The 288,358-nt window shown below is 37.1% G+C and overlaps 5 protein-coding genes across 10 annotated transcripts; 3 read left to right on the top strand and 2 right to left on the bottom strand.

Moving 5' to 3' along the window:
* Positions 1-25,119: 25,119 nt before the first annotated feature.
* On the top strand, positions 25,120-26,298 carry LOC6031083. The gene is made up of 2 exons (XM_001841879.2): positions 25,120-25,559; positions 25,625-26,298. Exons 1-2 carry the CDS (start codon positions 25,254-25,256, stop codon positions 26,138-26,140), a joined length of 822 nt encoding a protein of 273 aa, XP_001841931.2. The 5' UTR covers positions 25,120-25,253; the 3' UTR covers positions 26,141-26,298.
* Positions 26,299-54,036: 27,738 nt separating this feature from the next.
* LOC119769933 lies at positions 54,037-55,077 on the bottom strand. Of its 2 annotated transcripts, XM_038263801.1 has the most exons (3): positions 54,627-55,077; positions 54,319-54,561; positions 54,037-54,243 (listed from the first exon to the last, which is right to left on the bottom strand). In XM_038263801.1, the coding sequence occupies exons 1-3, from the start codon at positions 54,705-54,707 to the stop codon at positions 54,148-54,150; spliced, it is 420 nt and encodes a 139-aa protein (XP_038119729.1). In that variant the 5' UTR covers positions 54,708-55,077; the 3' UTR covers positions 54,037-54,147. The 2 variants fall into 2 exon arrangements, with proteins under 2 accessions (XP_038119729.1, XP_038119728.1); XM_038263800.1 differs by having other exon boundaries at positions 54,037-54,561.
* A 16,716-nt stretch (positions 55,078-71,793) lies between these two features.
* Positions 71,794-72,834, bottom strand: LOC119770519. 2 transcript variants are annotated; one of them, XM_038265533.1, is made up of 3 exons: positions 72,384-72,834; positions 72,076-72,318; positions 71,794-72,000 (listed from the first exon to the last, which is right to left on the bottom strand). In XM_038265533.1, the coding sequence occupies exons 1-3, from the start codon at positions 72,462-72,464 to the stop codon at positions 71,905-71,907; spliced, it is 420 nt and encodes a 139-aa protein (XP_038121461.1). In that variant the 5' UTR covers positions 72,465-72,834; the 3' UTR covers positions 71,794-71,904. The 2 variants fall into 2 exon arrangements, with proteins under 2 accessions (XP_038121461.1, XP_038121460.1); XM_038265532.1 differs by having other exon boundaries at positions 71,794-72,318.
* Positions 72,835-85,828: 12,994 nt separating this feature from the next.
* On the top strand, positions 85,829-87,402 carry LOC6031085. Its single transcript, XM_001841881.2, has 3 exons — positions 85,829-86,170; positions 86,232-87,086; positions 87,170-87,402. The coding sequence occupies exons 1-3, from the start codon at positions 85,829-85,831 to the stop codon at positions 87,383-87,385; spliced, it is 1,413 nt and encodes a 470-aa protein (XP_001841933.2). The 3' UTR covers positions 87,386-87,402.
* A 40,486-nt stretch (positions 87,403-127,888) lies between these two features.
* On the top strand, positions 127,889-257,482 carry LOC6031086 (acid sphingomyelinase-like phosphodiesterase 3a). Of its 4 annotated transcripts, none has more exons than XM_038262463.1 (10): positions 127,889-128,416; positions 170,324-170,803; positions 199,436-199,504; positions 201,729-201,888; positions 222,547-222,755; positions 226,118-226,557; positions 240,093-240,291; positions 240,356-240,465; positions 240,535-240,713; positions 252,250-257,482. In XM_038262463.1, the coding sequence occupies exons 2-10, from the start codon at positions 170,668-170,670 to the stop codon at positions 252,551-252,553; spliced, it is 1,806 nt and encodes a 601-aa protein (XP_038118391.1). In that variant the 5' UTR covers positions 127,889-128,416; positions 170,324-170,667; the 3' UTR covers positions 252,554-257,482. The 4 variants fall into 4 exon arrangements, with proteins under 4 accessions (XP_038118391.1, XP_038118390.1, XP_038118389.1 ...); XM_038262462.1 differs by having other exon boundaries at positions 170,074-170,803; XM_038262461.1 differs by having other exon boundaries at positions 169,623-170,803.
* The last annotated feature ends 30,876 nt before the right edge of the window (positions 257,483-288,358 follow it).

Genomic DNA, 288,358 nt, shown 5'->3' with positions numbered 1-288,358 from the left:
ACTTCAATATGTATAAAACTCGAACTATGGGACCCTAAACCAAGTCGAATGTATCCGGTATGCGTCAAATCGGTTCAGCCAGTGCCGAAAAACATGAGCTAGTTTGTTGGTCACTGCATACATAAGTACATACACTCACACATACACACATACACGGATAGAAATTCGATTTTGAAAACATTTGCAACAAAATCGAGAAAAATGTTGACGAAGCCATTTGCAGCAATTTTTGATAAAATGGTTTCATATGACAAAGAAATTGCATGAACAAAGATTCTTCTACATCATAAATACAAAATAAAACATTTAAAAAAAAATGCGTCATTCTACAGAATAACTGCATGCTTCAAATTTTGCCAATCCTACCATAGTGCATCCGTTTCATTTCTTCCCGCAGTACAAAGGGATAGCTCGCTGCTTGCGGCTTGAATGTCTACGCGACGGCCCCACAACCTCGCACCCGGCCAATGTCTGCTTCTTCCAAGAAAATCTAACCTCAAATCCTAGCAAAGAACCGTACAGTTACACCGTTGGGAGGAATGTGTCGCCCCTCCCTCCTTGGGGGGCTTTCCAACACATTCCGCGGCGGTATCATTCGGTCGTCATAGACAAGCCCACGTGTGCGCCCGCCGCCTTTTTGGTCCTGGGGTTCCTGAATCTTGGCGTTTGGTGGCGGGAAGAAGGCTACACAACCCCACGTGCCATGTGACGGAGGCACGTTATCTGAAATATGGCTTGTTTCACTGAATTAGGCGCGCGCGCTTGTGTGGGAGTGGGAAGTAGGCACGCACATTCTCACAATTCATACTTTGCCCGGAGAAATATGAAGTAAGGAAAGAAGGCTTCATTGAATTTCTCCACCGAGAATTTATACCCGACATAAGGCTCATAGATCAACAAAACGGTGGGCTTATTTTGCAACCCCCGCGCTCTTTTTGGGGGTTCGAAACAGGGCTAGAGAATGTTTTACTTTGGGTTTATAGATAAAACAAATGGACTCGGTGCGTATACGTATTATGCGTGAGCTTAGACTGCTAATATGTTTGCGTACGCGTGTGTTTGAGCGTGTAGGTTTAGCTAAAGTTAAACAACAATTTATTCGTTTTATTGGTGCGTGTGCACAGAATGTTGGAGGCGTAAACATAGACGTTATGCAATAATGAAGAATCCGATGGGTTAAGTAAGTTTCCTTTGGAATTTTATTTTAAGAAAATGCCTTTAATTCTAAAGATATTAAAGATTTCACTAACGCAAACTATTACCTCTCATTTAAATGAACATAATTAATATTTTTTCCTTTACATGTGTGGAAAGCCTCTTCTAGAACGGGCCTTTGCTGCAGGCACTTTTACGTTTTTGAATGAACATATCGCTCCCTATTTTAGCTCGACGTTTCCACTCGTGTGTTTTAAGTATTCATGACGGCTGTGAAACTGTGTCACTGTGACATTTCCTTTCAATGAGCTGTGAAAGCTGCCGCGCCACAATGGGCGTAAATTATTAATGTGTATTTGACTACCCGTGGGGAGAAGTGCAAACATTGGCTCACATGGATTCAGGCAGCAGAGGGAAGAAAATTAAAACAGTTTGTATTAATTTTATATTTATTTTATTGTAGAGCGATAAAAAGTATAATTTAAAAGGTTATAAAGCCAAACTCCATCATCAAAAGGTTTGTATTATGGATAATCAAAACATAAACATTTTTTTTTATATTTCATTACCGCCAATTCGGCAGCAATCTTGGAAATAATAAATTCAAAACCACTTAAAAGTAGTTGAGTAGTTGATAAATATTTTTTCGGATTCGATCAGCGTAAGAAGAGTTGGATGAATGTGATGGATAAAAAAATAGTTTTTCATCTTTTGCAATTCAGAAAAAAAACTCTATAAGAATGTATACAATTTGTATGATACTAAATTAAGCCACCTCTAAATTACACATACTTTAAACAAATTTTTGTTTTTGTTTTGGTTTTACACCTTCTTTGAGTAAATTTTTGTTTTTGTTTTTGTTTTTGTTTTTGTTTTTGTTTTTGTTTTTGTTTTTGTTTTTGTTTTTGTTTTTGTTTTTGTTTTTGTTTTTGTTTTTGTTTTTGTTTTTGTTTTTTACAATTAAAAAAACTGTTTGAATGATGTTAATCAGATTGACAACGATGGCTCGAGAACTAGTACAACAATAATCATAGACCTCCCGTCTAAAAGGCTCGGTACATGAACGCCTTTTGATTTTTTTATAAATAACTTTGTTTATGATATTATAAAATCGATTTGTTATAAGCAAAATACCGCTTATTTCGACTCAATTAAAATTAATGGGATAATGTACCGGATGGTTTACAATCATGTCCAACTAAACCCCGAAACCGTTTAGCTATAAACTAGAGTACCAATTTAGCGTTACAATCTCTGATGCCTATCGACGCGTTAAATTCTCGGAAATTAAATTTACGACTGCACGACCTCCCACGATGATCGCCACCATGAACCACGGGGTGAAACCAGGAGTGAATTTGTTTCATCTAATGTCGAGGTTAATTTACAGCTAGATCGAAAGTAAATTTATGGCCATCGTATTTGCCCCCAGCCGCTACTACCGGGAACATGGGCGGCCGGCACCATGTCGGACACGGATTTAACAACAGTCCCACACAGCCCTCCATCAAATTTCCCAATCAACAGGTTGTCTCCGGCTGTGGCTTCTGGTTGTGATCCGGCAAAGAGCAGACCACGTGAAGCTTTGAAGTGGCCAGCTGGAAGGCAGGGAGGCAATCAGATTTCAAATCACTAGTACAAATTATTGCCTGTTTCCGACGAATCGAGTACCGGCGATTAACTACGTTGGTCCTGGATGGGCACCGGCCAGTGAGACTAGTGACACGCATCGTTCAAAGGACAATCGCACAGAATGATTTATTGTTGCATGGAATAAGTTGGATCAGGTTGTACAACTGGACGTTGATACGTTAAGGTTACTAATGGCATAGTGATTTCGATCATAAAATAAGCTTATTTGACGCCGATTCTGGTCAGTTTGAAATGTTGCATCGACATTCGAATTCGTAGAAGAATCGCGCTGCGTGCCAAATTCTGTGAAGTTATTATTACGAAAATCCTGCAATAAATTTTCAATATGACACGTTCCAGGAACCTCTGCTAGAACATTGCTGCGTTGGGACTGAAAAGATGGAACCGGTTTGGGATTGGAGGTGGAATTAAGGGGACCAAGTAGGTATAAAATAATTTATAGCGTAATAAATACTTACCGACGTTAATGGGTTTCAAATGGACACTTTAATGGTCAGTGCTGGTTAGTTCACACCGCTGCTGGAGAAGGTAATGAGAATGTGTGCGGCTTTAATTGAATTAGATTGGGGTAGGCTTGAAAAAATCACGAGACGGAATTCTAAAATTCTGTCACGTAGAGTCTGAAAACATCGGATAGACTATTTTACTACAAGTTTGCATGACAACCGTTGAATGTTATGGCATAGAATTTGAGGTTGATCATCAGTTTTATCACGTTGCTGCGTTACTTGAAGATTACTTGATATATGAATTCATGAAGAATGTTGAAGATTGTTAAAAGCAGTAACAGTGCCACAGGATTACGTATGATGATGGCTCTAATGAAACCATATACAAAGGTAACCGACAATGAAACCCACTCACTTTTATCGCCCGAAACTTTAAATTGGAAAAGTGTTGGACTATTATTTGCTCTTCCGAGAAAGTACAGACTTTGCATTTCTGGTTCAAGCTATGAACGATTGCTCAGTGGATTATGGTTCCTGGTACTCAGACACTCTTAATTGAAAGGTCTTAGTGGAAACAATTAGCGACCACTCACTTGAAAGTTTGTAGACAGATTACGTATCATTTTGGCGTTGCTTTCGTTGCAGATTAAGTGCGTCTTTTTGGGAAATCATTTAAATTATTCATCGAAATCCATTATCGAAGACCATCCCTCGTAGGTTTCCACTGCGACGAATCCGTCGTAGGTTGACGAGAGCCGCCTTTTCGAAAGTCGAGCCCACCTCGTTTGGGCCGTGTGCGGATTGCGACTTTGGGACATGGAAAACCTATTACATTTCGCACTAAATTAACCGTGACGACAGTGGCCAGGGAAGTGAGATAGATGGGCATCATTACCTGTTTCGATCGAACATAAATTTCCGGCTCATAATTAATGCAGCATCGGAGTGCTCTCAGCACAACGTCACCGGTTGTGCTCGAACGTGTGTTTGTGTTTGTATTTGTTTGTTTGTACATCACAAACCACCCCCTACATTACATAGGCGACATACCAAGGGTGGAGGGACTTGAATGACGGCTCCTGCGAAAAAATCTTCCCACTAGTCGTAAGCCTCCCACGCTTTATCAACTTTGTTGGACTCAGGATTTGCCGACTTCAGTTGTTGGACACATTGAGTCTTGAAAGTTTTATCCTAGCCTTCGATGCAAAATTAAATCTTTTTTGAGAAAAACTAAGTCAGAACCCCAATAGTCCCAAAATGTCTGCACCCAAAGTTTGTGAGTGGGCCCAATCAAACCCAAGCCACAAACGAGATATTGATACACGTATTTTGTTTCAATAATTTGGTTTGAGTTGTGGGCGAGCGAGCTCCCTGTGTCTCTACACCTAATGAATACGAAATTAGTTCAGATGCCGGTGGACTCATGCATGGGGAGGAACGACCGGTCCACAGCTGGACCAAAAACCGTCACCAGAGAGATGACCGGTTTTGAGCATGGCGGCAAGAGGTCACACATGCTGAGGGTCTCCCAGAACACAGAATAAGCTTAACCGGATTGGATTGAATTATGACACATTGTTTCTGGCGGCAATGATAGCAGATATGAGGCACTGTTAGTGCAGTGTATTATTTAGCTGAGTTTTTGATCGGAATAGACTGAATTGTTATCTTGAATGTTATGAAACGTATATTTATTTTATGTCTCATTTTTTTTTCTTAAGTGCAGTTTGTCTACTAATATGGGAAAACTTCTTAATAGTCAAACAAATGCTCACTGTAAAAAAATATGTAAATATGGAAGGTATCATTATGGAAGGTTGAACGTTACCTTTTTTATGGTGTAATTTTATCTCAATTTAGACTGAAAAGTGACATAACACCAGAAAAGTGGTGAAATTACACATTTTCAGAAGTTAAATTACACATTTTATCTGTCATAAAATATGTACCTCTTCCCGATGTAATATTACCATGATTTTTTTTACTGTGCAGTGATCAATCAAATCAACTAGAATTAAGTAAAACTAGAATGACTCAAGTTGAAATTTTGAATTGGTGATGAATTGAATATTGCCAGTTATGTTTCAATTAGTTTTTCCATATAGAGACTTCATGCAATTTTTCGGGATGTATAACCAAATATTCATTATTTGAAAAAAATATGGATTTGTGGAAGAAATTTAAACAAAACTCATTTAAAATTTTAAAATCATTATACACATTAATGTAATATATCTGGGAAGGGGTACATGTTTTATGTCAGAAAAATAGTATGTAATTTTACCACATTTTCAGACTAAATTGAGCAGTAATATTCATCCTTCTAAAATTACACCGTCCAAATTTTCACAATATTTAACTGTGTAGATGTAAAATCAAATTTGCAATTGGAAATGTTATTACATTGTTTTTATCAAGTGCACCATTTTTAGGTTAAAAAGCATCTGAAAATTCAAATTTTTCTGAATTTTTTAAAATACTCCACCGTCATCAGGGGTGACATTGGGTTTGTGGGTGAGGGGGTATTAGGCGAGATATCACATCTACAGGATACTAGCAGCCTGATGAAATATAATAATGTGGACAGACAAGAATATTAATAGTGCGGTTGTTTCTGACACAACTTAATGCCCAACGAATATAACAAAATTACTCATCATGCAAAATATAGATTAGTTTTCGAACAAGAAACATAAATTGTTATTAACTTGATATATTTTAACAAAAAAATATAAAAAAAAATTATGCAGAGTTGCATCTTTCTTAACATTAGCACTTTTCTAAAGTTTAGCGCAAAAAATGCCTTTGTTAGTTTCATAAACAAAAAAATGGGAGTTCAACTTTGAATAGATAAGTAATAAGTTTTTTTTAAAAAGCCCTCATAATCTACAATTTGGCTGAAGATATCAAATCGATTAGGAAATCCCTCCTCAAGATACATATTTTTGAACATTGACATGTCCTTTTTTGTAAGATTATTTTACTCGCAAAATTGTATTAAATCTTGTATGGAATGTTATTAAGACTGTATATTGGAAAGTTTATAGCCTAGAATACATAAATTTTCACGTAATATCATATTTAAGTCCAGACTCAATCATCCGAAGGCTTGGTCAAAATTGCAATTCGGATAATCGAATCAACAAAAATATATTTTTATTGGCAGTGGGTTAGGATTTTTAAATCTAAGATGGCGGCCAAAATGGCGGTGATGAAATATTAAGAAAATGCCTCAGGATATTTAATAGGTAATCTGTAAGAGAATATTAAATTACAATTAGATATTTTTTGTTCGTGATTCAAAGTCCCATAACTGAAAACCTTCAGAAAATCCAACTTGAGATAATCAATACTGGATTGAATTTTGAAAATATTCAAAATTGCAGAATTTGCTACGACGCAAAATGTTAATAGATTCACACTAAGGATGTTTTTTTAAATGATTAATTCACACTGAAATTTCTTATAATTTTAAAATTATACAACATTCTGCGTTGTTTTATACCCATATCGATTATAGTTAAAAAAAATAAAAAAAATATATTTTGTACTAAACTAAGTTTTTTTTAAATTTTATTGTTCTGAAAATCTATTTAAAGAAAAATACATTGATTGATATTCATATATTTTGAAAATTTTAGTATCTTTCAAAAATACGATATTTTGTATAAAATTATATGAAAATTTAAGTTCTTGAAAATCCTGCGTATTGAAAATCGGTACAATATTATGATAAATTTAACACCCATTATGCTGTTGCATCCTTAGAAACGATTCGAAAATCAAGGGACAAACAAAATGTTTTTTTCAAACAAAATTCAAAGTAATTTTTAGAATAAACAGCTCAAAACTATTTATAGTGCAAACCCCTGGTTGTATAATTATCGTTTACGTGATACAAAACCGCACCAAATTTTTTTTCAGCAATTTTTTTTCAATAAAGAAATGGAATGGACTAAAATATACATACACCGGTGAAAGATTGATTACAGAACTCTGATTTAAATCTTTTTCTTCAAAAACCTTGCAATTAAATTTTACAGTTCTACAGCAATGCCAAAAATAATTCTTGTTTGAAATTCTTTCGTTTTGCTTTCTCAATCTCAGAACATCCCATCCAACTGACCGTAAATTAGAGCGTCCAATTTCCCGTCCCGGGAAAAAATTTCCCGGGAATTCCCGGGATTTCCCGGAAAAAAATAATTCCCGTTTCCCGGGAAATTTGTAAATTTCCCGGGAATTCCCGAAATACAAGCAGAAGTATACATTTTCCTACTTTTTTGGCACCAATGTTTTGAAATTATACAAAAAATAATAATTGGAGAATTGATTTTTTTTTATCTCCATCTACTGTTCAAATTAATTAATCAGCTTGTCTGTAAATTTCATGTCAAGGTTTAATTCAGATAATATTTATTTCTGAAGCATTCGCCATAAGGAATATTGTTTGCTTATATGTTGGGCAACAAAAATTACGCTGTTATGGAATGAATATAAACTATTTTATTTTTGACAGCCTTTTTTAATGTTTTTTTGGTAATATCATTGGAAAATAAGATATTTACATCTTCCGGCCAAGATCAACATTGAGATTTGTTTGACTCTTTTTTACCATGGAATGGAAATTGAACTGATATAATTAAATTTTTAAAAAAGGTTTGTGTAAGAAGGATTTGTTTCTAAGTATTCGAGAAATTACAGATTGAAGTTATAAATTTATGAAGCACGTTATATATGGAAAAATATTGTTGAATTTCAACCATTTTTAAATGCTCAAAATTATTTTAATCTAATTGATTTATTAGGCTTAAAACCATTTAACTAAAGTCATACCATAAAACTATGAAAAACCATTCAAAACAACTTCCTATAAAATTTTCAAGTTAAAAAATAGTTTTTCAAGTTAAAAAGCGCTAGAAATTAGATTTTTATGGTAAATTCAATGATTATTTATTTATTCATAAGTTGAATTTTTTGGTTTTTTATTTTAACTTTATCAAATTAATTTGTCACTGTGACAAATTTAAAAGCAATTTTATGGTTGTGGAGCATTGATTTTCACTGTCCAAATTTGATTTAAAAAAATCCTTCTCAACAAAAATACTAATAATATTTTCTTTCATTTGGGACGATTTGAAAGAGTTCAAAATTAGAAAGTTTATATATTTTCTCAAAGTTGCATGATTTTTTACAAGCAGTCAAGCCATTAATTGATCCTCACACTCATTTTGACCATTAAAGTTGCTGTTCTATACAATTTCATTGCAAAAGATTAATCAGAAACAGGATTAGAATAATTTTCGTTAAATTTAAAATTTCCCGGGAATTCCCGGGATTTCCCGGGAAATTTGTTGAAAATTTCCCGTTTCCCGGGAATTTTGTAACCCCGGGAAATTGGACGCTCTACCGTAAATTCATCAAATCCAAGCCACTCGACGACAAGATTTTTGAAGATAAACTCAATTACTGCCCAAGTTTCCGACCAACTAATTTGTAATGAAATTTCATATTAATGCAACCTCATTAGGAATTCGGTCCACATTCTGGTGTATCCAACTCCCTCGGTGGGGAGGGAAATGGCCTCGCCAAGTGGCAGCTGAAGCCCGTTCTTGCTCTTTTTTTGTTTGCTCCAGCAAGGTCCCAAGGCCACTCGACTCGAATCTTTCAGCGTCGGAGTAGGATAGTCGTACCCGGTGTCTGTTTATGATTCTCTCCACGACCTGCGCGCGGCTGGCCTTCCCTCAAAAGGGTCGAACCACTTACACACCTGTCTGACTGCCTGCTTGGGGGATTGGTGGGGTGGTCTAATTGGTTGCGACGACCTTTCCTGGGGTTGACGAGCCCCCACTCCTCCTGGGTTAAAGCTCTTTAGACATTTTTTTCTCAAGGCGGGTGGCGACAGCAGGCCTATCCAGCTGTGACTCTCTAAGGCTCTCAGTTTTTACTTGTAATTTGTAAATAGTAATTGTAAACCTTAAACGTCTGAGAAGTTAAGTAATTTGCGTTCAAACCTAGCAAAGTAATTCGGCTAGTGAAATAATCATCAGATTTTCAAGTCAGTACGTTCCGGCAACATATCACCACCCATTTCAAGCCCTCCCGAGGTGTACGATGTCAAAAGTTTACCACTTAATTTGAAACCACTTTGGCACGTCACCAGGTGGTGTCACCGAGGACCGTCACAAGCTGGAATTTCTGGCCCATCGGCGGCAAAGTGGTGCTGTGTGTAATAACCTTTAATTATTATTCCACATGAGTAAAGTCGGGCTTGCCCTACTCAGTTTCAGGAAGTGTAACGCACCACGTGGACCCTTCTTAAGTGGGTGGTGGCGGAGAGGAGGGGATGACCCTATAAAAGAAACATTTTACGGCGCCGGAAAATGAGGTGATTGCGAGGTCTCTATCTTTTCTAATGACCGTGGCCGTGGTGGCCGCCACGATGGTGTCCCCGAGGGGGTGGGGGCGAGGGATGGTGCGTGGGTGTGTGAACCGGTATGTAAATTTTCCGCGTGGCGACAGACGGTGGAACTTTGGCAGTGGTCCTAACAAGATGTAAAATTAAATTGTAGTGCTAAAAAGTTAAATTGGAACTGCTTGGCACGCCGTTGGCTCTTAAGTTACCCCACTAACTACCGCTTTGAATGGGCTAATTTTGTGCCCTTTTGGCAGCGTCAACCGTGGGGGAGAAATTAATTAACACCTTTTTTGTCTTAGATTGGTAGTTTGTGGAATGAAGAAAAGTTTGATGCTTGTTTATTTGAAACACTTTTTAATAGAAACTATTGTACACTTAGTTATTAAGTACCGCCAGCAAGTGAAACAAATGGGCTTAGCAGTGATTGATTATTTTATTTTGGAGCAATTCTATCCATAAAAGAGTTAGATGGAACTTAGGAATTCAGAAAATTCTAGACAAAATCAGCAATGTTGAAAGGTAGTTGGCCTTATTGTTTTTCAAAGAGAAATGTGAAAAAGTTAGCTGAAGGCTTAGAATTAGCAAAATCTCGTGTTGCTCCAGAGTTGAGCAACTGTCTACGAAATCGGCCGATTTCGACAATTTTTATTTTTTGTATTTTTTTATTTGACTCAAACTTTGTGGGGGCCTTCCCTATGACCAAAGAAGCTATTTTGTGTGATTGGTTCACCCATACAAGTCTCCAAACAATTTTAGCAGCTGTCCATACAAAAATGGTACCTAACTATTCGAAAATCTGTAACTTTTGAATGACTTTTCAGATCAATTTGGTGTCTTCGGCAATGTTGTAGGTATTATTGAGGACTATTGAGAAAAAAATAGGTACACGGAAAAAAAATTTGCCGATTTTTTTATTAACATTTTTTTTACAAAAACTCAATTTCCCAAAAAAAAGTATTTTTTGATTTTCGAGATTTTCTGATATATTTTAGGGGACAAAAACCCGCAACTTTTGAGCCATAGAAAAACATGGTCAAAAAAGCTGCCGCCGAGTTATCAATTTTTGAAAAAATAGTGATTTTTGGAAAAAAACGAAATTTTATGCAAAAACAAATTTGGCGTCATTTTTAAATGTAAAATTGAATTTCCAATCGAAAAGTACATTACACATTTTTGATAAAAGGCTCTGTTTTCAAGATATAGCCAACGAAAGTTTGATTTTAGCGATATATTTGCAGTTTTTCGATTTTTAAAAATAGTGACCATAATTGACCATTTCATAAAAACTTTTTTTAAGGTTCTGAAAATTTGCTATAAAATTGTAAGGGTTAGTGAAATTTCACGATTTCGCGGACAGCGAGAAATCCGCGAAATTTGGCTTTTTCCCGTGAAATTTTATGTTTGTGGGAAAATGTAACGATTTATCTCAAAATATTTAATAAAATTCAAAAACGAATCAAAATAACTATATGAACTACTGTAGAATTAAGCTAGTGAATACCCTGGTTTAATTACTAACATAGGGTTAGTAATTTTTGACGATTTCGGGAAATTTACCAATTTCTCAAATCCTTTTTTTTAATAACAACAATAACTTAATAAATATTTCATCCAAAAAGACAATTTCATTAAACATTATTAGTTTTCAATTAAAAAGCTTGAATATACATGTACATTAAGTTGATACGAACCATTTGAAGAAATATTCAGTATTTGAGCTTTTTTAAACTAACTAAATTTAGTAATATTTTCATTCGCTGTATTAAAAATTTTACTACTATTTTATTTTAATGGTTTAGTTTTGGAAGAAACTAAAAAGAATTTAAGCTTAAAATAAAATGAAGAGTATTTTTTTTATCTTTGGAACCATATTTTAAAAACATATCAAATTTTCATTTTGGGCCTGTTTAATTTTGAGACTATTTGTTTATTTGGGTGGATTATTCCAGTGAAAGTAAAAAAATATTACTTTTTTCGTTTTCCTTTCTCATTTAGAATAAAAAATTTAAATTTTGTTAAAAATGATAATATTTTTGCAAATTGTTAAATTTAGTTTTTGAAAAGTGAGCTTAAACCCGTTAAAAATTTGTTTAATTGGCTAAATGTCGCAGAAAATTTAATTTTTTTACTCATTTTGACCGCAGAAGATTGTTAAATCTTGCTTTGATATTAAATTCAATAAAATTTAAAAAAATATAACAGAAGCAAATTAGCGCGAACATTTACGCTTTATTAGTCGAATATTAAAAGAGCAGTTCAGTAAATGAGAATACGCGTGCCCTACATTTTGTTTCAAAATATGTGTAGAGCCCATCCCTAAGCCAGGAGGATTTTTTTTTAAATTAGGTGAATTTTTTTGTGTCGCATTCAAATCAAGTAATTTTTTTTTGTTTACTGAAGAAAAATATATAATGAATGCTTCAGTAGTTTCTGTGATTTTAACATAGGATTTTCAGAGTCATTTGAACATTTTTAAAGTTCTGCGAAATTTGCGTGAAATTTCGTGTTTTGAAATTGTGGTCCCCGTGAAATTTGCAATTTTCAAGCGTAAAAAATCAATAACTACATTCAAGAAAAAATGAATATTATGATATATTAAATTTATCTAGATTTGTTTAGTTCTTCAACTTTTTTTTTTAAATTAAGCTGTTTATAACAAATTAGTTTAAAATCAGCCCTTAATTTACTTTTTTCACACAAAACCCCAAAAATTGCAGTTATGTCTGGAATTAAATTTTCATTGGTAGGATTCTTTTGTTTGGTTGAAGTGACAATAATATAAAGTCAACGTCGTCGTCCTATCTTGTCTCATCCGCCATTTCAACGTTCCGAGAAAAACGCGTTTTAATGTTTGACCTTGAATAAACAAAAACGAAAGCACGCAATGTAAACAATAACAAACATTGTCCCGAAGTTTGGTTAAAGTTGGTTGCTGGAGTCCCGAGTAAATAATTACAAATGTTTACGGTAGTCTAACTTGTACGCGTTCTGACCTGAAATCCCTTTGGTCAGTTGTCACACTTACATAAATTTTCTGGGAGTGACAAGATAGCATGACAATGTCGAAACTACTTTCATATGTAAAGTGACAAAAATGCACGGTGTTTTTTTGGATTTCGTTGAATATCTCAGGGTTGAAATCGAATTTTGGGGTTCTGTGAAGATCAAAAGGTAAGGCATTGTGAGCTGAACAAAATGGCTTCTTAGATAATTGCTCATCAACTAAGAAATTGTCAATAGTATTAGTTAAGGATGGTTCTTATAAAAAATGAGACTATTGCGTGTGTTGAATTTAAATTTCAAAAATGAGCATAATCAACATCTTTGCTCAGCATGTCACTACCAACTTTCAAAAAAAAAAAAAAAAAACAAGAAATAAAAACAAAGTTCTCATCTTGCACCGCTTGACACAAATCAAAGTGACGATAAAAAAGCAAACTTCAGAAACCACAAATCCAACACTTGGAGACACTTGTCCCTCATTGCATGGGACAACAACAGCTGCCGGTTTCGGCCACCCCGGGGACGAACCACCGTTGATGGGGTGGTCATCAAGGACCAAGTTTTCTCGGTTGATAACAAAAAGAAGAAAACTTTCTACATTCCACCCCCCCCCCTCTTTTTCCCCTTCCACCTCAGTCACTTTGCTGTTTGAGACAACATGCAAGCAACTCCTCAAACAAACTTTCCAAAGCAATCGAAGTGAAGAGGGAAAAGGATCAACCGGCAGGCATGCACAAGAAAACACGAAACAAAAAACCCCACTCAAGACAATATCAGGACGACGACGAAAAGTTGAGCAAGAAGCGAATCATTTATTGAATTTTCGTGTTACCCAAGTGGAAACGTAAGAAACGAGCCGAGGAGGATGCTTCAGGAAAATCAGATCGATTAGAGATTGGAAAACAGAGCAAATATGTGGCTGGCTGGTTGGCAAAGCGATTGCACCCGGATAAAAAGAAAACAAAAAAATAGAGAAAGAAATCACGTTGCGAGTGAAAAACGATGTTAATTTGATTCCGCGGTGATTCGATCGGGAAAACTTTCGCCTCCGGGAGATTGATTTTTGCAGTTGAAAAGTTGCTCAAGTTTTCAACTCCACCGAGGTGGAAGGTGTCTGATTCAACATTGCTCTTTCCGATCCCAACAACCTCTTTCCTTCAACGAGAAACGATCAAACTTTCCCGGTTCCGTCCCCACGAGAGATGATGCTAATTTCCGTGGTTGCTCACAGTAGATTGGAACAGACAGCTGCCAACAACAGTTTTCCCCCCTCACTCGGTTTCCTGGGTTGAGGGGAAAAAGCTGCCATCCGACTGCGTGGAAATTAATAGTGCAAATGTCGCCGTGTTTATCAGCATGCAAAACTAATTAATTTACAGTGAAAAGCCATTACCATTAAGACTGGTGCGGGGAGGTTTGTGGGTGTTACTTGTGCGGATTCTTTTTGCATTTAGTAGAGGAAATTGGCGTGGGCTTTTTGAAAAAAAAAAAAAAAATGATTTAAGCTCGATTTTTTTTCCTAATCGTTCATCATAATCACAGCATGTATATATTTTCTGATGGTTTTTTTCAAGTATTTTAATAAATCTTAAATTGAAATTTAAAAACAAACTTTGCTAAATCCCATATTTATATTTATTTATTTATTTATTTATTTATTCAATTAAGTAACGTAAGACTTCATGTCTTTTAAAATGTAACAATGTTTCAAACTGAGTGAGGTGGTTTTTGTTTAAGCTTCTTGCTAATTTTGTGTTGCTCTCATTCCCTAACTAATTAGTCTAAACGATTGAGTTCTTCTAATAAACTCTGCTTAAAACTCACAATAGTGGTACACGATTTGGTAGATACTGGTAATGAATTCCAGAAGACAATGCCTCTTGCAAACATTGACTGACTATAATAAGAAGAATTAAAATGAGGTAACAAGTAGTTTAATGTGCACGTTTGTCGAAAAGGTCTTAATTTAGATATCAAATAATTAGGTTTTTTAGTGAATATTATTTTCTGTATTGTACAACATGATCTGAATCGATAGAACTGGGCAAAAGGACAACCAATTAGTGATTTTTGCAAGTGGGTAACCCTGGAGTAACGAGACAAATTGTAGACATATCTGATGCATGCATTAAGTGCGATACGAAGTTTGTTGATAGCTGCGGCCGAAGCATTAGTATATACAAAATCTCCATAAATGAAATGAGGAAATATTAAGAACTTAAAAAGCATTGTTTTCGTGGCAGAGTCAAAATGTCTAGTAACTAAGTTAAGGCGTTTTAGCACTCCAAAGATTTTACCACATTGACTGTTTATGTGGGCATCCCAATCTAAATCAGATGTAAAGATAACACCTAAATTGTTAACTCTATTTACAAATTCGACCTGTTCGTTTCCAAAAAGTAAAGCAGGATAAACAATAGAAGATCGCAATTTGCTAAAAATTATTGCTTTAGTTTTGGACTGATTAATTGGCAAAAGATTGTGTTGAGACCACTTGTAAATATTTAAGAGATCTTTGTTTATTTTATTTCTAATAACAGACAAATCAAAAACGGAATCAGAACAAAAATTAATCTGAACATCATCAGCAAACAAATGGATTGAGCAATGTTCTAAAACTAAGGGTAAATTATTAATAAAAAAAGAAAATAGTAACGGTCCTAAAATGGAACCCTGAGGAACACCAGATCCAATATTTTGAAAAGTTGATAATATCCCATTACAAAAGACAGCTTGACTGCGATGTATAAGGTAAGATTCAATAAGTTTTGCAGCTGACTCAGAAAAGAGAAAATCAGAACGAAGTTTGTTTACAAGTTTTCGATGTGATACCCGATCGAACGCCTTAGCAAAGTCTATTAATAACAGAATTGCAATTCCTTTTTTATCTAAAGTTAAAGCGATATCGTCATGGACTTTCAGCAAGGCTGTTTCTGTGCTATGATTTTTACGAAAACCAGATTGATACGGATGCAGTAGCTTCAAATCGTTGACGAATGAAGAAATTTGAGTGTTAATAAGTTTCTCAAAAACTTTTGAGAGTGCACTCAATATACTAATTGGTCGAAGGTTAGCAATTGCAGAGGAATTACCTTTTTTCTTAATAGGTATCACTTTAACGGTTTTCCAGCCCTGGGGATAGATAGAGGTCTTAATGATGCTATGAAAGAGGTGTTTAATCAGCGGTAAAATTAGTGGAAGCATAATTTGTATAAATTTGATCGGAACACCGTCTAGGCCAAAAGCGTTGGATTTTATTGAAAAAACCGAATTAATAATTTCATAATCAAGAAAAGGTTTGAAGGTAAAACCATTTGAACAGGCTGCAAAAGTGGGTATCGTTGAATCATCCATGGTAAAATTAGAAACGAAATAGTCATTAATTTGCTCACTAGAGATATCAATAATATTACTACATCGATTATCATCTTTGAGTCCTAGTTTTTTAACGTCATTCCATAGTTGTTTGCTTGGAAGATTTGTGTTGAATTTCTTTCTATCATGAGTTGATTTTGCTTTTCTTATCAAAAAATTGGTACGATTTCTAAGAATTTTATAATTCACTTTATCACTATCAAGTTTAGAGGATTTCCAAGTTCGATAGGCAAGATCTCTGTTCAACATGGCTCTTTCAATATCAGAATTGAACCAACAATTTTCATGTTTTATACGCATTGACTTTAATGGAACAAACCGATCATGAAGATATGTTAAGTTTCTCATAAAAATCTAAAAGAACATTAGGATTGTCAATACTATAAAAGTCACCCCAGGCAAAGTCATAAAACGCATTTTGGAGTTCAGCAAAATTAATTCTTTCGTAATTTCGAAATTGTACGGTACTGTTAGAGGTTTTAGATAAAGAGTAATTTAAAGAAAAAATGATCATATCATGATGAGAAACTCCAGGTAAAGAGATCTGATCATTTTTAAGAACCATGTGAGGGGAATCAGTGATAAAAAGATCAAGTAAAGAACAACCTGAACTGTAGAAATAAGTTGGCTCGGAGTTGATGAAAGAATAACAAAAATTAGATACAACTTCTCGAAGGTGTTGCAAACGATATGAATTATATAATAGGTTGGTATTGAAATCACCTATAAAATACGTAGAATTGTATTTAACGCTAAAATTTTCAAAATGGCTTTTAAAATATCTGCACAGTTAAGATTAGGGGATTATAATATACCGCAAGCAAAAGTTTTCATTAGCATGACGAAAATCAAGTAGAAGAAATTCTGTAATTTGTCGGCCATAATCAGCATCGTAGATGGATTTATTTACAATACGACAGGACAAAGTGTCACGATAGTAAACACAAATGCCACCACCATGTCTGTTTCGATCATTTCTTATAATTTTATAACCCTCAATTGCAATCATTTGATCAGTAATCTTATCAATAGATGAGCAAGGATGTGTATAAACTTGTTTAAATTCATTTGAAATTCGATTTTCCTTTGTGATATGTTCTAGGGGACAATAAAAGAAAGTTTTGATATTTTTTTCACTTAATAAACCAAAATTTGAAAATGGCCCAAAAAAAATGGCTGCCAAATTCAACAATCAGAAAATTTTCAATTGATTATTTTCTACATTTATAATTGTTATTACAATTTTTGGACTCATTTCAAATTATGTTGAATACTTGTTGAATTTCTATTTTTACATAATTGAATTTCTATTTTCGATGGCGTTCCCTTTTTTTTGCAAAATATTGATTGCAAAACATGAATGATCGCTTTAAAAAACATTCTTAAAAGTATTAAGAAATTAAAAAATGTATTTTGAAATAAAACTCATTTTCGAATTTCAGGAAAAATGCCTACCAGCTAAATTATAAAATCATAACCCGGGCTTTGTCATGCACACGGGATATGTCTTGAAAATCTTTATCCCAAATTTAAAATAATGAAAAATCTTTATGAAACATTCAGCAGCAGCGGCCACACAAGGTCCATGCACTGTTTTGTGATTAAAAAAATGCCTGAATATTTACTATTCCGAATTCCGGGGTGACTTGATAGTCACAGTTTATCTTGTCAAAATCAGATTGAATGTGTTCAAATGTTGTTTCTACGTGTAATGTACCATCACTTAGGTTACTTCTATAGTTTTTGAGATAAAATATCAATGTTTTTGTTTGGTTGACTAAGTTTATGTGCTTTTTACTAAAATACATATGAATCTTGGATAAATCTCTTCAAAGTTTGAATTTTTCCTATTTTTCCAAAATTATGTAGTTTTGTTTTTAAAATAATAGATTAATGTATTTTAAACTGAATTCCAAGCATGAGTAAATATTTTCCAAAACCATCACTTTATAAAAAAAACATGTTCTGTAAAGTACTGACAGCTCTTGAAGAAAACATACAAACCCCTTTTGTTTTTTTATAACTTTGTGGGGGCCTTCTCTATAACCAAAGAAGCTATTTTGTGTCATTGGTTCACCCATACAAGTCTCCATATAATTTTGGCAGCTGTCCATACAAAAATAGTAAAGTAAAAGTAAATCTTTCCCTGTTCCTGAGGGGAACACCCTTGAAGAGTATCGGGGCCGGCATTTACAAAGCGGATTCAGTGGCAGTTTCATTCTCAACTTAATGTTAACATGTTAGGGTTAATGATAACATTCCATAGGTCGCCTCCCTAAGGTGTCGTGATAAGGTCCAGTTTGTGACGATACACTACCTTCCCTTTACTAAGCAATCGATTCCAGAAGGGAAAAGATCACCAGTTGTGTTGGTCCGAGCCGGGATTTGAACCCCGATCTACCGCTTACGAGGCGGAAGCCCAAAAATGGTACGTAAATATTCATAAATTTGTAACTATTGAGCGAATTTTCAGATCAATTTGGTGTCTTCGGCAAAAAATAGGTATTGTTGAGGACCATTTTGAACCATTTGACCATTTGCAGTGCTTCTGGGGACGCGCAGTCCTGTTTTTTTTCGTGATAATTTTCGTCTCTTTTGTGTCACTGTTTGTGTGCATGGGGTGATTGGTCATTATAATTGAATAATGGCATCATAAGTGCAGAGCTTTTGGAATGTACTACGGAAGAGGTTTACATCGCAGTCGGGAGCTGGTTGGATGATCCTGGAACTGAATTTGGTGAGAGCGTTCTAATTTATATCTTATTATATTACTGCATTTTAATGTTCATAATATTTATCAACCAATGCCCACTACTTCATTCGTCGGTGAAGTATCCCATGAAACCCTTTCCCCTTCCAAATCCGCATATCTTGGAGGTCGTCTATGTTCTTAGGCATCTCTATAGGGTATCCAATCATCAAATCCCTCCCCACCTCCCCCGTTGATCGTGAGGAGTCGACCAAAAGGACAAATGAGTGGTGATGTGTCATTCGGCACATTCCTGACGCATTTATTTTCCTTATCGGCGCCAACCTAGCTATTGCGAGCTTTATGCTCGGCTAGAGTACGGTCAACCAAGCTAAGCTAAGCTAAAACAAAATTCATCGGTTTTTTTATTTACATTTTTTCACAATAACTCAAATTCCCAAAATACGTATTTTTTTATTTTTGAGATTTTTTGATATATTTTAGGGTAAAAAACACGCAACTTTTGAGCCATAGAAAGGTATGGTCAAAAAATCTGTCACCGTGTTATGATTTTTTGAAAAAATAGTGATTTTCGGATAAAAATGGAAATTTTACAAAAAAATTACCCAATTTTTTAATGTAACATTGATTTTGCAATCGAAAAGTACAACACAGATTTTTTGATGAAAGGCTCCGTGTTCAAGATATAGCCACCAAAAGTTTGATTTTTGCGAAATATTTGAAGTTTTTCGATTTTTGAAAATATTTTTTAAAGGCTCAGAAAATTAGCTTTAAAATTGTCTAAGAGTCATTGTAGATTGGACCTCTGTTGCTGAGACACAGAGACTTGAAGAGAAAGAAACAGGAAAATTGAAGTTTTCTAAGCCTCACTCAAACAACCCACAACAAGGGCACAACAATACCAAACCATGTTATTCCAAGGGTAAAATAATACCTCAAAATAAAACCATTTCAATACCAAGTTGAGATCTTCTGGATTTTTGAACATTGCTTGAATACCAAAACTTGGTATTGCCATGGTTTAATTTTTAGGTATTCCCGCGCCCTTGGAAAATCAGATTTTGTTATTCCTGTGGTCTTCCAAATACATGATATTGGTATGATTTCATGGTATTTTACCATCTATTACTGGGCAACCAAGAGCACATTTTGGTCGCTGGTATTTGCACAAGAAATACCAAAATTTGGTATTTTCATACCATTTTTAGTGCAACAGTTGCAGTTAGTGAAAAAACAGAAATGATCCATATGCAACAGCCACATCTACTCACCTGATGATTCCATGTTGTTCTTAGTGATATTCTTCACCACATTGAATGCATTTGTCATTGATGAACGGCCTGTGCTTAAAGTTCTTGAAGATTCTAAAAAATAACAAGATTGAAAAATAAGTGTTATTAAAATGAAACTGGATTGAAATTTACCAAAATTTTATAATCTGTCGATTAACTCATTTTTCAAAGTACCTATTTGGTTATCCCAACTAAGAGAAATTTCAACGTTTTAAAAAAAATATTAGTGGGTATATAAAAAAATGAAAATCAGCTTTATCACTTTTGGGTTTCAAGTCATTTTAGCGCAAAATTAATTATCTCATCAAAATTTATAAAAAAATTCCCATAGTTTCAGAGGAATTTTATGAAACCTTTCAATACCAAAATAATACCAAAATGTGGCATCCTGACATAGAAATTTTTCCACAATGTCAAGTCATTTTTTTAGGGGGTATATCAAAAATGTTTGAAATCAAGTTTGAAGTTTCCGGTTTTCAATGAAAGCAATGGCTTTGAGACATCATTTTAGCGCAAAATTAATTATTTTGTCAAAATTGGTCAAAATTTTCCCATAGTTTCTGAGGAATTTGAAAAAACACTTTAATACCAAAATAATCCCAATATGTGGTGTTCGACCATTGACAAATTCTGCAATTTTGCAATATCAAAGCAATACCTTTAATTGGTATGATAGCACATTTTGCTCTTGCATAATCCTTAAGACAAATTTTAAAGGGTCCAGGAATACCAAAATTTAATATTGATACCAGAGAAAGGTATTATTACGCATTTCCCTTGTTATTTACCCATGCTCGGGATGGTCCGATTTACAATGATTAAACATAAAATATTCGTGAAATTTTCTTATCTTTTCAAAAACAAAATTTAAAAAAAATAGTCAAGACTTACAATTTTTAAACTCTAACATTTGACGGAACTCAATTGCAATGAACTTTAGTTGCTTATGTTGTTTATAAAATTTAAGTTGAAAAGGGTTAAACATATTTTTTTCTGTTTCAACCTCATTAAAAAAAACCCTAGATTCCAAATCCTTAATTTTGTTCACCATTGCCCAAAACCTCCTACAATCCGGCAGCAGAATGGAGTAAATCTGGATCTGACCAACGTGTGGCAGCAACAAAAAAAATCTCACCCCATCCAAGACACAGCACTTTCGGAATCCAGATTCATGCCAACTGTTTGTCTTGAGGGACACACGAGCAAAAGTGTTGAGAGCACAATAGCGCTAGGCCAGCAAAAAAACAGGGGACACTCGCCAAGGAATAAATTAAAAAAAGAGCCAACTGTCCGTTTGGAGCAAGCAAGCAAGCAAGCAAAAAAAAGCGCCAACTTGTTTAAAAGTAGTTTGCTGCTTTTTAATAAGCCACCACTCGCAGAAAAAATAGCTGGAAGAAAGTTGGTGAATTATAGCTACAAGCGTTGCTTTTTGCAATTTGTCTGGGACAAACAATTATTTTTCATCATTCACTCTAGGCAGCATTATGCGACCATTTGTGACACTTGCTTCGCGTTTGCACTTCCGTTATTTAGGAGGACGTTTGGTTTTTTTGCTGCTCGTTTAATCTTAAATAAAGCATCTTTGGATGGCTTTTCGTTTTTGCCTGGAAATTTATCGCCGATGGCAGCCCAAAGTGCTGCACTTTATTATTGACAATGGTTCTCCCGTGACCCATAAGTTATGGCAAATTATCGCCTTCCATCAGAAATTTTCGCCGCCGAAGACACTTGAAGACGAAAGTAATTTCACCACTAAATTTAGCACCTCTTGGGTTATTTATGAAAGTGTCACCTTCGGTAAGTACCTTATACCAGAGTTTGTGGTGGTTTTGGGCGATTTTGGCCAACCACATTATCGCCGATTCGTAGGTTTTTCCTTTTATTTTATGGCGCAGATGGCGAGTGAAAACGTGGAGAAAGTCGTGGAAAATAAAATTCTAATGCAGTTCAGTCTGGAATTTCATAAAAATAGAAGAGCACACAGCATTAAACGTTGTGCAGCCACGACAAAACGAGATTGGAATAAAAATGCAACAAATTGAATTGTTGATTTTATTATGGAATGGGTTTGTAGCTTCGTTCTGGCTGTTTGAGAAGAGTACTTTTTGTTTGAATGAAATCAAACTATGAATAAAGTTTGTTTATCCATTATCTAGCAATACGAGATTATATTTTGAAACCAAATATTTCAAGAACAATTACCTTATTCAATGGTTTCAATTAAAAAAATAATAAAAAAACGATGTTATGCATCGTAGATAAAAAAAATGAGATATTTAACGAAAACTAAATAAACTCCGTGCATTGTTGTCACTCTTTATATGGAATAAGTTTCAATGTCGTGGCGCTATCTTGACACATTCTGAAAATTGATGTAAGTGCGAAAGCTGGCCAAAGGGATTTCGGGTCAAAACGCGTTTGACACACGTACATGCCTGACAACCGTAAACATGTGTTATTATAACTCAAGACTCCGGCAACCAAATTCAACCAAACTTCTTGACTATGCACAGAATGGTCAACCAAACAAGACGCTTTTGTTATTGTTTACGTTGCGTGCTCTATTCTGTATTATTTTTCAAGGTCAAACATTAAAACGCGTTTTTCTCGGAATGTCAAAAAGTGACATGCGACAAGATGGATCGACAGCGTCGACATGATAACTTTAATAATGGTGGAAACAAAAACCCAAACAATTCGAAATCTCAATTTGATGCTAGTTCAAGTCAATTCGATGTTTCCAGCAGGCTCATCCTATCCTTTCCCCAGCTGCCATGTTTGCAATTACGGCCGGTGCCGTAATAGGATGTGAAACAATATTTCAAATTATGTTTTCCGCGGAACACGGGGTTTATTTTCCGGCTGGAGCACAGAACGGAGAAAGGGGAGCGATTTGAAAGCTAGTCAATGAATAGTTCTGCAAACATTTGGAAAAGGGGAGGAGGGCGAGTCAGAGGGCTTGACTACAATCATTACGAGGTTGGTGTACCGTGCCAGGAAAAACGACCGGCGATGATGGCATGAAGTTGGGTTGTTGAAGGCTAGGTGCGAATGGATCGGGGCAAATCGTCACTGGCAAAGCTGTCAGTGATGGAAAATTTAAAACTTTATTACGGTTCAGAAATTGATCTGATACTTTGCCCTCAAGTAAATTTCCATCACTGGTCCCCTACAACAACAGCGAAGTTGGTACTGAATTGAATGAAAATGCCACTACCCCCGCTTTTCCCTGTCTCCATTTCAGCACTCTCGGCGTTCAACTGGAGCCGCCAGTAGTGTTTTTCACTTTTCATTACACAGCCCGACAGACGGACAGAAAACTGAATCTGACGTTGATGAGCTGACATCGTTGTGTGTGTGTGCGTGCGTGTGTACCTCGGCACAACACAGTAATTGCTTGTTTGTTGTGCAATGTTTCAACGTACCCCGAGTAAGTAGGGAAGAAGGAGTGTGGGAGTTGGAACATCGACCATTACGAATTCTGGTACAGTTTGGTTAGTTTTAGTAGTTACGAGGAATAGTTGTGAATAATTTGATGCAATTATATCAAAATGAAAATCAGTTTTTTACGCTGAATATATTATTCGTACGTTGATCTCGGAGTCACGGTGACTTGCTGTAAAACTTAAAATAACCAGAGGAAAGAAGATCCGAAAATATTAAAATTTCTTTGCTCCATCCATATGCTAATAGGCGTCTAAATGACGCACGTTTAACCCCTTAGTAGTAGTGAACTAGTTTCGCGAGCAGAGCTGCCAAATGCTTAGGTGTATTTTTAATAGCATTAGGCGAGCCATCTTTCCGCTTTTGCCCGGTTCAACGACAAATGGCAACACTGTTTCGGCGCGACGAATCTGCATATTTTGATCCATTTTAACGGGAATTTTGCTGGCGAATATCATCGATTCATATTCCAACGATACCGGTTCTGGGTTAAGCGATCTTCTAGGGTAGAAATTTTCGGACTTTTTCGAAATAAATATAAGCCTTATCCCGATGGAGAAATTCAGTAACGGGTCAGCTGTTGCGTTGGCCAGGACTGGTCGCAATTTCCTAAAAGAAACGAGTGGCTGGTGAAGTGCAGTGATGCTAGTGAAAACGGTAGCGGTTGCCATCGTCGTGGCGTGCCTCGTCCACGGCGGGCAGGTAGGAAGGTTGTCCCCCCGGAGTATTCTTCAAGTGACAATGTTTTTTTATTGCAGTCCCTTGGTGGAAGTGTATCTACGTCTACATCGTCAAGCAGTGCAGCGGTATTTTTCAACGCAGCCGCAGGTTCCTCGCTGTCATCGAATACCGCCGCGTTGAACTCTTCGTTGGCTATGATGCAAATGAGCGTTGATAACCTTAATCTCAAAGCACCAACACAGGAAAACACAGAAACGGCAAAGTTCATATCCAAAACATTGGGCAAAGCGCTGAAATATGCGTTCAAGTTCATTAAGGCTCTCACGAACTTAGCCACTGACAAAACTATTCCTATCGAGGAGTTGTTCCAGCAGTTTGAAAAGGCTTACGACAAGCTGATCACCTACATGACTAAGGACGAGGCTGCGTTCAAGCAAGCATTGCTTGAAAACTTGGGCGTTGCTGTAGCCCGGGACGTTGAAACCAAGTGGAACAAAATCAAGCAGGAGCTCATGAATGTGGCTGCCAACGCGGATCGCCTCAAGAAGTCAGTTCTCCACCTCCACAACAGACATGACGAATCTCAGGGTGAGAGTCGTGCGACTATTTCACAGCTGGTAACGGTTTTCGCAAGCAGCATTTCGAAGCTTAAAACTGCCGTGGCTGATCTTACTACTGCAGTAGGAAACATCGTGACTGGTCTGCAAACGTCCAACACGTTTTTAACCCAAGTCATCGGCACAAGAAACTCTACCCGCACAAGTGTGAAAACCGCAAGAGCTGAACTGAAAAAAGATTTACTTAAGGCTCGAATGGATGCCTTGGATAAGTTCCTTGCTGCTCAGAGCAAAATCCGAACTGGTCTAAGCGAATCTATTTCAAAATTGTCGATATTTTCCACGAGCAAGAAGTTGAACCGATATGCACGCAAGTTTGACGACAGCTACTATGAGCTGTATCACTTTTTGCGCCAACGGAACCGTACTGATGCATCGAGCATTGGCAAAGATTTCTTCAGAATCTGGGAAAATCTGGAAAACGTTCACGACAAATCGGTAGAAATCTTTTTCTATGCAATGCGACGCACCTACATGCGACTGGCTGATGTCGTGTTTGAGAGTAGCTTCTACAACGATTACTGCCACACCACGTACACGTACTCAGTGCCCTCAAAATATCAATCAGTCAGCACTGTGATCAGCGATTGCACGACTCGGGAGAAGACTCGCTGGATGGCAATCTCCACTGCTATCAAGGATGAGGTCACTCTGCTGCAGTCCATCTCGGAAGAACTGGCAATGAACATTGCCCGTTGTGCGACCTACAAGGACTTTATCACGTCCAGTCCCGACTACAACCAGGCTGAAGCATGTTTGAAAACGGTATGTAACACATAACCAACATTTCTGTAATTTCTCCTATACCTACAATCAAATCATCTTTCCAGAACTTGGAGGACATGCGCGAGCTCAGTTTCCAGCTGAAGATTCATTTCACGAACATTGTGAACCTGGTCAAGGCCCAGGTCGCACCGAGCAAGTATCGGCTGGAGAACTGCTTCGTGACCAAGCTGCACGAGGCGACGGCCCTGCTCAAGAGCACCCGGGAATCGATGAACGAGTGCAGCGGCCGGTTCGATTCGCACCCCCGGATGGGCTACGAAGATGACGCTAGCGATTGGTACAACCGCCACCTGGGAGAGGTTTGTGAGGGATCGGACGCGGACTCCGAAAGTGTCAGCAACGAGGCCATCGACAGTGCCGAGGCGTACGACAAGACAGGCTTCCCAGAAGATATCGACAGGAAGCCCAAGATCGACACCTTGGTGTGCAAGAAACGGTGGATCCGGTGGACACGAGTGAAAAGACCGGTAATGGGTCGGATAGTTCCGAAAAAGATGGCGGAAAAGACAAAAACGACAAAAAAGGACAGGACAGTGGGGAAGGTGATAGCGGAGAACTAGACAGTTCGGAGAAAAAGGACAAGATCAAGAAGGATAAGAACAAGAAGGACAAGAAAGACAAAAACAATAAAAATGATAAGAACAAAAATGACTCAAACAAGAATGAAAGCGAAGAGCTAGACAGCGAAGAGAAAGGAGGCGGTGAGCAAAATAGTGAAGAGAACAAGAACAAACAAGACAAGAAAGACAAGAAAGATAAGAAAAAGCCAGGAAGCAACAAGAACAGCAGCGAAGAAAACAAGGACTTTTCCAATGAAAAATACAGTATAGAAAACAGTGAGGAACAATTCGATCGCAAAAAGCTGAAGGGTTACAGCGACAGTGAATCTGACATTTTCAACAGGAGATTTGGAGCTAAACAGCCACTGGGCGATGCTTTAGAAGAGCCTGTTGTTCCGGTTGCTGACGGAATTTTGAAACGCCTCCTTGAGAGTCCGGTTACCGTCGAGGAAGAGAAAGAGATTGATATTTCTGTGAAAGTGGTTGGAGAACAGGAAGAGCAAGATCAGGCGTTTGCAACCACTGCGGCAAGTGTTGATGAGCAGTAATGCTATTTTAATGCACGAGAAATGAAAAATCTAATAAATACAAATTTGGAAATACCTTGAATTAAACATCAATGTTTCAATAGCTATTGAATGGTCCTATGTCTTGCAAATTTGTCTAATAGATAATTCCACAGCTGGGTTGTAGAGTCTGAGTCGCAAAAACATTTAGTGAAGTCGGATATGTCTGCAAAAATGTAATACTCCAGCTGCGTGTAAATAGCTCGGGTTTATAAGACACATTCTCCGGGCTGGACTACAAGTGCGATAATGACAAAAAAGATGTTGCGATTGGATTCTATATGGTTTAAGGCTTACAATAATATTAATAATGTTGTAGTACAAAACCAATTTTTGACTCAAATGAAGTACAGTGGGAATAGTCCACAAATCGGCCAAAGACCTAAAAATAATAGAAAATTGATGATTTGCTTTTACCTTCATGTGAAAGCTTTTTTGTGATCTTTTGATTGATGTATCAACCGAATGTGAAATTTTACGATTATATCAACACTTTTTTCTTACGGATGTAAACAAATTTTGCTTCTCTCCAGAAGTACCCTGACCCAATGTCACTTCTGATGACGGTACATATTTTTATAATGATCATTATAATAACTTTACACTCGAAAATCAATGAAACTAAAGCTTGGTTATGTTTTATGAATGACAAATTATACCAAAAGTGTTTTGAATATGTGGAGTGCCTTTAATAACTTCAATAAACCAAAATATCATGCTCTCGAGTATTTATGACAGCAAAAACAAAACCTAAAAGCCACCTCCGGAAACTCGAAATAACTCCGGTGGTCAGGAGGTCAGGAATCATTTTTCCAAAACTGATCATATCCTGAAAATAGAATTAATTTCCTGTCTAATACAACTGGGTAGATCGAAATTGGTAAATATTTCACAAAGAAACAGAATTGAGAATTTTCACCCTTTATGTAAACATCACTGTTGTAACGTCACAATCACAGTCACAAAATCACATCCTTTGAGTCGCTAAATTTTCAGAAGTTGGAGCCGGAATGGCTTTAAACGCTACCCGACTTCGTAGCTCTGCTTTACAGTAGAGTTGAAATTTCAAAATTAATTGAAAATTTGTTACAAGCAGCTAAAAACGAATCATTCTACATACTCAACAGTAACTGTTCCCACTGAAGAGGATGCCTAAATGCGTAAGCACACAGCATGAATAATACATTGCTCGGAAGGTTAGTGACCTTTCTGTATAGCGATTAGCCAAATAGTTCGTTTGTAATAAAAACATGTACGGGGCCATCCATAAACCACGTGGACACCTGGAGGCGACTACAAAAATATGCATCGATAATTGTTCACTAAAATGTAGTAGGTTGGAAATTTCCAAAAAAGTGTTAACGTGGTTTATGGATGGCCCCTACACTATATTGTCGCTGGCAATCTAGCTTAAGATCCTCACAATTGCGAAAGTAAAATACTGAGCCTACCACAAGCTAGAATGCGTAATTTTCTTGAGACATTTAGAATAAATAGATCATCGCTGCTAAACGCTGTGACTAGTGTTGGGTAAACTGTTCTGCTGTCCGGAGCTGAAGTTTGTTCTAATCTGTGAAGTGTTTCAACGATGGGGACCGCCACCAAGCTTTCGGTGGTCATTGTGGTAGCCTGTTTCATACAGGGAGGATTGGTAAGGAGTGAGTGATTGAAATCTACTTGGGTACTTAAATTTTGTTACACAGTTTCAGGCTACAACCAACGATTCCTTCAATCCGTTTGGAAGGTCATATTCAGTTTTCTTCACGATCGCACAAAGTTCCACGCTGCTTCCAAATATTAATCAAATGAACACTTCTGTGTCTGCAATTCAGACCAACCTTAACAAACTTATGGCTTCTGGACAAACCGAAAATCTCGTTGAAGCTCGAGAGTTCATGACTCGTTTGGTTTCGGATGTGATCGACTTTGGAATTCAGTTTACTTCAGCGCTAACCAGTATGGCAACCGATAGGACAATCCCTGCTGAAGAGCTATTCGCTCAGCTTGAATTAACATTCAAGAAACTTGGTGAAACTGCGCAAAAAGATTTTCCTAAATATCTGACTGAGATAGTTGAGCACATGGGTTGTCCAGTGACGGCGACGATTGAGGTGCAATTTATTGAAATCGCCCAACATCTGTTAACCGTTGCACAATCTGTTCAACAACTGAAGCAAGCGGTTGTTGACGCAAGTACTAGATATTTTCTGCGTCCGTCCGGAACGTCGGGAATCATGATCTACCAAGTTGACGTCATGTCGAGCAGCGTCTTGAAAATAGGCATTGCCATCAACAAGTTTGCGATGACCGTTACGGATATGGTGCGCGGAATTGAAACGGCCAACGCGTTCATGGTACAGATCTTGTCGGTTGAAAGGAACACTGATATGACCGTAAAAACCGCGAGAAGTGGAGTTGAGCCAACGATGAAGGCAGCAAAGTCGAAGGCACTATTGGCTTACTACACAGTCCAGCGAAATATGAAGGCAGACCTTAGCAATGCCATCGCAAAATTGTCCATATTTTCTTCTAGTAAAAGTTTATCCGAAGTTGCCAAAAAATACGACGCAAGCTATCTGAATTTGTTCCAATTTCTGCGAAAACACAACTTTACCGACGTTAGAAAAATTTCAAAGAGCTACGAAAGTTTGGCTGAAAACACCGACGGAATCGTGTGCCAGGTATCGGACGTGCTGTTTGGTGCCATGAACCGTACGATCAGCAAACTTGTTGGCATCGTCTTGGAGCGAGGTCCGTACGCAGACACGTGTTTCACGACCTTCTCGAGCATGATGTCGACTCCTTATCTGGCGATTACTAACCTCATCCAGGGATGCACAAAAACGGCAGCAGAGCGTTCCCGTACTTTTCTGCAACAAAAGTAACTTTTCTCACAGGCAGAACTTCTGCAGTGAGAGAGGTAGAAGTTGCAGCAAAACCGTTCCCGTACTTTTCTGCAAGCTCTCTCTTCTCTTTCTTGTTGAAAAGTTACTGCAATTTGGTGTGATGGATGTTGAGTACACGCTTACATAAAACTTGCAAGTAGGGTGAAATCAAGCATTTTATTATTACACTCAAACCCCGATAGTTTGACACCAACTGTTGTCAAATGAACGGGGTCACGTTTTAGTTTGACACCCCTTTTACACGGAGTTCACACACACTACTAAACGTGTATTTTGATAGTGTGCGTGAGCGCCGTGTAAAAAGTGACAGTTCGTCACTTTTTAGTTTGACTTTTACCAACCAACGGGGTACAAACTAAAAAAGTGTCAAACGAAAAAGTGACCAACAACCGGGGTTGAGTGTAGTTGTAATAAAAATGATTTAGGTGTAGTTTTTTTATGTCTGGTTTTATTGAGAACGATTTTTTTATGTTAACGATTTCAGGCTTAGTTCAGTCATGTAAATGATAAAGCGATTTTTTAGTCTTACTATTTTTACCTGATAAAACATTGAAAGCTTAAGCCATAGTATTACAGCACGGCTAGTACCTCAACTAAAAAAAGTGCTATAAACACAAATTGTTTTAAAAACTTTTGAAAGACACATTTCTTTTGAGTTCAATAAATTCAAATAAATATTTGTTTAGGATAATATTTTTTGATCTTAAATGGATTTTGAATATACTAAATATATGTGTTAAAATAATAGGTAAATTTAATTGGCAATTGAAAAATTGTACCTTTAACGGTGCTACCAATTTGTATTCTTATATGAACAAAAAAAATATTAATGTAATTTTGTCGAAATTTTAATTCTGAAACTCTGAAATTCTTGAAATTCTTAAATTCTTAAATTCTCAAATTATTAAATTCTTAAGTTCCTAAATTCTAAAAATTCTTGAATTCTTCGCCATCTTGAATCATTAAAAAAACACACATTTTTTTGAGTCATATTTTAGGTTAGAAACTCAAATTTAGATGATCTAGAGATTGGAATTTGGACTGTTTCTATTTTATTTATGTTTGAGTTTTAAAATTTTTGATTTACAGAATTTAATTTTTAATTTTACTTATTTTTGAAATCATAATTTCTTAAATTTTCCATTTTATTATTTTTAACTGTAGCTGTTGAATTTTTGGTGTTCTGAACTCGTAAATATTCAAACTTTTGTTTTTTTTTTATTTACATTTTGTTTTCAACCTTAATTTTTTTATTTTGAATTTTTAAAATTATTTTTTTTAGAAATTTAAAACATTTTGAAATATTTAGTTTATAATTATTTGATTTTGTAACCTTTGAATTTGTGTTTTATTATTCTTTTTTTTTTCATTTTTATAATTCTCAAATATCTGATATCTGTTTTTTGAAAGTTTCTCAATTGGAAAATATTAGTTTTTTTTTTTTAAATATTTTTATCTATGGATTTTGTAATTACCAGATTTCTTAATTTAAGTGTTTCAATTTTTTTGAGTTTTTAATACATTTTTTTTTAAATTTTGTCAATTTTGCTGTGTCACCGTTGTTCTTTCGTGTGACATCCAGTCATAATTTATTTATGTTATTATGAATAATCTTTCAAACATCCGCAATTAAAACATGTGTTGGTCCCTTCTATATAAAACCTTTGTTTGTCTTTTTTAATCATTTCAATCATTTTAATCACTCTCATTCGTATTTTTTACCTGATGTGAAAAATTTGAGTTGTTTCTAAAATTTATTTCTACCTAAGCATAATTAATTTCTAGTTACTTAATAAATAATACTTCCTTGATTTTTTAAATAAAATGTTGTACTGCATACAAAATAATATCCCCGTTATAGAGGTAAACTTAACTTAAGAATTCTTTTAATTACTTTTTTTGTGAACCAATTTTTAATATTTTGAAATAATTAAACAACTTTAATACCCAATTTGAGTAAATCCACTCAGCTGTGTACAATATTGCAGAAAAAGTACTGGAACGCGCTACCCAGGCAAAAGTTTTGCGGTTTCTCTCGTTGCAGAACTTCTGCAAAAGAGAGAGATGAAGAGAGCGAGCTGAAAAGTACGGGAACGTGCTGCAAAAAAGTGACTTATGCTGGCTGCAGAATTCTGCAGAAGTTGCAGAAATTCTGCAATTCTGCAAGTACGGGAATAGACCTATTGCAAAGTGTCCAACATTTGCAAACTTCCTCGTTTCTGGCTCGGACTACACACAGGCGGATTCTTGTCTGAGAACGGTAAGATTATTCAATGTGTTCAACACTTGATGGAAATCAGCTTTCATCCTAAACCTACAGAATCTCAACGATATGGACAAACTCACGGACATCTTGGACCCGCAACTGGAGCTCGTGTTGAAGCTGGTACGGACGGACATCGAGGCGAGCAAGTTCCGCATGGAGAGCTGCCTGCTGTCCCAGCTGCACCAGATGACGGCCAACCTGCGCAACATGCGGGCCTCGATGGAGGTTTGCGCCGGTCCGATCCTGTACGACTGTGCGCGGGCAAACTACGAGCACGAAGAGGGCGAGTGGTACGATCGGTGGGATATCTGCGGGGATGACGACGATCAGGCAGTTGGAGTCGTGTCAGTGGGAACTGGTGGAGGGTAACGTCAACACTCGGGGCAGTAGATATGTGCTGAAGCACAAGTTGGAGGGTCATGGTCGGTGTGGTCATAGAAGATGCCGGAAGCAGCAGGTCAGTGAAGGAGCGCAAGGCATTGCGGCAATCAGTCAAAGTGGTAAAGCGTCATCTACCGATAGTGACATTGAAAGTCAAGTCAATGATAAAAGTCAAGAAATTGGTACATCCGAGATCAACGATAATGTAACTGACAGTGAAGTTCTTGGGATATTACCTGAAGGTACACTCAAGGAATCAGTTCCAGAAGTTGTTGAAGATAAGGTTGAAACCGTGTATTCATTGAATATTTCAAAAGATTGTACAAATACCGAAGAGAGCGTAAATTCGTCAGATCACAAATGTGGTAGTTAAATTATATTTGTGTAATAATATTAGACAAACCCTCTAATTTTTTTGTTGTAACAACATAATAAAATTAAATAATGATGAAGTAATAAATGAAAATATGTTCTACTTATTTGTTCTCTAACGTTGATCACCATTACTTTGCATATTCGCGGTTCGTATCTTCATTAGCATTTTATGCAAATATTTAAAGGGGCATAAGTTGAATGATCTTTTACTTCTTTTAAAACTGGTTTTTGGTTCGGTGTTTATCATATGAATCAGAATTTTTATTTTTTTTATTTTTAGCTAAAAAATAATTAAAAGGAAATACGATTACCGTTATCTTGGACAAATCGTGTCACTTGGGTGAATTGGTATCGTTGTTTTGACCTTGTTGCTGCAGAATATTTGAATATTTCCGATTGGTTTCAGCTAAACAGGACAACAACACAGAACAACAAAAATAATACCTCATTTTCCAAATATGAAGCTTTTAACTGGTCTAAAAGTCCCAGTCCCTATTCGGACCGTAGTCCCGATTCGCACCAGATGACGGTAACTTAGGCATCAGGCTCTTGAAGTGATTTTGAAGGCAAAGCCAATGTTGTTCAGCGCGCAAACTAGCCAATTAGCATACTTTCACCCAACATTTCAAAGTGATAAAACGGTTCACCAAAATAAATAGCATCTTCGACCAGTTGTGTGGAGTTAGTGACCATCATGTCTGCTTGCCATCGGTTGGAGACTGATTTGCGCCGGCTTGGAAAATGGCCAGTAGTGAAAGTTTGCTGTTTGGCACCTTAGTCTGTTTGCTCGTTGGAGGACTGGTAAGAATTACATGTTACTTAAGTTGATTTGTCACTAACAATTTTTGAGTTGTTGTAGGTCAACTCGGAAGCGATTAATTCAGAGACGATGATCAAAGTTTTTCAAAATACTTATTTCGTGTTTAACCTCCAGCAGTTGAATGGTAGTGTACTGGATGTTCAGACGAGGTTGAATAAACTAACACCAAATAGTCAAACGAATGACTTGAGGAGAGCTAGAATAGTTCTGTCAACGATCGTCAATAAAGTTTTCTATCTGTTTGGTAGTCATAACTTTGCACTGACCAACCTAGCCACTGATAAGACAATTCCAATCAAAGATTTGTTCAAACAGTATGGAAAAGCTTACAAAAGACTTGAAAAGTATGTCGCGCGAGATCATGAAGAGTCTGTCGATAAAATGAAGGAAATTATGGGATGTCCAGCGGCCAGTGGATTTCAATCGAGCCTTGGTCACATCAACCAGCAAATAAATCACATGGCTAAAATAATCAAGCGATTGAAGCAATCAGCCTATAATTCGGAGAATGAAAACAGTAATGTTACTACAGAAAATGAGGGAAGAATGGTTCAAATTGTGAATGTTTTGACCAGCAATGTTCTGAACATGAGATCTAGTGTTACAAAATTTGCTTCAACCGTTGATGATTCTGTTGTAGCAATTGAATCTGCGAATACGTTTTTGAGACAACTTTTTTATTATGGAAACAGTACGAACAAAATTATAAACACCTCTAGGATAGGAATACGAACTGCTCTGAATACGGCAAAAGTGAGAACATTAGGCCGGCTTCAAGATGCTCAACAAGGAATTAGAAAAGATCTTGGCGGTGCAATTGTTAAGTTAATAGATTTTTTCACTTCGAAAAAGTTTCTCCTTTTGTCTAAATCTTTTGATGACAGCTATCACAGCTTCTATTTATTTTTGAGAAGTCACAGTCGATCAACAGTTGTCAGTGTCAAAAATAACTTTCAGCAAATGGCAGAAAACGTGGATGCAACCGTTACAGAGTCAACAAAGATATTTTTCGGAGCAATGCTTCGTACCGCCTACAAGTTGGTCGACATTATTCTGGAACGAGGCTCAGCCGCAGATACCTGCTTCAAAACTCACTCTACCACACTTCCCGCCTTCTATCAGTCATTTACAGCTCTGATTCAGATTTGTTTCTATCGAGAAACTCCTCGCTGGTCAACGCTGGCAGATGCTGTAGATATTTTTTGGAAATCTTCTACGGTTGAACAGCAACGAACTGTCCGCGAATATCGGACGATGCGTCACGTACACAAAATTTGCCTCGTCAACATCTGACTACTTGCAGGCAAAACACTGCATTCAAACGGTTCGTTTTGTTGCTTAAAAAAATCCAACCATAAATTCTAGTACATTTGATTATTCCCCCCCGTAGAACCTCGAAGACCTCAACGCCCTGGACGATGTCCTGGAACCTCAGTTCGAGCAGCTCACCAGTCTAATCGATCCGCAGGTTGAGGCTGCGAAATACCGCCTGGAGAACTGCTTTGCCAGTGGACTGCACGAACTGATGGCGCTGCTGAGAAACACTCGGGCGGTGATCGATGTCTGCGCTGGACGAAACGAGGAGTGTCCCCGGAGAAATCGAGAAGATCGTGACGCGGAACGGTTCGAGCGGGATCGGGAGTGAGATTTGTTCTTCCTGGGTTTTAATAAATTCTTTATTTTTTTTTTTAAATTATTTTGATATCGTTACACCATTTCATATATCAATAAAAAAGGAAATAAATTGTTAAAAAAAAGTCACATTAAGTTCGACAGAGATGCTCCCACAAACAGATCGTCACCACACATGATCACAAATGCATAATTAGTATGGCGAAAGTTTCGCTATCTGCTCATGGTACGTTATCAAGCCAAAGCGAAAGTTTGTCGCACCCATTGACAGGATAAATAGAGCCACTGGAAAGGTGGCGGAAGGTAGTTTGGTGTTGACTTCCAAATTGGTTAGGCCTAACTTGAAGGTTGTGGAAAAAATGATAGTTTTCAAGCTATCAGTGGTCATACTTGCGGCATGTCAGCTGACGGGACAGATGGTGAGTCTTGCGAGAAAGTTGTCGAAATGAATGTAATTTTAAATCACTTTTTTGTAGGTTCAAGGTGCCCCACAGGGGCCACCACCGCCTCCAGGGATGCTGGGACCACCGGGGCCACCAGGAACCTCTATTTACGAAGGTGTTTGGAGAAGAACACCTATTATACCGGAAATAGCCGCGTTACGGACCAGTATTGAGAGCAGTCGAAATGCTCTCAGAACTCAAATTTTCCCTGTTGGTTCAACCATCAAAATTAATGAGTTTAACATCTTGTTGAGAAAAATTGCGTTCAAGTTTGCTGACGCTACAATTGATTACTTAGAAGCACTAGAAAATATTGTTTCAACCGGAAACATTCCAGAAGATGAAGTATTCGAAGAGTTTGAGCGTCCACATAAAAGATTCAGGAAGTTTTTAACTGGTGATGCAGCCAAATTTGTTCAAGAAACGCGGGAGTTGATTGGTTGTCCTGTAGCGCGAGATTTTATGGCAATTTTTAAAAATATTGATCACCAGGTTGAGTACATAGTTCCAGCAATACGTCGTATTCAGGAAGCAGTAAAGGATAAGGAGAATAAATTAGACTTGGTTCTACGCAAAGCAACCATAGTTTTCAACCGTGTTGTGAAGATAAGGAACATATTTCAAATTCAAATCTTTGGCTCAATGGGGAACACTATTAATAACATTTGGTATATTAACTCCATTCAAAGCTATCTATTCATGTATCAAAATGCCACTAGTCAAGCTGTCAATCAAACCATCCTTGCGATGGGTGCCAACATAACTGCACTGAATATTACCGCACAAAATGTATACATCGAAGGTCAGCATTCTATAAGGGCTAATTTAAGTAGTGCCATCACTCAGTTATCAGTTTTTAACTCAAATATGAGGTTAGCCGAATTATCTCGCGACATTGAGCATAACTATCTCCATTTGTATCACTTTTTGCGGGTACAAAATCAATCAGATCTTGGTAATATCAACGGATATTACAAAGCAATTTTTGAAAACTCCCAAAATATCATTCAAAATATGACGAGCATAGTGCTTAATGCAAGCAACCGAACCATACTTGAATATCTTAATTTGGTTATGAATGGCCATTTTAATGGAATGGTTGACTGCAGCGGCCAAGGTTATTTCATGGAAGCGTTTGTCGATTTCGTAGCTGGTGTAAATCAGTGTGTGCAAGCAGAAAATTCTATTTGGAACTCAACCATTCAAGCGTTCAACGGTAGCGTTAGTCTATTACAAACATCGAGCAACACAGTAGCAACAAGTATCGCACGGTGTAATGACCCAAATTTTGCACAAAGCCCAATATCCTTCGCTCGGTCCAAGGCTTGTTTGAAATCGGTAAGAATCGTTTTTTCCTTCTAACTAGCATAAATCTAATCATTTCCACAAACTCCCTTCCACAGAACGTTGCAGATTCGCGCCGTCTCGTGGGCGTCTTGAAGCCCCAGCTGGAGCAGGTCGACCGGCTGATCCAGCTGGACGTGGAGGCGAGCAAGTTCCGTTTGGAGAACTGCCTGGGGACGGTGACGCACGAGATAACTGCGATGCTGAAGGCATCCCGAGTCATTGTCAGGTCGTGTGCCCGTCGGATCGACGAGTGTCCGGTTGAGGAGAAGTACGAGGACGATGAAGGGGAGTGGTACTGGAGGTATCGGGATGAGGTCGGCCAGAAACATGAGGTCGGTCATAAACATGAGGTTGGTTCCAAACATGACGAGCTGCAAGCACCGTTTTTGAGGACTGGACTAGACATAGCTGAAGAATATGGTCAAGAATCGTTAGGAAAGGAAGTGAGTGTTGACAGCGAGGAAGCAAATAGCTAAGAAAGGAAATGTTAAACTAATCTCAATAAATATGTTGAATGAAGCCATATTTGTATTTTTTTTTGTTTTATCGAATTTTATTCAGCGGTTTCCGATTTGGCTTAAATTTGTCATGGGAGTTTCTCGGCCAAAATAATTATACCCATATTATTTTGTTTGAGCATTTTACTGGTTCTATCCGAAATAGAGTTGTTCAAAAATGAGTTTTTAACGAAATATATTGTATTTTACAGTAATAAAAATGATGATAATTTAACTTCTAGGAATTCGTACATCTTTTATGTCAGGAAAAATAGTAACTTTCCATCTAAAATTCATTAACTTACTTTTCTATTGTAATGCCCCTTTTTCACTCTAAATTGTGGTAGAATTACATCATTAAAGTGGTAATATTAAACCTTCAAAATTTTCACATTTTTTTACCGTGTGACTTTTGTTTTCCAAATTATCAATCGCAGGATCGTCACAGACAATAAAATAGCTTATTTCTTGTCTTAGGCAGTGCTTTAATTTTATCGATGGCAGATTAATTATTCCTAATCAAAGCCAGTTAGCTGGTGTGGTGCACATATTTTCTGGAGAACAATAGTAAAACATCTTTTATGTCAGAAAAGTTTGTAATTTCTGGCCACTTTTTTAGTCTAAATTGAGGTAAAATTACAAAATTAAAGAGGAAATATTCAACCTTCCAAACTTACTCCTTCCAAATTTACACTTTTTTACTGTGTAGGTTTGCGACATTTTGCAATAATCTGTTGGGTATAAATCAACTAAAAGAATAAGCTCTACAAGGAAATAATTCTGGAGTTTTTTAAAAGGTCAATAAACCAAATTTTCAGTTTTTGCTTTTTGGGTGTTTTTTAATACCCCTGACTCAATGCGGTTTTAAAAACACCCAAAAAGCAAAAACTGGAAATTTGGTTTATTGGACCTTTTCAAAAAAAAAAAAAACTCCAGAATTCATTGGGCACTCACTTTTACACTAAGGCACCTTTGCCGTAATCAAATTTAGTACACCATGCCGCATAGCTTCAGTGAGTATGGTAGACTACTTTATTGATGTGTTGGGTAATCCAATGACTCCCTGGATTTAAGATTTTAAAGGTCTTGGGACCAGAGAGCTCAGAGCTGAAAATATTTTTTTTATGATTTTTCAAGATGTTTTTACGTTACATATCCAAAAATAGTGAATATCTGTCAACAGGATTTCAAAATATAATTCATTCACGAAAAAACGGATTTCGGTAGATTTATCAATATAAAAATACCTCGCTTCAATTATATCGAAATAAGTTCTCTATTTTTTTCAGGACGTGTTTATGATCATGAGTGCATTATATGATTTATGTTCAAATAATGAAGCGAATTTCGCTATATTTTTTTCAAAAGCTATATCTTGGAATCCTGTACATAGATATTTAGAGCCCTTTAAGTCAGCAAATAATGTTTTAAATTGATATTTTTGTCAATCAGCAATGTTTTTCTTTTTGAAATATCTCGATATTTTCACTAAAATTCCAAACTATTCTTTGGACCACCCGTTTTTCAAATAGGGAGAACGGGTCCAATCATTTTGGCTGAAAAATTTCCCATACCAAATTTGAGCCAAACGGGAGTACTTTTGATCTGGATCCAGCTGGTTTTTTGAATGCAAATTGAACGAGGTAGCCTAAAAAATAGAAAATAGAAAGTGAATAAATTTGTCTCAATTTTTGGAATAAATAAATGCATCGTGCTGCAAAAGAAAGTCAGTTTTGCGTTAGCGTTCAAACGGACTGGAAAAGATGGGCTCGTTCAGGTTGTTGCCGATCTACTTGACGGTATATCTTGTAGTTATTGGGCAGGTAAGTAATGTGAAGTCAATATATGATTACCTTTGTTGAACCATCATTAAACCTAGGTCGCAGCTGGTGGAACCTCCTCGGAAGAAACAGTTTCGGTGTCTTATGATGGTGTTTTCGGCGCTACTACGGTCAAAATGGACATTAACGAATTAAGGGCGATCTTGGCATCGTACAGAATGAATGTCAGAGATTTCAGTTTTTCAGCTGGAAATACACAGACGATTGTCGAGCTGGGCAAGCTGATGAAGATGTTTCCGTTGAAAGCAGCAAACGTGTTGATTAATTTTGTCGAAGCGGTGGCTGACATCGTATCAACTGGGAACGTTCCCACTCGTGAGACATTCGAGAACTTTGAGAAACCTTATCAGAAGTTGCAAAAGTTTTTCGCAAGTGATGAATCAATGTTTGCTCGTCAGCTCGACGTGCTGATTGGGTGTCCACCATCACGCGAGTTTGAATCGATCTTTCAAAGCATAAACCACCAGATTGAGTACATCGCTCAGGCAATCCACCGCATCGACGAAGCCGTCGAGAGTGGCAAAGATAAATTAGAGTACGTCCAACGCCAGGCAATGGTTATTTCGAATCGTGTTATCAAATTGACCAAAATTATTGCAAACCAATTTACCCAATCTGTTGTGCAGTTGGCTGATCGAATTCAAGTTGCAAACGTTCTCGCAGCTGAGACGTTATTAGTGAATAGTACATTGCAAGCCGTAGATGGAATCATAAACTCAACGCGATCAGCGGTTCTCAACGCGAGTATTTCTGCCCTTGACGCGTATGTAGCAGGACAGCAGAGTATCAGGACGAATCTCAGTATATCAATTGGACAGTTGTCGGTTTATAAGAACATCAGAGTATTGGGCCATTTGTCTCACGAGATTGAAGAGTCGTACAATCATTTGTATCACTATTTGCATGGTCAGAACCATTCAGACATCGATCAAATCAAGCAATACTATAACAAGACTGTTGTAAACTCTGAAATTTCAATCAACAAAACAACGGAAATACTGCTTGACACTGCACAACGCACAGTGCTAGAGTTTATCGACTTTTTCCTAGAAGGTCGATTTTCCGACCAGTGCCTGGCGGAGCATCAATATCCGTTAGTAGTGACATACTCAAAGTTCACATCAAGCGTTACCGAATGCCTTGACCAGGAAAAGTCGTTCTGGAACCAAACCGTTCAAGCGTTCAACGCTAGCGTGAACCTTCTTCAGTCCAGCACCAATAAGGTGGCAGCAAGTATCGCCCGATGTGCAGGTTTCGCAAGTTGTGTAACACCTCCGCCGCCACTACCACAACCCGTCGCAAGATCTCTATCGTGTACCGGTGGTCTAAATCCTTCAATTGATGCATTATTTCTTGCTAGAACAAAGGCTTGTTTGAAAACGGTAAGCTACTGTTTGACCTGATTAAAAATATACTAAACTAATTCCATTTCTCAGAATCTATGCGACATGCATCGCATCGTCGGCATCCTAAAACCTCAGTTTGAGCAGGTCGATCGACTGATCAAGTTGGACGTTGACGCGAGTATGTTTCGTTTGGAGAATTGCTTGAAGACGCGATTGAGCGAGTTGGTCGCAGAGCTGAGGAGTACGCGGGCTTCGTTTCGAGCGTGCATGAAGCAGATCGACGAGTGCCCTGTGGAGGAGATTTGCGACGACCACAATGAGTCCGACTGGTACGGAATCGATCACGGTCAAAAAGGTCCTGGCAGTGGAGAAAAGGGCGACCGGAATGATTCTGGGGAAGACAGTCACGAGAAGGAAATGGTTGGGCAGGGGGTTTCAAGTTTGTCAGTCGATTAAATGGAAAGCAGCACACAACATTTTAAAATAGATTTAATTTCTTTTTCTGGTGAAAATGGCCCTGACCAACTGATCCACCTAAAATAACTGTTGTTCGATGTTCGTTAAAATAACTATGGGACGATCGCAGCATCTTAGTTTCTATATCCCATAAATTCCCAAGCGATAACAGCTCATTCGTATGCAAATAAGGGTAGCCGGCATGACTGGCGAAACTGGACGCATGCGAAACTAGTTCTTTGCTTTGAAAATAGTCAACCGCGGAATTAGAATGGTAATGGCTGCTCAAAACAGCTGATATATTATAGGTTCAAGATCTGTCTCTGAACCGTCTTCCACACTTAATTCGTTTGATCGTAACGGGAATTTTGCTAATAGTGATGCTCCGATCCAAACTGCACGATTATCAAAAGTAGGTTAGAATCACGGTGATTTTGGATGTTTTGGGAATAAATAGTAGGAAATTTGGCGCGTGTTGCCAGTGAAGTTTTAACTGTTGGGTGTGGAACACCTTCCAGCAGACAGGGACGATGGCAAGCTTTAAGCTTTGGTTGGTTATTTTGGCGGCTTGTTTGGTGCAGGGACAGGTACGAACTAATTTTGTGAAATTATGTTTTTTTTGATAATTTAATTATTACCTTCGATAGGCACTCCCTGATCCAGGTCTTAGCAGAGCTGCTCCACCTCCTCCACCAGCACCAGGTTCCTGCAATTTCTTCGATGTTGTGGATAGTTCCCCACTGGCAGCAAACATTCAAACCCTTAAGATGCAGATTCTTGGTTCAATTAGCTTTGTCGAAGCGTTCACCTTAGATCTCGCAGGGCAAACCGATAGACTTCCGACTATAGTGACAAGCATTAAGAGTGTTGGAACTCAGGCCCTTACAGTGGTGAAAAATTTCATGGAAACAATCGAGCGCATGGCATCGGATAGGACTGTGCCAGTTCCTGAGCTGCTCGAATTGTTTGAAAAGCCCTACAAAAATCTGAAAAAGTTTTCACCAGAGTTCTTCGAGCCTTTCATCAACGAAATCCGAGATCACATGGGGTGTACTGTGGCATATGATGTGCATACAATCGCTAAAGGAATTCTTCATCAGGCCAATCAAATTGCAACAATTATAGAACGCCTTGAAAAGGTTGTTAAGGACTCTTGCCGTCGTCAGAAGGATATGGTGCAGCTGGTGCGAGTTCTATCGAATCGAGTGGAGAAAATATCTATAATAGTGACGGAAGCTCAGGCCCTTGCGGTAAATGCCGTTGATGGCATTCGCCAGGCTGCGCAACTGCTCATTACAGTTGACACTGCCCGTAATTCGACGAGAGATATGATAAAGTTTAACCGAGATGGTCTACGACAAATTGCGGCTATGATTCGAGATTCTGCTACCACGAATTTCATTTCTGGTCTAGAATTTATTAAAGCCAATTTTAGTACGTCCATCCATCAACTGGCTGTTTTCGATACTAGCCGTAAGCTTTCCAAATTGGCGAAAGAGTTTGACCATGAGTACGTTCAGTTGTTCAAATTTCTTCAGGATCAAAACAGCACCGGTGTAGCTGATATTAAACAATACTATCGTCGCATCGTAAAAAATATTGAAGCCTCAGCCAAAAAAGTGTCTGAAAAATTTCTGGATTCAGCGTCCCGCACAGCACTCAAGCTGGTTGACATTGTCCTGGAACGTGGCCCCGACTCTGACCCATGCTTCACTCAGTTTACACCCCAAGTAATGATGCCATTCAGTGCACTATCTGAACGTATTTTCGCGTGCACCACAATGGAGCAACCTCGCTGGACCGCAGTTGTTGCAGCAGTCAAATCAAGTATTGATCTTTTGAACATCACCTATGACCAACTTGTAATGAACATCGCAGGATGTGCTAGATATACAAACTTTGCCACTGATAGTTCACACTACCTTGAGGCCAAGGCCTGTTTGAAAACGGTAAATTTTTCGAGTTTTAACCAGCCAACTCACTAACATTTTCATTCAATTGACAGAATCGGGAGGATTTCAACCACACAGTAAAGATTCTCCAGCCTCAGTTGGAGGCCATCAACAATGCGATCAAGCTGGACGTCGACGTGAGCATGTTCCGTGTGGAGAACTGTCTGGCGAATTTCCTGCACGATAGTGTGGCGCAGATGAAGGTTACCCGCACGCTGATTGAACGATGCGCCGGAAGGGTTGACGATTGCCCGCGTAAGAATCGCGACGACGACGAAAACGATTGGTACAACCGGTACAACCTGAAGAGTGGATTTGTCGATGAAAGTGACGAAGCAACCAGCGCAGAGAACGTGAATGTAAGGTTGTACAAGAACGATTCAAAGCAGGAGAATTTCGAGGAAGAAGTCAGCTACGAGATCAACAGTGAGGAGGAAACGATTAACGATGAACAGACGGTTCAGGATCCAAATTCGGAAATTGTTAAAGAAGTTGTTGTTTAATACGGAAATAAAGTCGATAAAGCTTATGAATAAGACTAAAACAAACCTTATTTACATTGTATTACTATTCGTAACAATGGTGCTATAGTAGTTTATGCAACAAGTTGCAAAAAGAGCATTTTTTCAGCACGAGTCGTACATTTATCCAACGAGGTTCACCGAGTTGGATAAATACGACGAGTGCTGAAAAAATCATGTTTTGCAGCGAGTTCCTTACAAGATTTTTTGCAATTCCAAAAAACACCCATTGAGTGAAATTTTAAGTCAAATTTTCATGTATTTTGTCAATAAATCGTTTAATTCATAAAAATGTTGAAAAGTGTTACTTTTTCGAAACATGTCCTGAAAAGTTAAACTTTTCAGCACCCATTTCAGTGCTGAAAAGTAGAACTTTTCAGCATTTATTTTGAAAAGTGTTGCTATTCGATTCTGTTATTTTTGGTACAGAAAAGTAGGCTATTTCGTCGTTCAAGAATGACAGGAAAAGTAAGTAGTTTCACGACGGAATTGCAAAATAGTAGTTTATGCAACAAGTTGCAAAAAGAAGATTTTTTCAGCACGAGTCATACATTTATCCAACGAGGTTCACCGAGTTGGATAAATATGACAAGTGCTGAAAAAATCAATTTTTGCAACGAGTTCCATACAACATTTTTTGCAATTCCTAAAAACACCCTTTGAGTGGAATTGTAAGTCAAATGCTCATGTATTTTGTCAATTAACCGTTTAAAACAAAATAATGTTGAAAAGTAATACTTTTCGAAACAAGTGCTGAAAAGTTCAACTTTTCAGCATCCATTTCAGTGCTGCAGTGCAAGATTTTTTGCAATTCCAAAAAACACCCATTGAGTGAAATTTTAAGTCAAATTTTCATGTATTTTGTCAATAAATCGTTTAATTCATAAAAATGTTGAAAAGTGTTACTTTTTCGAAACATGTCCTGAAAAGTTAAACTTTTCAGCACCCATTTCAGTGCTGAAAAGTACAACTTTTCAGCATTTATTTTGAAAAGTGTTACTATTCGATTCTGTTATTTTTGGTACAGAAAAGTAGGCTTTTTCATCGTTCAAAAATGACAGGAAAAGTAAGTAGTTTCACGACGGAATTGCAAAAAGCATATTTTAGACATCACCTGAACATTTTTCAGGTTAAGAGTGCATTTTAATAAAGATATCACCTCCATCGTTATTAATCGTGCCCCTTGAGTAAACTGCTGAAACGAAAACTCCAGTTCACAGTGAAATCGATGCTGTCGTGCCATCTTGCCGCACGTCGCTTCATGGCGTTCCGAGAAAAACGTGTATTAATGTTTGACCTACAATAAACAAAAAACGCAATGTAAACAATAACAAACACTTTTTGATCGTTTCACACTGTTTGATCGTTTGATGTTTGATCGTTTCGAAATGTAGTAGAATTTGGTTGCCGGAGTCTCGAGTTAAAGTTAAAAAAAATTACGGTTGTCGGGCATGTACGTGTGTCAAACGCGTTCAGACCTGAAATCCCCTTTTCCAGTTGTCATACTTAAGCAATTTCTAGGGCGTGTCAAGACAACAACACACGGATTTTTTTTGTTTTCATTAAATATCTCGGTATTGAAATCGAATTTTGGAGTTCTTTAAAAGTCAAAAGGTCAGAAATTGTGAGCTGCGATCTTAACTCAATTTGGTCCAAAATCATGGCGACAAGAGAGCACGACAACGACAAAATGATGCTCATAATCCATAATAAACCCGTTCATAATTTACAACATGTTCTCTCACCTCCATCGAGCTTTCCCTTCAGGGAAAGAGCCAAACTCGGTCAAAAACTGCAACACTGCTTTCGCGTCTGCTGAAAAGAGAAGGCAAAAAAGTCTTCTAGCTGCCAGTGAAATCTTCATTTTGTACCGTCTCCTAAGAAAATGCATCGTAAAAAAAGAGAGTTGTACTTACACGAATGCTTACTAAGCAGTCAGTTTTCACCTCTGTGGGGTTTGCAAGAGAGATCGGAACTCATTTTTTCTATTTATTTACGGAAGAAAAATCATCAAAATTCATGTCATCCTATCACTTTTTGGTGATAAAAGACACGCACGAGAAGATTTGCGTGAAACGTTGTCGTAAGGGGTAATTTTTGCCCCTGATCAAGAATCCAAGGTCCGTTTTTTTTATATTTCGTGACGGAGGGGCGGTAAGACCCCTTAAATTTTTCATTTTTAAGGACAATTTAATGTACTTTTCGTATCTACATTAACCCACATTAAAATGGCGAATGCAAAAGAGTTTAATCTTAATCAAACTTTTTTTTTGTTTTAAAAACTGTTAAATTTTTTTGGCAATAGTGGTTTATCTTGGTCATATTTCTAGACGTTAAAAACTAGATGCTGCTCTAATGCGTGGAGTAAGTAACCTGACATAAAAGCAATGGACGATCTACTTATTTAAAGGAATCCCCCAAATCGACCGAGGAATTCTAGATTGAGAAATTCTTGAAATCTACATCCTTCGGCTAAGTTGCATAGTTCTTATTGAGAAAAATAGATACACGAAAAAATAAACATTTTTTTTACAAAAAAAATCAATTTAGAAAATTCGCATTTTTTGTTCATTGAATTTTTGCCGACTAGTTTTGACTTTTTTAAATTGTGATTTTTGTAGAACCTAATTTTTTTGTTAAATCGAGTTTGCAATTGGAAGAAATTGACAGTTTATTTGATTAAGTGCACCGTTTTCAAATTCAAATAATTTTTTTTGGATCGCTAATAACTTTTAAGGATAGAATTTTACAGCTTTGTTATACTCTACAAAGTTGTAGATAATCAAACTTTCACACGAGAATCTAATTTTTGGGAATATTTGGATGGAAGTGAATTTCCGTGCAGAGCAGCGGTGTCTGTATAATCTTGACGAAAAATCTGTAGATAGTCTGTTTTTTTACTCATCACTTATTTTTATTAGGACCTCTTAGGTGCTGCGATCACGTTAGCGGAGATCCATAAACAATGTGGACACTTTAGGGGGGGTTGGAATTACTCTATAAATGAGAGGAAGGCACCAACCACCTAAAGTTGTATTAAGTAACGTTTTTTTCGCAAATTTCCTACAATTTCAATTTTAATACAATTTCCTACAACATTGATGATTGGACCACTGGTTGCTGAGATACAGTGGATAAAAGAAAAAGAAACAGGAATATTTATTGTTTTTAAGTCTCTCCCAAACAACCCTTTATTCTCTTTTTTCGATATCTTAGCATCTAATGGACTGACATTCAATGTTGAAATATTAAACATTCGTGAAATTGTCCGATCTTTTTGAAAACAATATTTAGAATTATTATCAATATTAACATTTCAAAAAGGCGTAATATTTAAATTTATGAAAAAAATTGAACTTATTGTATGTTGAAAAATAACAATAACCATTTCGACTTCTTTTTAAAATTTTGGACCCATCTTTTTTTATAATTCACAACTGATTTGAATGTTTTGGTGGTGTTTTAGATCTAATTCTGGCAAGGTAAGGATTTGAAATCGTGAAAATCCAACGAAACGAAAACTAATTTAGTCGCCCAACATGATAAACATGTTTTATTTCTTGATTAATTTAACAAATGCATAACATAATTCATTCACGAATCACAACGCGTTTAAATTAATAGCAGTTTGGTAAATTCCATCTCTGCTAACACCAATCTTAACACGAACCGCACGTGCCAAGTCAAACTTGGACAAACTCTTAGCTCAAGGATGAAAATTAGAAATGCAAAAACAGAAAGTTTCCTCCCTCTCCACTGAAGTGTTACACCCTTGACGCGAGGGGGGGTGGCCACGGGCGGAAAAATATCGTCGGGCATAAATCTTGCGCGCCCGAAAAATAAGACGCGCGCGCTCATTTCGAAGCTCGTTTGTTGTTTGTTTTAGGAACGAACCACCGCCGTCACCACCGTCTTCTTTAGCATATCGTATTGCGCGGACTCTTGGAGACATGACGAAACGCTTTTTTTTCCTCCCTCCGCCAAGTTTGTGACTAATAGCAAGCTGTTGTGTGTCGTACACAGCCAATAAGTACGCGGGTTTTTGCGTGTGAAGCAAAAAAATCCTAGAGTAATTGTAGTAATTTTGGTCATTTTTGAAATCTATCTCTTAAAAAAATACACTATAAAAATAAAATTGCAACCAAATTTGAAATAACTATCATATTTCACAGAATAATTTTTTAAATAGTGTTATTAAAAAGCTTCAGAGCCCTTAATACGCCATAGTCGAAGAAGCATAATTTATGATTTTAATGAATTTTAGCTCGGTTGACGTTGATTGGCTTTTGGTTCGCCCCCCAGCAAGCTGTTGGTTAGGGAATTAATAACCATTTTTCCTATAACTCATTTGACAAGCGCCAAATTGGTGGCTCTGGTGGTGCAAGTAATGCTTAAATTAGCGCAGGTTACGTTTCAATGTGGAAGTGACAATTGAGACAAGTGGTGTTACTTCTTGCTTGAGTGTTTTTCTTGTTGTTGGATTAAGCAACAACAAAAAAGTCTGATTTGAACTTCGTGGAAACAACTTGTACCCACACAGATTTCGCTGACAAAGGAGCAAAGAGGCAGAATTAATCGGTGATAATGATTTCCACGAAGGAAAACTTGTCTTGGCGTTCTGCAGCAATTTTTATTCCAAGAAGATTGTTGATTAAACTTTATAAAATGTGCTAAGTTTTATTAAATGTTTTAGCCAATAAAGAACAAATGCGTATTAATTTATAAGCTAGGTACAAAACTGATGCTAACTCTTGACAAAAATCCTATGGAAACTAATAGGAACTGCCACAAAAAATCTTTTTATTCAAAAAATGTTAAAAGCTCTTCACAAACAGTCATTCTCAACCCCAAATGTGCGGTCTAATGAAGAAAACTTGCTCATTCGCGTGCTCTAATGTCATTTTGGAAGCAACTACAGCACAAAACTAAACCGAATCTCACACACACTCAGTATACATTCGGTGCAAACGGGAGTCAGCTGTGACGATGCATTTGCTTTAATTTTCTATTTTAGTTAAAATCATAAATCTGACACGATGTTTCCCCAGGCGCAGCGCACAACGGGAAACAATGCAAAATAAAAACAGCATAAAATGAATGCCATTTTCCCGGGGACAGGACATGAGCAGCAAAAACAATAGAAAAAAAAGTAAAACTCCCGTGGACACTCTGGAAAAGTATTTGCATTAGCGACGCCGCGCACAACCCTCTTCGGTGGACAAACAGGAAGGGGACGTACGTACTGGATCCACGTGGCATCTACACAGGAAGCCCAGTGCAAGGACGTAACCGTAAAGTTGGCTCCATTTATGCCCTCCTCGCCACGTGCACCCCAAGTCCGCTTGGAAGTCGGCCAACACGCGCTGGAAGCTGTTGGTGCCGCCGCCAGCAGCAGTGTGTCGTGATTTGGGTCCTTCATTAGCTGCTTGCTTCTCAACTCTTAGTTGGATGCAGTTCAAATGTCTATTTCGTTTGTGGGAAATAAAAAAAAAGTTTGACTTCTCAAATAGCAAAAAAAAAAAAGAAAGGAAAACAGGAAAATTCAAACATTGAGACATCCCTACGACACATCCTTTTCGTGTGAAAAAGCAGGAAAACGGAAAATGTAAATTTAACAACTTTGCTATTGTCTCTCTAGTTGAGCTGGCGTAAGGACCAACTGTTCAGCAGCGCGCTACTTATTCTTCTGCTGTAGGGACAAAGTTTTGCAGAATGCAAACTTTCCTTCCGCCCGGAGTGGTGGGTACTGTCAGCAGCAACAACTACGGGTGTAACACGGTGTAATGGTGGATGCACCACGCCTTCAAGAAAGGAAACACCGCGGATGGCTATCACGGAGCAAAGTTTTGCCTTTGAATGTTTAAGCTAGGAGTGCCATTCTAGGCCACGTAATCTTACGACTGTCTGCCTTGTAACAGCTTTACAAAGTTAACTGGCCAGAGCTTGCAGTGGGGTGGCCGACTTTTACGGTCATTAGCTGTGCAGATTAGTGATAAAAATAAGTTTCTGTTCCAAACTTGGACATTACTTCTTTCGAGCAATCGTTTGTGCGTTTTTTTATTGTAAAATGAATATTTTCAAACGATTACAAGATGATCCTACAGTCCAGACTCGATTAACAAAAACAAAAACAAAAACAAAAACAAAAACAAAAACAAAAACAAAAACAAAAACAAAAACAAAAACAAAAACAAAAACAAAAACAAAAACAAAAACAAAAACAAAAACAAAAACAAAAACAAAAACAAAAACAAAAACAAAAACAAAAACAAAAACAAAAACAAAAACAAAAACAAAAACAAAAACAAAAACAAAAACAAAAACAAAAACAAAAACAAAAACAAAAACAAAAACAAAAACAAAAACAAAAACAAAAACAAAAACAAAAACAAAAACAAAAACAAAAACAAAAACAAAAACAAAAACAAAAACAAAAACAAAAACAAAAACAAAAACAAAAACAAAAACAAAAACAAAAACAAAAACAAAAACAAAAACAAAAACAAAAACAAAAACAAAAACAAAAACAAAAACAAAAACAAAAACAAAAACAAAAACAAAAACAAAAACAAAAACAAAAACAAAAACAAAAACAAAAACAAAAACAAAAACAAAAACAAAAACAAAAACAAAAACAAAAACAAAAACAAAAACAAAAACAAAAACAAAAACAAAAACAAAAACAAAAACAAAAACAAAAAAAACAAAAACAAAAACAAAAACAAAAACAAAAACAAAAACAAACAAAAAACAAACAAAAACAAAAACAAAAACAAAAACAAACAAAAAAAACAAAAACAAAAACAAAAACAAAAACAAAAACAAAAACAAAAACAAAAACAAAAACAAAAACAAAAACAAAAACAAAAACAAAAACAAAAACAAAAACAAAAACAAAACAAAAACAAAAACAAAAACAAAAACAAAAACAAAAACAAAAACAAAAACAAAAACAAAAACAAAAACAAAAACAAAAACAAAAACAAAAACAAAAACAAAAACAAAAACAAAAACAAAAACAAAAACAAAAACAAAAACAAAAACAAAAACAAAACCGCTGAACTTCTCAATGCAAACTTTGGAGAAAACCCTGAAATTTCTGGATACCTCTCATCAATCCTACAACTTTTGATAACAGTAACAACATTTCAAAAGGGCGAAACCAACGAACCTGCCGTTTCGGGAAAATCAACATTTATAATTTTGCAATTTCGATCAATTCCTATTTCCACAAAAAAGCATGAAAACCATCAATGTTGTCCAAACGTAATAGAAAATAGCAATAATTTCATCATAGAGAGCAATTTGAAATTAATTAAGGAGCAGTTCTCTACGGAATCGGTCTTTTTTCTTTAATTTTAATTTTTGTATTTTTTAATCCGGCTGAAACTTTTTTGGTGCCTTCGGTATGCCCAAAGAAGCCATTTTGCATCATTAGTTTGTCCATATAATTTTCCATACAAATTTGGCAGCTGTTCATACAAAAATGATATGTGAAAATTCAAAAATCTGTATCTTTTGAAGGAATTTTTTGATCGAGTTGGTGTCTTCGGCAAAGTTGTAGGTATGGATATGGACTACACTGAAAAAAATGCTACACGGTAAAAAAATTTTGGTGATTTTTTATTTAACTTTTTGTCACTAAAACTTGATTTGCAAAAAAACACTATTTTTATTTTTTTATTTTTTGATATGTTTTAGAGGACATAAAATGCCAACTTTTCAGAAATTTCCAGAATGGGCAAAAAATCTTTGACCGAGTTATGATTTTTGAATCAATACTGATTTTTCAAAAATCGAAATATCGGTCGTAAAAATTTTTCAACTTCATTTTCGATGTAAAATCGAATTTGCAATCAAAAAAATCAAGACTAACATTTCAAATGGGTGTAATATTGAATGTTTGGCCCGTTTAAAATGTTAGTCTTAATTTTAAAATTTTGAAAATATTTTTTTCGAAAAGATCGGAAAATTTCACGAATGTTTCATGTTTAACATTGTAAATCGGACCTATAGTTGCTGAGATATCGACATTAGAAAATGGTGGGTTGTTTGGGTGAGACTAAGAAAACATCAATTTTCCTGTTTTTTAGCCTTTGCATAGCAATATCTCAGCAACTATGGGTCGCATCAACAAAGTTCAGCTTTTCTCAGCTTTTCAAAAATATTTTTTTCAAGGGTGGGCAAACATGGGCACCAATTTTAAAAAATGAAAAACTGCGACTATTTTCAAAAAAGTTACCTAAAAATGGCTATAACTTGAAAACGGTGCACTTTATCAAAAAATCACTAAAGTACTTTTTGATTGCAAATTCGATTTTACATCGAAAAATGAAGTTGAAAAATGTTTGCGACCGTATTTCGATTTTTTGAAAAAATCAGTATTGATTCAAAAAATCATAACTCGGTCAAAGATTTTTGCCCACTCGGGAAATTTCTGAAAAGTTGGCATTTTATGTCCTCTAAAACATATCAAAAATAAAAAAATTAAAAATAGCGTTTTTGCAAATCAAGTTTTAGTGACAAAAAGTTTAATAAAAAATCACCAAAATTTTTTTTACCGTGTATCATTTTTTTTTCAGTGTAGTCCATATCCATACCTACAACTTTGTCGAAGACACCAATTCGATCAAAAAATTCCTTCAAAAGATACAGATTTTTGAATTTTCACATATCATTTTTGTAAGGACAGCTGCCAAATTTGTATGGAAAATTATATGGACAAACTAATTATGCAAATTGGCTTCTTTGGGCATACCGAAGGCACCAAAAAAGTTTCAGCCGGATTAAAAAATACAAAAAAAATCGAATGACCGAAAACTCAGAGAATTGCTCTAAGGTATTTTTGCTATTAAAAATTGAGAAAAAGAAATTACGCCCTTTTGAAGAGCGTGCCTACATTTTCACCCCACCGTATTCGCCACCCACTCAACCAAAACAACGGTTTCGCCCGTCAGGATACGCCACAAAGCAGAAGTAAACAACAGATTCGCCCTTTTTTGTTTTTTTCATTTTTCGGGTTTTTAAGGAAAAAAGTGGTTAAACTACTATTTTATCATTGTGAAACGTTACAGTCAGTGATAATACAGTGATATTTGCGACATCAGTGAAAAACGGGTCTAGAAGTAAAGTAAAAAACGTTACTTAATCCACCTTTAGGTGGTTGGTGCCTTCCTCGCATTCATAAAGTGAATACACTACACAGCCTCAAAAAAGTGTATAAATAACACTTATTTTCAAAATATCTGAGATCCGGCCTCAAAAAAGTGTATAAAAACACTAAAGTACTAACATTACACTAACTTTTGATAGGGTTGTCAGATCTTCAATCTTGTGGGCTTGTTGGACAGGGCTTTTGATTACCTATCTAACGATGGGTCGCATGATAGATCCGAGATAAAAATGTGTATAAATAACGCTTAAGTGCTCATAACTTTTGATGGGGTTGTCAGATCTTCAATCTTTTGAACGAATTGGAAAGGTCTTTCAAATACCTTTCTACCAATATATAGCATGACGGGGTTTCTTACAAAAACCACCCTTTTTACAATCTTCCAAAGTTTAGCTAAACATTTTTTTAAGCATAACTTTTGAAGTACTTTTGTAAACCTAATAATATTAACTAGGGTTTTGTGGGACCCCAAGACGGATCGAATGAGACCAAAACGGTCCAAATCGGTTCAGCTAATCCGGAGATAATCGTGTGCATATTTTTCAGAGCACGGACTTACAAACATACACACGCACAGACATTTGTTCAGAATTTGATTCTGTGTCGATAGGTATAGAGTTAGGGGAAATTCCAGCATGCCTCTAATGTTGCCATATCAGCACTTTGACATTCAATTACAGCTCATTAAAAGCGTTTTCAGCTGAAATCGAGTTATAAATAGCTCAACAAGAAGTGAGCAAGCAAGTTTCTATCAAAAGTTTTGCAAAATAAGTTGTTTAAATAGTGAAAATCAGCAAATTGGATGGAATTAGGAGCGAGTGATTAACCTGCCAAAGATACGAGAATTTTCCCCTATCTAAGCCCGATCTCACGCACACTAGCTTACCATTTGTTTTTGCTGGCGACCACAAAATTTAACCTAAAAATCCATGTGTACGTACACGCAATACATGCGCACGTAGATAGCTCTATACGTGAAGGTAGGTCTACGAGGTCGAATAAAGAAGTTAATTTTTCGAGTGATTTTATAGCCTTTCCTCATTGAGGTGAGGAAAGCAAAAAGAGTTTTAAAATGCATTTTACACTAGTTCAGTTGTTTTGTAATCATTTTTTTAAAAAAAATGTAAGATTTGACGAAAACCAAAATTTGAGCGAAAAAAAAACTTGTTGCGGTATTGTACATCGAAAAATTACAAAAATTCAAAAGATTTTTGAATAAACCTTAAAATCCTAAAAATGATTCTAAACGCAGGGGAAGACATTTTAAATAAATTTCAGTTGATTAAACTTGTTTTTCCATTGAAATTTTGCAGTTTTTGGGACAATATTTTTCGGCATCTGATTTTGGGGTTTATTGTGAGGGAAGGGGGGTGGGTTTGCGTTTCGGACGTACTTGTACTTGTAGGGCTTCCTTTCAAACAGCTGTTCCAGGTGAAGTTATGCGAACCTCAAGTCTTGCAGGTGCTCGATGATCAGTCTGGGATTTTTACCGGCAGTCGAATCCAGGTCGTGGATTTTGCTTGTCATCGAGTAGACCGGCAGGTTGCGTATGAACGAACGTAATTCGGACGATGCTTTTGTCCTGCGGGATATGCGGCCAGTAGTTAACGTCAATCAACCCTAGGGACGAACCGTCGTCCGAGGTATCGATACAAACCAGATCTCCAATCTCACCACGGCACTGATCAGTGCGTGACGAGATAATCGGAATAATTCCAACCTCGTCGAACTTGTCATCCGCTTCACCCAGCATGCCCAACAAGAAAGCCGGTGGCTGAACGATTTGCACCAGCTCACGGCAATCAATTTCCGCTGCGTTCTTTATCCGAATCCGGATCCGAGGCAGGCCTCGTTGCCATACAATCAGGCGGACCTTGAGCAAATTCTTCGACGGGACGGTCTAAAACAGAGGGAAGAGGGTGGTCATTACAAACCTAAAAACAAGTTAAAGTGATCCGGCCAGACCTTTTCCAGCACCACAACCCGGTAGCAGTTATTGTAGGTGCTGCGTAGATGCTTTTCCGCGTAGATGCTAAATCTCGCCATACTGGACACAGCTGGTTGGTGTCGTTCAGCTACTTGTCGCAATCCGCTTCGCCGAGCAAAAACTTCCGTTGATCTCCTTGTCCACCACTCAAGTCGTTGTCAAACTTTGTTTATTTCCATTTTGAAAACACAGGGTGATTCTGATAAAAAAATGACAGACGATGCAGACGATGATCGACCAACAGAGCTGTGCCATTCTGTTCTATCCCAGTCAAGGCGTTCTGTCAGGATTCGGGCAAAGTTCTAACCCGGTGGTTGGTCACTTTTTCGTTTGACACTTTTTTAGTTTGTACCCCGTTGGTTGGTCAAAGTCAAACTAAAAATTGACGAACTGTCACTTTTTACACGGCGCTCACGCACATTATCAAAACAAACGTTTGGTAGTGTGTGTGAACTCCGTGTAAAAGGGGTGTCAAACTAAAACGTGACCCCGTTCGTTTGACAACAGTTGGTGTCAAACCATCGGGGTTTGAGTGTATTCCCTAAGACTGTCTGCAGCGCGAAGTTTTATAATTGTTTCAAATTGCGAGCAGTTTTAGATTTTTAGAACTGGCGGAAATGAAACTAGAACACGGTGCTCGCAACGCGCTGATCTAAATATTGTTTCAAAAAAAAATGCTTTTAATTGTGTGCGTATGATTATCAACACAGCATCACAGTGTGTGTGTAAGAATACGAGGATATCTTTATATATCTGATTTTTTTTGAAACTGAGTTCTATTCCAGTTCCAAATCGTCTGACGTTTGAAACAAACTCGTCGAGCAGTTTTATTCCGGTTTCAAAATACTGCTCGAAAAATAAAACTGCAACTCCGCGTTGCGGGTGGTCTGTTTCAGTTCTATTTGAAAAATGAAACAGCTAGAACAAAGTAGAGCCGCGTTGCAACCAGTCTAATAAAATCGGTGTGCCTAGGGAGCATTCTTTAATTACGTAACGCAAAAAATCGGATTTTTTAGACCCCCCTCTCGTAACAAAATTTCCATACAAATCTTTAAAAAATTGAATGGAGCGTGACACGGCCTCCGACCCCCCCTCCGCCCCAACTGCGTTACGTAATAAAAGAACGCTCCCCTAGTTGAATATACCATAAATAGTGTTCACTACAAGGTTCACTATTGTGGATTTAACTCGTAGCTGGATTTTCTGGCATCTTCTCACGGTCATTGGAAACGGTCGTGGATAGACCTAGGGTTTCCAGCTGGAGTGAAAAAATCAATTGATAGGAAAATTATGGATTAAAATTTTGCTTTTTATCACTTCTCTGACATCAGGAATAATTGAGTACTAAAGCCCTATGTAATTTTTATGTACAACGGTAAAAATCACGATTAAAACCATTTCTGATCACTTTTTTAATTTTAATCCGAATTTTTTTTTGACAAGACAACATTTTTTCGATGGATCAACTATGGTCCACTTGGAACGAGCTGTCAAGTAGGAGCTTTTCTGTCAAGAAGGACGAAGTTAATTTTCCAAAATTGATTTAAAAATCAATTTTAAACTCTATGTGGTCGTTCAAAGGGTCATTGTACTCAGAAAAATAAGCATTATCGCTGTAAACAATAATATCAGCAATCTAAGCCTCATTTTAGGACCCAATTGTTTGAACATGCCCGCAATTTTTTTATTCGGTCGGAAAAATATTAAATTTCTTGAAAAAACTTTCATTTTTAATCACATGATCACCCCTAATTCTGGCTCGATGCCGCCATCATGCGACCGCGTGCTCCGTTTGTTTGTCAACAAAGCTGCATCTGGATGGTGAGACGAAATGAGGGGGGAAGAGATTTTGACATTTTTCTGCCCGCATCTGGCCCGCCGCCTATTTCGTCGGTCAGTGAGCCGCCGGTCGTTTCCAGTGACCGAGTCCAGCTAGGTACTGATCGTACAATATATGGGAAATTAGCTGTTAGGCACACTGATTTATTAAGGTTGCGCCTATCAAGAAGTAATAGATTTTGCCTATTGTCTTAAAAGCTTGAAGAAAATGAGCGCATGACAGACGCAAAGCTTAAACGCAAAGAAATACTGGTGTATGTGTGTTGATATTTGCAAAAAAAATCAACAGCTTTTCGTAAGGGACTATCCATAACCCACGTGGATACTTTTTTGGAAATCTCAACCCAAACCCCCCCCCCCTCCCCGTCGTGGACAATTCAATACAAAAAAATAAGGACAACCGCAACCCCCTCCCCCAAGTGTTCACGTGGTTTATGGATGGTACATATAAGCTTTACAATGTGGCGATTAATTGGAGCGCAGGATTCTTTTATTTCTTGAAATTAGCAAAATCAAATGGCGTCTCGGACGACGCTAGGTGCGACGCAATTTTAAAATAAAACCTCCACGGCCCTTCATGACAGAAAAGGTCCTACTTGACAGCTTGTTCCAAGGGGACCATAGTTGATCCTTAAAAAAATGTTGTCTTGTAATTTTTTTTTTTTGCGTTAACATAAAAAAAGTGATCAGAAATGGTTTTTAATCGAGTTTTTCACCGTTGTACATAAAAATTTACATAAAACTTTAGGACCCAATTTGGGTGGTTTATTTTTTCAAAAAACCTCAAAATTTCAATGGAGTTTGGACTGCAATCAGCTGAAATCAATTTAAAATGCATTCCCCTGCGTTTAGAATCATTTTTAGCATGTTTAATGTTAAATGTTTTTTTTTTGCTAAAATTTTTGTTTTCGTCAAATCTTACATGTTTTTAGATTTCAAAAATATAAGATTTGACGAAAACAAAAAGGCAAAAAACATTTTGCGATACTAAACATCGACAATTTTCAAAAATTCAATGTTGTTGGCTCGTTATTTCAATATTTATATTTTTTTTTTTTGGTTTGTCAAATTGAATATTCCTACAACTTTGTCCAACACACCAAATCGATCAGAAAATCCCTTCTCAAGATACAGATTTTCGAACATTTGTATTACACTTTTCTATGGACAGTTACCAAATTTGTATGGAGACTGGTATGGAAACAGTGTTGCAAAATGAGATATTTGGGGCTATGGAATCGGAGGACAAAGATTCATAAAAAGCCGATTTATGATAACGTAGCAAATCGAAGACCGAGCCACGTAGCCCGGTGGTAACGCTTCCGCCTCGTAAGCGGTAGATCGGGGTTCAAATCCCGACTCGGACCAACACAACTGGTAATCATTTCCCTTCTGGATTCGATTGCTTAGTGAAGGGAAGGTAGTGTATCGTCACACACTGGACCTTATCAAGACACCTTAGGGAGGCGACCTATGGAATGTTAACATTAACCTTAATATGTTTGTCGTGACTTGAGCGGTATTCACTCCAAATTGTCGGAAAATCTTCCGTTTCGGATAAGAAACACAAACGCGTCTTTTCTGGCCAAAGCAAAACACACGACTGATTTATTTCTTGTTTGCACACACATACATCTTCAACTTCTCTCTCGGCTGACCTGATCTCTCTTATTTCGCTAACTCTCTCTCTCTCTCACTCTTCTCTACCACACTCATTCACTACATCCTCGTTCTTCCCTACTCTTATTTTTGTCTTTGTGTCTTTTTTCACTACTGATTTTATTTTGGATTCATATCTTATTAATTAATAATAATCACAAATTCAACTGCAACCTAATGCTCAGCATGGTGTTCGTTGGTATTCTGGAAACACTGCTCATCCCAAGATTCAGTATCGGCAGATCCTTCTCCGGTATCCTTGGTCGAGGTTCATGCAAGTCAAAACCCTAACGTCCATATGGTTTCCTGCAAATAAAAAAATAAAAAAACGAAATACTCCAAAGCGCTCGTGTTATAAATTGATTGAATAATACACAAGAAATTATAACCTACAATCTTCCCAGAAAATGGGTTTGAGAAACAAAAATACTTTACCAATTAGTCCATTAATCGATATCACTATTATTATCCTTTTTTTTTGTTTACATTTTCCTTGAAATCCAATCATAAGCTCAAATTTTAAGTCTTGTAGGCTACGAGCCTATCGTTTCCTAAATCTTCACCTCAAAAAGATTGAAAGTCTAAGTCTTTCAAAAACAAACGATATTTTTTTTTTTTGCATCTTCCCTGAAATCCAATCATGAGCTCAAATTTAAGTCGTGTAGGTTACGGGCCTATCGTTTCTCAAATCATCACCTCAAAAGATTGAAAGTCTAAAATTCTTCACCAACTTCAAAAACAAACGTTATTTTTTTGCATCTTCCCTGAAATCCAATCATGAGCTCCAATTTAAGTCGTGTAGGTTACGAGCCTATCGTTTCTCAAACCATCACCTCAAAAGGATTGAAAGTCTAAAATTCTTCACCGACTTCAAAAACAAACGATATATTTTTTTTTTTGCATTTTCCCTGAAATTCAATCATGAGCTCAAATTTAAGTCTTGTAGGTTACGAGCCTATCGTTTCTCAAATCATCACCTCAAAAGATTGTAAGTCTAAAATTCTTTACCAACTTCAAAAACAAACGATATTTTTGTTTTTTCATCTTCCCTGAAATCCAATCATGAGCTCAAATTTAAGTCGTGTAGGTTACGAGCCTATCGTTTCTCAAATCTTCACCTCAAAAAGATTGAAAGTCTAAGTCTTTCAAAAACAAACGATATTTTTTTTTTGCATCTTCCCTGAAATCCAATCATGAGCTCAAATTTAAGTCGTGTAGGTTACGGGCCTATCGTTTCTCAAATCATCACCTCAAAAAGATTGAAAGTCTAAAATTCTTCACCAACTTCAAAAACAAACGTTATTTTTTGCATCTTCCTGAAATCCAATCATGAGCTCCAATTTAAGTCGTGTAGGTTACGAGCCTATCGTTTCTCAAATCGTCACCTCAAAAAGATTGAAAGTCTAAAATTCTTCACCAACTTCAAAAACAAACGATATTTTTTTTTTGCATCTTCCCTGAAATTCAATCATGAGCTCAAATTTAAGTCTTGTAGGTTACGAGCCTATCGTTTCTCAAATCATCACCTCAAAAGATTGAAAGTCTAAAATTCTTTACCAACTTCAAAAACAAACGATATTTTTGTTTTTTCATCTTCCCTGAAATCCAATCATGAGCTCAAATTTAAGTCGTGTAGGTTACGAGCCTATCGTTTCTCAAATCGTCACCTCAAAAAGATTGAAAGTCTAAAATTCTTCACCAACTTCAAAAACAAACGATATTTTTTTTTTGCATCTTCCCTGAAATTCAATCATGAGCTCAAATTTAAGTCGTGTAGGTTACGAGCCTATCGTTTCTCAAATCATCACCTCAAAAAGATTGAAAGTCTAAAATTCTTCACCAACTTTCAAAAACAAACGATATTTTTTTGCATCTTCCCTGAAATCCAATCATGAGCTCCAATTTAAGTCGTGTAGGTTACGAGCCTATCGTTTCTCAAATCATCACCTCAAAAAGATTGAATGTCTAAAATTCTTCACCAACTTCCAAAAACAAACGATATATTTTTTTGTATCTTCCCTGAAATTCAATCATGAGCTCAAATTTAAGTCGTGTAGGTTACGAGCCTATCGTTTCTCAAATCATCACCTCAAAAGATTGAATATCTAAAATTCTTCACCAACTTTCAAAAACAAACGATATTTTTTTTTGCATCTTCCCTGAAATCCAATCATGAGCTCCAATTTAAGTCGTGTAGGTTACGAGCCTATCGTTTCTCAAATCATCACCTCAAAAAGATTGAAAGTCTAAAATTCTTCACCAACTTTCAAAAACAAACGATATTTTTTTTGCATCTTCCCTGAAATCCAATTATGAGCTCAAATTTAAGTCGTGTAGGTTACGAGCATATCGTTTTATAATCATTTCTCCAAAAAGATTAAAAATATCTGAAATCTTTAACCAATTTGTCCAACAATAGGTTTGTTTCTTTATTATTTGTGTTTTACATCTTCCTTGAAATCCAATCATATACTCAAATTTAAGTCGTGTAGGTTACGAGCCTAACGTTTTTAAAACATCACCTCAAAAGATTCAATATCTGAAATCGTTAACCAATTTGTCCAACAATCGATAAATCCCAGTTTTGTAGCATCTTCCCTGAATTCGAATTATGAGCTCAAAATTTACCCATAAATTACGCTCAATTATTGCTGGAGCATCAAGCTCAATGTATACATAATTCTTCCTCTATCCTTCTACAGGGTTTAATCTCAAAGTATCCATAATCCACGCTTTACCCTCTGAAGAGACTCAAACAAAAATATGATAATAAACCAGCCGGTTTTTTTTTCGTGACGGCTTTCGCGGCACGCTCACTTCAACTGTTCTGGACTAATATTTGAACATGGCGTATCTCTAAACAAGTTTTTAAGAAAATGATTTCAGACTGCTTATTTTGTCGTTTTAAACCGAAACAAGGCAAAAACTAGATTTATTTAAACTATACGCCATTTTCAAAAGTTTGGCTAGATAATATCGAAGGCCGCCATCTTAGGCCCACTGGGCCCACAAAAAGAGGTACACTCAGTTTGTATGGGAGCTGTCAACATACTCCCGGGCTGTAATAAACGCTCTATCTCACTGGGGATTCAAGCTCGAAGTATCCATAATCCAAGCTCTACCCTCTCGGGGGACTCAGGCACACAAATGCAATAGTAAACGCTCTACCCTCACAGGGAACTCAAGCTACAAGTATCCATAATCCAAGCTCTACCCTCTCGGGGGACTCAAGCACAAATATGCATAATAAACGCTCTACCCTCACAGGGGACTCAAGCTCAAAGTATCCATAATGCAAGCTCTACCCTCTCGGGGGACTCAAGCACACATATGCATAATAAACGCTCTACTCTCACAGGGGACTCAAGCTCAAAGTATCCATAATTCAAGCTCTACCCTCTCGGGGGACTCAAGCACACATATGCATAATAAACGCTCTACCCTCACAGGTGACTCAAGCTACAAGTATCCATAATCCAAGCTCTACCCTCTCGGGGGACTCAAGCACACATATGCATAATAAACGCTCTACCCTCACAGGTGACTCAAGCTCAAAGTATCCATAATGCAAGCTCTACCCTCTCGGAGGACTCAAGCACACATATGCATAATAAACGCTCTACCCTCACAGGTGACTCAAGCTCAAAGTATCCATAATGCAAGCTCTACCCTCTCGGAGGACTCAAGCACACATATGCATAATAAACGCTCTACCCTCACAGGTGACTCAAGCTCAAAGTATCCATAATCCAAGCTCTACCCTCTGTGGGGACTCAAGCACACATATGCATAATAAACGCTATACTCTCACAGGGGACTCAAGCTCAAAGTATCCATAATGCAAGCTCTACCCTCTCGGGGGACTCAAGCACACATATGCATAATAAACGCTCTACTCTCACAGGGGACTCAAGCTCAAAGTATCCATAATGCAAGCTCTACCCTCTCGGGGGACTCAAGCACACATATGCATAATAAACGCTCTACCCTCACAGGGGACTCAAGCTCAAAGTATCCATAATGCAAGCTCTACCCTCTCGGGGGACTCAAGCACACATATGCATAATAAACGCTCTACCCTCACAGGGGACTCAAGCTACAAGTATCCATAATCCAAGCTCTACCCTCTCGGGGGACTCAAGCACACATATGCATAATAAACGCTCTACCCTCACAGGTGACTCAAGCTACAAGTATCCATAATCCAAGCTCTACCCTCTCGGGGGACTCAAGCACACATATGCATAATAAACGCTCTACCCTCACAGGTGACTCAAGCTCAAAGTATCCATAATGCAAGCTCTACCCTCTCGGAGGACTCAAGCACACATATGCATAATAAACGCTCTACCCTCACAGGTGACTCAAGCTCAAAGTATCCATAATGCAAGCTCTACCCTCTCGGAGGACTCAAGCACACATATGCATAATAAACGCTCTACCCTCACAGGTGACTCAAGCTCAAAGTATCCATAATCCAAGCTCTACCCTCTCGGGGGACTCAAGCACACATATGCATAATAAACGCTCTACTCTCACAGGGGACTCAAGCTCAAAGTATCCATAATTCAAGCTCTACCCTCTCGGGGGACTCAAGCACACATATGCATAATAAACGCTCTACCCTCACAGGTGACTCAAGCTACAAGTATCCATAATCCAAGCTCTACCCTCTCGGGGGACTCAAGCACACATATGCATAATAAACGCTCTACCCTCACAGGTGACTCAAGCTCAAAGTATCCATAATGCAAGCTCTACCCTCTCGGAGGACTCAAGCACACATATGCATAATAAACGCTCTACCCTCACAGGTGACTCAAGCTCAAAGTATCCATAATGCAAGCTCTACCCTCTCGGAGGACTCAAGCACACATATGCATAATAAACGCTCTACCCTCACAGGTGACTCAAGCTCAAAGTATCCATAATCCAAGCTCTACCCTCTCGGGGGACTCAAGCACACATATGCATAATAAACGCTCTACTCTCACAGGGGACTCAAGCTCAAAGTATCCATAATTCAAGCTCTACCCTCTCGGGGGACTCAAGCACACATATGCATAATAAACGCTCTACTCTCACAGGTGACTCAAGCTCAAAGTATCCATAATCCAAGCTCTACCCTCTCGGGGGACTCAAGCACACATATGCATAATAAACGCTCTACTCTCACAGGGGACTCAAGCTCAAAGTATCCATAATCCAAGCTCTACCCTCTCGGGGGACTCAAGCACACATATGCATAATAAACGCTCTACTCTCACAGGGGACTCAAGCTCAAAGTATCCATAATTCAAGCTCTACCCTCTCGGGGGACTCAAGCACACATATGCATAATAAACGCTCTACCCTCACAGGGGACTCAAGCTCAAAGTATCCATAATGCAAGCTCTACCCTCTCGGGGGACTCAAGCACACATATGCATAATAAACGCTCTACCCTCACAGGGGACTCAAGCTACAAGTATCCATAATCCAAGCTCTACCCTCTCGGGGGACTCAAGCACACATATGCATAATAAACGCTCTACCCTCACAGGTGACTCAAGCTCAAAGTATCCATAATGCAAGCTCTACCCTCTCGGGGGACTCAAGCACACATATGCATAATAAACGCTCTACCCTCACAGGGGACTCAAGCTACAAGTATCCATAATCCAAGCTCTACCCTCTCGGGGGACTCAAGCACACATATGCATAATAAACGCTCTACCCTCACAGGGGACTCAAGCTCAAAGTATCCATAATGCAAGCTCTACCCTCTCGGGGGACTCAAGCACACATATGCATAATAAACGCTCTACCCTCACAGGTGACTCAAGCTCAAAGTATCCATAATGCAAGCTCTACCCTCTCGGAGGACTCAAGCACACATATGCATAATAAACGCTCTACCCTCACAGGTGACTCAAGCTCAAAGTATCCATAATGCAAGCTCTACCCTCTCGGGGGACTCAAGCACACATATGCATAATAAACGCTCTACCCTCACAGGGGACTCAAGCTCAAAGTATCCATAATGCAAGCTCTACCCTTTCGAGGGACTCAAGCTCAAATATGCATAATAAACGCTCTACCCTCACAGTAGACTCAAGCTCAAGGATGCGAATCATCACTTACAAACGCATCAATTTGTGATCGGCATCCTGCGTTGGTATAAATTTCTCCATCGCTTTCTAACACAAGATGAAAGAGCACATAACAGTCAACAATGATGAACCAAAATAACCATCAGACACACGCATAGACATGATCTGTCACTGTCTGTTTGTCTCTTTTACGCTCATCCTAGCTAATGCGACAAAGCAAGACAGCACGTACCACACGAGCATCGCAGGTAACTAGATAGCAAATTAGGCAACGTTGCAAAGAGAAGAGCTCTTCCTACGATAGTCGTTTACTTGTTTTGGCAGATTGCTCATCTCTCTCAGAGCAAGTCGAGAGGTTCCATTGAAATGATGATCCCATCTATGAGTTGGTAGCATCCCTACTCAAGCTCAAAGCATAGAGAAAAAAAAATCAAATGGATCGCTTTACAACATGGCCTTGGCGGTCTTTATTAAAAGATTGCAAGTGTGGAACTTGCAGTCCGAAGGCTTAAAACGATCAGGCAATCCAAACCATTTTTTACACTCACGCTCTCATCCTCCCCGGGATTCGATTTGACGACCCTTGGATTGTGAGTGTCCCTGCCGACCAGCGTGGGTTGGATAACCTAACGACCTGAATTTTGAAGTTAGGCCGGGGCCAAATCTGTTCTTGATAAATCCCACCACTACACCACCGGATCCGTCCCAAACTCAATAATTCGTCTACCCTTCCAGGGACTCGAGCTCAAAGTACACTAGCAGTAACAAGTAGGACTTATTATAATTTGATTTATTTTTCTTGAGTTTTGTTGTTTCATTATTTTTTTTTGATTTACTTCACTTTCTTGACACTCCCTGTTATTGAGGATTTTTCATTATTGCATTTCCTTCGATCTCAATTAACAATTATTATTCAACCCAAATCAATCAAGTACACTTTTTATAATTAATAGAAATATCATCATTCTTAGTTTCTTAGTAGAAGTAAAACATTTATTCGACAAATTAGTATACACTTCAAATTCATTTGTATATTTCATGTTATGCACACAGCACAAAACCGAAGTTTGCATCCCTTGCATTGCACGAAAATTCTGTTCATAATGCACCTTTAAGTCGTTTTTTTTTAAATCGTTTCCACCGCTACAAAACAGTAAAGTATTGTCCTTTTTAGAATTATCCTTACATGATTTGGTATACTTAATTTTTGTCGTCACTGTGTCGACTCAACTAGTTCAAAGATTGTTCACATTTCATACTTCATACTTTATAACCAACTTAAATCATAAAGAATAAGAAACTTTTTCTAACATTACTAACGTAAAAAAATATGTTGTTGTATTTAAATAACTTCAACTTCAAATCAATCCAATGCCAGAACTCTCACCATTAGCAGTTCAACACCATTTGATTAAACAACAATGACTCATTTTTTTATTTAAAATTATTCTCTTATATATACTCAAAACAAAACATACCGACACCACAACGAAATACATTAGTTCTGTTAAGAAACAACAATAAAACTCAACAACTGTATTTTTATACAAGATCCTTCCATTACAGCACTGGTTCTACAAAAAATAAAATGTTTGCCTAACATCGGGCTGACATCGGTCCGACAGTAGAGCATTCTCTATACGGGGACCAACACTCGAGTCGGCCCCACATCGACCAAAAGTTGTACTACCTTACCTTAGCGGGAAAAAATCGAACGAAAACGCTGCAGCCACGGCGTTTCTTTGTGTGTGTGAAACCAATCAAACGGGACACCGCGGCCGACTGCAGCCATGACGTTTCTTTCTACACCAAAATATTTACGATCGAATGCCGGAAAACACGACAAAGTTACCATCAATCAAACAACAAAAATTTCACCGCTGCAGCTTTCTGTGCTCTGCCTTTAACAGAGGACGCCGACGCCATCATGGTTTGCAAACACTTCACAACAGCCAGACTTTGAATAAAAATAATCACTAAAATCACTAAGAACAACAAAACTTATTAATATCTTGATAAAGTATCGCGGAGGAGCGCTGATTGCGCCATTGTCGTGACTTGAGCGGTATTCACTCCAAATTGTCGGAAAATCTTCCGTTTCGGATAAGAAACACAAACGCGTCTTTTCTGGCCAAAGCAAAACACACGACTGATTTATTTCTTGTTTGCTCACACATACATCTTCAACTTCTCTCTCGGCTGACCTGATCTCTCTTATTTCGCTAACTCTCTCTCTCTCACTCTTCTCTACCACACTCATTCACTACAATGTTAACATTATGTTGAGAATAAAATTGCCACTGAATTCGCTTTGTAAATGCCGGCCCCGATACTCTTCAAGGGTGTTCCCCTTAGGAACTGGGAAAGATTTACTTTTTACTTAGCAAATCGATGCCTCTGTGCTCTCTTGTATTAAGCTAGCTGGTTTTCCTATGTAGTGTAGCATAAGAGATCACAGAGGCATCGAAATGTGAACATTGAGTGTATCTCGCTTACTCCGATGGTCATTGACAATAGATGATAGGGGATACACTCATTAGGACCCTATTCGCCCCATGTGTCCCGATTTGCCCCAGATTACTGTAGTTGTTTTACCCAGCATTTGATTTTGATTAAAAAGTAGTCTTCTTTGGGTTATCCAATTTTGAATACCACGGCACAGCTCTATATATCGATCATCGACTTCCATTTCACAAGTATTTTGGATCACCCTGTGCATTTGAATATGAAAACAAAAACAAATTAAGAAAAAAGTGAGGTTATTAAAATCGGCTAAATTCTTAAGTGCTCGTAACTTTCGATAGGTAAGTCCGATCACTTTTTTTGATCCACCTAAAAGGTCTTCTCATGTGCTTTCTAAAAATATATAGTATGTGAAGGTTTCTTGAAAAAACCACCCTTTTACCATAATTTTATGTTTATATGTAACAGTTTTTAACATAACTTTTAAAATACTTAGTCAAACTTATTGGTTTTAAATAGCAACGTAGGGGACCTTAAGACGGATCGATTAAAACCATTCCGGCCAAAATCGGTTGAGCCTGTGACGAGATATTCCAGTGACATTGATTTGGTACACATGTCTACATACAGCCAAACACACAGACATTTGCTCAGCTGGTGATTCTGAGTCGATATGTACAAATGAAGGTAGGTCTAGGAGGTCTAATTAAAAAGTTCATTTTCCGAGTGATTTTATAGCCTTTCCTCAGTAAGGTGAGGAAGGCAAAACGGGTCTAGAAAACCTTCAGAAGAAGTCCGATTCAGACCAAGAATCGTTTAGCAAGGATCGCGGCTATGAAACACAGTAAGTAGCGAGTTGGTTTGACGATGTGGTCTATATTGAAGTGACGTGACACCCCAAGGATGTCCCCGCCGGAAGTGGGAGACATGGCAGCTGATGACTAGGCCACCCCGCGACACCATCCTGCCTTCTCAATCTTTGCATAGCTTCAATGGTTACGGAGGCGATGATTTTGTACGGCATTCCTCCGAAACCTCCCTACACTAACTTTTTGTCCTGCAACTGCTCGACCCAGAATCCCCGGATGTCCCAAGAACCGGTAAATTATGGACCTTCATGTCTAGATTGTGAAACCAGACCAGATCCGATACTACAATAATTGAAATTAAAAAGTAATGTATTTAGGATCATACAAATCTGTGTTTGTTGTGGAATTGTGGTCAGAGACATCAGAAACATACATTTTGATCCATTTTGAGGATTGTCAGGTTAAAATTTACAAAATTGTAACGAAAATTTTGTGTTTCTAAATATACGTCGGAACTTGCAGAAAATACTACATTCGCCCCTCGTGATTGGGTGAAAACACAAGGGCGGAAACTCAATTTGGTTTGTTTTGATTGATGTTGTTGATTAGCCCTTTTGTTTTTTGCTTGTAAAACTACGTAGTTTCGGAATTTTGAGATGTTGGAGGGTGTTTTAGAATCAGTTTTGTTCGCTTTACATGATTCTGACGAAAACTCAGTTTGTTTACATCTGAAGGATTCGCCCTTTTGAAAAGTTGTTACTGAACTGCTCAATGCAAACTTTGGAGAAAACCCTGAAATTTCCGAATACCCTTTCATCAATCCTTCAACTTTTGATATGTTGTTCAGGGTGCATGACCGTCCTACCAAAATCTAGATCGAGTCTGTTTGCAACCTGCTCGCTGCTGGATTAACTTATCCGAATCGAAATGGACCTGCGGCGTGACATTTCCAAAACCGCCCCCTTGCCTTGGCCAGAGTGTATTTTTTCCTCCCGACAGAGAAAAACTCTTTCGCCTTGTTTTGAGGTTAAAAATATCACGTTTCATTCCAATCAATTTGTTTTCGGCTCGACCCGAAACCTTCAACACCAGGAAGGCCAACGTGTAACACCATGCTTACATGGGTTGGATTCGTTTTTTTTTGGGAAAAAAAAAGATTTTTTGGACAACGGAGGCCACCCTCTGTTTACCCCGGGTAAACTTTGTCGACAAAGAAGTGAAAAATTCCCCGCTTCGGGATGCACGGTAACACACATTCCATCGTAACGCCCCACCCAGCACCACAAGCTGCACAAAACCACGTGGCACGTGAAGAAGGTTTGGCGGCTACGGCGAGTGTCGAACAGCCAATATTGGCTGGAGATGAATCCGGACTGGTACCTACATGGGAAGCCTCTCGGATTTATGTGAAATGGGATCCGCTGTAGCTCGGCTCCTGCCAAATGAAACTCCAGGATGAGGCTGCTCCACTAGATGGAAAAACAAATCCTTGATTTACATGCGAGTAAATCACGTTGGAACGGATTTTGGGAGACGTTTTGGGGGCTCTGATATTTGTAACGAAACAAGACATAAAAGAATTGAACTGGTTCTTAAATTGATTTTTTAATGATTCATGAAGCAAGCATTTTTGAAAGTTTCAATTTAATTAAAGTCGAAGTAACTAGTAACATCACCCAATAGCAAGCTAAGATGCTAACACGCTGTGGGATGACGAAAATAGCCCTGCCCACATAGTTGCATTTCAATTTCGCCAGAGATACGATCGGTAGTTAGAGGGAAAAGTGCAACCAGTGCTACTTTCTCGACGCATCGTCATCTCCGCTGCTTTCAGTTCAAATTGAAAAACCAACCATGACCCGCCGTGGCAAGAGGAACTTGGACATTGAGAAAAATTAATTAAAAAAAATCCACTCGCCTTCTCGCTGGGCTACAGTTCCACGTGGCAGCGCATTGGTGCTTCTTTTATGATACGAAAAAGTTTTCTTTTATGACTGCCATAAAATATGTTTTAAAATTAACTCCTACACCTCTGCTCTAGTTGCCTAGGAGGCAGGGCTGAAGCCCATTTTACTCTCTTTTTCCCTGGGGAATGGAGGGTCGAAACATGTCACGAAATGATGGGTGGGGGATAAGGAGGTAGAGACCACTTGGCTTAGCTTAGGAGGGGGTGAACGAATAGGGTGATCGGAAGAATTGGTAGTGAAAAAATATTGTAATGTTGGATCTTAAACGTTACTATAAACACATTTAGAAATATTTTAATATTTCAAAATTATATTCATCAAAAAGCGCAAAAAAACTCACCAGCTTCATTTTTTAAATTTAAAATTGAATCAATAGTTTCCGAGATATCGTGACTAGAAAAATGAAGGCGTGATCAATCAGGTGACATTAAGATAAAATTATTTTCACAAAATTTGTATTTAGGTGGCTGTATCTTAGCAACCATCTCAGCAAACATTTATCCGTTAAATCATGTCAAAAAGCAAATTGTAGGAAAGATTCTTATTCTTTCGAAAATGTGTTTACAGGGATGTTTTCCTTTACATTGATTTTTTTTAAGTTCACAAAAAAGATCATTAAAAAAACAATATAAAAAACCTTTAACATCAAAACGTTGCACTTTATCAAAAAATGGGTAACATTATTTTCAAGTGCAAGTTTTTGACTTTCCATCTTAAAATTGAAATTTGTTTCACAATATTTAATTTTTTCCAGAATTGAATACAACTATTCCAAATACTTGGTGTCTAAATAAGTGAGAGAAGAGCTTGAATATGGGACTTTTTTTAGAATCTCGCTAAATAAACTAAAAACTGTTCCTTGAATTTTTCTTGGACTCTGGGCCTAGTATGAGTAAAATGTGAGTAAAACGTTACTTAATCCACCTTTAGGTGGTTGGTGCCTTCCTCGCATTCATAAAGTGAATACACTACACAGCCTCAAAAAAGTGTATAAATAACACTTATTTTCAAAATATCTGAGATCCGGCCTCAAAAAAAGTGTATAAAAAAACACTAAAGTACTAACATTACACTAACTTTTGATAGGGTTGTCAGATCTTCAATCTTGTGGGCTTGTTGGACAGGGCTTTTGATTACCTATCTAACGATGGGTCGCATGATAGATCCGAGATAAAAATGTGTATAAATAACGCTTAAGTGCTCATAACTTTTGATGGGGTTGTCAGATCTTCAATCTTTTGAACGAATTGGAAAGGTCTTTCAAATACCTTTCTACCAATATATAGCATGACGGGGTTTCTTACAAAAACCACCCTTTTTACAATCTTCCAAAGTTTAGCTAAACATTTTTTTAAGCATAACTTTTGAAGTACTTTTGTAAACCTAATAATATTAACTAGGGTTTTGTGGGACCCCAAGACGGATCGAATGAGACCAAAACGGTCCAAATCGGTTCAGCTAATCCGGAGATAATCGTGTGCATATTTTTCAGAGCACGGACTTACAAACATACACACGCACAGACATTTGTTCAGAATTTGATTCTGTGTCGATAGGTATAGAGTTAGGGAAATTCCAGCATGCCTCTAATGTTGCCATATCAGCACTTTGACATTCAATTACAGCTCATTAAAAGCGTTTTCAGCTGAAATCGAGTTATAAATAGCTCAACAAGAAGTGAGCAAGCAAGTTTCTATCAAAAGTTTTGCAAAATAAGTTGTTTAAATAGTGAAAATCAGCAAATTGGATGGAATTAGGAGCGAGTGATTAACCTGCCAAAGATACGAGAATTTTCCCCTATCTAAGCCCGATCTCACGCACACTAGCTTACCATTTGTTTTTGCTGGCGACCACAAAATTTAACCTAAAAATCCATGTGTACGTACACGCAATACATGCGCACGTAGATAGCTCTATACGTGAAGGTAGGTCTACGAGGTCGAATAAAGAAGTTAATTTTTCGAGTGATTTTATAGCCTTTCCTCATTGAGGTGAGGAAAGCAAAAGAGTTTTAAAATGCATTTTACACTAGTTCAGTTGTTTTGTAATCATTTTTTAAAAAAATGTAAGATTTGACGAAAACCAAAATTTGAGCGAAAAAAAAACTTGTTGCGGTATTGTACATCGAAAAATTACAAAAATTCAAAAGATTTTTGAATAAACCTTAAAATCCTAAAAATGATTCTAAACGCAGGGGAAGACATTTTAAATAAATTTCAGTTGATTAAACTTGTTTTTCCATTGAAATTTTGCAGTTTTTGGGACAATATTTTTCGGCATCTGATTTTGGGGTTTATTGTGAGGGAAGGGGGTGGGTTTGCGTTTCGGACGTACTTGTACTTGTAGGGCTTCCTTTCAAACAGCTGTTCCAGGTGAAGTTATGCGAACCTCAAGTCTTGCAGGTGCTCGATGATCAGTCTGGGATTTTTACCGGCAGTCGAATCCAGGTCGTGGATTTTGCTTGTCATCGAGTAGACCGGCAGGTTGCGTATGAACGAACGTAATTCGGACGATGCTTTTGTCCTGCGGGATATGCGGCCAGTAGTTAACGTCAATCAACCCTAGGGACGAACCGTCGTCCGAGGTATCGATACAAACCAGATCTCCAATCTCACCACGGCACTGATCAGTGCGTGACGAGATAATCGGAATAATTCCAACCTCGTCGAACTTGTCATCCGCTTCACCCAGCATGCCCAACAAGAAAGCCGGTGGCTGAACGATTTGCACCAGCTCACGGCAATCAATTTCCGCTGCGTTCTTTATCCGAATCCGGATCCGAGGCAGGCCTCGTTGCCATACAATCAGGCGGACCTTGAGCAAATTCTTCGACGGGACGGTCTAAAACAGAGGGAAGAGGGTGGTCATTACAAACCTAAAAACAAGTTAAAGTGATCCGGCCAGACCTTTTCCAGCACCACAACCCGGTAGCAGTTATTGTAGGTGCTGCGTAGATGCTTTTCCGCGTAGATGCTAAATCTCGCCATACTGGACACAGCTGGTTGGTGTCGTTCAGCTACTTGTCGCAATCCGCTTCGCCGAGCAAAAACTTCCGTTGATCTCCTTGTCCACCACTCAAGTCGTTGTCAAACTTTGTTTATTTCCATTTTGAAAACACAGGGTGATTCTGATAAAAAAATGACAGACGATGCAGACGATGATCGACCAACAGAGCTGTGCCATTCTGTTCTATCCCAGTCAAGGCGTTCTGTCAGGATTCGGGCAAAGTTCTAACCCGGTGGTTGGTCACTTTTTCGTTTGACACTTTTTTAGTTTGTACCCCGTTGGTTGGTCAAAGTCAAACTAAAAATTGACGAACTGTCACTTTTTACACGGCGCTCACGCACATTATCAAAACAAACGTTTGGTAGTGTGTGTGAACTCCGTGTAAAAGGGGTGTCAAACTAAAACGTGACCCCGTTCGTTTGACAACAGTTGGTTTTAGATTTTTAGAACTGGCGGAAATGAAACTAGAACACGGTGCTCGCAACGCGCTGATCTAAATATTGTTTCAAAAAAAAATGCTTTTAATTGTGTGCGTATGATTATCAACACAGCATCACAGTGTGTGTGTAAGAATACGAGGATATCTTTATATATCTGATTTTTTTTTGAAACTGAGTTCTATTCCAGTTCCAAATCGTCTGACGTTTGAAACAAACTCGTCGAGCAGTTTTATTCCGGTTTCAAAATACTGCTCGAAAAATAAAACTGCAACTCCGCGTTGCGGGTGGTCTGTTTCAGTTCTATTTGAAAAATGAAACAGCTAGAACAAAGTAGAGCCGCGTTGCAACCAGTCTAATAAAATCGGTGTGCCTAGGGAGCATTCTTTAATTACGTAACGCAAAAAATCGGATTTTTTAGACCCCCCTCTCGTAACAAAATTTCCATACAAATCTTTAAAAAATTGAATGGAGCGTGACACGGCCTCCGACCCCCCCTCCGCCCCAACTGCGTTACGTAATAAAAGAACGCTCCCCTAGTTGAATATACCATAAATAGTGTTCACTACAAGGTTCACTATTGTGGATTTAACTCGTAGCTGGATTTTCTGGCATCTTCTCACGGTCATTGGAAACGGTCGTGGATAGACCTAGGGGTTTCCAGCTGGAGTGAAAAAAATCAATTGATAGGAAAATTATGGATTAAAATTTTGCTTTTTTATCACTTCTCTGACATCAGGAATAATTGAGTACTAAAGCCCTATGTAATTTTTTATGTACAACGGTAAAAATCACGATTAAAAACCATTTCTGATCACTTTTTTTAATTTTAATCCGAATTTTTTTTTGACAAGACAACATTTTTTCGATGGATCAACTATGGTCCACTTGGAACGAGCTGTCAAGTAGGAGCTTTTCTGTCAAGAAGGACGAAGTTAATTTTCCAAAATTGATTTAAAAATCAATTTTAAACTCTATGTGGTCGTTCAAAGGGTCATTGTACTCAGAAAAATAAGCATTATCGCTGTAAACAATAATATCAGCAATCTAAGCCTCATTTTAGGACCCAATTGTTTGAACATGCCCGCAATTTTTTTATTCGGTCGGAAAAATATTAAATTTCTTGAAAAAACTTTCATTTTTAATCACATGATCACCCCTAATTCTGGCTCGATGCCGCCATCATGCGACCGCGTGCTCCGTTTGTTTGTCAACAAAGCTGCATCTGGATGGTGAGACGAAATGAGGGGGGAAGAGATTTTGACATTTTTCTGCCCGCATCTGGCCCGCCGCCTATTTCGTCGGTCAGTGAGCCGCCGGTCGTTTCCAGTGACCGAGTCCAGCTAGGTACTGATCGTACAATATATGGGAAATTAGCTGTTAGGCACACTGATTTATTAAGGTTGCGCCTATCAAGAAGTAATAGATTTTGCCTATTGTCTTAAAAGCTTGAAGAAAATGAGCGCATGACAGACGCAAAGCTTAAACGCAAAGAAATACTGGTGTATGTGTGTTGATATTTGCAAAAAAAATCAACAGCTTTTCGTAAGGGACTATCCATAACCCACGTGGATACTTTTTTGGAAATCTCAACCCAAACCCCCTCCCCGTCGTGGACAATTCAATACAAAAATAAGGACAACCGCAACCCCCTCCCCCAAGTGTTCACGTGGTTTATGGATGGTACATATAAGCTTTACAATGTGGCGATTAATTGGAGCGCAGGATTCTTTTATTTCTTGAAATTAGCAAAATCAAATGGCGTCTCGGACGACGCTAGGTGCGACGCAATTTTAAAATAAAACCTCCACGGCCCTTCATGACAGAAAAGGTCCTACTTGACAGCTTGTTCCAAGGGGACCATAGTTGATCCTTAAAAAAATGTTGTCTTGTAATTTTTTTTTTTTGCGTTAACATAAAAAAAGTGATCAGAAATGGTTTTTAATCGAGTTTTTCACCGTTGTACATAAAAATTTACATAAAACTTTAGGACCCAATTTGGGTGGTTTATTTTTTCAAAAAACCTCAAAATTTCAATGGAGTTTGGACTGCAATCAGCTGAAATCAATTTAAAATGCATTCCCCTGCGTTTAGAATCATTTTTAGCATGTTTAATGTTAAATGTTTTTTGTAAAATTTTTGTTTTCGTCAAATCTTACATGTTTTTAGATTTCAAAAATATAAGATTTGACGAAAACAAAAATTTAGGCAAAAAAACATTTTGCGATACTAAACATCGACAATTTTCAAAAATTCAATGTTGTTGGCTCGTTATTTCAATATTTATATTTTTTTTTTTTGGTTTGTCAAATTGAATATTCCTACAACTTTGTCCAACACACCAAATCGATCAGAAAATCCCTTCTCAAGATACAGATTTTCGAACATTTGTATTACACTTTTCTATGGACAGTTACCAAATTTGTATGGAGACTGGTATGGAAACAGTGTTGCAAAATGAGATATTTGGGGCTATGGAATCGGAGGACAAAGATTCATAAAAAGCCGATTTATGATAACGTAGCAAATCGAAGACCGAGCCACGTAGCCCGGTGGTAACGCTTCCGCCTCGTAAGCGGTAGATCGGGGTTCAAATCCCGACTCGGACCAACACAACTGGTAATCATTTCCCTTCTGGATTCGATTGCTTAGTGAAGGGAAGGTAGTGTATCGTCACACACTGGACCTTATCAAGACACCTTAGGGAGGCGACCTATGGAATGTTAACATTAACCTTAATATGTTTGTCGTGACTTGAGCGGTATTCACTCCAAATTGTCGGAAAATCTTCCGTTTCGGATAAGAAACACAAACGCGTCTTTTCTGGCCAAAGCAAAACACACGACTGATTTATTTCTTGTTTGCACACACATACATCTTCAACTCTCTCGGCTGACCTGATCTCTCTTATTTCGCTAACTCTCTCTCTCTCACTCTTCTCTACCACACTCATTCACTACATCCTCGTTCTTCCCTACTCTTATTTTTGTCTTTGTGTCTTTTTTCACTACTGATTTTATTTTGGATTCATATCTTATTAATTAATAATAATCACAAATTCAACTGCAACCTAATGCTCAGCATGGTGTTCGTTGGTATTCTGGAAACACTGCTCATCCCAAGATTCAGTATCGGCAGATCCTTCTCCGGTATCCTTGGTCGAGGTTCATGCAAGTCAAAACCCTAACGTCCATATGGTTTCCTGCAAATAAAAAAATAAAAAACGAAATACTCCAAAGCGCTCGTGTTATAAATTGATTGAATAATACACAAGAAATTATAACCTACAATCTTCCCAGAAAATGGGTTTGAGAAACAAAAATACTTTACCAATTAGTCCATTAATCGATATCACTATTATTATCCTTTTTTTTTGTTTACATTTTCCTTGAAATCCAATCATAAGCTCAAATTTTAAGTCTTGTAGGCTACGAGCCTATCGTTTCCTAAATCTTCACCTCAAAAAGATTGAAAGTCTAAGTCTTTCAAAAACAAACGATATTTTTTTTTTTTGCATCTTCCCTGAAATCCAATCATGAGCTCAAATTTAAGTCGTGTAGGTTACGGGCCTATCGTTTCTCAAATCATCACCTCAAAAAGATTGAAAGTCTAAAATTCTTCACCAACTTCAAAAACAAACGTTATTTTTTTGCATCTTCCCTGAAATCCAATCATGAGCTCCAATTTAAGTCGTGTAGGTTACGAGCCTATCGTTTCTCAAACCATCACCTCAAAAGGATTGAAAGTCTAAAATTCTTCACCGACTTCAAAAACAAACGATATATTTTTTTTTTTGCATTTTCCTGAAATTCAATCATGAGCTCAAATTTAAGTCTTGTAGGTTACGAGCCTATCGTTTCTCAAATCATCACCTCAAAAGATTGTAAGTCTAAAATTCTTTACCAACTTCAAAAACAAACGATATTTTTGTTTTTTCATCTTCCCTGAAATCCAATCATGAGCTCAAATTTAAGTCGTGTAGGTTACGAGCCTATCGTTTCTCAAATCTTCACCTCAAAAAGATTGAAAGTCTAAGTCTTTCAAAAACAAACGATATTTTTTTTTTTTTGCATCTTCCCTGAAATCCAATCATGAGCTCAAATTTAAGTCGTGTAGGTTACGGGCCTATCGTTTCTCAAATCATCACCTCAAAAAGATTGAAAGTCTAAAATTCTTCACCAACTTCAAAAACAAACGTTATTTTTTTGCATCTTCCCTGAAATCCAATCATGAGCTCCAATTTAAGTCGTGTAGGTTACGAGCCTATCGTTTCTCAAACCATCACCTCAAAAGGATTGAAAGTCTAAAATTCTTCACCGACTTCAAAAACAAACGATATTTTTTTTTTTGCATTTTCCTGAAATTCAATCATGAGCTCAAATTTAAGTCTTGTAGGTTACGAGCCTATCGTTTCTCAAATCATCACCTCAAAAGATTGTAAGTCTAAAATTCTTTACCAACTTCAAAAACAAACGATATTTTTGTTTTTTCATCTTCCCTGAAATCCAATCATGAGCTCAAATTTAAGTCGTGTAGGTTACGAGCCTATCGTTTCTCAAATCATCACCTCAAAAGATTGAAAGTCTAAAATTCTTCACCAACTTCAAAAACAAACGATATATATTTTTTTGCATTTTCCTGAAATTCAATCATGAGCTCAAATTTAAGTCGTGTAGGTTACGAGCCTATCGTTTCTCAAATCATCACCTCAAAAAGATTGAAAGTCTAAAATTCTTCACCAACTTTCAAAAACAAACGATATTTTTTTGCATCTTCCCTGAAATCCAATCATGAGCTCCAATTTAAGTCGTGTAGGTTACGAGCCTATCGTTTCTCAAATCATCACCTCAAAAAGATTGAATGTCTAAAATTCTTCACCAACTTCCAAATACAAACGATATATTTTTTTTTTGTATCTTCCCTGAAATTCAATCATGAGCTCAAATTTAAGTCGTGTAGGTTACGAGCCTATCGTTTCTCAAATCATCACCTCAAAAAGATTGAATATCTAAAATTCTTCACCAACTTTCAAAAACAAACGATATTTTTTTTTTTGCATCTTCCCTGAAATCCAATCATGAGCTCCAATTTAAGTCGTGTAGGTTACGAGCCTATCGTTTCTCAAATCATCACCTCAAAAAGATTGAAAGTCTAAAATTCTTCACCAACTTTCAAAAACACACGATATTTTTTTTTGCATCTTCCCTGAAATCCAATTATGAGCTCAAATTTAAGTCGTGTAGGTTACGAGCATATCGTTTTATAATCATTTCTCCAAAAGATTAAAAATATCTGAAATCTTTAACCAATTTGTCCAACAATAGGTTTGTTTCTTTATTATTTGTGTTTTACATCTTCCTTGAAATCCAATCATATACTCAAATTTAAGTCGTGTAGGTTACGAGCCTAACGTTTTTAAAACATCACCTCAAAAGATTCAATATCTGAAATCGTTAACCAATTTGTCCAACAATCGATAAATCCCAGTTTTGTAGCATCTTCCCTGAATTCGAATTATGAGCTCAAAATTTACCCATAAATTACGCTCAATTATTGCTGGAGCATCAAGCTCAATGTATACATAATTCTTCCTCTATCCTTCTACAGGGTTTAATCTCAAAGTATCCATAATCCACGCTTTACCCTCTGAAGAGACTCAAACAAAAATATGATAATAAACCAGCCGGTTTTTTTTTCGTGACGGCTTTCGCGGCACGCTCACTTCAACTGTTCTGGACTAATATTTGAACATGGCGTATCTCTAAACAAGTTTTTAAGAAAATGATTTCAGACTGCTTATTTTGTCGTTTTAAACCGAAACAAGGCAAAAACTAGATTTATTTAAACTATACGCCATTTTCAAAAGTTTGGCTAGATAATATCGAAGGCCGCCATCTTAGGCCCACTGGGCCCACAAAAGAGGTACACTCAGTTTGTATGGGAGCTGTCAACATACTCCCGGGCTGTAATAAACGCTCTATCTCACTGGGGATTCAAGCTCGAAGTATCCATAATCCAAGCTCTACCCTCTCGGGGGACTCAGGCACACAAATGCAATAGTAAACGCTCTACCCTCACAGGGAACTCAAGCTACAAGTATCCATAATCCAAGCTCTACCCTCTCGGGGGACTCAAGCACAAATATGCATAATAAACGCTCTACCCTCACAGGGGACTCAAGCTCAAAGTATCCATAATGCAAGCTCTACCCTCTCGGGGGACTCAAGCACACATATGCATAATAAACGCTCTACTCTCACAGGGGACTCAAGCTCAAAGTATCCATAATTCAAGCTCTACCCTCTCGGGGGACTCAAGCACACATATGCATAATAAACGCTCTACCCTCACAGGTGACTCAAGCTACAAGTATCCATAATCCAAGCTCTACCCTCTCGGGGGACTCAAGCACACATATGCATAATAAACGCTCTACCCTCACAGGTGACTCAAGCTCAAAGTATCCATAATGCAAGCTCTACCCTCTCGGAGGACTCAAGCACACATATGCATAATAAACGCTCTACCCTCACAGGTGACTCAAGCTCAAAGTATCCATAATGCAAGCTCTACCCTCTCGGAGGACTCAAGCACACATATGCATAATAAACGCTCTACCCTCACAGGTGACTCAAGCTCAAAGTATCCATAATCCAAGCTCTACCCTCTGTGGGGACTCAAGCACACATATGCATAATAAACGCTATACTCTCACAGGGGACTCAAGCTCAAAGTATCCATAATGCAAGCTCTACCCTCTCGGGGGACTCAAGCACACATATGCATAATAAACGCTCTACTCTCACAGGGGACTCAAGCTCAAAGTATCCATAATGCAAGCTCTACCCTCTCGGGGGACTCAAGCACACATATGCATAATAAACGCTCTACCCTCACAGGGGACTCAAGCTCAAAGTATCCATAATGCAAGCTCTACCCTCTCGGGGGACTCAAGCACACATATGCATAATAAACGCTCTACCCTCACAGGGGACTCAAGCTACAAGTATCCATAATCCAAGCTCTACCCTCTCGGGGGACTCAAGCACACATATGCATAATAAACGCTCTACCCTCACAGGTGACTCAAGCTACAAGTATCCATAATCCAAGCTCTACCCTCTCGGGGGACTCAAGCACACATATGCATAATAAACGCTCTACCCTCACAGGTGACTCAAGCTCAAAGTATCCATAATGCAAGCTCTACCCTCTCGGAGGACTCAAGCACACATATGCATAATAAACGCTCTACCCTCACAGGTGACTCAAGCTCAAAGTATCCATAATGCAAGCTCTACCCTCTCGGAGGACTCAAGCACACATATGCATAATAAACGCTCTACCCTCACAGGTGACTCAAGCTCAAAGTATCCATAATCCAAGCTCTACCCTCTCGGGGGACTCAAGCACACATATGCATAATAAACGCTCTACTCTCACAGGGGACTCAAGCTCAAAGTATCCATAATTCAAGCTCTACCCTCTCGGGGGACTCAAGCACACATATGCATAATAAACGCTCTACCCTCACAGGTGACTCAAGCTACAAGTATCCATAATCCAAGCTCTACCCTCTCGGGGGACTCAAGCACACATATGCATAATAAACGCTCTACCCTCACAGGTGACTCAAGCTCAAAGTATCCATAATGCAAGCTCTACCCTCTCGGAGGACTCAAGCACACATATGCATAATAAACGCTCTACCCTCACAGGTGACTCAAGCTCAAAGTATCCATAATGCAAGCTCTACCCTCTCGGAGGACTCAAGCACACATATGCATAATAAACGCTCTACCCTCACAGGTGACTCAAGCTCAAAGTATCCATAATCCAAGCTCTACCCTCTCGGGGGACTCAAGCACACATATGCATAATAAACGCTCTACTCTCACAGGGGACTCAAGCTCAAAGTATCCATAATTCAAGCTCTACCCTCTCGGGGGACTCAAGCACACATATGCATAATAAACGCTCTACTCTCACAGGTGACTCAAGCTCAAAGTATCCATAATCCAAGCTCTACCCTCTCGGGGGACTCAAGCACACATATGCATAATAAACGCTCTACTCTCACAGGGGACTCAAGCTCAAAGTATCCATAATCCAAGCTCTACCCTCTCGGGGGACTCAAGCACACATATGCATAATAAACGCTCTACTCTCACAGGGGACTCAAGCTCAAAGTATCCATAATTCAAGCTCTACCCTCTCGGGGGACTCAAGCACACATATGCATAATAAACGCTCTACCCTCACAGGGGACTCAAGCTCAAAGTATCCATAATGCAAGCTCTACCCTCTCGGGGGACTCAAGCACACATATGCATAATAAACGCTCTACCCTCACAGGGGACTCAAGCTACAAGTATCCATAATCCAAGCTCTACCCTCTCGGGGGACTCAAGCACACATATGCATAATAAACGCTCTACCCTCACAGGTGACTCAAGCTCAAAGTATCCATAATGCAAGCTCTACCCTCTCGGGGGACTCAAGCACACATATGCATAATAAACGCTCTACCCTCACAGGGGACTCAAGCTACAAGTATCCATAATCCAAGCTCTACCCTCTCGGGGGACTCAAGCACACATATGCATAATAAACGCTCTACCCTCACAGGGGACTCAAGCTCAAAGTATCCATAATGCAAGCTCTACCCTCTCGGGGGACTCAAGCACACATATGCATAATAAACGCTCTACCCTCACAGGTGACTCAAGCTCAAAGTATCCATAATGCAAGCTCTACCCTCTCGGAGGACTCAAGCACACATATGCATAATAAACGCTCTACCCTCACAGGTGACTCAAGCTCAAAGTATCCATAATGCAAGCTCTACCCTCTCGGGGGACTCAAGCACACATATGCATAATAAACGCTCTACCCTCACAGGGGACTCAAGCTCAAAGTATCCATAATGCAAGCTCTACCCTTTCGAGGGACTCAAGCTCAAATATGCATAATAAACGCTCTACCCTCACAGTAGACTCAAGCTCAAGGATGCGAATCATCACTTACAAACGCATCAATTTGTGATCGGCATCCTGCGTTGGTATAAATTTCTCCATCGCTTTCTAACACAAGATGAAAGAGCACATAACAGTCAACAATGATGAACCAAAATAACCATCAGACACACGCATAGACATGATCTGTCACTGTCTGTTTGTCTCTTTACGCTCATCCTAGCTAATGCGACAAAGCAAGACAGCACGTACCACACGAGCATCGCAGGTAACTAGATAGCAAATTAGGCAACGTTGCAAAAGAGAAGAGCTCTTCCTACGATAGTCGTTTACTTGTTTTGGCAGATTGCTCATCTCTCTCAGAGCAAGTCGAGAGGTTCCATTGAAATGATGATCCCATCTATGAGTTGGTAGCATCCCTACTCAAGCTCAAAGCATAGAGAAAAAAAAATCAAATGGATCGCTTTACAACATGGCCTTGGCGGTCTTTATTAAAAGATTGCAAGTGTGGAACTTGCAGTCCGAAGGCTTAAAACGATCAGGCAATCCAAACCATTTTTACACTCACGCTCTCATCCCCGGGATTCGATTTGACGACCCTTGGATTGTGAGTGTCCCTGCCGACCAGCGTGGGTTGGATAACCTAACGACCTGAATTTTGAAGTTAGGCCGGGGCCAAATCTGTTCTTGATAAATCCCACCACTACACCACCGGATCCGTCCCAAACTCAATAATTCGTCTACCCTTCCAGGGGACTCGAGCTCAAAGTACACTAGCAGTAACAAGTAGGACTTATTATAATTTGATTTATTTTTCTTGAGTTTTGTTGTTTCATTATTTTTTTTTGATTTACTTCACTTTCTTGACACTCCCTGTTATTGAGGATTTTTCATTATTGCATTTCCTTCGATCTCAATTAACAATTATTATTCAACCCAAATCAATCAAGTACACTTTTTATAATTAATAGAAATATCATCATTCTTAGTTTCTTAGTAGAAGTAAAACATTTATTCGACAAATTAGTATACACTTCAAATTCATTTGTATATTTCATGTTATGCACACAGCACAAAACCGAAGTTTGCATCCCTTGCATTGCACGAAAATTCTGTTCATAATGCACCTTTAAGTCGTTTTTTTTTAAATCGTTTCCACCGCTACAAAACAGTAAAGTATTGTCCTTTTAGAATTATCCTTACATGATTTGGTATACTTAATTTTGTCGTCACTGTGTCGACTCAACTAGTTCAAAGATTGTTCACATTTCATACTTCATACTTTATAACCAACTTAAATCATAAAGAATAAGAAACTTTTTCTAACATTACTAACGTAAAAAAATATGTTGTTGTATTTAAATAACTTCAACTTCAAATCAATCCAATGCCAGAACTCTCACCATTAGCAGTTCAACACCATTTGATTAAACAACAATGACTCATTTTTTTATTTAAAATTATTCTCTTATATATACTCAAAACAAAACATACCGACACCACAACGAAATACATTAGTTCTGTTAAGAAACAACAATAAAACTCAACAACTGTATTTTTATACAAGATCCTTCCATTACAGCACTGGTTCTACAAAAAATAAAATGTTTGCCTAACATCGGGCTGACATCGGTCCGACAGTAGAGCATTCTCTATACGGGGACCAACACTCGAGTCGGCCCCACATCGACCAAAAGTTGTACTACCTTACCTTAGCGGGAAAAAATCGAACGAAAACGCTGCAGCCACGGCGTTTCTTTGTGTGTGTGAAACCAATCAAACGGGACACCGCGGCCGACTGCAGCCATGACGTTTCTTTCTACACCAAAATATTTACGATCGAATGCCGGAAAACACGACAAAGTTACCATCAATCAAACAACAAAAATTTCACCGCTGCAGCTTTCTGTGCTCTGCCTTTAACAGAGGACGCCGACGCCATCATGGTTTGCAAACACTTCACAACAGCCAGACTTTGAATAAAAATAATCACTAAAATCACTAAGAACAACAAAACTTATTAATATCTTGATAAAGTATCGCGGAGGGAGCGCTGATTGCGCCATTGTCGTGACTTGAGCGGTATTCACTCCAAATTGTCGGAAAATCTTCCGTTTCGGATAAGAAACACAAACGCGTCTTTTCTGGCCAAAGCAAAACACACGACTGATTTATTTCTTGTTTGCTCACACATACATCTTCAACTTCTCTCTCGGCTGACCTGATCTCTCTTATTTCGCTAACTCTCTCTCTCTCTCTTCTCTACCACACTCATTCACTACAATGTTAACATTATGTTGAGAATAAAATTGCCACTGAATTCGCTTTGTAAATGCCGGCCCCGATACTCTTCAAGGGTGTTCCCCTTAGGAACTGGGAAAGATTTACTTTTTACTTAGCAAATCGATGCCTCTGTGCTCTCTTGTATTAAGCTAGCTGGTTTTCCTATGTAGTGTAGCATAAGAGATCACAGAGGCATCGAAATGTGAACATTGAGTGTATCTCGCTTACTCCGATGGTCATTGACAATAGATGATAGGGGATACACTCATTAGGACCCTATTCGCCCCATGTGTCCCGATTTGCCCCAGATTACTGTAGTTGTTTTACCCAGCATTTGATTTTGATTAAAAAGTAGTCTTCTTTGGGTTATCCAATTTTGAATACCACGGCACAGCTCTATATATCGATCATCGACTTCCATTTCACAAGTATTTTGGATCACCCTGTGCATTTGAATATGAAAACAAAAACAAATTAAGAAAAAAGTGAGGTTATTAAAATCGGCTAAATTCTTAAGTGCTCGTAACTTTCGATAGGTAAGTCCGATCACTTTTTTTTGATCCACCTAAAAGGTCTTCTCATGTGCTTTCTAAAAATATATAGTATGTGAAGGTTTCTTGAAAAACCACCCTTTTACCATAATTTTATGTTTATATGTAACAGTTTTTTAACATAACTTTTAAAATACTTAGTCAAACTTATTGGTTTTAAATAGCAACGTAGGGGACCTTAAGACGGATCGATTAAAACCATTCCGGCCAAAATCGGTTGAGCCTGTGACGAGATATTCCAGTGACATTGATTTGGTACACATGTCTACATACAGCCAAACACACAGACATTTGCTCAGCTGGTGATTCTGAGTCGATATGTACAAATGAAGGTAGGTCTAGGAGGTCTAATTAAAAGTTCATTTTCCGAGTGATTTTATAGCCTTTCCTCAGTAAGGTGAGGAAGGCAAAAACAATTACTCATTCAAGGTGAAGTTTGTGGTAAAAATCGAAATAAAAATATTGACATTATTTTTACGGTTTAGTCAGCAGTAGAGTGCACTGCTTCCATCCAAATATTACCAAAAAAGATATTAATTGAAATTTAATACTCCACACTTTTTCCAACATATCAATAAGTGTGCAGTGATTTAAAATAATTAGTTTTGCACCGCCAACATCAGCCCTCAATTATCAATTAACCAATTTCGCCTTTAATTACGCTCAAAATTTATACAGAAACACAACATAACTCAAGAAATCGTTTTCCGCTTGATGAGCAGTGCTTCATTTTTTTCTTGGCGCCCTAAGGACAGCATTCTAATTTGCATAAAAATTTGTAGAACATTATTTCAATTTGAATGACCATTAATAAAAAAACCATTTAAATAATAAATTTGTTCAAGTGTCGAAACAATCATGGTAGTTTTTTGAAGAAGGATCCAAGTTGGATCTAAGCATTTGCAACAATAAACTCAATTATTTTTCCGGACAACCTAAAGTCACCGAGAGCAAAAGAAAGTTAAGATGTTACGAAACTCTGGATCAACGAGCCCCGGCGCGCAAAGTAAGCTGGGGCTGTCGTGAGCTTGAATTAATTTATAGCCTAGCCAGTGGACGACAACTTTGTCAACACTTTGTGTGGTGCTAGCGCACAAAAATGTCCCAAGTTGACTTGCTGGAAGAAGTTCATCATCTGAGATTTACGGTGGCAGATCGGAGCCTCCGGAACGCCTGGGAAGCCTACCGGGTGTCCCCGAGGACGCGCCAGCTAGCCAGCGAGGCAAATCGGGCCACTTACGCGGAAGCACTATGGTTGGCCGAAACGGAGAGCTGCTCGCGGACGTTCTTCCCGGCCAGTTTGGCCACACTGGCCGTGGAGTGTTTGGTGGGGGCGTATTCCGGGGGTCCCGTACCGGATGGGCTTAGCTGCGAACAGAAGGAGTACTTTGGACACCTGCTGGATGTTGAACTTCCTGTTTTGCAACTGCTTCAAGGCGAGGTACAGTTTGGGTGCGCTTTTGTTTTGGAATTTTCTTTTTGAAGTTCTGCTTTTTTTCAAGAATGAAACATTCTGGAAACGGGTCGTCAAGGCGAAAACTAAAACTCTCGTGCATTTTCTAAAGTTGGAAAAGGAAGAAGACATCTACTGGAGACCTCGAGGAATCGAGCTGAAGGTAGCGGAAGCAATTGAACGGGAACGGCCCGAGTACTGGTTCGAAGGTGACCTCGAGGACATCATCATCAGTTCGGCTCCGATCGTTAAAAATCTGGTGATTTCGCAGCTTCTTCCGCTGCAGAAGGTTGAACCCGCAGAGGGCTATGAAGAGTACAAATTGTACGATGTTCCGGCCGAATTGTGCAGTCATGGTTCTTTGAAGATATTGAGGCACTTGGAGAACTTGACATCACTTTCGTTGATTTTTGGGCTGGACGAGATTCTCAAGGGTTACGAACGAAGATTTTTTCAGTTTTCACTGGAGGATGTGGAAAATTTCGTAGAAGCTCTTGACAAGATGATACAACTGAAACACTTCAAAATGGCTCGAAGTCACCTGACTACCGATAAACTTAAAATTTTGCTGAATCACTTGGCGCAGCTAAAACTTGAATCCTTGGAATTTTCCTACTGTTATCTCGGCGAAGGATCTGGAATTTTGCTAGGAAAATTCATCAGCAAATGTCCATCCACTTTGAAGGTTGTGAATTTAGCGGGAAATTTTTTGAACGCGAAAGAAATTGAAGATTTTGGTTATGGAATCAACGTGTTCCAGGGAGTACTTCAGCGCTTGGACATTTCCCATAACCTGATTGGAGAGGCTGGCGTACTGATGCTCGGAGGTGCGGTCAAGAATACGGAGCAGCTCCGTGAGCTGAATGTCACTGCTTGTGAGTTGGGCGAGGAGGGTGCCTTTAGGGTAAGCACTTTTTGATGAGAGTGTACCTTCGGGGAGAGTCCTTCCAAGAGGTGCTCACTTGAATTTCATTTATGTAATTAAAGGTGGTCCAACTGCTCGGCTTTCACCGACCCTTGAGAGTGCTCCAGATGAACTGTACCCCGCTGGGACGCGCCGGTGGCAAAAAGCTGATTGATGTGCTCAAGGCAAACTGGCACGTCGAGGTGGTGGACTGCAAATTCTGTCAACTGAAGGAAAGTCACGTCAGGCGAATTCAAAGTATCCTTCGGCGCAACGGTAAATTTGCTCGAGTCTTGTGATTCAGGTCGCACCAAACCAAAACTCAAACCTCAATAGCTTGGGCGCCGCGGCCGTGTCGTGCCAATAAATTTGTTTGTAATACTTTGGTCGTGTTTGCTCTGTGTTGCATAACTTGCGGCGCGAGAAACATTTTCATTTATACGACGTCGTAAATTGTGCGAACAACAGCGCCACTCCACGGCCGAAGCTCTAATTATCATTCGGAAGCCTGGTGGTGGACTGCATTTCGGGTAAGTCTTGGATTGAAAGCCTGCCGGATGTTGCAAAAAGAAAAGCGCCAGGTCGTAAAATATTCGTCAAGCGCAGCACTGGTTTGCGGAACCGGTGCCAAGTGGTGGCCACCAGCAAGCCAGCAGAGTCAACACGGTGGCAATCTTCGGTTGGCGGAGGCATGTTGCCAAAATAAACGTTCCGGGCAAATAAAAAGCAGTCTTACGAACGCGATGACGATGCCGCCAAGTGGTCCTTAAAAATAAATGTTTTGGCTACATTATTTCAGTGGAGTGGTACAATCTGTTACGAGGTGGTTTGATTAATAGTACACAAACTGTATCAAGTGAACTCAAACTTCTACATGGAGAGCTGAGCTGAGCAACCACTCGCGCTTAAGTAATCAATTACTCGACGATAATTTACTCCAACCACTTGAAGCAATTAGAATCAGCACGACAGGACATTCTCCAATCAGCATGCTTGTCGCCGTGGGAGGCGTTACCGGTTATCAACAATCAACGAGAAATGACAACATCGTCGTTATCGTTACCGTTACGTTGTACGATAGAGCAGGGAGGGGCGTCCGTAATGGAGACCCCGAGGGGAAATTTGACCGACCAAGAGGTTTTACGGCACGGTCTAGCACTAGCTGGTAACAGAGAGTCTTATTTATTTATACATTTCTAGGAAAATTATTTCCAGAGCCGGGAAGCGACTTGTTAGGATGCTGGAGTGTCATTTAATTGTAAAATTGATCGAATGGCGTGTGATGCAACGGTGAGGCAAGTGAATATTGTGTAATGGTGGCTTCTAGAGAAACACTATTAAGCTATTCAATATAGAATACAAAACAGTAGGGGATATTGGGGAAACATTGTACCAATTTTCTGTATCGAGAACATATTTCTATACTCTTTCGCTGACCTCGGTCTTTCTACTCGATTTAGAAGCTCAAACATTCAACATATTTAGGCTACCAAGAATTGTTAATGTACTGTTCCCTTCCATTTGCGGATGACAAAACGGCCTACTTCCCAATGCAAAATGTAACATTACTAAATAGTAGTTTATGCAAAATGTTGCAAAAAGAAGATTAAATACGACGAGTGCTGAAAAAATAAGGTTTTCCAACGAGTTGCTTACATCTTTTTTTTCTTGCAATTCAAAAAAAATGCTTCTTGAATGGAATTTTATGTAAAACATTCATGTGTTCATTAAATTCACCATTCAAAACAAAAAAAAATGAAAGCTGATAATTTTCGATACAAGTGTTGAAAAGTTCAACTTTTCAGCACAAATTTCAATGCTGAAAAGTAAAACTTTTATGCCTTGGTATTGAAACTATTATTAATTTTTCATTCTGTTATTTTTGGTAGGGAAAAGTAGGCTGTTTCGTTTCTAAAGAAGGACTGGAAAAATTGACAGATTCACAGCGGGTTTACAAAAAAGTAATATCAGCAACTGCTGAAAAGTTTAACTAACGTTTCGATACCAATGTTTTAACATTGAAAATCGGACCATGAGTGGCTGAGATATTGGCATGAGAACAATGTGAGCGGTTGCCCTTTTGACAATTTTATAGGTATTTCTCGGAACTTTTCAAAAAAATGTTTTCAAAGTTTGTTACTTATGGGCACAACTTGAAAAAAATCGGAAAGCATCAAATTGAAATAAAATTTAAACTTCATGTGGCAAAATCTCGAAAACAGTGTAACTTGGATTTTTCCCGCAGTTTTCTCTCGCACTTTTGACAACAATAATTCACAAAACTAGGCAACCGTTCGTTGTTTATTTACATTTCCAGTCGCATTTTCCACCAAACTGGACTTTCGCACTTCAAAACTGCGAGTGACAGCTTGAAAACAAGCGATTAACCTCGGCTCGCTTTGATCATTTTTGAGAAAATTCATAACTTCTCAAGCCAGTCTGACAAGTCGCAATAGTGCGATCAGTAGCAATAATTTAGTGCGAAGTCAGAGTTATGGCCTATCTACAATCACTTAGCTTAGAACATCTAAGTAAAGTAGTTACTTAGGAAATTCTGCAACTTACGTTCGTCATCCACAATCAATTTAGAAAACTTGCTGGGCTGATATACGTTGCTATGCAGTTGTTTGTTTACCTTTGATATGGAAACGTCAACTTACCGTAGATTTTGAAATTTTCCAAACAAACGTCAGTTTCTAATTTGATTACTTTTCCATTGTAGAAACTCAGATTCATTTCCATTGATTCAAATTCCTAAGCTAAGTGAAATTTTCTAAGCTAAGTGATTGTAGATAGGCCATTAGTGGGAATTGCGCAATATCTGAAATACATTTTATTTTCGTTGAAAATCATATCACATCGGCAAAATGTTTGCTTCTTTTAGGCTCATAAGTTGCAGAGTTGTAAAAATTATATAAAAATATAAAAAAATATAAAATTGGATTTTGAGAAATTGATTTTCTGTAATAAAAATAATTTCAATATCGTTAAAATATTCTTCAAACATTAGCATGAGTTTTTCTTTTGGAGATGCGGAGTATTTAAAATCGAACATTTTTTTTCCATTAACCTATTTTCTTAAAAATTCTCATCAGTACCTGCACCTTTGTTGAATACACCAAATCAATCTGAAAATTCCTACATACAGTTACAGATACAGATTTTTGAATACTTACCATATATGTGACAATTACTTGTATAGTAAAAACAAAGACACAAAAGGGTTTCTTTGGTTTTAAGAAATGCCCACACAAAAGTTGAGCCGAATAAAAAAAAATCAAATAAAATTCGAGGTTCGATTAGAATTGCTCTATTGAAAAATTATGTGTTTCAAAATATTTTTATTTAACACGTTGATCAAGTGATGGAAACATTTTTCCCTTGATTTGTGTTACCTTGGAAGATTTTCAGTCATTTTACTATGAACTTAGAAATGTTTGCAATTGCCGTACCCAAGTTGAAAAAAAGAATATTTTTTTATTTTATTTTCTAGTCCAAAAACATTTATTAAGTAAAACTTGTAGTTTTATTTTCGTTCTCTATTGTGCATCAATATACAGATTTGGAATATATCTCCTAGCATATAACGATGCATGAGCTATTAATACATCTTCGTAGAACTGGTGCGACTGCCATTGCCAATAGCTGCCAACTAAATGTATTACATCTGCAAAATTGAGCCAGGAAGACATAGTTTCTATTTGACTGGATTATTATGGGTTTAAATTGAGCAGTCAGCAGAAAATTAACGTAGTTTTAAAACAATTTATTGATTTCAAAACTTTAATATGTTCTGACTGCCTCTTATCCCCTAATTGAATGAGTCTATTCTATTTTATTTAAACATTTCATTGGATCACATTTAAAGAACCAAAAGCAACACAAATCGTCCTGAAAATTCCAAGGAAAAGTCCCTCCAGCAAACATGGCCCAGAGAGATGCTCCGGCCGAAAACACTCCATCCATCTCTGTTTACAAGGACGAAAACCAGCCAAATCTGCTCGAGAAGTCGCAAACACAAAATAATTAATTGCTGATTTTATTAGGACAACATTGTCAGGCTGGAAAGTGGTGGGGAATGGGAAGAGTGGGGAGAGACCGTGACCCGAAGCGCTCCCGGGGTCGGAATTCATCCGGCAAAGAAAATAATTGGTCCTGGGGAAGGACGAAGGGACGCTGGTTTTTGAGCGACCGGAAATCGATACATTATAATCGCCTTAGCTTCTTTCGAACGGACGACCGACTGTCTAGTCGAAAGTTGTTATTCGAGAAAGTTGTTTTTTGCTTTTTTGTTTTGTTTTCGAGGAATCTGTTGCGGGGGAGTAAAATTAATTGCTGGGATAATTCGATTAATTAGCTTTTGATTAGGTTCAAATTTGATGGAAGTGGAAACCGTTTTGTTGAACAGTGGTTTGAGAGCAATTAAGTGGAACTTGTTTTTTTTTCTTTCTTCTGGGAATGTTCAGGAAGAGTGGAAGCACGTCGGAAGTTGCTCAATCAAAGCTGCAACGTGAGCAACTGCATAATGACAGTTTGACGCAAAGTTGGTTCTTTGAAGTTCGTTTCGCCTAACAAATGAGAAAAGTTGAGCTCAACTGCTTTTGATGCATTGAAAAGTGAAGTTTTTAATTGGCTGCAATTTAAGCCTGCTCTTTGTGCCTCCTTTAGTTTAAGCACACTGAGTATGCCATTGAACGTGTGTAGCCATTTTTTTATTGTTGAGAAAATGTGTTGATGAGCTGGCATTATGTTTTCAGCGTTTTTAATTACAGTTAGTACAATGGTGTGGTTAAGGATAAAGGATGATAAATTATGTGGTTCAGCTCATGAGTTGTGATTATAAAAGCTCTTGAATTTAAACCATGCTTTTTGAGCAACAATTTTGGAATAAAAAAATGCTGTACAATTAAACATTAAAATCAAGAAATAAAAGTTTAAAAGTTTAAACATCATAAATATTTCAATTCAATACCCTTCTCAAGTGTTCATATCCCACAACGGGCTGTAATTGAAATTCGACAAGCACACATACCAACACACAACTCAGATCCCACCTCCACATTCCGTGAGGCCTTTTTTGATTGGAGAAAGAAATTCGAATCGAAAACGGAGCTAAATCAATTGTTTATCGAATGTAAATCGATGCCGTGAGGCATTTCCACCGTCGTCGGTGACGCAACTGAACGTGGATTTTCTTCGCAAAGAGCGGGATCAAATTTGTGTTGGCAATTTGAATGTGATTTCATTCACACTTGAGGCACTTTTCGGGCTCGAATGTTTGGCGAACAATGAGAATTTTGCTTGATCTGAGTTTTATTCGATGGTTGAGGGAGACTTCATATTTTTCTAAAATGAAAAAAAGGTAAAAGATTTGAAAATAACTACAATTTTCTTCTTTTCGGCTCTCAATAATGAAAAGAGCTCCAAAACAGTTTTCATTGAATCAAAATTTTGGCAAATCCCAAGTATCATTGAAAATAGCCAAATTCAAATATTTGCTGCTGGCTGGCCGAACAAGCGATAGAATGTGGCTGGCTGAAATTGAGCCCTCTTCAACACAGGTGCTTCGTCATTCAATCCATCGGAAAATTCTCTTCGTTCGATAGGATTTCAACAAGTGCCTACGGGGAATTGATGCTCGAGGCATCTGCAAAAAAAAAACCATACTGGATTCAAAATTTATCCAGTGCAAATGAAAATATGGCTTTACTTTTGGGAAATAGAAAGCAAAACAGTTGAAATATATATTCAAACTTGAGGCAGATTTTCTTCCCTTGCAAAATTTGTCATTAAGGTCATTGCAATTTTCATCTAATGTTTTTGTTAGATTCAAACAATTTCAACGAAACAATATTTTCACTTAACAAATCAAAATTGAACAAATCGGGAAAACGTTTTTCATCGTCCCTGTTCTTTAGTTTTAACAATACCAAGAACGACTTGAAACTTAAACAGTCATAATTTATTAACAGGCTAAACAAACTTTGAAATATTTTTAAAATATGTTTTTTAACATTTTGTTAAATATGAGGGTTATTAATTTAGCCCAAATTCGTTTTCCATTTAAATGACAAATTACTACAATTATACATAGGAAAAATTTCACTTTGGATAATCGAAACATCGGATAATCGAATCACGAGAAAATAAAATTCTTTTCTCTGTCTAAGCATAGGTATAACCCCTAAACTACGCTAAAATTATTCAGTGTTTTTAAATCCAAGATGGCGGTCAAAATGACGGTGATGCAATATTTAAAAAATGCATTTTATGTTTTTAAAGGTAATCAACAACTCAAATTCGACTAAAATTGGGTCTTGAACTCAAATTTCATAATAAAAACAAGAAAATGAAAAAATACGAAAAAAAAATTTTTTTTTGTTCGTATGTAATTCGATTATCCGAAGTCCCATACAAACCTTCGGATAATCGAGGCTTCGGATGATCAAGTCTGGACTGTATTTGCATGTCATTATTTAATACTACCAACAATTTACGTTCAACTTTCCATTACATGTTAATACTCTTTCAAATCAATCACCTACTCAGTTAATTTTAATGATGATAATATTTTGCCAAAACATAGAAATAATATCAAATTTTGACATAATAATTCATGCATTTTTTATAACAATCAATAAAAAAAGCTCGGTTTGCAATGTCCATCATGTGTAAGGGAATTTAATCCAGAAATTTTTGGAGAAATTAACTTTTTATTTTCCCGTCAATTTTCTGCGACTTTTCTGAAGAAATATCCTAGAAAATTGAAAAAAACTCAAAAAAGTTGCTCTAATCCCCCGACGTAGTATCGGTAAACCTGGCAAAATATCAAGACTTGTCAAATATCAGACTTGCCGATTTTTTTCCAAGGATCCTTGTTTTGAAGATAAAACTTTTTAATCAAAACATTTTTTAGTGCTTTACATGGATATTTCACGAAAATTCTAAATATTGCTTAAGTGGTTAAATTATGCTTAGTTTTTATAAACCTAGGAAATGCATGTTAACAAGCATTCTATAATTTTGAAGTTAATTGAAAAAAAAATGTATTTTTATCGGCCGATTTTGTCAATATTGAAATTATAAAAAAATATGAATTATAAATGCTAAGAATGCAATGTTTTTTTGCTATCCTTAATTTTGAAATTTTCTTTTGTCTAAATTTAAGTCATTTCGCCATCTGAAGACTACAGTCTGATTAAGAGTTGTAGATATACATAATTCACTTTGGAATTGTGTTGTTTGTTCCTGTTCCAGAATCCAAATTCAATAAAAAAACAAAACATTGTGCAACAAACATGGTTTTTACAGCTATCCCAACTCGTTACATGTGTCCTTAAACCCAATCTTTTGAAAATATACAAAATAGTGTAGAAAATACTTTAAGAACTAACAGCAAATCTTTACTCAAAAAGTTCAATTTTTTTTTTAAAGCAAAACTAATGCTAAAGCCCAATGAAAATTTAAATGTTTTAAAATCCTATCGATTACTTCCTATTTATTTGTTCCACTATTGTCGCTATCAAACTGAAATTTAAAAACCAAAGAAATGTTTTATAATTTTCAATTCAAATAAACCGGTTCTTAATTGGAACAGGTTTTATTTTACTTTTTATGCTTTTTTTGAGTTTTTTGACGATAGCAAGCAACATGTCGAAGTTAAATATTGATTATAGTTGAGCAATAGTTTTGTAGAATCTGTTATCGCGTATTCTCTTCATTTCTTTTTCAAATAAAAGTTTAAAAGATTTTTTTCCAATTTCATTTTAACTTTGGTAAAATGTTAAAATAAATTACAGGCTTTTATTTTATATATCTACATCTTCAATTTTGTTGAGCAAGTATGAGACTGATGAAAATTTTAATAAGCCAACAGATTTTTTTAAAAGTTCTAAAAAGCTAGTTTTAGTGAACATGTAGTCACATGAGTTGAAAGGGAAAAATCTCGATTGAGTTCTCAGATCAACAAGTCAAGAGAATGCAACAGTGAATCCAGCATCATTCACGTTTTTAGATGGTAGGTGGTGGGTGCTCGAGTTTGTAAATGCAATAACGAGGAGTAGCAACCCCTTATTGAATAATGGAAGATTTGAGGTGCTCAACGCTGATCATCTCTGAAATGTAACCTGGTTTGATTTTACTATTCTGTATTTTTTTATTGCGTTGCCATTCTGTTTTAATTCAAAACTTTTAGACAATTTTTGCACAATCTTTCACGTTTCCTATTCTTTTTATCCCATACTTGACAGTTGCAAAGTCTTACAAACATTGTATCAAAATTTATCTAACTCAATACTGCTCTTAAGTACCGCTGGTCTTTATTGTATATTTTTATTTTTCTGGCATTTATCTTTCAGCACGGAAAATTGCTTAATCATTAAAACTTCATTTGTTTTTCTTGGGTTGTATTCGTTAGTATTGTTTTAAAATGAAGAATTTAATATTTTGAAAAAAATAATTAAAAAAACTTTTCCGTGCCTAGCCGCGCTTAGCATCTCTCTCACTCATCACCAGCAGGGCAGCAGGGGTGGCCCCAAGTCCGGATCAAATCTAGCCGCCCCGAGGACGATCTCGCCGCCAAAACGGCGCACATAAAATGGCTCCTGCTGGCAGCGCTAAAGTCGGTCTCGTTTACGGTTTTGATCTCATTTTTTCTGCCGCTGCCGCCGCCAGACACTAACTTTTGGGTCACTTTTCCGCCCGAGTCGCAGTCTGTGTCCGTGACTGGCCAAGAGGTCAGCCCGGGGAGGGATAGTAATTTAATTTCCTGATTCTCTCGGTTTAATGATTTTATGCTTATTTCTAGTAATCTTTTCTTTTCTGTGTGTTTTTTTCCGGGGTGTTCTTTCTAGCCAACAGTCACTACAGCAACAAGACAAAGATGCTCACGCTAAATTGTTGAACCTGGACGGCAGTAAACTAATAAACATAAACGATCGTCTTCTGTCGTTTTTATCGCGCGAGGATTTCGGCTCTAGTGGATGAAATAGATTCCTCTCGAGAGCGGGTCTTTCGGGCAGGGCAGATTTGAGGCTTTTAATCTTGCCGAAGAAAGAGTTTTTCTTGAATCAAATGGCTTGTGGCTAATGGATTTATAGCTCAAATGGCGGGGAGGGTTGACGGGGAACCCTTGGCCAGATTATAGCTTTATTGTGGCCATTTGAATCAAATAGTCAGCAAATTACGGTTACGGTTTGGTACTTACCTGTCGTAAATTTGACTTTCTATGATTATAAACGCTAAAAAAACTTTGAGAGGAGCTATGACCAGATAGCTTCAATTGGTTTTCCATACAAGTCCCCAAACAAGTTTGAAGCTGTCAAAAGTGATGTTTAATTATTCTAAAATCTTGGGAAGGGGGTTTCTGGTGTTATCAGCACCAGTTCTAGGTATTTCGAAGGACAATGCAGAAAAATAGTGATACAATATAAAATTAAAAGTGTTGATTTAACCCATAGGAGGTCATTTTGAGCAACTTTTGTTCTATGCTCTTGTTTTATGTGTTTAATTTTTCATTTTTGTATTTTAATTTGCATTTATCTTGTTTAGTTCATCTATGTTTTTGGTAGTATTTGGCCTATTCTACCACCTCCTATCAACATTTTGCCTATCTGATTTTTTCCTGTCTTTAAGGTCACCTTTTCAATTTTTGCTTGTTTTTCACATTTTCTGCTATAAAATGGCACCATTATCATATAAGTTGTAGAACATTCGTAGAAGCAAGTTACATTTTCCACACCCATAAATGTTCTAAAAATGGATTTTTGGTGATTTTTAAATCAAAGCCCGTTTAAAGGCGGGGTGGGTAGTAGAGGCTTAAGGTAAAAATAAGTAATTTTTATGCTTGTTGACTTACCATTTAAAGAAATTAAATTATTTGACAGATGACTTCTGGCATTTAAAAACCTAACACCTGAACAAGGTATTTCAAGGGTAATAGAATACCAAAAAATCCATTTCAATAAATACCAAGTTCAGGTATTCTGGCTTCTGAAATTAAACAATGTACAAAATGCAGGAAAAATCGAAAAATAACAAAATTTGAAATCCTCATTTTTAACTGTTCAAGGCGATTTTGAAAATTTTATATAACAGAATATCAAAAATAAAAAATCAAATTTTATTCATGAACAATTAAAAGCTAATTGTTTCAATGCAAAATCTATGATCATATTAAAATTTGTGAAAATGTTCCCATAGAGCAATTTCAGCTCAAAACAGGATTTTTTTCTGGTTCTTTTGTTCCCAACCCTCTCCGATTTCAAAAGGGCTTACAGATATAAGCTTAATTACATTGCTCTGCCGAGCTCCCGTGGTGTAGTGGTACGGGTTTCGCTTTGTAAGCGGAAGGTCGATGGCTTGAAACCCATCTGGCGAGGCAAAAGGGGTAGGTGGCGGTCGAGAGGGGATATCGGCTGCTGCGGGAATTGACTTTGTCAAGTCCCAAGCCTCCCCCAAAACCCATCCCATCCAATCTCTCGAACGATCTGTTGGCGACTGAGTCTGAGCGTTGAAGAACTCTGTAACAATACGCAGAGAAGAGCTTCAAATGCTACTTTCGACTCGGTCACATGCTCTCAGGCAAAATTCGAGCTGAAGATTGGGCTATATGATCGGTAACGATCTCTAGATGGGTCAAAAATAAACGAGATTTCCCCTCAATCTCGCTCATCTCCACGTCCTCCGATCGGTCTCTCGTGCTCGTGTGGCATGGCATTTGGGGGATTGGTCTGGGGAATGAGAGGGGCAACTGCTCGAATAATTCGTCAAATACTGTCTCGCTCAAACAATAGCGCTACGGAAGACGATCGTTCGGCAGGCTGTGTATAGCAGCAAAACAGAAAACCTGAGAACAGATCATACTACAATAGATACGCAAGTGTCGCAGTGGTCCGTGTCTGTTCACAGTAAAAAAAAAAAAAAAAAAAACATTGCTCATAACTAAAAACAGAATATTTTTTTCAGTGTTGTAGAAACCTGGATGGCAGATAAGCTAACGTAAATATTTAAACGAGTCAATTTAAAAAGCTGTCAAAGGCATTCTTATAGGAAATTGAACGAGCTTTCCAGTAAATATATTTTCGAGACTGAAAAATCAAGTCTGTCATTTCGAAATTGCAAATAACCATAAAAAACCTAATTTGTCAACATTTTTATTTTTAAAAGGGGAAGGGATTGGACATAGGACAATGGTCAATATTGAGACTTTTATGTAAAATTGTCTGGGGAATCGATTCCCACTATCGGTTTAAAAAAAAATGACGTTTAGACCACTTTAAAAAAATAGTAAATGATTTTTGTATTTTTTTAGTAGGGACATACCGTCCTGCATTTTTCGTGAGTCTTTTTGTCACATTTTAAGCCATTTTCACAAAAATTTTGAGCGGAAAAAAATCGTGACTTCACCTTAAAATTTATCTTTTTAACTTAAAAATTGGAAAATCTCATAGAATTTGTGTGCTTTTTTCTTTCAGTGTATTTTTACAAATAGCCCGTCTGATTTCCTACAAGTTTGTCTTTGACCACTTTTTCATACGCTGCAACGGCTTCGAGATATAGCAATATTTAAATTACAAAATACAAAAATATTGAAAACTCTTACGCCCTTCTCAAATGTCATTATCGAGTGTAACTGGCTCCATATACACATAAATGGCTTTTATAGGCCTAGGATAACATGTCTAAAAAGTTTCATTGAAATCGAAGAGGGTTGTGAACAAAAGTACCAGAAAAAATCCTGATGTAAAAAAAATCCTTCTTGGCAAAATATTAAAAAAAAACTGAAATTAAAAAATCCTCCTCAAATGTATGAAAAATTTAACAGGATTGTAAAAAGAACGGAAAATAATTTTATTATTTTCTCAAGAGTTCACGATCAGGCCCGGAAGTAATCCAGAGTTGTTGCCTACCTTCGGAGGCAGGTTGGTCACCGAATCCGGAGTGGCCATTGAGTTACCGCATTCCAATATGGTTGACCCGGTTTTGTCCAGCTGACCAGTCCACAAACTACATTTTTCAATTTTATATTTTCTAAGATATTCTTTTAAAAAAAACTTTCTTTTATCTTTCTTTCCTAATTTAAAAAAAAAGGTTTTTTTTGGGGTCTTGACAAAATCGTTAACGCATTATGCGAAAGAAATGCTCTTACCGTGAATTATTGTTTATTTTATTTGGCTTCCCCCAAAAGCCATCACTTTGCCATCGATCCAAAAACTGCATCGCCAACATGTTGGAGGGGAAAATACTATACCATAAAAACAAATATAAAGCATAAGCATAAGCATAGGTGCCCACCCGCAGTTGCTACTCCGTTATTGACCAGGACCTCCAGAAGTTACATCCACGAGCCGTGGAAGATAAGTGGGTGCTATCTTTCCTCGCTTCGCAACTTCTCAAAGGCCCCTATCATGCTGATCAATACCGGCGCCGGCCACGACCAGTGGTAGGGTCACGGGGAAGTGGATGGGAATGTTAGTCCGATACTTGAGTGATAGAGACCGCCCAATCGACTGCTTCTCCGACAAAGTATCACATGAGTTTTGAGGGGGTTAGTAGATGGGTATGAGGTCAGGATTCACGAGTGGCAGTGATGTGACCATGAGCATTTTGTTTATCGGTTGAAAATTTTAAATCTTAGGCAGCCGGCTGCGGAAAGATAGATAATTGATCATTTAAAAAGTTTTTTTTTATCGAACGCGTGCCAGCCGAGCAGTAGTGCTATGGGCTGGACTTATCAGTATATTTTTACTGTTGGTACAATTAAGATAACGCGAGCAAATGTCAAAAATAGTAGATGAGTTAATACTAAAGCTGCCAGTTGGAATAAATTATTACGATCAACGAATATAAACGAAAAGAAAACAGGACACCACGTAACCGATTGTAATGAAATTAAAACAATAACTTAAACGAACTTAACCGGCGGCGTGCCTTCCTATCAACGATGATAAAAGAAGGACTTATAAATTTAAAATATAAGAAGACTCCAAAAAATACGTTGCATAGTAACCGCGAAGTCCCGCTACTCACAATCGAATCCGAAAGATAGCTATCTAGAATTTTAAATATAGTATTAATTCGATTCCAGAAATTCTTCGTCGGCGTGCCTTCCGATCAACGGTGATGTAAGAAGGGCTTTATTCATTAAAATGATTTTATATCATAAGCCTTAAAACATATTCGTCGGCGTGCCTTCCGATCATCGATGATATAGAAAGGACTTAATCCAGCAATACGACTTGCTTGTCTCGAAAAAAGAATTCGGATCGTTTCTATCGAAAACTATGTAAAGAGAACAAAAATAAACTCATTGGCCAACGAACGCGCGAACTAAAAATAAAGAAAAAAGAAGAAGAGGAAGAAGAAGACCAATCACCCCATGCACACAAACAACGACACAAAAGAGATGAAAACAACACAAATCAGAAGAAATCCAATCACCCCATGTACACAAATAGCGACACAAAAGAGATGGAAAATAACACGAAAAAACAGGACTGCGCGTCCACACAGGCACCGCACTACTGATGCCATTATTTATTTATAATGACCAATCACCCCATGCACTCGAACAGCGACATAAAAGAGACGGAAAATAACACGAAAAAACAGGACTGAGCGTCAACACAGGCACCGCACTACTGATGCCATTATTTAATTATAATGACCAATCACCCCATGCACTCGAACAGCGACATAAAAGAGACGGAAAATAACACGAAAAAACAGGACTGAGCGTCCACACAGGCACCGCACCACTGATGCCATTATTTAATTATAATGACCAATCACCCCATGCACTCGAACATCGACATAAAAGAGACGGAAAATAACACGAAAAACAGGACTGAGCGTCCACACAGGCACCGCACCACTGATGCCATTATTTTTATAATGACCAATCACCCCATGCACTCGAACAGCGACATAAAAGAGACGGAAAATAACACGAAAAACAGGACTGCGCGTCCACACAGGCACCGCACCACTGATGCTATTATTTATTTATAATGACCAATTTTTTTTTTTTTTTTTTTTTTCAGGTAGTTTATTTAACAACAGTCGTACATTGTATACATAAAGCTATTCTCGACCCTACGCCTACAACTAAGCTAATTTAAGTCCCAATTCCTTTCTCTTTCCTAATCCCGGTCCGAAAGAGCCCGGGGGGTAGTCCCTGTTCCACTCGGTCCAGACATGTGGTCAGGGGGCCCCGGGTTTCGGCACAATCGTGCACACTCATGATGATTCATCCAGGCGCCCCGGAGGAGCCGGAGGGTTGTCCCTGTTCCACTCGGACAAGACGTATGGTCAGGGGGGCCCCGGGTCCTCCGGGCGCGACAGTGGTGGAATCTCAGTTGAGTGCAACTTCAGCATACATAGAGCCATTTCCCGAATTGGGCTTTGAACCAAAGTTTGTTATTCCATCTAATTGTACTGATACTTTTCTTTAATTCAAATAGGCTACCTTTTGGAAATTTCTTTAACACAAAGGAAACTGCAAAACTAACTAGCCACAAAGCAGCTTTTTGCTTTTGGTCATTGGTTTGTATTTTCCAAGCAAGAATGTCTTCTGGGTCTGCGCAATTGATTTTTAAACGATTTGCTACGGTTTCTTTCAGCCATCTCCACACGTCCTGTGATGCGTCGCATTCCCTGAGCCGGTGGAAGTTGTTGTCCTTTTTCCCACAGATTTCACAAATGTTGTCCGCAACTCGTCCTATCTTGTACTCGTGCAGTTTGTCCTTGTTCAACAGCAGATCGTTGTACAACAGGAACAAAGTGCTTCGGCTATCACTTGTGAGAAAATTGTGGCTCAGATTGTTCCACAGATTCTCCCAGTCCAGGTCGGTCAGCTTTTCTTCGATCTTAGGCACAGTTCTTCGTTGATCCACATGATAGCAATAGAGTAGTCGCACCGTGTTTAAGGTGTAGCTACTCCCCAGCTCTTCAGCTTCCACCAGCCAGTCCTTTGTGTTTCGTCCCAAAACGTCCTTCTTGCCAAACTTCAGCAGTAAAAGATCCTTTTTCTCCTCGCCATCTTTTCCATACAGCACGTTTTTCTGGAACAGTGCCTTCGCTTTGGCTTCATGGTCTACTAAACACACGCCTCCTTTTCCTAGGTCCAGGTACAACTGATTCCTCTCGCACTTGAACACCTGACTCTGCCATAGAAAGGCGCCAACAGCTTTTCGAATCTCAGCAAGATGCTTGTTGTTCGGGGGGAACACCTGACACACGTACCACAACTTGGATAGAATAAACACGTTTAGCAGCCATGTCCTTTCCAACAAATTCAACTGTCGAACCCTATGTAGACTGATTCGAAACTTAATATCCCTTACAAGCTTAGCATAGTTGATATTGACGATGTCTTTCCAGCGCTCTGTAAACATCACTCCAAGGATTTTCAACTGTGTAACTTCTCGAAACTGCTGAGGTCCACATTTTGCTCCATTCAGCCGAAGGAAGCAAGATTTCTGTTTGTTCAGCTTAACACAGGAAGGTAGAGCGTAGGAATTGACAATTTGGAGGACCAAATCAAATTCAGCGTCATTCCTGACTAGGATCGCCAAATCGTCTGCGTACGCGATAACTCTAACGAACTGGTTGTCCATTAGAACGCCCTGGACGTTTTCAGCGATTCGCCGGATCAGGGGCTCAATGTATAGTACAAAAAGTGCCATACTGAGCGGGCAACCCTGACGGACAGAGCTGCCAATAACGATTTCCTTTGTCATAAACCCGTTGAATATTACTCTGGATGTAGCCGGTTCATACAAATTCTTGATGCAGTCAATGAAAGCCGGCGGGATTCCAAACTTGTCCATAATTCGCCATAAAAACTTGTGGTTCACCTTATCAAACGCCTTTTCCAAATCTGTACTCAGGAGAAATGCTTTAAACCGTTTGGACTCAGCTGTCCTAAGCATAACTTTCCGCAGCTTTTTCAAGTTTTCTGCACAAGATCCGCTTTGCAGACATGCAGATTGTCCCTCTCCCAACAAATCGCCAAGTACTGCATGCAACCTGTTGGCCAATATTTTGGTAAACAACTTGTAGTCCGTATTCAGCATTGAGATAGGGCGATACTTGTCCAGCGATGCCGCATCAGCTTCTTTTGGAATCAATGTTATAATTCCAGCCGAGAACTCTTTTGGAGGCTTCAAAGATCCATCCAAATACCCGTTGAAAAGCTTCAGCAGGTCCTCCTTAACAATATCGAAATGAGTCAGATAAAACTCATACGAAAGTCCATCCGGCCCCGGAGACTTTTTCTTTGCTGCAGCCAGCGAAGTTGATTTCAACTCATCCTCGCTGATCGGTCGCAGCATCTGGTTGGCTTGTTCTACGGACAGAGTCTTGCTCACACTTCCTAAAGCCTCAGCAACAACACCTTCATCCGCCTGCAATGGATCGTTCCTGAAACAGTTCGAGTAAAATCCTTGAATGATGGCTTTCAATCGATCCTGGTCATCGGTTAGAGCTCCGTTATCCAGCAATTTGAAAGACGAAGACGCGCTGAACCGGTGGACCTGGTTGGAGACGTGGAAGATGTTCATCTTCTCATTCTCGATCAGCGACGTCCCAGAAAGTTTGTTCCCGAGGTACTGCAAACGTTGACACTCCATTTCCATGAGCCGTGATTTCACGATGGCGATTTCTGCCCGAACATCCAAACCATTACCTAGATCGACTGCCAATTCATTCAACTTCTGGTACTGAGTACTTTTAGCTGAGCTGATACGGCGGTTAAACAAACGACCTTGTTCTTGATAAAACCAAGTGATCTTTTTCTTCACAACATGATTCCACCAAATACTCCTATTCATCAAATGCACCGGTCTAGCTCTAAGCCCTTCGTACTCCACCAAAAATCGGTTGCTAATGCTGTCGTCCTTCAGGAAAGCTGGGTTTAGCTTCCAGTACCCTCTTCCACGCCTACACAGGTGTTGTGGGTCGACCTCGAACTTCAAAACAACGGCATGATGATCGGAGAAGGCAACAGCTATATTCTTCACCTCAAGTATCGTATCGAGGAAATCTCGTGACACGTAGAAGCGATCTAACCTTGATGCTGAATCGCATCGGTGAAAGGTAAAACCGGTGCAACCCTTTTCTTGGCCAGCGTCCTTCAACTGCAGCGCGCTCACCATGTCCTTAAGACCAGCTCCGATATTAGCCGAGCTATTTCGGCTGTCCTTTTTTGCCAAAACACAGTTGAAATCACCTCCAATGACTGTGTGGGAACACCCGGGTTTGACCACGTGGGCTGTGATACTATTACGGAACAAATCATCTCTTTCTTTGCGCTTGTCAGACCCAGAATGAGCGTATACATTGACGTAGTTGACGTCATTGCATACAATAGACACGATCCTGCCGCTCGGATCATAGATCAAATTTCTAAAATCTTGATTTTTACGGATCAAGATGGCAGTTCCTTTGTTCTGGCAACTAATATTAACGAAAGCTTTGTGGGACGAAATAAAACTAAAATCCTCAAAATGAACCTCCTGACAGAATACAATATCAAGATCATTCAAGTGTACAAAATCATTAAGAAGTTGCTTGTTAACTTTTGTTTGGATGGCATTCAAATTGATCGTACCAACCTTCTTCGAAAACGTCATTTTGAATAGTTACTTACGGTAGCACTTCTACGAAATCTGCGTCGCTCTCAGCGGTGACTTCCTGTTGATCTGATCTGGAAGCAGATCGGCTCTTGCCGGCCTGATCCTGTCCGGCGTTGTCATGTGGCCTCCGCTCACTCCTACTCCGTGATCGTAACTTCTGCACCAGGGTTACGCTGCCACCAGCTGGAACTTGCGGGATTGCTTCTCCTTTCCCTTCGGTACCTCTGCGGAACTTGTTCCGAGGTTTGCGTGCTGGACCATCCGGCAACACTGGCGCTTGAGGGGGCCCCATGGGCACTGGTGGACTGATCGGCAGTGAAGGTTGTGCCGGCGAGATCGGCAGTGACGGTTGAGCCGGCGAGGGCGACGATGGCGGCGGTGTCAGCTGTACCGAAGTCGGTTCTGTTCCAGACACCCCGACGTCCATCGTGTCGCTGACAAGTTGCTGGTTCCGATTAGATTGCAGCAGCGTCATAATCATGGGCGGAGCACCATCACCTTTAGCGAAGGCAGGGAGAAGGCTCGTTCCAGCCAGGACCGAGCTGAAGCTCTTCCCGTTCCCATCCGATGGCTTAGCAAACTTCCGGGGACAGTTTGCCTTCACGTGCTCTGTGCTTTTGCAGATGAAACATTTGTTCACCAGTCCGTCGTAATATACGCGAGCCTGGAAATGTCTCACGCGGATTTGCGCTGGTAATTCCTTGGTAATTTCCATGTATGCTCCGCGCACGGTCGAGAAAACCGGGAAGCCCGTGTCCTCGTGATAGCGCTCGCGGATCTGCTGGCGAACAACGCCATACACCGACAGAACCTGGTGAATCTCCTTGTCCTCAATCTCTGGAGGTAGATTGAAGATGCGGACATATTTGAATGTCTCGTCCGCCTCCGACATCAACACATTGATGGATGTTCCGTTGCTGTAATTGAAGTTCATCACCGGCTGGAGCTTGTCCTTGACGGCCTTCATCTGCCGCTCGCTTTTGAACTTCACAAAGATTGCCTTTGCTTGGGTGTCTCGATGGATCGAGTAAATTTCGTTCGGTGGCATCTGCCATTCCCGGCAGAACCCGAACATTTCAGCATCCGACGGTTCCTGAGAGCCTTGTCCGAAGGCGAACTTCAGAGTATGAACTCTGACCTTGAATTCCGACATGGTTGTAAAACACGTGTTCCGGTTGAGGTTAGATACGATTTTGGCACACTTTAGCCGCAGCGAAAAGCGGGCACCGATAGCATTGTCCAGTAGAACAAAAAGCGCTTTGTTGAGTGAAAAAGAACGAAATTAATCCGGGAACGAATTGAAAACACGTCTAACTGTGAGCACGACTGTTGCTCGAATGTTTGGATGATGTTGCAGCATATTTTCCAATCGTGTAATAAAAAGCCAAATGAAACGCCATTTGCTGCCGCCGAAAACTATTCGAGAGAACCCTCGCCTGACCCTTTCGCCACGAGCAAATGCATGGTCGGAGAAGCCTTTCTTTTTTGGTAATCCAAAAGCCAGAACTATATGACAACCATTAGAGCTGGCGATGCTGAGCTTGGACCAAGCTCTCCTCGCTGCTGCTGCTGTTGACTGCAAGGCAAAAGACAAACCAATCTCTTTTTTTTTGGGTGGAAAACGAAAGCCAAAGAAAATAGCAACCAGCTGGAAGGAGGGATTCATCTTTTCTTCTTGGGGTGGAAAATGAGTTTCGAGGGGGAACTTGGGCAGAGGAAAATGACAGACCAACAATAAAATGATGATCGTAAATTTCATAGAAATGGATAGTGTGAGCGAGGGACAGAATTTGGGAGGGTTGGGGTTTTGGGACAAGTGGGGATGATGAAATCTACTGGGCCACCACACTGTGGACCGTCTTTTGGGGGACACAAACCAACGGGGACAGCTTTACTGACCGCAGGATAGTTTCATAAAGCAGAAGGTTTTATGATGCACTTATACGAGGATTGTTTAGGGTTGTTTTTTCTTCTTTTTGCAAAAGAGCTTGATAGTAGAAAGTTTTTTTTTTGTCTGCCATTCGCTCTTTCAAAAGGTCAAATTACATTTGAGAAACTTCAGCAATACTGCTGAAATATTGGTCGTCATTTGCTGTTTTAGGATGGCTCCCGAATCTTGAAAGTGCTGTGCTTTATGATAACACCCATTGCTCTACAATTGATCGAGGTGGTCATTTGAGTTGATTTGATTGGTGAGCAAATTTTGTTGAATGGAATTTCTTCTTTATTTCTTCTTCTTGTAGATTCCCAATTAGATTCGCTTGAATTCAAAGAAAATAGTTATGTTGACTTCTGAATCATTCAAACATTTTTTTTTCAGTGTCTCAGAAAAACGACAATAATCACAAACTGCAGACCCCCGAGGACATAATAATGGCCACTCGTAAGGAAACCTGAAAGCCTCCACTTTATAACACCTAGTTCATTTCCGGCCAGGCTCTTTGTGGTCTTCGTCGACGTCGAGTGTCCCTTTTTTCCCGAAAATAAGGATCGTCCTACCCAGAGTGTGGACAAAAGCGGAGCTTTATAAAGTTTTCATTTTAAAATAAATTGTCCATAAACAAAACAATGGAATAAAGAAGGAAGGAAGGAAGTGCAAATGGGAGCACACAATGTTTACGGGGCAAGCTCTCTATGAAATTCAAGCAGCCACAGCTGGAAGAATTCGCACCTCCTTGCTTGCAGACATTCAGGTGGAACACCCCCCCTGGATTGTGATGGTGCGTCGAACGCTGCAGGTGCCACAGCAGAATCAGCAGAATTGGCACAAACCAGACCAAAACTGTGACCCAGGGCCAGGACCGCTGCTTTGGTGCCTTGGAGTTGTTGTGGTGGCTTTACATTGTAATTCTTCTTTATGGAACTTTTACTCGGGCTGTTTATTCGTTTTTTTATGCTCGTTCTTAGCACTTGTTCAATTCCACTTAATGCGCTTGTGGTGTTTGGCAGACCGCACCACTACGGTTGAGTTGTTGGGAGAGTCATTTCCCATTTTGCTACAATCTTGGGGGTTGGATTGCAATTTCTAAGATTTTTTTTTTTTTTTTGAAGATTTCTAAACCCTTTCCAAAACTGGGACTCACAACGAATATCCAAACTGAATTTATATTAACCCTCTCGAAATTACCATCTCTCCGGCCAAACCCGAAATCCAGCTAAATCGCCCGAAGTCGCATTTGAATTTTGATGTCAAAGTTTGCTCTCGGTCAAATATTTCCCGACTTTTTCACCGCGAACAAACCACTTGTCAGTGTTTGTTCGCATTTTCATTCAACACAATTTAACACAAACCAGAACAGTACCCCCCCCCCCCCAGCCCCACGTCGTGGGTGTCAAATGGGGGTCGACGTCGACGCGAATCAGGAAGCATTTGAATAATTTATTGCGAGGCGATTCTTTGCCGGATTCGGTTCGTCGGCCTGTGGTGGTGGTGACTCGCCCAGAATCGCAGGGATCAAAATCGGTCACAGGGCGAATAAATGCAAAAAAAAGCTCGCTCACACCCCCGCGAAAGCAGCAAACAAACAAAGCACAATGGAGATTGTGAGGGGGTGGTGGTGGGCAGCTTTAGGGAGAATCGACATTTCTGGACGCTTATTTTCGGTGCGGTTACTGGGCTAATCCCGAACAAAGCCGGTCTGACCTCCCGAAGGCGCCTGATCCCGGGACCGGGTGGGTGTTAAATATTCAGATGAGTGTGAGCAGACGCGGGTGGTCACTTTAAGGTTTTTGAGATGGTAGAGTGGAGGACAGTTCAAGGCTGAAATTTGCAAATAAAATTTATTTCGACAGCAGAATATTTAAAATCATGTTTATTGAAATTTGCTGAGTACAGAATCCCAGAATCGATTATCCGAAGCTTTGATGATTAAAAGTTCGATTATCCGATTAACTTTTTTTTTTGCAAAAAAAAGCAAATTTTGTCAATACATAGGTATTTTGGAAACTAATGATTGCAAAACAACTGGGCAGGTGTAAAATGCATTTTTAAACACTTTGTTCATTCAAAGGTTGAAACCATGGCTCGTAAATTCAGTGTTTAAACTTTTTTATCTAGGTGATGATTAGAGAGAATGCGTAACGTGATTTTCGAATGATCCCACTTTGTTTACATCTTCAAAGTAGGAGGCTGTCCAAGCACAAGCATGACTTTTTTCTTACTGGTAAATGAACTGTTTTATAATAAGTAGTTTGTGTTTTGTATGGTTTTTGACATTTTTTACCTGGAGAATTGTCGCGTTTCGATCGCTTATAAGAGAAAAAAAAATATAATGGAAATTTATATGCAATCAGATGCAAATTTTTGAAAATTGTCGATGTTTAGTATTGCATAAAGTTTTATGTTTTCGTCAAATCTTAAGTTTTAAAAACTAATGATTGCAAAACAACTTAACTAGTGTAAAATGCATTTTAAAATATTTTTTCATTCAAATGTTGAGACTATGGCTTGTTATTTTAATTTTTATTATTTTTTTGCCCCCTCCCCTCGACTCCGGTTAGACCTGAGGGACATAAACTTTGAAAAATATTTGCATTGGCCTAAGAATCTTATTTTTTAAAGCTTTGCGATCCAAAATAATTTTTTCATCTAAAAGCTAAAATTATTGTATTTCTATATTACATAGAATGTACTTAGGCCGATGCAAATATTTTTAAAAGTTTTTGCCCCTCGGCTCTGGCCAGAGTCGAGTGGGGGAGGGGTGTGCAAAAAATTAAAAAATATAAATATTAAAATAACAAGCCATAGTTTTTTTGCATGGAAAAAGTGTTTTAAAATAAAGAATTTTACATTAGTTCAGTTGTTTTGCAATAAAAGTTTTCAAAAAATGTAAAATTTGACGAAAACAAAAATTTTAGCGAAAAAAAAACTTTAGCGATAGTAGACATCGAAAATTTTCAAAAATTCAAAAGATTTTTAAATCAACCCAAACATGCTAAAAATGATTTTAACTTATTGCGCTTAAATTTTCATAAAAATATTGAAGTTTTTTTAAACAATATTTTTTTGATTTTTCGGGTCAACATTGAAGGGGGACAAAAACTTTAAATAAAATTTGTACCAGCCTTATTCATAACAAAAAACGTTTTCTTAATTTTTTTTCTCATTCTTGGAAAGTATAAATGGAGAAAATACCTTATTTAGTCAAGTTATGAATTTAATATGTTAAAATTAATATAACAATTAAACTAAGGAATTATCTACCAAAACCAGAAATTTAACTTAAAAAAATGAAGTCAAATTTGTTTTTGCATGAAATTTTATTTTTTCCTAAAGTCATTATTTTTCAAAACTCATAACTCAGTGGCAGATTTTTTGATCATACTTCTCTATGGCTTAAAAATTGCGGGTTTTTGTCCCCTAATACATATCACACAATCTTGACATTCAAAATATACGTATTTTGGGAAATTGAGATTTTAAGAAAAAAGTTAATTAAACAAACGGAATTTTTTCTACGTGTACCTTTTTTTGTCTCAATAGTCCTTAACAATACCTACAATTTTGCCCAAGGCAACAAGACAATAACTTTGATCAGAAAATTCACTCAAAAGTTACAGCTGTTTGAAGCTTCTTTGGACATAGGGAAAGCCTCTTCAAAATTTAAAAAAATACATAAAAAAAATTAAATGGTTGAAATCGGCCTTTTCCGTACAAAATTGCTCTACTTGTTAATTAAAGATTGAAACGTGCATTGATTTTCATTGTAAAAAAAAAAAATCAAGTTTTTTTTTGTTTTTATGTCAGGTAGCAGAACAAAGACATATATTGACGGGATTTTAAAAAAAAGTGCCTACGTGGTTTATGGATGGTCCTGTAGCTTTTTTTTTGATCAACTTTTCTTTGAAAACTAATGCATGCCCCTCTCTCTACTTTGGTTCCAGTCGAGGTACAGAAACTTCAAAAAATATTTGCAATGGCCTTTTTTCAAGTTTATATTTGACCTATTTAGGTAGAGATGTGTCATTTTAAAATAACAGAGGGAAAATTGTCACTAATTAAAACCAGAGTATTAAAACTAGTGAAATAATCACAGCGCAAAAATCCCCAAAACGTCACCTCAAATACCTCGCTGTCACATGTTTCACCAGAGGGTAAGCCCTGCCGCCACCACTCAGGAATGTGCCCTTTGTGGTGTAATAAAAAATGAATAAAACTACAAAATATGTAATAAACACACCATAAATCAAGGGACACTCTCCTGGGTGCGGGCTCTGGCGGCTGCTGCCCCTTTGCTGTTGCTACACAGTGATTCCTGTGGCTAGCTTAGTCCTGAGAAGGGGTCGACTATGGGGGGGGGGGGGGGGGGGAAAATTCATGGCGGAAAATGCGATGCTGAGATTCCTCCGGTAGCGACACTGAAAAGTGCATCACCTTTTTCCTTTATCCCCTGAACCGATTGCAACACACTGAGCAAAGGATGAGGATGAAAAAACCACGTGAAAGTACTTCTGGAGGGGGTGGGGGGATCCTCTGAACAGGGGTAGTAAACCACTCACTTTATTGTTTTCGAGTGTTAGTCTAAAACCCCTTCCTTGTCACATTTTGCCGCCATTTTTTTCTGCTCTCTCTCCCTCGCAAAGCTGACTTCCTTATGTGACACAATATGAATAATAGCACCGTGCTTGGAAATGCACAAACACACACACACACACGGGTGACGTCCTGGAGGGGGGAGGGGGCGCTGAGGGTCAAAGGCGAAACATGGACCATAAAAATTGTGAAGATGAATACAAAATGGCGTTGACATTATTTATGCAGCCCCTTGGTGGCACTCTTTCAATGAGGTGGGATGAGACAGGGTTAAGGATAATAATGGTTTTGGGAATTCACGTCGTTGGTTTTACTTTCATGAGACTTCCCGTTCCCCCGCCATTCTCCGGGTCTCCTCCTTCAATGGTGGAGGCGGTCGTTGGCACCCCACAAATTACACCACACCCTCCCATGTGACTCGAAAGGGTGAGTTAGTGGGTGGGTGCAAAACCAGCGCAATGAATATTCTGTGCCACACTCGAGAGGGGCAAAAGGGGAAAGCTTTTGTTGTTGCGATCGCTAGGGGGTGCTCCTCCTCCGCCACCTCCCACCCAACCACCGTGTCAAACAAAGGCTGAAGCATTTTTGATCTCCATAGAAGGCATTCTTGGGCGGCGGTTCGCTGGGAAAAATGACGTATTTGAAGGTTCAAGTATGTTTTATTTTGCCCACACAATTGCGATGCAGTGTGTGAGTGTGTGCGAGCTGGAAATTTTCTTTGTGACTTTGTGGGTGGAAAACTTTTGAGCTGAAGGGGGAGGGAGGTTGAGAGTTTGCTGAATTGAAGCAAGTTAATTGTTTTGGACAATGGAACTTTCATTGGCGCCGAGGGATTTCGTAAGGGAGGGAAAAAGCAAGTAGGGGAAGGTGGGGCAAGACGACCATATGGGGCAAGAGGAACATTCGCTCGTACGGTCGTAATTTCTACAATTTTGATTATTTACAGTATGAGGAATTGTTGCTAGCAATGCAATTAGCTGATTCTACTACCACATAACCGCCAAAATGACGTAAACGCCACGGGGCATAAGATTTAATGAAGTTTTTTCAAAACCTTTGTTTTCTTATAATATTTGGAAAGTACAAAATAAGGCTTAGGGCACGTTTTAAGGCTCATTTTATCAAAATGCTATTTTTCCTAGATCAGTAGTGTCCCTACCAATGACTTACACCTGTTATAAAGTATGATTTAACTTTTCGTTATTTTTGTAGAGAGCTTTTAAAAATTCTTGTCCAGATGGGGCAAGTGTACCATATGGATTTTTAGTATGGAAAAAAATACGAATTACAGCAACAACATATTTTATGCAGAAATAAATACATTAAAGTACTTAAATACTGATGAACAATTGTTAAAAAAATTGTCCATGCAAAATATAGTGATATTATGAAATTTTACTATTTATCATCTAAGTAATAATTTTTTTTCGTAAAAGTGACTAAATTTTTACCAAAATATTATTATTTAATCTAAAAATGAAAGAAACGTTTCAATTACATTCTAGCCTGATGTATCTAAGTGATAACAATTCAATTGTTAGCAAATTAACATGTTGTCTCATGCACTGATCCTCTTGCCCCAACGGGTTGTTCGTCTTGCCACACTAGTTGAGTAGAACGTACGGAAAATCAAAAATTTTAAAATCAATTTTTTACATTGATAAACAGGATTTTTTTAAAACTTGTTATTACAAAAGTTTAGTCAAGACCTGGAATAAGATGATAATAAAAAATCCGACAGATTTTCTAACGTTTTTAATGGGTTAAACGAGCATTTCCTTAGCTTGTTACACTTGCCCCACTTTCCCCTAATTGACTGAAGTTTATGAACCCGGAAGGAATGCCGGGTGAATGTGCTTTAGATTCTTGGTAACGATACGATTGGGGGAAGCTTCTTTAAAGCTTCTTTTTTGTTCAATGGAGATTTTTGGGTTCATTTGCGAAACCGTTTTCTGTTGCATAGTTTTAAGCGTTGATACAATTTTAAACATTTAGTTAATGTGACTTTGGGTTTGGGGTGAGATTGTGTCAAAAAGATGAGATCTACAATTTATCTTTTTCTAGTGATTATCTCTAGAATGTTGGTAATTTCGAAACGGCCTTCAATTCAACGACAACGACAAAAATAATAGAAATAAATGGTAGTTTATGCAACAAGTTGTTTTTTTCTGCACGAGTCGTATTTATTTCTGTTACTTTTCGATACTGTTGATAAAAAATTAAACTTTTCAGCACGAATTTCTGTGCTGAAAAGTAGAACTTTTCAGCACTGGTATTGAAATGTATTAATTTTCCATTTTGTTATTTTTGGTAGGGAAAAGAAGGCCATTTCGTTTCTCCAGAAGATCATAAAAAGTTGACACACAGCGAAATTGCAAAACAAGTACTTTTTAGCACTGTTTTGGAGATAGACATTGGAATTCCACAAAAGTAGAAATTATTTTTTGATGGATCCCAGGCATGTTAAATATGATTTCTAATGCAGGAAAATAGGTATCAAATTGTTTTAAGTTGGTTAGTCTTCTTTTTTACTTTGAGGAAACAAGCATTTTTACATTTTTCAATTTACAAAATTCATGTTTTATTTTTTTATGAAACTAGCCCTGGATATCCTTAACAACTCTATCGAAGACAGTATGGTGCTAAATTGCTTCTATCAAAAGTTACAAAGCGTTACATTTCGAAATACTTGGTAAAAATAATATGTTTTGCCAACACTGCCAAGTCAAGCGAAACTTTCGAAAATTATAATATATTTAAGGAATTGGGGTACAATTTAACTAAATAATGGTTTCTGAACTTTTCTTCATAACGGTTTTACGTAAAGTTCATCAAAAAATAGAAAAAATCATGTTTGTTTTGTATTTGTTGGTTCCTTTGACAATGTTGGCAGAAAATATAAGTGTCACTGATTATTTCAAGAACACGAATTTTGAAAACTCTGTATCATTTTTGTGACGCACTTTAGCACCATATTGTCTTCGGGAGATTTGTTCAGGAAATCCAGGGCTGTGCTTCTTTGTCGTTAGTTTCAGAAAATAAACAAAAAACATGAATTTTGTAAATTCAATAATGTGCAAGTGGAAGTTTCCCATAGTTATTCCCATACAAATTTCATTCGCATTGCACCAATCGTGAGCTTAATCATTCGCTTCCAAATTTTGGGAGGTTGTTTGGGACCCGAAAAGAGACCCAAAAAATTAGTTGCTGATTTTCCCATATAACTTGATTCCACCCTAATAGCACATCTGGGCATAGGTACATATTTCATGTCCGAAAATAAATGAAATTTTTCTTTTGAAAATGTGTAAATTTACCACCTTTGTAATGCAACTTTTTCTGTCTAAAACGAGATAGTATTACATCATAAAAGAGGAAATATTAAACATACCAATTTTGCACCACTAAATCGATCAGAAAATCCACTCACAAGATAAAAATATTCGATTTTTACATACTCATTTGGATGGTCAGTCCGCAAAATTGTATGGAATCTTGATTGGAAAAAAAATGATTTAAAATTGCATCTTTTGACATAGGAAATGCATGAACAATGTATAATAATTCAAACAGAAAAATATAAAGAAAAATCGATTCGCAAAATTTAGAGAATTATCAAAATATTTTGTGTTTAAATTTTTAACACAAAACATCGATTGATGCAAAAAACATTTGTTTAAAAAAACATTTTTCGATGTGTTTTAGAAAATCAAAAAAGACAATTTTTGAGCTTTGGCATTGCAAGAGCGATGTTTTGTGCAGTGCTGCCATTTGGAATATTTTCTTGCCTTCCTCACTGAGGTAAGGCTATAATCCTGCTCGAAAAATGAACTTTTGAAAAACAGCTCGTAGACCTATATTCATGTATACCTATCGACTCAGAATCAAAAACTGAACAAATGTCTGTGTGTGTGTGTGTGTGTGTGTGTGTGTGTGTGTGTGTGTGTGTGTGTGTGTGTGTGTGTGTATGTGTGTGCGTATTCACTTTGGTGCTCAAAATTCTTGCCAAGTTTTCTCGGCACTGGCTTTTCCGATTTGAGTCAAACATGTTGCATTCAATTTATTTTGGTGCCCCATACTGCACTATTGAATTGTTTGAAGATCCGATAAGTAGTTCAAAAGTTACGTATAAAAAAGTGTCAGAGTTGCGAATCAGGTGCTGGAATTTTGATGCCGGATCTCACTTATCTTTATGAAAACAATGTCCGGATCTATCATTCGACCCATCGTTGGTTAGGTAATCGAAAGACCTTTCCAACGAATCTAAAACATTGAAGATCTGGCAACCCTGTCTCGAGTTGTAACCACTTAAGTGATACTTATGTACTTTTTTGAAGCCGGATCTCACTTAAATGTATGTAAACTATGTCCGGATCCATCATCCAACTCATCGTTGGTTAAGTAGTCAAAAGACCTTTCCAATGAGTTCAAAACATTGAAGATCTGGCATCCCTGTCTCGAGATATGATCACTTAAGTGATATTTATGTACTTTCTTGAAGCCGGATCTCACTTAAATGTATGTAAACTATGTCCGGATCCATCATCCAACTCATCGTTGGTTAGGTAATCAAAAGACCTTTCCAATGAATCCAAAACATTGAAGATCTGGCAACCCTGTCTCGAGATATGACCACTTAAGTGATATTTATGTACTTTTTCGAAGCCGGATCTCACTTAAATGTATGTAAACTATGTCCGGATCCATCATCCGACCCATCGTTAGTTAGGTAATCAAATGACCTTTCCAATGAGTCCAAAAATTGAAGATCTGGCAACCCTGTCTCGAGATATGACCACTTAAGTGATATTTATGTACTTTTTTGAAGCCGGATCTCACTTAAATGTATGTAAACTATGTCCGGATCCATCATCCGACCCAGCGTTTGTTAGGTTTGAAGATCTGGCAAAGCTCACTCTCAAGTTATGACCGTTTAAGCGACATTTGTGTTTTTTTTATTGAGAAATAGATGGAATTTGTGTCCAATCATATCACCAAATGTTGGTAAAAAGTGAGGAAGGCGCCAACCACATAGGTGGATTAAGTTAGTTTTTTTTTTAGTTTTGGAAAACATCAATATGATGGTCGAAAATAGTTTACCGTTTTTTTTTTCAAATGTTAAATTGGGTTTAGAATTTAATGGTACGTCAAAATTTTCGATAAAATTTATCGTTTTCGAGCAATATACACAAAAACTTTAATTTTTGCGACAATTTATTGTCAAACCGGCGAAGTTTTTTATGTAAGTGCTTTTGAAACAAATAAGTTTTATTTTTGCTTAAAATCATCTCATAACTTTCGAAGGTCTTCGTTCTAGCGATGCATATGATATATGATATGTAGATGTGAAATAATTTTCATTTATTGACCGGAAATAACAACTATTCGAAATCTGCAATTACTCAGTGACAAGAGACCTTCATCCCGTTGCTGATATTTAGGTCACCATCGATGATCGTCGTAATCAATCAATGGTATGGAACAAACATTTTATTACGCGCAAATCCCGCTGAATTCAATAAAAATGATGATGTTACAAATCCTTTTGATAGAAGCGGCCCCCATAGCGAGCGATGACGATGTTGATGACGATGCTGGGGGGCATCATTTCCCTTTGGCCATCAGCCATGGCTGCGCGCGTCAGCTGAGTGCTGGAGGCGTCGACTGTACCCCTCCCAGGAATCTGGCGTGTGGCAGATCAGGGAGCATAGCCAGAGTCACGCTTTGGTGTGATGGTGCTTTGGATTTGTAGGGGATGCCGGTAGCATTAATTCTTTTTGAGTTAAATTCAAAATTTTGCGGTTAGTACAAATTGTAAAGTTAATATGTAATCTTAACTGTTTATCATCACCACACCTAAACGATCAACACTCCCCTAAAACAAACTGGTAGGTTGCTGGGTTCACCGGAAGACGCCGGATGTCCCCGGGTGGGCGCGTGATGCCATTGTTGAGGCCGGCTCCCCTCGCATATCGGGCACGGAGGGAAGCAAAAATAAACTGCAAAGTAAATAAAATTCATCGCCATCATCAACCAGAGAGAGAGAGAGTGCCAAATGATGACGTAGCTGATCCTTTTGCTTGAACTGCTTTATGTTTGTGTGTGCTCCTAGGACGAGTAAGCAAAAGTGCCATCACAATCACCACCAACCGGTGGCAAACATCACGTGGTCAGAGGCAGACTGGTGGTTGAGGTGGGGGGTTGGTATGATGTAAATACTGTAAGCCTCTGGCACTAATTACGTTTGCAGGCATCAGGCAGAGACAGACAGAGAAAGCAAGTGAGGAAGGAGCAATGCCGTGACAGGACACGAACACGACGAAGCATATCTCGTTTAATGATGTTAATCTGTTCCCGTCAATACTGAATGGATTTTTCCCGGTTTGATCTATTGCGTTCCAACTCGATTGAGAGCAATGAGAATGGATCGTTTGCGATTCAAGAATCTTTGCTGGGAATAACAAGTACTAACATGAAACGATAGAACCAATCTACAATGTTTCTTTAACGAATAACACCGAACAGAATGCGTGTATATTCACATCAGGAATATGTGAAAGTTTCTGGAAAGATTCTCATTTTTCTACAACAAACCAAACCAACATTTCAATGCCTTTGTGCTAATTTCTTGTGCTAACTAGATAGGAAAAACAGCAGGCTTAGTACAAGAGCTCACAGAGGCATCAATTTACTTCTTCATCCGACAAATCTTATCTCGAAAAATGTACATCTTTCTACCAAAGATAATTTTCTTACAGTTTCTTTCAAGCGTCTTTGAATAATATGTTTTAAAGTGCTAAATGTAACTGAATTTTCAAAGTACACCCTCTGACGAATATTGACGATGGTACTTCCACCTAACGTTACCTTAGATGATGATTATGCTGCTGCCGACGATGGAAAGCAAATATGCAAACGATTTGCGTATTTTCGCGCTCTCATTGCCGCGGGCAAACATTTGTGCTTTACGGAACATTGAAGCGTTGCACGGTTGCCTAATTATGCGTGTCAATTTTGGGAATGGGGGCATTCGAATACCAAGAGACGATACCGGTGACGACGGGTCGTGAATGATTAATAGTGCTGAAATTAGTTACGACAGGGAAGGTCACTGCGGGAAGGGGATGGTCTCTTTGGATGGAACTTCAATTTGATGTTTTAAACACAAGGTTTAAAGTGAAACATTGTTGAAGCAATTTTGTTGTAACCAAAAAACTCAAATTCAGCTTAACCAGCTTACTAAACAGCATAGAGTGAAACTATTCCGAATCGCATTCCTTTTGCCACAACGGCCAACATCAACTTCCAGCTATCCATCCATCGCAAAAAAAGGAAACAACTCGGGGACAGCATCCTTCCAGCTGAATGTTCCTTTTGTTGCTAGTAAATTCCGGCCCCGGTCTTGACAAAACTGATATGGCACGCAAGAATTTCGTTCGTTCTTTGTAGCTTCTAGGCGCAATCAACTGGTTCGGGCTTTTTACGGCTCGTTCAAGTTGACTTTTTCTCTCTCTTTGATGGGGCCATGTAAACATGCCAGCTGAATTTGGCTCCCAAAGTCAAACGTTTTTGGCCATTTTCATAAGAAACAACAGAGCCAAGAAAATGTCAATGAACACTTGCCTTCAACGTGATTCGAGGAATGTTCATGTTTTTTGAATTTCGATTTAGTGTGTTTAATTCAGTTTGTTCTACTCTAACATTGGTTTAAGAAAACTTGATTTTGAATTTTAAGGTGAACATACTGTCAGTTACCCTTCCATCAATTCTGCTTCTCCTCAGATTCTTCTGCTTTGCATCCAATCTAGACTAGTTTCGCAAAGTCGCAACGTCCTGTGATTTTTCCTACGTTTTGCTCATTTTTTGAGCTTCTTGAAATTGTCCCATCACGCCACACGACATGACATTGCTTCAGTTCAAATGACGGACGCATCCCTGACGAACTGCCCTGATGTGTGCTCCGGCCGTTCTTACATCAGTGAGCATTTGTGATTAGGGAGAGTTGCTCTGGCGATGTCATTTTGATACCATCATTCCCAGTGACCGATAACAACCAACCGACCACGACGACGACGGCCAATGGTCTGCCGGACTTCGTGATGATGTAGAGCTACCAGAAAATAATTGAAAAAAAAATTCTTGTAAAAAAATCGGATCTGAAAATCTAAAAATCTAAAAATCTAAAAATCTAAAAATCTAAAAATCTAAAAATCTAAAAATCTAAAAATCTAAAAATCTAAAAATCTAAAAATCTAAAAATCTAAAAATCTAAAAATCTAAAAATCTAAAAATCTAAAAATCTAAAAATCTAAAAATCTAAAAATCTAAAAATCTAAAAATCTAAAAATCTAAAAATCTAAAAATCTAAAAATCTAAAAATCTAAAAATCTAAAAATCTAAAAATCTAAAAATCTAAAAATCTAAAAATCTAAAAATCTAAAAATCTAAAAATCTAAAAATCTAAAAATCTAAAAATCTAAAAATCTAAAAATCTAAAAATCTAAAAATCTAAAAATCTAAAAATCTAAAAATCTAAAAATCTAAAAATCTAAAAATCTAAAAATCTAAAAATCTAAAAATCTAAAAATCTAAAAATCTAAAAATCTAAAAATCTAAAAATCTAAAAATCTAAAAATCTAAAAATCTAAAAATCTAAAAATCTAAAAATCTAAAAATCTAAAAATCTAAAAATCTAAAAATCTAAAAATCTAAAAATCTAAAAATCTAAAAATCTAAAAATCTAAAAATCTAAAAATCTAAAAATCTAAAAATCTAAAAATCTAAAAATCTAAAAATCTAAAAATCTAAAAATCTGAAAATCTAAAAATCTAAAAATCTTAAAATCTTAAAATCTAAAAATCTAAAAATCTAAAAATCTAAAAATCTAAAAATCTAAAAATCTAAAAATCTAAAAATCTAAAAATCTAAAAATCTAAAAATCTAAAAATCTAAAAATCTAAAAATCTAAAAATCTAAAAATCTAAAAATCTAAAAATCTAAAAATCTAAAAATCTAAAAATCTAAAAATCTAAAAATCTAAAAATCTAAAAATCTAAAAATCTAAAAATCTAAAAATCTAAAAATCTAAAAATCTAAAAATCTAAAAATCTAAAAATCTAAAAATCTAAAAATCTAAAAATCTAAAAATCTAAAAATCTAAAAATCTAAAGATCTAAAAATCTAAAAATCTAAAAATCTAAAAATCTAAAAATCTAAAAATCTAAAAATCTAAAAATCTAAAAATCTAAAAATCTAAAAATCTAAAAATCTAAAAATCTAAAAATCTAAAAATCTAAAAATCTAAAAATCTAAAAATCTAAAAATCTAAAAATCTAAAAATCTAAAAATCTAAAAATCTAAAAATCTAAAAATCTAAAAATCTAAAAATCTAAAAATCTAAAAATCTAAAAATCTAAAAATCTAAAAATCTAAAAATCTAAAAATCTAAAAATCTAAAAATCTAAAAATCTAAAAATCTAAAAATCTAAAAATCTAAAAATTATCTGGCAGCTCTGTCCAAGAGCAACTAGCATTGGTATCATTGGAGCCGAAAAATCTTACGACGATTGTACTTCTTGTAGCAAAAACAACGTCAAGCCATGATTTGAGTGATTAGGTTCGCTTTTTTCTGGTCATCTTCATTTCTTGTCCCCGGGAATGACGAGCAAGTGATTGTTTGACATTCGGACAATTGCCGAGAAAGAACGGGGGATGATCTCTGCTTGCGAGATTGTTCCATTGCTGGAATTCTTTTTCCAGATGGATTACATTTTGTGATTTGTGGTGGTCCAGTTAATTAATTTTCTTGACAAATAAAGCCCGATTTGGTTACATCTTTGTTGCAACGGATTGTTCCATGGAAGAAATAAGCAAAAGAAACTTTAATGATAAAAATATCAACAGATTCTCATCCACAATTCTGCACATGGTGCTGCACCTCTTCCTCCTTCACGTCTCCCCACAACAGGGTGAATCCAACATAATAATCAGATAAAGTTTCCCGAAAGGCGTAATCACACATGTCGCAAATGTGTGTCCACTTTTGTCCCGGGGGTTGACATGTCGGTCGGTTTGCTGCCCATGCACACACCTCCTGTTTCGTCCTGGGCGTCCTGGGCTGTGTCCAACCGCCAGTTCACAAACACACGCACACAATGAAGCCCAAGAAACAAGCGTAATATGAGGGTAAATCTCGTTTTCCGAGGACAAAATTGACATTTATTATTATTATTTTTTTCCTTTTCTTCGAGATTCTTCTTCTTTATTATGTTCGTTTGTGGGGCGGGGTTTGGCCTCGGAACCAGGCGGCGGTGACATTGAAGGTCTCCAACGTTCCGGGAGCCCAGAGGAAGACAGTGAGGTGAGCGGAGGCAACGGTTGGTTCATTGTACCTCCGACCGGTGGTCCCGAAATAAGGCACGGTACGATGACAGCAGATGCTTGGAACGAATTGAGTACAATGTGACAGCTTCTAGTTCCGTGGCCGCGCAGTGACTGAGCGATATTATAATTAAATGTGTAATATTGGCGCTGGTAGAATGATGATTCCGAGTTGAGATAGTGTACGTGACGATTGCGAGATGGTGATGTCGTTAATACAGTAGAGGGATTCCATGGCAAATAGGGAATCGGTAGTACCCAATCCTATAGAAGTCAAACCGCTCGCGGAAATCGATTCTCCAGACAAGACAAACCCCTTATATTTATACATTTATTTATTATTGACTGCTGTACATTTTTGTAGAATATTTTAACTGTAAAAAAAAATCCATGCAAAGTTACAGTAAACATGAAATTTTTGAATGATTTTTTTTTCTGAATGAAAAATGACCCTTTTGGGTTATTGCAGATTCGAAAAGTATATAAAATTTTCGATAATAATACGTTTCTTTGGAATTCTGAGTAGGCCATCCAATCGAGCGTCCATTATTTATTAATTTCCAAACCATGACCAATTCAGGCTGCAATTTTTTGGAAAATAACAAACATTTTTTCCGAACGTTCAAAAATGAAAGGCGTTGTACCACCCCTTCTTCGGGAGAACTAGAACGTGATCAGAGACAAAAATTACCCATTAGGACAAAGTTTCACGCAAATTGAAGAGGGGTCGAGGCAACTTTTTCTGATTTCGTGTGAGTTGGTGGAGAATTGCTCAATTAAGTTTTGTCAAAAGTTTGGATAGATGATTTCTTAAATTTTGGAGAGTTTGATGAAGTAGCTTGCTGTAGTTTGCTTGTTTTATGCAAATCTGTCAATTATATGAAACATGACTGTTGAAAGATGATCATTGCCGAAAATTAAACAATAGAAATGAAATGTTGAACTTATGGCTTCTTACTTATTTTGGATTCAACATTTAATTTAAAACAGGATAATTTTAAATCAAGAAGGAAACGGGAAAACAAATAGCAATCAAATATCAACATTCAGTAGGGGAGAGTGGGGAGACTTGATCCCCGGGGAGACTTGATCCCAATCCTGTATCTCGTCAGCATGTGGGTAAAACAATTAGCTTTGTTCTAGAAAGTTGTGCGAAATTGACTAAAACTCATTGTAGAAAACAAAGAAAAAAAATAAAAAATGTTTAGATTGAGTTACACACATTTTTCGAAGAAGTGCTGCAAAAAACTTCCAAGAGATATTTTTTCTTTGATTTGATAAGTATAGAAAACACTCAAAAATTATTCAAAAAATATTTTTTATACATGAATTGTTTGATAAACATATCAACTCCAAAACTCTAACACATTTGACGTTAAATTTATCGCCATACTATTTTTACAATCAATTGTTTAAAAAAGTGCGTTTAGGGAGACTTGATCCCTGCATTTTTACAGTCACTGGAATCAGCCTCAAGATTAAATAATTTGGCTGGGTTTTCGTACGTAGTTTCCTTTAGTATAGTTGTACATAACTAACTGCAGTTTGAACCATTTTTCAAAAGTTTTGTAAACAAAAATTACCAGCTTTTGTAAACATGCTCAATTTTGGTCTAAAAAAGAAAATTTTAAGTTTTTAAATATTTTACATGCTAAACTTGTTATATTTTGAACACAAACGTACAGGTTTAATGTGAAATTGCTGTATCTTATAGAAAATTAAAAGTTTGGATTAATAAGAAACATTTTGCTTAAGATTTCTTCAAAATGTTGAAAGGGGGATCAAATTACCCCCAACATTTTGAAAATGCCGGTTTAAAATATTTTTTAAAACGCTTGTCATTATTCTAAGAGTTTATCTGATGAAATACCCTTATCAGCCAAACATAGTTGAATGTTTAAGCTTTCAATTCATGCAAAAAGATCATAGTTTTGTGAGAAATTGACAGAGTTATGTGCGATACAAAAAAAGGGGATCAAGTCTCCCCACTCTCCCCTATACTTAAAAAAATGAACTCAAATAAGGCCGTTGCAAATACGTTTAAAAAGGCTTATGTCGCCTAGAAATAGACGTCAAGTCATCTGAGAACAATTTCAAATGCATTTTTCTTCAAAATATTTTGTTGTTTTTAAGTGAAATTTATCTCTGGGTGATTCTCCGCCAACTCACACCCCGAGCAGACGGAAATAACTTGGGAAGGTCAGTTTTTGATATTGTGAGAAGATCGAAATATGTTATTGGGATGATCGGATTAGTTGTTAAAATAACAAAAATCCATAACAAAGATTTGTTCGAAGAATAACTTAAACTGTTATTATGTTGTTATTGCAATAACAAACCAATAACACAGAAGGAATCATGAAGGAATAACAAGATTTGTTATTTTGTGCGGAGAGGTGGAGCAGCATAATAACAAAAAATGTTAGTGAACTGGTATGTCTCCATAACAAAAAAAGTTATTGTTCTGGTTTATTTGTAATTTGCAAATAAACCTGCAGTTGCCATAACTCCTCTGTACTAGTCAGGGCTGCAGAGTGGGGTACCTCCAAGCGACTTTGAATCCATACTTTGAAGACAACTCCGACTCTGGATGCAAGATATGACGTCAACGACGACTTCAGCTCTCCAAAAATACCCGACTTCAGAGATTCCGACTCCAAGTAAAAGTTGCTGAAAATTTGCTGAATCCGATGCAGTCTCCGAGGTCTCACTCCAGCTCGAACTTCAACGTCAGCTCCGACCTCCTGGCTCTGTGAAAATAATAACAGTTTTTGTTATTCACACTTCAAAAATTCTCAATAAATAAATCAATTCCGTTAGGGAATATAACAAAATTAAAAAAAATGAACTCTCAAAAGTTAATTTTGTCGGATTAATTTTAGCTTGAAACCCCATTTCATGGTGAAATAAATGACCCCGATGAAATTGGTCAAAATTATTTCATAGTTCTAGTCAATTTTAGTAAAATCCCTTAGGGGGTATATCAAATAATTAAAAAAATCAACTTTCAAAATTTCAACTTTTCAGAATAATTTTAGCTTAAGGACTCCATTTCATGGCCAAAATAATGACCCCAACGAAATTGGTCAAAATTATCCCATAGTTCTAGCCAATTTTAGCAAAGTCCCTTAGAGGGTATATCAAATAATTAAAAAAATCAACTTTCAATATTTCAACTTTTCAGAATAATTTTAGCTTAAGGACCCCATTTCATGGCCAAAATAATGACTCTGACGAAATTGGTCAAAATTATCCCATAGTTCTAACCATTTTAAACAAAGTCCCTTAGGGGGTATATCAAACAATTAAAAAAAATCAACTTTCAAAATTTCATTTTTTCAGAATAATTTTAGCTTCAGAACCCCATTTCATGGCCAAAATAATGATCCCGACGAAATTGGTCAAAATTATCCCATAGTTCTAGCCAATTTTAGCAAAGTCCCTTAGAGGGTATATCAAATAATCAAAAAAATCAACTTTCAAAATTTCAACTTTTCAGAATAATTTTAGCTTAAGGACCCCATTTCATGGCCAAAATAATGACCCTGACGAAATTGGTCAAAATTATCCCATAGTGCTAACCATTTTAAACAAAGTCCCTTAGAGGGTATATCAAATAATTAAAAAAATCAACTTTGAAAATTTCAACTTTTCAGAATAATTTTAGCTTAAGAACCCCATTTCATGGCCAAAATAATGATCCCGACGAAATGGTCAAAATTATCCCATAGTTCTAGCCAAGTTTAGCAAAGTCCCTTAGGGGGTATATCAAATAATTAAAAAAATCAACTTCCAAAATTTCTACTTATAAAAATAATTTTAGCTTTAGGACCCCATCTCATTCCCAAAATAATGATCCCGACGAAATTAGACAAAATTATCCCAAAGATCTAAACATATTTAACAAAAGAAAAAATAATAACAGATTGTGTTATGGACACTTAGAAATTTTATGGTATTTTTTTTTCTAAGTCAGTATACCGAACGAATAACAAATTTTGTTATTAGGAGAGTTTTTGAAATGCATAACATCTCCTCTTATTAGCGTGTTATTAAACATTTTCAATATAATATCACTTCAATACCAAATTTTGTTATTTTATCAGAAACTGTTATTATTTTTTCTTCTTGATGTTGAACTTCAGGATAAAATAATAACACTTTTTGTTATTTTAACAGTATTTGTTATTGGAATGGCATGAATTGTGTTATTACCGTCTGCCCGGGACAGCAGTTGCCCCGACCCCTCTTCGATTGGCGTGAAACTTTGTCCGAAGGTGTAACTTTTGTCCCTGATCACGAATCCGAGGTTTTTCAATAATTTGCAGCCTGAAACGTAAAATTGGACGCCCGGTTTGATAGCGTACTCAAAATTCCAAAAAATCGAAGTTTTCATAAAAAAACACTAAAGAAGTTTTTAAAACTCTGCCATTTTCCGTTACTTGACTGTAATTTTTTTTGGAACATGTCATTTTAAGGGTAATTTAAAGTATCTGGAGGGTCATTTTTTCATGTAGAACAAAATGTTTTATTATAAATTTCGCGTTTTTTTCTAACTTTGCAGAGTTATATTTTAGAGTGTAACAATGTTCTACAAAGTTATAGAAGAGCAGACTCTTTTTTCTCATGTTCAAAAAGAAAGGGGTCGGGGCAACTGCTGTGTGAGTTGGTGGAGAATTAACCAGGTATGATATTTAGCATGTTTTAACTCGTTTCGAAATATCTTGTTTTTTTGTGTTTGTTTTTTTTTTGCGAAAAAAAGAGGGCGGCGGGAAGGGGGGGGGGGGGTTCAAGGATTAAAAAAAAATGTCCTCGTAGCTTATGGATGGTCCCTAAAGAAAACGTCGGATAAAATCATTTTTTATGAAGTTTAGAAAAGTACTTCAAATTTATGCTAAAAAAAGATTTTGACAAAAGTCCGGAAGATGTTAAAAGGAAGGTTTTTGTAAGAAAACCCGTCGAAACCCGAATCCTATCAAAAGTTATGAGCACTTAAGTGTTATTTATACACTTTCAGATGATTTCAGATGAGACTTAGAGACTGATTACAATATACACTATTTTTGCAGGTATGTTAATGTAGCGATCCTTTTGCCCTGTTGGATGCCAAGTTTGGATTCACTCATTCGAATGCAGTTTCATTCAAATTAGCGAATCCAAAAAAATCCGTCATTTTCTATATTTTACGAAATGTATTTGAAAGATTTTTCCGATGGTTCTAAATGCCAATCCTATCAAAAGAAATATGCTTAAGTAATTGAGTATTTTTAGAGGGAATTATGCTGATTTGTGTTTAGTGAGCTATTTTGTGATAAGTTTGTTGTAAAACAGATAGGACGTGTAATAAGATACCAGCGACAAGTGATTTTTTTCAAAGATTTTTTAATGGATTAAGGTGAAAACAAATATTTTTTTATATATTTTTATATATTGAAATTTGGCTCAGGAACACGAATCAAATAAATTTACACCTGAAAAAATAACTAAAAGAAACAGTGTCTTAACCAAAGCTTCCTCAGTTTTGGATGCCCCTTACAAGCTCTAGGTTTTTGATATTGTTAATGCAGCTATTTTTCACTAAAATGCCAAAAATACCTTCACATTTAACAAATTGGGATGCTTCACCCTTAACATTGCTGCACTTTTTAAGCACTTTCAGATGCATTTCAAATTTTGAAATTTAACTGAATTTTGTTACAGTCTTTTTTGATAGAAGATTTTTTTTTACCTTTAAACTGTGTGTCTCGATCTTTTTTCACGGAATATCAATTCTATTTCAAATATGCTAATTTTACGAACTCAAAATAAGTTGCACTTTAAAGTCTAAATCAATTCAAAATCGTACAAGACAAGTCAATATCCTCTTACAAGCATACGAAATGCATCATGTGCAAACACGAGAAAAGCTTTAAATCTTCCACTCACGCTTTTCCAAAGTTCTTCGTTACATTGTCCTCGTCGCCGCCGCTCTCGTTCAACCTCAAACCCTGCCTACCAACCCACCTACCCACTCAGTCACCCCAAAACTTGGTCAAGTCGCGAGAGCTTTTTTGCTGGTTTGAGTTCCCTTGCTCAAGATCGGTTCAAGTCTCTAACTTTGACAGCTGCTCGTGCCCTTCCAGTGGGACATGCGCCCTCGCGTTCAAAACATACGGCCGGTTTTCTCTGTGTAGCAGATTCTCGCGCTCTCTCAATGTGGCGCTGCTGGAACACAAGTCCCGACGATGACACCTTCGGTTTCGCTATCGAATTGATCAGTTTAATGTGATACCGTCGGCCCGTTCGGACGTGTTTTCTCTGCGGCGGTGTCTCTGGGAATCTCGAGAGGAGCCTCTATTCCGAGACCTGTGGTGTTCTGTAGTGTATAGAGTGTGCTTTACAAGTTTACCTTACTGAAGTTGTCCTAAATCTATTACGTTCTGCAGTTTGCGAGGTCATTCCCTTTGGCGGCGCCGGACTCGGTTTAGGACCCGTTACATAAATTAAGGCGCTCGTCGTAGCGACCCTCAATGTAGGCATTTTGGCTTGCGGGTGTGAAGAAAGCAGTCACTTTGTGTTGTGCGTGTGTGTGTGCCAAAAGTAGACCCGTTTGTTTTGGGGTTCGCCCACATCGGATGACACAAATTCCCCGGAAGGATACACGGTTCAAAGGATTTTGGCGGGGTGAAAAGGGACCAGGACCAACACGCAATACGCGCTGTGTGTGTGAGCGTGAAGCCTGCCGAAGAATTTTGTATGAAACATATTGCTGATTAGCAAAAGTGCTGAAGCTCCTGCTAAAGGTGTGTATTCTCGTGCGTTCGTGTGCTGGGTTGTCACTGTGTCACGGGGTGGAAAAGGTTGCCAATAAAAACGGGAAATTGATGAGCCCCACGACGACGACAACGCTGGGAAGCGTGATTTCAGGCGTTGGAGTGCTATAAAAACATCGAGCAAGAGCGGATGAAAAAATGCTTCAGTGAAAAGTCGGGCACGTGAGATCAATAACACAGAGAGCTCTCGGATACACAATCGCGCAGGAGAAGGAAGAAAAACTTTGCTCCGAAAAAAGGAAGAACAAAACAAAAAAAAAACGCACCAGCAACGATGACGGTGGCGAAAATGTCCTGTGACCTCGTCGTTTGAAAAATGTAAATAAGCGACATTTTCTGTCCACGGCCCCCGGTCCGGAACCCCAAAAGCACACGGTATTTATCTTATTTTTTACTCAACTTTCTTTCACTAAGCTCATTCCGGCATCAACAGCCTCCTCGGGGAAGTCAGCACCCCCGCAAACGGCTGTTCTGTGGAATTCGTGGGCAGAAGAAGTTGGGCTGGCTGGGAAAAGATCCACGTGATGACGCCCCCATGGCCTCGAGAAATGGGTTCCGAGAGGTGTCAGACTTTTGGCTAAACTTTGCTTTTCATTTGAGGGGCCCTGAGCATCAGCCTGCCGGATGGTGGTTCTTCGGCAAAAGTTTTCGACAAGAGCCGGCACTGTGGTTGGGAAGTTGTCGTTGCCGTTGGTTGGTGATGGCGGAGGTAGTAAAGTTTCTGCTGGATGTGGTTCTGGGAAGTGCTGCGAAAAGGGTTTATCTTGGGAGGGGTAAGACAAACTGGACCAATCAATAAGTTTGTCTTGAATGTGGAGTTGTCGGGGTTGACAACTTGGATGAAAGTTGAATTATCACAATTTAATTTAATAAGTTACGGTCAAATTTTTAATATTGGAAGCAAATACGTTATAAATGCATTACAATCAGGGGTGCCCAAAGTTATTGAATGGGGGGTCTTATTCAGAGCTCACAGAGTTTGCGAGCCAAATGTGAAAAATTATTTACATGAAAATAATAAATTACGTTATTACAATCTATAAAAGTGAAAAACATATCAAATTCACATGTTTTTCACATTTTTGTTATTGAAATATTAGATATCAAAAAATGATTTTTTCCGACGCTTAAAAACTAGCTTCTGATCAATTGGTTCATTTAATGAAAATCAACATAACCATAAAATTGCAAAAAAATATCCATAAGATTTTTATTGCTCTACCTGATATATAAATATCAGGTTAGGCCACTGCCAATATATTTGTAAGAAGATTAAAAACCACGGACGGGTCAAGATTGAAGAGTTGTTAAACAATATTTGGCTGAAGACAATCCCAATTTTTATTTGTTAAAAATTTGTGAAATGAAAATATTTCGTTTACATTGAAATGAAAAAAGTTAATAAATTTATGCTATTGTATTTTTATAAAAAAAAAATAATTTTATTTATTTTTATAAGGGTGATCAAACCTAAAATAAAATGTAAATTCAGTGATAAACCGAAATCATTATTTCAATAAAATTGGAATAAATTTTGATCTGCCTGGATTAGATGTTAGCACGGACGAACAGACGAGGCACCAGGAACAAATTTTCTTCAAATTTCTGAAGCAAACTATCGCCTGCACCACCTTCATTCAAGTTGTCGAAGTAGCATCGCGCGATTACGCATGATTTTTAAAAAATGTCTTATGCAATAATTAATTAAAACATTTAGCATAAATATGGTGCTAGAAACAGTTATCAGGCATTAAGTTTGTCTTTATGATTCTATGTAATTAATTATGGATACTGAAATTGTCGAAAAACTGATAGAAATGTTTGTTGCAGCCAACCATTGGCCACTCCACCCTAACTCCTCTTAGTACATTGTAAACAAGTACCCCTCGCCTAAGCAGTGTGGTGAATTACTAGTGTCACCACACTGATACACAAACACAACGTAGGGTAGATTTGACATTTGTTTATTTACGATCTGTGATTGAAGAACTTGTAATTAGCTTTAAGGACAAATGTTTCGTGTTAAGTTTAAGTGAATAAATCGTTCTCTTTACGCTTAAGCCTCCGAGCAGGCAAGTCGCCTCTCGGAGCACTTGAATCCGGTGTTTTATTTATTCCGCCCCGAACTCTGGTCCGCTGGTCGTCCGCTTCGTCTGCTGCTGGAAGGAATCGGTGAGTTGGTGGTTCTGGCCCCCGCGGAGTCGGCCTCTGGCCGAACAATGTTATTTTTAATATAAATTCATACGACCATTTTAAAAAGTGTCCATGAGTGTCCATTGGCTCATACAGTTTGCTGCATTTTTGCAAGACCCAATCGCACCCCTCTGACTCAATGTCACCCCTGGCAATTCCTATATTTTTACAGCTATTTACTTTAGTCAAATTTGAACGTTTTATAACTCATTTCTAAAAAAAAATATTTGGTGAGACTTTTAATGAAATTGTGGTTTGGTTGAGCGTTTTAGCAGAATGCATTACTGTGAATACAAAGAGACGAGTTGTTCCTTTTAATTCCGCTATATATTTTTAATATCTTGACAGATACGTATTTCGTCTACTACTTGCAGACTTCATCAGTGTTCTGTTCTCGAGTCGAGAACAACTCGTCTCTTTGTATTCATTTTAATGAAATTAAAATTTTTAATCACATTTAAACTTTCAGTAAAATAGATTTTCAAAAAAAAATATTTTTGTCATAAAACCGAAATGAAAGCATGCATAAACTTTGACCTTTATATTAACACAAATTTAAAGGTTTAATTCCTAGGTTAAATTTTCAAAAGGTCCTATCTGCATAGAAATCTAATGACTCATAGGTTGCTTTGAAAATTTAATCTAGAATTTTAAGAATAAATACCCATATGCATTTTCATCACTCATGAGAAAAAAAATGTCAAAACAAAAATATAACTGTTGTCAACTCTATCGAATGAAAACATAGAAGTTCATTTTTTTTATCTTTAATTTTTGTCTATTTCCCTCAACCCTGGTCAGTCGATTAAAATACAAAAAAAAAATATGATCAATGGGTTTAATTGATTAAAAATTAACAAATAATTAAAAAAGTCCAAAACAACTTCATTAAAATTGAAAACAAGTTGGAGCGAAAAAACACAGTTGAGATCAGTTTTGCGTTTTTCCTGTGTTCAGGAGGTCATTTCGAACAACTTTTGTTTTACGACAAACTTTTCTTCTCTTGTTTTATGTTTTTATTATTTGATTTTTAATATTTTAATTTGCATTTATCTTGTTTAGTTTATGTTTGTTTTTGGTGGTATTTGGCCTATTCTATAACCATATATAATTACATTTGCATATCTAATTTTTTCACGTTTTTACAGTCACTTTTCAAATTTTTGCATGTTTTTCACATTTTCTGCTATAGAATAGCACCATCATCATTTAAATTGCAAAAAAATGCGTAGAGGCATAGTCTGGGATACTACAAAAATTACTGCATACTTCTTTTTATTTGAAATATCGGAAATGTTAGTAAAAACACACCCAAAGTTGACCCCTAAAACATTGACATTTTTAAAAACAATGGCAAAGTCACATAAAACAAGTTAATCTTCTAACTCTGAAATTTTCTAAAATTTTAAGAGTTCTTCTTTCCAATGCTCTTTAAATATCAAAAATCGGTTGGAAAAATGATTTTTGGCGATTTTTTAGATCGAAGCCCGTCTAAAGGCGGGGTTAGGTTGTAGAGGGTTAATTTGGCCACCCCTGTGCCTTCGGGCACCGGAACAGGTTCCAACTGGAAACGGTTCACTGAGCTGATGTCGATTGGTGCCCAGTAGGACTTAACCATTTCAATTATTTTTGCAGAATGATGTTTTAGAATGATGCCTTGAAGTTTTGCATCATTTGCGGCTTTGTTTTGTGGAATAAATTTTGTTATATTGACCAAAACCCAAATAGGAGGGCCGAGGCACCCCAACGGAATCCGGAATATCTCTGGTAAAAGTGAACCATATTTGTCCCCCATCTGACAGTTAAAAATATAGACAGATCTGGATCTTTTGCCATCGGAAGCATCCAAATTGGTCAGTTCTGTGGAATTCCACTTCCCAGCGAGAGAATCGCCCAGAACGGCGACTCCTTTGAACCGAGCCTCTTGCGCTCGCGACACTGACAGATGCTGAATGACGCGCTCTGCGTAGCTGTCATTCTGCCGATGAGGATTGTCGGTATAACCATAATGCCGACAAGCACGCTATAGCGTGTAGCCTAGAGACCCTTAATAGATAGACTTGCCAAACAAGTTGCATCCAAGATATGCCTACCACACATCCTCCCTCTACTCAAAAAAAAAATGAAGAAAATACCCTCAAATAAAAATACGCGCCAAATATCCAACAAGCTTGAATTTAGGTTGAAATGGAAAGCATTCTTACACTAGCACTGGACTTGCACAAAGGTAATGGAAAATAACACTTGTCTCTCACGGTTTCTCTCTTCGCTGCCCCTAGGCCGAAACACAACTAACTGAGTTGTATGTCTTTATACGGGGGAGACAACTCCTACAACTTGAATGACTTATCGGCCGGGACCGACCCCATCCAATGGAAGGCTGGAGCAGATGGGAATCGAACCCATGATCATCTGCTTGCACAGCGAACAGCATAACCATTCGACCACGCCTATTACCAACCACAGTTAATTCACTTTCATTGACTAGCTAGCAATGTGAAAAACGAAACTTTTTGGACTACAACCCACTGGTCTTGGCGATCTCTGTTGTTAGATTGCTACCCGAACCTAGGCGTCCCAAGGTTTGGGCGGGACCTTTTTTTTACACCTAGTTCTTCTGAACTCCGGGATTCAAACTGACGATCTTTGGATTGCGAGTCCAAATGCTGACTCCACGAAGCAGGCTTGGTCTGGTACTTATTGTCTGTATCAACTCCAGGGAGATGATTCCTTCACCTGGAATGATCCAAGGGAGTGAGAGGCAACCACGCTTGCAGCTGCACCACCGACTCTGGCCAGCAATTTGAGTTAATGTTAATTCTCAATAAAGCCTTTATCCTGACCAGACTTCTTTGAACAAAACAGGAACCTGCGCAAATCGTCTTGCAAGTTAACCAAATGTTTTCTGTTATCTTCTTACCGTTGAAAATACACCCATCTCGGAACATGCTCCTTCGCCCCTGGGTTGCGAATCCAGACAGAGAATCCACACGAGAACGCCCACAAGCCCGTTGGAGACCAGAGCTACGATATCCAACCTAAGGGCTTTCCCTGTATTGGCTGATCGCTTGCTCGACGAAAGTGATTTATGGACACTTCGTAGGGATGCCTGTTTCGCGTCTGGTAGTGGTTATCCCGTTGAAGCCTGTCAGCTCCCGAGTTAAAGGAAATCACTGACAGCATTAAAATTTTGAGGAAACAACGCTACCTGCGAGTAGCGAGTTCGATCGTCACGTGCCGGGTGTGATCCCTTCGCCGTCTTCCATCTTTTGCATCTACGGAACTTCCAGGGCATCGAACTTGGACACCATCCGTGAACCGGACACACGCAAGCACTTAAGCCCGACACAAACTCGTGAACGCCATCCATTTTGCAATATAAACAACGCAGTTCCATCAACAGCCCATCAGGTACCGCTAACTATGTTCAGTAATGGCCGTCGGGAAGCGCACGGACGCTCTGGACTATTGGGACTTCATCTTTACCACGCGGCACTAACCGCGTTCATTATCTACCATGTAGCGTTTGAATTCCAGTTTTCCTAGATGAATATCTCAGCTTGCTAAAGTCTTGTTAGTATCTTGCATCTTGCATGTATCGAAAGTCTTGCGGACATCCCATCTCGCTTTGAATCTTGCGGACATCCCATCTCGCTTTAAATCTTGCGGACATCCCATCTCGCGTATGTCTGGTTGGTACCTTGCGGATATCCCATCTCGCTTAAGCCTTGGTGGTCCCTTGCGGACGTCCCATTTCGCTTTAAGTCTTTCGAACATCCCATCTCGCGTAAATCTGGCTGGTTTCTTGCGGACATCCCATCTCGCTTTAAATCTTGCGGACATCCCATCTCGCTTTAAGTCTTGCGGACATCCCATCTCGCTTTAAGTCTTGCGGACATCCCATCTCGCTTTAAGTCTTGCTGGTTTCTTGCGGACATCCCATCTCGCGTAAATCTGGCTGGTTTCTTGCGGACATCCCATCTCGCTTTAAATCTTGCGGACATCCCATCTCGCTTTAAGTCTTGCGGACATCCCATCTCGCTTTAAGTCTTGCTGGTTTCTTGCGGACATCCCATCTCGCGTAAATCTGGCTGGTTTCTTGCGGACATCCCATCTCGCTTTAAATCTTGCGGACATCCCATCTCGCTTTAAATCTGGCTTGTTTCTTGCGGACATCCCATCTCGCTTTAAGTCTTGCGGACATTCCATCTCGCTTTAAGTCTTGCTGGTTTCTTGCGGACATCCCATCTCGCGTAAATCTGGCTGGTTTCTTGCGGACATCCCATCTCGCTTTAAATCTTGCGGACATCCCATCTCGCTTTAAGTCTTGCGGACATCCCATCTCGCTTTAAGTCTTGCTGGTTTCTTGCGGACATCCCATCTCGCGTAAATCTGGCTGGTTTCTTGCGGACATCCCATCTCGCTTTAAATCTTGCGGACATCCCATCTCGCTTTAAATCTGGCTTGTTTCTTGCGGACATCCCATCTCGCTTTAAGTCTTGCGGACATTCCATCTCGCTTTAAGTCTTGCTGGTTTCTTGCGGACATCCCATCTCGCTTTAAATCTTGCGGACATCCCATCTCGCTTTAAGTCTTGCGGGCATCCCATCTCGCTTTAAGTCTTGCTGGTTTCTTGCGGACATCCCATCTCGCGTAAATCTGGCTGGTTTCTTGCGGACATCCCATCTCGCTTTAAATCTTGCGGACATCCCATCTCGCTTTAAATCTTGCTTGTTTCTTGCGGACATCCCATCTCGCTTTAAGTCTTGCGGACATTCCATCTCGCTTTAAGTCTTGCTGGTTTCTTGCGGACATCCCATCTCGCTTTAAATCTTGCGGACATCCCATCTCGCTTTAAGTCTTGTGGACATCCCATCTCCTCGGGCAACCGTTATAACAACCATTTTCTTCAGTTCTGTGTTCGTTTCGTTTCGAAAGCGTAAGTTCAGGAGTTCTATCTAAAGTTCAGACTAGAGTTCAGACCAAGGGGTTGGAAACTCTTAGGGCTATAATTATTATGCTAACCAGTATATCAAAATATATGTTAGTATACTTATTATGTCCTTTACATATCGGGCAGTATGAGGAAGAGAGTCATGCTTCGTGATGCAGTTGCCGAAAATTAGAAAGCAGGTTTGGCGGCTGGCTTCAGGTGTTGCTATTCGGGAGTCGAAGTTCCCGATCTTCGGGATAAATCATCAGCAAGGGCAAGAATCCGGTGAGAAAATTCCAATAGGAACCTTGTATGAATGTGTGAGTGAGTGTGAACAAAATTGGGCCGGATCAACTGATCTAGACAACTGTGATCTCATTTAGTTTATGCAGTGATGCCAAACATTTATAAAGTTAAACTGTATCAAAACTTTATTTGAGTATAAAGTAAACTTTGAATAAAGAAGCTTTGACGTAAAATTTGTCAATTTGCTCGAAACAGATTTTAAAACTTTCTATTTTAAATTAATTTTAATCATCAGTTGCACATTCTCAACCTTGTTCTCAGCTTTAAATTCCTTGAAAGTTCTATGCTAGAAAAATATTCATTGATCCGGCTCATCGAATGACATGTGTGCGAGAGAAGTATTGAATATTATATAACTTTTTCTTTACAGCATTTTAAAGAAATCGCGCCGTTCCGTACCCCATGAAAAGACGCGTTTTATCGTGTATTAAAAATATTTTCGCCGCGAAGCGCGATATCTATTTGAGACGTGAGACGTATTCCATTGACGCCGGATAATTTCGCACTTTTGATCACATTAAATAATTTTCGGTTTATCTTTCAATGAATATATTTTTTCGAGATGGAAAAGAGTTGCGCGATTAAAAAGTTGTTTTTTGTCGGCTTCGTTTCAGGCGCGTTAGGATAGACCATTAGCGCGCGTTTTTGAAGTTTTTTTTATTAGATTGTGAGTAGCGAGACCTCGCGGTTACTCTGCAACGTGTTTTTCGGAGCCTTTTATTTAATATTTTATTTTTCATAAGTTTTTTTTCTGGTAAACATCGTTGATTGGAAGGCACGCCGCCGGTTTATCTCATTTAAATAATTTTATTACAATCGGTTACGGGGTGTCCTGTTTTCTTTTCGTTTATATTCGTTTATATCGATTTTATGAAGAGTAAAGCGTCTTTTATTTACAATTTTTGAAATTTGCTCGCGTTATCTAAATTGTACATACAGTAAACATAGACTGATAAGTCCATCCCATAGCCCTACTGCTCGGTTGGCACGCGTTCGATTAAAAACATTCTAAATAATCAATTATTTATCTTTCCGCAGCCGGCTGCCTAAGATTTAAAATTATCAACCGATAAACAAAATGCTCATGGTCACATCACTGCCACTCGTGAATCCTGACCTCATACCCATCTACTAACCCCTCAAAACTCATGTGATACTTTGTCGGAGAAGCAGTCGATTGGGCGGTCTCTATCACTCAAGTATCGGACTAACATTCCCATCCACTTCCCCGTGACTCTACCACTGGTCGTGGCCGGCGCCGGTATTGATCAGCATGATAGGGGCCTTTGAGAAGTTGCGAAGCGAGGAAAGATAGCACCCACTCATCTTCCACGGCTCGTGGATGTAACTTCTGGAGGTCCTGGTCAATAACGGAGTAGCAACTGCGGGTGGGCACCTATGCTTATGCTTATGCTTATGCTTATGCTTATTATGTCCTTTACATATCGCCAGTGTACTTACCAATATACTGAGAGTATCATAATATACTAACAGTTTATTGCTTTTCGGTTAGTATACTAACAAGTATACTGGAATATCGTTAGTATACTAAGTATTCCTAAGTAATATTAGAGTTTCCAGCCCCTTGGTTCAGACCAACAAGCTGGTGATCAACCTTGTCAGACTTTCACTAGCTGCATTCCTTCGAGTAGATGACTCTTCCAGGGTGTTTTTCATCTTAAGAACCAAGCACAAAACCATCTAAAAGAAAAAAGAAAAAAACCTTAAGCAAAACATTTAAATAATGAACATTCAAAATATCCTCTTGAAACACCTCGTAACCAAGTCGAGCACTCGCTACGGATACATGTAAACGAACCTTCAGGACCAGACACGTCCTTAAAATTCTTCATTTGTCGAATTTCTACCTTTTCTTGACTCGCCTCGGTACGCTGCTCCTTTTCATCACTGAAAGCGCTGAACACCTCAGAACCTGCACAATTATGAAACGCCTGCCGGCCTCGTTCCTCTTCACCGTGGGACACGTATTTGAATTCCGGGTTAACGGTGGCAAAAAAATGATGTCACATTTAGCTTCCAACACCGAAGGGACCACGCTCTCGTCCCGTTCAACTTTAACCTATCGCCATCCTCCACATCCTCAGTGTTCAACGCGCCTACATCCGACAAAAGTTTTCAACGTGTTCGAGTTCTTCCGGAAGAATCGTCTCTTTGCTCGTGACCTCCAGCCGGTCCAGCCAGTTAACATGCAAACAGTTGTGAATCCAGACGATCGACCAGGTACTGCCACACCCCCGGTACAGCACTCCAACGAAAGCGCCAACATGCCCTGTCCGGAAGCAACCGGATGTTCCGGCGCAACGGACACTGTTCGATCGCTTCGCTAGGGAAGCGATCTTGACGGTTCATTTCGCCGGCTTGAGCTGCGAGTCTACAAAGGCGTGGCATGTCTGCTGGAGCTGGACCAGTTCCGGCGGAAGCCCGCATATACTTAAGTGGCGGAATGCACATTATTTTGCGGAACCTTTTGGAAAAGACTGATTCTGATTGCACTACAGAATAATACGCACAAGCCCCTTGTCGTTTATTTGCAATTTGAGCACATCTTAAATTCAATAAAAAAAAACGATGAAGCGGAACACCGACGTCCCGACAATTGTCTCGATCCACCGTGTGTCACACCACTTCACCTCCGGCACCCAAGCACCACGATCACAAAAAAAAAGATTTCTCTATTTACCTGTTTCCTTCCGTTTGCTTCAACTTTTTTTCACGCCGTCTGAGCGACTCTCTCGCTGAGTTGTGTTCCAGGTTCCAGGGAATTTTACAGTGGAATTAAATCCGGCAGGATCGCCAATGTGGAATTCCACTTCCCAGCGAGAGAATCGCCCAGAACGGCGACTCCTTTGAACCGAGCCTCTTGCGCTCGCGACACTGACAGATGCTGAATGACGCGCTCTGCGTAGCTGTCATTCTGCCGATGAGGATTGTCGGTATAACCATAATGCCGACAAGCACGCTATAGCGTGTAGCCTAGAGACCCTTAATAGATAGACTTGCCAAACAAGTTGCATCCAAGATATGCCTACCACACAAGTTCTACCAAAAGTTATGAAATTTTTAAGAAAAAAATAGGGGTCAAATGACTACCCGAGCGTTTGAGTGCTAATTGTTCATTTCAATTTACTTTTTCTGGACCCTGAATTCTGATATCTCGAAGGGTAATGAAAAAAAAAAATGCAAAAATTTAGAATTGGCGATTGTTTTTGTTGAAACAAAAATACTGATATCTTTTTTTTAATAATTTATTTGAAAATCGGGCTTTGTCTTGCACACGGGACAGGTTGAACGAATCTTCACCAAAATTTTGAGCCGATGTGGTCAGAGCAGTGTTGAGATATCGTGGCACCCGTTTTTTGAAACTGCTTGCTTCGAATAGCTGTATCGCGGCAATGATACAATCAAATGTTTTCAAATTTATTTTGTAAAGCGATGCAAAACTATAATTTAATGCCCTGAAAATAGTTTTAAAAAAGCTTTCCGAAAGGTGTTACATGTATGTATCCCCTTAAGGAAAATTAGCTCAATTTTCCCTAATTTGTTTTTATGTTGAATGGACTTGGTAAGAGAAGGAAAGTTTTAAAAAAGATACCTTCGAGATAGTAATGCATTTTTTAAAGGTCATTCAAATTTCGAAGCCATGGCTTAATTTTTTTACAAACCATCTCCCAATTATGATTCATGTCAGCTAATTCAAAGTATGGTTATATCGTGGAAAATGTGAAAAAGTTGATCTGGATACCAAACTGATTATTCAATGCTATTGTGGTCTCGTACACAGGAAAAAAAGTTTAATTTTGGATGGTTGAAAATTTTGTTGGTCGCATAATACATACCACTTTTTTGTGTGTGCTGACTAAATAGAAATCCCAGCAAGGTTAGTATAAGAGTAGTACATCGAATTACAGAGAAATGTACTGTTTTGAAATCCATACCCAAACAGGAATAGCCATAAAATACACAACTCGACATTTTTGAAGTTTATGTCAGTAAATGCTACAGTTTCGTCAAGTTATGGCATATTTAGGCTCCCTATACTAGCTTCAAATGACAGAATTGAGTTTTAGTAATTTCTCTACCAATAAATAATAGGGCATAGGGCATTAACATCTTGATCTTTACAATTGTATTTATTTGCAAAAAGCTAGCTAAAATTCAGTTGTGTTTATTGGAGCGTGTTCAGGGAGTCGAAATCTATTAAACTTTGATGAAAATGAAGCGTTTTCTCATTACTGACATCAATTTAAAAAATGTAGAGTTGTGTTATATGACTTCATAACAGAAGCTCTAAAATGATACGTAAAATCGGTTCTGAAACATTCTCAGATTTTTTGTGTTGATTACTTGATTTCTGCTTTTTTTCATATAAACATAATAAAAAAATGTCAAATCAGCTCTGAAGTGTAAAACATTAATCTCAAAGCTCATCAAATTCAGGTATTTCCCAGCTGATGAAATTATTTCCCATCATCTCTACTGCTTGAAGTTTTCCTCCCCTAGGGATGATGAAGCCACTACGACTAGTTCACCTACCTTGACTCGGCATCAGCTAAATCCCAGCGTTTACATAACCTTCCCCCCTGTGGGAAAAGAAAATCGCTTTTTTCCTACTTTTACTACTAGTAGTTTCCTCGCAACGCTGCTAGTTGGCAAGCTTCCTTTTCCCCCTGTGGGAGCATAGTGGAACGAAGCAAATATGATTCTTCCACGTCATTTAGCTGAAGCAGTTATTTCTTTCCTTTGCGAGCTGCTTTTCCAGGGAAAAATGAACCTTGAACCACAAAGCCACGACAGCGCCACAGAGAGCATGGTTCTTCGGCAGTCCTGTCCTGTATGTAATGTGCGGTTTGTGGAGGGGAGGAAAAAAAAAGAAAGAACCGACCGATGATGAGGTGAAACTTGGTGTTTTCTCTAGCTAGATTGATGGTGATGAAACCAGCAGTACAAACATGGATGGAATGGTTGTAGATTTTGAGTTTCAAGGTAGATTACTCTGTCAGCGTGAGGTGTGCAGCCACAGAATTGTTTACAGCGCTGAGATGTACTGGACGGAGAGGTGATTTCAGGCAAGAGCCTTCGGCATGGTTCATGAAACTTGAAATTGTACACAGCAAAATGGGGCTTACAAACGAATGACAACGGCAGATTAAGACTGAAAGTCTCTCGAAACTGTGCTCAACGGTTTGGACACATAAGCTGATAAATGCTTCTGAGAAGGGGTTTTGGGACTTCTGCGTAAAATATTTGCCTATGGAAAAACTGGAATTGTAATTTTTCTTGCAAGATGTGTGTTTTTTTTTTTATTTTTCTTACGTCTCGGTTGAACAGCAAAAATACATTATTTGAAGCCATTTTTGCTGAATTCATTTTTTGAAATAGATCAAACACATGTTTAGAATTAACTACATATCTTTTAATTTTTGCCAGCTGTTGCGAACAAATTTTCAGCTTCGGCTGCAGGTGTCACCAATGAAAAGCACTATTCTCTGCAAAAAAATAACCTGACCTACATTTGACTCAAGAATCAGCAAGATTTCTGATGTTTCCCCCTGACAGAAACTTTCCTTTCCAGCTCACTGCTTATTTTAAAACAGGCGAAAAAAATATTAAAAAAACGCTTTCCAGTCGACCTTCGAACTTGACCGTGCAGCATCAGCAGCTGGCTGAGTTTTGCCAAGCTTGCAAATTAATGGTGCCTTCTATGATTTATTCAATTTGGACTTGACGCTTTTCCTCAATTTTTCATTCGAGTGCTGAAAAGTGGTCTTTTTGTTCATTTTTCCACAAACTGAAGGTAAATGAAAAATTTCACCTGAAAATCCCCCCCCCCCCCACCAACCTAAACGTTCACAATGACCAGTACTCCACGGGACTTGGCGGCCCAGTACGTGACGGCCTCCAACGGAGCGAAGGTCGTCGGCAGGTGCCAAAACCCGGTCCGTTTTTCCTGAATTGGTTCCGCACCGCAAACACAGCCCGACGGCGTCGCGCGCAAAACTTGACGGTGGGCATCCCCGCTGGGAGTAGAATAACAGAAACATCATTATCGGAATTGTTTGTTTAGTGCCCGTCCTCCAAACGCAGGGTTCGCTGGAATGGGATTTCGGTGTTTATGAAGGAAATCGATTTTCTTGGACGTTTTGAGAAGTAAAGAAAAAAAAACCGATGGAAAAAGGATATCCAACAGCCAGATTGGCACTCCAGACGCCGGCGAAATGATGGCGGTTGGTTTGGTAGCACCTGGACCTGTCAGCTGGGCTGATTGGAAAAGGCCGCGCGAGCCATTGCGGTAATGAACCTTAACGCGCAAAAGGATCGAAAACAACAATAATAACGGGCCCAGAACCAGCCAGCAGTTTGCGCCCCATTAACTGGGGATGACTTTGATTTGACACCGAATAACGGGCATCGCGCGGTGGAATGGACTCTGACTGAGTTGGACGTAAATGGACGTACGATATCTGATGCGAAACGATGCGTGCAAGTGATGGCATGTGGGTGGATACTGTTACAAACAATGTGTTACAACGTTCGATATTCGAATCAATTTCAGAAAAAAACAGCACTTTACTCAATCATTTATGTTATGTTATTGTGAAGCAGAATGCCAAGTTCAAAAATTACTGCATACAAAATATATAAGTCATAGACTGAGAATTCTACCCAAAACATTGAAATTTGAACGATTGCATTAAATTTGAAGCAACCAGGTGGCCATTTAAAAAGGTTCAAACATTAATCAATGAAGATAAGATTCGTTAAATTTATTTATTTTGCTTACAACATTACTGTGAGTTTTATCCAACAATTCTAAATAATTTATTCATTTTGAGTAAGGTTTCAGTGAGTTTTTTTTTTAAAATTCATTTAAACATGAGCAGTTTCATCAATATAATTGATGAGAATTTTTTTTAACTCAAACAAATTGTGATGATTTTGGTTTTTTCTATTATGATTTTCTTGTTACCAAAGTTTGCCCAAAGGTTAGAAATATTTTGTTTCATGTTGTCTAGTTGTCTTTTGTGAGCTTTTTTTTGCCTTCCTCACTGAGGTAAGGCTATAATCCTGCTCTAAAAATGAACTTTGTATAAAAACATCGTAGACCCACCTTCATGTATACATATCGACTCAGCAAATGTCTGTGTGTATGTATTTATGTGACCAACAAACTAGCTCATGTTTCTCAGCACTGGCTGAACCGATTTGTTGCATTCGACTTGGTTTAGGGTCCCATAGATCGAGTTTTATACAGATTGAAGTTTCAATAGGTAGTTCAAAAGTTATGTATAAAAATGTGTTTTCATATATATCCGGATCTCACTAAAATGTATGTAAACTATGTCCGGATCCAATATCCGACCCATCGTTGGTTAGGTTATCAAAATACCTTTCCAACGAGTTCAAAACATTGAAGATCTGGCAACCCTGTCTCGAGATATGGCCACTTAAGTGATATTGATGTACTTTTTGGAAGTCGGATCTCGATTAAATGTATGTAAACTATGTCCGGATCCACTATTCGACCCATCGTTGGTTAGGTTATCAAAAGACCTTTCCATCGAGTTCAAAACATAGAAGATCTGGCAACCCTGTCTCGAGATATGGCCACTTAAGTGATATTTATGTTCTTTTTTAATCCAGATCTAAAAAATAGATGAAATTTGTGTACAGCCATTGATGGTAATGAGTGAGGAAGGCTTCAACCACATAGGTGGATTAAGTTAGTTTTTATTTTTTTATCAATCCTTAATTAATCAATTCTGTCACAACAGTCGATTCGGTTCCGGTTAAATAAATATAAGTTTTTATTACTTCAAATAAAACAATCGTTTAAATAAGTTTCATGAAAAAAATCTAAACGTTAACAAAAATCATAAATTTTCATATTCTTGAAAAATTGGGCCTTTTCTTATTTTCTTTAAAATGTTTGTTCCTTTTCACCTCCCAAATTTCCCTTTTAAAAATCAAAGGGGCAAAAATAAATACTGATACTTAAATTTAAACTGGAAAAACTTTTAAAATCGATTGTTTGAATCGGTTCATAATCCATTGCATGATGCTAATTTGTGTGTTTTTTTAATCATATTAAGAATTATTAATCCTTTTACAAATTTTGAACTTTGCGATTCAGACGAAAACGTCTTAGAAACTTTTTCTTCATTAATTTATTGATATTTTGTATTGCATTTTGCGATACTTTTCATATTTTTTTAACTTAGGCTTGAATTTTGAAATTTGGTATTATATTCATTTTTTATAAGTTAAAACTTTTCTCAAATCATATTGGACAAACAAGGAAAAAAGTTAACTCTCGAAATGATGAATTATGTTCATGAATTTGAAAAACCACGAAAAAAAAATTCTATATATGGGTCATTCCATCTCAACTGTGCACGAAAAAGTGCAAATTTGAAAATTACCCTCTCCGATCCTGCTCAAATTTGGCAGAGCTGTTGATACTATCAAAACATGTAAGAATCCCGAATTTCATCCAAATCGGACCACCCCCTCCATTTTTGTACCTCCCCAAAAAATCGACTTTTGGCGATTTTTGACCAAACCTCCTAGTTTCAAACGGCGATAGCTCAGGAACCACAAATCTTAGAGGGTCGGTCTTAAACTCAATTTTGAAGGAAATTGGACGTAGAATCCATTTCCGTGATCAAAATTTAGATTAATTTATTTTTCTACCTGTATTGCGCAATTGAAAACTTTAAACGGCCGTATCTCAAAACACCCCAACTTATTTTTTTATTTGACCTCACCATCGTGTTCCCGGCCAATTTTACATAAGAATCACTTATCGACAGAAATGAATATGTTTTGTTCCAGAGATATCGAATTTTAAAGTTTTGTGTTTTCGAGATTACCTACATTAGCTTCATTCGCCGCATCTGCTAGAAGCACACAGGCGGGCTGATCAATAACTGCTACCTGGTGTTCTGGGAGATAGTTAATTTAATTTATCTTTTTATAATTTTACGCAAATATTTATTCAAATGGCTAATAGGGGAAATTCTCGTATGTTTGGCAGGTTAAGTCAAAAAGCCGTAATTGCCAATGGTAAACAAAGCCTATTTTGCATCGGTATCCAACCTACTTACGAAAAAACAAATTTCAAAAATGCTTAAGATTGTTCATCAACTCGTCTCTCAAGTGCCCCAAACTGAAAAAAAAAAAAAAATAAATCTTGTTACAATTGGGAGAAAAACAAATATTAGTGTCGGAGGTCACGGTGGCTCTTACGGCTTTTTGAAAACTCACCCGAGATTTTCACTATTTAAACAACAAATTTTGCAAAACTTTTGATAGAAACTTGCTTGTTCACTTCTTTCTTATTGAGCTATTTATCACTCGATTTCAGTTGAAAACGCTTTTAATCAGCTGTAATTGAATGCCAAAGCGCTGATATGGCAACATTAGAAGAACGCTGGAATTAGATGCTGTTCCCCTACCTTGATCAATCTATTTTTGTGAAAAAATTTTTTATTGGATTATTTTGAATGCACCGTTTATTTACGTGTTGCTAACCGTTTAGAGAACCTCCGAGGCCATGACTAGGGCCTTTATCATGGGCGGTAGCAAAATAGTACCATTCAGCAAAAACCCCAAAACCTGCTTTATTATTATTATAGTTTATTATTGACACTTTACCATAATTTGGCAAATCTCATTTATGGGTTAAAAGATTGATCATATTAAATCAATTTTTATATTGTGAGCCAGCTCCATTTGATTAAAAGATGATTTTGGTCAAGGTACATTTTATTTAAAAAAAATCCTTTATACGTGAGGACAGCAGCCGTATTGTTTTCCAAGAATCCAAGAATGACAGAAGAAAAAAAACACTGTTGTTCGGACAATGTCGAAATCATCGCAACAAAATTTGGGGAATTAGCCGCTTTGCAGCAGATCAAACTTTGTGATTTTCTTACATTTTTCAGTTTTATACTTTACAGAAATCCTTTTCCTACTCCTTGTGATCGTCCTTCACTAGAGTACAATAAATCAACAAATTTTATTCATTTTAATTCATATTTTTAACTCAATAATGTATCGTGCACTTATTATTCAGTGTTACTAACAAGATTAATTGCATTTTGCATCGGAATCCAATTCTGCCCTTTACTGTGTGTCGTTATTGCTCTGTTCTGTGGGTTAGCACAGAAATTCACTTCATTCATTGTTTTTAACAGATAAACATTCGCGATTAAACTCCAGTTTCCTACAGTGTTATACAGTTAATTTTTGCCCAATTTGATAAAGATTATTTATGATGAAATATTATTTCAATAAATGACCAGGTAGCAGTTATTGATCAGCCCGCCTGTGTGCTTCTAGCAGATGCGGCGAATGAAGCTAATGTAGGTAATCTCGAAAACACAAAACTTTAAAATTCGATATCTCTGGAACAAAACATATTCATTTCTGTCGATAAGTGATTCTTATGTAAAATTGGCCGGGAACACGATGGTGAGGTCAAATAAAAAAATAAGTTGGGGTGTTTTGAGATACGGCCGTTTAAAGTTTTCAATTGCGCAATACAGGTAGAAAAATAAATTAATCTAAATTTTGATCACGGAAATGGATTCTACGTCCAATTTCCTTCAAAATTGAGTCTAAGACCGACCCTCTAAGATTTGTGGTTCCTGAGTTATCGTCGTTTCAAACTAGGAGGTTTGGTCAAAAATCGTCAAAAAGTCGATTTTTGGGGAGGTACAAAAATGGAGGGGGTGGTCCGATTTGGATGAAATTCGGGATTCTTGCATGTTTTGATAGTATCAACAGCCCTGCCAAATTTGAGCAGGATCGGAGAGGGTAATTTTCAAATGCTGTTCCGCTTCAGATGGAATGACCCATATGTTATATCGTAAAATGGAATGACTTTGATAGCTGAAGTGACTTTGATAGGTTTGAGATTTTTCCGCAAAATGACGAAAATAAATTAAATACTTGAGCAATGCTTTCAGATTTCGGTCATTCGCTTTTTTTGTATTTTTTAATCAGGCTGAAACTTTTTTGGTGCCTTCGGTATGCCCAAAGAAGCTATTTTGCATCATTAGTTTGTCTTTATAATATTGTATAAATTTATATAAATTAAAAAATTGGTGAATTTTACTTATGGATTGCCAATTTGATTTTTCATCGAAAAATTTGTGCGACCAATATTTCGATTTTCTGAAAAAATCAGTATTGATTCAAAAATTCATAACTAGATCAAGGATTTTTTGTACTCCTATAACATATCAAAAATTTAAAAAAAAAATAAAATATTGTTTTTTTTTTTTTGCAAATCAAGTTTGAACTGTGTATTCCTTGAAAATAAGGAGAGCATCCCAAGCTATTATTCAAATCCCATAAAGTTCGTCAAGTATTTACGTGCTAGTCATTAGTACGAAATTTATCCTTCTGTAACTATACGCAAAGGTACGACACATAAACATTTAAGATGTTCAACGAACGCAACCTAAACCCCCAAATCTTGATATAACCCAAAAAAAAACCTGCCACAAAACCCACACCGCTCTGTAACGGCAGAAGCTTTAAACCGTTTTATGCATCCATTAAATTTGCTGTGTAGTCTTTTTATTACAATCCCCATGATTCGTTTCTAATGCTGGCAGGGCACTAAAAACTCTACAAAACCCCTCCGCGTGGCTGCCAGGAGAGCAACTTTCAGAGCCATTTTTGCCGCAGCAAAAACTAATCAATAAAGCTTGTCTGCGTGAGCTTCATCGGTGAAATAAAAAAGAGTGATTTTTTTTTGTTTGGTTGTGGGAAAATTCCTACAGACTATGCTTTTAGCTTGTTGGGCATGCATTTCCCGGGATTCTTGCTGCACCTAGTGGGAAATTTTAACTAAATTCAACCCCCGGCTCAGCGAGAGTGGAATTTCCATAACAAGATCGGTTTTTTTTTTTCACTGACCAACTTTTACGTACCGAAATAATCTGATGCGCACTGAGCTGTCACACGAGAGGGATGTTGGTACGAGGAAGACAAAAAAAAAGGCTTCGGGGCTGTCAAAATGGATAGATCACAGAGTTGACCTGGTCAACCAATAGCATGGAAAAGCTGGGCGAAACTCAATTTGCGAACTCACCAGGGAAAATTGTTTTAGCGCTGTTTTGGTTAACCCTTGAAGGGCACTTTTTTTTAAAAAAACGATTGTTTGTTATAGTTTCAAATTTTCAAGACTGGAGTAAAACAAATTATTTTAAATTTAAATTTGCAGAGAACGATTCGGCACTGAAGGGTTAACCATGCCCCCCCCCCCCTGTCAGTCCAGGGGGGAGGTTATCAATTCCACCCCGTTGGACCACGCCCCCGTTTGGTAGCACGTGGATTCTGACGTCTATTTTTAGGAGGCCCAGTTTTTTTTTCGACTCGTACTGACCGCGTCGGTTGGGGCCAGGTCGGATGTAAATTTACTGCAGAGTGTCGTGTTCGAGGTGGAAAATTGAATAATTGCCTCCGTAATCGCAATCGCAGGCGGGCCAATTTGCAGGCCTTAGCGGCGCGGCCTCTACGGCAAAGTGGTTGAATGTTTTTCGATTGAGGCTATTCCAAGAAAATAATGGCCCGGTAATGGTTTTGCGTGGGACCAACATCGGAACGGCCAATTAGGCGCGAACAAATATTTGGCTTTTAGTGGATTTTGTTGTAGAAATTTGGTGGAACGGGAAATTTCCCATGGTTAAATAAATTTGCTACAGAGAAAATCGCTTTATTAGTAGTTGAGAAAATTTATGGGACAAAATTTCCACTACAAACACTTTTCGCTGCAAATGACACGACTACAAAAGCCACAAAACACACTCAAAAAGCGTAGTTACATGAAAAAAAAAACTGTCATCGTCCAGCAAAGGACTCAACACAAATACAATAAAAAAACCAAAAAAAAAAAAAAACATCCTTCCAAATGTCACATCTCCTGCACCGTTTTGTGCTGGTGACCTTTTTCTAATCTTGTTCCCCGCCCGAATGGAAACCATCCCACAGAACCACCAACCGTCAGGGCCAGTGTATAATATGTGCCGCCACCAGTTATCACTTGGTCATTGTGTTTCGGGCTTTGAGATTTCTTTTGCGCCATTCGCCAGGACTACTCTGCAGCTGGACCAGGGACCAGGGACAGAGAACCGGCGCTGACCGGCTGTTAATGTCCGTTATCACGAGACCAAACCAAGACAATACAAAGCAGAGCGGAGTTGAAAGGAATGGGGATGAATGGTGCAGAAAAAGAATTAATTCACTTAAAGTTATGAGGAAAACAGAAAAAAGCTGAACTAATCATTTCGAAGTCAAATCGTTCGAATAAAAAAATAATCAATGTAGTTGTGTCATAGACATAACCAGGATGGTTTAGGACTACAGAATGTAAAAATGTAGTAAAGATTAAGCTACACGGAGAAAAAAGGGTTCCCAAAATCGTGAACAAGCGTAAATAAAAATGGGAACCACGAACAAAGTGTTCAAATCCCATGGTACGATTTTGAAAAACGTACCATGGCATTTGAACACTTTGTTCGTGGTTCCCATTCTCATAAACGCTTGTTCACAATTTTGGGAACTCTTTTTTCTCCGTGTACTTGAAGTTCACGTCGGTTTAAGAAAATTTGTGCTTTTCTTAAACCAGCGTGAACTTCAAGTACACGGAGAAAAAAGAGTTCCCAAAATCGTGAACAAGCGTTTATGAAAATGGGAATTTGAAAAAAGGAGGAGGAGAAAATAAATGTCTTACAAAAAGAATAAAACGCCACTGTTGGAAGTTTTTCAATTGCACAAAAAATATCGATACGCCTGAACGAAAATATTTGCGTTTGAAATCGTACATGATATTCTCTGGCAAGTATTATTCATAAAAGTTTCTTTAACACTGGAACGCCCAACGCATGTCCTACTTACACGGACGCCCAAGCCTCCCAAAAAAGGTGGAACGGCAACTTCAACTCGCTGGTTCTAGGACATAACTCAACCAATCGGGACGATTCTGGTTTCCAGTGATTTGTAAGAATGTCTAGATGATCCTAAATTTTTGCAAAACTTGATTTGAACAAATCTGTAATTTCTGCGACCGAAAACATCGTTCCACCTTTTTAAACCACTTTTCGGCGAATTATTTTTTACACGCGAAAAAAAAAGTTGGAACGATGTTTTTGATCGCAAAAATTACAGGTTTGATCAAATTAAGTTCTGCATAGTTCTAGAATCATCTAGACATCCTAACAAATCACTGGAAAGAAGATTCATCTTGATTGGTTGAGTTATGCTCGAGAACCATTGAGTTGAAATTACCGTTCCAACTTTTTTGGAGCCTTGGGCGCTGGAATGTTATTTAAAAAGAAATTTAGAAAATATATCAATTGAAAACAAACAAAAGTATTTTTTTTTTCTACAATTTGGACCAACACAAAAATGTAAAATGCTTTCAAATGTCGTAAACCAAGATGGCATTTGTTGAGTCAGATTTTTAATGACTTTGACCGATTTTTCATTTCCTGTAAATTTTTAAAACTTTTTTGATTTATATGGATGACTTCGATCGAAAATCGAAAAAAATATTGTTATTGAAATGTTTGATTCAACTTGATTCAGGCAGAAAATTAATTAAACTTTTAAAGTTCTACAAGTTTTTAAATCAATTTATTTCTTCTCTCCCCTTCCGGTTTCATAATTACAAGTTTTTGTCTGCCAATATTTTTACCGGTAGTTGGCCTGGAAACACGGCATGTAGATCATACAATTTCTTTTTTTTCAGAAAGAAATGTTTAAAAAATGGATTAGCTGCGTTGAAAATTGTATTTTAAAATTCCGAAGTATCTTTGATAATTACTGTGTTTTTGAGGAATTTCAAATTATTTTAGTGCAAAATTTAATTCATAACGTCAAATAAACTTTCATGAAGTATGGTCTTGTTGAAAGTTTAATTTAAAAAAAAATCTAAATTTAATGTTTGAAATGCAAAGTTTAATTTTAATTATAGATAAAATCAAAATGAATGGATTAATTTATATTGGAAAAAATCATATGAATGTTTATTTCATAAAAAAACAAATTTACCAAATTTTTTAGCCAGGAACATACAATGTCTACCGAAACTAATAAATTGGTTCTTCCAAAAATGCTAAGATATGTGACTCTGTTTCTATCCGACTATTTTTTTTAGTGTTCTCAAAGTCATCTGAAAACTCAATTCGGTTTTTATTTTTATTTTTTCATAAGAAAAAACCTTGACACTTTGAGAGTAATATTCCAAATACGTTTTATCCAAAATACGTATTGTTTTTATCGATTTTTATTCGAATATAATTTTTAATACGTTTGAGAGAATCAAAAACAACATCTTTTGCACTATGGTAACATCTTGCTTTTTGATAAAAAGATTGGAGTTTTTGGAAATAAAATAATTTGCAATCAAATGACTGAACAATTTTTTGTTTGGAATTTTCAAAAGAAGGTCAGATTTTTTTTGTCATTTAAACACATAACACAAAGGAATAACATTCCAGCAAAAAATTAGTAAATATATTCAAAAGCTGAGGTAATTCCGACAATAAGTTGATTACATTGCTGATTTCTAAAATATTTTTAATTCTCCGCCAACTCACACAGCTGTTGCCCCGACCCTCTTCGATTTGCGTAAACCTTGTCCTAAGGGGTAACTTTTAACCCTGATCACGATTCCGAGGTCCGTTTTTTGATATCTCGTGACGGAGGGGCGGTACGACTCCTTTCACTTTTGAACATGGGTAATTCTCTACCAACTCACACGAAATCGGGAAAAGTTGCCCCGACCCCTTTTCGATTTGCGTGAAACTTTGTCCTAAGAGGTAACTTTTGTCCCTGATCACGATTCCGAGGTCCATTTTTTGATATCTCGTGACGGAGGGGCGGTACGACCCCTTCCATTTTTGAACATGCGAAAAAAGAGGTGTTTTTCAATAATTTGCAGCCTGAAACGGTGATGAGATAGAAATTTGGTGTCAAAGGGACTTTTATGTAAAATTAGACGCCCGATTTGATGGCGTACTCAGAATTCCGAAAAAACTTTTTTTCATCTAAAAAAACACTAAAAAAGTTTAAAAATTCTCCCATTTTCCGTTACTTGACTGTACCAAATTTTGGAACATGTCATTTTATGGGAAATTTAATGTACTTTTCGAATCTTCATTGACTCAGAAGGGTCATTTTTTCATTTAGAACAAAATTTTTCATTTTAAATTTTCGTGTTTTTTCTAACTTTGCAGGGTTATTTTTGAGAGTGTAACAATGTTCTACAAAGTTGTAGAGCAGACAATCACAAAAATTTTGATATATAGACATAAGGGGTTTGCTTATAAACATCACGAGTTATCGTGATTTTACGAAAAAAAGTTTTGAAAAAGTTACTTTTTGCGTTTCTCTTTGTTTCGTCGTCCGTGTCTGTCGCGGGTGACCATGAACGGCCATGATCAATGACGACCAACTTTTTCAAAACTTTTTTTTCGGTAAATCGTGATAACTCGTGATGTAATTTAAAATTCTTAATTCAAGTAAAAAAAAAACATGAATTTAGAGTATTAGCAACTTTATGGCAGGAACATAAATGTAATGCTTGAAGCATAAGTGAAGCTTTTCAATTCAAACTTTAAATTTCAATTTAATTTATTAGTTTCATGCGAATGAATACTTTTCCTGAATTGAATAAAATGGAAAATACAAATTTTGTAACTACACCACAAAAGAAGTTCAAAATTCCACTGTGTGTGTTTGTTTTTGCAGATTGAAATCTGTTCAATAGTCTGGGAAAAATGAAGTCAGATTTGTTTAATTGGAATTTGTGAATCAAGGAAACGCTCAAAAAGTCGTTTTTATTTACAAATTTATGCCATTTCAGTGATTGTTTAAAAGGAATTAATTGTTTTCAAATGAGTGTAAATTTATAAAACCAGTCTTGACCAACCAAAATTCTGAATTGAATATGTCAAAATCGATTTCCTTTCTTCTATAAGAAAAACAATTCAACAAACGGTTCAATCCAACTCATGGGAAACGGTTGTACAGAAAAATTTCACTTTCACCCCGTCTTGAGTCGGCAATCCCCATACCAACCACAAGCCCTTCTTATTCATTCGTGAACGTTTCCTCGGTCATACCATAGCCAACACCAGCCAGCCAGCTAGAGCAGATTGTAGCTTTTCAACGTTCAGAACAAGAAGAAGGAAAAGGATTGCATGGCCAGCATCTGCGGAAGAATAATAGCCGGCAGAGCAGACAAAGTTGAAAAATGGCCCAGCACAAGATAAAAAGGTAGCTAATGTCCGGACGCCATGAAATAAATAAGCGTGCTATTTTTCCTCCCCCCCTTCCTTCCCCACACCCTTCTTAAACCAATGGTTGAAAAGTGTGAGCGACAATAAGTGGAGGAGTGAATCGTGGCCAGGAAAATTTTCGCTTTGCTCTATCAGTAATGAGGTGGAATTTGTGCCAGTGAAAAAGGATAGAGCGCCGGTTGCTTCACGGCACGAAGATAGTCCCACTGTCTCTGCCTCTGCTATGAATGTATATTTTATTCATTAAATTTATCAGAGAGGTCTTCCTCTTTTTTTCTGAGTCGACCTACTGAAGGCTAAACCAGTTTGTTTACCCTTAAACCAACCGTGGTAAAAAATGTGGGGGAAAAAGGAATAAAATAGTGACGCAGAAAACCAAGCCACTGCTGAAAAGCTTTCGTTTTTTCCGAGAAGTGGAAAATTCAATTTGTTCAAGCCAGTGAAGATCCACGCGATGGATTTCCCCCCTTCACCCCAAACGGAAGATGAAGCACACTTCAAAGTGGTGGGCTTTTGGCGGCCTTGAACTTCGGAGTCGACCTTTTCGGCAAATTTTGCGAGCGAATTGTTTCAAGTGGTGTGGCCTGGGACATATCTCCTGACGGTCCTGATGATGAATGACGTGCTGGCAGGCGAAGCGTTACTAAGGAGCCCCATCCATCATTTGAGGAGGGAATCGAGAGAGAGAGAGAGAGAGAGAGAGAGAGAGAGAGAGAGAGAGAGAGAGAGAGAGAGAGAGAGAGAGAGAGGGATTCGCATTTGTCAGGTATCATCGAGTTTCAGTGCTTTGATGTTTGAGGGTTCTCTGAGTGAACCACTTGGTGAAGTCACACAGATGGGCCGTTTGTACTTCCTTCCAGGAATCTGCTCAATGAAACGAAACGAACGGGATGAAAGCTTTTGAGTGGTGAGGTGGTGGCGACGGAAACATTCATTTTCAAACCAAAAGCAAAGTTGGACTTGTAATGAAATAATCTTTTCTTAGAAATATAACATTCTTGTGGGAAGAGCACGATGTGCAAAGATATGATGTATTGATTACTCTCTAGATCACTCGAGCCCAAACTCACTGTCATCCAGTGATGACCTGAAATCCGTTGACAGCTCTACTGCCAATCAATGATGTTCCATGACTACACTTGTTACCATTGCAGTCCTGGATGTAAATTTCACTACAACTGTGAGAAATATCTTTTTTCATAATTGGAATTCTTTGCAAGGCTATACTCAGCTATCAAAGGTTTGAGACAAATGTAAGGGATTTTCATATTTGATTGAAAAAGTATACTTAAAGACGAACATTGATGGACACTGTTTTTAAAATTGTAAAATTAATTATTTTTAATTAGAATTTAAAAGTACTTCTACAGGATTATCGAATCGTGGCCTGATGGCCTATTCAATAACAAAATATCTAACTTGAAATTTTTCTAACTGATTTGCTCTCAAGACAAAATACCAAAAAATAATTTAAAAAAAATTGAATTTCGTTGCACTTTATCAACATTTCTCAGATGTTCTTACCGATTGCAAATTTTTTAAATGTTTTTTTATGTGGGTAATTCTCTACCAACTCACACGAAATCGGGAAAAGTTGCCCCGACCCCTCTTCGATTTGCGTGAAACTTTGTCCTAAGGGGTAACTTTTGTCCCTGATCACGAATCCGAGGTCCGTTTTTTGATATCTCGTGACGGAGGGCAGTACGACCCTTCCATTTTGAACATGCGAAAAAGAGGTGTTTTTCAATAATTTGCAGCCTGAAACGGTGATGAGATAGAAATTTGGTGTCAAAGGGACTTTTATGTAAAATTAGACGCCCGATTTGATGGCGTACTCAGAATTCCGAAAAAACGTATTTTCATCGAAAAAACACTAAAAAGTTTTAAAAATTCTCCCATTTTCCGTTACTCGACTGTAAAATTTTTGGAACATGTCATTTTATGGGAAATTTAATGTACTTTTCGAATCTACATTGACCCAGAAGGGTCATTTTTCATTTAGAACATAAATTTTCATTTTAAAATTTCGTGTTTTTCTAACTTTGCAGGGTTATTTTGAGAGTGTAACAATGTTCTACAAAGTTGTAGAGCAGACAATCACAAAAATTTTGATATATAGACATAAGGGGTTTGCTTATAAACATCACGAGTTATCGTGATTTTACGAAAAAAAGTTTTGAAAAAGTTACTTTTTGCGTTTCTCTTTATTTCGTCGTCCGTGTCTGTCGCGGGTGACCATGAACGGCCATGATCGATGACGACCAACTTTTTCAAAACTTTTTTTCGTAAAATCGCGATAACTCGTGATGTTTATATGCAAACCCCTTATGTCTATATATCAAAATTTTTGTAATTGTCTGCTCTACAACTTTGTAGAACATTATTACACTCTAAAAAATAACCCTGCAAAGTTAGAAAAACACGAAATTTTAAAATGAAAATTTATGTTCTAATGAAAAATGACCCTTCTGGGTCAATGTAGATTCGAAAAGTACATTAAATTTCCCATAAAATGACATGTTCCAAAATTTTTACAGTCGAGTAACGGAAAATGGGAGAATTTTTAAAACTTTTAGTGTTTTTTCGATGAAAATACGTTTTTCGGAATTCTGAGTACGCCATCAAATCGGGCGTCTAATTTTACATAAAAGTCCCTTTGACACCAAAATTCTATCGCATCACCGTTTCAGGCTGCAAATTATTGAAAAACACCTCTTTTTCGCATGTTCAAAATGGAAGGGTCGTACCGCCCTCCGTCACGAGATATCAAAAACGGACCTTGGATTCGTGATCAGGGACAAAAGTTACCCCTTAGGACAAAGTTTCACGCAAATCGAAGAGGGGTCGGGGCAACTGCTGTGTGAGTTGGCGGAGAATTACCCATGTATGTTTTTAGTTAAACCATTGTTTTGAACAACCCTTTCACGAAAATCAAAAAATGATTCCACTTGAAATTTTGTATAACTTTGTTTTTTTTTTTTTGCTGAATCTATTTGGCGAGCTAACGGTATGTAGGAATATTCAAACATCTGTATCTTGAGAAGGAATTTTCGGATTAATCTGGAGTATTCGGCAAAGCTTTAGATGTCAATAAGTACCATTCAGAATAAAAATAGTTATATTTAATGATAATTTCATAATACTCTCAAATGAAATTAAACCGATTGAAAAAAAAATAAGCAACATCAAAGATGTATTATTTTTAAACAACAAAAAATCCACGGCAGAAATCATATTCTCTTGGCACAAAAAAGAGCTTTTAACAGAGTTTCGTGCAGACTGACAGAAATAATCAGATTTATGCGGAAAAATTGCATCCAAGGTAGTTTTCATAACATTTGATATTAATAACTTCAAAACATAATAATGCTTTGAAAAAATTAAAATGAATTTTATACTCCATTTTGAGATAATTTTTGTCCTACGTTTTATGAAACTCATTCGTCATATTTCACTCAACACAGCAGAGATTTCGAAAATTATAAAGCTTTAAATTATTTTGTGTTTTCTTTCAAAGAATCTATAAATGAATTTTATTCAAAATCTTTTTTTTTTTTAAATCAGCATAATAGAAAAAAAATGCATGCTTACATGTCAAAAATGCTTTAAATCTTACACTGTACTCCACATTTTTAAAGTGACCTTTTTTTAAAACGATTTACACAACATTATTTAAGTCATGACACAAATGAGAATGAACATGACTTAATATGAGAATATAAATTAAATTAAAAATCATTAGAATTTCGTAATTTGACGTATTTTTTTATTAAAACATTTAAGCATGGTTTTGGAACAGCTGGGATGTTCTAGTCCTTCCGAACCTTCCGGAAATTTTGTTTAACAGGCTTACCAAATAAACAAGTCAAAACTTCAACATTTTGATAACGGATCCTATCCAGACTGCTTCAGTGAGTGTGGTAGACTAAACTGCATTGTTGTAACAACTTATTGGGATGATCTGGGACATTCGAGAACTGCTTGGAGTCAAGAACCGGTGGGTCAACCACCGTAACAAGCAAGAGGTCGTCAATTTTTGACCCTTGCACATACCCGCATAGCTTCAGTGAGTAGGAAAGACTATTTAGCTGATGTGTTGGGATATCTTGAGTCATCCAAGAACTCCAAGAAACGACACTAAGTACCATGATACAATCAAATTTATCATTGAAAGAAAATTTACAATTAAACTAGATGAAATTCAAATTAGCTATGCATGATCTTTATGTTGACAATTGCTTGTATTCAAAAATTAAAGCAAAAATATGCCGAAAAGCAATTTAGAATTTTGTGGTATTTCATGGTACCAATTCAGTGAAAAATTTCACGGCTTGAAAAGAAGACGAATAAAGCAAATTGAATTATTTTGAAGGACCAAGTCACTGAAAATAAAAAAGAAAGAAAATCGATTTATTGAAGCGTAGTGCTATTTTTAATTTGAACGATAACAACAGAGTTGGTTTTCATTTATTTTTGCACACTGTTGCCATTTATAATTTGAAAGCAAGGACCTAAGCCACCTATAATTATGAAGTTTACAGAATCGGAAATAATCAAATTACAAAAAAAAAATATTCAAGTCATCTTTTGGCTTGTCTTCCAGCAAAGATGAACGTTTATCGATTTAAAGCTCAACAAACGTCTTCAAAAGCACCACATGTATCTAAAGAAAATGTTATGCTTCCCACACGAATACAAGGGAAATCATATCAAAATCTACAATTCCAAAGGATATTAGCATACATCGTATGCTTTCTGAGCATTGTCTAACCAAAAAGCACGAATCAACAACCTTTCACTCACCGCAACCCTCTCGCATCGTTTCTCTGTTCAGCTCCGAATGAAAATTTCCCAAACATTTCCAAAACCATTAAATCATTCAACCAGACCAACAAGGCGTCGCTCCATCTGCCCTCACTGCTGACTGGGCTCAGGAGGAAAATACTAAAGTTATGCGAAAAGCTTCCAATTCGCACTCCAATGAGTCGAAGTTGTTCTGTTCTGGGTCAGTTGGTTGTAGTATTTTCCATTTTCCGGTCTGGGAATTGTGGATGAATCCACTTTTTAAATGTGTTTTTACTTTAAAAAGAGCTCAAAGAATCTTTTGCTAATTTTGAAAGGCAGAACAGAAATATTTCCTCTCCATGTGGATTTTCCCCAGAAAATAATTGTTTTACTTTTGTTGAACTGAAGGGCTTGCGGTGATTATGACTCTGAAGAAGCTTCCAGCTCGGCTCTTGCCGAGTGTCGTTGGAGATTTAGCTCATTCGTCAGTGCTTAGCTCTGGGATGAGTGCCATAACTCAATTTGCCTAGCACATCAACAATCTACGATGGCACATTAATTACAGGATGAAATGCTTTCGCTTTATGCAAATGGCTTCTTCTGGGCTGCTCATAAATGTGCAAAGTAGCTTTTCTCCCAGAATCACTTGCCTGTGTATGCACACAAGTAGTTGAACGTATGCGAAGATAGTCAACTTGAGATACAGAGTTACAGAGGGAAGATGCCAGCCAAGTTAGTTGTCTAATCTCGAGGAGCTGTCTGCCTGTCAGAGCAGTAAAACGGAAGAAATGCTCACTAACGGTGCGGAAAATGAGAATGAGCTTCTGCCTGAGCTAATCTGGGCGTGTGCTCCCCGTACGGAAACTTGCCTGTCAGAGGTTAACATTGCAAGTCGTCTTTGGGGGGCGTGCAAAGTTTTCGGGTCTCTCGAAACTACTTGAGTGTTTGTTTATGACGAGAAGCTGGTTGACACCCGAGGAACTTTTGCGGTTTTAGTTTGGAAAATTTTCCGAAAAAGCGAATCAAAGCCTTTCCAACACGATACTTCACAAGAAACGAGACTTTCTTCGTGGGAAATTTGCTGGGAAAACCACAAAGTTAATTTTGCCTTGCCTGTTCGCTCACACATGACACGCACAGTCGGGACTCACCTCTGAAAAGTGTAATAATGATGTCAACGTCAGTAACGAAGGACGAACTCCGCCGCGAGGGCGCGCGCTCTTTGTCCGTCGTCGTCGAGCGTACCGAGAAATATGTTAATCATTATGGTTCCACGTCACGTAATACGATAATTTTAATCCGCTTAAGGCGCTTTTCTTCGCCTCATCGGCGATGTGTGACCGCGCGGTTTTCCAGCCAGGCGTCGACTCCGCAAGTGTTTCCTAGATTAAGAATTATAAGTTCTTAAGTGGGTGTTGTGACGAAACGGGGGAGTTGGCTTACCGGGTGGGGAAGGCTCTGTCAAGGTCATCAAGGCTAAATTGGGATAATTTTGTGTAGTTCCTTGGATATTTTATTCTTCATATAACCAATCCAATCCAAGCGATCGTATCGCCCCTGCATCACGAGACATCGGAAAATTGACCTCGGTTTCCTGATCAGGAATCAAAATTACCCTTTTAGACTTTTAGATGGAAATTACAGAGGGGTCGGTGCAACAGGTGTGTGAGTTGGCGGTGAATTACCCAAACAAAAAAAGTCTCATCTGAAAAACTGAAGTTTAAGATTTCTGTTGGGTCACGGACCTTATTACGGCATTATTTTTATAACTCCCCGGTCACGCAGTGTTTCCTCGTTGACCGCTGGGAGCGCTAGTAGACTGACAGTACAGTCTGTCATGTTTGTTATTGTTTATTTTTTTTTGTTATTCTCTTTAAGGTTTCTTGCTTTGTAAAATTGTGAATAAAGTTCTTTTGTGTTGAACCTCCGAGAAGGCAGGTGGCCTCTTGGAGCCTTGAAAATCACGTTTTCGTCCGCCATCATTCCTGAAGCTCAGCGTCTTCCATAAGTTGTTGGTTCCGGCAGTCCCAAAAATTGTTCACACAACGTAGGGACTGGCCGATTGGGCCGAACTTACTTTAATGATCTTAAAGTGAGTAACAGTAACGCACCATCATAACCCACAAGTTCCAATCAGCAAAACAAATCGATTCAATAGCGTTCACTTGATTCTCGTTCCCAAATGAATTTACTTCCTGGCAACGGCATTCGAGTTTCGCTTCCGGAGCCTGATGACCAGCCAACCTTTTCCACCAGTTTGTGTCAGCGCCTGTAGGCTTTGATTACACTAATTATGAATCTTGTACCTATTCATTACCGTTCAGCACAGCTTGGCAGTCCTAACCAAACCGAGCCTGGAAAGCTTCTTCCGGGCCATCGGGACATTTCCACCCCAGAATAAACCAACTCGCCGTTGACGTGCTATCTTGTCGCACGTGCAATTTGAGTTGTGCCACCCTTTGGCCGTCACAGAATGCCATAATTCGATTTCAATCCTGAGAAATTCAGTAAAAATTGATGCCACTTTTCATGTGAAAGAAGTTTAAATTTTGACGTTCTATCTTGACACATCCTGAAAATTGATGTAAGTGCGACAACTGATCAAAGGGACTTCAGGTCAGAACGCGTTTGACACGCGTTTGTTCATTCAAGGTCAAACATTGAAACGCGTTTTTCTCGGAACGTCAAAAAGCATCATGTGACAAGATAGCACGACAACGTAAAACTGCCGAGGGAGTTTTGCGAACCGAACGCACCCGTGCCGCAACCCATTTATCACACGTCTTGGTCCAGGGAACGGTGTCTGGTTGGTAGAATTTTCTTTCAAAAAATATTTAAAAAAATTAGTTGAACGTGAAAGTTTTCCACTTATTTTTGTAATGTAGATTCCCTTAAAAATTTGTTCTTCGTTTCTTAAAACTAATTTTCCGTGCACAAAATCAACTTTTCTTCCCTGCCCAAGCCACACCGTTGACTCATTCTTTCAGGGAGGCATAAATTCAGCCTGAATAACGCCGAGCCCGGTCCCAAGTAGAAGAAACCGAAAACGGAACCTCCGGGGGAGCATCCACATACGGTAATTTATCGAGACGATCATTCCGGAAGTTCTGCGGGGGAAAATCGATCGCTGAGCGAATTACACATGTTCATTAATTCGGTTTTAGCTTGTCTGCAGTGCTCGACGCAAAAGACGGCAAAGTTTTGCGAGAGCAAGCCTATGAAATCGATTCCGGTACCCAGCGTCGTCGTCGTCCAAGTCTTGCTTCCCGGAGTAGATAGTGAGTGTAGAGTGCTGTTGTACGTGATAATGAAGTTACACGTTGCCCTCCCTCCGGAAAACGGTACCCTCGCCGAATAGGTCTCTTGTGTCGATGGGGAAAATGTGGTTAATTTGGCTTTCCGGCTCGTTACTGATACGTAAACTGGGGGGACTTGAACTTTTGCTACACTCGTCGTCGAAGAAGACGGAAGGCATCTTCGATTGGGGAAAAGTTTTGTTCGCTCTCGGGAACGAGAATAATCTGTGGACCACAGCTTCCGCTTCCGAGAAATTTGAAAGTGGCACCTTCTCCTAGGAGCTTTGTTGGTCGGTTGTAGAGTCAACCAAGTTTCAAGCCGGTTTTGTGATTTCAACGGGTTATTAAATTGACTCTATTTTTTTTATTTAAGCAAAGCTGAATTACATTAACCAATTGAGAATCACTCTTGAATGCTTTATGTGTTTTATTAATTTAACAAACATTAACACCAACAGTAATCAATTATTGTCCTAAAACACATAGAATTTGAGTGGAAGCATAAACTTTGGAGTCATTTTCAAGTTATAGCTTCTTTTAAGTATAAGTTTTCGATTTCCTTTCGTTTTTTTGCATTTTAAAAATACTTCTTGAAGGAAAAGTTGAGCATTTTTGTTTGTCAGAAACAATGTTTCCATACAACAAACAATTCCCAAAAATGGTTTACTACCCGCGCGCTGAGCTTGAATGGAAAAAATGCATTTTTCGAGTATTTTTCAGAAACACCCGTAGCAAACTTACTAAATTCATTTAAATTTGGTCGCCATGGGCTTCAATCCGTAGTTTAATGTCCCCTGAACAAATTACTGTATAGACTTAGACCAGAAAAGCTTGTGTTTGGGAATGACAGGGCGTTTTAGGGAGTAAAAAAATTTTATTTTTTACCGAAAATTTCAAAAATTACTTCACAAAACGAGCCAAACAATCTTGCAGTCAAAACTAATGCATGCAGCTTATAGGAAATTTCGCGGAGAATAGGATTTTCTCACAATGTGAGCAATTCTCTACCAAAACCGGAAATGGATTTTATTTGTATTTTTTGATTTGGCTCATACTTTGTTGGGGCCTTCCCTGTGACCAAATAAGCTATTTTGTGTCATTGGTTCACCCATACAAGTCTCCATACAATTTTGACTGCTGTCCATACAAAAATTGTATGTAAATATTCAAACCGCTGTAACTTTTGAGTGAATTTGCTGATCAATTTGGTGTCTTCGGCAAAGTTGTAGGTATTGTTGAGGACAATTGAGAAAAAAATAGGTACACGGAAAAAAAAAAATTGCAGATTTTTTTATCAACTTTTTTTTTACTAAAACTCAATTTCCCAAAATACGTATTTTTTTATTTTCGAGATTTTTTGATATGTTTTAGGGGACTAAAATCCGCAACTTTTGAGCTATCGAGAAACATGGCCAAAAAAATCTGCCGCCAAGTTATGAATTTTTGAAAAATAGTGACTTTTGGAAAAAAATCGAAATTTCATGCAAAAACAAATTTGAAGTTATTTTTTAATGCAAAATTGAATTTGCAATCGAAAACTACTCTACAATTTTTTTGATAAAGGGCTTCGTTTTCAAGATATAGCCACCGAAAGTTTGATTTTAGCAAAATATGTGCAGTTTTTCGATTTTTAAAAATAGTGACCATGAGCGACCATTTCTAAAAATATTTTTTTTGAAAAGTTCAGAAAATTTTCTATAAAATTGTCTAAGAGACATTGAAGATTGGACCTCGGGTTGCTGAGATACAGCCGCTTTAAGAAAAAGAAACACGAAAATTGAAGTTTTCTAAGTCTCACCAAAACAACCCACCATTTTCTAATGTCGATATCTCAGCAACTAATGGTCCGATTTTCAATGTTAATACATGAAACATTCGTAAAATTGCAGGGCCAAACAATGAATATTACGCCCATTTAAAATGTCAGTCTTGATTTATTTTTTTTTTCAAAATATTTTTTTCGAAAAGATCGGAAAATTTCACGAATGTTTCATGTATTAACATTAAAAATGGGACCATTAGTTGCTGAGATATCGACATTAGAAAATGGTGGGTTGTTTTGGTGAGACTTAGAAAACTTCAATTTTCGTGCTTCTTTTTCTTAAAGCGGCTGTATCTCAGCAACCCAAGGTCCAATCTTCAATGTCTCTTAGACAATTTTATAGCAAATTTTCTGAACTTTTCAAAAAAAAATTTTTTAGAAATGGTCGCTCATGGTCACTATTTTTAAAAATCGAAAAACTGCACATATTTGGCTAAAATCAAACTTTCGGTGGCTATATCTTGAAAACGAAGCCCTTTATCAAAAAAATTGTAGAGTAGTTTTCGATTGCAAATTCAATTTTGCATTAAAAAATAACTTCAAATTTGTTTTTGCATGAAATTTAGATTTTATTCCAAAAATCACTATTTTTCAAAAATTCATAACTTGGCGGCAGATTTTTTGACCATGTTTCTCGATAGCTCAAAAGTTGCGGATTTTTGTCCCCTAAAACATATCAAAAAATCTCGAAAATCAAAAATACCTATTTTGGGAAATTGAGTTTTAGTGAAAAAGTTGATAAAAAATCTGCAAATTTTTTTCCGTGTACCTATTTTTTCTCAATTGTCCTCAACAATACCTACAACTTTGCCGAAGACACCAAATTGATCAGAAAATTTACTCAAAAGTTACAGCTGTTTGAATATTTACATACCATTTTTGTATGGACAGCAGCCAAAATTGTATGGAGACTTGTATGGGTGAACCAATGACACAAAATAGCTTATTTGGTCATAGGGAAGGCCCCCACAAAGTTTGAGTCAAATCAAAAAATACAAAAAATAAAAATGGTCGAAATCGGCCGATTTCGTAGAGAATTGCTCATGTGACGTAAACTACATATTTATAAGTATTGCTCTGTTATCTTCGCCGCCATTTTTGTATTTTTTTGTAGGTCACTAATATCAATGTTAAAACGGAAACTTTTGCAAAATTTTCGGATCTTTTTTTAAAAAAATGATAAAGCTTGATTTTAAAATTTCTGAATTATATTTATTGAAAAGATCACAAAATTTGTTCAAAGTTTATTTTTTCTACATTGAAAATCGGACGAAAATTATTGGCTAATTAGGAAACAATTAAAAAACATCATTTTCATCGATCCGAATTCATTTTTGAAGCTGTATCTTTGAAAATAATTGTCTGATTTTAAAAGTTCGAGAGAGAAAATTGAAAAAATCAAAAATACTTTTCTTTCAAAAAATATTGTTAAAACTCAATAAGACTGGTACAAATTTTATATAAAGGTTTGTTCCCCCCCCCCTTCCGTTTAAATTTGGCCCGAAAAATCAGGGGGCAAATTTAAAAAAAAAATATTTTAAGTGAAATCAACTGAAATTAATTCAAAAAGCATTCCCCTGCGTTTAGAATCATTTTTAAGCATATTTGTGTTAATTATTTAAATCTTAGAATTTTTTTAAAATTTTCGTTTGTTTATTAACGCAAAAGTTTTTTTTTTGCTAAAATTTTTGTATTCATCAAATTTTTTTTTTTTTTGAAAACTAATGATTGCAAAACAACTGTACTAGTGTAAAATGCATTTCAAAACACCTTTTCCTTGCAAATGTTGAAACTGTGGCTTGTTATTTCAATATTTATATTTTTTTTCTCCCCCCCCCCCTCGACCCTACCAGATCCAAGGGACAAAAACTTTGAAAAATGTATGCATCTAGCTTGTCCAAAAATTGAAAATTTGTACCGATTTGTAAACTATAACTTAAAAACGGAACATTTATTTACAAAAAAGTGAAGACCTTTTCGATTGCAAATTCAATTATGCTTAAAAACAAGATTTAAAAAATATCCAGGTTTTTGATTCCATACCGCACGATTTTTTTCAAGATCATTTCTCCTAAACCAGATTTTGTACCATAAAGCACTTTTTTAGTCCCCTTAATATATAAAAAAATCTTAAATTAAAAAAAAGTTCACTCCGTTAGAAATCAGAATTAAAAACTGTCACAAATTTCGGTCATCTTGCAATGCTTTGTGGTGACACCAAGCATCTCTCCGAATTGATACAATTTGCCAGCTAATGAAATCCGTCACAAAAGCGTCGATTCGGTCCCGGAAAAACGACTTGCCACATCAGCACAGTGACAGGCTAACATAATTCAATTTTCCGCCAAAACAACCCTCACCACACTAGCCCAGCACAAATATCATTCTTTCCTTCAAACCCATCTTCGCTTCGCCCTATTCTTCGACCCAACCCAGCTGTAATCACATCAAACAGCTCCCGTTTCCTTGTGTCCTTCCCGCTTCCCGCCGGGGCGATGATTTCGAGGACCCTTCCCGGACGGTCCACCCTAAATCAATACCCGAAAATACACGCCGGACAAATGGGACAGACTCGTTAGAGTCGTTTTTGGCGCGACCCTCGCTGGGGATATTTGTCGAATATGGTCAGAAGTTTTTTTTTTAGTTTGTTGAAGTTTCGTAATTTTGTTGAAGTTTGGTAAGAAATTTAACTTCATCAAAAAAATAAAATGAAACAAAATAAAAGCATTATTTTGACCACAAACCCACTGTGTTCCAAATACCCGGACCCGGTCACACAAATCCAATCAGATAAACGATGCAAATCAGTTTAAAGACTTTCGGGCAAAACACCGCCCCGAATTCGAACTCGTCAGGGACGGATGGATGGATGGCTGATGGCATCGTACAGACCGTGAACGCAAACAAACATTTCCGGACCAGCCAGCATCAGCCGTTAAGGGAGGGTGGCGCGGGATGGTCCCAAATTAGATTGGAGTTTGATTTCGGGGATCGATATTGATTTGCGTCCCATCCCCACTTCGATGTCCCCGCGAGACAAGCGTACGTCAATCACTTGTCCCAGTGGAGACGCCAGGTCGATTTCGGGCGAACCTTTTAGCACAAAATGTCACCTCTTTATGGTTCTCAAATTGCCGGAATCTGTCTACTCGGATTCATTGCCCCTTCAAATTTGGCATTTTGGTTTTATTTCTGTCCTCCATCGTAAGAGGACCACCAACAACAACGACAAAAAAAAAAAAGCAATCCATAAAAATCCTAATAAGCATGCCTTCTGACATTGACTCCGCGGTTGAAGGGGGGGCCATTTGGAATGTCGTGGAAAAGTCGTCGGGGCCGGGCAAATATGCAATAACAATTCTCGTAACATTCCAACGACGACGGTGGCGGAATAAAAACAGAGAGTCTTCCACGCCCTCCCTCAGTCGCACAAGGCCTTGATGGGGCGATGGATGTGAACTTTTTTTGTGTTGGTGTTGTTGTTGGTATTGTTTGTTTGAACGATGTCAAACGAAAACTTGGCTTTTATTCCCGAACGCAGCTTTACCGCAGGGCTTTGGAAATCGTTTGTCGATTGTGGCAGTTTTGTGTGTGTGTGCCTCTTTGATTGGAACCGTCGTTTGTTCGATGAACCCTGGCGGGGTCGATCAGAATGGAAGAATGACTTCTTGTTTGTTGAAGGACTTGAGCAGTTTTGAGGATTCTTAGGCAGGAAATATAAAATTTAAAAATCTTAACAACCTTTCAATTCAATTCACATTAATATTTTTCTGCTAAAGAAAATTAAGAAAAGGTGACCTCAACCAAACTTCACACGCACTTAGTGATGACCAAACTATTGATTTAATCATAAAGTATATTGTGTTTGTAGTGTTTAGTGACGACTTCCATCATTTTTTAGTTTATTTATTTGATTGAAAAGTTTTGCTTCGCCAGCAACATTAAAAAAAAAGTATCACGGAAGTTGTTTTTTTTAACTTCATCGTGTTTTATTTGAGCCTTGGATTGGCTCAGATTTGGAAAGAATTCTTAATACTTTATTGAAAGATTTAAATATGATATCTAAAATCATTATCTTGCCTTTTCTTCGATTGAGACAAAGATATTCTACAAAGTAATTGTTTAAATAAGTTTAGTGGAGTGAGAATCATGATACTCATAAAATTTATTTTATCATAAAAAATTTTATTTACATAATTTTTGGAACATTTAAAAATGCTGGAGGAATAGTTTTTATTTTACACAGTTCATACTCGATTATCAGAAGAGCTCCCAAAAAAAAAAAAAACATTTCGGAAAATCGAATGACGAAATTTTTTGCTCAAATTTGTCCAGAAAATGATCTAAATTTATTTTCAAATTTGAAATTCAAAATGAAGCCAGTTATCGCATAAATTTCCAATATGCATTTTCCTCACTTTTTAGATATTGAGTGATTGACTCCAGCAAAATGTACTGGGAACTCATTTCTATGGAGAAGCGTTGGTATTTCAAGTGCGACTAATAAATCGAACCGATTTTCTTCTCTAAAAAAATGTCATTAAATTTAAATTGTTATTTTATTAAAATTTTGTTGATGGATATACACTTTTTTTGGACAATCATAAAAAATTTATGAAAAGTTATCATCTACCAGCTTTAAGGTGCCGATGTTATCAAATCAGGAAATAAGGTTTTCATTTGATCGATACTTGCAATCTTCTACTTTTTCACAAATTGACTTTTCATTGTATTTTTTATTTTGATGATTTTTTTGCATTTGACTGTCATACGAAAATTGCTAAGTAAACATTTGGGAGTTCCCGCAAATCAGTAAATGTTTCCACAAAAAAATTGCATTTTGACAATATTTTTTTGCATTTCATACATACTCATTTTTTTTTAACTTTGTTTCTTTCAACATATTTTATAGAAAATGTGACAAATTTTGAGCTAGTGACGGTCGCTTTTTTTTCGCTATGTTTTATTTAAATAGTGATTTTTAAGAAAGTATTCAAAAATTTCTCTAACAAAAATTCAAAAAATAGTATTTTTGCTATTCCGTCGAAAAACCAGTTACTTTTCCTGTAACTTTCGAACGACGAAACAGCCTACTTTTCTCTATCAAAAATAACAGAATCGAATTGGAACCTTTTTCAAAATAAATGCACTGAAATGGTTGCTGAAAAGTGGAACTTTTCAGCACTTGTTTGGAAAAATTTCACTTTTCAACGTTTTTTTTTATTTAAATGATTCATTGACCCAATACATGGACATTTGGCCTATAATTCTGTTCAAATTGTGATGGATCTCGGTGTAAAACAGTATAAGTTTGATTTTTTCATCCGTCGTCGTATTTATCCAACTCGGTGAACCTTGTTGGATAAATGTACGACTCGTGCTGAAAAAATCCCATTTTTGCAGCTTGTTGGCTGTTTTGAAATGTAAATCATGATTTTAGTATTTAAAAAATATTTTTAAAGATTGTGAAAATTTCACTTTTTAACGTTAAAATTGAATCAATAGTTTCCAAGATATCATCCAATGAAAATTGAAGGCTGATGGAACAAGACTTAATTTTGGTAATTTCATTTTTTTTCGCAGGGCCATATCTCAGCAATCTCACTCAACAATATCCAAAAATGGTTATTGTATAGAATTTTCTCAGCTGCTTATTTTTTTTATAGATTGACATTCTAAACAAATTAACTTTTAATGGTTTTAACTCAAAAACGAATAATTTAATAAAAAAAACAAAAAAAGTACTTTTTGATTTCAATAATTCATAGCTTGGCGATCAAACTAAACGTCCGTCACACAGTATAGCTCATAAGTTTGCACGTTTGTCGACTAAATTATTATAATAAAATGAAAAAATCGAAGGGGTAAAGTTTGCCAAAATTTAAAGTTTATGAAAACAAGTTTATTAAAATTGCGCAACTTTTTTCGTTTTCTTTTTTCGTATTTCCTAGTCGTAATTATGGCTTACAATGTTGTCGAAGACACCAAATCGATTAAAAAATCCCTTCTTAAGATACAGAAATATGTAGGCCAAGGATTTCCCGTGCCAAATTTGAGCCAAATTGGAGCATTTTTATCCTGGATCTTGCTAGTTTGACGTGAAATTGGTGTATTAGTATGGTGTGACGAATCTAACCATAATAATTAAGATTTGTGCTTTGGTAACCTCTCTTGCAATTATTGAAATCTTTATCAGTTGAAATAAATTCCAATAAATGGTGGTTCAGGAAACATTAAACCACATGTTCCAATATGAACCCTGAAGTTTTTTTGAGTTGTACTTCATTTTTTTAGAAAATCTGTTTATAACCTTAACTTCTCTCAAAAAAATTAAACCAGAGAACGTTATCACATAAAAATTCTTCATGTGAAATAAAGTAATTAGATATAAAAAAGAAACTTATTTTTTAGCGTTCCTAACTGTAATAAAATTGCTTTCAAACAACCATTATTACAAAACACTTGAATAAAATATTCAAAACGTTTCTTTTTCTTTCTTTTCCAGATTTCACCACAACTTTGACCGAAACACTCCAAATTGCTGGTCATTATCGTCATCACTATCGTTAGACGTGCCACGGCTTCGGCGGCCGAAATCGGAAAGTAGCTCTCATCGTTTGCATTTTTAACGTGGCCACCAAAATCCACCGAGAAAACGACCGAAGCACCGAAAAAAAAACTGCCGTGACCGTTGCGTGGACATCACGCTGAAGCGCTTTTTAATTCAGGGCCACCCGCTTCAGATTTCGTCGAGGCTCTCATTTTCCGTCGACCGGCAGCACACCCTCCTTGAATATTCATAAACTTTCCGCCTCTAATGGCACTTGACGAGCGCCTGGAAGCGTGAAAGTTTTCATCCTTTTATTTTTTTCATTCGCCACCCCCTCCCACGTGGTTGTTTTTCTTTTGCCTATTATTATTTTTCTTTTTGTTTCTCTTTTGTTCTCCTCCAACAGCCGACTAAGTGAAAATTGATACCGAACGACGACGGCGTCGCTCTACAGAAGGCGTTCTCTCGCTCTTTATTTAAACGTGAGAATAGAGCCAAAAGTAAACAAACACGTGCGCGTAATTGTGGAAAAGTGATTATCTTTCCCCCGGCACGTCGAAGACGACGACGACGACAACGACGACAAACGGAGGAAAAGAAATAAAGTAATTATTCTGGCGCACTGTGAGAGTGTGTTTTTTTTTGTTTGCTCCAAGGGTGAAAAGTTTAGCCGAAGAAGCTCTGCTCCTGCGAGTGAGAGTGGGCAAATGAAAATTTCCGTTCTGTAATTATGTGAGAAACAGATGCGTACTTTTGGAGTCCCAAAAACTTTCGACGCAGCCGGTGTGGTGGAAAAGTAAAATATTAATAAACAGTCAGATTCGGAAAATTGCGCCAACAGTCAGACTGGGTCACAGTATGTGGTAATGTAAAGTAAGAAAAAAAAAACGCAAATAATAATCCGAACCGAGAAAAGGACACTCGTAATTTCCGGCGACGGCTAACGGACAGAAGGACGACGACGGACGAGGACGACCGAACGCTCCCAAATGTCGAATGCATGAAACATAATGGATTACCTGGGCAGCAGCTTAAAATGGACCTCCAAAGACTATTGAAGGTCTTCCGGGTCGTCGCCTTCACATGGGTCTGCCTGGCCGCCACGTGCTGTGTTAGACTGGCGGATGCGAGAATCGGTAAGTAAATGGATTTTGTTTTCATGTTGTATTCAATCTTTTGATGTTGTATTTTCTTTTTCTTAATCTTTTGGTGTGTTTGGAGAACCACTTTACTGAAATTTCTTTTTTCCGCTGAATTCAAACTCTCACTTCTGGCAAATTGTTTACCAAACCAGTTAGATAAACTTGTAAGCCTGTCTGGCTTGCTGTTAGTTTCTGACTTTAACTAGGTCAGGTTGTGTTTAGCAAAATCGCCTAATTTATCAATTAAATCAATGGTCTAGGGGTTAATTTGAGTTTGATAAGTACTTTTTTAAGAAGATTTGAGATGTTACATAAAAGCAGCCGCAAACCACACAAAGATTATTGCAGAATCATTTGATTGTTCAAACGGATGGTTTCACACAACAATGTTGCAATCCTTTAAAGTACACCCAAAACTGGGCAGCGCTCGGCTGAGAGAATAATGGCCTCGAGTCGGGAGAATAGTGGTATCATTCACGGACACAGAGAACAAAGCTCGAGATGGACGAGAGAATTGTTCCCTTGAGTTCATATGCAAAAATAAAACATCCGTCAAAATAAAAATCCCAAAGTGTTGACTACGGGAATTGAACCAAAGACCTTTGACAGACTAACCCAATGACTTAACTGCCTCGGCAACTGCAGCTTGGTGACGGTTTGGTGAATTTTGAGGGAACGAATCTCTCGACTCCGAATTGTGGGAATAAAAGTAATACAAAACGCAGTTCTACGAATCTGTGGCGAATTTATCTAGAAAATATGAAAAAAAATATCATTTCTATTATCAGCTCATCAGAACTTAAGTTATGAATTACAGCTTTTATTAAGTGTTTTTGACTGTTTCAAAGAAATAAATAGCTCAAATTAAAGTGAGCAAGTTACTCTTTATTGTGTGTGAAAATGTGTTTATTTCCCAATCTTAATATTTTTTCTTTGCTTTCACAGTTTCTAAGGAATATGGTTTAAAAATATACGAAATTCAGTTAGTCTAATTATAAAATTATGTTTAAAACATTTTCCTGTTCATGTATAGCTTTGATTTCTATAACAAAAACTAACTTAATCCACCTATGTGGTTGATGCCTTCCTCACTTTTTACCAAAAATGGGTATATGAGTGGTTTCATCATTTTTTTAGATCCAGAAAAAAAGAACACAATGTATAACTTATTTGGTCATAACTCGAGACAGGGTTGCCAGATCTTCAATGTCTTGGACTCATTGGAAAGGCCTTTCAATTACCTAACCAACGATAGATCGGATGATGGATCCGGACATAGTTTACATACATTTAAGTGAGATCCGGCTTCAAAAAAGTACATAAATATCACTTAAGTGGTCATAACTCGAGACAGGGTTGCCAGATCTTCAATGTCTTGGACTCATTGGAAAGGCCTTTCAATTACCTTACCAACGATGGGTCGGATGATGGATCTAGACATAGTTTACATACATTTAAGTGAGATCCGGCTTCAAAAAAGTACATAAATATCACTTAAGTGGTCATAACTCGAGACAGGGTTGCCAGATCTTCAATGTCTTGGACTGATTGGAAAGGCCTTTCAATTACATAACCAACGATGGGTCGGATGATGGATCCGGACATAGTATACATACATTTATGTGAGATCCGGCTTCAAAAAAGTACATAAATATCACTTAAGTGGTCATAACTCGAGACAGGGTTGCCAGATCTTCAATGTTGTGGACTCATTGGAAAGGTCTTTCAATTACCTAACCAACGATGGGTCGGATGATGGATCCGGACATCGTTTACATGCATATAATTGAGATCCGGGTATTTGTGAAAACACATTTTTATACATAACTTTTGAACTACTTATCGAAACTTCAAACAATTCAATAGCGATGTATGGGACCCTAAACCAAGTCGAATGCAACTGGTTCGATCAAAATCGGTTCAGCCAGTGCTGAGAAAACTCAGTGAGAATTTTGGTCACATACATACATACACACACATACACACACACATACACACACACATACACACACACAGACATTTGTTCAGTTTTCGATTCTGAGTCGATATGTATACATGAAGGTAGGTCTAGGAGCTTTTAATAGAAAGTTCATTTTTAGAGCAGGATTATAGCCTTACCTCAGTGAGGAAGGCAAAATGCTGGTATTGAGAAGTCGTATCAACAACCTTTTATGAATTTGGGTTTCGAAGTAAATGTACATTACTTCCCCACATTGATTGCCTTCCTTTCTTGCGTATTGATTTCGTTTCTAATCATTTTAAAACAATTTTTTGTGTGAAATGTTTTCTAAATATTTTTTTTTTTACTTTATTTACACCAGCGATTCTCAACCTTCTTCTAAGTCGGTACCCCCTACCATATGAATCAAGTAGGCCCGGTACCCCCGTTGAGAATCGCTGATTTACACCATTATATTCAGAAAGCATAAAAAAAGGCATGATTTAAAAATAAATATTATTATTTTTAATATAAATTATGCTTAAAATTGCTAAAACTTGAAAATGCTGCATTTGTCGGAAAAATTAAAGAAAATTCAATTTCAAATAAACACACACACACGTTTTAAGACAAGATATCTTTTTTTTTACTAAAGATGTTTCAAGACATCATAATTCGGCTGAAAATGTGTAGCTCTATATGGCTCACAAGTTACGAGTTTTTGTCTTCTTCAACACATGAGCAACTCTCTACGAAATCGGTCGATTTCGACCATTTTTATTTTTTGTATTTTTTTATATTACTTAAACTTTGTGGTGGCCTGTTGTCCATATAAAAATGGTATGTAAATATTCAAACAACTGTAACTTTTGAGTGAATTTTCTGATCAATTTGGTGTCTTCGGGAAAGTTGTAGGTATTGTTGAGGACTTTTGATAAAAAAAATAGATACACGGATTTTTTTTTGCAGATTTTTTAATCAACTTTTTTTCACTAAAACCCAATTTCCCAAAATATGTATTTTTTTATATTCGAAATTTTTTGATATGATTTAGGGGACAAAAATTCGCAACTTTTGAGCCATACAGAAACATAGTCAAAAAATCTGCCACCGAGTTATGAATTTTTGAAAAAATAATGATTTGTGGAAAAAATCGAAGTTTCATGCAAAAAAAATTTGAAATTATTTTTTAATGCAAAATTGAATTTGCAATCGAAAAGTACTGTACAGATTTTTTGATAAAGGGCTCCGTTTTCAAGATATAGCCACCGAAGGTTCGATTTTAGCAAAATATTTGCAAGTTTTCGATTTTTGAAAATAGTGACCATGAGTGACTATTTCCAAAAATATTTTTTTTGAAAAGTTCAGATAATTTGCTTTAAATTTCCCAAGAGACATTGAAGATTGGACCTCGGGTTGCTGAGATAGAGCCGCTTTAAGAAAAAGAAACACGAAAATTTAAGTTTTCTAAATCTCACCAAAACAACCCATCATTTTCTAATGTCGATATCTCAGCAACTAATGGTCCAATTTTCAATGTTTGTACATGAAACATTTGTGAAATTTTCCGATCTTTTTGAAAAATATATATATTTTTTAAACCAAGACTAACATTTTAAAAGGGCCAAACATTAAATTTTACGCCCATTTAAAATGCTAGTCTTGATTTAAAAAAATTCATGGTCACTATTTTTAAAAATCAAAAAACTGCAAATATTTCGCTAAAATCAAACTTTCGGTGGCTATATCTTGAAAACGGAGCCCTTTGTCAAAAAATCTGTAAAGTACTTTTCGATTGCAAATTCAATTTAGCATTAAAAAATAATGTCAAATTTGTTTTTGCATGAAACTTCGATTTTTTTTCCAAAAATCACTATTTTTTTCAAAAATTCATAACTCGGCGGCAGATTTTTTGACCATATTTCTCTATGGCTCAAAAATTGCGAATTATTGCTCTAAAACATATCAGAAAATCTTGAAAATAAAAAAATACATATTTTGGGAAATTGAGTTTTAGTGAAAAAAAAGTTGATTCAAAAATCTGTAAAAAAATTTCCGTGTTCCTATTTTTTTCTCGAAAGTCCTCAACAATACCTACAACTTTGCCGAAGACACCAAATTGATCAGAAAATTCACTCAAAAGTTACAGTTGTTTGAATATTTACATACAATTTTTGTATGGACAGCAGCCAAAATTGTATGGAGACTTGTATGGGTGAACCAATGACGCAAAATAGTTTATTTGGTCATAGGGAAGGCCCCCACAAAGTTTGAGCCAAATCAAAAAATATAAATAAAATCCATTTCCGGTTTCGGTAGAGAATTGATCACATCGAAAATTTCCAAAACTTAAAGAAATTTGAAATTGAGAAATTGAATTTGTATGAAAAGAATGTTAATTTAGAAATCTTTAGTAATCTTAATCAATACCTAAAATCTCCAGTTTGATCAGAACATTCCTTCAAAAGATAAAGATATTTTTTTTTCGATTTAATGTTATTAATATTTGGCTAGACCTTAAAAATCAATTAAGAAAAAAAAAGTTATTTTAATATTTTCTGCTGATGTCAATCCATAATTATTGCTCATAATCACACCTTATGTCAATTGGAGCAATAAACCACCAAGATTTGTTCTAATCAGGCTTTATCTGATCAAGCTGGAGCTTCATTGGCCTTGGCAATCCACCAGTAAGCGTCCGGTCCGGGTGGGTGGCTCAATAAATCAATAACCGACGAGAAAATCCTCCGTATTTATCTATATGTGAGCCGTACCGCCCGCGATCGGAATCAGAGATTGCCGGGGCCTCTTCACGACGACGACTGGTTCCAGTCACGATTCCGCTCTGGCAATGAATATTCATGCATGAGAACCCTCTCGTGCTTCTCGCCATTTTCCCATCGTGCATACAAATAGAGCATATACACACACCCAGTAATACAAATACGGAGGAAGAGTTGACAATGGAAATCCGACCGACCACCTAGAACCACCCACCCGCCAGCATAACCATGTCGACAAATGAATGCTTATTGATTCTGTCGTAAATAAAAGCTCGCCCCCCCCCACGTCCTTCTCCATACCCCCACCAGAGGCCACGTGTGTTTACCCAAGTAAAGTTGAGGCTGACTTTTGGTCCTTGTCGTAGCCTGTTCGTTCGATTGAGGGGAGGCGGACTACAGAGGGTGGTGGAATTCCCCCACCCCTCTTCCAAGTAGCACGAGAGTACTGAATAAACGATTAACCTTTGTTAAACACCCCCTGGGAGCCATCGTCACGGGGAAAACGTGTTTATTATTATCAGCAGAGCTCGTTTATATAGGCGGGCTTTCGTGTGGGGTGGGGGTTAAGCTGGGAAACTGGGTAGAGTGAATATCGATAGCAGATCAGTGGCAACGACGACGATTTTTCTTCCTTGCTTGACGGGGATAATTGGGTTGGAATTTCATGAGATACTTTTGTGTTTCTACTTTTTGCCTTTCTCACCTTACTGAGGAAAGGCTATAAAATCACTCGAAAAACGAAATTCTTAATTTGACCTCCTAGACCTACCTTCATGTATACTTATCGACTCAGAATTACATTCTGAGCAAATGTCTGTGTGTGTGGTGGGATGCTGATCAAAAAAATTTGCACTGGATTATCTCGGCACTGGCTGAACCGATTTGGACCGTATTGGTCTCATTCGATCCGTCTTGGGGTCCCATAAGTCGCTATTGAAAATTATAAATTTAAGTAAAGTACTTCAAACGTTATGCTAAAAAACGATTCTAAGAAAAGCCCGGAAGATTGTTTAAAGGGTGGTTTTTGTAAGAAACCCTGTATTGTTATACATTTTTAGAAAGGTATTCGAAATACCTTTCCAACGATTTCAAAAGATTGAAGATTTGACAACCCTATCAAAAGTTATAAGCACATAAGTGCCCTGAATTATGAACATCTGATTACCCAATCTGATGGTATGAATAATGAATCAAGTTGATAGAACACTGAAAGGTCCGCCCTTTATAGATGCATTTGAATAGCATTACCCTCTAAATTTGAGGAAGGCACCAACCACAAAAATGGTACGTTAATATTCGAATATCTGTAACATTTGAATGAATTTTCTGATCAATTTGGTGTCCTGGGCAAAGTTGTAGGTATTGTTGAGGACTTTTGAGAAAAAAAATAGGTACACGAAAAAAATGCCGAATTTTAATTAAATTTTTTTTCACAAAAACTCAATTTCCCAAATAACGTATTTATTGATTTTCGAGATTTTTTGATATGTTTTAGGGGACAAAACCCGCAACTTTTGAGCCATAGAGAAACATGGTCAAAAAATCTGCCGTCAATTTATGATTTTTTGAAAAAATAGTAATTTTTGGAAAAAATCGAAATTTCATGCAAAAACCATCATGCAAAACCATTTCTAAAAATATTTTTTTTGAAAAGTTCATTAAATTTGCTATAAAATAGTCTAAGAGACATTGAAGATTGGACCTCTGGTTGCTGAGAAAAAGTGGCTTAAACAAAAAGAAACACGAAAATTGAAGTTTTCTAAGTCTCACCCACAAAGCCCACCATTTTCTAATGTCGATATCTCAGCAAAGAATGGTTCGATTTTCAATGTTAAAACATGAAACATTTGTGAAGTTTTCCGATCTTTCCGAAAAAAATGTTTAAAAAACATTAAATCAAGACTAACATTTTAAATGGGCGAAATATTCAATGTTTGGCTTTTTTAAAATGTTAGCCTTGATTTAAAAAAATAAAAATTGAAAAAATATCGTTAAATCGCGATATCTCTTGACGATTTCAAGCAAACCCCATATGTTTGTACACCTAAAACTGTTTGTTACACTCTTAAAAATAGCTCCGCAAATTTAGAAAAATACGGAAAATAATTGTTCTAAATGTAAAAAATACTCTTCTGGGTTATTTTAGATTCGAAAAGTACATTAAATTTCCCTTTAAATGACATGTTCTGAAGTTTTTTTTTCAGTTAAGTAGCAAAAAATGGGAGAGTTTTTAATTTGTTTTGTGTTTTTTTTTTCGATGAAACATACGTTTTTTTTACATTGAGTACGCCATCAAACCGCGTGTCAAATTTTACATAATTTAACACGGATAAAAATCACATTAATGTTTAAAAAAACTGACTGCGATACGTTCTTTCAACTCGCACAACAACTGAGGGGTCGTACCGCCCATCCGTCACGAGATATCAAAAAACGGACATCGGATTCGTGATCAGGGACAAAAGTGACCTCTTAGGACAAAGTTTCACGCAAATCGAAGAGGGTTCTGGGCAACTTTTCCCGATTTCGTGTGAGTTGGTAGAGAATTACCCATCTACTTGCCATCTACTATAAAATTGACATCAGAGTTTGACGTATTTCACAATCTGAAGTTCTTTGGTCCACAGAACCAAAAAAATTAATAAAAATAATATTTCGAAATTTTAGGTTTTAAAAATTTTTTCTTCACAAATATTTTGCAAAACAAAAGTGTAAGCATCTTAAAGTTTAGCTCATAGCCATGTGTGGTAATTTTGAATTTTCATGTGGATTCCACTTCTCCAAAAATAAACATAGCATCACCTCTGGCAGCTCATCTCACCACCGTTTACCGCCGATGAACTTTGACACCAAATTCGTTTACCATTGTAGTGATCTAATTTGTACCTACAATCATCCAAATTGCTCGTTTCCAGCAGTTTTTTTCCTCGGAATATTCAAGCCACCTTCCAAGGCAACAATATTCCCCTCCCCAAAACCCACCACCACCAACTCCAACATATTCCATTCAATTTCCTGAGCGTCAGAGCCACCACCACGAAAGACCTTTGAAGACAAAAGCCCTCACGCGCCCAGCGAGCTGTATTCTTGGAGATTGCTTTGGCGAAAAAGTTCAAAGAGCAAAGCTCGCGCCCCATCCCAAACCACCCGAAAACATGAGTTCTAATCGAATTACTTCTCGCAAACCGCCTCCGGGTGGCCTCGCCTAGGATCGTCTCCTTCTGGGCCGCCGGTTCGATTCCGGGCTTTGAGCTGAGGAAAACCCCGAAAACGAAACTGATATGCCTGCTGGCAAAGTGTAAGCCAGCAGAAGAGAAAAAAAAGTAAAGTTGTGCCGATAAAGTTTTCCGCCCCTTCCAAAAATACACCAAATATTATCGCATCAATTCGTGAGGCGCGGAAGCGGAGGAGGGACGGATGGGATTCCTTTCCAGTAGATGATGATGATCTTCTAGGCGGCAGGGAGACCGACGAGCTTTTCCCTCAAGATGAAGTACGAACGCGCGTAGGAAAATCCAAGGGATTTGGAGGAGGAGGAGGCGGAAGGGTGGGAGTGGCAAAGAAAAACGAAACTAAATAAATAAATGAAATTCCTTGGCTTCGTTCTCTGTTTAGGTGCTTGTCTTGGCGAATTTGTGTTTGCCAAACTGAGGCCTACCGCCCCGACCCGTTCAATCTGACGAACCGCCAGAGAAGCGAGCGCGGAGCGGATTGAATGGTTGCGAAGCCAAAATATCGGTAGATTGAGTTAAAGTGGATTTATACAACGATCAGGGATGGCGTTTTAGCAGAGTAACGAAGTTTAACGAAGGATGTCTTTTAACAAAAGACTTCGGTTTTGAGACATTTTTGTATTGGTTCCATTTTTAAACTCAAAACTTAATGCATCTTGGTCTCAAAACTTAATGATCTTGGCGTTGATAAGCTTTTTCAGAAGGTTTGTACCAGTTTTAAAATATATATTTAGAATCAGTGGGAAATTTATAGTACCGTAAGTTTTTTTTTCGCATATTATTATTTTCGTAGACTAGTTTATTTTTAACTAAATTATTTTGAACCATCTGCTATCACTTGTTTATTATTCAGTTTAGTTTATGTTCTTTTATAGTATTTTGCTTACTATACCGTTTGTCTTTAAATTTTATTTTGTTTTGTTTCAGTCACTTTTTCAATTTTTTGCTTGTTTTTTTTTAATGATATTTTCTACCAGGTTAAGAATGATACTGACACTAAAAATATCAATTACAAAAAAACATAAGAAAGTGAAAAAAGGACTTCCAACCCTAACATTTTCTTGAATTATAAGAGTTCTTCCTTCCAATGATCCCCTTCCACTATGTCCAGTGCCAAGGGCCATAAACTGTCATCTTTAGAAGCTTTTAATCAACCCAACTATTTTATCATAAAATCAAAAATTTCTGAAAAATATAGATATAGCATCACTACGTTAACCAACCAAAACGGCTCTTTTTGAAATGAAGAGCCATTAATGAACGTATTTTTTTGGGGCATTTTTATTAAATCGATTAAAAGTTGAGAGTTTTCACCCAAAATCTCAACAAATATGGGTTGTTCAATTTCCAGAAAGCCACGACATGGAAAATTCATCTAATATAAAACACACAAGGCTGAAATACAAAAAAAAAGTTTGACAAATTGTTGTGAAATAAGAATAAGAAAAAAATTTGACTTCTGAAAAATAACGATTTAGTGACTAAATAATGTCTTCAATAAATTTGATCCAAAATTTCCCTTACGTTACACATTTTTGAAAAATATCGTTTGACAAGAACTCCTGGAATTACAAAAAATCAGTAAACCCTTTGAGTTTCTTAAAATGTATATCGAAAAAAAAAACGCGACTGTTTGGGCGTAGCCTTGAAGTAGCCACATTGTTGAAATCTACGTTCTTAGAGTTGTTTCGATTGTGCCGGGCAACGATCAAACTGTCTGAAAAATTTTATATTTAATTTACCATTTTGGCACTTTCTACAAATTGATGTTGACCCGTTTTGCTATGCTCAATTTATCAAAAATTTGGAAAGCAAATTTGTGTGTTTAAAAGCTTTTTTGATAGATTATGATTAGAAGCAATGTTCTAAGTCAAATTTAAGACTGCAAAAAGGGTTCACAATTTCCTTAAAAATAAAATTTGAATCATTAAATTAAATAAATAAGAAAAAAGTAACTTAAAGTTTTTAACTTTTACATTATTGTTTTTGAAGAGCACTTGACATACTTTTCTTGCAATCGTTGAATAAATTAGGGGGACAATTAAAAAAACGACATTAGGGATACTCCCTAATTGGATTCCATAGGTAAAAATAAGTAAGTGTGCCATTTTGCCCCAAATCGGTTAAGGTTTAAGCGACGCTATAGATCGTTAAAGTTGTTGAAAAAAATCTTTTCATTCAAAAACGTCTTCTTAAAATCACTAATAACTCGCCAGAATTAACTTGCATCGTTTTGCAACCTTCGACAAAGTTGTTTGTCACAAGATTCTCCATAAGAATCTCACACATGACAATGATCCGACACATTTTACGCCACCTTTTGATGGAATTTTGAAAGTTTTGATTTTCCCCATACTTTTTTAAAGACTTTTTCCATACAAATTTCAACGATGAATAGCAACTATTAAGAGCGAGTTTTTCACCAATGTGTTACAGGTCGTATCGAGGTGCTCCGATTTGGATGAAACTTTCAGGGTTTGTTTGTCTATACATGAGATGAACTCATGCCAAATATGAGCCCTCTACGACAAAAGGAAATGGGGTAAAACGGGCTTTGAAGTTTGAGGTCGAAAAAAAATTAAAAATCCTAAAATTGCTCGCATTTCCGTAAAACTTCTTCAATTCCAACTCTCTTGGATGCATTCGAAAGGTCTTTTGAAGCACTTTAAAATGTGGCATAGACATCCAGGATTGGTTTGATTTTTTCTCAGAGCTTTTGCAAATAACTGTTAAAAATGGTTTTTTTTTTAAACCTTAGTATCTTTTTCCAACAGCCTTCACCACTCATACTCCCATAGGTAAAAAGATAGGTAATTTCATGGACTATAAGCCTACGGAAATAACTTTTTGGCCAATCGCAGTTTTTCTCACAGTTTTTCGATTTTTATATAACAAACATTTTCAACGTTAGTTTTTGCCCTGTAGGCCATCATAGCGGCACTTTTGGTCTCAATTTTGTCATATTCGGAATCCTCGGAAAATTTCACGTAACTTAAAAGTATTGGAGTTGTAAATTTGATATCAAAAATAATTAAATAAAACATTTTCGAAAAAAAGAAATAGATCTTATTTACCCTATGATCAATACGTCAAATCGTCGCCATCGTGCTAACTTGTCGTACGTGCATTTTGGGCCAAATTGAGTTAAGAACGCCATTTTGTGTAGCTCACAATGCTTCACCTTTTGACCTTCACAGATCCCCAAAATTCGATTTCAATCCTGAGATATTCAACAAAAACCGAAAAATCTCCGTGCATTTTTGTCACTTTACATATGAAAGTAGTTTCAATCTTGTCGTGCTATCTTGTCACTCCATGAAAATTGATGTAAGTGCGACAAAAGGCCAATGGGATTTCAGGCCAGGAAAGTCAGGATGCGTTTGTCGCACGTACAAGCTAGACTACCGTGAACATTTGTAATTATAACTCGGGACTCCAGCAACCAACTTCAACCAAACTTTGGGACAATGCACAGAATGGTGAGCCAAACAAAACGTGTTTGTTATTGTTTACATTGCGTGCTCTCGTTTTTGTTTATTCAAGGTCAAACATTAAAACGCGTTTTTCTCGGAACGTCAAAATGGCGGGTGCGACAAGATAGCACGACGACGTCGAAATGCCGTATTAAGTAGGCGAATATCTGTTTTACCCCTAATTCGAAAAAAATGTTTAAAAAATTTAATTCATTTTAAATGGCATTCTTTCCAATCAAATTTACAACTCCAATACTTCTAACTTACGTGAAATTTTCCGAGGATTCCGAATATGACAAAATTGAGACCAAAAAGTGCCGCTATGATGGCCTACAGGGCAAAAACTAACGTCGTAAAATGTTTGTTATAGAAAAATCGAAAAACTAAGAGAAAAACTGCGATTGGCCAAAAAGTTATTTCCGTAGGCTTATAGTCCATGAAATTACCTATCTTTTGACCTATGGGAGTATGGGTGTTGGAGGCTGTTGGAAAAAGATATTAAGGATTAAAAAAATCAATTTTTAACAGTTATTTGCAAAAGCTATGAGAAAAAATCAAACCAATCCTGGATGTCTACGGTACATTTTGAAATTCTTCAAAATACCTTTCGAATGCAACTAAGAGAGTTGGAATTGAAGAAGTTTTACGGAAATGCGAGCAATTTTAAGATCTTTAATATTTTTTCGACCTCAAACTTCAAAGCCCTCGTAGAGGGCTTATATTTGGCATGAGTTCATCTCATGCATAGACAAACAAACGCTGAAAGTTTCATCCAAATCGGAGCACCTCGATACGACCTCTAGAACAAACCGAGCAATATTTACAAATACTGCCTCTTAACCCTTTTTGACCTTATAGAACATATATGAGCCAAAAATCAAAATTTTCAAAACTAGCCTATAGTGTTCGTATGCTCATAATAATTATTTTCCCATCATTAACTAAAATAATATATTTTTTGATAATTCAACCAATTTTGCTTAAAATTGGCATAGTTATTTATTATTACCATAAGATTTTCTTGTCACCCTAATCAGCATTCATTTGAGTATTGAAAAGTTAAGTTAGTAAGTAAATCTTTCCCTGTTCCTGAGGAGAACACCCGTGAAGAGTATCGGGGCCGGCATTTACTAAGCGGATTCAGTGACAGTTTATTAAACAACTTAATGTTAACATGTTATGGTTAATGTTAACATTCCATAGGTTGTCTTCCTATGGTGCCGTGATAAAGTCCAGTTAGTGACGATACACTACCTTCCCTTTACTAAGCAAACGAATCCAGAAGGTCCCTCCCTTTTTAAAGTTTATATTGAAATTGATATTCAAACATACTTTTAATGAAAGTAGATGAATAAATTTCAGCATCAGGTCTCTAACACAGTAAAACTTAAATAAATTTTGAAGGTAAAAAGTGATAAGGTTTAATATTACCTTTTTATATGTAATATTACCTCAATTTAGACTAAATAAAAGTGTGGTAAATTTACAATCTTTTTGATGATAAATTACATACTTTTTTATGACATTCCCATGTGTAACTTCATATTTCTTACAGGACATGACTTCTTTGGAAGGATCTTTTTTTATATTTGTTGTTTAATTTTAATGTATATTAGCGTGTCCCAAAAAAACACGAAGTCGAGGAATTCAATGTGCTCAGTTCTCAAATGATAGAAAATCATGTTAGAAACAACTCTCTCATACATAAAAACTTTCGGAAAAATTGTTTACCACGTTCCCTGGGCATTTTTTTGAAAATAGTCAGTTTTTTCGACAATTTCACAAAATCTGCTTAGAAAAAATGGAAAATTTTAAAATTTCAAATAGCCTATACCATTAAATGATGGTCTGTGGTCCAATAAACAAGTTAATGTATCGATTTGGCCTTTTAAAACCTTGTTTTCACTTTCCCGGTAACTTTTATGTCGAAAAATACGAGTTTTTGCTTTACTTTTTTTCAATCTTTTCCCTCGGTATTGAACACAAAAATTTCCTCATATGTGAGAATACATGCATCTTGTAGAAAATTTTCCGCCGAAGATTTTCGTCTAAGCAACTTTGAAGTTTCATCAACTCTGAGCTGAGATATTCCAGTTTTTGTGAAGAAAGAATATTGAATATTTGAAAATGTTGATATTAATCATCATTGGTATACAATATTAAGGATAATTTAAGCCTAATTTGAAGTGCGGCTGTATCGCATCTGTTTTTAAACATGATTAGTTCATCATACAATACTAAGGGCCACCTGGTGTTGTTTTCTCATGGCACACTACGTGCTAAATCAATGAATTACTTTTAGCAAATAACTCATATTTAGAGCATTTTGCATTTAAACCAATCGATGCACGTTTGCTGTGTTTTCGTGTTTTGATGATTAATATCAACATTTTCAAATATTCAATATTCTTTCTTCACAAAAACTGGAATATCTCAGCTCAGAGTTGATGAAACTTCAAAGTTGCTTAGACGAAAATCTTCGGCGGAAAATTTTCTACAAGATGCATGTATTCTCACATATGAGGAAATTTTTGTGTTCAATACCGAGGGAAAAGATTGAAAAAAAGTAAAGCAAAAACTCATATTTTTCGACATAAAAGCTACCGGGAAAGTAAAAACAAGGTTTTAAAAGGCCAAATCGATACATTAACTTGTTTCTTGGACCACAGACCATCATTTAATGGTATAGGCTATTTGAAATTTTAAAATTTTCCATTTTTTCTAAGTAGATTTTGTGAAATTGTCGAAAAAACTGACTTTTTTCAAAAAAATGCCCAGGGAACGTGGTAAACGATTTTTCCGGAAGTTTTCATGTATGAGAGAGTTGTTTCTAACATGATTTTCTATCATTTGAGAACTGAACACATTGAATTCCTCGACTTCGTGTTTTTTTGGGACACGCTAATGTATATGAAACCTATAATTTTATTTAAAATTAGGTTCAGCAAAGGTAGGCTTTCAAAATAGAACAGACTTTCATTTAAAGCCATCCTGATTCAACCCTGACAGAGCTCGCCCCTCGCAAAAATTCCTCCCGTCAATGTTTCCCAAACCAAAAAGCGCTTCCCATAACAATGGTGACGGTTCGCGAAAATTGGCACGCCTCTGGGGAAAGTTTATCGTCGAGTCGAATTATTAGGAGGCTTTTCACCTCCCATGGAGCGGCGGCGTCGCACCGGATGATTGTATTTATTTTGGGCGTGGAGTTGGGACAGGGGTGGCTTGGAAAATTTAGACAACTCGCTCGTAGAACAAACAGATCCAAAGCGGGGGGTGAGTGGGAGGCTGGGAAATTGTTGTGTTAACGCTGAATGGGGAAGAATTTCACCGCGTGAATGGAAAATTTGCTGGCAATTGGAACAGGTGAATCATTCTTTGACAAATTGTTACGGATTCGTTTAGGTTGGTTAGAAAAATACGACAATTTAATCAACTTGATAAAGGGATTACAAATAGGTTAATTTGGAAGCGTTTTCTTACGACTCAAAGAAGGAGGTAGAATCACACACATTCAGTGTGACCCAGTTAAACCATTTCCCCATTTTCAACCCCATTAAGCCCATAACCCAAATCCGATTGGTGAGGTGCAATCGCTCGGAATGCCATTCTCAGCAACTGATGCTGTCCGAATTTCGTTCATTCCATTTTCTTGTGTGTCGTGTATGTGCCGTGTTCAGCCATCTCCAGAGTCCCCTTCCACTTTTCATTCTGTTCACAGAATTAATTAAATGGAGCATGCACCTTTCATTCCACAGTCTCCACCAGGTCGAGCGGGAAAATCGCTTCGCTTGTAGCAGTTTTTCCGGATTCAAGCATCGTCTCGCCACAAGGATCAATTACGGTGCAAAAAAAGGAGATGGGAGAAGAAAACGTTCCAGGGGACAGCAAAAAGAGAATGCCCGGAAAAGCTTACCTCTTTTTATTTTTACCGGCTCATGAGTTGCATTTCCTGAGCCGTGACGTGGGGTAACATTGACCCAGTTGAAGAAAGCTGGTTTTATTTGGGATGAAGTCTTCTTTGTCTTTTATTAACGAAATTACAGCTTCTAATGAAACCTGCAGGTTACTTAACAAAGTCACCCTCCTCACAACCCACATCCAGCAGTCATCACGTAACGGAGGAAAAAAGTCCTCGCCACACCCATACAGAGTCCAATCTATGTTTTGCTTGGCTCTCCCCCCAGGGGGAACTGACCCTTAAAAAGCTCGACCACGGTCACACAAGGAGGACGACCCAACGTGACGAAGCGGTTTCCTACTGGACGTAAAACGACGATGATGATGTTCCGTGAGGCTGCAATTGCTCGAGTGGTCCAGCAGTTTGCTAAAACACACATATGCTTGTAACCTTTTAGCTGGGTTCGAAGAAGGTGAGGGGAGACCCGGCCGGTGGCCACTAGAGAGGACACAAATTGGCTTCTTGCTGGTGGTTCCGGTTTTTTCCCGGTGACATCGGACTTTGTTACAGAGGTAGCTTCTAGTGAGCACATCCTCTGGTTTTCAAGGTTTGACGAGTTTTTTTTGTGAAATTCATTGTCAACTGTTTTCAGATACCGTCAAAGACTTTGAACAAATATATAGAGCAAATCCGAAAAATCTTTTTGCCAACCAGTTGACACCCTTTTCCGCAGTAACAGCCAAGAAGGACCCGGTGTCCGGATGTACTTTCAAAGTGGACAAACGAGTTGTACGTGTCCTGGTTGACCCACATTGCTCCCATTAGGACGGAGCTTGTTCTACATCAGCACCACCCCCCCAAGAGACACCATCCAGCGCACCATCTGAGCCACCAGGTCAAGAGCTGCTGGCTGGTGGATTGGAATCGATTTTCTGCCACTGCGGGAAACTTTTTTTTTATGCTGTGTGCGACCTCCCCAGAAGACGACACCAACACAACACATTGGTCTAATTGACTCGTATCAGCATACGATAATCACCATTTGATGAGATTGCAATCGTTGCGTCGTTCGTCAGCTGAGTTAGGTTTGGGTGAGAATGTAGATTTGGAGTGGTCATGAAATAACGGGATAGGATGTTTCTAGTTTCAAGAAAATCGACGTTAATTGGTGATTCATTTTTAAATTTATTTATATTATTTGACTTATTTAAATTACAGCTATTTATAACGTATTTTGCAAATGTTTAATCAACATTTCTATTTTTCTTATGTAGAAAAAAATCTAATTGATAATATTACTATGCATCAATATTTTACCTAATCAACATATTTTCAAATAATAGTTTATGAGAGTAGGAGTGAAAATAGTTCGAGAAGATTTGTTCAGCACTAGTAGTACATTTATCGAACGAGGTTTACAAAAAAATTGCAATTCCGGAAAATAGCCTTTTGAATGAAATTTTATGTCAAACATCCATATGTTAAGCAAAATCACCATTCACGAGTCGAACATTTATCCAACAAAGTTTATCGAGTTGTTAAAACAATGTTATTCAGTATTTCCCATATCTATTTTCCATATGCTGGAAAATAGTAGGTACTTTTCAGCTCTTGTATCAAAAAGAATTACTTTTTGATTCTGTCATTTTTGGTAGAGGAATATAAGCCGTTTCTTACTTTGAGAATGACAGAAAAAGTAATAAGTGTAGTGATGACCTCCACATCTTGAATGCTTGTTAGTACAAATTATATTTTTGAAGAATTTTGTTTTCTAAAAAATATCGAAATTATTATCGAAAATTTTATTTATTTTTTGCCTTCTTCACTGAGGTAAGGCTATAATCCTGCTCTAAAAATGAACTTTGTATAAAAACGTTGTAGACCCACCTTCAAGTATGCATATCGACTCAGAATTGAAAACTGAACAAATGTTTGTGTGTATGTGTGTGTGTATGTATGTATGTGACCAACAAACGAGCTCATGTTTCTCGGCACTGGCTGAACCGATTTGACCCAAACCTGTTGCATTCGATTTGGTTTAGGGTCCCATAGATCGAGTTTTATACAGATTGAAGTTTCGATAAGTAGTTCAAAAGTTATGTATAAAAATGTGTTTTCACAAATATCCGGATCTCACTTAAATGTATGTAAACTAAGTCCGGGTCCATCATCCGACCCATCGTTGGTTAGATTATCAAAAAACCTTTCTAAAGAGTCCAAACCATTGAAGATCTGGCAACCCTGTCACGAGATATGGCCACTTAAGTAATATTGATGTACTTTTTGGATGCCGGATCTCACTTAAATGTATGTAAATTATGTCCGAATCCACCATCCAACCCATTGTTGGTTAGGTTATTGAAAGATCTTTCAAACGAGTCCAAAACATTGATGATCTGGCAACTCTGTCTCGAGGTATGGCCACTTAAGTGATATTTATGTATTTTTTTTTATTCCGGATCTAAAAAATAGATGAAATTTTTGTTTAATTCCATCATAACAGCCATTGTTGGTAATAAGTGAGGAAGGCTCCAACCACATAGGTGGATTATGTTAGTTTTTTTGTTGAAAATTGGCTGTTGAAAGTATTCTTGAAAATTTATTCCACTCCCTTCCCAAAATCAGCTGAAGAAAAGGGAGGGGTTGGGGGAAGGGGGTATGAGAGCCAAAAACTTAGCTTAGCTTAGCAGCTTAGCTATCTGAACTACGTATTTTTCGAAAATATACTCAAAATTAAGGGCAGCAAATGACGAAGCAGTGAGAAGGTGTCTTAATTAATTGAATTATCTACAACAACTCAAAGTTTTGGATATTGCAATATGGGTATCATATGATTGAGGCATTCTCATAAATTTTGAATCAAATTATACAATAATTTTTGAAATACTCTAAGTTTACACAAAATTACTTATTCTAAAAAAAGTACTGAGCATATTATTTTCCTGCAATATAGGTTCAGACCTTTTGAATGTAATGATACTTTTTTTTTCAAATACTAAAAAAAAAATCACAAACTAAGTATTCAAAAAAAAGAAAATGTTAGTTATTGCAATATGAGTATAAATTGACTCGTTACTTTCATAAATTTGTAAGGTGCTGATGTAAGTTTTAGAATGTGCTCACAATTTTCACAAAACTACGTATTTTTGAAAAAGTACTGAGTACCTTTTAAAAGTTTGACCTTTATGAGACCCCCTCCCCGCTCCTTCTATAAAATTACCCAAAAAAACAGGGAGGAAAACATATACATTGGCTTAAATTTAAATTTGCATAAAAAAAATGTAAAATTGATTAAAAATCACGAGAATTCACGGAAATACGTCTGTTTGTGCAATTTTTAACAAATGATTTTAACAATCATAGCTACATATTATAAGAGGTAAAAATAGAAAAAGGCAATATTACAAATTTCCTGCAATGAAATTACATCTGGGAATGAGCACATCTTTCTGAACTGTAGGGGTATTTTGTTTTATTTTTATTTTTATTTCATATTTCCTTCTATTTTTACTTATTTTTGACTAACATTTTAAGTTTTGAACTGGAAAGCTCCTCTTTTATAGGCCTCCCTACTGCCCACATTTTCTCTCCTCGAAAGCCAGCCCTCCCAAAACGGCCAGACAAATACGACGCTAACAAGCCTCCGACGTTTTTTGCCGCAAAACATTATGGGAAAGTGGTCCGGGGAGGTCCAACAGACGGTCGACGGTATGCTTAGACGGTTCGGTCTAGATAAAAGCCCGTGCAAGCGCCATCGTCGACGCTAAAGCCTCCGAAAAACGTTTCCATTTTCGGTGTGGGTCTGCCGCCGCCACCGCCGTCTAGAAGAGAATGATATGGCACTTAATTTATTCAAATTTGATTCTCTATAATGTTGTTATTATTCAAATTTTCGTCGTTATTCATCGAAGGCGGGCTGGCTTTTGCGTTGAGGGGGGGGGGAGTATGGGGTCGCTTTGACCACGTTACCACTCTTGACGATCTGTTTCTTGGGCGAGAGTTGGTTAAATTTATGGCGAGCAGATTATTAATTGCATAATTCGCATTCATACGGTGTTGAGGGGGAAAACGACTTGCGAAAATATCCGAGGACAAGATGGTGTTACGTTTTTTTTTTGCGGTGCAGGACATAAATTTGCGAATAAATAAATCATTATGGGTTTGGTGAAATACACGGAAGGACGTTGTCTTTGGTATATTTTTTACCAATTTTTTCCTCATCCCAAAAATCAGTGCGTGAAACAGTGAAATAACCGTTACTATCGTTGACTCATGGGTTGGGGCTAATAAATGATAACGATCGGTCGAGGACGTTTGTCGCCTGCGGGGCGAACATCGACCATGTCCTGGCAGCTAGGCGAGTACAATCCACCCTAGACCTGGGGCAGGGCAATCTCATCATAATCGACGAGAACGATAATGGCTCGTAATAATTGGGGGTCCTCGTTTCGACGCCACTGGCAGTTACATTTATCGTCGTCGTCGTCGCCATCGCCATGAGTTTAAGTAAAAAATAATATTGTGTATGGTTGTTTTTATATGATGTTGGGGGTAATTTGGAAGTCGATGGTACTTTTTTGATGGGATTAAAATGAATGAACCATTACCGGAAAGTGTCATGAGGAGCTCAGATTTTGAAAAGGAGGAATTTTCCGTTCACTTCCAAAGGATTTTATCTCCGGATAATCTTGCTCAAATTAACACATCTCAAAAGTAATATCGTTGTACAGTGCACTTTCAACAAGAGGTCCTTCTTTGAGCTTCGAACGTAAAGAGGGGATAATCCCTCATAACATATCACTACGGCTCTCCGGGGACAGCCCGCTTTCTTGTGCCTCTCCACCGGCAGAAGACGAAGTTATGACTGAACTTCCTCGGCACTACTTTGTCCGGGGGTCCCCCCGTTTGGAGCCCTCTCAATTCCCATCGCCACTAGCCAAGCTGCACGTCAACAGAGTGCGCTCTCATTCATCTTTTACTACTTTATAATCAACATTTGCACCGGCACCGAAGAGGTTTTGCCATTTTGAGGAAACTTGCTCTACCAGCTCTTCAGTGTCCCAGTGCTATGGAAGCTCTTAAAATCTCTCCGCTTCAGTGCACAGCATTGCATGTTTTCATCTAATGGGATGAACCTGGTGCTCAACTAGCAGCAAGGTGTACTTCAAGCTATCCCAAAGAAAATCTCACCCCAGGACACCCTAATCCACTGCGCACACTCCCTAACCACATTGCCGCACAGTTTTGAAGAGATGATGATTGCATTTCCACTTTAATGTGTGCCATTCCCCAGGAAGGATTATCTAGCCAGGTTCCGGACCAACCCTAGAAGGTGCAGCTACAAAATCGACAAAATTTAATTGCCGCACACCGACCAACTCTCCTCGGAGGGCTCTTGCTGTGGTTGTGCTGGTAATCACGTTCATCTAGACTACCTACTGCTGCAGCTGCGGTGAGATGATCCCAGGATCTTGGCCAGGAATTTAATGTCGACGCTTGTCCTGGGGCTGCCCTCCGGAGTGTGGTGGATCTCAGGATCAAGAATACTGCGGGAATGGCTTTCGATGGGAAGAACGTCAACGAAGTGCTGAGAATAAACAGGATAATTAAACAAGTTGTAATGGCCCTACATAAGTTGGCAAGTCTTGCGTGGTGGTTGCGAGCACTGAGCTCATCTTATTGGTGACATTGGTTGACGTGTTTTACTGCGGTGTTGAACGATTAATGGGTCGTTGGTAAGTTTTCAGATTCCAGTCTGTCAGCAGTTCATTGAAGTAACTTTGCGGTTTGTCGTGGTATCGTAAGTGGGATTATTTCTATGTTATAATGGTATTCATCAGTTTGCTGGTTTGATTCCTGCGGTTGACGCAATACAAATTTAAGAAAAAAACACAATAGTGTGTAACACAAAGTTACACGCTAGTTTTGACAATTCTCCATCAGGGAAAATAACAATTTAAATTTATTAAATACAATTAATTATTGTTGGCGATGTAATAAAATGATTTTTTTCTCCAAGCAGCTTCACACAATTTCCTCAACGATTGCTCCCACGCCACGATCAAAATTCCAGCATCCAATTTGTCCCAAGCGGAGAGGTGAAACCGGCGCGCGTGTCACAGCAAACATTTGTCTAGCTCAAACCCACCTTTCTCCTCGCAGAACTGCACCACGAACGGAACAATGCACCGCTCGGCTCGAACAGATGTCCTCCCGCCATGCAGCCGTCTGAAGTGGGTTCCTCTCGTAGCACCATTGTACGCAAAACTAAAAAGAGCAAAACGCGACACGACACGACGGAAGCCGATTTAAATAACAATCTGCTTCTGGAGAGGCCACTCGCGTGCCGCCGCGTGCCCCCCTCGTCCACTTCCGGTGACGCCCGGAACCGGTCTCGATTGGACCGTTTTCCCCCCTTTTCTTTTTTGTCGACTTTCCGACACACACTGCGGCAAAAGCTGGGTTCACGAGCCAGCATAAAAAAAGCTTCTTTCTTTTGTACTTTTCCCTCGCATTCATTGTCTTTTGTGCTCTTTGATCTTGTATTGTATTGTTCTTCCAGCAGTGGTTCCCGCTCCTCCTCTCCCTGGTAGAAAGAGCTTCGCGAGACATTTCACACCTCAGGATGCCGAGGATGCTGCGCTTCGAGAACAAACAATTGAACTCCCACTTGGGAACTCCCCTTAGTGTTCCCAGAACTTCAACTTCCCCAAAGTTTCACCCTCGGTTCAGAAGACACAATGTGCTCATCTTTATTGTTTTGTACTTTTATACTTGCTTCCTCGTAAAGTCACCGCAAACTCGGGCGAAAAAAAAAACTCATACCGGGAAATGGTTGGCTCACCTTTGCCAGCAGAAAGTTCGTTGTTTTGCGCCGCGGTAACATTCGTAATCTGCGATATAAAGTGAGAAGAAAGAAACCTCACATAATCAAGATGTGTGGGTGCTGCTGCTCGCGTGCGGTGGAACTTTTCTTTTATTTATCTGGAAAAGTTGCGGGAGAGGGCAAAGATTCCTTTTTTTTTTGCTAGAGAAACAATGTTTCGCTGAAGATAAAGTGAAGGTGCGGGGCGACAAAGAATTGTGGAGGAAACAACACTCATTTTGCGTTCGGAGAATTGTTTATCAGATATAGCGTTGGCATTTGTTCCTCGGCGAGTTCTTGGAACTTAGTGAGTATTGTAGAATATGAAGTAAGACGCAATAAAAGAGAACCACACTCATAATCTTGGTCTGCTCAATTTGTGGAAGATTTCAATCTAGCAATTCAACAAAAACAGCTTTACAACCCTGGTATGGTTGATAATAACAAGAAATTGATTTCTCCATCGATGCTGAACAATCTTCCCCAATCAATCTCGATCGCCTGACTGCACTTGACAAACAATTTCAAATTGGAATTACTTTGCAGAATGGAACAGGAACCAAACACTCCAACTGCAGAATCACCAACCCAGTACAAGACCGAAGAATATTCAATCTACAAAGACGCAACCTATTTGCAATGCTCTCCGGAAATCAATTGAAGACTCTTCAAGAAAGCCGGCAGCGCCGCTCTTCCAACCTATTTGCCAACGGGAAGAAAGCGCATTGTTTCACTTCACCATTCGTCAAACACGGAGAAGGAGGAGGAGGAAAGCCCATTGGAAATCGACTATTTGATTACATTGTGCTCGGTAAATCCCTGCTTCCCGGGACCGGTCACGTTCCGTCGTGCGTCCCAATCGTGGTTCCGGAACTGGCCAAACAACAATCACTACAGTCGAATTTGCATCCTGCTCGTGTATAGCCTCGCAGTAGACCGTTGGAAAGCAGGAGCAAAGAATCAAACGGTTCTTCTTAGTCCTGAGAAATTAAACCTTTTGGTGCTGTTTACCTGGAAATTGAAGGGGAGATTTGTTTTTTAATTTTTTATTTTTTTGGTATCTTGTTAATCTTGTTTAATAAAAAAAATTTGATCGCACTGCAAAATTACCATTTTGCCTTCAATTTTTACATTCCCTGGTTTTCGCCACTTTCATATGCACCAGCAAATAAAGTGTTACGGTAAGTGCAAACAGTAATGTTTGATTTCTACAAAGCATTTTTTTAAACACTTGTTGGATGTATAACTTTTCTTCTGAGCAGTTATCTCAGCCGTCGGTCATTAATTTTTTTTTTTATATATTTTTTAATCCGACAGAAACATTTTTGGTGCCTTCGGTATGCCCAAAGAAGCCATTTTTCATCATTAGTTTGTCCATTTAATTTTCCATAGAAATTTGGCAACTGCCCATACAACAATGATGTATGAAAATTCAAAAATCTGTATCTTTTGAAGGAATTTTTTGATCGATTTGGTGTCTTCAGCAAAGTTGTAGGTATGGATACGGACTACACTGGAAAAAATGATACACGGAATAAAAAATTTGGTGATTTTTTATTTAAATTTTTGTCTCTAAAACTTGATTAGAAAAAAAACACTATTTTTATTTTTTTTCATTTTCTGATACCGTAAAACGGGGTGACTTTGATAGCCGGGGTGACTTTGATAGGTTTGTGATTTTTCCGCAAAACGAAGAGTACAATTAAAATACGAATGGAATGGTTCAGAAACATACTGACCGTTGTAGAGAAGTGTTCAAAGTACCTCATGAAGAACTTTTCATAAATTTTTGAAAAGTTTATAAAGTTAGTTAACTATAGTTAAGAAAATGTGGATATAAGTCATTATTTTAAACTTCTCAAAGTGTCATGATTTTCTCAATGAACATGATTTTTAATCGGAAAACGGAATGCATTTTCGAATTCTCTGGACAATTTTCTACTAGGAGAAGGTTAAATAAGTTTGTAAATAATAAAAAATATGTGTTTTTGAAACACAATTAAAAAAAAATCTCCAAATTTATAGGCAAATTCAGTTGAACAAATTTCATGTAAAATGTGAAAACTTGTGATTCGTGCTTCGAATTCAGTATAAAATGCAATATAAATCGATAATTTTATAAACAAAACTATTTTTAACAAATTTCAGGCAAAATTCCGACTTTTTAACAATTTTACCTAAAATTTATATGTATTTTGTTAAAATGCTTATAAACTTAGTTAACTTAATATAAGCATTGATTTTTTTTCTTACAAACTATATCAGCTACTTTAGTGATGGTACATTTAACGTACAAATAAAGTTTGAACATCTTAAAAATGATTTTAACAAGAAAAACTATGACTATCAAAGTCACCCCGGAATTAAAACCAAGAATTTTTAACGTAACTATTTTTCTAAACACTATTGAAAAAACTTTTTTTCCAAAATAGTGCACGGACTTTGTGTGGCCTACCCCAGTACATGTTTTAAAAATAATAATCTTGAGAAAAACCTTACCTGTTGGAAAATATTCTAAAAACAAATTGAAATCCTATCAAAGTCACCCTGGTTTACGGTATGTTTAAGAGGACATCAAATGCCAACTTTTCAGAAATTTCCAGGTTGTGCAAAAAATCATTGACCGAGTTATGATTTTTTTTTTAATCAATACTGATTTTTCAAAACATCGAAATATCGGTCGCAAAAATTTTTCAACTTCATTTTTCGATGTAGAATCAAATTTGCAATCAAAAAGTACCTAAGTGAAATTTTGATAAAGTGCATCTTTTTCAAATTAAATTAATTTTTGGGTGACTTTTTTGAAAATGGTCGCAGTTTTTCATTTTTAAAAATGTGTGCACATGTATGCCCAATTTTGAAAAAAAAAAATTTTTTTTAAATCTGAGAAAATTCTCTATATTTTTGTGAAATTTTCTGATTTTTCAAAAATTATTTTTAAAATTTTTAAATCAAGACAAACATTTAAAAAGGGCCAATCATTCAATATTCTCCCTTTTCAAATGTAAGTCTAAATTTCAAAAAAAAATCGAACAGATCGGAAAATTTCATGATTGTTTCATATTTTACCATTGAAAATCGGACCATTAGATACTGAGATATCGACATTAGAAAATGGTGGGTTGTTTGGGCGAGACTTAAAAAAATCACGTTTTTAAACCTTTGCATGGCAATGTCTCAGCAACTAAGGGTCGTATCAACAAAGTTCAAAAAAAGCAAAGTATGAAGAATTTTCTTAGCTTTTCAAAAAAAATGTTTTTCATAGGTGGGCAAACATGTTCACTTATTTAAAAAATGAAAAACTGCGAATATTTTTAAAAATTCACCTAAAAATATATTTAATTTGAAAACGGTGTACTTTTTAAAAATTTTTCATCGAAAAAAGAAGTGGAAAATTTTTTTCGACCAATATTTCGATTTTTTCAAAAAATCAGTATTGATTAAAAAAAATCATAACTCGGTCAAAGATTTTTTGCACAACTTGGAAAATACTCAAATTTGGCATTTGATGTCCTCTAAAACATCAAAAAATAAAAATAGTGCTTTTTGCAAATCAAGTTTTAGTGGCAAAAAGTCAAATGAAAAATCACCAATTTTTTTCCGTTTATCATTTTTTTCCAGTGTAGTCCGTATCCATACCTACAACTTTGCCGAAGACACAAAATCGATCAAAAAATTCCTTCAAAAGATACAGGTTTTTGAATTTTCATGCATCATTTTTGTATGGACAGCTGCCAATTACAAATATTTGTATGGAACATTATATGGACAAACTAACGATACAAAATGGCTTCTTTGGGCAAACCGAAGGCAACAGAAAAGTTTCAGTCAGACTGAAAAATACTAACATTAAAATTGAAGAAAACATACCATTTTCGTAAAGAATTGCTCTACTGTTAAGGTTCACAAACGATTCTTATTCCTCCAAAACCACTATTTGCCTTTCAATCTGTTTGGTTTAATGAAAAAAGGGCATATATTACAAGCAACTGAGTCAAAACCATTCAGTATTCAAATTTTGACAAATTCTGAGCCATTTCACATAAGCTAAATACATCTTTTCATCCAGAACTGGGAATCTGTATACAAGAGAATGCTCTTGATAAATCCATGCTCCATATTTCTTTTATTTTTATTTTTTTGCTGGATTGTTTTACACCCAGAACTGGGCATCGGCATACGAGAGGATAAACAGCAAGGTTTGGTTCTAAGAACGGGAGGAGAGGATAAATCCCGAAATTGTCGAGAGAACTTTACTCATGGATACATTATCTAAAAAGTTCACCCTTCAAAAAAAAAGTGTCGATACCGAGACTCAAATCAAGACCATCGGCTCGTTGAATCGTGTCTTTGCCGTATCGGCTACCATGGTTTGGTGACCAAGTGGTGGACATTTGTCCATACAAGCTACTCAATGGGATGAACTGTTTCAATGAACGAATGAACACGATTTGTTGTTGTTGTAAGCGCGAGAGTACTCTTGCCAAAGAGTACCTTCCTCTCGGTTTTTTTTTTCGAAAGGATTATCCGCTTGATCGTTAACTGTGGATGTACGAGTTTGTTTGTTGGTTTGTTTTTTTTTCACAAATTTATGATGATTTTCATTTATTTAATGTAATGATTTCTTTTTTTATAAATAAACTGATAAAATTAGTTAAATTTTTGTTTTAAGCCTATTTTAGTTTGCATGAAAATTCTATGCACACTTGTGACACTTTAACATTATTCGCTGTAACTTTCAATTGGTGTAACCAAATTAGTTGAAACTGGATTGCCTCAAAAAGTTTTACTCCATCAATCATTGTTTTGAAAATATTTCCCATCAAACTTTAAAAATCGATTTTCTCGAAAAGTACTAAATGGTCGTTGTCACATGATAGCACACAAAAGACGTAATTAATTTTACTGAGGATTCAAAAAAAATAAATAACAATCATATTCTTAAATTCATTTTTCCTCCTCACTTCTTGATACCTGGAATGTACTCCTCTGTTATGTTCGACTCTCAAATTCCCTCGAGCGCAATGTTGATGCTGATCAAAGCACCACTTCGCAAAATCGATGAACAAATTGGGTAACGTCGTCTTTTATTTACATCTTCCGCGCGCTCCCTCACCTTCCACCAACTTCTTGCCAAGTTTCCCGTGGGGAATTTTCCTCGCCGCCGAAACCTCGCACTAAAGCTTCGCCAGAATGTGCCGTATTGCAACGAGAGCGTGTCTGCTGGTAACAAGCTCCTTCCCACACACAAAGGTACTTATCTTAATCCCTGCTGCTTCTGCCGGTACTGATGCCGCTTCTGTTTCTGTTGCCGATGCTGAAGCATTTCATCAATAATAAATATACGGCGAGTCGAGTCTCCGCCAAAGACACGCGAAGAACATCAGTGCTGTTTGAAACAAACAAGGGCTCCGCCTCGTTGGATTCTGGATGAGGCATTCAATCATTTCTCAAAAGCTCCATTACATTCCGGTTTATGCTCCGGTCGTGGCTCGGGCTTTCTCCATCTCATTTTGCCACCGGTGCCTGCCGGGAAGATGCACTGGAGACAGACAACTGGGTGGGACGGACAGATGGCGAGATTCTGCGGCTGGAGAGGTCTGGTCGTGTACGGTTGGAATGTTTCTTGAGGATCTCTGCAAACGGAAACGCAATCGTTCTGCTACAAGTGCTCTGCCAATCAAAGATGGTTTGTTTCCAGGTTGAAATAAATCTTGGAATCGTATAGCTCTTCCATAATATTACAACAAGAAATTCTGAAGAATTTCAACGAAAATGCATCTTTCTGTTAAAAATTATGAGTTAATTTTAATTAATTAGTTCACTCTGACTCCAAAAACAATATGCATACAAAGTTTATGAATTAAGCTAACATTTGTAGACTCCAACTCCACAGCCCTCCTTCATATATCTGTACAAATCTCTCAACAGCTGCTTCCTTAAAGGTTATCGTTTCGAAAAGAAAAGCAAGACGGAATGTTATCAGTTGATATTGCAAACCAATTATTTCGATGGCGGGAAAAAAATATCCAGGATCTATATTTCGTTCGTTTCTTTTCCCAACCATATCAACGTCCAGAAGCAATAAAAATACGATATAAACAAGATTCGCCATGGTTTGGAGAGTCTGTCTCAACGATACACAAATACACTGGAACGAACACACAAATAGCCAGTAAAGCCAGTTTCGGAAAATGGAGCTTCAATTCCACTCAGCTTTTCCGACAGCCCAGTGAAATATGTGTATGCTTATCGATTTTGATAGTGAATATCTCTCTCTCTCTCTGTGAATGTGTGTCTCTGTGAGTGTGTACACACATCAGTATATCAGCTTTGGCTCTTTTTATTTGGATTCAATATTTACAAGCATTGTATCGACGGTTCTCCTTTTCTTATCCTTTTTTTTTTCTTTCTCCCTTTCGGAATCGTTTGCAGGATACTTCTGGCACATAACGGATTTACATTTCGACTCATACTACACCACCAAGGGGGATATTTTCCGAAGTAAGTATTTATAGCAGAGCTGAGCTTTGCTCTGCGCTTGTTTGCGCTTGCAGAGAGAGCTTTTCAAAGTGAAGGTTATATTGGAAAAGTGATTTCTGCTGCTCAAGTCGTACTAATCCGATACCAACAGGAAAAAGGAGGGGGAGGATTGTATGGGCTGTGCGCCATTAGTCATAATCTGTGTGATGGTATGCTGCACTTGATTGGTACTGGACTTGACAGTTCCGTCCGGTGGCAGAAGTGGAGCAGCAAATGATATTACACTTGAATGCACTGACCGTTACAGATATATTGGAATTCTGGCTGGCAAAAGATGTGGCTTCTTGGTTATTTTCCAAATAAAAAGGACATTTTAATGATTTTTAAAATGGATTAGACAACACAGCTCAATAATTCGAAGCTAAGAATTTAGCACCCTGAAGTCGGTCTAATTTGATTTTCTAACATTATCTAAAAGCTTAAATTTGAGATATAAAAGCTATCGATTAATTCTAATAAACTAAGCTCCTACATGAAATAATTCCATGAAAAATAGCCACAATAAAGGCATTTCTTTGTTGAGCTGATTCCATACCATTTTTATCCATAGTTTGAGCTATTTTTTTTACCGAAAATGAACTTTAATTTAAATTTGTCGATTGGATCAACTTCAGTAGCTCAATCATAACAGATGAAAAGTTATCGAACTAAATATAGCTGTTTAATTTCAATATAACTTACAAAAAATGGATGACAATGTTTTGAAAAACTACATTTTGTTTCAGCTCTTGTACAATTGAAAACAAATAAATATAAGTGTTTTTATTCTATTGCTCTAATCATGAATCACTTTAACCTGACCTGATGAGTCTGATATTTTAACATTTATTTTTATGACTTAAATTGGCTCTTTTGAAATGTTACTCTTGATTCAAAAAAAAATAAATATTTTTTTCGGAAAGATCGGAAAATTTAATGAATGTTTTTTATTTTAACATTGAAAATCGGACCATTAGTTGCTGAGAATCCGGCATAAGGAAATGGTGGGTTGTTTTGGTGAGACGTAGAAAACATCAGTTGTCCTGTTTTTAAATCTTTGCATGGTGATATTGCAGCACCCTAGGAACATTTTAAGTTTTTAGCTTGTTTAGGTCGTATGAGGATTTTCAGAACCTTGATAAAACCTGTTAGTTTGAAAATGTAACTAGGGCAAGGAAGTGTAGTATCAACAAAGTTTAAACAAGCAAAATAAAGAGAATTTCTCAGCATTTCAAAAATATTTTTTCAAGGGTAGGCAAACTTGGGCACTAATTTAAAAAATGAGTAACTGCGACTATTTGAAAAAAAAGTTACCTAAAAATGGCTGTAACTTGAACACGAAGCACTTTATCAAAATAACACTGGAGTACTTTTTGATTGCAAATTCGATTTTAAATAGAAAAATGAAGCTAAAAATTTTAAAAGACCAATATTTCGATTTCTTGAAAAAAAAATCAGTAGTGATTAAAAAATTCAAAAAATTTGATGTCCCCTACAACACATAACAAAAATCGTTTTTTTTTCGTGTATATCAAGTTTATTGACGAAAAGCGAAATTAAAATCACCAAAAAAATTTTACTGGTATCATTTATTTTTTCAGTGTAGTCCATATTCATACCTTTAACTTTGCTGAAGACACCAAATCGATCAAAAAATTCCTTTAAAGATACAGATTTTTGAATTTGTCATGCATCTTTTATGTATGGACACCTGCAAAATTTGTATGAAAATTATATGCACAAACTAATGATGCAAAATGGCTGCTTTGGGCATACCAAATGCTCCAAAAAAGTTTCAGTCGAATTAAAAAATACAAAAAAAAAAAAATCGAATGACCGGAATCTCAGAGAATTGTTCTTTTAAAAAATCTTGGTGCTAAAAACTCAGGTTGGTATTACAAGAAATTTGCCCAAAAATCTGTCATAGTTATCAAAAATAATAAATAAATTATTTTTTCAGTGTGAAAGTAGCGTCCCGCGAACACCATCAATTCTATAATATAGCGACTTGTTACTTTTAACGGCACTAATTTTTCTAACAAATAAAGTTTTTAAGCTGAATCCATCTCTTCAAAGCCCTTTAGGATTTTTTATTAAAGCAGTAAATATTTTTTGACAAATTGCCAAAAATTTCGAATAAAAACCAATGAAAATAAATTGTTTTTGTCTAATCAAACTAATCGTTTTGTCTACTCCCCTCCGCCAGGCTGTTGGGAGAACGAGCACCACTCGGGCACGAGCAACACGAAACGGCCCGGCCCGTACGGTGACCACATGTGCGACAGCCCATGGAGTCTGCTCGAGTCGGCCACGCAAGCGATGAAATCCAAGCAAGGCGATAACGTCGAATTTGTCCTGTGGACCGGGTAAGTGAACTCGATCAAGTCAAAATCCCCAAAGTGTTCCGTTTCTCAGAATCTCCCCGTTATTGATTTCTTCTTTTTTTTTCTTTTGTTCGGTTCTGCTTCCAAAGCCCCTCGATGCCCGAATGTCGCCGGAAGTTGACAGATTTCCCAGAACACCATTTCCTCGGAATATATATTTTGTCTCAATATGCTTTTCGAGGGAAAAACAAAAAAAAAACGAACAGAGAAAATCTCACATCGAATAAATCAAATCATCGTTCCGCACACACAGGATGCCGACCTGGCTTTCCCCAGAAGTGGCGATACTCCGGATACACCGGATTGTTCCGCATTTTTTTCTCCCAATCTTGTGTTGCTCCCGGGGCTGTTGTGTTGTTTCGGGGGAGAACTGTCGACTACGGCTTCTTATGCGTCATCTAGCATTCTGAATATTTGATCACGTGGAATTACGTAATGTCGCCCCGAAGTACACGTTATGAATAATAAACACTTCTTGGCTGGAGGTGGTGGTGGTGGTGGAAGTCAGACACCTTTCTCGAACGCCTCCGGGGAAGCGTTTCCGTCGAATTGGTGGCAAGGTCCTGGAAGGCCTCTGGAAGTGTGACATTGTGTGAACTTCACCTACGGGGTTACATGTTTTGGGATTGCTGGGTGGAGATTTTCGCTCACTCTTGTTTAGAATATTTCAATGATCGTGATTGATTTCAAACATTAAAAGTACAATTTTATAGAAATAAGTGAATCTTTTTTTGTGGAATGTTGTTGATTTCAAAAATAAAATTGCGAAAAGTTTTCAATGACAAACCTGGTGTCCCACCCCTTAACCTTCGATTTTCACACAAAATGAAGATAAATTGTTTCGCCGCTGGAAATCCTCCGTTGGGTGTCTTCTCCCCCCTCTCGAGAACACTCAAGATTTACTACGGGCGACGATGGCTGCGGGTAAGAGTACAGAAGAAAGACGTCCTCGATGCCACCGGCAGCAGTCAGCGCAGTGGTAAAGGTGCGTACATAATATCTACCACACCGCAACAGCCACCACCTGCCCTGGCTGGAGAGGAAGACTTATGTACTGCCGGTGAAACCCGATATTGGGACATTTGTGCGCATTTAAATGGATAATTTCAGTACAAAAAACGAATTGTTTAGACTGGCACAAATAATGTTGGAGCATTTTTTTTTAAGGTTCAATAAACCATTTTTTCCATTTTATGCTTATTAAGTTTTTTTAAACCGCTTTGAGTAATAGGTGTTCATAATCACGAAAAAGGAAAAAAAACATATTTATCAAACGAGCCTGTTGTGACCGTCATTACGAAGCGACCGTCAGTAAACGCACACACGAAGTCGATACGAAAGAAGCCGAGCTCGACACTCAAGCAGCCGTCCAACACGTAGGCACATGCTCTTTTTCTTTTTCCCTCTCTTCTCTCTTTCTTGCAATGCCAAGTGTTCGAAATTTCGGTAGAATGTCAAACGAACGTGCTCGCATCGGATGAGAGAGATGGAGAGAGTCAAACGACCACGAGAGAGAGACTTTACGATGCGTTCATTCGTTTGTGTAAACTAGAGAAGAGCATTCAAGCAGAAATGTCAGACTGTTGGATGCAGGGTTGCCAGGTCCAAATTTCAAAAAATTGGCCAGGTACTGATAAAATATGGGAAAACCTTAAGATGAAATTTTTACAATTATGAAAAGAAGGGGAGGAGGATATGAACTAATTCAAAAGCTAGTAGATTTCTGGTGGTTAAATTAGTGTTCAAAAAAATAAATTAAATCAAAAAGTTTCATTAAAAATAAAAATTTGCAAAATTTCTCGAATTTCAATGCAACTCATTCATTTAAATAAAAAATATGTTCAAAATTCGCAGAAAATGAAAAATCTGTTAAAATCTGCCTCAAATAATAGTTAATTTTTATTCTGGCAGGCACATGAAAAATTTTGCATTCCCAGATATATCTGACAACCTGGTTGGATAGCATGGTTTTGGATATGAACAAGCAAATTAAAACTCCATGTCACAAGTAAGCGCAATTAAATTAAAAATCGTTCTGGTATCCAAGTATGGACAAAAAAAGCATCTGTTTCAAGGATTCTTGATAAATTATAATCAATCTTGAAATTTTTGCTTTGTACGACCCCATGATTTTAGTTGACATCCCAATTGACAATAAAAAATCAGGTTGAACCATTTCAATACATACTTTAGATCTATTCATCTGTTAAACCAATCAATATGTTTTCAAGCAATTCATATTCAATTTAGCTTAAAACCTCAGTTTCATAATGAAACTTGAACTTAAATTAACAATATAAAATAGTTACACTCTAAAAAACATTATTTGACTCTTCACACTACTATTTTTGAGAAATCTGATTTTTAATATGTTTTAGATGACAAAAATTACATCTTTTGAGCTGTAGCACAAGTTGGTTAAAAATTATTTGGCAGTGTTGCCAATTGTTTGGCAATTTAACATATTTTTGTGAAAAACGTGGAAATATGCATTTTTTAAAATTTAATATATGGTGTGCCCCTTATTTTCATCTCAGAGTTTTTTTTTTCAAGAAGATCAGACAATTTTCTGTTATTTTTTGCATTTAACAAAATCTAAATAAAATAAAAAAATCCTTGAGTTTTTTTGTATTGTGTTCCGATCAACGATACCAAAATTCAAAATTAACAAAAAATCTAAAAATGCTCTTTATAATTAAAATTCAAAAGATGTATTTAAATTATAAATATAAAAAAATATTGTAATTTAAAAATATATAACGAAATAAAATGTACTTTAAATAGTTTCCACATTTTTTTTTAATTTGAAATTTCAGCCCTTTGAAAAATTTTGCCCTTTGATTGTTTGAGACGTTTTCAAGGAGGATGAAACAAAAACTTAAAATATATTGTTGGAATGGCTGAGGGCCGTTGCAAATATTTTTCAAACTTTATGTCGCCCCCCCCCCCCCTCCCTCCTCACCCCCTTTAAAGTTGGTTCGAAAAATCAGGGGGCAAACAAATATATTTTGTTAAAACTGGAAAAAAAAATTAAAGAAAATAGAAAGCTAATCAACTCAAACAATCAAGCTCGTTACACAAATATTTTAAATTTTAATTAAATAACAATGCTCAGCACCAAAAAAAAAAACTCGCAAAAAATAAATTTTCGGCAATATTTAGAAATTTTGGAAATTTATGATTGCAAAACAACTGGAAAGGTGCATAATGCTTTTCAAAAGACTTTTTTAATTCAAATGTTGAAACCGTTGCCCCCCCCCCCCCCTCACACTCCTGTCCTTACTTAAAAAAGGAATATTTGTCTTTTGTTTGTAAATATATTACGACGAATATTTATTGAATTTTCGTAAAGTCATCAGGGATGACATTGGGTCATACAAAAATACTGTAATTTGATGATCCAATCTTCAATGCTTTCAACATTTGAAGAAAATTTAGATATGGTCAAGCTTGGTTATGACCTCTAAAGATAAAAAAATTAAACAAGAAATAATTTTTGGTTTCTAGAACATGGAAACGATTTCAAAATTGATGTTAAATTATATTTGGTTCCAAATTTGTTTATCCCTCTACAACCCAACCCCGCCTTTAGACGGGCTTCGAATTAAAAAAATCGCCAAAAATCATTTTTTCAAATAATTGATGGTCTTTAAAAAGCATTGGAAAGAGGAACTCTTAAAATTTTAGAAAATTTAAGAGTTGGAATTTTTACTTGTTTTATGTGACTTTGCAAATGTTTTTTTTAAAAATGTCAATTTTTTAGGGGTCAACTTTGGCTATGATTTTTGCAAACATTTCCTATATTTAAATAACAAGAATAATGCAGTAATTTTTCTAGTGTCCCAGACTGTGCCTCTACGCATTTTTTTGAATTTAAATGATAATTGTGCCATTTTATAGCAAAAAATGTGAAAAACAAGCAAAAAAATGAAAAAGTATTTATAATATACAGCAAAATGTTATGATAGGCGGTTGTAGAATAGGCCAAATACTACCAAAAGCAAACATAAACTCAAAAAGATAAATGATAAAAAAAATAGGAATGAAACAAGAAAAACATAGAACAAGAGAAGTAAAGTTTTTCGTAGAACAAATTTTGCTCAAAATGACCTTCTGAACACAGGAAAAACAAAAATGCTCGAAAAAAATGTGGGCAGTAGAGAGTTAACATTTAAAACATAAAACCAAAATAGTTATTTTACGCTTTATTCCTCGTTTATCAAAAATTCAATTTCTTTTTTTTGAAAAATTGGCAACACTGCCGAGTGAATTATGAATTATGAATTGTGACATATTTATGGTATAGCTCAAAAGATGCAACTTTTTGTTTTTTTTAAATATCCTAAAATCAGATTTAAAAAAATCGCATTTTTGTGGGATAACACCAAATTGATCAGATAATCAAGATGCAGATTATTGAATATTTAAATTGTTTTGCTAGTTTGAACAGTCGCCAATATTTTATGGAGAAATGTAGGGACGAATTTTTAATGGAAAATGTATTCTTTGGTCATAACAAATTAATACACAAAGTTTAATCGGAACAAAATAATAAACAAAACAATCGTATCAGATAATTTCTTAAAATTAGAAAAATTACATCTAAATTGTACATTTAAATAAACTAAAGCATAAAACAACTTCCATAATTTAATCCACCAGCTGTTTCCCAGTCCTGGATAAACCATCTCATCAGCCTCACAGCTGGAAGGATTTCTTTTCCACTTCAAGTTTGCAATATCCCATTTCCCAGCAAAGCACACGCCCTTCGCACGGAGACAGCAAAAAGGCTCGCCGAGTGGAAACCCATTTCCACGATCATCATCACCATCGACGCTGGTTCAGGTCGGGAAATCGGAGTAAACGCCTACTCCGATGGAAAAAGTTTTTTTTTTCGTTTCGTTCTTCTAGCCTGAAACGATAATGACGAGGGGGAGGGGGAGCAGGTCTCAGAGGGATGAGAACAATAATGAGCAGCTTACTCATTTCCTTCAATTGCATAATTATGTACGTACAAACAAACAATTACTGCCAGAAGGAGCAATTTAGCATCGTTCGGTTTTTCACTCTACTGGGAAAATGAGTGATTTACTCTCCTGGGGGTATTTTATCCAGCCGCGGGCCTGGCAACGTTAAGGGGTTGGAAAAATACTTATTCGATTTGCTCGTGGGCGTCGAAATAAAGAAATAGTGCTCAGCAGAGTGTGAAAGAGGACAACCGGGTGGAGAGCCGGTCAGCCCATGCCGAGCTTTTTTGCCAGAGAGAAAAACGCTTTTTGCTGTCCGACAAAAGGGTTGAAAAGTGCTCTGGGAGGGTGGTGGAGGCCATTCAAGAGGGTAGAAAAATAACAGAACGTGCTAGAATTGAAACGTTGAAAAAGTGAACGAGCCAGAGAACGGCTTAATTGCCAATTTAATGAAAGCGTTAAAAAGCTTTTAGCTGGAAGCTTTGTTGGAGGACTGCATTCAACACTTGGCCTCGGGGAAAGTTGGTGTATTCTTAGAAACAGCAACCTCGAGGACTAGTTGATTGCTGGAACTTGAGCATTTCAATCTTGGTCAAATATTGAATCAGGGTTGAGCATTCCATTATCCTCTTAAAAACTAAAGAAACATAATAATCTGAAATTATATAACATTACGCCCGACAAGTAACACCCCCAAAATGTACTCCCAGGCCTAATTGAGAAAATAATTCGCTAATTGTTACGCGGTATGATCTTTAATTTCCTTTTGTTCTTCAATTTTCCAGGAATTCTCAGGCTTTCCCAAATTGCCTGACCCCGCCAGTTTCAATTCCCATCCAGTTTTCCCCCTCGTTTTCGACTGTTGCTCTGGAGAAGCCAGCAAATTGAATCCAATTTAAATTTCATTCCATTTATTTTTCCACGATTTTTATCTCTTATTTGTAATTTCCTCCCGGATTTTCCCTTAAGGTGTCGAGACGGACCATTTTCTCGACTCATTTTCTCCCTCCCTTGGGGGGGCACCCCGACCGTGGCGTGCTCCGAAACAAAGTTCAGAATAATTAACTTATTCGGCTCAATCTAATTTCACGTTAATGATAAAATTGAATATTTCTTTCCCCCCACTTTTGTCCCAGTCACGGCTTCCTTGTGACCGGCTGCCAACAACGATTCGGCACTGTGACGATAAATGGAAAAGACGAGGAAAATTTCTTCGCCGGAAAGGGACTAACTCCATACTCTGAAATCAAAGTGTCCCCGATTCCGAGAAATGTAATGTTATGGCGCGCTCGACCAATCGTACAATTTGGGGGAAAGCTTTAATGAAGCTTTTAATTGGTGGGTGATGTGTTTGTTGAGTTGTCAAAAGATGTTTTGAGAAATATTAATATTCCTTTTTTTTTAAACAACCAAACCCACCTTTCGCATTCCTGACGGTGCACCCCCAAATTCAGTGGAATTTGGTCGTCTGAAAATATTCAACGATGATGAATAAACCATTTCCAAATAATCAAAGTATGTAGTAACGATGTTTTCGCTTCGAGTTGTTGCGGCGGCGTTTTCCCAGAATTCCCTCCAGCAAGTGCATACCAAACATCAGAGAGCATTCAATTTCGGTTATTCGATAGGGGCAAATTCCATCGACGATCTGCGCTGCCACCGCCGGAGGTATTCATTCTTCGATTTTGGTTTCACCGAACGTGCCACGGGGTTTTGTGAACATTTGAGAGTAATGGCCGTGAACGTTGGGACATGTGTTTGGAATCTTATATGTATCAACTTGAAATGTCACGAAACAAAATCAGATGAGAAATAAGCAAAACCAAACCAGAACAAAACTTTTTTTTAATCCAGCTGAACTTTCTTGGAGTTCTTCAGAATGTCAAAACGTCTTGTTTCAGAATTTACAGATCATTAACATGTATGACTTCAAAAAGAGCAGTTTTTGAAGTCATTTCAACCAAAATATCAACATAAAATCTTGAAAATTTCTATTGAGTCTATTTCAGTTACAAAATCTTAAGGTAGTTATACTGATTGTCAAAAATTAAAATTTATCGGTCAGTGTTTTAAAATGAGGTATCCAACGATGAACAAAAATGAGTGATTTTTATTTAAATACTCAACTTATGACACATGAATTTATTTGTTCATTTTGGTCATTTTGGTAATTTTTGGTCATATAGGACATTTTATTCTTTTGGTCATTGAGGTTGTTTTGCACATTTTGACAATTTGTATATTTTTGATATTTTATTCATTTTGGTCAGTTTGGATATTTTGTTCATTTTGGTAATTTGAGTAATTTTGGTCATTTTGGTCATTTTGGTCATTCTGGCCATATTGGTCATTTTGGTCAGTTTGGATATTTTGTTCATTTTTGGTAATTTGAGTAATTTTGGTCTTTTGGTCATTTTGGCCATAATGGTCATTTGGTCATTTTGGTAATTTTGGTAATTTTGGTCATTAGGTCATTTAGGTCATTTTGGTCATTTTGGTCATTTCGGTCATTTTGGTAATTTTGGTCAGTTTGGATATTTTGTTCATTTAGGTAATTTGAGTAATTTTGGTCTTTTGGTCATTTTGGCCATTATGGTCATTATGGTCATTAGGTCATTTAGGTCATTTAGGTCATTTAGGTCATTTTGGTCATTTTGGTCATTTTGGTCATTTTGGTCATTTTGGTCATTTTGGTCATTTTGGTCATTTTGGTCATTTTGGTCATTTTGGTCATTTTGGTCATTTTGGTCATTTTGGTCATTTGGGTCATTTTGGTCATTTTGGTCATTTTGGTCATTTTGGTCATTTTGGTCATTTTGGTCATTTTGGTCATTTTGATCATTTTGGTCATTTGGTAATTTTGGTAATTTTGGTCATTTTGGTCATTTTGGTCATTTTGGTCATTTTGGTCATTTTGGTCATTTTGGTCATTTTGGTCATTTTGGTCATTTTGGTCATTTTGGTCATTTTGGTCATTTTGGTCATTTTGGTCATTTTGGTCATTTTGGTCATTTTGGTCATTTTGGTCATTTTGGTCATTTTGGTAATTTTGGTAATTTTGGTCATTTTGGTCATTTTGGTCATTTAGGTCATTTTGGTCATTTTGGTCATTTTGGTCATTTTGGTCATTTTGGTCATTTTGGTAATTTTGGTCATTTTGGTAATTTTGGTCAGTTTGGATATTTTGTTCATTTTGGTAATTTGAGTAATTTTGGTCTTTTGGTCATTTTGGCCATTATGGTCATTTTGGACATTATGGTCATTTTGGTCATTTAGGTCATTTAGGTCATTTTGGTCATTTTGGTCATTTTGGTCATTTTGGTCATTTTGGTCATTTTGGTCATTTTGGTAATTTTGGTCATTTTGGTAATTTTGGTCATTTTGGTAATTTTGGTCAGTTTGGATATTATGTTCATTTTGGTAATTTGAGTAATTTTGGTCTTTTGGTCATTTTGGCCATTATGGTCATTTTGGCCATTATGGTCATTAGGTCATTTAGGTCATTTAGGCCATTATGGTCATTTTGGCCATTATGGTCATTAGGTCATTTAGGTCATTTTGGTCATTTTGGTCATTTTGGTCATTTTGGTCATTTTGGTCATTTTGGTCATTTTGGTCATTTTGGTCATTTTGGTCATTTTGGTCATTTTGGTCATTTTGGTCATTTTGGTCATTTTGGTCATTTTGGTCATTTTGGTAATTTTGGTCATTTTGGTAATTTTGGTCATTTTGGTCATTTTGGTAATTTTGGTCATTTTGGTAATTTTGGTCATTTTGGTAATTTTGGTCATTTTGGTCATTTTGGTCATTTTGGTCATTTTGGTAATTTTGGTCATTTTGGTCATTTGGGTCATTTTGGTCATTTGGGTCATTTTGGTCATTTTGGTCATTTTGGTCATTTTGGTCATTTTGGTCATTTTGGTCATTTTGGTCATTTGGGTCATTTTGGTCATTTTGGTCATTTTGGTCATTTTGGTCATTTTGGTCATTTTGGTCATTTTGGTCATTTTGGTCATTTTGGTCATTTTGGTCATTTTGGTCATTTAGGTCATTTAGGTCATTTTGGTCATTTTGGTCATTTTGGTCATTTTGGTCATTTTGGTCATTTTGGTAATTTTGGTCATTTTGGTAATTTTGGTCAGTTTGGATATTTTGTTCATTTTGGTAATTTGAGTAATTTTGGTCTTTTGGTCATTTTGGCCATTATGGTCATTTTGGCCATTATGGTCATTAGGTCATTTAGGTCATTTAGGTCATTTTGGTCATTTTGGTCATTTTGGTCATTTTGGTCATTTTGGTCATTTTGGTCATTTTGGTCATTTTGGTCATTTTGGTTATTTTGGTCATTTTGGTCATTTTGGTCATTTTGGTCATTTTGGTCATTTTGGTCATTTTGGTCATTTTGGTATTTTTGGTCATTTTGGTAATTTTGGTCATTTTGGTAATTTTGGTCATTTTGGTCATTTTGGTCATTTTGGTCATTTTGGTAATTTTGGTCATTTTGGTCATTTGGGTCATTTTGGTCATTTTGGTCATTTTGGTCATTTTGGTCATTTTGGTCATTTTGGTCATTTTGGTCATTTTGGTCATTTTGGTCATTTGGTCATTTTGGTCATTTTGGTCATTTTGGTCATTTTGGTCATTTTGGTCATTTTGGTCATTTTGGTCATTTTGGTCATTTTGGTAATTTTGGTCATTTTGGTCATTTTGGTCATTTAGGTCATTTTGGTCATTTTGGTCATTTTGGTCATTTTGGTCATTTTGGTCATTTTGGTCATTTTGGTCATTTTGGTCATTTTGGTCATTTTGGTCATTTTGGTCATTTTGGTCATTTTGGTCATTTTGGTCATTTTGGTCATTTTGGTCATTTTGGTCATTTTGGTCATTTTGGTCATTTTGGTCATTTTGGTCATTTTGGTCATTTAGGTCATTTAGGTCATTTTGGTCATTTTGGTCATTTTGGTCATTTTGGTAATTTTGGTCATTTTGGTCATTTTGGTCATTTTGGTCATTTTGGTCATTTTGGTCCTTTTGGTCATTTTGGTCATTTTGGTCATTTTGGTCATTTTGGTCATTTTGGTCATTTTGGTCAATTTGGATTTTTGTTCATTTTGGTAATTTTGGTCCATGCATTTTCTAGATCAATAGAAGTAATTTTGCATCGTAAATTTTTCCATACAAGTTGCCATACAATTTTGGGGGTTGAAAATCTGTAACTTGAGAAAGGATTTTCTGACCGAGTTGGTGTATTCGGCAAAATGAAATCAATGATTTGGACTTTGATTATTTGAATATCTTAATCAATTTTTGATTATTTTATTTGTTTTGAGAGACTCAAAAATACATTTGGTTGGTTGGTGCTGGTTAAGGAGACATGAATTAAAAAATACAATGATTTTTGAAAAATTATGCTCATAACCAATAGAAATCCAAAACGATTTTTCATTCTTTAAAAAACATATACCATTTTAAAGTTATAACTTCTAATATCTATTATTTTTCAATATAAAGGAGTCATCTGCGAATTGTTTTTTTTTATATTTTTGACAAAAGGATCAGAAAATTAAAAAAAAAATCAAATTTAAAAAATATATTTTGAAATAAGCCTTTTCTTTAACTCAAAAAATCAACAAAAACAAAACAAAAATGTTTACTTAAAAAATGCTATAACTTATTAATCGAAAAAAAATGTAAGGTACTTTACGAATGAAATGTCGTTTTGCTTTCAAACAAAATTTTCAATATTTTTTTTCAAATTTTCAATATTTTTAAAAAATAACTCAATGTTTTAGAAAATTCCAATACCAAATAGATAAGTGGGAATCCAGGAAAAAATCTCCTAGATAAAAAAAAACTATTAAATCGAACATTTCGTTTTTATCTGTGGATTCACTCACTTCAATCTCATGTGAAAAAGTAGCAAAACTTTCGCAAACAGTCAGTCAGTCTATTTCTGAACAATCTTACCGAACATGTTTCCGAAAGTCAATCGAAAATTCCACACCATCTTCAAAAGCTAATTTACCTGATTGTTTCCTCAAGCGCAAAAGTTTTCCCCCGGAAAATGACAGGAAACAAATCCCGTGCGAGCTAGCGACTTTCTCTCTCTCTCTCTCGTGGCGTGGAAGCCACCGATTTCCGGGAAGTGCGCCACACTGCCTTACCGACATCCGCTTCCCATGGCAACCAAAGCTTCCTCCGGCGGATGTCACGGCACTGCCACCGGAGAAAACATGAAAGTGCAGCATAAAATTTTCATTCGCGCAACATTTCGCATTACTGTTTCGCTGTATGTCGGCTCTTGAAGTTTGCCAAAAGATCGCAATTATTTTAAAAGCTTTATCACGACCCGAGGGGGAGTGGAATTTTCCGAAAAAAGGGTTTCCACGTGGCAAAGGTGAGGTGTGGGCTGGGAGAGGAAATGTCTTTTAAATTAAAGCGATTGGATCTTGCTTTTTGGGGTCGGTGGGGCGCATCCCCCTTGTCACCTCTGCCGCCCCGAGTCAACTCATGATATTAGATTTCTCAATCTTTTGCTGCAAATGCCACGACGACACCGAACGGGGGGTTGCCGTCGGGGTTGTTCGGTGCAGTTGATTTGAAAATTCACTCAATTGAAAATGCTAATGCACAGGGCATTAAATATTCAATTTTCTCGATGCTGCTGCCACTGCGCTCGAGGGGGAGTGCTTTTGATTGTTTTATCGAAGTTATAGATCGGAACGGGTGCAGCTGGTTTGACGGCGACATTGTACGATGGTGGTCGATTGAATTTTGCAGGAGACGGATATTGCTTGAAGCTGGGGCGATAAATATTAATGTTGCTGTAAATTATTTAAATCAAATTGCATTAACGTACTTTGTACTGATATCGGTTTTATCATAGCTCAAGTATGTTTTTTTTTTTTTTGGCGAATTTGTCTAAATTGGTATGGTTGGGGTAGCTGATTAGATGTGATTTGATGCGACTTAACTTCTTAAATTTTGTTAATTACTTCCCAAGGTCAAAAAGTAGCCTACTCCACAACGACTCGTTTTTCATTGTGATAACAGACAAAAAAAACTATCATTCAAATTTTATTTGAATGTTAAATTTTCAGTTTTATTCAAATCTTGGGATTTTTGAAAATTGTGATATGTATGGTATGTGTTATTTAAATTTATTGTCCTTCAACTCTGGTCAAGGTAGAGGGGTGACACCACAATTATTGAAAGCAAATGGGTAAAATAAAAAATATATATGATTTTTTTACTTCAATCACGAAATAACAAAATATTAATGAATTTATGCAAATATTTTTTTCCTGATGTTTTATGATTTATTCCAAAATAAAAAAAAGTTTATAAAGATACCTTTATTTGATTAAACATGCTTAAATATACCTTGTGCAATGTATTCTGAACAGTTTAAAATCGAAAACTTTAAGCAAAAAAAAAATAAATAAATAATATCATTAAAATTTGAAATGATTGCAGGTTATCATAATTTCTCGGCTCACGATTGAGATTTCTCGATAGTACGATTTCGATATATTTTTGATGAATAGACAATAAAAATCAATTTTACTATTTTGTTTATTTTAATTTTATATTTATATTTTATTTTTATTTTATTAAGTCATAGCTTATATTTTCATATGAAAACAAATTTCCTTATTTTGGTACTCGAAGGTCTGATCAACAATAGGTTTAATGGTTTAATTGTAAAATTAATATTAATTGAATTGAAAAATAATAAATATTCAATACAAAAATATCTTTAAAAGGGCAACATATAACAAGCCATTTTTTCTGATTTTTTTATTTTGATTTACTTTTTTTGTCGGAATTTTTCTACGTTTTAAAATCATTTTTATTTTTAGTTTTCTAACATTATTTTTTAATTGATGATGTTCAAAAATTCATGATTTTTTGTAATTTAAGCTAATATTTGAAAAAAAAAAAATGAAATCGATTTCAATTCATCTTATACGTAGGTCGAGTACACAACCGTTTTGTTTTTGAATCAGTAGCATAATGTTTTTTTTTTTTCAGATGATGGCAAGGCTGTTGCAAATATTTTAAAAAGTTTTTATCTTTCTCTCATCTTCAGTTTTTGTCTCCCTCTCATCTTCAAAATCGGCTTGAAAAATCAGAGCACGAAAAAAATCAAAAAACTTCAAAATTTCAATGGAAGCTTCATTGCAATTAGCTTAAATCATTTTAGAAGATTTTTTCTGAGTTTAGAAACAGTTCAAGTATGTTTGGGTTTATTTAAAAATCCTTTAAATTTAATGAATTTTCGATTCACAATGCCTTGCAGTACCTTTTTTCTGCTGATTTTTTTTTCGTCAGAATATTTTTTAAAAACCATTTAGGTTGCATTTCAATAATGGCTTTTTCTTTCCAAAACTATGAATATTTCAGAAATAGTCTATTTTAAGCTTAAGCTCAAAATTTGCTGAAACATGTGAAAATTAAAAAAAATTTAACAATGGTGTTAAAAATGTAACGTTCGTTTTGAAATGCAAAAAAAAAAATGAAAATTCAGTGCTACTGAAAATCATAATTTGAAGCAATAAAAAAGGCCTTTTTCGTTTCAAGATTTTAAATAATACTCAATAACGATAAGCTTATGGCAACTGAACGATGCACAAAATAAATGTTTGAAATTTGGATAAATGTTGTCGATGTAAGTTTATCTCAATTTTTAGAAAATATTGTGGAAAAAGTTGTAAACTTACACATTTTTTTCTGACTCCAAATCTGTCAACATTTGGAGCCTAACATTTCAAAAGGGCACATAACTTTTGTAAACAATAGTGTATCCCTTTCACTCAAATGACAGTTTACATAAGGTGTGAAAGGGACACACTCTAGCCTGAAAAAGTTATGTGCCCTAATGAAATGGCAAGCACGATTTCTCGATGTTATATCACCATACTTGTTTAAGTGTGTTAATGATGACTATTCAATAAAAAATATTACCTTCTTTAGGATAGAATTTTATCCAAATTGATGTGCAATTACATACAAAAGTTGAATTACATTTAAAAATATACATATTTATGATTTTTTCCAGGTTATATTTCAAATTATAAAACCGTTCCAGTTATTTGTACTAAAAAAAATTAAAAAAATGTTTTAGAACTTCTACTGTAGACGTATTGATTGTTTGGTGTAATCTCCACAACTCTCATGTTTTTTTTATAACTGAGTAATTTGTTCCACAACATTCCGCTTCATTCCGTTATTTATTGCCCGGCGGAGATTTTTTCCCCCGGTCAACAAAAACCTAAAACCCTCCACCCTCAGCTATTCATCGCATTTCCTGCGGAGGTGTACCCCACGCGGATTACTGCACAATCAAAACGTGAGTAATTGCTAATAAATTGAGTTATCATGGAGTTGTACACCACGCGCCCGAGTTCGCTCAGCCACGTGGGCTTCTTTCGGCGAGAATTCCCCGAGATTCATGCATTGATAATCAGTTAATTTCCGGTGGCTTTCCACCTTTCTCCGACGTCAGGCTGGGGGAGCAAATCTGCTGCCTCCGATGAACTTTGCCGGCTCAAGTTTGGAACGGGAATTGTTGGAATGTGCCACGTGGGGCGGGCGGTGGGGCGTGTTATCCTTAACACCATTTTGATTATGCTTGGCTGATAAAGAGCACGAGGGGGAGGTGCCGTAAGGTTGCTGGGGGTAAACTTTGAGATTATAATTCCGTAGAAAGAAAAGGCTCTTTTACGCTCAAGTGCCCTATAGCGCGCTCAATGTGGCGTATGAAACTACATACGGCCCTACCACGTGGAAGCCCAACCATGCACAATTTCTCCAGTGGAAGCCCCGTGCTGGTAGACGGTGAACGACGGTTGGGCCCAAGCCCAGACCCAGGCGCAGGCCAGAAGCCTGGAACAGAATGAACGAGAGCGTCAAGGTGGAACACCTAAAGTGCGCCTAAAGTGGCTCGCATCAACTTAAGTAGCCGGGGTGCTCTGTGTGTAGTTTTGTCTCACCCTGTCCCAAAGATGCTCTAGAGAAAAAGAGAATGAGTGGGAGGTCACAATCTTTGTACTTGAATTGCTGTAGCACTTCTGGGCCAGGACTACTTGGGCCAACATCGTCGTCCTTAGATCCGACACCGTCGTCGTCTTCGTCTTGGCGTGGTTTTTAGGTTAGGGCAACAAGAAACCAGAGTGGCTTCGTACGCCCCCACACGTGGCCACACATGAACACACACGTGTATAACTGTGAGAAGCAGCCAGGGGGATAATCTTATGTGGAAATAAATATGTAATTACAACCGACAATGTTTTATACATCATCTCTGCCGGTGTTAAGCCAACATTGTAGCGGTGAAGGAGTCAGTGAGCTGAGATTGCAAAATCTTTTCGATTGCGGAAAATTTCTCAAGTTAGAAATTATTTCCGAGCTTTTAACTAAGAAAGTTAAACTTTTTGGGAAATGAAAATGCTTTCTGTTAATCAAAAATGTTTTATTTATTCTTATTCAATCATTTTCATTTTCGATTTTTTGATTGCACAAAACTTCAACTTTTTAGCAATGTTTTCCAAAATTGCAAACAAATGTTCAACTCGGTAAACTTCGATGGGCATGGATTGGATTTTTCTTAGAATAAACAAATCTGGCATATGGGTTAATTGTCTAAATGTAATTTTCGTTAGGTCCATTTTAGAACAGGGGTCTGGTGAGGATCGAGTCGTCTTTCTTAAGAGATCATCCATAAACTTCGTGACAGCTTTTTCCTCATAAATAGATCCCACCCCTGTTTTGAAACTTCTTTTTACAATTTACAAGATGGAAGGGATAATTGATGATTTATAAGATAATTTTTAATCCCCATAAACCATTCCCTATTCCATATGTGTCATTCCACGTCAAACGTGCAGCTCTCAAAATCAAATTTGAAATAAATTATTTAAATCAGACCTTCGAAATTCAATATCTCGTGAACTTTTAGTTTGACAATATTGAAAAAAAACTGGTTCTTGCGTTAAATAGTCTGAAGAACACGATGGAAAAATGTTCAAATACGCATTCTAAGTGGAAAAGCAACAAGTTTTTATTGGCGCAATATACACTGAAAAGCGTTTTAAATCTAAAAATCGATACAACGTTTTTTTCGATTCATAGATTAATCTTTTACGATTAGGGGATCTAGAGATATCGTAGTTTGTTTTGCTAAACAGAAGGGGGTGGTCAAATTTCGATGCAAATCGTGACTTTTGCTTGATTTAGAAATTTTAACAGTCTCATCAAATTTTAGCTTGGTCAGGAGAATCTTTCTCAATGCTATCCTTTTTTGTCTAGTTGAAGTAAAATTAACTATATCTGGCTTTAATTCAAATAACGTATTGTTATTTTTAGATTTACTGTTGGAAATGTCTAGCAAATAAAAAAATAACAGAAAAAAATATTTAGAGTGTTTCAACTTATGATTTCATGGTAACGATTCTACCATTTTCGAATTGAAAAAAAAAAACAGTACTATTGCCAATGCATATCACGTTTAATTTATTTATTTATTTATTTATTTATTTTTGCAGACTTAGATGTAAGGTTTGTCATTAATATTTTTTGTTGTAATTCTAGAATGTATTCTACAACCCCCCCCCTCTTTCCCATGCTGACAATCGTGGTCAACTTTCAACAAATTTGCCTTTTGATAAATAAAAAAAGAAACGATGTTTTTTTATCAAAAGGTATTTAACAATTTTTGGAAAAAAATCTATTACGCTTTGAAAAAATAATTGCAAAATCTGTCCAAAATTTTCTCATTTCTTACTATCATGACATTTCACGTTTTTGACGATATTTCTGGACTATTTTTTTTTATAACCTAGGTCTCACAAATAAATGTTGACGTTGAGTGTATCCCTCTCACAACTTAGGTCATATTTTTCACAATGTAAAATTTATGCATGCTTGGACGACCGATTTGATGGCGTACTCAGAATTCCAAAAAATGTATTTTAAATTTGTGTTTTTGTAACATTGCAGGGTTTTTTACAAGTGTTTACACTTTTATTATAGGATTCATTTTATAAAATGTCTAGAATTTATCACTTTGAATTGGTCAAGTACACAGATATTGTCATTTTATAAATTTAGACATCACTTATCAAAAGAGATTGTATCTGAACAATTAGTTTCCCGACCAACAAAATAAAAAATTGAAGGATTTTTGTTCATCGTTTCAAATGTTGTTTTAAAAGAGCTCACTTTCTTAAACAGTAAAAAATGATGATAGTAATATTACAACTGGAAATCATTACATATTTTATGTCCGAAAACAAACGTGTAATTTAACCACTTAAAAAGGTTAAATTTAACTTTTTCTGGGTCAGGCTAATTTTTAAATTTTAATTGAGATAATATTACATCATTAAAGAGGTAATATTACACCTTAAAATTTACACCTTCCAACATAACATTTTTTTATCGTGTAATGAACTATTTTAAACAGGTAAAGAATTAAGCCTGTTTCACAACGAAACTATTGGCACTACGCCCCCCGGGGCATGGCCTTCCTCTAACGTGGGATTTCTGCTCCAGCGCCTCTGACGAGACAGGAGAAACCGGGACCGACGTTTTACTTCACCATCCGATAGAAGCTCAGTGGATAAGGCGGGCCTGTTTCACAAATTCTCATCTAAACATTTTTATATTTGTTGCGGTTTTGTTTTTTGAATTTAATATTGCATTTAAAATTAGTCTTGCGTTTAAATATGCCGCATTTTCGATATTTTCTTAAAGTTCTATTTTTTAACAAATTAAATCTTTGAAACAAGATTATTAATTTTTTTTTCACGCAAATATGCATCATACTTCCCCTAAATAATATTATTAAAAAATAAAATTAAAAAAAAACAGACACTAACAACGAAATAAAAGAAACAAAAAAGGTTCTTTTTTATTTTTATTTATTTTGTTCGTAAAATTGCGATAACTTTTATGGTTAATAAGTATATTATGTTCTTATATATTTTTTTTGATGCATGCTCAATGACTATGTAGAACTTCTCTTGAAAAAAAAACCCTGCAATGTTACAAAAAAACAAAAATGTATTTTTTGAAATTCTGAGTACGCTATCAAATCGGTCATAAACATAAAAGACTTTTTGCCACCAAATTTCCAAAATTTTACTTTGTAATAAAATGCGAAATTAAAGAGAGAGATTTTTTTAATTCATGACTCCATATTTAGTTTTTTCCAATATAGAGAAGATTTACTTTGGGTCCCCTAAATATTGTTAAGTTGTGTTATAGGTAGGGCTAATGATTTTTCGCGATTTCGCGGAAGCCGCGTAATCCGTGAAATTCGCCCCTGGCCGTGAAATTTCGTAAATACCGTGAAATGCCGCGAAATTTTAAATAGTGATTAGAAAAATTACTTTTCAGAGCAATAAAGCATTGATTTTTTTTATTTGTACGCTTTACAAGTTCCCAAATTAAACAAAAATGCAAGGCAAATTAAGATTTTTTTTTCAAAATATAGTTCATTACAATATTCTTTGATGTACAGATAATTAATTTAAAATTTCTAGCAAATTTTTTTGACTTTTCAAAATTCTAAAAGAATGTAAAACGTTATTGAAAACTACAGTAAAAGAAAAAGTTGAAAAAATAGCTATTTAATATCTTGAAGGGAAGAGAATTTTTATATTTGGTAATAATAAAATAAAATTTACTTTGCATTTTGTATGGTATCATAATTTTCTGGAAATATCAATAAATGTAAATAAATGCTACAAATGAAATTTGCCTGATCTTTATCTTTTGCCGAAATTTAAAAAAACAAACAAATTTTTAATGTCATTTTTTTTGCTGATTTTACTCTTAGGTTTTGCTTCGATTTAAAGATGTTTTTAACAAAATCAATTTTTAAAATCTCAGTAAAATTAAAATAGCTGAATCATAATTTAGCTGACGCAAATGCTGCATAATTTCAAAAAAAAATTGCCAATAATTTTTTTGGGAAATTGAATAATATGTGTGAGGTGGTTTTATTTGAATCTTGAACTACTGCTTACTTTTTTAGACACTTTTCTGTACATAATTAGGCATAAACAAAGTATTTTTTTGTTTATTTTGAGCAGATTTTAGAGTGCCGTTAAATTGCCGTGAAATCCATGGTTTCAAAAACTAACATGCCGCGTAATTTCGATTTTTTTGCCGTGAAAAATCACTAGCCCTAGTTATAGGTAACAATCAGAGGCAGTTTGTTCATATTTCATGCCATTACATTCAGTTTAATATAGGTTTAAAAACTTTAAAACGTAATTATTGCCATAATTATGAAGCTAACAATTTCATTTTTCACATCAACAAAACTCGAGAGAAAAACATTTCTAGAATTGAATTCAATTACGCAGCAAAAAGGACCCCCTTTTAAAACAGGATTATTAGCACACATTTGCATATTTTGCTAGTTCTCCACTTGTCGTCATGACTGCCTGCCAGTGCTCCCAAATGGCCCACTTTCAAGCCTTCCGGTTGACCACTGAAAGTTGGTCCTCGCCCAGAACCCCCTCGGTAGTGCGGAGAGGATATTATTTCTAATTTTAATTGCAAAAATTGCTCACTTCAAACACGACTTTGCTTGGTTAGTTTTTGGGGGGAAGGGGGCGAAAATGGTGGTTTGCCTAAATGACATGACGGCGAGTTTTGAGAATGTTTAAAGCGCAAAAAAAAAAAATCCAATTGACCGACGACCATGCGTCTCCATCGAACGAACCTTCCAGCTTCTCAACCAGCAGCAACGGCGCCGGAATCAATTCGAGAGCAAACATTTGTCTTCCTCAGGACGGTGGTAGTTCAAGCCAACCTCAACGAACGGGTGACAGCGTTGGGAAACCAATTTTGGAAACACGGAAGGAAAAGGAAAAAGCGAGACACAGCTGACAATTTCCCATTTTCGGCACACTCGGAACTCGGAGATTCCAGTGCAAACACTAGTGAAAGCTTTCTATCTGCCACCGCCACCAGCACCACTATCCCTTTCGGGGAAAAGCACTTGGCTGTGTCTACACAGACATTCCGTAGGGGAAGGGAGAAAGTGGGGCAAAAGACAAGCAAATTATACAATTGCAGCATCGTGTTTTTTCAGTGGTGACGTTTTTTTGGCAGATTATTTTTACGGAGTTGAAACGAGAGAGAATGTGAAAGCTTTTAAGAGCTTTTTTTGTTTGTTTTATCAAACTTAAATATAATTATAAGGCATTTAAAAGATGTTCAGGTTGTGATAATTGCATTAATGGCTTGCCTTTGTAATAACAAAAGGACGTAAGTGCCAGTTTTACATGTCAGAGTTTTCTTAATATGAATATGAAGGCAAATTAAATAACCACGAAAATCAGTATATGGATTATTCACTCAGTAAATTAAGCTATAATTCTGCCACTGTGTTGACACCGGAAAAGCATACAGAGAAATGTACATATTAAATCAGCTTTTAGGAGTTTTCACCTAGTGTTTTTTTTCTCATTCCGTAATGAATTTCAAGTTTTATTCTGTATTTGATTCTTTACATATTTTGAGTATTTCAATTTTTGTTGTAGAAAAATCTTTAAAGATTGTGATTTTGTTTGTCTCTTTTGGTAACAATTGTAATACAAAAATCTCATAATAATCAAAACTAATAAAACCTACAATTTGCTGTCCCTCTTTCCAGTGATGGCCTGTCCCACTCAGCGCGCCGACTTCACGAGCCAAACCGGCTGGAGCTGCTGCGGAACATCACCGAGCTGATGAGTCGCACCTTCCCGTCGCAGTTCGTGTTCCCGGTGCTCGGCCACGACGACGGGACGCCCAACTTTGTGCAGCTTGGCGAGCTGTGGCGCCACTGGTTGCCCTCCGAGGCCCTGCAGACGTTCGAGAAAGGTAAGTCTATGGCGGCAGTGGTGCCAGAACATCTTTAAATAAGGGTTTTTTTTTATTTGACAAAGAAAAACTAGAAAATTCAGAACAACTTTTGACATAATAAAAACGACTTAAAAATCTCAAAATCTGGCAACCGCGCCGAGATGACGATGACAAACGGACAGATCTAAAATGGACAGACGGACAAACTTACCTAACGCCAGGTGAAAGTCGGACCAAAGTGAATAAGAGCGAGAGAAAGCGATTAGAGTCGGGTGAATATTTGATTGAGGAAGTTGTTTATGTCCTCCTGGGGGAGACGAGACCGAGACCAAACTCGGCGGAATGTCTCGGCAAACACACCACACCGGGGGAAGGCGTGGACACAAGTCAGGAGGCAAGAAAACCGTTCAAGGAAAGTGCCATTCCTGGTAAAAGTGGCATCAGAACGAGCAGCAGCTATACCTGGCTAGACCCAGCTCAAGCAGCCCAAGAAAGTACAAGTAAACACAATTTGCATAATTGTATTACTGTGCTTTTCTGCCTCGATTCAAGTGGATGATTGTTGCCATTTCCCAGGTGAGCAATCGTCGCTTTTCTGCGGCGCTAGTGAAGAGATGAATTTCTTAGTGCTCCCCCCAGGTTGAGGTTGACGACGGACGAACGGTTGGCAGGCAGTTCTGTCTGTCCACAAGTCATTTGATGCAATTTATGACGATTTATGGAATTTATGAAGGGGAATTTTGCACAATCATGTTGGAAAATGTTTTGTGATAGTCATAATTCTTTGCAAAGATTATCAGCTTTATTTTTGGCATTTAAATTGATCATCTTGGATGTTAGAGAGGTGACAGGGAAACGGTTTATTTGATTCAAATGCTCATTTCGACAAGGAAAAGAAAAAAGGTAACTTATCAAATTAAAACAAAATTATAATTTGGAAAAATAATCGTATATTGATTAAATCAAAAGGTAAAATTAAATTTGAATTGTTAACTGGTTTAATAATTGATTTTCGGCCTTTTGACGGTTCTCGATTTTCATTTTTGATTAACTTTTTTAATTTTTTATCAATTTCATGCATTTAATAATTTATTGTTAAACATTGTTTTAATAAACAATGTTCGAAATTGGCAAAAAATGTAAAACTGTCTGAAAAAATCTTCAATTTGGTTGACATTTGAAAAATCTGGCATTCCCAGATTTATCTGGCAACCTGGCTACCAGGTTCTTGCTACAAAACCTACTTCATATTTGGAGTTTTTTTTAAAAGGTCCAATAAACCAATTTTCCAGTTTTTGCTTTTTGGGTGTTTTTGAAACCGCCTTGAGTCAGGGATATTAAAAAACACCCAAAAAGCAAAAACTGAAAATTTGGTTTATTGGACCTTTTCAAAAAAAAACTCCAGATATGAATTGAAAACAAATTTCAAACATTATACTGCTAATTATAAATTTACATTAGAGGATACTCTATTTGTGGTATTTTTTTGTCAATTAATTTAATTTTGATTTTTTTATTAAATTTTTAATATTTGACGTGATGTTTCAATTCGCTTAAACTTGTAAAAAAACACAGAGACTATCAAAGATACCCAAGATTTTCGAACAAATCTTTGTTATTATTTTTTGTTATTTTAACAACTAATCCGATCATTTATTCCAAAGTTGTTTTGGCTTTCAACCAATATCAGACCAATAACAAATTTTCTTTTGATAACATAAACTGTTATTAAACCCTTATGCAAATATGGATTTTTCAAGAAGATTCCATAACACTTTCTGTTATTTTAACAGTATTTCGTCAGCTGTGTGCTATCAGCATCTTGTAGTGTTTGTTAAGTATAGCAAAACATCATCATTGACTAATTTTCGACCAAAATGGTCTATGTCACAAGATAGCAAACAGCTGACGATTTGTTATTGAAATGACATGAATTTTGTTATTACCGACTGCCCGGGCAGTACATGCTTTACTATTATAAACTAAAAGGAATTTCTTACTTTCTATAGTTTGGAAAATATCTCAAAATAATTATTTGGAAAAAAAATAAATTTTCTCAGCTTATTTTTTTTTATTCTGGCGTTCTTTTTTCAGAAATTAACCTGTTAAAACGAATATTTATACATAAAAATAGCCATAACTTTAAAACAGTAGATTTTATCACAGAAATTTTTTAGTTCTTTTTGATTGCAAATTTGATTTTCCTTTGAAAAATGATTTTTGGTTACATTTTTGATATTAGCCCAAAAACACTATTTTTTCAAAAAATAATGTCTCCTCAAGCAGATTTACCATAACGCACAATGGATCAAAAGATGTTTTTTCAGTTCCCTCCAAAAAAGGCTATTCCAAAAAAATCGAAAATTATTAAAGTACTTATTTTAGAAAAAAAATCGTGTGCCTGTTCTTTTTTTCAAATCCTAATCGACCTACTCAAGATACAAAGTTTCATACATTTACAAACCCATCTTCCAAAATTGTAAGGAGTCTTGTATGGAAAAACTAATGATGTAAAATGACTTCTTTCGATTTAGATATCGATATCGATTTTCATACATGGTCCAACACTTAAAACCTCTGGACAGATGTTTATGGATTTGGCTAAAATCTCGGGAATCGATCTTTTTTTTTTTGCATGCCGAATCGATCGCCTAATGTTCAGTATAATTCCGTTACATTGTACAAAATTGATCACTCTTTTAACCATTGACTAATTGAATTTGCTGCTTCACGCTATTGGTTATAAGAATCAATAAATTTGAATATGACAAGAACAAATGCCAATTGTATTGCCACCACAGCAGGAAAAAGAGCGAAACAGGGTTTTGTAGCTTGAGCGCAGAGCGATGTTTATTTGCGACTTGAGCGATTTGACGGTAAACAACGAATGAAAAGAAAAATATCAGATGCCGCGCGAAACAAACGTCAAAATAGAAAATACCCGGCATTGAAAAATGCTGATATCTTGCCAGCAGGGCTGCCAACCAACAAATTTAAGCCACTTATATCGATGAAAGTCAAGAAATCTCTCCAAACGAGCATCATTGTCTCAGTAAACGGAACTGTTTACTCTTGTTTATTTAGCTACTAGGGGAACTTCTCGTATGTTTGGCAGGTTAAGCACTCGCTCCTAACTCCATCCAATTTGCTAATTTTCACTATTTAAATAACTAATTTTGCAAAACTTTTGATAGAAACTTGCTTGCTCACTTCTCATTGAGCTATTTATCACTCGATTTCAGTTGAAAACGCTTTTAATTAGCTTCAATTGAATGTCAAAGTTCTGACCTGCCAACATTAGAGGCACGCTGGAATTAGATGCTGTTCCCCTATCTACAGATTTTCAAACTGAAATTTCGTTCAAAATCTTCCAATTTCAGGTGGCTACTACACGATCGAGCAAACCAAGAGCAACCTGCGGATAATAGCTTTAAACACCAACTACATGCGCCACGACGCCAAGTACTCACAGTCGCACTCGTCAGCGGTGAAGCAGCGCCCGGACGGGTCGATCCATTACACCGGGGGCCACGGCTACGACCGGGACCACCACATGGGCCTCGGCAAGCACTACCACCGGGACGGGATCATCGTGGGCAGCCCCGGGGGTCCCGGCTATCCCGTGTACAGCAGCGATAGGCGGAACAGCTACAGTAGTAGTGGTGGTGTTAGTAGGATAGACGGCAGTAGCAGTAGTAGTGGTAGTGGTAGTGTCGGTGGCCACGTCAGTGCATTATCGGGATCAAACAGCCACGAGTCGGAGAAGCAGTGGGAGTGGCTCGAGGACACACTGGAGAAGTTTAGTAATAAAAAGGAGAATGTAAGTACTTCGAGACTTTAATCTTTTCTATTTGTCTAAGATCGATCCAAACAGCGACCTCAAAGAAAAATCAAGCCAAAGATCCTAATAAACTACTCATTTCAGCTGCTGATCTTTACCTTTCTGTGTTAATCAAGTGATTACTTTTAATCCAAATTGAAGCAGTTTATCCGGAGGCAGGAAACTTTTCCCAAGACTGTGCTGTTCATCTCCGTTAACGGAGATTACTTAGGCTCTATTTGTTCTTACTTAATCAAACATTAAGAAAATTAAATGAAGGCAGCGAGAGAGAGAGAGACGAGTAAGACCAAAGAAAAAGGAAGCTTCCACAAACGCCCACGCAAAGTTTCCTTCCTGTTTCATCCCTTTGTGTTTGTTCCGAGCATCCTTCGCTGCTCTAAGCTGCCGCTCGCTAAGCACTCTATACCGAAGGCCAAAAAGGATATAGATTTAATGAATTTCCAAACTGCTGCTTTTCTCTGGCTTTTGTTGAACTCAAACACACGACCGGCCGGCGACCATCATCCTTTCCCCTCCATGCTCATGTCCGTCCATGCCCCGAAAGGATCAAGATAGCACACCAAAATGGCCAAGATGGGATCTCGAACAAAACTCACCCAACCACCCACTTACTAGCGACCAGGGAGGCGGAACTTTTCGCTATAAGACTTTTTTTAATTAATTTTATTTTCCTTTGCATTTTCTCGCCATTTTTCTCCGCGATCCACACAGTTGAGTCAGGGCACAAAAAAAAAAACTAAAGAGAAACGCTTGGCGCCAACTTCTTCGCGTGAAACTTCGAACCAACTCCCAAGTGAGGCAGCGACTTTGTTGTTCTGAATGGGATACCGGATTGCATTGCCGGTCTGTGTGAAATGTAGTGTTTGATACTCTAAAAATAAGGTAAAATTAGTGGGATTTAAAATCATCCACCTCAATAATAGCTTAACACAATTGTTTTGGTAATTTTCAAACATTAGGATTGATTTTAAAAATCATGAAATTGAAAGTCCTACTCATAACCTACAACTTTACCGAAAACACCAAACTGATCAGACTAATCCTTTCAGTAGATACATATTTTTATGAAATCGTCTCTTGTGTATTATCATTTGAAAAATTTGCTTTAAAACTTTGAGAAATATTTACAACATTATGTTTGTCTGCCTTTCTTTCAAAAGAATGGTTTAGGTTTAAATTTGAAAAAACGCTTTGCTAAGAATTCTTTGAAATTGTCCCAGAATAACATCCGATCTTTTTGAAAACAATTTAATTGAAAAAATTTGAAACGTGTCTGACGTTTGAAAAGGGCCAATCATTCAATATAAAGCCCTTTTGAAATGTTTAACTTGATTCATTTCTTTGAAAATACTGTTTTCGAAAAGATCGGAAAACGAACGAATGTTTCATGTTTTAACATTAAAAATATCGACGTTAGAAAATGATGGGTTGTTTGGGTGAAACTTAGAAAACTTCCATTTTTTTTCTGAACTTTAAAAAAATGTTCACAAATTGTAACTCATGGTAATTATTTTTAAAAATTGAAATGCTGCGCAAATTTCACTAAAAACAAACATTTGGTGGCTATATCTTGAAAACGGAGCCATTTATTTAAAAATCTGTACAGTACTTTTTGACTGCAAATTCAATTTTATATAAAAAAATTACAATTTTTTTTCGCGTGACATTTCGATTTTTCCAAAAATCACTATTTTTTTCTAAAATTCATAACTCAAATTTTAAATGTATCAAGCACTAATTATGGATACAACTCGTATTAAAATTTCCTCTTTTGTTGCATTTGTGAAAGACACTAAACCCCACAAAAGCTTGTCAAATAAACCTATCGTGATAGTAAAAGGATAATTCAAAGAAAATAAACAAAATTGCTAGTCACTCTTTGGTGCAAAAGGAAATCCTTCTGAAGTAGGAGCACCCCGCAGGGTAAAAAGTTGATCTCATCGTCATCACACCATCGGTGCAGTGTCGCCATCACAGTTTCTTGAGCTCCCCCTCCTGCTGAGCTGCGCCGGTGCAACTGCGCGTGGATTTAATTACAGTTTTTCCACTTTGACTGAAATATGTTTGATTAAAGGCTCTTCCGGCGGTGCTGTTTACGATTCTTTTTTTATTTTATGCTCCCATTTTAGTTTTTTTCGCTCTTGCTTCAGCTGCTTCTGAGAGACTCATTTTTCATCATCTGCGCGCGCTTTTGTGTGCGGATCGGAAAAGTGCGGAAAACTTTGCCCGGCTGAGTTTTGCTGTGCGTTCGTTCGCACGAAAGGAAATATGTTTCCCAGTCACTCATGTGTTCAAGGCAAAAGTTGGAATCTTTTCAGCAAATAAGAAACTTTTGTTATAGTGCACGGCTTCGCAAAGTTGCCATCATAGACTGAAAGCTGCTGCACTGAGAAGTTTGTTTGATTTCATGGAAAGTTTTTTCCCAGCGAGTTTTTTGCTCACTTCAATGACCAAATTACAGTCATCTAAAAAATTCCAAATAAAGCCCTCCATCAATAGCCAACACCACAAAGAAAACTACAAACCCCGGGATTGATTGCATTTTGGGTTAACAAAAAAAGACCACCAATCCTTTCGCGAAACCGGCTCGATCTGAAAAGCTCGCTGGGCTTTCATCTGGCATCCTTTGTACATCTTCCCACACACAGCAAAAAAGAAGCTTCAATATACAAAGCCAAATTCGAATTCTATCTTTGGATCCGCAGAAAAGCCCACCGGGCGAATCATCGATACGGTGTGTTTGTAGAAAGGAAACAAATCAGCGGAAATTGAAATAATTTGGCAAACAAAAAAGAAAGCACCGTCTGCTGCTGCTGCTGCTAACAATGTTGTATCCGATTTCGGGAATTTGCTTCCGTTCGGTGGATTTTGCGGTTATTAATTGTTTCCGCGCTGGATTGGATCATCCAATTTGTTGGTGCCTTGTTAAGAAGCATTACTGAGAATAATTTGATTGGTGGAGAATATCATATTGGAAATTTTCAATTTTTGCCAATGTTCATCAGTTTCTTTTATTTGTTTATTTTTTTAAAATATACCTATGTTTTTGGTAATTTGTCTTGAGAACGGAATTAAAGTGATATTTAATAGCTCAAATTAAGATTAAGATTATATTCAATTTTTCAAATTTTATATTTTAAATATGCTTATGCATCAAATCGGTCGCATTTTTAATTTTAATTTTTGTAATTTTTTATCCGGCTGAAACTTGTTTGATGCCTTCGGTATGCCCAAAAAAGCCATTTTGCATCATTAGTTTGCCCATATAATATTCATACAAATTTGGCAGCTGTCCATACAAAAATGATAGATGAAAATCAAAAAATCTGTATCTTTTAAAGGACTTTGTTGGTCGATTTGGTGTCTTCGGCAAAGTTGTAGGTATGGATAAGGACTACACTGAAAAATGATACACGGTTAAAAATGATTTTTAATTTCACTTTTTGTTACTAAAACCTGATTTGCAAAAAAAAAAAACACTTTTCAATTTTTTGATACGTGGGTAATTCTCTACCAACTCACACGAAATCGGGAAAAGTTGCCCCGACACCTCTTCGATTTGCGTGAAAATTTGTCCTTAGGGGTAACTTTTGTCCCTGACCACGAATCTGAGGTCCGTTTTTTGATATCTCGTGACGGAGGGGCGGTACGACCCCTTCCATTTTTGAACATGCGAAAAAAGAGGTGTTTGTCAATAATTTGCAGCCTGAAACGGTGATGAGATAGAAATTTGGTGTCAAAGGGACTTTTATGAAAAAATAGACGCCCAATTTGATGGCGTACTCAGAATTCCAAAAAAACGTATTTTTCATCGAAAAAACACTTAAAAAGTTTTAAAAATTCTCCCATTTTCCGTTACTTGACTGTAAAAATTTTTGGAACATGTCATTTTGTGGGAACTGTTCTTTTCAAATCTACATTGACCCAGAAGGGTCATTTTTTCATTTAGAACAAATTTTTTCATTTTAAAATTTCGTGTTTTTTCTAACTTTGCAGGGTTATTTTTTAGAGTGTAATAATGTCCTACAAAGTTGAAGAGCAGACAATAACAAAAATATTGATATATAGACGTAAGGGGTTTGCTTATAAACATCACGAGTTATAGCGATTTTACGAAAAAAAAGTTTTGAAAAAGTTACTTTTTGCGTTTCTCTTTGTTTCGTCGTCCGTGTCTGTCGCGGTTGATCATGAACGGCCATGATCAACGACGACCAACTTTTTCAAAACTTTTGTTTCGTAAAATCGCGATAACTCGTGATGTTTATAAGCAAACCCCTTACACAGAAAAAAATCAATTCTCGAAACCGTGAAGTCAGTTCACGATTATGAGAACCACGAAGGAATATATTCACGTTTATGGTGCAAATGCACCATACTCATGAATAAATTCCTTCGTGGATCTCAAATTCGTGAAATTAATTCACGATTACGGGAATTGATTTTTTTCTGTGTACGTCTCTATAACAATTTTTTGTAATTGTCTGTTCTATAGCTTTGTAGAACATTGTTACACTCTAAAAAATAACCCTGCAAAGTTAGAAAAAACACGGAATTTTAAAATGAAAAATTTTGTTCTAAATGAAAAAATGACCCTTGTGAGTCAATGTAGATTCGAAAAGTACATTAAATTTCCTATAATGGTTTTTTCGATGAAAAATACGTTTTTTGGAATTCTGAGTACGCCATCAAATCGGGCGTCTAATTTTTCATAAAAGTCCCTTTGACACCAAATTTCTATCTCATCACCGTTTCAGGCTGCAAATTATTGAAAAAACACCTCTTTTTTGGCATGTTCAAAAATGGAAGGGGTCGTACCGCCCCTCCGTCACGAGATATCAAAAAACGGATCAGAAAACGGATTCGTGATCAGGGACAAAAGTTACCCCTTAGGGCAAAGTTTCACGCAAATCGAAGAGGTTTTGGGGCAACTGCTGTGTGAGTTGGCGGAGAATTAGCCATGTTTTAGGGAAATTAAATCAATCGAAATATTGTTCGCAATTTTTTTTCTAAAAATAAAGTTGAAAATTTTTTCGATTAATATTAAAAAAAATCACCAATGATTAAAAAAACCGTTAGGGTGATCCCATATGATTTTTTCTTCAAAATTAGATTTTTTCAAATGAAAATATCTCGAGTTTAAAGAAAAACGCCCTTTGAGATTTCTTCAGCGTTTGTAGTGCTTGATCTCCTCTTTCAAATGCAACCTGGCGCTTGAAATTTGGCTTACGCCTTTTCGAGATTATGTTTTAAATATGCATCTTTTTTACCTTAAAATGGCTGTACTTTACACCCGTAAGTCCAAATTGACCAAAAAATAAAAATGTTCGTTTTTTAGAGCTCGAAAAGTGCCTCGAATATCACGTTTCTCTATAACTTAACCCTTAATTGTCACGTTAAAAAAACTGATTTTTGAAGGTTTGATCAGATGCTTACTTTAAAGTTGGTCGTAGAAGGCGTAGATTACGAGATAAAAGTGTTCAAATTAGTAAACCCAACAACTTTGTAGAAGACAAAAAATATTCTCAAAATATTCCTGAAAAGTTAGATTTTCAAAATCACCCTAATCGTAAACCACCCTTATTTTCAATTAAACCAAAAGTTGTCCCTTCTCATTTGCAACAATTCTTTTGAGACACGAAAGCTCCAAAACTTCACCATTTTTCGGAAAATCCATTTTCAACTTAATTTTGTGATCTGAACAACTGTACCTTAGGATGCCCAAAAAAATGATTTTAAGCATCTGTGCAAATTTTGAGCGAAATTGGTTGAGATTAACCCATTGATGCCCGAGCCTAAACATGGTGAAAAAAATGTTTTTCATACAACAATGCCTTTTTTAAATCGCTTATAACTTTTCAGGTTCGAGTTTTACAGCTTTGGTATGTGCTACAAAGTTGTAGAGCATTAAATTTTCAATAAGAATCTCACTTTTGGAAATATTTGAATGGATGTAGCACACCGTGCAGATCAAACCGTAAGAAACTTGGGTTTTTCATACATTTTTTTTTTCAATTTTTCTCATACAAACTTCACCTCCGAGTATCAATGGGTAAATGATAACCGATTTTGCGCATATTTGACCCAGATCCTAAAATAGCTCAAGGAATAATATTCAGCTTGTGGAGCAAGGTTTTGATAAAAAGTTCCATATTCTGGGCACCCTACTGTGCATTGGTTGCTAAGCCACAACAAGAAAAAGGAAATAATTTTTCAGAAATCTTCAAATAAAAGTCTTATATTTGGCACCAAGACAGAAAGGTTCTTCCCTGACTTGGATTCATGTTCATTTTCATCAAGTCATCGTGATCGATTTTTTTTTGGTAATTGCTTTTTTGATATTTAACAATTTTTTTTCCGTAACATGGTGTACAATGCTATTTTTGATACATTCAGCTTTTTTTAAACATGGATTGAAATTTGGAATCTTCTTTTGATCTAATTCAAAGCTATAAAATAATTATCTTCATTGAATGCAAAATGTCATTCCGATAAACATAAATTTGTTTGAATATGGGAGAAACTTTAAGCTTCTTGAAAAAATAAGCTTTATTTGATGATTTTCAGATCTTTGAAATTGATAATGTTCATAAAGTTTTATTTTTTTAAGGAAACATTCGTCTTATCACATTTTTAAAGACATTTAAAAATTAATCTGACCCCTCCCACAACGAAATCAATTATTCCAACTTCGTCAAAAAGAAACCAAGGATATTTATCCCACCAAAGTTGCCACTGTCACGTACTTGCAACCACCACTTTTGTGATAAGTTGCATTTCGCTGAAGGCCACAGAGAGCAAACCAGACGAGGGGAAAAAAAATTCAATTAAAATTCACATCTGTTTACTAGCCATTATAACCGGCTCGAGAAGGGGCAGCTGAAGGTAGGAGGCGATCCCCCTCCCCCAGAAAGCCGTAAAGACAACCTGTAATGAATGTTCTCTTCCCGGCGGTGGAGGCGGATGCTGGGCGAAGAAAGAGCACTTTCATCACGTCCACGTGTTTCCTCCGTGCCACGTGGACGGTGTGGGTGGTCCGTGAGTGGGTTGGTCCTGCGGGAACAAGGGATGCTCTTTTGCACTTAAATAGCTGGGGCATCTCTACGAACAGGTGGTTGCGGAACAACAGCACAAATCGTTTCTTTTAAAGCCGGTTTGAAACATCTTGAAAGATGAAAAGTATCAGGATTTTAACCAGTTTAATTCCAGCATTCCCACTATCCACAACCTCGAGGTTGACCAGAAGCATAAAATCTTCTTTTGCTTCCGATGTAACAAACCAAAAAAAAAACCCGTCCTCTTGTGAACGAGTCAAAAGGTGCAGCGGGAAAAAGGGGGTTTGAGTGCCCTTTTCCACTCTTTCACGGAACGGTGCGGAAAACCCTGTTTTAATGAGTTTAACTTTCTCTCGGAGACATTCCGAGGCAAGGTTTGGAGGGTGGTGACCGTTAAAAAAAAGTTGAACCTCAGCCAGGACTTCTTTGGCCGGGTTACACGGTGACGGTGCAAACCTTGGCCGGGGTTCGTGCGAATGTCGTGTGACTGTCGGCAGGTTTTTAGTACCCACCTCCGGCTGCCACCCTCCGAAGAAAGATAATAGCTAGGCATTTCCGTCCCCGGACCTTTTTTTTTTGCTGATGTGTGAGCCTTATTTTCGTGGAGGAAAGAGGTGGCGTCACGCCTGGCGGAAGTTGCTAAACGCGAACTTGGCTCACCGTGCGAAGGTTATACGCATGGACAATGGCAGACGTGTGCGGCAAAAGGTCAGGTCAACCATTTTCTTTTATGGACTGGTGAAGTCCTAACTGAAGTGCGAGGCAGCGAAAAGGATAGACTTTTTAGTGGAACTCGCATGGACTGGGATGTGAGCAAGCGTGAACCACTAGCCAGTGAGTCATCATCACTGAGAGTTGACTTAAAGATTTACAATTTATTGTGATTTCGAGAAGTGAAATAAAAATAATGGAAGAAAGTGGATTTAACATAAGGACTGCTTGGTTTGTTTGTGTGGTAATTTCTGATTTTTTAATTTCCCAGAAAACAAAATCTTACTTTGCAGAAATTGTTGAGCTTGCCAATCCAAACAAACAGACTTTAAAATTTTGTCTCACAATCTACGCTTTCAACGTAGCAATTTATTATTAGACCAAAGCATCAACCTAACGATTTTTGAGTTTCTATTTTAAAATATATACCCATGGAAATCCAAAATATGACCAATAATCAAAATTTTGACAGAAAAAAACATGTACAGTCCAGGCACGATTGTCGAAATTCCTCGGAAAAAATTCACTTCGAATAATCGAATTACGAAAAAAATGTTTTTGCCTTATTATTGATTGTTTTCTGAACTTGTAGTTCTAGATCACAACATTCAAATGCAACTTAGTGCATTGAAAATTGGCTGGTGCTGTCTAAATTGAATTTTTCCTTTAAACTGATTAAAATTATCAATTTTTAGAGAACTGACAGAGCTCCGAGCATTACTTTTTCTGAAACATGAACCTGAAATGCAACTAAAAATGCTGATTCTGCTTTTTGTTGGCTGTGACAGTCGGGGCAAATGAAACACCGTTTTTTCAAAATTACTCGACGTTTCGACTCTCTGGTTTGAGTCTTCTTCAGGAGGATCTATGGTTTATTGAAGACATAACTTAGTTTAATCCCTCCCAAATGTGTCCAGCCACTTACTTCGTGTCAGACAGTGTCCCAAGTTCGGATTGCTTACACAAAGCTTGGTCGGGGTGGGGTTTTGGAGATCCTTTCGTCCAGACCGGCTAGCAAAATCGAGTAGGAAAATCAACATATCGCACAACAAGTTTTGAAAAAACGGTGTTTCATTTGCCCCGACAGTCACAGCCAACAAAAAGCAGAACCAGAATCTACAGTCGTTAAACTTGTCGTAAAAATGCTGATTATTGCTCTGATACCGTTGATAACATAATTCGTAGTAGGCGTAGATTGCAAGACAATATTCAGATGTTTTCAAAAAAATTGCTACGATCGGCTTAAGCTCAACAACATTCTAGAAGAAAAAAATTTCCCAAAATAGTCCTGAAATCTAAAATTTTCTGAAACACCCTAAACGTAAACTATCCTAATTGTCAAACAAGCCAATTGTTGCAGATAAACCAATGTTTCACAACGGGAAAATTTTCAGAAAATCCAGTTATTACTTAATTTTGCGATCTGGACCACTATACAACCCGGGCAGACGGTAATAACAAAATTCATTCCATTTCAATAACAAATACTGTTATAATAACAGAAAGTGCTATGGAATCTTCTTGAAAATCCATTTTTGAATAATAGTTCAATCACAGTTAATGTTAACAAAATTTGTTATTGGTCTGATATTGGTTGAAAGCCAAAACAAATTTGGAATAACATTGTTTGTTATGGAAGAATATTTTCAAATGATATTTGATAAATGATTTGATTTGAAGAATACTTTCAAATGATAAATTCTGATTGGGGGTTAATTTCGGGCTGATCTTTAGAAGATTCGTTGCCAAGTCACACGAAATCGGAGAAATGGCTAGATTTTCATTTCACGTTACAAAATCTCATATAACGTTTTTTCATCGACAATACACAAAACCAGTTTTAAAAAATCAAAAAAAAATCAAAACATCCACGTTAACGACCCCCGGGTCTTTTGTGGTCTCTATTGCAAGTTTCTGCTCGAACCTAGGAGTCCGAAGGCTTGAATGGGGAAAGCACCCAAACCTCTTTTTACTCCAAGGAACCTTCCACCCCAGTGTTTGAACTGACGACCTTTGGATAGCGAGTCCAACCGACGCCAGCGATTCCACCGGAGTAGGCTTGGTTTGGTGTGTTGTTTGTACTTATGGCATGGAGACGACTCCTACACCTGGAATGACTTAACGGCCTAACAACCAAGGCCGGGACCGACATTTTACTTCCTCATCCGATGGAAGGTTGCAGCAGATGGGAATCGAACCCAGAATCATCCGCTTACAAAGCGGACAGCGTAACCATTCGGCCACGCACTGCCACAAAACCAGTTTTAAATACATTTGAAATGATTCGTTACACAACTGAAAAAATGTGAAAATTGTCATAAGAAGGAAAATAAAATATACTTGATCAATCTTCAATAACCCTGAAAGTTACTAGAAGAAATTTTCTTGGTGTAAAAGTTGCAAACTACTAAATTATCGATTGAAAAACATAAGGCAATATTTTTTCAACTGCTTTTAAATTATAAAATATTCTTACAATGATGGATCAATGGCAATTTTTTGCCATATTTTTGGCGCTCAAGATTGGGCTTTGCGGAGTTAACAGAAGAATCCAACAAATAATAAAAAAAATCGTTCACACTTCAACAATTCCAACCCCGTTGGCCAAACACAACAACTCATCGGAAGCACTCCATCCGTCCTGCCATAATTACAGTTATAAATCTTAGCCTAGATAAGAGATAATCACTTCCTCGTGAACAACCATCATCTTTATCCCACTCATTCACTGGGTGCGCGAGCAAAGGTTCGTTCGTTCGTTTATTTGCTGCCTGCCTAAAAGAAGTGGGAAAAATTGCTCCGAACAGCCTGCCTGCCAAGACGACCATAAATCCTTGACAAGACGCGGCGATAATTATGTCTGTTCCAGCGGCGGGGTGGGAACAAGCACCATAATGACGCCATTAATCGATTTTTAATTTAGATTTAATTTCGCTCAAAACTTCCAAATTGACCCCTTTCCCATTTTCAAGCTGAGAAACACAACACCGCCTCTCAATACTGAAGTGTGCCGTTGAGAGCTTTTTTGCGCTGGCAATGGCAACGACGAAAGCTTTTAATTTTCCGCCAAATCTCTTCAAGTGACAGCTACTGGCGATGGCCTACCTTACAAGGGGTGGCGACCTCTCTGGGTTGTTGTGCTGTGGGGGGGAGTTCCATCACCGTCACCATCAGACCAAAGACCAACTCGCCAAACTTTGTCACGGACAGGCGGACTTTTAGGGGTGGAGGAAGGGAGCTTTTTCGAAGTAGGAGCCAGAATGGCGAAACATCAGTCGTTGGCGCTCGTGCTGGTGATAGGATTTTCCGCTGAAGGATTGCGATAATAAGTTTGTTGCATTTTTCGAGAGGAAAACGAATTTTCTTTCCGGGAAAGTTTGCCGTTTGATGTAACCAATGCTAAGCTAATAGAAAGTTTCGTCGTTGTACACACGCCCAGTAGAAATGTGGTTTTCGTTTTGAGGGAAAACTGTGGTTTGGCAGATTTTTTATTTGCTGAAGGCAAATATTTTCGTTTGCTCTTCTTTTTGAAATTATTAAAACTTTTAAGTAAAGCTTTTGGATTTTTTGAACAACTTTTTCGGATTCATGAAACTTGAAGATGATAAAGGTTTGCTTTGAGTTGTTTCACAGAATTTTGATACAGAATAGGAAAGGCATGAAAATTTAATCAATTTTGTGACACACCCACTTGCTGCATCTATCGGCAAATGGAGTTTATTAATTCATGCTGTGCTGAATGTGATTCTTAGGAAGACACTAATTGAAATCACATTCGTCATGAATTGCTAATGCACAGCTCTGCTAATCTCGGAAAGACATTCCGTTTATAAATGCGTTGAGGTGTACTCAAAAAGCTCCCGCACATTCAACTGGTCGTTTTAATCCACCTTAAAACCTTAACGAAGTACTTTTCATCCGTTTCGTTCTGAAAATAAACCCCAGCCGGCAAAAGAGCCCCACAAAAACCTGATTACATACTCACTTCGGCCACAAACACGTGCCATTTTCCCGGGGTCCCTCGAAGAAAATAATGGACCCACCCTCCCCAAAAATACCTACAATAAAATCCTTTCGATCCCCAAGCCCCAGCATCCAGCAGAGCATCGAAAGGAAAAAAAGGGGTTCATAACGTGGGGCAGCCTTTGCCCAAATTCAACACATCCATTAGTCATTTCTTGTTTGATCAACCGAATCGATCCTACTCTGGTATGCTGTTTCTTCTGCACTCCCTCGTGTTTCAGGTATTTGGGGGGTTGTTCATAAACTGCTCAATTTTTAAATTGAAATCATTTTTATTTTTGACAAAGAACTTTTTCCTAAGGGAACTCAAAATTCATGGTTTTTGATACTGGTAATGAAAATGGCCATTTTGATAGGATTGGCCACATCAGGAGTAAACATGGACCCGGGAGAAGGTTTTCCGGGCGGACATTTACCTAACCATACGATTTTGGGCAATACGGTTTTTGAGAATGGTCTTGAAATTTGCCATTTCGATAGCGGTTGTAAGGTCCATGATTTTCCAGCTCTATCGCTGCCGTTTTTTTTAATTTTTTTTGTGAAGGGGGGGAGGGCATTTTTCGAACCATACTTGTTTTGGCAATATTTTCATGTGTTGGCAATTTATTTCCACAGAGGTGCCAATAATTGAAAACATTAAATTAGAATTAATTATTCAGGATTAAATAAATTGGCAAAGAATTGAAAAACATATAAATAAAAATAGAATAATTTTTCAGAGTTTTGAACAAAGTTCTTTGTCATATTGGTCATGTAGAACACCACCTGCACCTTTTTCTGTTTTTGATCAAATCTAGTTTTGAAACAATTCAATAGGTATCAATTTTGTACAAATCTATGCTATGCTATGCTATGCTATTCTAATTGTACTAAAAAGTCAAGAGAATAAAATTAATCGTTTAAGAGTTCGGTAGAGACTTTAGTTAAATTACATCAAAACCACGTAATTTCCAAACGACCTCCTTCAAAATTACCTCATACGAGCTTCAAAAGGCAACCCGAGGAAGATGTGATTTTCGTTCGATCTGGACCCAAATCCCAAGCATCGTCGTCATCTTTCCCCCCCAGAATAGGACTTTTGAGAAAGGCATCCAGGCCTGGTCACATCACCTGAGGTATATACATCTGTAGGGGATCAGGTTCGTCCAAACTGCGGAGAAAGTACTTTAAAAGCCTGTTGGCCGTCCCTCCCTCCCCCAGCACAACAACACACTCGCAAAAGAATGATGAATCGATCCCGATCCGGAGAAAGGGTCCATTTTGGGTTGGGGAAAAGCATCCAAGCAGAGTCGATTTAGCCTTCAGGATTTTATTTCATTTTTATTGATGCTCATATTGGTTCTCTTTATATGAAGCAGTTGGGGCGCTTTCTTGGGTGTGGGGCTGTCCGAATGGGAGTGTATTTGAGGCCATTGGAGAGCTTTTAGGTGTGATGTTAGTTTCAATTTCCTCTGAAATCCACGAAATATACGAAGAAAGGCTTCTGTGGGTGGGAGGCTAAAGGGGAAACTTTTTCTCTTTTATGTGGGCTATCGATGAGAAATGATACCGGAGCGCTGGATGATGTTCTGCAGGGAAAAGGTCTTTAATTTTATGGCCTATAATTGAATTCGCATGCTTTGGATCGAATAAAAGGCACATCACTTTGATCACTTTTTTATCGGTTCGACCATCAACGGTTATCACTGGACTTTACCCTCTTCTTCTTCTTCTTCTTCTTCGCCACAGGTATATATAGTAGGACACATACCACCAGGCTCGGACGAGCGCCACATTGGCCACACGATGCCGTACGGACACACGAGCTTCACCGAGAAGAACAACGCGCGCTACCTGCGGCTGGTGAAGAAGTACTCGTCGATCATTCAGGGACAGTTCTTCGGCCACCTGCACTCGGACTCGTTCCGGGTGGTCTACAATGACATTGGTACGTTCTGAACCGTCAGGTCACTTTTAAGTCATAATATTAAGCTTTCTTTACCACTAATTAGGTAAACCCGTGTCATGGATGATGATCGCGCCCTCGATCAGTCCCCGGAGGATGGGCGAATCGAACAACCCGGCCATGCGGTTGTACAAATTTGACACCGATTCCGGCCAGGTACGACATCAACTCAACATACCAATTCTTTAACCGAGTACTAAACCATGACAATCCTCCCCCAAACAGGTCCTGGACTACACGCAGTACTACCTGGACCTGGACCAGGCCAACCTGCAGGAGGAAGCGGTCTGGCAGCCCGAGTACAACCTGACGACGTACTACTACGGCCTGGCCGAGGTTTCATCGGTGGCGCTGCACAACCTGGCCGACCGGTTCTCGAACGCGGACGATACGCAGTTTGCCAAGTAAGTGACGCTTTGAACTTCTGTATTATTTTTATCTTTTATTCGGAATACAGCTGAGCTGGTTAAGCTTGGTCATGACTTTTGTTATGGTCATGGCTTGGTCATGACTTCCACAGAAAAAGACTTGTTATCGACAACAAATTAATGCAAGGTGGCTTGAACTTGAAAACGACGCACGATAAAATTTTTACTCATAAAATCAATTTTAATTTATTTAGAAAACATTGTTAGACATGTATGATTGCATTCATAACAAAATGTTAGTTTGAAGTTTTTTACAAACCTTGATTTTTGAGACCAAAAATGGATCAAAGGTTATATTGTAGGGGAAAAAATGTTTGTAAACTCCTTGAAATTTAGCATAGTTATGACAGTATAACAACAATCTTTATCTGTTACAATATGTAAATTCATTATGCAATATTCTTGTTTCAAAATTTTGAAAATTTAGTCTGAGTTGAGTTTTATTGCTTCCTCACATTTTTTTTTTAAAGTGCACTTTTCTGAAGTTTTATACCATTTAAGGTGATTTTTTTCAAAAAATTCTTCAGTTGAAACTAAAATACTTAAAAAGGGCAGGTGCAAAAGGTGCAAAATATCTTTTCAAAAATCTTGGATTTTTTGTCACTTTTTGACTTTGGTGATCGGGATATTAATTGCTGATATTTAGCATTTTAAATTATTATTTATGTGAAAAATAAGTTTTTCTGAGTGTTTTCTAATCAGTCCCAATTTTTCACCTCGTAATATCTGGGTAATTCTCTACCAACTCACACGAAATCGGGAAAAGTTGCCCCGACCCCTCTTCGATTTGCGTGAACCTTTGTCCTAAGGGGTAAATTTTGTCCCTGATCACGAATCCGAGGTCCATTTTTTGATATCTCGTGACGGAAGGGCGGTACGACCCCTTCCATTTTTGAACATGCGAAAAAAGAGGTGTTTTCAATAATTTGCAGCCTGAAACGGTGGTGAGATAGAAATTTGGTGTCAAAGCGACTTTTATGTAAAATTAGACGCCCGATTTGATGGCGTACTCAGAATTCCGAAAAAACGTATTTTTCATCGAAAAAACACTAAAAAAGTTTTAAAAATTCTCCCATTTTCCGTTACTCGACTGTACAAAATTTTGGAACATGTCATTTTATGGGAAATTTAATGTTCTTTTCGAATCTACATTGAACCAGAACGGTCATTTTTTTCATCTAGAACAAAATTTTTCATTTTAAAATTTCATGTTTTTTCTAACTTTGTAGGGTTATTTTTTAGAGTGTAACAATGTTCTACAAAGTTGTAGAGCAGACAATTACAAAAATTTTGATATATATACATATGGGGTTTGCTTATAAACATCACGTGTTATCGCGATTTTACGAAAAAAAAAGTTTTGAAAATGTTGGTCGTCATCGATCATGGCCGTTCATGGTCACCCGCGACAGACACGGACGACGAAACAAAGAGAAACGCAAAAAATAACTTTTTCAAAACTTTTTTCGTAAAATCGCGATAAATCGTAATGTTTATATCAAAACTTTTGTAATTGTCTGCTCGACAACTTTGTAGAACATTGTTACACTCTAAAAAATAACCATGCAATGTTAGAAAAAAAAAACGAAATTTTAAAATGATTTTTTTGTTCTAAATGAAAAAATGACCCTTCTGGGTCAATGTAGTTTCGAAAACTACATTAAATTTCCCATAAAATGACATGCTCCAAAAAAATTTACAGTCGAGTAACGGAAAATGGCAGAGTTTTTAAAACTTTTTTAGTGTTTTTCTCGATGAAAAATCCATTTTTTTTAATTCTGAGTACGCCATCAAATCTAATTTTACATAAAAGTCTCTTTGACACCAAATTTCTATCTCATCACCGTGTCAGGCTGCAAATTATTGAAAAACACCTCTTTTTTCGCATGCTCAAAAATGAAGGGGGTCGTACCACCCCTCCGTCCCGAGATATCAAAAAACGGACCCCGGATTCGTTATCAGGGACAAAAGTTACCCCTTAAGACAATGTTTCACGCAAATCGAAGAGGGGTCGGGGCAACTTTTCCTGATTTCGTGTGAGTTGGTAGAGAATTACCCTATTTTTACAGGATTTGTTATTGAATTATTATTAATTTTGTTATTACCGACTGCCCGGGAAGAAAAAAAACGAAAAGTAAACTTAAACATAAAAGTCAAATAAAAAACTAACATAATCCACCTATGTGGTTGATGCCTTCCTCACTTTTTACCAAAAATGGGTAATATGAGTGATTTGGACACACATTTCAGCTTTTTTTAGTTCCAGAAAAAACACAGATATAACTTAAGTGCTCATAACTCGAGGCAGGCTTGTCAGATCTTCAATAATGACCCATTGAAAAGGCCTTTCAATTGCCAAACCAATGATGGTTCCGGACATAGTTTACATACATTTAGGTGAGATCCGGCTTCAAAAAAGTACATAAATATCACTTAAGTGGTCATAACTCGAGACAGGGTTGCCAGATCTTCAATGTTTTGGACTCATTGGAAAGGCCTTTCAATTGCCTAATCAACGATGGGTCGGATGATGGATCCAGACATAGTTTACATACATTTCTGTGAGATCCGGCTTCAAAAAAGTACATAAATATCACTTAAGTGGTCATAAATCGAGGCAGGCTTGCCAGATCTTCAATAATTTTGACTCATTGAAAATGCCTTTCAATTACCTAATCAACGATGGGTCGGATGATGGATCCGGACATAGTTTACATACATTTAGGTGAGATCCGCCTTCAAAAAAGTACATAAATATCACTTAAGTGGTCATAACTCGAGACAGGGTTGCCAGATCTTCAATGTTTAGGACTCATTAGAAAGGCCTTTTAATTACCTAATCAACGATGGGTCGGATGATGGATCCGGACATAGTTCACATACATTTCTGTGAGATCCGGCTTCAAAAAAGTACATAAATATCACTTAAAAGGTCATAACTCGAGGCAGGGTTGGCAGATCTCAATAATTTTGACTCACTGGAAAGGCCTTTCAATTGCCAAACCAACGATGGGTCAGATGATGGTTCCGGACATAGTTTCCATACATTTAGGTGAGATCCGGCTTCAAAAAAGTACATAAATATCACTTAAGTGGTCATAACTCGAGACAGAGTTGCCAGATCTTCAATGTTTTGGATTCATTAGAAAGACCTTTTAATTACCTAATCAACGATGGGTCGGATGATGGATCCGGACATAGTTTACGTACATTTAGGTGAGATCCGGCTTCAAAAAAGTACATAAATATTACTTAAGTGGTCATAACTCGAGACAGGGTTGCCAGATCTTCAATGTTTTGGATTCATTGGAAAGGACATTCAATTACCTAACCAACGATGGGTTGGATGATGGATCCGGACATAGTTTACATACATTTAAGTGAGATCCGGCTTCAAAAAAGTACATAAATATCACTTAAGTGGTCATAACTCGAGACAGGGTTGCCAGATCTTCAATGTTTTAGACTCATTGGAAAGGCCTTTTAATAACCTAACCCAGCGATTCTCAACGGGGGTACCGGGCCTACTTGATTTATATAGAAGAAGGTTGAGAATCGTTGACCTAACCAACAATGGGTCGGATGATGGATCCGGACATCGTTTACGTGCATATAATTGAGATCCGGATATTTACGAAAACACATTTTTATACATAACTTTTGAACTACTTATCGAAACTTCAAACAATTCAATAGCTATGTATGGGACCTTAAACCAAGTCGAATGCAACTGGTTCGATCAAAATCGGTTCAGCCAGTGCTGAGAAAACTCAGTGAGAATTTTGGTCACATACATACATACACACACATACACACACACATACACACACATACATTTGTTCAGTTTTCGATTCTGAGTCGATATGTATGCATGAAGGTGGGTCTAGGAGCTTTTAATAAAAAGTTCTTTTTCAGAGCAGGATTATAGCCTTCCCTCAGTGAGGAAGGCAAAACGGGAATATTTTTCTGCTTTCTTATTTTTTAAAAAGTCCTTACCTACAACTTTGGCGTAGACATCAAATCGTTTTTTTATGACTTAAATGGCTTCTTTCGTAATTTATATATTAGTATTATATTATATTATATATTTTAAGAAGTTTTCTTTTTATTTGACAAAAAAGACCAACTTACTATAGAGTACAACAAAAAAAGTTAAAGAATCTAAATGAGTTTTTTTTAAATAACAAGCTTCAGAAACTTTGGAATTCTAGTCAGCTAACACATTTATTTAATCCAGCACGTAGAAACTGTAAATTTCCATACGAAATTATGGACTTTGGGGTTTGTCCTTTATTTTTGCTTTTCTTTGTTGGCATTTGAATCTATTCATAAATTAATATCCCTCAAAAATCAGCTGTTTGGTCCAATAACCACCTGTTTTTCTAAAATTACATTATTTTCAAATTTTTCAAGCACTTTTAGTTCCTTTCTTTCTTCAAACCACTTGTACAGTGCGAGCACCAACTATTGATGCGTAACATCCCTAGACTGTACAAACCAGAAGTATTAGTTTTAGCTCGTATTGATATAATTGCACAAACACAACAAGATTGGGAAAAACCACACTCATCTGTACCAATTCAACAATCACTGCTATGACTGCGGTTGCATTAAGATAAAATCGATTTCCAACAACCGCAAGAACAGAATCCTCCCAGAGTCCCAGAGTGGGTGAAGGCACCATCATTGTTATTTCTATTGGTATTGCTTTGATCAACCCACCCTCGCCCAGTTACATGGCATTGTGCAGCGTTCAGCTTCTGTCTCTCTTGTCGTCATCCTTGTCCACCCACATTTCCATGTTGGTAAACCCTCTGCAGCAGCAACAACATCAAGTGTCTGATGTGGGAGAGTGGAGCTGAGATTCCCCAGCAAAGCTCATCGAACAAAGCCAAAGCACTCGAGGCGTGATTGAAACTGTGCCGTAAAGCCTCCCTCAAAATGTTCGCACACACACATACTCACATTCGTGCATATTCATTCATTCACCAGAAGTCATTCATACACACACACAGACACTCACTTTGACTAGCTCAGAGGGGAAGGGATAAATGGCATTGCACGAAGCTTGTCTAATCCAATATGTTTCATTTTTCTTTTTTCATTTTTTTTTTTTTTGCTTCTTTTGAAGTGGAATCTCACTGTTCTTGGCGTTCACTTTCGTTGACGGCAGTTTCTTTCTGCTTTACCCATTTTTGCACAATTCTTCAAGCTCTGGAAAGCTCCGGGAAAAATCTTGGAAAAATTTCTTTCTTTTTTATTCAACCGCATATAGTATTCGAGTGACGTTTGGAAGTTTGGTTGAGGGGGGATGGGCAATGTGTGATGGAGAGAGTTAATAATAATCTTTCTTGTGTGAAATCAGAAAACTTTTCCATTCGCTGGAGAGTTTGTGTCATTTGCAGGATTTGCGAGGTGGAGTCTTGTGGAGTGAGATAAGTTGGAAAAGTAAAGAGCATCTTTATTATTTTTTTTATTTTTTTATCAATTTTTGAAAAAAAAAACAAAAAAAATGCATCATTCTAGTTCAGAACTAGTTCATGGTCAACCTTTTTTTTTTTTTTTTGCTGAAATTCTATCATCCAACAAATGTGTCCACTTTTCGTGTGACCTTTCTGTATTAAAGCGCTTTCCAGGTTCGATTCGATTTTTCACTCTTCCAAAGTGCTTTCCCTTTTTTGGTCCTGCCAAAGTTGTGTGGCGAATGCGTTTGCTAGATAAATTTCAGCTCGAAAGAATTTTTCTATGTTCCGGATTTTGTCGACCGATAAAATCGGACAAAATACGACGGAAAATCTCGCCCGTCTCGGGGTGGTCCGTGCGCCCGAAATCGAATGTGGTCCACCGGGTAATGGAACGAAACCAATATTTATATTTATAAGTGGTATTGAAAGTTATCGATCCGTAAAAGTGGCTCACATTTTTGGGAGAACCAAAAAAAAAAGTTTTCATTCGATTAGAATCGATTCGATTGCCGCTCGGCTCTCGGCGGTGTCGTTGAATCAATTCGAAAAATCCATAAAATACTTCCAAGTGTGTGCTTCTGCCTCCTTTCACAGGTCCACCGGTGGGTGACCCAAAGTCCCTGCGGGAACATTTGCCCACCTCATCCCCTCCTGTGGGCGATCAGATTTAACCGACAAAGAAAAGCGTTCACAGAATGGTAAACCAAGTGGAAAAAAGCCTCCCACCGAAAAAAAAACCAAAAACGAAGAGGCAGTTTATTTATTCAAATCTGTTTTCGTTTCGCTGGAAAATCCTCCACAATGACAGCGCAAATAACTCAAGAGGTTGTAAATTTGTGTGCGCCGTGGATTTATCCCCGTGACCTTACTTCCTGTGTGTAAGCCGGAATATGTGTGTGTGTCGAATTGACTTTTCCACTACCACCACCAAAGAACTCTAAAAACCGAAGATCCGCACACGTAGTCCGTGATACTATCTTTAACATTCCTTGGTGCTTCGTTTCTTTTTCTTTTGCTCACGTGGGAGGATGTTAAAACATTTAGAGGAAAAATGCTATTTGTATGCTGCGATTTTTCAAGTGGGCACACTGAACAAACAAACGAGAGAGCCGAATGTTTTTTTTGGAAAAGAAGTTGGGGTGGCACTTGATGTTTGAAGCACGTGTAGGGGGAAATAAGTGGGATTTCCCCAAGCGTTATAAGTAACGATTCTTTCCCTTCTTCTTCAGGTTCATATATTCTCTCTTTTCGTCCAGTTTGTCGCGATACGGTATAATTGACGAATTGTAGGCTATTCGTTACTACGTTTTGCATAACATGATGAATAAAAGATTTCATGTGCAATGAACGATTATTTGAGATATTTTGAAAAAGTAGATACTGTAACCTGTTGATTAGCATTAGAATTTTAATTCATTAAATCTATTACAATTAGCTTGAGCTTAATTTGAATTAATTTTCCAATATTTACGAAATCATTACATTCATAGGAAGATTGTTTCGCAAATAATATTTTGTTAATTTATGTCAACCGACTAAGATAAACGAAAATTGAAGCAATAGTCGAAAAATGTTGAAGAAACTTAATGTTCACAAGAAACAAAAAGATTTAGGAGTACTACTAAAGCTCTTCAAGATAGCTGCAGTAGTCTAAAATTCAATGCCAAAGCATTGAAAAAAGTTTGAGGTTTTTTCTGCTGTAGGCTAAACTACTATGTAATGGCTATCTTGGAGAGATTTTGTAGAGCAGTAATTCTCAACCCGGGGGTGTTCTCTACGATTTCACAAGTTTTTTTGCTAATTTTAATTTTTTTTTTGATTTGGGTGAAACTTTTTCCATGCATTCCTTATGCCAAAGAAAAGCAATTCTCTGAGATTTCAGTCATTAATTCTTTAATATTTTTTAATCCGGCTGAAACTTTGTTGGTGCCTTCGGTATGCCCAAAGAAGCCATTTTGCATCATTAGTTTGCCCATTTAATTTTCCGTACAAATTTGGCAGTTGTTCATGCAAAAATGATACATAAATATTCAAAAATCTGTATCTTTTGAAGGAATTTTTTGATCGATTTGATATCTTTGGCAAGGTTGTTGGTATGGATAAGGAACACACTGAAAAAAATAAACAAGGTAAAACAAATCTGGTGAATTTCAATTTTTGTCATTAAAATTGATTTGCAGAAAAAACACTATTTTAAAGACAAAAAACAAAAATTTAAAACCACTGACAAAATTTTACAGCGTATCATTTTTTTCAGTGTATTCCTTATCAACACCTAAAACTTTGCAAAGACACCAAATCGAAAACTCCTTCAAAAGATACAGATTTTTGAATTTTCAAATACCATTTTTGTATGGATAGCTGCCAAATTTGTATGGAAAATTATATGGATATGAACAAACTAATGATGCAGAATGGCTACTTTGGGTATACCACAGGCCACTACCAAAGAAATCAACTGGATTAAAAAATACAAAAAATAAAATTACAAGAAAAAACCAATTACGTAAAAAAAATCTCAGAAGCAATTTTGCATCAATAGTTTTTGCCTTCCTCACTGAGGTAAGGCTGTAATCCTGCTCTAAAAATGAACTTTGCATAAAAACGTCGTTGACCCACCTTCATGTATACATATCGACTCAGAATCGAAAACTGAACAAATGTCTGTGTGTATGTGTGTGTGTGTATGTGTGTGTGTATGTGTGTGTGTATGTGTGTGTGTATGTATGTATGTGACCAACAAACTAGCTCATGTTTCTCGGCACTGGCTGAACCGATTTGACCCGAACCTGATGCATTCGACTTGGTTTAGGGTGCCATAGATCGAGTTTTATACAGATTGAAGTTTCGATAAGTAGTTCAAAAGTTATGTATAAAAATGTGTTTTCACATATATCCGGATCTCACTTAAATGTATGTAAACTATGTCCAGGTCCATCATCCGACCCATCGTTGGTTAGATTATCAAAAGACCTTTCCAACGAGTCCAAAACATTGAAGATCTGACAACCCTGTCTCGAGATATTCCGACTTAAGTGATATTGATGTACTTTTTGGAAGCCGGATCTCACTTAAATGTATGTAAACTATGTCCGGATCCACCATCTGACACATCGTTGGTTAGATTATCAAAAGACCTTTCCAACGAGTCCAAAACATTGAAGATCTGGCAACCCTGTCTCGAGATATGCCCACTTAAGTGATATTGATGTACTTTTTGGAAGCCGGATCTCACTTAAATGTATGTAAACGATGTCCAGGTCCATCATCTGACCCATCGTTAGTTAGATTATCAAAAGACCTTTCCAACGAGTCCAAAACATTGAAGATCTGGCAACCCTGTCTCGAGATATCCCGACATAAGTGATATTGATGTACTTTTTGGATGCGGATCTCACTTAAATGTATGTAAACTATGTCCGGATCCACCATCCAACCCATCGTTGGTTAGGTTATCAAAAGACCTTTCTCATGAGTCCAAAACATTGAAGATCTGGCAACCCTGTCTCGAGATATGTCCACTTAAGTGATATTTATGTACTTTTTGGATGCCGGATCTCACTTAAATGTATGTAAACTACGTCCGGATCCACCATCCAACCCATCGTTGGTTAGGTTATCAGAAGATCTTTCCAACGAGCATAAAACATTGAAGATCTGGCAACCCTGTCTTGAGATATGCCCACTTAAGTGATATTGATGTACTTTTTGGATGCCGGATCTCACTTAAATGTATGTAAACTATGTTCGGATCCACCACCCAACCCATCGTTGGTTGGGTTATCAAAAGACCTTTCCAACAAGTTTAAAACATTAAAGATCTGGCAACCCTGTCTCGAGATATGGCCACTTAAGTGATATTTATGTACTTTTTTATTCCGGATCTTAAAAACAGATGAAATTTTTGTACAATTCCATCATAACAGCCATTGTTGGTAATAAGTGAGGAAGGCTCCAACCACATAGGTGGATTAAGTTAGTTTTTTTTTTCATAAAAGTCTTCATGCAATTTTGGGGGCTAGTCATACTAAATGGGTATGCAAATGTTTGAAATTCTTCTGATTCTGAAAAAAGGCCATTGCAAATATTTTTTTCAGTTTATGTCCCACGGCTCTGACCAAAGTCGAGGGATGGTGACAAAAAATTGAAAAAATTATAAAAATTTAAATAATGAGCCATGGTTTCACCATTTCAATGAAAAGTTGCATTATGCATTATACACCTGGCCAGTATTGATGAAAATTTTAATTTCTGCGAAAAATTAAATTTTTGCGGTGCTGTACATTGGAAATTCATAAAAATTCAAAACATTTTCAAACAAACCCAAACATGCTAAATATGATTATCAATGCAGAAAGATGCATTTAGGATTGATTTCAGTTAATTAGGCTTCTATTTTCATGAAAATTTTGAAGTTTTTTGGAAAAATATTTTTTTGGCCCTTGATTTTTCAGTATAGTTTTGAAGTGGGAACAACTTTGAAAAATATTTGCAACGGCCTAAGTACACGTGAAAATGACTAATTTGTTATTTAACGATTCAGTTAAATTTCCTTAAAACGTGTTGTTTTTTGAATTTTCGATATTGTATAATTTGTTAGGGAACTTAAAAAAACGTCTTCTGAGTCATAGTAAGTGCAAAATCTGGTGTCGTATGTATGAATTTTGAAAAAAAAAATTCGTGTAATATGGATAATATCAAGAAACTGGACAATACATGTTTTTTGATGCCAAATTATAATTGCAATCGAAAAGTACTTGACAACTTTTTTTGAAAAATATGCGACATTTCTAATGTCTTCAATAAAATTATTTAAAAAAACTATAATTTGGTCTGTACTATGAAATTAGAAAAAATGTATTTGTAGACCTTTCAGAAGTAAACATTTTAATTTATATATTCTTTCATGGGTTAAACGGGTAAACATAATTAAGCCCAGCCCAGTACGCATTATTTTGTCTCTAGTTTCGAACAAAAACAAAAAAACAATGAGAAATTGCATTCATTGAACCAAAAGCAGTTTTAACCATTTTGAAAAGAGAATAAAAGAAAAATGTATATTTTCTGTTAGTAAATGCATTATTTCAGACTTTTGCTTCGTAAAATTATTAAAAATTAAGTTTTTTTGGAGCTGAGACCTGGTTAGGACCGATTCGGCTTTTGTAATGACAGCTTTCTAAAATCTGAGAGTAATTACAGAGGATCTTTAGAGTAAAATGTCGGTGAGGCGATTTTTTTTTCAGACAAAACAAGTATTGAAAAAAATATTTCTGGACTGATTTTTGAGAGAGGTCGACATCTCTTAAACTTAAACAGACCACTGTTGTATTTGTTGTAGAGATTTTCCATTCTGATTGATATGAAGGGTTAAACTTATCTGTTTGAAATTTAAAAACGTTTAAACCTTGACAAATTCTCCAAAATTAAACCGAAGCAACTTTTAAATCATCTTAAACAGTTATAATATTGAATGGAAAATGGAAAAAATAAAGCCTTTGATAAATTTTCGTTCAATTTCATTTTTATTTGGATTTGTTCCATACAGTCCGGCTAGAGTGCCCATAAGTCCCTACTGTAAGTTATACGGTTTTAAGAAATCCATCAATAGTTTTTCTAAAAGCAATTTTTCTTAAAACAAAAAAGATTTCATAAGTAATCAATTTAGCGTATAATCTTCAAATTTTCTCTGACAAATTTAAAGAAAAAAAAATCATACCTGGGTTAACCAACTTTTTTAACTTTTCAAAAAACCCGAAAAATTTCAAAAAGTTCTCAAAAACCAAAACTTACGATGATTTACCTCAAAACGGTGCACTTTATAAAAATTGATGTAGAGTACACTTTGATTTCATAACCAATTTAGCATTTTTATAATGTTGTTACGTTTTGAAAACATTTGAATCTTAAGTTGATTCATTTTTTTCAATTCGGTTTTATTTTTGAATAATCAAGATACAATGAGTTCATCAAGATACATAACAGAGTTTTGGAGTTCCTTTCAGCTATGTAATTCAATCGACCAATGTCCTCCCTTTGTCCCGTTCCAGGTACTACCGCGCCAACTCGGTCCGCTACTCGACGCAGAGCTGCGAGGGCATCTGCCTGCTCAATCACTACTGTGCCATAACGCGGCTGGACTACCGCGAGTTCCGCCACTGTCTGGAGACGTCGGCCAAGGCACTGGCCTCGAAGAACGGCTCCGGCTGCCACGGGTTCCCGGGCGTGGCGCTGGTTCCGCTGATGGCCTGCCTGGTGGTTCTGGTGAACTTCAGGAGGGCTGCGGTGATGGTCAGCTGGCTGGTGGTGCTCCAGGTTGCCGCGGGCTGGATTGCCTCCGGTGGTCACCAGTAGAAGGTAGATGTGGTTGTGTGCGTTGCTTTAGTGTATATTTGTGCAGAGCTGCTGTTTGCGTGTGGGTGTGAGGTTTGTGGAAAGTGGTGAAAATGAAACAGTTTTACATATTCATTAAAGTTATTGATTTTTTTTCTTTCGCACCCCTCGATGGCCATTAAGAGTACAATCTGAATGAAAAAGAGGGAAAACGCTTCAGAGGAAATTCAAAAAGAATAAAGGTTTTGTTTGACAGTAAAATTTAAATTTTAGGCAAACTTTTTTTCAATTTTTCAATTCATTTCATTTTAAAATTCAATACTGTGAAAAATCCCATCAGAAGCAGTAAAAAATAGAAAAAATAAATCAGGAAACGGCGATACAGCAGCGGTTATGTGGTTTGCATACCCTCATCCCTCCCCCCACAACCCACGTGATCAACACCATCGACTGCGTGTGAAACTTTAAGCTAATTTATTGCCAGCAAATTATTTTCCCTGTAAACGATAACGGTGAAACGCCTACCAGAGTGTACCGGACAAGAGCATCAACAAAAACGGGATTAACTGTGTGGCCTTGTTGCTATTAGCGATGGCTTTGCTCATCCCTCTCCCTCCCCTCACGACACGCTGTCTCTCTTAACATAAATATACTTGTCCGTGAAAAGCTGGCCCACCCACCCTCACGAGGTGGGGGGTGTTTTTTTAAAAAAGCTGCGTGTTTGTTGAACACTACACGGGCTTGCTGACCAGGGTGAACCAGCGGTAGCATCATCACATAGGAGGGGCTTCCAGCATCCAGTCTGGATATAAAGTGAGTCCCCGGTTTTGGATTTCTGTGTTTGCGTGCTGTAATTGGGATGTTGGCTTTTCACACACGAACGTGGATTTCAAGCGGATTTTTTGGAAAATGAATCTAGGGTCGGTATTACTTGCGGAACAGTTATGGTATACTTTCGAATCAGTAGAGAAGTGATGTGTTATTTTGAGATGGATGTTGACAATGACAATGCCAATTTTGACAAAATAATATATTTTAAAAAATATATAATTGCTGGAATTTATAGCAAATAAACAACCAAATCAGTAAAATCTATTCTTTGGCGTTGGTAATCATAATTTTCATAAATTTTTTTAACATAATTAAATCTTCAAAAGAAGCGGTCATTAAAATGTTGTCATTATAAACCATTTTTAATGTAAATTATATTAGTTTTCATTCGAAATGCGTGATCTTGAAAGTAGAAATATGGCAGATATTCTTTAACCAACCATAATTAAAATTTCTATGTATTTCTGCATTTTGCTTGTTAAGTTTTATGTACAAGATAAAGTTCTATGATTGTTTTATTTTTTTTTTTCAATCAAACATTTTTCAAATTGACTTAATAATTGTGTTCTGTATGTAGACTTACATATTAAAATGATGAAATTTATTTTTCATGATAAAGTAATAGCAAACATAATAGTGAAAGTAACATTCAGTAGAAACATCAGACCTTCTCTGGGTCGATATTTCAGGAAGCATGGTTAAGAGCAGCAATCGGAATAATTAATAAAATAATTGATGTAAGCTATTAGAAAAGACTGAAAATACCATTTGAGACTTTTCAAAAAATACATTTAATTTAATCAAATTTCCATTCCCTGCAATAATGACTTGACAGTGAATTTAACTTCGTAACATAATTTATTGTTAATAAAATTAGTCTTTTGCAGATTTTTAAAGATTTTTTGTGAGTTTCGTGTAATTTTCACGAAATTTAATGATTTGATTCTCGTAGATATTGGAAATTTCAAAGTTTATTTCTAGTTTTACAAGTTTATTTCAGACTTTATTTTTGCTTCTTGATAATTTTATGAAGCTTTTGAAGAGGAAGTTGAAAATTTATAAACATTATTGGGATTTGAAAGTCCATCAAAACATGAACATCAACATGAAAATTCAAGTTGTATTAATCATTTTGGCTAGACAAGATAGTAAAATTTTGTATTTATCTGGAATTCAATGCAATGCAAAAAGCTAAAATATTAGAATCAGAAAATATGTTTAGCTTCAGAAAAATCAAATAAAATATAGCCATTTAACAAGAACCAAAGAACAAAGAAATATAGAAAACATTTTGTTGATGAAAAAAAAGAAATAATGGTCTTTTGAAGACTCACTTTAGAAGGGTCTACGCAGAAAGAAATCAATTCCCGTAATCGTGAATTAATTTCACGAATTTGAGATCCTCGAAGGAATTTATTCATGAGTATGGTGCATTTGCACCATACACGTGAATATATTCCTTCGTGGTTCTCATAATCGTGAACTGACTTCACGGTTTCGAGAATTGATTTTTTTCTGTGTACAGTACTTTATGAAATTTTAAAATGCTCTAAGAAATTTGAACATTTTTCACTTTCCATTTAATTTGGTGCTTTGGAATTGTGGTCACGGTGAAATTTGCGATCGTGAAAAATCACTAACCTTAGAACAACTTGGGCTAAACCGCCTCAATGATTGATGCCTTTCTAACAAAATCAATTGCAAAAGCTTCATGTTTGTATTTGATTGCGCCTGAATGCATGCAAGAAAAGTAAAAAAAAAGTTCTGAAAATTTAGTTTTCAAATATTCCCGTAAAATGACGAAAGCGAAGTTTTGATTTTTGAAATTCTAGCTGAAACTTTTGAGGGTATCGAAAATCAACCCTTTTTGCATTTACCAAAATCTTTTTTGAATATTTCGAAAACTTAATAAAATTCAACAATTTTCAGTGGGAGCTTATGAGAACCCAAACCGGACTGAATGGAATTAACTCGGACAAGTCTGCTGAGCCATTGTCGAGAAATCCGAGATAATAGAATCGTATCCTACAGATACTTGCTCAGAATTTAATTCTGTGTCGATATGATTAAGTGAAGGTTTAAGAAGTTCATTTTTTGGGTGATTTTATGGCCTTTCTTCAATAATGGTGGCAAAAAATATTGAATATAAGAAATTTTTTGTATTCCAATTGTATTCAAAAAATGATAAAAATGCATTTTTTTTTACTTCCATTAAATTAACACAAATTTAAGAAACTACTTACAAAATCATGCTTTCAAGAATAATCGTTAATTTCTTGCTTGAAAAGATTCTGTTGTCAAAGATGGAAGAAGAAAGTAACACAACCCAAGTAACATTTTTTTTCCAGGAGTTCTACAAGAGCTCTTCAAGATAGCTACAGCATAGCAGTTTGAACCGCGGTAGGATAAAATTCTCTTCAAAACTTCTTCAGGAGTTTAGAAGAGTACTTGAAGAGAGTTTTATCCTACCGTGGTCCAAACTGCTATGCTGTAGCCATCTTGAAGAGCTCTTGTAGAACTCCTGGAAAAAATGTTACTTGGGAATCTTCCAATGGATTCTGAATGTAAATGGTTCCAATCCTCATTTTACTTATTTTAATTAATTTGAAAGCCTCAGTTTCATTTAAATATGACCATTATTTTTATTGAACACTCTTTCAAGCCTGGTAATGTAATTACAAATTGATACATTATTCGTAAGACCCTCAGGAGGAAAAAAACCAATATTTTCACTCCAAGCCCAAGTTACGGACCGTAAATCACCAGTGGAAACTCCCATAAGAACGTCCTTCCTTTTTTCCGAAAAATTGAACTGAAATTAAATCCAATCCCCCGGACGTAGCTTGGCAGCTTCCACGGAACCAACCGCCCAAAAAAAAAGGGGTAACATTTATCGCGCGGCAACGCAATGAAATTAAACCACCGCAGAACGCAGCCCGTGGCAGCGAAAGGAATTCTCAAATAAACCATTCCAAGTGGGAGGGCAGAAAAAAGGGACTCAAATAAATCTTGCCAATGACTTTCCAAAGCGAGGTGGAAAATTTTCCGTTTGAAGGGTGGGGAGGAAAAAGCTAAAGCAAACCAAAGCTCTAACCAAAAGCCCACATTTTCCGAAATGAAAAAAAAAAAAACACGAATTGACTGAAATTTCAACAGAACAAGTAAAACAGAGAGAAGAATGTTAAGCAAACACTCGCGGACAGGGTGAGATTGTTTTAGGGAATGAAAGGGGTAGGAAAAAAACAGCAGCGAATTCTTTGTTATTTACTTTTTTGCTGTAAAAAGGAGGAAATTAAATGTGATAAAAACTGATTGATTGAGCGCCTAAGAGTTAATGATGTGGAACGAAAGCAGAGGGTTTGAAATGAAGATTTATGATGTTTTAGGAAAGGTCCCTCGGACGCTCCAGCAGCGGAGGAGGGTTAAATGTAAATAATCACTTCATAAGGCAGATTCATCTAGCGGTATGCGGAACCTTAGATAAAACTGCATGAATATTTTATTTTTTGACTAGGTTCAAGCTCCCCGGAAACGTGAAAAGAGACCGCATGGCTTTTTGTTCCAAAAACCCCAGTTATGAAAGCATTCGTACGAGACACAATACCAAAATTGTAAAACTTAGTCTGTAAATTTAGCTAAATTACTACAAAATGTGTATAAAACGACTTAGTTTAAGCTGCTATTCAACGGTGTTTGTCGAACAGCTCATAGAGAAAAAAATGCAACTAAACCAAATCGAAACACTTATTCCAAATTTGTTGACTAATTGAAGGCGATCATGTTTTACATCCCATTGAACTAGAATTTTATTACCGAAAAAAAAATCTATACAGAGTTGCAAACCCCCCAAAAAAAACCGCTCTGAACACAGATCGGTGACAGAACGCTCTGTAAGTTAGCAAATCCAGACTCTGAGTCACTATTTAATCTATGATCCAACCGATGCAGAGTTTGATTTCCAGAAAGAATCGAATATTTAAAAACCAGAAAAAAAAAATTAAAACACCTCTGAAGATGCTACAAAACTCGAGGAAGCTAGGCCGAAATTGGAACAGAAAACGCAAAAAAAAAAATAACCAGAAACAAATAAAGAAAGTAAATGTTTTTAAATAAATCAAACTTGTTGCGTTCGTCACTCGCTTTCTAAGCTATCCGAAAAAAACCCTTCAACTGTCACCGTTGGGTGTCAGATTTCACAAGAAATTCCGAGAAACAAAAAAAAACATCACACATCACGCAGTTGAACAGCCAGATTCTAATTTTTCGGTGCGGAACGCGGAACAGATTTCGCCCAGGCTTTCGCACGTCTGTCATCTTGGGTATCAACGAAACCACGTGGGGTGAGGATTTTCCCTTCGGTGTGGGTGTGAAGTTTAGCGTGCGTCACGCTGGGTTTTTGTTGTCAGATTCATGTTTGTAAAAGGAGGAAAAGGAGGAGCATGCTTTAACGTGGTGAGTATGTTTGGAAATTGCACAAAAATGGTAACGATGAAATACTAATAGAACCTTTCCATAAACATTTTGAAGACGCTTATTCTGTTGCAATAAAAATGGTTGAAATATTTTCAAAGATTTTGTGCATAATTATTTTTTGTTTTTCTCTGATTGTGATCTTCTCAAAACATAAGAAACATTGATCAAATCATTTTGTTGAAATTCACATACATCTAACATGCTGTATACACTACCATCCCGTTTTTAACAACAAGACAAAACAAAAAAAGCTGCTTGCCAAAACTGAATCATTCGTCATTTTTTAAATAAATCATTTATGTGTGAAGTATTGGGTTGAGGATCGATAAACAATTTAGATGAAAAAATAATATAAGGGGATGACACTGTATTGCATTTAAACCCCTTTAATCCATAAAAATATTGAACAAAATGTGTTGCCCTGCCCCTTCGGCCACGACCAAAATTGAGAGTCACAATCTAAAAAAGTGATATCTGAAATGTAAAAAAAAACAATCCTTCAATTCCCATTTTCAGAAGATTTGAAGATAAGAATAAGTAGGGGAACTTCTGTGAACGCAAATTGTACGTAAATATTCGAAAATCTGTAACTTTTGTAAGAATTTTCTAATTCAGCCAAAGACACCAATTTGGCAAAGTTTTTGGCAAGGGTCCTGATTTTCGGTTCAATGAACAGAAACCACTCACTCTTCGCCTATCCATTCGTCGCCTATTCCAACCCGCTAGCATTCATGAGCGAATGAGACCCGCAAGCAGCCAGCGAGTGTTTACTCAAATAGGGGAAATATGCCCATTTTAAGCCTAATAAGCGGTCGGGTTTAAATGATGCTGGGTAGTCTGGATTGTTTCCTTAAATTCACTTAAACCAAGTACACCAACGAGAAGAGCAGCTTTTTGTGAACATTTCTGTTTATTTTCACTTTTATTGAAAGTTATGCTATTCCTTTTACAAGCATTTAAAAAAAAAATATTTCAAAAGTGCATTCTGATCAGTCGAGTGCATTGAGCCACGCCTATTTTTCTATTTTCAGCTTAGTTCTTTTTTTCTTCCAGCGTCTGCTTAGTGTTGCCAAAATTGATGAAGTTTTAAGCAAACACTAACGAAAAGTAGCATTTATAGCGAAAGTTTCCTGGCAGCACTTGCTCACTCCAACAGGCGCTGCACCAGCATGTTGGTGGTGTTGGTGGCCACCCTTTGTTTTTTATTTGCCTTCGCTCCTCGCTCGGTTTTCTTCGGCCTTCGATTGGAATGTGAATTCAAAATTGAAACGTCAAACGACTTGGCGCGTTTGTTTTTTTGATGGTGCTTGCTAATTGTTTACATTTTTCGGGATTATTTTTCAAGTGAGTGACTAAGTAATGGTCAAAAGAACATGTTGCCGGTAGTTGGAAGCAGTTTTATATCTTAAGCGTTTTGAAATCGTTAGCGCAAGTGAAAAGATATTGATGGCGACTTTCGTTAAGCAGTTAACCTCTCATCTTGCGTGTGGATGTGTGTGCTACCAAAATGATGAGAAATGGTCTCGCAAAATAGAAATTCTGACCAAAAGTGCATTAAATTTGATCTTTTTGGCCAGTAAGTGGCATAAATTTGCGTGCTTACTTGAGGCGGTGCTGTTGCTGGTAAGTTTATAGCCTGAATAGTAATCGAGCATCAAACTCTCCATATGACGAAGATAGGTGTTTGATTGGAAAGGGTATATTTCCCCTACATCATGAAAATATTTGCCTACACTACACACACTAGCATGCCGACTACACTCACACACTAGCATGCTCAGCGAAGAGCCAGTCTCACAAAATGCCAGTGCAGCAGTCTTTTTGTCTTCACGCCCTCAGCTTGCCATCAATTGGATTTTTTCTTGGTGGAAGTTTCTTTGAACGGTGTCTATAATGTTATGAAATCCTAATAAATGCACAATTTAATTGATAACATTGATTTTAGGCAACCCAAATCAATGAGTGTAACTCAGCGCATCAGAGAAAAAATATTTTCAATTCAGAGTGATCGGATACGTTCGGCCTGCCTGAGCCGTTCGGAGACTGAGCCCAACAGAGAGAGAAGGAGAGTAGAAGAGAGAGTGTTCGGGAGCGAATGGTGTGAAAGTGACAAACGGTAGGAATTCATCAGGGCAGGGCATTTCAAAATGGCCAAACATTGAATATTATGCCATTTTGAAATGTTAGTTTTTATTCCAATATTTTGAAAATATTGTTTCGAAAAGATAGGAAAATTTCAGTATTGTTTTATTTTTTAACATTGGAAATCGGGGCATTTGTTGCTGCGATGCACTCGAAAGGGAGGGTCATTTGGGTTAAAATTAGAGAAATTAAATTTTCCATTCTTTTCTTTAAATCACAGCTCTCAGCAACCAGAAGTCCAATCTTTCATGTATCTTAGACAATTTTTTAGCAATATTTTTGAACTATAGAAAACTTTTTCTTAAAAAATTGTCTCTCATCGTGTTTGATTTATGAGTAAATTTTATATAAAAAAAACTCAGGAAATAGTCTCCGTGATACCGTGACGTCACGCTAGACTATTTCCTGAGTTTTTTGAATATAATTTACTCATAAATCAAACACGACACAAGGCTTCAAGAAACAAAGTTTTCGATGATAGATTTTATATGATTAAATCATTAAATTTTCAAAAAAATACTGTTGATGGTGATCACTACAACGTTCAACACATTCAACAAAATAAAAATCTAAACACAACCTGTTCTAATTAAAAGCTTTCTCGATTCAACTCCGAATTTATAAACAATCCTATTTATAAATCATGTAATAATTATTCAAAAAATCAATATGGAGGGGAGAGAGGGGGGTCAACAGAATGTGACGTTGGTTGGAGCCAGCGTGACAAAGTGTGACATAGGGGGAAGAGGGGGTTAATTTTGGCCGATTTTGTCGTGACATACTTTATGGATGACGCCTTATGTATTACATTATTATTGTCTCTGACAACAGTCAAAAATATGTGTTTTGGAATGCATGAGCAAAAAAAACTGGATTTTGCCGTTTACCTTAGGTTGGTCAAATCTTGGTGTTATTTAAAAATTCTCTTGACCTTTCACTAGACTAAATTCCGGATTCTGGCTAATTCCGACCAGGGAGTACCCTCCCATTGAGCTTTTTGTTTGCTTCAAAATGTATGGAGAAAAGCCACTGTTTAAGTTGTTACCTGCATAGGGCACGATAGGTGTCCAGAACTCACCAATTCTTGGATGTAGGATCTCCATTCAATTTAAATCAACTCCTCTTTCCCATATTTTTCCGAAAAGTTAGGCTGCATCCATAAAGTACGTCACGCTAAAATCAGCCAAAATTTACCCCCTCCCCCTTTGACACGCTTGTCCTATACTTATAACATGCAATGTCACGCTTGTTCAGACCCCCGTTATGGCGTGACATACTTTATGGATGACGCCTTATTAGCTTCTGAAAATGTTCAATTCTACGAAACCCTTAAGGCCGGGCAACCTAACAACAAAAAATATCTGCTGCCAGTCTGCACTATTTGATTTGAAAAAATCATTAATTTTCTGTTATAATTACAATATTATTCACTTTGCTAAATGATTGTAAAAAACGCTCCAAGATGAAATTTGCTTCACCTTCTCATTTATCTTTCCTCATTCTTATATGTCTTCAAAAAATGTCGAGAGATTGGGAGTTCAGCCTGGAAACCCCCTAAACTATGTTATCCGAATAACTACTTTGATTTTTTATTGATTTTTTAGCTCAGTCATGCAAATTCATATAAATCCTGGGATACTACACAGAACGGTCAGCTCTCAGAAAATTATGTTTTTTTTTAAATTAGCTTGTTGTGATTTTTTTTTTCAAAATGGTTTTTGCTACACGAATTCATTCATTATATTGTTTGCTGAATATCCAGAAATTAAAACTCCTCTCTGCTCGATAAAGTGAGCTTAGAAAGTATTTAAAAAATTGCCTCAATTCATTTCCCTTTTTCGATCTCACTCCATTGTTTCTCCACCCTCAAACTGGCACACTGATGACGTAGCTGGCTGTGTGTATTTGTGAACTTGAACCCTGTTGCGCTGGCAATCCTCTTCTGAAAGGGCACATACCGAGAGGGGGGGGGGGGAAAGGGAGGACGGGTGGTTCTGCATGTGTCAAGAAAGCGTTAAGTCATGAGCCCCCTTACCTCAATCCTTCCCCAGTGGTATGTGAATGTGTTCTCTGCCTCTGTCGTGTACACTAATAGACGATTATGGCAATCAGACAAAGCCAGAACATGGTGGTGCTGGTGGGTGGTAGGTTGGAAAATGGGAGATGAGGCTGGAATGAGCAAACGAGAATGTATTCATAATGATTTTCCGGCGGAATATTTTTGCGGCTCATGCGTTTTTCATCGTGTTTGGCTTATTTGCGTTTTCCCTCTGTGTCGGAGGCAGTCGATAGAATGGCTGGAAATTTTTGGGTTCACGGAACAATGAACCCCGTTTGGGGAGAAGGTTTGGGGGGATGACGACAAATTTATGAGCCACATGCGAAATGCTCCGGGATTTTGGGATGCGTGAAGAGCAGTAGAAAGTGTACGTGATTCCTGCCAAATGAGTCGACCGAGCGGGGTAAGTTCGAACGAGACGCGCAAAGTGAGATTCGGTCATAAAAGATAATAAAATTCGGATTATTCGAACGTGATCTGTCGGTCTGGACTGGTTTTTGGGTGGGGGGAAGAAGCTGTTTGTCTCCAGACCTCGTTCGGAAATCATTATCGACGGTTCGTTGGGAAATGTTCTAGACGATGTCTCGCTTTTCTGGAAACTTTTTTTTGGAATTAAAGATGTGTTGAATCCTGCACGAAAAAAAAATTGTATTGTCTTGAAAAATCTATTGAGGAATTCAATAACCTTAAATATAATAGCTTCCATTCTGGCTTCTTCATAAACTGAATTCTTCACATTTCAGGTTCTTTGCAACCGAAAAATTCGAACCAAAAAGTAAACTTTTTAATAATTGTTATAATAAAGTTTATCGGTAATTGATAAACTAAGTGCCCGTGGAAAGAGGGCAGGCCGCTCTCGCAGTTGTTGTGCTCTTCCACCACGTGGCGCCGAAGAAAGTAAGCGAGTGAAATATTATCTTTATGTTTTAATTAAGTTTTATGTTATTTTCGGCCAAGCTTGGCTGGTTGCCTGGCAGAGAGCGAAAAAAAGGAGTAGGACTAACTTTTTCTTGCCAGCTTCTGCGTGTGGCGCCACCGCCAAGGAAAAGTCTTTTCCGGAGCTTGCTCGCACTTTCGTTCCGGAAGAATGTGCGATTGAAATTGGGTTCGCTGGGTCATGTTGGGCTTAAATTCCAGGTTTTGTTAGAAATCATCGAATAATTTGTTTTTTTTTTTTCAGCAGAAAAACTAAAGTGTTTTCTACAATTTCTAAAATCATTCCAAAGTTATTTAAATTTCCCCAAACTCACCTATGATACCATTCCCAGAGCGATACCCTTTTGTGTTCGCGACCATAATCATCAGTATGTGAGGCGTTTCCGTTGCGAGGCAGAAAGTTTTCCCCGTGGAGGCATCCCCCGCCAGCACACGGCGCTAAACGGAACGAAACCAACCCGTGAAACCCCGTGGGATCCGGAAAGCACTGCTGGAAGGGAAGAAGCTCATAAGCATGGAAATTTGTTCGACTTACGGTGGAAAAAATTGGAAACATGAATAAGCAATAAAAAATTAGCTGATTTGAGCGCTTTTCACGAAAGGTTGATTTTCCACGTGGCGGAAAAGAGGGGAGAAAAAGTTTAAAGCTTTGCAGCCGGAAAATGTGGGGCGTGTACACGCACACACAGCATCATTTGATGACGAATCGCTTTTCGCGCGCGTGTAACGGCCTCTTTTGGTCTCGGCTCGAATTAAGCTTGTCGCGGGCGCGCTGTGCTGGTTGGCATACCTCGAGGCGAAACGGAAGACAAATAGTCTCACGGCGAGCCGCCAGAGGCAATTATGGGCCAAAATTAAAAGTACAAATTTTACACTCGCCTCAATAATTCATATTCGAGGTCTGTTCCGCGAGATCTGCGGCCGCCTTTAGCATTCTGAAACAAAACAGGACTCTGCCAATTGCTGAACAGAGTCAGAGCAAGGGTAGTTTGGTAAAATAATTTTATAAGTAGATTGAACATTTTGTTTTTTTACGAAAAATCATCAAAATTCTTGATTTAATTTGAAATTTCCTGAGATTCAAGCAAGTTATCTGAGAAGTCTGGATTTACCGAGCAGATATTTGTAATAGTACACCGGTTATCCTCAGTTTCTAAGCAAATCGGGTAAAAAAACGTTTCAATTTTGCGGACATTTCAGGGCATGATCCCCTAGGTGTAATGAGCCGAATCCCAAATATGAGCTTGATTGGTTGCGACAGGACCTGGCGCTTTAATTTTGATTTTTAACTGGGATTTAACCCGTAAAATTGGTGCTTTTTTGTTTTTGCCAGTTTTGAACCCCTTAACGATTTTTGCGAGCCCCTGAAAAACTTTGCCGAAGAGAATTTATAGCACCACCGCTGAAAACAACAACTGTTTTTTCACTCTCTTCTGGCAGCACCATCAGCTTGCTTGGTTGCATGGGGGCGTCGCATGGGCAAATCAATCTAGGCTCAAAACGTTCAGTCCAATGCACTTGTGTCTCCACTGGATAAAGCAGTGAAGTATTGATGATTGTTTAGCCCAGTTGATCATTCAATATCGATGAGATCTTACCATTCCACAAATGTGTCATTTTTAATGAAATTGATCATTACATTCAGCAATCGTCAACTAGGATTTTTTTTAATTTTCTGAACTTTTCGAAAATAATCATAAATGGGCAATGATGTACACTTTATACGGGTTTTCAGAAATTGATTTTTAGTAAGAAAAAGGTAATTAAAAAATTGGTAAAAAAATCCTTGTACCTCTTTTTTTCTGGATATTCCTCACTAATATTTACAACTTTGCCATAAAATCCATTTCCGGTTTTGGTGAAAAATTGCTTCAATGTGAATTTTATTACAAACACATTTGTCATGTTTCTGCACTCGAATTTCTACAGACTCCTGGAGATTATTGCTAACTAATTTGATTTTGATGTACAATAAATACCAATTAAGTACAAAACAAAATGTTTTGTATTTTAGTACAAACACTCCAGGGGTGTTTAAAATTCCCTCTTCCCCTAAAACTTAAAAATATGGTGTAGTACAGTCCAAACTCAATAATCCGAAGGCCTTGGAATTTTTTTAACTTCGGATAGTCGAACCGGACAATGACGACCAAAATTGTGATGATGGAATATTGAAAAAAAAATGCATTTTTTTAATTAAGTAGGCAATAAACTATTAAAATGGGATCGCAGAACTCAAATTTGATGCTAAAATAAAAAAAATACGATTTATTTTGTTTGTGATTCGATTATCCAAAGTACCATAAAAATCATGAGATAATCAAACTGTGTTTAATCGAAACTTCAGATAATCGAGTCTTTATTGTAATCAAAATACAAAACTATTTGTTTGTATCAGACAAATGGTTATGATGCCGAAGAGCAAGTGAATTATTTTAATGAAATTTGAACACGGACGGACATTCAAGCATTTGTTCTGGTGGGAAAACTAAGCCCAAATCCAAAATATGAGCTTGATTGGACGTAACAGGAGCTGGCGCTTTGCATTTGAATTTTAAATGGGATTTAACCTGTGAAAAAAGATTTTTTTCATAAATGTAACTTTTTGAGGCATTTTGGCCACTGAAGCGTTTATTTTCAACAACATTGGCGTGTAGGCCAGATCCTTGCGCATCTTTTGGTACATATAACATTGAAAGTTGGAGCACCCTTGAGCTCGATACAGACCTTCAAAGTTTGTATTTTTTTCGAAAAATCGACCCCAGCAATGTATTTTTGCCGGGCGCCAATAATGTTGACAATAAATGCTTCAGTGGCCAAAATGCATAGCATAGCATAGCATTGGTGTCTATCCGTAGCTGCTACTTCGTTATTGACCAGGACCCCCAAACATTGCTCCGTGGACCACAGATGAAAAGTAGGAACCAATCATCACCCCTTCGCAATTTTCAAAGGTCCCTATCGTGCTGATCAATACCGACGCCGGCCACGACCAGTGGTAAGACACGGGGAAGTGGATAGGAATGTTAGCCGATACTTGAGTGATGGGACCGCCAAATCGACTGCGTCCCCGACAAAGTATCACATGAGACCCCTCAAGGGTTAGTAAGATGGGTATGAGGTCAGGATTCACTGTGGTAGGTGATGCGACCATGAGCAATTTGTTTATCGGTTGAAATTTTAAAAATCTTAGGCAGCCGGCTGCGGAAAGATACCTATCTAGGGATTTAAATATAGTATTAATTCGACCGCGATTCTCCAGAAATTCTCCGTCGGCGTGCCTTCCGATCAACGGTGATGTAGGAAGGGCTTCATTTATTAAAATTATTTTATATCATAAGCCTTAAAACATATCCGTCGACGTGCCTTCCGATCCTCGATGATATGGAAAGGACTTAATCCAGCAATACGACTTGCTTGTCTCAAAAAACAAAAATCGGATCGTTTCTATCGAAAACTATATAAAGAGAACAAAAATAAAATTCATCGGCCAACGAACGCGCGAACAAAAAATAAATGAAAAAAGAAGAAGACGAAATCCAATCACCCCATGTACACAAATAGCGACACAAAAGAGACGGAAAAAACGAAAAAAAAACAGGACTGCGCGTCCACACAGGCACCGCACTACAGATCTGGAGCAACATTTGAAAGGGGCGGTACGACATTGCTCTTACGGCCTTTGGTCCCATTTAAACGCGTGTAATGAAAGGCCGTAAGAGCAATGTCGTACCGCCCCTTTCAAATGTTGCTCCAGAGATGCCATTGTTTAATTATAATGACCAATCACCCCATGCACTCGAACAGCGACACAAAAGAGACGGAAAATAGCACGAAAAAACAGGACTGAGCCTATAAATGCTTCAGTGGCCAAAATGCCTGAAAAAGTGACATTTTTGAAAAAATCTTTTTTTACAGGTTTAATCTAATTTCAAATTCAAATGCAAAGCACTAGCTCCTGTTACGTCCAATCAAGCTCATGTTTGGGATTTGGGCTCAGTATGCCCAGTATGCCCACCGGCACTTTTTGAGACGAGATTTGCCTGACCACGCCTTCTATCGGATGAGGAAGTAAAACGTCGGTCCATTTGCGTTAAAGAGGTTTTGGGTGACTCACCACTCATAACCTTCGGACGCCTAGGAATGAGCAGAAACTTGAAACAGGGACCACAAAAGACCCGGGGGTCGTTAAAGTGGATTACTTTGCTTTTTTGCCCACCGGAACAAACCCCTGAATGCCTGCCAAAATGTTATTTCTGTTACATTAAACATGTTCTAAAATAAAAATCCTGTCAGATATATTATTTTTGCATTTATTTTAATGTACACAACTTACGTATAAAACAACTACCTTGAAAAATCAAAACAATAAAAAAGAATTAGTGAGATTATTTTGTTAATGTTATTTTTTTGTGATGAGGATTTGTAGATTGATTTCAGTGCCTGGTAAGTCATTCTTGATCCTAAAAATTTAATTAAATATTGAGAAACAAATCCTTTCAGCGATAAAGCATTTTGCATTCTGACCACAGGTTTGTTCAAAAGCATTGTTTTTGCTGCTAATCTCACCCCGTATTACACACCTGGCTTCTGGCTCTACGCGGGAACGCTCGAAACATCCCGACTCAGTTTTCCCCGGGACCAGGCGCTCGAAAACAACGAAAATAATCGCCCTCTGCGGTCTCGTAATATTTAGCGAATAAACTTCGTTGCCGCGCGTGGTGCCCCATCGTACACGGTGCCCATAATGTAGTTGGCTTTCCGAAAATTTGCCAGCAACAGTTTGCCCATCCTGGGCCAAGGCCACCACACCACCGCCGCCGTCGGAACATTGCGCCGGCAAACGAGAGATGCCTCACTGCGGTGGCAATAATAATCATCATGATGGTGATGGCATAGTGGTTCACTCTGGTGCGGTGCTACCCAACCAATTTCCAATTATATTCAGCTCGAGCAACTTCATTACTTTCCGTTTGATTACCACGCTGGTACGCCACGTGGACCTGGTTGAAAATTGCCAGAAACTGTGCTGTCACTTCATCTGTATGTAATCGCCTTTTCAAATACCTTAATTATCTAAAATCCATTCATGGACAGTGGAATTTTATGATTTTCTAACAAAACACATTTAACTTGTCGTAATTTGCCAAAACGAGCTTCGCAAACTTTCAAGAACGAATAACTCACAATCCAACATTAAAAGCCTGGTGTAAACATCTCATTCGGCCCGAAGCCACCGTCTTCGCGGAAAAAGCATCTTTTCCCCACCATTTCTTACAACGCCTTCCCCCGTCTCACAGTCACACACCAAGAATCGAAAGCCTTCGGACTTTTGGAACGGAAAACCGATGGAGACTTTTCCACGACCCAAGACGTCACCAGAGAGCCAGGAAATAAATTTTTATTATCATTGTAAGTGGATTTTATTCCTTCATTTAGGTTGGCGACGCCGCACACACACACACACAAAGCTCAAGCCACGGCGGTTTTCCACCGAAAAAAAAACGAGGCCGGAATTGAAATTTTCAAAGCCTTCCCCGGGGTGCGACAAATGGCTTTTCGCGGGACATGATGAAAGTTGGACGTGATGACGCGAGCTCACGGTGCCATTTTGCGGGGGTAAATTTTTATTTCACTTCCCCGTAGCGTGGGCACCATCTTATTAGTGGCACCTGGGGGAGGGCAGCTTTAAGCGTTAAGCTTTCAATTTTAGCGCTCTGTCAGTGTGCTTGGGGCTTTACGAGAGATCCATCGTAGAAGAGAGGGGATTGAGCCTGTTGATCTATCGGCTCAAGGGTCAATTTTTAGGGTTTGTTTTTGAACCATGATTGTTTTGAGGTTATAATAAACAGTATCTTATTCTACTTTTAGGTGGTTGGTGCCTTCCTCACATTCTTATGGTACATTAGGGTGGAATCGAAAATCGATATCTCCAGCAACACATTCTCATTTCATAGTCTCATTTTGAACAATTTCGCAAAATTAAGTTTAAGAACACGATTGGCGCAAAGCAAATGTAATTTGTATGGTTATTACAATGGGGAAACTCGCATTTTCACATATTGAAATTTACAAATTCATGTTTTATTAGTTTATTAAACTAACACTGTGGAAATTTAGCCCTAGATGTTCTGAACAAGTCTCTCGAAGACAGTATGGTGCTGAATTGCTTTTAACAAAAGTTGCAGAGCGTTTAAGAGAGACATTTCGAAATGCTTGGCAAAAATAATACTTTTTGTCAACACTGCCAAGTCAAGCTGAAACTTTCGAAAACTATATAATATATTTTAGGAATTGGGGTGCAACTTAACTAAATCATGTTTTCTGAACATTTCTTCATATCGATTTTACGTAAGGTTCATCAAAACATAAGAACCATCATGCTTATTTTGTATTTTATGGTTCCTTTGGCAACGTTGGCAGAAAATGTGAGTTTCACTGATTATTTCATTGCACTACTTTTGAAAGCTCTGTATCTTTTTGTGATGCACTTTAGTACCATACTATCTTCGAGAGAGTTGTTTAGGACATCCAGGGCTATATTGCTACGGTGTTAGTTTCATTAAATAATAAAACATGAATATGTAAATTCAAAATTGTAAAAATTCTAGTTCCTCCATAGTTATATCCACACAAATTTTATTCGATTTGCGTCAATCTTGGGCTTAACAAATCGCTCCCAAATTTTGGAAGGTTGTTTGGGACCCCAAAAGAGACCCATAAATATGTTGCTGATTAGATTTTTTAATCATTTTCAACATTCCCATATATTTCGAATCCACCCTAACGGTACATTTACTAAAAAAAAGCATATTTCTCCCTTAACATGTTATAAATAAAGCATATCTTTGATAGGTAATAAACATACCACACTTGGTATCGAATGAGTTAATGTTTCATGTAACAATTATTTCCGGATTTTTTATGTAACCCATTTGTAATTAATATTAAAAAAATGTGATCTAAAAACAAGCCGAGAATTCATATGTTAACCAATTTTTGAGATTTACATTTATAAGGAAGAAGTCCTAATTTTTTGTAAAATATTAGGGTAGAAAGTTTGACTTGCTTGTGAGTTTGACTTCTAAAAATGGGGAAAAACATCGCTTCAGAATTTAGCAGGTTTCGTCCAAAATTGTCCAAGTCTCGTCCAAAATTGTCCTAGTGATAAATTCTTTTAAGAAATATAGTTCCCTAACAACTATGTCGAAGAGTGCAAGAAGATAAAAATGAAATAATACTTTTTTTTTTTATTTTAATACTTAAAGGCACAGAAGCTGAAAGAAAAAATACACTCGACCCTTAATAGAAATTGTGAGGGCTCTATTGCATTTTCATCCGACTATAATAGACTTTGGATTTATTTTTATAAAATGCTTGAAAAAATAATTATAACAACATTTTTTAAAAATCAACATAAACAGAATTGTTCACAAAAAAGTGCTTTATTGGTTGGTGGACATGGTTTTAGTAAATCTCATGGAAATCCCCGTATTATCGAGCATCATTAAGACACCACCGCTTAAATTGATGGGAATGAGCATATTTCCCTTAGAATGTATGTAGGCCGAAATCGGATTTCTTGAAGATTTTAAAAAGCTCATGTTTTTAATAGCAAATCCTATGCCTTTCTTTTGTAAGAGAGGCAAAAAGTTAACAGGTTCATAGGAAAGAAACCTTTGAACCATTTTCAACTTTTATCACTTTTAATTTTATTTTTTCATGAAAAAGAACAAAAATGAGTTTGCAAATTTTTATTTCTCTGAATATCTGAAATATCTGAGTGTTTGATCCCTAAAAAAATTTACCTGTTATTTAAAAAAATATTTCTGCAAATGTAAACTGAGCATGTGAGTGATATTATCAGGACAATTTTTTAATTCTTTTAATTTTCTATAAAGACTGTATTGAAAACCATGTTCAATTAATTTAACCCACACGTTAAATTGCAATTTCAAGGTCATTTTTGGGTTGGAAACATCATAATCTTTCTTATTAAGTTTTTTTTTTAATTTTTCGATCTGGCTAAAATTAACATTTTTCAAAAATGTAGAACCAATTTTTTCGAAAAACATGTTGGCTTTGTAAGAAATCAACTTTAACATTGTAATAATTATGTATGTAAGGAAAGTTTAAAAAAAACAAAAAAAAGGCTCTAGAAATATAATTTGTGGTACTCATTTAAACTCCATGTGCAAGATTTTCAAAAAACTTTTCCTCAAAAAATCATCATTCGTCTCATTCCGATGTTTTAATTATCAGGCACATATTTTTTTACAAGATATTTATTACATAGAATTTTAAAACATTGTTTCGGTTAACTTTACGCAGCAATTTCAATATTTATTCTTAAATATTTTTAATACTGAGTAATTTTCGGAGTCAGAGTCGGCCGGTTATTTGCTGCAAGCTTAAGTTGAAGTCAGAGTCGGAGTCAACTACAGGAGCTGAAACCCAGAGCTGGAGTTGAAGTCGGCCAAATTCAACTGTCGGAGTCGATTTAAATATGAGCAATTCTCTACGAAATCGGTTCTTTTTCTTCAATTTTTATTTTTGTATTTTTTAATCCGACTGAACATTTTTTGGTGCCTTCGGTGTGCCCAAAGAAGCCACTTTGCATCATTAGTTTGTTCATATGATTTTCCATACAAATTTGGCAGCTGTCCATACAAAAATGATGTATGAAAATTCAAAAATCTGTATCTTTTGAAGGAATGTTTTGATCGATTTTGGTAGTTTTTTAATTAACTTTTTGTCTCTAAAACTTGATTTGCAAAAAAACACTATTTTTATTTTTATTTTTTTATTTTTTAATGTGTTTTAGAGGACATCAAATCTCTCTCAGCAACTAATAATTCGATTTACGATGTTAAAACATGAAACATTCGTAAAATTTTCCGATATTTTCACAAAAAATGTTTTCAATTTTTTTAAATCAAGACCAACATTTCAAAAGGACCAAATTTTTAATATTATGCCCTTTTTTGTTTTATTTTTTGAAAAAAATCTGAAAAAAATAAAAATAGTGTTTTTTGCAAATCAAGTTTTTGTGAGAAAAAATAAAATAAAAAATCACCATTTTTTTACCGTGTATCATTTTTTTTCAGTGGAGTCCATATCCATACTTACAACTTTGCCGAAGACACCAAATCGATCAAAAAATTCCTTTAAAAGATAAGGATTTTTGAATTTTTATACATCATTTTTGTATGGACGGCTGCCAAATTTGTATGAAAATTATGTAGACAAACTAATGATGCAAAATGGCTTCTTTGGGCATACCGAAGGCACCAAAAAAGTTTCAGTTGGATTAAAAAATACAAAAAAAAATCGAAAGACCGAAATCTGAGAGAACTGCTCATGTGTATAATTTTTATGCACTTATTGCTCTACAAGATAATTAATCAATTGAATTTGAAAAAAAGTTTTTGTTAGCGGGAACCGTGGTGTAGGGGTAAGCGTGGTTGCCTCGCAACCGAGTCGGCTTGGGTTCGATCCCAGACGGTTCCGGTGACATTTTTCGAGACAAGATTTGTCTGACCTCGCCTTCCGTCGGATGGGGAAGTAAATGTTGGCCCCGGTCTAACCTAGAGGGTTAGGTCGTTAGCTCAATCCAGGTGTTTGAGTCGTCTTCCTGGGTACTGCCTCGGTGGAGTCGCTGGTAGGCAGTTGGACTAACAATCCAAAGGTCGTCAGTTCGAATCCCGGGGTGGATGGAAGCTTAGGTGTAAAAAGAGGTTTGCAATTGCCTCAACAACAATCTGGACACTTAGTTTCGAGTAGGAATCTCGCAATTCGGTCATCGAGAACGCCAAGGCAATGCTGTAGAGCGAATAAATTGATATATTATTTTCTTAAATATCCTTAATACTGAGTGAGTTTCGGAGTCGGAATCGGCCGAAAATTTGCTGCAAGCTGAAGTTGAAGTCAAAGTCGGAGTCCGCTAGAGGAGCTGAAACCAGAACTGGACATGAAGTCAGCCAAATTCAACAGTCGGAGTCGTTTTACAGCCTTTAGTAAAGAAGAACTGGACTGATTGTTTACGAATATTGACAAAAAACAACATTAACTTTAAACTCTTTTTTCAGTTGAAATCCAATAACGCAGCATTATTTTGGTAATAATACACCAGTATATTAAGTGTTCTCATTATTGTGCTAAAATAAACTATGAAGTATCCTCAGCAGTTTATTTACTTGACAGACTGTGCCCTTATCGTGCCGGATGCCTCTGTGGGATCATATTTCCCGGATGACTCGGTCAACTTATGTGTCCCCCGGAAGGTACGAGATCCTTACATGCCCCCTCATACATCACCGGAAAAAGAGACAGCTCCGCTGAAAAAAAGACCACACAACGAACTGCGTAATAAATTCAGCCGCGTCCTTCGGACGGTCCAATTTGTCCCGTGAATGGCCACCATCAATCAGGTCCACGATAGAGAATCATAAAAGATAACGAAAATCCTGCCCCACGGAACAAAAGAATTTTCCGGGAAACCCCCCGAAAAAAAAAAAAAAAAACAAAAGAAGCCCTGATTTTGCGTCCTCACAATGGCGCGGATGCGCTTCCGGTTGGCGGAGATAAATATTGTTTCTTAATATCCTTTGCTCAAAACTGACTACGGTAATATAAAATATAAAAACATAAAAAATCGTCTCGGGGCGTCACTTCTTTGGCAACCGCACACCGAATTGATGGTGGAAGGAATCGTTCTGAATCGGTCGATTTCAAGAAACGAACGAAAAAAAGCACAGCATCAACTAAATCCTTCTTTTTATATTGCCAGCTTCCAGCCAGCCAGCCAGCCAAAATATGAACCGTCAATGTTGCCCTCGGGGAACATTCGAAGTTTGGAGTGGGTTGAAAAAATCAGCCAAGTTATTGTTCTTTTGCCACCCTCCTCCCTTCGCAACACGCCATCCATCGGACGGAATCAAGAGAGCGAACAGATTTAAACCCATAAAAAGCGGAACTGGCAAGGCCTGCTGGCCCTCAGGAGAATCGTAATCATAACTCGATTTGCGCGAGCTGCCAAATCCGAAAAAGGTGGTGGCAAATTGCCGACCGAATCCGGTTGTGATTCCGGATTTAATCGTTTGATGGGTTTAAAGAGGAAATTGGTAAGAAGTGGATTGATTTTTTCGTGTTGGGGTTGAAATTGGTAAAACCAACATTGGATTTAGATTTCACAAATGTTTCACCACAACCAAAAACTAGTGCATTATTAGCCATCCACCAGCACCGAGAGTTTCAGTTTCCTTTCAAAATGCATTTGACCCACACGTACCGGAGTGTTGTTTGGAGCAAATTTTTTTCAAAGTATTATTTATGAATCCCAAAGGTAACCTTAAACCAGCAGCAAACAAACACCCCTTCCAGAGTGGTAACGAAAGTTCAAAAATATATTTCTACACTCTCCAGTAATGTATCACGTTGCAAAGTCAGTGTGCAGTTGCAGCTGCAGAGTTGTAAGCCAAGAGCAGCTCTCGAAAAGCTACAAACCCCTCCACTCGCCACCACTTTTGGGGTCTCAAATCGGAAAGTGGGCAACAGTCTGCAGTGTTGGAAAATCTCTTCAAATCTTTAGATTTCAACTGCTTTGTATAACCCAAAAATTCAAACATTTCCCACCACTGCATTCAGTCTTGACTTTCGAAAGCTGAGCTGATTCCAACTAAGACCACTGACTGGCTGAGCTGCCGGCTGGAATCATTTCACTTTATCAAATCATAAGTTATAACCCTACAGTTTTCCTATTTATCATCGTGTTTTTATTTCGTACTGCCCACATGCTGACTCACTCGCACAGAAACACACACACACACACCGACTAGAGAGAGGCGTCTGAAAAGTTTCGTTACTTCTCGCTGGAAGGATGAGCGAACCGGAGTGTGTGGTCAGGGAACTCCCCTGATGTTTACCATTATTCATATATGATTTCGTTCCAACTCTAGTTGCAAACTTTTTGCCTTTATCCTCCGAGACTGGTTAGAAGAAAATAAAAAAAAAATCTTTATGTTGCGGACAAAACTTTGGATTTTTTTTCAATATTACGGTAAACTATTATCAAGATAATTACATTTTATTTCATGTTTTGGATGAGGATATCCATGAAGTTTCATGAATACCTGGGTTGGACCCGGAATCTTTTTTGCAAAAAGTTAACAATATATGTAAGTATGTTAAGTATGTAAAATATTGATAATATTTAGCAAATAAAAACAATAATAACCTATTTTTTTGGTATTACCGAAAGATTTGAGCTCGATGTTTTGATTATTGTTGACGACATTATTTGACGAAACAATATTTTTAGTGCATAGCTTAATTCTGGGTTAGTGTTTTGTAATTTGTGTATCACTGGTTTACTTGAGCGGACGATCGCCTGCCCCGGTCTTGGTTGTTGTTAGGTCGTTAAGTCATTCCAGGTGTGGGAGTCGTCTCCCTGCTATAAAAACAAACATCACAGCAAAACCAAGCCTGCTTCGATGGAATCGCTAGCAGCGGTTGGACTCGCAATCCAAAGGGAATCAGTTCGAACCCTGGTTCCTTGGAGTAGGAAGAAGTTTGGAGTTTTGTTTTGTTTTTTTTTTAATCCACTAGGGTTAAACAAAAAAACGTTTCTTAATCCACCATAAGGTGGGTGGTGCCTTCCTCACATTTACAAAGTAATAATGAAAATAAGTTTATGCAAAAAATACATACCTGATACAGACTTTTCCAGAAAGCATGCAGACTCTCATTTGAAGCAATGTGGCAACCGGGCGTTTCGCATCTGGCGCGACTCTCGCACGTAAACAAAAAGACCCGGCCTTTTGAGGTTATGCAAAAAATCACCCTTTTTTGTATCTACAAAAATCTTTTTCTTGGCATAACTTTTTAAAAACTTTGCTAAACAAAATAAAATTTAATAGTGTCTTAGGAGACCCCAAAACGAACAGAATAAGGCGGATCCGGTCAAAATCGGTTTAGTCAGTTCTGAGATAATCGTGTGGAAAAAAATCGTGTCTACACACATCCCCACAGACATTTGTTCAGAATTTGATTCTGAGTCGATAGGTATACTAGGAGATGTATTCAAGAAGTTCATTTTTCAAGTGATTTTATAGCCTTGCCTCAGTGAGGTGAGGAAGGCAAAAAAGTTGTATGGAATTTCAATTTTATGTACCTACGTACACATTTTTAACCAAAACAAAACAATTACTGAAAAATATTTTTTTGCGAAAAAAAGAATAATTCTACGGCATTTCAAAATAATTAATGAACAAACCAAAAACAGATGGAACTAATGTTGGAAACTTGAGGTACCGTAAACCGGGGTGACTTTGATAGGATTTCAATTTGTTTTTAGAATATTTTCCAACAGGTAAGGTTTTTCTCAAGATTATTATTTTTAAAACATGTACTGGGGTAGACCACACAAAGTCCATGCACTTTTTCGGAATTTTTTTTTTTCAATAATGTTTAGAAAAATAGTTACGTTAAAAATTCTTAGTTTTAATTCCGGGGTGACTTTGATAGTCATAGTTTTTCTTGTTAAAATCATATTTAAGATGTTCAAACTTTATTTGTACGCTAAATGTACCATCACTAAGGTAGCTGATATAGTTTTTAAGAAAAAAAATCAATGTTTATATTTAGTTTACTAAGTGTATAAGCTTTTTAGCAAAATACAGATAAACTTTAGGTAAAATATTTAAATAGTTGGAATTTTGCCTAAAATTTGTTAAAACTAGTTTTGTTTATAACATTATCGATTTATATTACATTTTATAATGAATTCGAAGCACGAATCACAAGTTTTCACATTTTACATGAAATTTGTTCAACTGAAATTGCCTATAAATTTGGAGATTTTTTTTAATTGTGTTTCAAAAACACATCTTATTTATTATTTACAAACTTTTTTAACCTTCTCTTAGTGGAAAATTGTCCAAAGAATCCGAAAATGCATTCCGTTTTCCGATTAAAAATCATGTTCATTGAGAAAATCATGACACTTTGAGAAGTTTAAAATAATGACTTTTATCAACATTTTCTTAACTATAGTTAACTAACTTTTAAACTTGTCAAAATTTTATGAAAAGTTCTTCTTGAGGTACTTTGAACACTTCTCTACCATGGTCAGTATGTTTCTAAGCCATTCCTTGCGTATTTTAATTGTACTCTTCATTTTGCGGAAAAATCGCAAACCTATCAAAGTCACCCCGGCTATCAAAGTCACCCCGTTTTACGGTACTTCGGGATCAATGCTTGAAAGAATCATTTAAATTGGCTGGAATTTAGAAAAGAAAGAATCATTTATTTCTGGCAGCTTTAACCTTCTTGGTCATTCGCTGCCCTAAAAGCAGCATGATTATTGAATGTTTGGTCCTTTTGAAATGTTAGTCTTGGCCAAGAAAATAAAATATTGGTTTCGGAAAGATCGCAAAATTCCACGAATACAATCCCCCTTCCCTTCCCACGCCTTGTCTTTAACATCAATCCCTTCCCTACTAACCCCGAGTAGGCCGCGGGTAATCGGCTCCCCTCCCACTAACATTTACACACAAGATCCTTTGTAATTATTAAGTCAAATGTAATTACAAAAGCCTACTCGGTCCTAACCAGGTCCCAGTACCGAAAAGGACCTAATAAAAATAATTTTATGAAGAAAAAAAAATTCCACGAATGTTACGGACCTTTAGTTGCTGAGATAACAATATTAGAAAATGGTGTGTTGTTTGGTTGAGAATAAGAAAACATATTTTTTTCTGTTTTTAAATCTTTGCATGACAATATCTAAATATCATAGTTCAAAAAGCAAAATATAGAGAATTTTATCAGCTTTTCAATATTTTGTTTTTCAAAAGTAAGCAAACATTTTCACTTATTTTCAAAAAAAAAGTTACTTGAAAATGGCTTTTACTTGAAAACGGTCCACTTTATCAAAATTTTACTAAAGCACTTCTTCATTGCAAATTCGATTTTACATTGAAAAACAAAGTTGAAATTTGTTGAGACCAATATTTTCAATATATATTCGAAAAAATCAGGGCTGTGGAGTCGGAGTCGGAGTCGGAGTCGGAGTCGATGGAGTCGTGTCTTTTTGAGAACCTGGAGTCGGAGTCGGTGTCGGAGTCGTCAAAACTCTAATAGCTGGAGTCGGAGTCGGAGTCGGTTAAATTGTTTGAGCTGGAGTTGGAGTCGGAGCTGGAGTCGGAGTTGTCAAACATTTTAATATAATTTACGAACTTATTTATTGTTCAATATTTGTTATAATTCAGGTAAATTCCCATTATTTTATAATTTAAATTTTTTTATTGAATTTTCAGCGCAGTGCAGTTGACATTGTTTTGTTGATTTATTTTTTGGTTCAAGATATTTATCAGATACCATGATGTTTTCGAAGCATTAATATAGTGATTGGAAAGCTCACTATCAGTATTTAACAAAAATAATCATGTTTTTGAAACATTATCAACTATTTTATCAATTTTCTACTTGGAACGCAACATGCTCATTTTGTATGTAAATAAAAACAAATCAAAATGTCGTGCCAAACACATTTCAAGCTGGCAAAAAATATCGAACATAAGTTGCAACTAATTTTGAAATACAGTTAAACCGGCGCTCTTATGCCTCGCATATGCAGCTTTGCATATACGAGTCATTGAATTTATTAGATATATCGATTACCCCAATGTTTACAATTTCTCTACAAAAATCTTAAAGTGTTGATGCTTAAATAATATCGTTGAACAAGTCTTATTATGTTTAAATTCCTTAAAACGGGGTGAAATAATTGATATTATTTAATTTATTTTTCAAATATAAGATTTTTCTCACGATTTGTATGTTTAAAGTGTGTACTGGGCTGGATCACACAATGTCCATGTACGTCTTCTCAAATAAAGGAGAATGGGCAAATTTGTATGGGAGCTGGTCCAAGGATGTACACGAACGGGACCAACTTTTTTCGAAAGATCTCGCCGAGTCATGAAAAAAAGTCTTCCGGACCAACTCTCTAAACCCCGGGATTCAAAAGTTACATGCTGTTGAAGTTTGAGCATTTTGGGTAAAAATGAACAAAAAATCGTATTTTTGCTAATTCTAAAATCATTTATAAAATCTCCATTTTATTATGGATTTTGCTCATCTTTACTTCATTCGACGCTTATCAGCAAAAACTATGAGTTCTATTATGTCTTAGCATGATTGAAACATGATTTCTCTTGTTTTTATACGGTTCAACCGTTTGCACAAGAGGCATCCCATAGAAAAAAGTCGAAACTTCAAGATATTGAAACCGGATCCGACCCAGACTGCTTCAGTGAGTATGGAAGGCTTTTGTGCAATGTTGTAATAACTTATTGGGATGGTCTGAGTCATCCGAGAACTCCTTGGAGTTAAGACCGGCGAGTCTATCGCCGTAACAAGCAATATGTCGGCGGTTTTTGACCACTGATCATACCCGCATGGCTTCAGTGAGTATGGTAGACTACTATGCTGATGTGTTGGAGTGTCCTGGGTTCTCCTAGGACTCCATGGAGTTAAGATCTGTGGGTCTACTACCGTAACAAGCAAAATGTCGACCGGTTTTGACAACGGAACATACCCGCATAGCTTCAGTGAGTGTGGTAGACTACTTTGCTAATATGTTAGGATGTCCTGGGTCAGCCAAGGACTCCCTGGAGTAATGATCTTTGGAGCTACAGCCGTAACAAGCAAGAGGTCGACGGTTTTTGACCCCGGAACATACCCGCATAGCTTCAGTCAGTATGGTAGACTGCTTCCTTAATGTGTTAAGATGTCTTTGGCCATCCTAGGACTCCCTGGAGTTAAGATATTTGGGTCACTGTAACAAGAAAAAGGTCAACGATTTTTAACCGCGCATCATAACCGCAAAGATTCCGTGAGTATGGCAGACTATATTGCTGTTATGTTGGGATGTTCTGGACCATTCCAGGGAGTCCTTGTAACAGCCGTAGACCTACAGATCCTAACTCCAGGGAGTCCTAGGATGACCAAAGACATCCCAACACATTAACAAAGCAGTCTACCATACTGACTGAAGCTATGCGGGTATGTTCCGGGGTCAAAAACTGTCGACCTCTTGCTTGTTACGGCGGTAAACTCACCGGTCTTAACTCCAAGAAGTTCTCGGATGACTCAGACCATCCCAATAAGTTTTTACAACATTGCACTGAAGCCTTTCATACTCACTGAAGCAGTTTGGGTCGGATCCGATTTCAAAACCTTGAAGTTTCGACTTGTTTCTATGGGATGCCTCTTGCAAAAACGGTTCAAACGGATAAAAACAAGTGAAATCATGTTTCAATCATGCTAAAATATATCAGAATTCATAGTTTTTGCTGATACGCATCGAAAGAAGTCAAGAAAATCGAAATCCATAATGAAACAGAGATTTTATAAATGATTTTAGAAATAGCAAAAATCCGATTTTTTGTTCATTTTTACTCAAAATGCTCAAACTTCAACAGCATGTAACTTTTGAACCCCGGGGTTTAGAGAGTTGGTCCAGAAGACTTTTTTTCATGTCTCGGCGAGATCTTTCGAAAAAAGTTGGTCCCGTTCGTGTACATCCTTGGACCAAATTCGCCCATTCTCCTTTAAAAAAGCTTAAAAAAACAGTTCCTTTGAAAATTGTTTATATGAAAACCAGGGTATCTTTGATAAATATTGCACACCCAATCAATTGAAAATTAGTGTAGCTTATTAACTATTAACTTAAAAATTAATGTAAATTTAAAGTAGTTAAATAAAATGTTCCAATTTTTCAAACAACAAAATTCAAATTTATTCAGACAAATGTTGTGCTGAAAATGCGCTTCTTTAACATTTAAAATACAGATTAGGTGTCGGAGTCGGAGTCGGAGCCGGAGTCAACAAATTTTGGAAAACTGGAATCGGAGTCGGAGTCGGAGTTGGCTAGAGTTTGTAGGCCGGAGCCGGAGTCGGAGTCGGAGTCAGCTTAACTCAGAATGCCGGAATCGGAGTCGCTTGAAATATGAACCGACTCCGCAGCCCTGGAAAAAATCAATATTGATTAAAAAATTCATAACACGTTTAAAGATTTTTTTTTTCCACATTCTGGAAATTTTTGATAAGATGGCATTTGATGTCCCCTAAAACATAGCAGAATTTTTTTTTTAGAATCGAATAGTTTTTGTGTCAAATAGTTAAATCTCAAAAAATGTTACCGCGTAACATTTTTTTCAGGGTAGTTCTAATCCATATTTACAACTTTGCCAAAGACACCAAATCGATCATAAAATTCCTTCAAAAGATACAGATTTTTTAATTTTTATAGAAGATTATATGGACTAACTCATGATGCAAAATTGCATCTTTGGGCATCCCAAAGGCACTTAATAAGTTTCAGCCGGATTAGAAACATAAAAATTAAAATAAAAAAAACAATTTCGCTCAATTACAAAAATTCCAAGGTACCCCCAGAACATTTTTGAGCCCGATCGGAGAACTTTTTTCGAATCATGCTGTTTTCGTGAGGAATTCCTGTATCCTACAGATAACTTTTTTGGGCTGCAAGAAATGCAAAATTGCCACAGTTACTTATTTTTACCTTAAGAATCGAACCGGGGGTATCTCTTACGATTTTCCAAAATTTTCATTTTTACTTGTATTGAACTATTGAACACTCCAAAATTAAATTATTGGATTGTCATATTGCATAATTTATTATGCGGAAACCGCTCTAATTTTTGTATTATTGCAACGCACCGAAAAATAATAATGTTTGTTTTTTATTAGTTCAGGTCTGAAAATGATGGAATCGAAATTCCGCGAAATGCAAATGTCACATCCGATTGAGCATTTTTCTTTTCCCCGCCCACTTCCCTGCTGGGGACCAAGTTTACATTTCTCCGAAAGTTCACTCACAGCTCTCACAGTAGCAATGCATTGCCGCACAGCAATAACTTCTTGGAAGTCTCCTCGCTTCGTTCTCGGAGTTTCTGCTCGGGAAAAATCCTTTCCGTGACCCAGAATAAACATTTACACAGCCAAGTAGCACTCTATTGCGGAAAAGCTTCCGAGGACTGAGAGAGAGAGCAGGTGGATGGGTGGAAAATAGTGGTCGAATCAATTTACTTCCTTCCGTCCGCCCGTCACCGCGTTGACATTGTCAGACTGCCCAGAATTCCTCAGTGCAAGAAGTAAAACGTTTTCCCCCGTTTTCTCCGTCCGACACGGGGGATGCACAACCAGGAGTCGATCGAATTGACACGATAGCCGTCAATCGAGGTCTCCTCACACCGTTGAATCGTTGGAATGTCCGAACACCTCGCACAATGCAATGGGGAGGGTGTTGGTTCCATGGTTTAAAGCGAGGTTGGTCAGTGGAGAAATGTTGAAGCGCTGAGTGAAAAGTGGATGTCACGAGTCATGTCAACGTGATAAATGTGCGCCAACGACGAGCGCCGTTCATGCTTCGCTGGATATTGCAACATCACAAAATGAATTGCCTTGTTCCCATGGCTGATATTCTACTGACTGAAAGGAAGGTGGTGCTGCTGCTGTGTATTTAGCTTCTTCAACCTACAGGATGTCGTCGGCGTCCTTTGCCCTATTGGCGTATAGGGTGAAACGGGGTAGATTTAAGATAACAAATTGAAAACTATTTTCTCCAGGCATTTTCTTTTTTTCTCAAATGATAATGAAATGAATTGAACTTAATTGTGTTAAAACATGTAGACCAATGTTCGCTACGCCGCTTTTCGTGTTCGTCACGAACTGATGATGATCAATAGTGTGAGGCCAGCCAGAAGAGGAAAACGCACAAGCCTCAACAGCAAAAGCGTGGGCATCGGCTCACATAATTCCAAAGAATGGGAGTCTTCGTCCTGCGTCATTTTTGGCCTAATATTCACCACAGTTGGATGACCCAAAGCGACTTGACCCTCAGCGTTCCACTGAATACCATCCTTGGAGTGATTTCCCAAGTAGAAAAAATAAACACACAGACAAGTGACAGAAAAGAAAGCTGTAAGCTGGAAAATTGAACAACTAGAGACAAATTATGGCAAACAAGTGAGTGATGCTGGCAGTTTATGTACGTACCTGTCTCTCTCTCTTCCCACCCCTGACACAATCAAACCAAACACAATTAACTTTGCGGTCTCTCTCTCTCTCTCTCTCTCTCTCTCTCTCTCTCTCTCTCTCTCTCTCTCTCTCGCTCTCCGTCTCCCCAAAAAGTGAGTGGTGGAAAACTGTCCAAAAGAAAAACCATTTTCTTTTCCGCCCACGAACCAGTGTACACGCTTGGTAAATCATTTATCACTTCGCAGCCAGGTCTCACACCACGCTGCATTATTGTGCTGGCTGGTCCGGGGTCTCGCCCTTCGCAAGGCGGTGATGAATAATGAACCTTCATTGATTTGGGTCCGAAGATGGCTTCGATCGATCTCTGTGACTGGTCAAACGCGTTGGACCTGACCCCATCAGGGGCAAGGTTGAAAAGTATGAATATTATCAGTGTGATTCATGTTGTGTCTTGAACTCTTCCTGTTTTTTTTTTTGGTTTAACGAGTTTTCTTTACACAGAAAAAAAATCATGGTAATTTTACATCTGGGAATGAGTACATCTTTTGTGTCAGAGAAAATGTGTAATTTTCCCTCTAAAAATGTGTAAATTTACCCCTTTTCCACACTTATACCACATTTTCAGTCTAAATTGAAGTAATATAACATCATGAAAGATGGGTGATTCTCCGCCAACTCACAAAGCAGTTGCCCCGACCCCTCTTCGATTTGCGTGAAACTTTGTCTTAAGGGGTAACTTTTGTCCCTGATCATGAATCCGAGGTCCGTTTTTTTTTATATCTCGTGACGGAGGGGTGGTACAACCCCTTCCATTTTTGAACATGCGAAAAAGAGGTGTATTTCAATAATTTGCAGCTTGAAACGGTGATGAGATAGAAATTTGGTGTCAAAGGGACTTCTATTGTCTGCTCTACAACTTTGTAGAACATTGTTACACTCTAAAAAATAATCCTGCAAAGTTAGAAAAAACACGGAATTTTTAAATGATTTTTTTTGTTCTAAATGAAAAAATAACCCGTCTGAGTCAATAAAGATTCGAAAAGCACATTAAATTTCCCATAAAATGACATGTTCCAAAAATTTTTACAGTCTAGTAACGGAAAATGGGAGATTTTTTAAAACTTTTTTAAGTGTTTTTTTTTCGATGAAAAATACGTTTTTTCGGAATTCTGAGTATGCCATCAAATCGGGCGTCTAATATTACATAAAAGTCCCTTTGACACCAAATTTCTATCTCATCACCGTTTCAGGCTGCAAATTATTGAAAAACACCTCTTTTTTCGCACGTTCAAAAATGGAAGGAGTTGTACCGCCCCTCCGTCACGAGATATCAAAAAACAGACCTCGGATTCGTGATCAGGGACAAAAGTTACCCCCCTAGGACAAAGTTTCACGCAAATCGAAGAAGGGTCGGGGCAACTTTTCCCGATTTCGTGTGAGTTGGTAAAGAATTACCCAGATGTCATATTGAACCTTCCAAGTTTAGACATTTCAAAACTGCACTAATTTTTACTGTGTATTATAGAAATGTATTTATTTATGAAATTTTTAAATGACAATTCATACATTTACACTCAAAATCAGAATGACTGCAAATAATAGAATTTCTATTTTGATTTTCATGACAGAATTTGAAGGACAGAACTGCGACTTAGTTCATTTCCAGTTAGTACTATACACAACAAACTTCGAGTAACTATTAGAGCTTCAAATTTCCCGGGGTTACAAATTTCCCGGGAAACGGGAAATTTTAAGCCTTTTTCCCGGGAAATTATAAAGTTATTGAAAATTGTTTTGATCTTGGTTTTAATTAATATAATGCATTAAAATTGTACAGGACATCAACATTGATGGTCAAAATAAGTGTGAAGATCAATGAAAAAAATATATGAAAAAAAATCATTTAACTACATGACAATGTATTTTGGTATTTTTTGATGAGAAATTTTAAACTTACCTCTGTGACCAGTTTATTGAAATGAGAAAAAAATCATGCTGAAATTATGTTTTTCATGACAAATACTGGTTTCAGCTCTTACATAAATGGTAAAGCTTTTTTTTATATTTTTGCATTTTTTGAGAGCAAACAATGGAAAGTTATTTTTCAAAGATTTTTTTTTGTATTATTATGTAACATGATTTAAATTATACGATAAATTAACATCATTCCACAAAAAATCTTTTATTTTTTTCTTATTTAACCCTCTAACACCTGTAGTTGCAACAGTGCTCCATAATTCTTTTACTTCAAATTGTAATTACTTTATTACTTGGTATTAAACCAATTGAATTAATTCTTTTTGCACAAATCAGATTTTCATCTCATTTGATCATGGAACGTAAAAAATCTCAATTTTAATTTGGAGGTAAGGAGTTTATATTGTTTTGATGAAATAACATCAATCAGTTTAAAGCTTATCAAAATGTAATAATTTTATACTCATTAAGCAAGATATATTCCCAGCTTCTTCAAAAATTGATATTATCAGAAATAATTCTGATATCATAATTTCTATAAACCAAACAATACATTTAATTGAACAAAACCATGTTAAGTTGTTCATTTATTATTTTTTCAGAGTATTTTCAAAAAATAATTCCAAAAATTTAAGAAAATGTACACTTCCGCTTGAATTTCGGAAATTCCCGGGAAATTTACAAATTTCCCGGGAAACGGGAAATATTTTTTTTCGGGAAATCCCGGGAAATTCCGGGGATGTTTTTTTCCGGGACGGGAAATTGGACGCTCTAGTAACTATAGATGTTATAGTTCCAGGCTCCAGGAAGCCAGGATCATCCTTGTACTTATTTTAGGAAAAGAAGACTTAATGGGGATTCTTGAATTCAAGGAATTATTCCATAGCATTTATAACCAGAATTTGTTTAGAATTAGATTGATTCAGATTTTTTCCGTGACCTCACGACGTTTTGAAAATTTGAAATTTTTTGAGTGAATTTTGCTTGATAACGGATTATGTTTATTATTTCAATGTTATTATTTATTTTTCATCAAGATACTTTATAGAATCTGATAAACTGGGAATATGTTTAAACGTCCGTAAATCAGCTGCGTGCAAGCGCAAATAATGTGTCTCTACAGTTTTAATGTATTAAGGGTTTACATCAATGTAGAAAATCCTTAACTTTAATATTACAAAACAATTATTACAAAGATGATATTTAATCACTACTGAAAATATCATGAAAATGTTTCATGATTATTTTTAAAAATCAGCCACCATAATGATACAGAACCGATTCAAAAAGAATTTGAATAATTCTTAATGCCAAAATAGAAAAAGAAATTAAAATTTGGAGTTCGAAATGTTAATAAGTTTTGGTAAAGATTTTTTACCTATTTTAAAGTCTACTCCCGGACTTTGAAATAAGTAAAAAATCCATACCAAGACTAAAACAAACAAATGTAATCTACACATATCCAATATCCTCAGGCAATGTGTTACTTCCATCCTGTGCCATAAAATGATTTCCACAAATTGTGAAAGTTAACTAATTCCATTCGCGCCCCAAACCCATCAAGGCACATTCGAATCAAGAAGTTCCCTTCATCTGTACTAATTAGACTGCTAATTAAAATCCACCACCTCCGCCACAAACCCTGTCAGCACCTCGTTCGGTCGCACGCGAGCAGGGAAATGTGCCAACATTGCATAAATTGTCACCCTTTAGGACCTCAGCCATCCGCCATAACGCACAAACTTGGCTCATTATCAAATTCACAACGCCCAACTATATTCGACGCTCCCGAAGCACACGAAATCTCTCAAGTCACTGCCTCAAGACAACCTACTTCCTCGGGTGGCTCAGCGTTATCAAACAGGATTATAGGAAGACACTTTGGCCCCGGTCGACAAAACTTCCAACTCTGGCAATCTCACGTTTTAGGGCGCCACCTCAGCTCCTTCGCCGCCATCTTGTGCTCTACTATTTCCGTCAAAGTTCTAAATTTCCGCTGATTATAATGCGCCACTATACTAAATTTTGTTGAAAGTAAGGACTATCTTTTTCAAAAAGGGTTGGAATCCTATTTTGGGCATGTCTTTTTCAGTAATGTTCTATTTTTGTTTTTGAAATACAGCATGCTTTGCTGTTGTTACGTTTCTCATCCAACAACCAAAATTGGACATTCTCCCCTGATTCGTCGGATGAAGTTGACCCCTTCGAGAGCGCGTGAGCCAGCTGATATAATATACCAGAGCTAGCAACCACGTGAGCCACCCCTCAAAGTTTCCATTATCGAAGGGAAGCTTACTTTTAAGTAAGTGCTAAGGACTCTGCCAAAAATACGCGCCATGCATGACACGAAGACAACGTCGCGACGCCAGTGGATAATTAAATGACACAACGACTATAAAGACGACACCAACGTGTCGTCATTATCGTTACACTGCCAACTTTTCCGGGTGTGGATTGAATGGCAGCCGGGGAAATCTTTGTCACAGGATATGATGGTGCAAGTTTTGGTGCATGATCGGGAAATGTGCAGTTTTGGTTGATGGGAAATGGAGCTTTCATCCTAATGAATGCTAGTAATACACTGAACGTGCTGAGCTAAGTTCTGTGTCTTTGTTACATAGAAACTTACATTTCTATCAGGTTTTTTATTAGTTGGAAAATATCGATGACTTGACATTCAATAATTTAGTTCAACCAAACAGTTCTTTTTGCATTTCCTTCATGAAGCTACTGAATTCTTCTGATATTCTTGAACTACAAAACCGCCTAAGATATGTTATCCATTTGTAAACTCTTTCCTGTGGGGTTTGATAAAAAAAAATCAATAAAATCATTATTTCAAGCGGATATTTTTCTACAATTATTTTATTTGCCATGTTCAGCATCATTTATAACAGCATTTCTTTTTAATGCACGGATAGATATCCTTTAAGCAAATTCGGTAACACTGTGTTGTTGAATTCGACAACATGGAAATGTTCCCAAATGTTCTCAAACTCGATAACCTTGTTGTTCAAAATCGGAAAAAATATTGACGATTTTGGGAACATTTCCATCTAATTCAACAAAACAGTGTTAACGGATTTTATCACAGAATTTCTATCCGTGTGATATTGAATTAGCTATCCAATATTTTTTTATGATTATATCATTTCAGTAAGCCGAATTTTACTAAAATAAAACTAAGAGTGGCTAAATTTCGAGCAAAATTAAGGGGGTCCAATATATAAATAGAAGTGAAGAAAACTGTGTAATTATCGAAAAAAATCAACTTAATTGAATAATTTTCCAATCTCGATTGTAAATATATCTGTTTTTAGGTTAAAAAAATCCAAGGTTGC

Source organism: Culex quinquefasciatus, chromosome 3 (assembly GCF_015732765.1).
Source record: "Culex quinquefasciatus strain JHB chromosome 3, VPISU_Cqui_1.0_pri_paternal, whole genome shotgun sequence".
NCBI classification, from domain to species: Eukaryota; Metazoa; Arthropoda; class Insecta; order Diptera; family Culicidae; genus Culex; species Culex quinquefasciatus.
The sequence above is the reverse complement of the archived record's forward strand: the minus strand, read 5'-3'. Positions and strand labels throughout refer to the sequence as shown.

Excerpts from the sequence above, each read along its gene's own strand:
- LOC6031083 (XM_001841879.2), top strand. The coding sequence starts at position 25,254 with ATGCGACGCACCTACATGCGACTGGCTGATGTCGTGTTTGAGAGTAGC. Across the intron at positions 25,560-25,624 it reads CTGAAGCATGTTTGAAAACG|AACTTGGAGGACATGCGCGA; the intron begins GTATGTAACACA and ends TCATCTTTCCAG.
- LOC119769933 (XM_038263800.1), bottom strand. The coding sequence starts at position 54,707 with ATGGCGAGATTTAGCATCTACGCGGAAAAGCATCTACGCAGCACCTAC. Across the intron at positions 54,562-54,626 it reads GGGTTGTGGTGCTGGAAAAG|ACCGTCCCGTCGAAGAATTT; the intron begins GTCTGGCCGGAT and ends CCTCTGTTTTAG.
- LOC119770519 (XM_038265532.1), bottom strand. The coding sequence starts at position 72,464 with ATGGCGAGATTTAGCATCTACGCGGAAAAGCATCTACGCAGCACCTAC. Across the intron at positions 72,319-72,383 it reads GGGTTGTGGTGCTGGAAAAG|ACCGTCCCGTCGAAGAATTT; the intron begins GTCTGGCCGGAT and ends CCTCTGTTTTAG.
- LOC6031085 (XM_001841881.2), top strand. The coding sequence starts at position 85,829 with ATGTCCCAAGTTGACTTGCTGGAAGAAGTTCATCATCTGAGATTTACG. Across the intron at positions 86,171-86,231 it reads TGCAACTGCTTCAAGGCGAG|AATGAAACATTCTGGAAACG; the intron begins GTACAGTTTGGG and ends CTTTTTTTCAAG. Across the intron at positions 87,087-87,169 it reads GCGAGGAGGGTGCCTTTAGG|GTGGTCCAACTGCTCGGCTT; the intron begins GTAAGCACTTTT and ends ATGTAATTAAAG.
- LOC6031086 (XM_038262463.1), top strand. The coding sequence starts at position 170,668 with ATGAAACATAATGGATTACCTGGGCAGCAGCTTAAAATGGACCTCCAA. Across the intron at positions 201,889-222,546 it reads GAATTTGTCCTGTGGACCGG|TGATGGCCTGTCCCACTCAG; the intron begins GTAAGTGAACTC and ends CCCTCTTTCCAG. Across the intron at positions 240,466-240,534 it reads TTGACACCGATTCCGGCCAG|GTCCTGGACTACACGCAGTA; the intron begins GTACGACATCAA and ends TCCCCCAAACAG.